Source organism: Podarcis bocagei (genome assembly GCF_964188305.1).
Source record: "Podarcis bocagei genome assembly, chromosome: 4".
NCBI classification, from domain to species: Eukaryota; Metazoa; Chordata; class Lepidosauria; order Squamata; family Lacertidae; genus Podarcis; species Podarcis bocagei.
The window spans coordinates 63,311,667-63,564,355 of NC_138128.1; the positions used below are offsets into that span (position 1 = coordinate 63,311,667).

Sequence of the window (252,689 nt, forward strand, 5' to 3'; positions counted from 1 at the left end):
AGGTGAATCTTGTTGCATGAAAAATATAGTGATACAAGGGGCTCTTCCAGAAGCTCCTTGAGGCAACGGCTAGTATTTTCATTTGTTGTGATATCAGATGCCACATGCATTAACGGCACTTGTCTTGCCATGCTTGTTTGGCACACATGTCTCTAGCACTTACAGTTGTACCTCTGGTTAAGAACTTAATTCGTTCTGAAGGTCCGTTCTTAACCTGAAATTGTTCGTTCTTAACCTGAGGTACCACTTTAGCTGGGGCCTCCTGCTGCCACCGCGCCGCCACCACACGATTTCTGTTCTCATCCTGAAGCAAAGTTCTTAACCTGAGGTACTATTTCTGGGTTAGCGGAGTCTGTAACCTGAAGCGTCTGTAACCTGAAGCATCTGTAACCCGAGGTACCACTGTATCTGCATCTGTGATGGGATGATTAGCTGCTTGTGCGTAAAATCGTGGTCCCTCAGAGTTTGTGCAACTCCACAAACCTCTGTGTGTGACAGAGCTCCTCAGACATGTCTGCCCTAGTCACTTGCAGATTCCGACAGTGGTTGTTTTCGGAAGCGCTTCCAGCATAGAAGCTCCTTAACGGAAACACGTCTTCTGGACTCACGACGTGACAGCTTCCGGCGAGGAATGGGTCTCCCTATGGGAGCTTCTGACACCTCCCCGCTGTTCTCGCTGGACGTGTCCCTGAGCCCTCCCTCTTCCCTGCTAGTTCCTGCCTTAGCTGCTGCGTCTCTCTCCGCATTCATGAGACCTTCCTCCAGAGACCCATCTCTCCCCCTGCTGGTCCCTGCTTTCGCTGCTGATTCCCTCTCAGCCTCCGTGAGCCCTCTCCCCACCTGTTCCTCCGATGGCAGTTCCCTGACATCCACCTCCCCTCCAGGACCCCCTTCACCCCCGCCCATTCCCTCTCCTCTGGGCGGTGAGGAGGTAAAACCCCGAAAAGAACCCTCTTCATCTTCAGACGTCTCGAACATTTCCCTCCATCGGTCTCCGTTCCGGCTCGCTGAATCCTCCTCCTCGGAATCAGTGAACCCCTCCAACTCTTCTTCTTCGTCGGTGGTGGCAAAGTATTCCCTCCGAAACCTCGCCACTGGCTGAGGTTTACGTGGGAACCTCTGATGAAACGTTTCTATTAAAACCTCGTCATTGACATCCTCTGCCATGACCCAGGTGTTTTCCGACTCCGGTTCCCCTTCCCACGTTACCAAATACTCTACTTGATCTCCCTTCCACCTGGAGTCGAGAATCTCCGCTACATGGTAGCTGTGTTCCTTCTCCTCCATTGCTGGTCCCCAAGTGACCCTCCCTTCTCTGTCCCCTTTATACGGTGACAGCAACGACCTGTGGAAAACTGGATGCAGCTTCATGTGGTTCGGTAACCGGAGTCTGAAAGCCACTGGGTTGACCTGTTGCGTGACTTCAAATGGGCCCAGTCTTTTGGGTCTTAACTTCTTACAACCCCCTTTGAATGGTAACCCTTGGGTTGACAGCCACACCTGGTCCCCCACCCTAATGGTTTCACCTTCTCTTCTGTTTTTGTCTGCCTGCCTCTTATATTCCTCCTTGGCCCTGTCTAAGTTAAGTTGGAGCTGGCGATGGATCGCTTCCATTTCTTCTACGAACTGTTCGGCAGCTGGAACGCTCCAGTTCTCCCCTTCCCCCCCTGGGAAAGCTCGGGGATGGCACCCGTAATTAGCCAAAAAGGGGCTCATCCCCATGGACACATTCTCCGCATTGTTGTAGGCAAATTCTGCCAACGCCAGCTTCTCCACCCAATCATTCTCTCTGTCATTCACATAACACCTCAAATATTGCTGGAGGATGCCATTGGCTCTTTCCGCCTGCCCGTTGGTTTCAGGATGCCGGGCAGTCGAAAAATTGACCTCTACATGCAGTAAGCTCATGAGCTTCCTCCAGAACCTGGAAGTAAATTGTTTCCCTCAGTCTGAAACCACCCTCAAGGGGGCGCCATGCAACCTAAACACATTTTCTACAAACAATTTAGCGGTTTCTTCTGCCGTGACAGCATGTGAGCAGGCTATAAAGTGGGCCATTTTGGTTAACAGGTCTACCACAACCATGATGGCTGTTTTCCCTCTGGACCTTGGCAGATCAGTCATGAAATCTATTGCCACTGTTTCCCATGGTCTTTCAGGTGTGGGTAGTGGTTCTAATAACCCTGCCGGTGCCCGCCTCTCCCCCTTGGCTCGCTGGCATTGGTCACACCCTCTCACATACTCCTGCACATCTTCCCTGACCTTGGGCCACCAAAATTCCCTGGTAACCAGCCACATGGTTTTGTGTTGCCCAAAATGCCCTGCTGTGGGGCTATTGTGCAGTTGCTTGAGTACCTTCTCCCTCAAATCACCTTCAGGTATATATAAGGCTCCCTTGTAATACAACGCCCCGTTTCTCTCCTCAAAACCCCCGGGTTTGTCTCCCTCCCTCCTGAGACCCCTGAGTTTGTCCTGGGCGTATTCATCATGCACCGTACCCTCTACCAGTTGCCTTTGCCCCACCAATGCCGCCCCACACACCCAGCGGTCCTCTGGAATGACATGTGTTTCTTCGGGTGCTCCCTCCCCCTCCAAATATTCAGGTTTGCGTGAGAGAGCGTCCGCCCTCACGTTCTCTGGGCCTGGCACGTAACAAATCTCAAAGTTAAATTTGGAGAACTCCTGGGCCCATCTCAACTGCCGTTGGTTGAGCACTCGCGCCGTTCTCCAATACTCTAGGTTCTTATGGTCAGTGCACACTTGCACCTTATGTTGTGCACCAATTAGCAGGTGCCTCCATCTCCGGAAAGCCTCATGAATAGCAAGAAGTTCTCGGTCGTACACCGTGTAGTTCCTCTCGGATTTGTTCAGCTTTCGCGAAAAAAAGGCACACGGTCTCCACTCTGACTCCTCCTTCCCTGGCTGCAGAAGAAGCACCGCCCCTATGGCTCGGTCTGATGCGTCTGTTTCGACTCTCAGCTTTTTTTGTAAATCCACATGCAGAAGTTGTCCTTCAGAGGCGAAGGCCCTTTTTAGTTCCTCAAACGCTCGCTCCGCCTCCGCAGTCCAAACAAATTTCTTCTTACTGCTGAGACAGTCCGTTATGGGCGCCGTCATGTGGGCAAAGTTTCGGATGAACTTACGATAAAAATTCCCAAACCCTAGGAACCTCTGCACATCCTTCTTGGTTTTGGGTGTTTTCCATTCCAGCACTGCCTGGACCTTGCCGGGATCCATGGCCAATCCCTTGTCTGACAGGCGGTACCCCAGGAATTCCACCTCCTTGGTATGAAACTGACACTTCTCCAGTTTCACCCACAGCCTGTTGGCTTGCAGCCTGCTCAACACTTCTCTGACGTCTCTCACATGCTGCTCCTCATTCTCAGAATACACCAACACGTCATCTAGGAAGGCCACGCAATTCTTGTAAAGCAAAGGCCCCAGTACGTGGTTCATAAACGATTGGAAGCACGCCGAGCCTGCTTGTAAGCCAAATGGCATCACGAGATATTCAAATGCCCCCAAAGGGGTGAACATGGTGGTTTTCCATTCATCCCCTTTCCTTATACGTATCAGGTTGTACGCCCCCCTTAGGTCCAGCTTTGTAAAAATCTTTCCCTTCCGCACCCTGGTCAAAATGTCGTCAATCCTGGGCATAGGGAAAGCCACTGGTTCTGTCACTGCATTTAACCCCCTGAAGTCACACACCAGTCTCGGCTTGTCCGTGTGTTTCTTATCCACAAAAAACCCTGGGCTACCTCCCGCTGCTTTGGACTCTCTGATGAAGCCTCTCTTCAGGTTCTTGTCAATGAACTCTCTTAGCTCCTGCATTTCTCTGTCTGACATGGCATACAACTTGCCTACAGGAAGCTGTGCTCCAGGGAGCAAATTGATTTGACAGTCAAAGGGCCTATGCGGGGGTAGTTGGTCAGCTTCCTTCTCGGTGAACACGTCGCTGAGATCTGCGTATTGTGGTGGTACCTTCACCTTCTCCATTACTTCCGTCCCTGCTAGGGTGGCTTGGGCCCCTGCTGAACCCTTTCCCCCTTTGCAGTGTTCTAAGCAATGTGCTGAACCAAAGGAAACCACTCTCTGATGCCAACCCACCAGCGGATCATGTAGCGCTAGCCAGCTCATCCCCAAAATAATAGGAGCTCCTCCCAAGGTGGCCACATTAAACGCTATCAGTTCTGTGTGCCTTGCCACCCTCATTATCATTGGGACGGTCTGCAAGCTGACTTCTCCTCCCAACAGCTCCCTGCCATCGATCGTGGTCACCTGCAGGGGGTTGCTTAAAGGGATCGTCTGTATCTGGTGTTCAGCAGCAAACTCTTTGCTCATAAAATTGCAGGAGCTGCCTGAGTCCAACAGCGCCTTTATCTTTAGGGGGTGTCCATTTTGCAGCTCTAGCGACACTTCAATCACTAGAGCAGGTTGAGGAGCTTCTGGCATGGGCACTTTCACTGCTCTTCGGCCTGGCTGCTGTGCCCCGACTGTGGCAACCAGGCGTTGGCTTTTACCTGCTCCGGTTTTCCCTCCTCTCTTCCTTCAACAGCTCCCACCATCCCTTGCCATTCCTTCCTCTGGGGGCAGACTCTGGCAAAGTGACCTGGCTGTTGGCAGAGATAGCATTTCCGGGCACCTTTTCCCTCCTTCTTTCCCCCCTCACTGGGTTTTGAAACTGCGCGCGCGCGCGCTGTTCCGATTTCCATCGGCTCTGCCGGCGGGAAAGTTGTCTCTGGAATGTCAGGAATGCGGAACTCCTTCCAGCGTTCCCCCTTCCCTTCCCGCCTCTCCAAAGCTCTCGCCTCCTGACGCGCTCCTATGGTCAGCGCAGATTTAGTCAGCTGATCCATAGAATCCGCCCTAGGACCCCGGGAAAGTTCGTCTTTCACAGCCGAAGCAAGGCCTTCTTCAAAAAGCATTTGAATGGGTGCCGCCGATAAATCCCACCCCAATCTGTGAACCAGCATGGTGAACTCAGTCCAGTACTCACGGACAGATCGGCTTCCCTGCTTGCAAGCCATTAGCTGTCTGCGCACCACTCCCTCCTCAATATCGCTGGAAAACATGAGATCCATTGCACGAAAGAACTTCATGGTGTCCTTTAGGACGTCATTGTGCGTTGCCATCAGGGGTCGAACCCAGTCCCTCGCCCCCCTCTCAAGATGCCCAATCACGAAAGCCACTCGCGATTCCTCATCAGGGAATTCATCAAACTGCACATTGAGGGCATATTGCATCTCTGTCCTAAAGGCATGGTAGTCCTTGGGCTCCCCCCCAAACTTCTGCACCAATCCTGGTACCTTTCTGTTGAACTGGGTGGCTCTCCCCTTCTTGTCTGCATCCTGAGCCCTTCTCTCCTCAAGCCTCGCCGTCTGCAGCGCCAGTTGGATTTCCAACGCTCGGTACCTTTCTTCCAAGCTTGGACCCACTCCAACTCCTGCCTCTCCGGTTCCGGCTGGGTCGCTCATGATGCCTTCTCCTGCACAGGCAGCTTACAAGTCTGTCGGAATGCTGTGATGGGATGATTAGCTGCTTGTGCGTAAAATCGTGGTCCCTCAGAGTTTGTGCAACTCCACAAACCTCTGTGTGTGACAGAGCTCCTCAGACATGTCTGCCCTAGTCACTTGCAGATTCCGACAGTGGTTGTTTTCGGAAGCGCTTCCAGCATAGAAGCTCCTTAACGGAAACACGTCTTCTGGACTCACGACGTGACAGCTTCTGGCGAGGAATGGGTCTCCCTATGGGAGCTTCTGACACCTCCCCGCTGTTCTCGCTGGACGTGTCCCTGAGCCCTCCCTCTTCCCTGCTAGTTCCTGCCTTAGCTGCTGCGTCTCTCTCCGCATTCATGAGACCTTCCTCCAGAGACCCATCTCTCCCCCTGCTGGTCCCTGCTTTCGCTGCTGATTCCCTCTCAGCCTCCGTGAGCCCTCTCCCCACCTGTTCCTCCGATGGCAGTTCCCTGACAGCATCTAACTATGAAGTTTGGAGGCACCTGACCCCTAAACACACTGACCAGAAAGTAAGCCCCACTGAGGCTGGCTGATTAATTTCAAAATGTATCTACAGTCATCAGAGAAAACCCAGTTAGTGTACAGAAATAGAATATAGAGCATTTTACAATCGCAAAACAGTATTACAGCATAAAAAGCCAAAATAATTAAAAACTGCAGAAATAAATATCGTTGGACTCCAACTCTCAGCAAGCCTGGCCAATGATCAGCGATGATGGGAGTTGCAGCCCAACACATATGGAGAGCCACAGGTTCATCATCCCTGGTTTAAACTGCTGGAAGCTGTGCCACAAGGTTCTTAGATGTGTAAATAGTTCCAATAGGTCCATTAGTCCAAGAAGTACAGTGGTATCTTCATTCTCAAACTTAGTCCGTTCCGGGAGTCTGTTCAGCTCCTGAAACTATTCAAAGGCACGGCTTCTGATTGGCTGCAGGAGTTTCCTGCACTCAAGCGGAAGTGTGTTGGACGTTTGGCTTCCAAAAAACGTTTGCAAACTGGAACACTTACTTCCGGGTTTTGTTCAACAACTAAGCCATTTGGGAACCAAGGTACCACTGTACAGATCAGGTCATTTCACACTGGTATTTGCAAAGATAGGAATTCCTCAGGCATCCCTAATTTCAGAAAATATTACAATTCCCTACCTGGGGTGGATAGGGGAGAAAAACACACTTGGTGTATCTTTTTCATGGCCAAGTAGACAAATTATCTCCTCCTGCTAACACACAAATACCCTCACCAAAAGCATAAATATATAGAGCCATTCTGCTCTATACATATGCCCCATTCCACTGCTTAAACAGCATCGTGTCATCTACCCTTAATAAACTGTCGTCTGGAAAACATTTTTTAAAAAATGATATTGAACATGAAATAGTTAGATCAATTCATCACTGAGGGGCAGGAATGTGATATCAATAGCCAATGCCTCAGACTATGCCTACCTGTCAGGGAAAATAAAATGTGAATATCTGAGTGGGCCGTTGACTGGATTTTCCCTCAAATAGCAGTTGGCTTTTAAGACTTGACAGGGGGAAAGTAAAAGGCTATGAAAAAAGAAAAAGAAAAACTTTTACCTTCCTAAAATAGCAAGCAAACAAACATTTCGGAGACACACTTCTTCTTTTAGAGACAGCCAGATGTGGGTTGTTGCTGTTGTACAACAGAGCAGAACACTTTGTAATTTTCGCCTTTTATACCAGCAGGCCCCCTAATGCATTTCTTTCATGAGGCAGTGTTCGGGCATTGATTGCAGCTATCATTTGTGTTCAGAATTGCCTTCTTTCAAGTGAGAACACTTCTGGCAATTCTGAATGCACCGTGTTCTTGACTAGTGTTAACCGTGGTACTTAGGCAGGCCGACAAATCAAACCGCAGTGGCAGTCTGCTTTAGGTCTGTAGGTGCAAGTAGTGCCCAATGCTTATTTCATTTCATTGACTTATTGCAATAAACAGAGTAAGGCACAGACTGAAACGAAACACTGAATGGCATCCACGAAAACATTTTTAACATTACATTTATGAAATCTTTGGAGAAAACAAATGCAATGAAACAAACGCAGTCAGCAAGCACCTTTAATGAAGTTGTATGGTGGTGCTGTGGGTTAAACCACAGAGCCTAGGGCTTGCTGTTCAGAAGGTCAGCTATTTGAATCCCCACGACGGGGTGAGCTCCCATTGCTCGGTCCCTGCTCCTGCCAACCTAGCAGTTTGAAAGCACATCAAAGTGCAAGTAGATAAATAGGTACCGGGAAGGTACCGGGTGGCGGGAAGGTAAATGGCGTTTCTGTGCGCTTCTCTGGTTCGCCAGAAGTGGCTTAGTCATGCTGGCCACATGACCCAGAAGCTGTCTGCGGACAAATGCTGGCTCCCTCGGCCTATAGAGCGAGATGAGCGCCGCAACTCCAGAGTCATCTGTGACTGGACTTAATGATCAGGAGTCCCTTTACCTTTATCTTTTAACACAATACATTAGACTAGGGCTTGAAGAAAGGGCCATAGATTGTTTGTTGTTGCAGGATCATTCCACTTTATATAATTGATTTTACTCTTTTATTGATTTCTCTCTCTCTCCTTATGCTGTAGTTAAACATAATGGATAAACTCATTGTATTTTTAGAGATATCAGAGAATATCCCTTCCTTTCTCAATTATATTCCTCGTTAACTGGTTTGAAGTCAGTATGGTAACAGGAACTGGGGGAGGAAATTGATATAATGAAATGGAATAAACTCTGCTTCATGAAACCATTCTGTTCAGTCTTAGCATCCATTAGAGAAAGTTTCATGAAAAGGGTGAATGGCACATATTCAAAACTCAGGGAATAAGTCCTGCTGGTGGCACTACAGACCCATAGGTACATATTGACACCTATGGTGGATCTGTCCATTAGCCAGTATTTGGGTAGCTTGAATGAAAAATGGAGGATGTTGACCCATTACACAATTCTACTGGATCTCGGTACCACACAAAATACAGTCTGATGCAATATTTTGCCTGTCTAGAGAGGAATTATCCGGTTATCTCATATAATTAACTAGGAAATTATAGATAGGAATAGCAGGATTCCTTAAAGTTTCCCTATGTCCATACAATATTTTTCTCCCTGACCTTTTCAATTAGCATACTTTTTTTTTTGTTCCTAATTAAGTTATGCTTTCCCGAGACTTTTATTAGATGCCCTGCTTCTAACCTTCATGAATGCAAATTGGGATTGTTTTGTTAAAACCACGCTGAAGGTAGTTTTTATTTCAACAGCTGCCCTGTTTTCATGGTTCAGTATATATATACTTCCCACTCCCAAGCATTTTGTGCTCCAAGTAGCTAAATTGCCTATAATAAATCACACTCTTTGCAAAGTGCATTGACTTTTCTATGTTCTGACTTATTAAAAGTTAGCAATTCACTGAAATCCCCACTATTTATACATAATTGGGCTGGGATTTAATCTTCCCTGATGTAAAAGGAAATGGGTGTTTCTCATTTATTGTTGTTGTTAGTTTTAATTAACTGCTTCACAAAATTAAGCAGTGGTGGTCGATATATAAACATATCTCTGCGAGCTAATTGTAATACATCTTTAAAGGAAATAAAGATCATGGGATTCCATTCTTCAGCTCGATTCATTGGGCTATATCCAATGCTGTCCTGCTCACAGAAGGCTGTTTGACCCATTGGGGGCTTCCGTGAATAAAATGGGAAGGTGAGACCAGTGGCGTAGCGTGGGTTGTCAGCACCCGGGGCAAGGCAAGTAATTTGTGCCCCCTAACCCGTCGATTTGCGCCCCCTAACCCTAACCCCCAGATGTTGCGCCCGGTGCGGCCGGCCCCCCTGCACCCCCCACGCTACGCCACTGGGTGAGACAATTTCTCCCTTTTTCCTAGAGCTGCCCCCACATGCCACTTCCTATGCCTTTCTAGAGATTCCCCATCCTCTGAAACAATTTTTTGATTGGGTACAGGGGGTGCAGAGAGAAGGGGGAATCCACAAAACTTCCCTTTCCCTGACTTCATGGGAGCATCCGCTGGACCATAGAACATTCTGCAACTCGAATGATGGAATTGATTAAAACCCACTGTTGTTTCATTTTCCTCCGGTTGCTTGCATTTTGACCAGTTAATTGCAAAAAGGCCACTGAACAACTGCATAAACTATCACCGTATCAATACTATGTGTGTGTGGGGGGGGGGAGATTCTCCTTGGGGGTTCAGGTACAGAGGCTCACAGCAAATACCCAACCTGACAGACTTAATAATAATATTATATTATATTTATATTAAAATTTATTAGCTTTTACAGTTTAATATTCAACAGATTTATCATATAAAAAACAAAAAAGCAAAAACAAAAATTAACACAAAACTCCCCTCACCCCATGACTTCCCTCAACTTCCCTTTCTGCTTAACAATTTGCTGGTTCTGCTTAATTTTTTATCTAATTCGTCTTTTAGCTGAATGCTCTTATATTCTTTTCATTTTTATATCAGATTTTCTTCAAATTACAACTTACATTTCATTAATTTCCATATTGTTATCTCTTAACCTTTACTCTTGTGTTGTTGTTGTTGTTTTTAGTCAAACCCTTCTAGTGAGTCCATTTCTTTACAACATTTCTGTAACTACAACATGAATGGTTCCCAGTCTTTTTTAAAATCTTTATTGTCCTTGTCTCTGAGTCTTCCTGTAAGTTTCACCATTTGTGCATATTCCATGACTTTAACTTGCCATTCTTCTTTCGTTGGTATCTTATCATCTTTCCATTTGGGGCTAGTAAAATTCTAGCCGCTGTTGTAGCGTACATGAATAGCTTCTGTTCTTTTGGCAATTCCTGCCTTATAGGGCAGGAATAATAATTTATTATTTATACCCTGCCCATACGGCTGGGTTTCCCCAGCCACTCTCGGCGGCTCCCAACAGAATATTAAAAACACGATAAAACATCAGACATTAAAAACTTCTCTAAACAACCAAAGAGAAAAATGGCAAGTTTTTGATCACATTTGGATGACTGTATCTTGGCTTAATAACCTGAGATACAAATGAGACTTGCACCTTACACATGCAGCCAGTGACTTTATTCAGTAATGCATTCGTGGACAAGAGTGCAAAGAACTTTTCTATTGGGATACATGTCTATTAGGATTCACGCTATATAGGGGAAATGCACCTCATCTTAGCTGTTCATCCTCTACCCAAACACCTGCTGCCACCCCAGCACCTCACCATCTCTCATCCAGCCACATTCCTTGAAAACTCAGTGTGAGATGGTGAATAGGTGAGGCCCCATTCACTTCAAAGGCATAGTCAGGAGCAATGTGGATTAAGAGCTCAGTATTAGGAGTGATGTGACTTGGAAAACAAGGCAAGCTGCAGGGCAACAGAGCAACAATGCTGCTGCATGTATGAGAGGGATGTCATTGCTCTGAACTCCTTCATTGGAGGCTCAGGTTGTATATATGTGCAAATAAACCATATATCATAAAGGCACCCCAGTCTCTGCTGTGCCTCATTTCCCAAAACGAAACACAGACCCTGGTAAGCACCTGGAACTCCCTGGAATCTCAGATTGCTGTGGAGATTGTGGGTGGCGTATAACAGTATGTTTTTAAGCACAGAATGGAAAATCAAGTTGCACCACACACATAGCTTCAAACAACTAGATTACACCCAGGGCATCAGAAGGGGAGGTAGCGACAGTTTGAATGCAGGTCAAAAACATTCCACACTTTTAATTCTCCACTGACATTGTGCTCTGAAAAGAGATTACTAAATACCTATGTGTGAAATTATGAGAAAATATTAGTACGGTATGTGACATTTGCCAGGAACGCTCATGTCCCAGAAGGAAAAACCCTTAGTTGCTCTTCATCAAGTACATTTCATGTCTGATCTGTTAATTTGTCTGTCTTTGCTCTGAACTGACACAATTCCCCTTCATGTGCTACAGAGGTACCTGAAATATAAATTAAATCATGGCCCCTGCAGAATGCTTCATACATATTGCACAGTTACCAGACTGCGTGTGAGGTGAGATCACAGGGATGGTTTCATCATCCTGCTCTTTAAAATGTCATATTTAAGCCTCTTGTTGTGACTGACATTGGGACCCTAATGGAAATTCAGCGAATGAACGGTGTTGCTTATTTCTTCCAAACAGATTCTAAGTAGGCAGGGAAATGGATTCTCTGGGCACGCAAAAGGGGAATCCCTCAGTGGCTTCTCAAGTGTCTAACACTGCTCCATCTCTTACAGAACAATCAAAAAGCACATTTGTGCTGGGTTAGGAAGTGGGGGTTGGATTGGGACCAGTCTCTGCCTGTGGGCTCACACCAGCATCACTTTGCTGAAGTCACTTTGCCCTTCCACCTGCCAAGTGGGCAGAAACCTGCGAGAGAGGACATTCCTGGGACAGAGAGGGGCTAAGCTGTCCCAGGATCCATTGGGTCCCAAGCCAGTCACATGACAGCATCGGGCCCAATCACTGTGCCAGACCCAGGGTGGCAGAGCAATCTGCCTGCCCCCCACTTTCAGCCCTGGGCAGCATGCTCAGCAGGGCTGTGGAGTCACTGGTGGATGTGCTGCTCCATCAAACCACACTTCATAACGCATGCCATTTCATCTAAAAATGTGCCAACTCTGATACACAAAATCTGACTTTAAAAAACCAAAACCAATATAGATATTTATTGGGCCTCCCCAAATCAGATGCCCCCAAAGTGCCCACATCTCAGCTTACATCATAAACTTCAAGGCTGAAACCAAGGTGACTTGTTGTGTAAACATGTGGCTTTGCACATGAAATATGGGCAAATACGCAGTGTGATTCTACAAATGCCTATTCACTGAGTTCTGGCTGCAGCTCTCTGAGCCTGTTGACGTTTCTGAGCACTTTTCAAAGGCAGCCCCACATGGAGCCTCTTGGGGAAAGGGAGAGGGGAATCTGAGTTGTTCTTCAGGCACAGATGAGCCCTCCACTATCGCTGGCCATTGACCATGCTGGCTGAGCTACTGGGACTTGGAATCCAACAACATTCCCCATTCCAGTCTTAAGGGAACAGCGTACAACAAATTCCCTGTGCCTGAACACACACCTGTTTCACCATTGCCAGACAGGTTGCAGAAAGATGCATTTTATTGGGCACCCTTTGGATTGCATTCAGTCTGGAAGGTCATAAGTTGCTGGGGGCCTAAATTGCATGCATTGGGACTCAGAAGTGGCATCAGGTAAAGGCTTCAAGGTCAAGTACTGGGGAACCGAGGCTCAAATTAAGCCCCGCTGCTGACTGACAATCCTGCAGTTGAGCTGTTCTCAGCACGATGGGGGGAGTCAGGTAGAAAAAGAATACTAATAGAGGCCTTCTTCAAAGCAGCGGGTTGTTCTTTTCCATTTTCTTTTTCTTTTGCCGAATACACTTTCTACATTTGTTACCCCTGCGCCTCATGGGCTTGTAGTTCCTAATCCATCACCAAGTTTTCTGAATTAGCAAGCAGCAATTATGCATGCTTTATTTGCTGGGTGTAAAAATGAATTCTTAACCTTTCAACTTGTGAGCAGAGGCTTTCCATTCAAAGGAGAGATTTGCCATATTATTAGCATTCTAGAGAAGGCGGCTGCTTGAGAACGGATGTGAAGACATTTCCTCTGTTTTACACATTTCTCCACATTTGAGAAACTAGTGTGGGAGCCAACAAAGGGAATCTAAACTGTAATGATAAATCTCCCCAATATTTTAAGCATTTAAGTTACTTCATGTCTCCATTTTGATTCATGTCCAGAGGCAGATTCTAAAAGGCCCTGGAAGTTCAAATAGTTCTTATCTATATGTTTTAAATGTCAAATGATTCTCGGCTACAGTAAAATTCATGAAGGAGCAATAGCGCCACCCAGTGACTGTTTACATAGACAATTATGTCAGAGTAAATCCTGCGAGTTACGTTTACAATGGCTGTTGGATTTTGTTGCAAACATATATGAGGAGGAGTCACGGCAAACCGCCATGCTTTGAAAAAATGCATAAGGTGTGTTGCAGAAATAGGTGGGGGGGGCAAAATGGAAGCTGGTTTGAGGGAAAGCGCATCAAACAGGAGTATTTCTCAAGAAGATATGGGATACCTACAGATTGCGGCTAACTCAGCTGCAAGCACCGGCAGTGGGAGCACTCTGGAGCCAGAGTAAGTGGTAATGTGCACAGGGGTTTTTTTCAGCTGAAACTCACAGGTGGGGTCCATTACCATTACAGTGGTACCTCAGGTTAAGAACTTAATTCGTTCTGGAGGTCCGTTCTTAACCTGGAACTGTTCTTAACCTGAGGTACCACTTTAGTTAATGGGGCCTTCCGCTGCTGTCGCGCAGCCGCCGCACAATTTCCTGATTAAAGTTCTTAACCTGAGGTACTATTTCTGGGTTAGGGGAGTTTGTAACCTGAAGCGTCTGTAACCCGAGTTACCACTGTATAAGAGAACAAGGAAGGCATTCAGGATGAGTTCTGGTACCTCTTTTTCTAGAAAAATAGCAGTGCACACAGCCAAAGAGTCAAGACCCTAGCACAGAGCTTTCCAAACTTTTCATGTTGGTGACACACTTTTTATATGTGCATCATTTCGCGACACAATTCAGTTTTACTAGCAAACCAGGAGTAGTGAGGGGAGTGTTTGCGTGACACACCTACACACTGCAGCCAACACACTAAACTGTCGCAACACACAGTTTGGAAAACTCTGCTGCTCTAGCACATACAACATAACAATGCACAGAAAGCCACAGCAAATAACCAGCACAGAAGGCCATATTTAAGGTAGCTGTGAGTTTGTTTCCCTTGCATGTCTGTTAGATATTTTTTTTAAGGGTTTGATGTCAGATTTTGTTTTTGAAATGTTTTAAAAGTATTTGGTACATGCTGCCCAGAAAACTGTATATTATGGGGTGGCATACAAATGCCATTATTAATCATCATCATCATGATTTTCAGGCAGACCGCAGTAGAAGGCAGATTACTGGATTGGATCAGAATTGTTTGAGGTGAGGCAAGAAATAACGATTCTGTTACCTGCAAGACTAGATGATTGATGCATCATAAATGACAAACCTGTGTGTTTTTGGAGGCAGGAAAGGCTTAAAGGGGAAAAGATAAAGCCTGGTTCTATGACAGATCATTGGCCAGTTGGTCTGTACCAACCCATACCTATGGACTGCTGGAATGTTTGAAGAGAATGCTGGATTAGCTAAACCTTAATCTGATCCACCAAAGCCATCATCATCATTATTATTATTATTATTATTATTATTATTATTATTATTATTATTATTGTTATTTTAAGCAAGATTGCATACTCAATATAACTTTGCAGTTGCCAGAAGCGACACATAGCGACGCCTTCCCTATGTAATGCACCAGGAGGACTTTGGGCATCACATGGCAGGACAGATGCTCAAATAAAGATGTGTTCTCCCAAGGCCATATCCTGTTTGCACTTCTGTCTCAGCAATGGATGCTGGCTTGGTCATGGAAGATGGCAGAATCCCCAAGGATGGGCTCTGTGAGCAGCTTGCTTCAAGCGCCAGGCCTGTTGGCAGACCAACTCTGCGTTACAAAGACGTCTGCAAATGTAACACGAAGGCTGGAGACTTTAACCCCAACCATATGGAAATCCCTTGCAAACGATCACAGTGGTTGGAGGTAGACAGTCAAGTAATTGTATCCATAGCAGTGACCACAGGAGGAACGACTGCTGTAGGTAATTAAGTGTAGGTAATTAAAAAGGAGGATTTATTGCAAAAACAAAAAGATAGCTCCAGACGGCTCTGACAAAGCCTCCGGCATCACTACTCAAGATGACCCTTCTGAAGACTACTTCCGGCATCGCCAGAAGACATTGAACTTACAATCCTTACGTCTCATTTTGCTTCATATCTAGCAGCTCTCCCATTAGCCAATTCTTTGGACTTAGTGGATCAGCTCTAACCTCTTCCTTTTATGAGAGGCTGTCTCTGAATCTATTCGTTCCTATTTGTGCTTCCGGCAAGCTTTGGCTGTGTTCTAGCCTGCTCTCAGCTACTGCCTCATCAGCCTGTCCATCAAGGTCAGGAAGAGCCAAAGTCTGCAGCGGCTGGCTCTCCTCTGCCTGACTCACATCAAAGCCTCTCTGTTACTGGCGGCTTTCTGCACTTGGCTGCAAACCTTCGCTTGGAGCTGGTTCATTCCTGACAGCCATGGTGCAGCTGTATTGGCAAAAGCGGATGCCTTCACCTACCCCACCTGCAACAAACCATGTCTCTCCCACATTGGTCTCTACAGCCACTGCCATAGCTGCAACCTTCTAACAGTTTGACTTCACCTGCAAAGGAGCACTCTTCCATTTCCTCCTGAGAAAAGATGGGTGTCAACAACAATGGCTAGCCAAGGGGTGAGAAGCCTATGACCCTCTGGGTGTTGATGGACTATAACACCTATATAGCCTGATCATTGGTCAGGCTGGCTAGGGCTGATGAGATCTGGACTCCAGTAACTTATGAAAGCCCACAGGTTTCCCACTCCTGAGTTAAAGAGACCCTGAGGATGCATCTTGTGTCATACATTGTAAGCATGCTTGCTGCCAGGGAGTGGACTGAACAGCAGGGCTGGGAAGTCTCCCCTCGGTCCATTTGGCTCCTCTCGGAAGAGGAGGGGGAGGGAGAAGGTTCACCTCTCCCCCTTGTCTCCAGCAGTTTCAGGAGGAAAAGGCGACAGGGCTGATTTACAGCCGAGTGAAGAAATGCCTAGTTACGAGATAGTGGAGAAAGAGGGGGAAGTGAGAGAGCAGCCAGCAGAGACCTCCCTGGAGAGTCTGGGAGATCCGCCTTCTCCAAGAGCTTGTCGGTCCCTCCGCATTCAAAAACAGAGTCCTGGGACTTCCCGTAGGTACTCAGGATATTGTTGGGGGCAGAAGAGGAGGGACTCAGAGTAGCCAATGTCTCCTTTGCATGGAGACATGGATTCTTTGTCTTGCAACCAGATGACTGAATAATAATTAAAAAAAAACCCAGAAAATACGAACTGCTTCTTCTTGCCTCTGATGCTTCAGGGGGAGGAGGGGGTCCTCCACGCCTGACACCTGCAGACTATGGAGATTCTTGTTTCATTTTGTTTTTCTTTTAAAAGGTAGGCAAGTCAAAAGTGAAGCCTGCTTACCCCAGCATAAACATGATCAATGGCAGAGTGCTGCCCTGATGGAGCTCAGCTGGTCCACTTTTTACAGCACGACTCATCTCCCCCGCTCTAAATGCTAGCAATGTGAAGAAGTGTAAAAGCCTCCTGCGTTTTTACCATTGATTGAAACCATTGATTAAAAGAGATGGCGCAGGCTGTAAAGAACCCTTCTGAAAATATGTTTGCGTGACCATGAGAAGAAGCATTCCGTAAGCCCAACATAGTCTTATACGCGAAGACATTTGGTCCATTTATCCCAGTACTGCCTGTGCATTGATCAAACTCGGATCTTTCCCAGCCATGCTACTTTCAACCGATGAGGTTAGGGAGTGAATGTAGGTCAAGCTGCATAGGAAGCATGTGTTCTGACATTAAGGTCACATCTATACCATACCAAGGGACTCTTATACCACTTTAACAGTCATTAAAGGTACCCCTGCCCGACAGGGCCAGTTGTGTCTGACTCTAGGGTTGCGCGCTCATCTCGCTCAAGAGGCCGGGAGCCGGCGCTGTCCGAAGACACTTCCGGGTCATGTGGCCAGCGTGACGAAGCTGCATCTGGTGAGCCAGCACCAGTGCAGCACACGGAAACGCCGTTTACCTTCCCGCTATAAAGCGGTCCCTATTTATCTACTTGCACTTAGGGGTGCTTTCGAACTGCTAGGTTGGCAGGAGCTGGGACCGAACGACGGGAGCTCACCCCGCCGCGGGGATTCGAACCGCCGACCTTACGATCAGCAAGTCCTAGGCACTGAGGTTTTACCCACAGCACCACCTGCGTCCCTTTAACAGTCATTACGTCTCCCCAAAAATCCTGGGAAGCATAGTTTGTGGAAGGTTCTGACCTCACAGACCTACAGTTGTCAAGCCTTCTTAACAAATCACAGTTCCCAGAATCCTTTGTGGCTGCTAAAGTGGGATAAGAGCTCTATAAATGTATAATGTAGGTGTGACCTTTAAACAATGGGCTGTTTCTGAAAGATCAGACGTGGTCGCTTCCAGGTGATCTGTTTATTGTGCATTCCTCCTATTTTTTGTGGGGAGATTAGATTATTGTGCCAATTCTTTACTGATGAGTTATTTGCTTGTGGGGAGGTTAGCTGATGCTGCAGCAAGGAAATGTTACCCCACAATTTCTATGGCATTTCCCCCATCACTTTCATTCTTGCAAAATGTCCAATCTTTCAGGTTTGTACAGAAGAACTCTGAATCAACTTCAATTGTGCATCCTGAATTAGAGACAGTCCGGAAGCACAATTTAGGCGCCCACAGCTGTAATACCTGGAAGATAAATGAACCAATCAAGCTGGATTAATTCATTTCAAGAAAGGTTATTGGAAAGGCAGCAACTGCTTAATGGTTATTCATACAGTTTAATCTAACCATTCACTACAGCAAAGGGGCTTTGTGTGCTAATGGGAGGTTTGGTGTCAATGTGAAATTAGGTTCATCTGAAGGCAATGTTACAGCACTGCTTGCAATTTTCCATTCAGAAATTAGGTTTATCAACATGGTTAATAGCCTTAGTCCTGTGCTACAGATTCCATCATAGCTGGCCATTGTCCAGGCTTGCTGGGGTAGATCGGAGCTAGAGTTCAGTTATGTCTGGAAGGCACAACATTGGCAATCCCGACCAAATCTGATGAAGCGTTCTAGAGAACTCAAAAGCTTGTGCATTATTTGGTTTGACATGGTTGGCATAATAAAATGTATTGCCCTCATATGAATGTTGAGATATATCTTATGGGCCCTGACATCTACCTTCTGTTTTTGAGGTAGGAGAGGAATCACCAGGGCCAAGAGGATGACAGCATGATTAACATGGAGGGTCAAAGATGCTATTAGAGACAAGAAGGCTTGCTTTAGAAAATGGAAGCCTTGTGCATATGAAGAGAATGAAAAAGAACACAAACTGTTGAAGAAGCAGCATGGCTTCTGCAATAGCAAATTCTGTCTCATTAATCTAGAGGGTTTTTTCAACGAGTATATAGAAAGAGATGATCGCATCAACATTGTGTACTTGGACTTTCAAAAAGTACCACATCAAATACTCTTGAGTAAGTTTAGCAGCCAGGGAATATGATGAGTACAGGCAATGACTGATTTAGGTGAATCCGAATGACATGCAATTGTGCACACGTGCATGACGTCAAACCTAGAAGTAGCCCCAAAATGTCATAAAAGCGTCACAAAAAGGGGCAGAACGGAGTTGAATGGACTTATGCATGCTCCACTGATGCACACAGGGGTCCAGAATGTAACACCTGTGCAAAACGAGGATTGCCTGTAGTTCACTTGTGGAGCATTAAATGATTAAGAAAGAAGAAGCAAAGAGCAGGTTTCCCAGTGGAGGGATGAAGATGTCTTTCAAGAATCAGTATGGGGACTTGTTCATATATGATCTAGAGGCAGGGGTAAACAGATAAGTAGCCAATGATACTAATTGTTCAGGGCGATTGCAAGCGGATTATAAAGATCTCCAAACATATCACTCCAAACTGGATGGTAACATGGAAAATGCTGTTCAGGGTAAGCAAGTATGAGGTGATGAAAATTGTGGCAAAAACAACAACCTGGCAGTGACTGACTAGGAATAAGCCCTTAGATAGCTTGATGAAGATGCTGAACCAGTGTTTTGCAGCTGTGAAAGAGGCAAAGAATTTGTTGCATTTATTTGCATGCAATGTCCGCTTTGGTCCTAATATCCATCGTAGTCATGTGCCCTACTTTACAGATGACAGTCCTCTGTTTGAAGATGCCTGTTCGAGGACTGTCCCATCCATATCTGGTTAAAAAGCAGGAGAGCAGAAAGTGGGAGAGCAGAATCCTTGAAGTTGCTCATCAATAGTTAGCAGTACCTGGGTTGGGCAGACCTGGACACAGTATTCCACCCTATGTTGAGATGCATTACATTTCTACTTTTCAGTCATGATTCCTAAATTTGTGTCTGTACCTATAAATTACCATTTGCAATTTTTATGCAAAGTGGTCTCCTCTTTTTTGGTGAGGCATAACTGGTTGTCTTAATAATAGCTGCCTAATAGTGATTTCTTTCAGTTTCACAGCATCCCTTCTTCATAGATTAAAAGCTAATTGATAACCACAAAACAGTAGAACAGAGAAATACTACAGAGGATGCGATGTTTAAAATGAAGTTTTCCAGGGTTCTTTGTTACACAGTTATTGACTGCAGCGATTGCATTGTCTGTGTCTCATTTTCTGAGCTACATCTCTTGAAGATGAACCTGTAAGGCCTGTTTGTCTTAATGACAGCATGTTTGCACAACACCTGTGCCAACTGCAGAAGTATCATTACTGCATTGAAGTGCAATGGAGTCTATTGTGCTTCATGTCAGCTTCACAATAAGTGCCATTAATGGTATGGTGAGTGTGCACACAAATATCTGCCTGGAATACCTCAACAGTATTCCAATAGCAGGCCAATAGGTTAACAGTAGAAGAGGAGAATCATAAACAAGGGAGGAAAATCACCTATAATGCATACATATGCCAGCCAGCAGGTGGCAGCATTATACTTTTCATATAACTGTGTTGCTAATATGGCTCTCTTAACATTCAGAAAAATGTAAGAAACTTTCTCCCGTTGATGCTGATGAGAGAATGAGTTGATGGTGCATAAAATGCCTGCTTATATTGACTGTTCATCTCTCGGCTATCTTCCTTTATTCATTCATTAAAACAAAAAAAAAATGGATTCTTCAGATCATATCAGATTTTTCTTTCACTGCCAGACATAAGACTAACCTATTTTCGTGTCCATTTGCAAGAAAACAGCTGCACACTCTTTTCACTGATGCTACTTTGCCTCGGATTTTAATGCTCCTGTCAAAAGGTATGCAATAAACATTGAAATGATGCTCTGTTGCTTTTCTGCCGTCACAAGGTATTCGTGTACATGAGGAATTTCTGTGATAAACACATTCATGGTGGAAAGTTGCATTTATCACAGTCATATTGGTGTCTGACCTCTGTCAAGCTAGGAGGTCAGTTCACCTCTTCATTCAAAATGGAACTATTGCCTCTGGAGCAAAGAGGCATGAGAACATAAAAACTGTTGGATCATCTAGCTCAGTACCCTATTCTCAAAGTGGGACACCAGATCCCCATGGGAATCCTGCAAGGAGGACTTGAGCTCAATAGCCCTCTCCCACTCATGCTTCTCTGCATCGTACCTCTGATCCTGGAAGTAAGGTAAAAGTAAAAGGTAAAGGACCCCTGGACGGTTAAGTCCAGTCAATGGTGACTATGGGGTTGCGGCGCTCATCTCACTTCAGGCTGAGGGAGCCGGCGTTTGTCCGCAGACAGCTTTTTGGGTCATGTGGCCAGCATGACTAAACCACTTCTGGCACAGCGGAACACCGTGATGGAAAGCAGAGTGCACGGAAACACTGTTTACCTTCCTGCCACAGCGGTACCTATTTATCTACTTGCATTGGTGTGCTTTGGCAGGAGCTGGGACAGAGCAACGGGACCGCACACCAACATGCGGCTTTGAACCACCAACCTTCTGATCGGCAAGCCCAAGAGGTTCGGTGGTTTATACCACAGCACCACCAGCCAGCCAGCATGACTAGTAGTCACTGGAAAAGAGGTCCTTTGGACTGATGGAAACAAATAGGAAATGGGAGAGTGTGGTGATAGATAGCATCCAGTGAAAGGTCATCTGAGCTTCAGTGCATCCACCGTTATTTATCCTACCACATAACTAAGGCATAGGAATTTAAATGAATGTCTGCAGCAGAAAAAAACAAAAACAAAACAATATCCTGAGGATATTTAATTGTAATCAAGGCTCATTGTATTCAGTGTAGATGTGCTTAGGGTTACAGCCTCAGGCAATTTTTTTTATTAAGTTTCTCTCTTCCTTCCCCCTGCCCCACCCCTGATAACCCTTTTCAGTATCCCGAATCACCATGTCATTTGATCACACATTTGATCTCAAAATAAGCTTTAAGGATTTGCTGTGGCTCAGGCTTTGGTGCATAAAAATCCCAATGCAGAATACTATGGCATTCTCCAAGGAGCCAAAGCAAATAATCAAATGCTACATTAACATATAGTAGCAAAATGAGGATATAGCTCTCCCTATGTAAATCCTTTGGCCCGTTATCTCACCGAGACGGCTATGCAGTAAATCTATCATGAATATTATTTTTAAAAGAGAAATATACATTGTTAGCGAGGCTGAGTCATCTGAAAACACTATTGATATATATTAGAAGCACAGACAAATGCTGTGTGTCAAAGATCCCACAAACTAAACCCAGCAAACTCAGACTTCCTGGCTCTTATCCTAAACAGATACAGCACAGCACAGAGGGACTAAAAGCACAGTCCAGCAAGGGATTCTCATGAGCAAACACAACGGAAACAAATGAGAGTTGCATGAGAGGCACTATCGCTTTTTTACATCACTTCTGAGAAATGCCAAGGAGGATTCCATTCACATCATAAAGGATGCTGCAAGACTGGCAAAATGGGGTTAATACAGGGAAACAGCTGAAGCTCAGTGGCAGAGTAGAAAGTCCCCCGTTCAATCTCCAGGGAAAGCTGGGAGATTTCTGATCTCTGTCTGAAATCCTGAAGAGCTGCTACCGGTCATCATAGACTGAGGATTGGGAACCTGTGGCCTACTAGACTACAGCTCCCATTACCCTGATGATTGGCCATACTGACTGGGGCTGATAGGAGTTTGAGTCCAACAGCATTTGGGAGGTGTCACTCCTGGTGCGGACAATACTGAGCTAGGTAGTGGTCTGACTGAGTATAAGAAAATAATGCTGGATCAGGCCTATGGCTCATTTAGTCCAGCATCTTGTTCTCACAACAGACAAGATGGCTCTGGGAAGATTGCAAGAAGGACCTGAGTGCAATAGCACTCTCCCCTTCTGCGCTGTGCAGCAATGGATTCAGACAAGCTGGACTCCACGGCCTGCTTCAGCTACATTTCTCAGGGACATTGATGCCCACATGGACCACAACAATGGACATCTTCCCCAGGACCTTGGTATTTAACTGAGATGACTCGTGGCATCTGCAGTGTTCGTATAGACCCAGTGCCACTGAAGACCTCGCTTAGGCAGCTCTTTCAGATTCTCTAGGCCATCCACTTTAGTCTTGATGGGAGTTATTCTGCGGGTGCCGAGAGCCCAAGCACACATCCAGAAGCAGGGCCAGTCCACTGATGAGGCAAGGTGAAGGAATCGCCTCAGGTGGCAGAATGCACAGGGGCAGCTGATCCCAATGTAGATCTTTATTTGCCACCCCACCCCCACCCCGTTTCTGACGCAGGTCTTCACTCACCCCTTCTTCCATGGTGGGGAAGCACCATTTTTTGGTTCGCCTCAGGTGCCACAATGTCTTGGGCCAGCCCCGCCCAGTAGGAACATGATCATAGAAATTATGCCCTGTGAAAAACACTGGATTGCCCCTCACCCAGATGCTGTCTATTCTTCCTTTTGCAAATTATTTCTCTCCCATTTGCATTGTGAGCAAAAGAGGTTTATACTCCTCAAGCTTCTTGCCATAGTTAGACTGCAAGAGTTTATGAGGCTCTGCTGCTGTGGCTGTGACACTCCATCACCAGAGTGCTGTTGTACCTTCAAGATCCTACTTTGGCAGCTTCTTCCTTCCTTGCCTGTTGAGATCACTGTTATTCCATTTCCTGATCACAGTTCAAAATCAGGAGGCAGCAGCCAAAACAACAGTGGAAGGACGGAGTGGGGAAGCAAGCTATAAACATAAAGGGCCATGGAAAATGCCAAAAACAGCGACTATTGCTTTATTTGAACTAGTTTTCAACATAGCAGCAGCTACTTAGCCTTTCTCTGGAAGTATTGGGGATTCCCCAAGAGTGATGGACTTCCTGGCATTGAAAGACGAAACGGCACCATATGCAGCACACTCAAAGCTTGTGGCTTCCCCCAAAGAATTCTGGGAACTTATTCCCCCAAACAATCCTGGGTTTATTAAGGGGGCTGAGAACTGTAGTTCTGCTAGGTGTGAACTACAGATCCTGGGATTCTTTGGAAGAAACCATGCATTTTAAATGTGGACGGGCGTGGATGTGACCACAGTCCTAGAATTGGCAAAGGAATGCTGGTTTTGTTTCATGATCTTTGTAAGAAGCATTCCAAGATTGCATTTGCAAAATCTTAAAGCAGCCTCCTTTATGGGGAGAGCATTGGGCGTCTGCGAGTGCTAAACACACACACATGCACACACACACAAACACACACACCCCAGTGACATTTGTTTTGATTAACACTAAAGGAGAAATTATAAGCTCCTGTTAACAGCTACCAAAATAGAAACCCACAAGCAATTAAAAAAAAAAGAAAGAATTGTAGCTGTTTCTGACTTACTTACATTGTGATGGCTCTTCCCTTCCCCAGGGGCTTTCTGCTGATCCCCCTCTCCTCCCCAACTCCTGTTTGTTTATTTATAGCTGTCTCCAGAAGGAAAGACATAAGAATTTGTACTATCTTTAGAACATAATTCTGTCACACATTTCAGGAAGCAGCCACGCTTCATATTCACTGGCTCCTTTTCAAACCCCACCTTAGAGAGGTTATTAATCCTTTCATTCTCAGAGAGCAAACGGACTTGTTGGTTCACGTGAGAGATATGTGGAGAGACGAAAGGCCTTGAAAGGTAGAAATGCTGTCTCAAGTCACTTCTGCCCTCCATTAAAAAAAAAAGACCTGTTTTAGAGTGAAAGGATAGACAGCATCTGAAACCACACCTAGCTTACAAATGAAATGCAACCGTGACTCACGGTTCTTTTAATTTTGCTTCTGGAAAATACACACAGAGACATGCATGCATGCATTTCCACTGCAAGGTTAGGGTGACACTGGAGGCAAATTCTGAGGTTTTAATTAAGGCTTCACCTAATGCAGCAGCTGGAAATGGGAGGTACAGCCTTTTAGAAAATGAGCACAGGAGCACTCTGATAACTGAGTGATGCCTGCTGTGGAGAAGGGGTGTTCTGAGCATGTCTCTGCCCTAGAGAGCGTATTGGTTTCCTTAAAGTGTGGGCAACATTGCTTGCAAAGTCCCTAACTGGTGGGCTTTGAAACTGTTTCTATGGATACTTGGGGGGGGGGGGTAGGCCACCATTGTAATACCATTTGGGGATTTTCCAAACAGTGTGTTTTCCCCTCCCCTCGTCAGCTAGATAGGTATGTTGTTGTTGTCGTTTAGTCGTGTCCGACTCTTCATGACCCCATGGACCAGAGCACGCCAGGCACTCCTGTCTTCCACTGCCTCCCGCAGTTTGGTCAAAGCTATATAGGTATAGGATACAGTTACTACAAGACCAGTCCTTAAATGAGTCTAAGGGACATTTATTTCCTCATCCATGTCCGTAAACTGGTGCCATAGCTACAGGGGAGCTAGCCAGCTTTTTGCCCTGGGTAAAGCCTGTGGAGGGGTGCCATTGAGGCTCCCAGTCTGTGTGTATATGTACACAAATGTGTGGGGGGTTAGTGTGTGCCAAACTGGGTCTTTGACCCAGGTGAAATAAAGTCTAGTTTTGCCCCTGCGGTACAACTTTCATAACAGAATTTAAAGTCCAAGGAAGTGCTGATGGCTGTCTCGTGGTGAGTGACCACAGGTGGGCCTAGTTCATTCCCAGCAGCAAACTATGAGTATGAACAAGGCAAAGGCCGACGTGAAGCAACTATAAGTGTCACAATGATGTTGAAGGGAATTTTAATGTCAAGGTAACTGGATCTGTGCCTGGGTTGTCTGCTGGAAGTAGGGCATCAGCAAGAGGGCAAGACAAGGCAAGTATCTTGCCAACCTCAAAGAAGGTGTGGTCTGCTAAAATAAACCAACTGGATAGGTCAAGATCCTTGCCAAGAGTTACCAAGTACCAAATAATTTTGTAGATGACACATTTACACCCTCATAAAAATGTCATTTCTTCCATTTCTTGGTTTATCAGTTATTTTTCTACTCCACCCATGGCATCACACTAATTATAGTGGTCAAGGAGCTTATGAAGACAATTCCAGAAGCTAAATCATCTCCCCAGACTTCCTCCAGGTTCAACACACATGTGAACACGCTCTCAGAAGTTAGAAAGTAAGAGCTGTTGTTTCATCTGCATGCTGGTGAGACTCAGCTTTGTTTCTTTTCCTTTTTTTTTTAATGTGATACAGGCTGGCACTTCATGAAGTGCCTGACATAATACAGAGTTTGGACGAAAGCCAGATGACTGCAAATCAGAAAGGAGTGGGGAGTTTTGCTGCAGCTAAAAAACAAAGCAAAACACCAGCACACTCCATATATTGATAGCCATTGTGTTTTGTCATCCCAGACAAACATTTCATATATAGGCAATATGTCCTCTACCTATTGCATATTTTTAGACCGGGGTGGCTATCCTGAACTGGACTCCCAAGCATATTCTCCTGACCCACCGCAACCTCACTAAGTTTGTCATAAGCAGCAAAAGGTGGGAGACATTAAGTAGACATGGCACTGTCCAGTGGTTTGATGGCAATGCAAACTTCTTCCTTGCCAGTCATCACATTTGCCATTTGATAAGTTTGGATGGGCTGCTGACCCCCCCCCCTTGATCTACATGGATCAATGGAGGAGGAAGTGGCTGTGTGTCCTGCACAAGTGTGTGTGTAAGAGAGAGTTATTGGTGGCTGGCTACACCCAGTTTCGTTCATGGAGCTGCAGGAAAGTTGGTCAGGTGTGAAGGCAGTCAATGGGCCCAAAACAAGTTAGTCACTCCAGTCTAGGCTCTTATTAGATTGCTGATTTGAGTAACAAAATGTTTTAGCCAGGCTGAGTAAAGACACACACAAAGTACTTCAAGCAAAGCTGCAATTAAAGTTGCCAAGTACAGTGGTACCTCGGGTTAAGTACTTAATTCGTTCTGGAGGTCTGTTCTTAACCTGAAGCACCACTTTAGCTAATAGGGCCTCCCACTGCCGCAGCACCGCTGAAGCACAATTTCTGTTCTCATCCTGAAGCAAAGTTCCTAACCTGAGGTACTATTTCTGGGTTAGCAGAGTCTGTAACCTGAAGTGTATGTAACCTGAAGCATATGTAACCCGAGGTATCACTGTACTAGTGTTGAAACAGCACCAGACACAAAGTCTGATGCTGGGCTGATGTCCACTGTCCTCATGGGGGGGGGTGGGGGGAATGAAATATTTATTGTCATTTTACGTAACTCAAATATGAAACTGAGCTGAAGCCCTAAAATATATGATACTCTTTTATTACAACCATTGGTGCTGGAAACTTAGTAATTCCCCTTTGTCTACAGTTAACACAATTCCTGCTCTCCCTCCCTTCACTGTTCCGATATCCTATCATAGGTTGCCAAGAGGAGCAGTACACATAATTTCACCTGCAGCTGTTAATGGAATTAAGCCCTTTCTTTAATCTCGATCAGAACATTTTTCTCACCATTTTAGAAATATTAAAGCATCAAATTAATATGTGAATTGTGAACTTGACAGGTTAGGTTTGTTTTGTTTTTTTTAAAAAAATCAAACTCTATTGGTAAGTTTGATTTACAGTATATTGTTAAACATTTGAGGAATGACTAGACAGATGAACCTTTCTCTTGAAGGCTCCACCTCCATGAGCAGCAAAGGGTGTTCCTCTCTTACATCTGAGCTCATGGAGGCTTTGCGTAATACTCTGTGCCGAGACTTGGAAATAACTTGTTGAATGTTTGAAAGACCAGCCTTACAAAAAAAAAATATCAGCAAATAAGAGAAAGATTACAGAAAACGCTTGTTTCCAATATGATTAAAAAATGTCAGATTTGTAGAAAGAAAACTTGTTTTTACCCTTTTGCAAGGTTTCCCCTTGGGCTACAAGCCACCACATTTTACTTGCTGCTAAATCACAACCAAGAATAGGTCCTGACAAAGCAATACTTCCAAGCACTCATTTACTCAAAGCTGGATCTGCAAAAGCTGACTCACCAAGTTTGTAATATCCTGTAGAAGTATGCAAGGAGTGTCAAATAACTGGCTCAAGAATTGTCATTAGTCAAAGGACTGACTAGGTTCTTTGCATACCAGCCTACAAAAGCCACATCACTACTACTGTCAAGGTGGTGAAGGCTTTCGCCTTGCTTCTCAAGACTCCGGGGCAGATCCTCTGGGAGCTGATGACAATGTTTCAGGGATCCCAAGGGAGATAGAGAATTATTCCCTATATACAGCCATACCCATTAGCAAAAGGTGGCTGGATTTAATAACTCCTGGCATCACACTACATTGGATTAAGTGGAGCAAAGAGTGACTCTCTCCCCACACTGTCCCATCATTCCAAACCAACTGGGGAAGAAGTTACATAAAGAAAAATTGCTGCTTTAAAAACCGCCAACACTAATCTTTATTTTCATGTTCCATAAAATCACGTTATTAAGATAGTCAGAAGAAATCAACAACAGACATTAATTAAACAGTGTGCTTTTGTTGGCAATGATATGCTAGCAAAATGGAAATAATAATAATAATAATAATAATAATAATAATAATAATAATAATAATAATAAAAAACCCCCACCCATCTGGCTGGGTTTCCCCAGTCACTCTGGGCAGCTTCCAACAAAATATTTAAAATACAATAAAACATCAAACATTAAAAACTTCCCTAAACAGGGCTGCCTTCAGATGTCTTCTAAAAGTCAGATAGTTGTTCATTTCCTTGTCATCTGATGGGAGGGTGTTCCACAGGGCGGGCACCACCACCGAGAAGGCCCTCTGCATGGTTCCCTGTAACTTCACTTCTCGCAGGGAGGGAACCGCCAGAAGGCCCTCGGAGCTGCACCTCAGTGTCTGGGTTGAACGATGGGGGTGGAGATGCTCCTTCAGGTATACTGGGCCAAGGCTGTTTATATACAGTGATGTGGGTGGGACAGGGAGGAATGTACACTCTTTCCTAAACCTCTCCAAACCACAGCCCCACACCCCACTGTTGATGCAACTTTACACCAACCCCAGAACTTTTGCAAATAATTTCTTTCCTACTGACTTCAACTAGAGGGATTTAAAGCAAACCAACAGCCCTGCCCTGGAGTTGATGACATCACCACAACACAGCATAGGCTATGGTGTAACTCAATACCCAATTGCTACACATTACCAGTTTCTGTTGTGTGCCAGGAGCTCCTAAACAGGCACCTCACAGCTGATGGGGCAGAGGGCGAGTCCTGGAGTTGCTTTGCAGATAAATATCCGCAGTAAATTATTTACTTAAAAAATCTCAGCGATGAAAAATAGGAATAATGAAGGGTCTGGGCTAGTTACTGCACTAGTTGAAGCAATTTTTTAAAAAGAATAAATTAAATTAAAAAGCATCTGAGTTGATTGACCACAGCTGTTCTTCATGCTACACAACAGTTCCCTCAAAAAATGTCTCTTGACCAGAAGGCCCCGAAGTTGGGATTCACCATGGTGGAAGTCATGAGCAAAACATTGTTTAGTGTGAATTTACCCTGATATACATATTTTGGTATGCATTTTGCCTAATATACAACTTTTGCAATGCAAATCCCCCTAATAGAAGACATTTCTGTATGTTTTCTCTAAAGTGTGTGTTGCTATGCACGTTTTACACAAAGCATGAGCAGCTTAAGAAAAGAATTGCCAATGGCACAGCTATTACAGGTGTGCATCAGATTCAAATTAACCCCAAATCCTGAGCATAACCGGGCTGATTCAGAGAGATTGGGACTAGTCAGAGGTGAAGCACTTCCCTTAGAATCACTACAGATCGAATCTGGGATTGCCAAAAGCCTCATGAGTGATTTGAGGATAAAGAAGCTGTTGCAACATTTATCCCCAAACTTCCCCAATAAGTAAAACAGTAGGACAATGCTTCCTAAACCATTTTTACCCATGTACCACAAGAAATTTGGCTAACCTCTTAGTGATTCCCCCCCCCTGGCTGTTGTAGAAATTATAAAGTACTGTGCTACATGCTGCATATTTATTTTTATTTTTTGCTTCTCTCATTTCTTATATTATACAGTGGTACCTCGGGTTACAGACGCTTCAGGTTACAGACTCCACCAACCCAGAAATATTACCTCGGGTTAAGAACTTTGCTTCAGGATGAGAACAGAAATTGTGCAGCAGCGGCGCAGCAGCAGCGGGAGGCCCCATTAGCTAAAGTGGTGCTTCAGGTTAAGAACAGTTTCAGGTTAAGAATGGACCTCCGGAATGAATTAAGTATGTAAGTAGAGGTACCACTGTATTTACAATCTGAATTCCATAAAATTCCATATAATTCAAAGAGAAGGGGAAGACAGGTGATAGTGTAGTTTTGTGACTGGCGGGCCTAGCTTCTAATAAGCAATATTCTAAATACCGTATTGGCCCAAATATAAGCCGCACCCGCAAATAAGCCACACCTTTAAAATTGAAGGGGGAGGGAAGAAAAAAAGACAATACTTGGGCTGCCTTCCCCCTTCTTTCCGGCGGCTCGGGGGAGGCTTGGGAGTGAGTGCGCTCCCAGGCTGCTTCCTGGTGGCATAGCTGTCAACGTTTTCCGTTTTTAAAGGGAAATTCCCTTATTCTGAATAGGATTCCTCGCAAGAAAAGGGAAAAGTTGACAGCTATGCCTAGTGCGGGGAGCTGCGCCGGTTTGCCAGCGGTGTAAGGTCGCAAATATAAGCCACACTTTAACTTTTCATGGTCAGAATGGGGGGGGGGGGAGTGCGGCTTATATTCAGGCCAATATGATATAGGTATACTACTACTACAACAACAACATTTGAAAACATCAGAAATCTTAAAAGAAACAAACTTGATATTGTATTAAATGAATGTTGCCAGAACTTTTTCTATCATCTTTGATAACGTAGATTTGCCATTTAAGCTCATCAATTAATTATAGCCACAATAGGTAGGAACAGAACCTTCATGTCCAGCAGTGGTTTATCACTGGTTTAAAACCTGGCAATAAACTGGGGATTACTGCCTCCACGATACCCTGCTTGTGAGCTTAAGAGATATTTGGCAGGAGAAAGAGTGCTAGGCTACACGCTCTTTTGATCTTATCCAGCCGGACTGAATTCTTAAGGGTTTTAAGCTGGGACATGTAAATATAAGGGCCACTGCTTCTTGCAACTCAGCTTTGTTCTTTCTGAACACTTTTTACCATAGCAAAAAATCAAACCACCCCACACAACAATTAGCAACATGGCAGTTAACAGAACAAGGCATGAGAGTTTATATACGAAAAGGTGTGTGCATGCATTAAATGTATGTAATGCTGAAATGTGTTTGCGTAATTTGACATCTACAAAGATACATGCCAAGGGGAAAGACACATAGCTATGATATGATTTTCTATTAAAAGACAGGCCTAGCAGAAGCCTAATCCTATTTTAAACAGGTGTGCAGTTAGAATTGCCAGAGGTTCTATTTTTAAAGCAATAGTCCTTGTTTACGAACACCTTGCTCTGTAACACTCACAAAATAAACAAATTGGGTTGTAGCCAACATTAGCTCTGATCAGAGTAAACCTGTTTAAATTAACCCATTTAAATTGAGGCCCATTATTTTCAAGGGATCTACTCAAAATGGAACTGACATTGGATATAACTCAATAGCTCTACTTCTTCCTACTGGGAGCGAGGGTTGCTCTCCTTGTCTTGGTAGACGTCATCTCACAGGATAGCCAAGTCAGTTTCCATTCCAAAATCAGGCCTATAATCTGCCTGAAACTAATATAGAAAGTCAGTGTCATCCAAGAAAGTCTAGAGCAAGCTGGCAATTGTCTGCTTGAATACCTTACCCAGTGTGGAGGCCACTCCTGTTGTATTTCTGCCTGGAGTTCTGAAAGAAAGAATATGGCATCCTATATACTTCCCTGGAGCTTCATGTCCCTTCTCATAGTTAGAAACCATTAACAGATACACATCCCACTCCTTTTATAAAATGCCTTTCTCATTTGTATCCAAAGAAACCAGGGTGACGTAAATGAAATTTCTCATACTATCTTCACAAGAACCCTGTGAGGTAGGCCAACTGCTGCCTCTTTGCCTAATCTAAGATCACAGAGTATTAGATACTCAGATCTAACAAGTACGGCTAGAAGGAACCTTCCTGCAACAAACTACAGTGGTACCTCTGGCTAAGAACTTAATTCGTTCTGGAGGTCCGTTCTTAACATGAAACTGTTCTTAACCTGAGGAACCACTTTAGCCAATGGGGCCTCCCACTGCCACCGCACGATTTCTGTTCTCATCTTGAAGCATAGTTCTTAACCCGAGGTACTATTTCTGGGTTAGCGGAGTCTGTAACCTGAAGCACCTGTAACCCGAGGTACCACTGTACTCAGGCTTAAGGGGATTCACACATGGAAAACAAAGTATAAAATCATAGAGTTGGAAGGGCCCATGGGTGCAGCAGATCTTAAAAGTTTTATAGTAGGTAAGGGTAAAGGAAAAGGAAAAGGTACCCCTGACCTAAAGGTCCAGTCGCGGACTCTGGGGTTGCACACTCATCTCGCTTTACTGGCCGAGGGAGCTGGCGTACAGTTTCTGGGTCATGTGGCCAGCATGACTTCTGGTGAACCAGAGCAGCGCACGGAAACGCCGTTTACCTTCCCGCTGGAGCAGTACCTATTTATCTACTTGTACACTCTGACATGCTTTTGAACTGCTAGGTTGGCAGCAGCAGGGACCGAGCAACAGGAGCTCACCCCGTTGCAGGGATTCGAACCGCCAACCTTCTGATCGGCAAGTCCTAGGCTCTGTGGTTTAACCCACAGTGCCACCCTGGGTTCAAATCCTCAATCAGCCGCAAAACTCACTGAGCAATCTTGGGTCAGCCAATGTCTCTTAGCTCAACGTACCTCATGGAGTTGTTGTGAGGTCCATGAAGTAGAAGGAGATATGCATACCACATGATGTGCGATAAATAAATGAGTGGGCAACACTATTACTGTATCAAGCGAACATTTCTATGTGATTGAACTGTGTGCATCCCAGAACATTCTGCAGTATGTAGAGGGCTTGTGTGTATAACAATAACATAAATTATTGGCAAGCTGAAGGAATTATCTTGGAATCTATTCACATAAAGACATTTTGAATGCTTGAGTTTCCTTCCTGGATTCAATTCTAGTAGGACTCTTATGCAGACTTGATACAGATTAGTCTGCCACAGTTCTGTATGTTGGATTTATAGCACTTCTAGAATCATAGAATTGTAGTTGGAATCTTGAGGGTCATCTATCCCAACCCCCTGCAATGCATTACTTTCCTTGATCAAAGCATTATACTTCTGTTGATGCAGCCTAGAAAAGCATTAGCTATTTTTGCTGCTGCATCACAATGTGGACTCCTGTTAAGCTTGTGGTCTGCTACTAGATCATTTTTACATTACTGGCAAGCCAGGTGCCCCCCATCTTATATTTGTGTAAGATGGGGAGCACATTGGAACAAATAATGCTCAAACCAGCTTCTGAGAGCTTCTGCATCTTTTAAAACACACTAAGTAGACCTTACTGTGTCATTGCAAAAATATTATAGGAAGAGCCCTACTAATGAGAACTTTCTGCATATAGCTAACTTACCAAAGCACAGCCAGGACAACCCTATGTTGAATTAAATGTATTGCTTTCTATTTTCATTGTTACACATGTGGGTTTCCCCTTTCCTTTTCAGTTGCTTGCCCATAACAAAGCTAAGTTTTCAAGGTAAAAAAAGGGGGGGGGGCTTTGCAACCTGCATAACAGGCCAACTTAAATTTGGCCCCCAACAAGTCAGGTTGCATGAATAGAGCAGGACCATGTGTATAACCAACCAAGGAACAATCTGTTCTTTCTGAAGGAGTGGGTGAGGATTCAAATATTCACACTAAGGAGAAAAACAAATGCTTAACTTATATAATATTTAAAGCATTCCCTGCACATCTCAGGTGGCAGATATAACCAGCAACACTTTGCTTGCCCTTTAACCCCTGGCCCAAACTGGAGTTTCTTTCTTGTGCTCTCTCACAAACACATACGTTTTTATGTTTATTTAGCAGTGTAATTTTTAGGCCACTTGGCATTTGAAATATCAAACCGGGCTACAGAGATAGCAGCTTCCCTCCTGCCTCCATTAGGGGCACAACCTTACAGTGGCCACTTGCCAGTGCTGGGCAGGTCCGGCCCAAAGACAAAGTGGGTTGGGCAACCAATATAAATGTTACCTTTGTACAGTAGGCTAGTTTTACATACACTCATATATCGCTCTCTATCCTTCATCCAGGCAAGCAAAGAGCATTAATATCAGGCTTCAAGCACACATTCCAGCTAGGCAGAAAGACTCAAGGCTGGGTGCAAAACAGGGCAGGTGAGGGGTGCAGCCCAGGGAGAGGTGTGGCTTGACGTACAGCCTAGAGCAGGGCTCAGGAAACTTTTTTAGCAGGGGGCCGGTCCACTGTCCCTCAGACCTTGTGGGGGGCCGGACTATAGTTTTTTGGGGGGGCGGGGAAATGAATGAATTCCTATGCCCCACAAATAACCCAGAGATGCATTTTAAACAAAAGGACACATTCTGCTCATGTAAAAACAGGCTGATTCCTGGACCGTCCGTGGGCCGGATTTGGAAGGTGATTGGGCCGGATACGGCCCCTGAGCCTTAGTTTGCCTACCCATGGCCTAGAGAGCCAGAGAAGTCTAGACAGCTGCACTTGGCCACCATTCCTGAGTTTCCACACCCGTGTTCTACTGACGTCAGCAGCATTAGCAACGGTGTATCTTGAGCTTTGGTATAACAAGCACTTGCTACTCAGCTGTCATACTATAAAAGAAATGCAGAGAAGGCTTTGGGTAAATTCGCACCAAGTATTCAGAATACCAATGTGGGAGCAAGCACAGGACAGTCAGGCTTGACAATGTGCTTGTGCAATTAAAGAATGGAAACAACTTGCCCTCCCCTGGGATGCTACTATCCATCAGCATGGACAATACTAAGCTAAATGGAGCTATGTTTCCTGGAACTTTGGCATCTTGGCAAATGACACATCGGGTTTCAGGAGTTGCACTGCGTTCTGTTAAGAAAATATGTGTGGGTTATACAAAAGTATTATACAAATATTTTTCTTTGTTATTAAATTATGTATGACTTGCAGCTGTGCCACAGATTGCAAGGTAAACACAGGCATAGACCATGGTAGGAAAAAAAGGTAGCTGAAAAGGAAAAAAAAATCATGTTCAAATCAGCAGGCGGAAGCAGGGTCAAGCATTTCTCCTTGCAGCTTCTGCAAAGCGCCTCCTGTGAAAATCACTTTGCGAAGAATGGGCAGATGAACAAATATGAGGATGTATTATACCCATAGAGAAGACGCAGAACTCACATCTGCACAAGGACCAATCGATCTGAGCCTCTCTGTAATCCCAAATACCTCTAGGCAGGCCCCAGTAAATAACTGGTGAGGAAAATGCATTCTGTACATGCTCTGGAACCCTGTTTCTTGCTTCACAGACAATAACAATGAATAAGATATTCCGTCCAATTATTTTCCAGATGAAAATGCTAACGTTGCCTCACAATGCGCATCATGTTGAGTTTTAAACCATGTTGCGTTAAAGGCCTTGATTTCCAAGTAAAGGCAACATGTTTAGCCTAACCTGCCTCCCTTCCTGGCTAGGCTCCTAACATAGCTGAGGAAACAGGGTGACCGCACCAAAATCCTCCGCGGCCCCTTACTTCCAAGCTTCCCATGAAACAGGACTGAGTTTCCGATGAAATGTGAAAGGCCCCATAAAAAGAAGCCTTAGCCTGAAGCAGAATTCTGCTGAAGCCGAAACCTCGCCTCACTATACCTGGTGTGACTGTTCACCTGGCCCTCGTTAAATGGGTTTTATTGGTATAGTTTGAAGGACTCTTTAAACTGCTGGCGTGTTCATCACCGAAGGACACGAATCCCTGCTGGATTTTCAACCCCTATTTTTTTTGGGGGGGGAGCAGCCCCATTTCCCCCCTCCCTTTCGAGCAAACCGCCTCTCTCCAAGCCCTGCGAGAACCTGAAGCCTCCTCCGGCCTGGCGGGAACCGGCCTCCTCCAACCCACGCGAGAGCAGAGAGCCGCTTCCACCACCCGAGGACTCCCCTCTTCCTCCCGCCTAGTCCTGCCTGCCTCTCCCTTCCCACACACACACACACACACCATTCATTCAGGCCCATCCGGCTTCTCCCTCCCTCCCTCCGCCCGGCGGAGGCTGGCAGGGGGATGACGTCACCGGATCAGGCTGACCGGCAATGGGCGCCATTTTGAAACCCCCAAACCTCCGGCGGCGTCGGCGCTGGCGGTGGCGGCCGCCACAGCAGCAGCAGCAGCGGCAGGGGCAGCGGCGGCAGCAGCTCGGGCACCGGCGTCGCTGGTAGCGGCTCCCTTTCCGGTCGCGGTCGGTTTACGTCTGCCACGCGGGCTTCGCTAGGCCCCGGTCTCCGCCCGCCACACACACGGCGCGACATGGCAGGTGAGGAGAGAGAGGGGCGCACCAGAGGCAGCGGCTATGGGGCTGGTTTGGGTGGCCCTGGTCTTGGCGGGCGGAGGCAGGCCTGAGGCCTCGGGGAGCCGGGCTGAGGGAGCTGGAAGGCTTTGGCCTATTTATCCTGGGTTGAGAGCAATACTAGAGGCGAGGGTCGGGCTTCTCAAGGCATTTCTTCCCTTTCCCGTCTCTTCGCAGGGGTGGCCGGCGGCGGCGGAGGCGGCAGCAACGATTTCCAGTGGTGCTTCTCCCAGGTGAAGGGGGCGATCGACGAAGACGTGGCGGAAGGTAAAGGGGGTCGTGGTTGTTGTTTTAATTATTATTTTGGGGTGGGTGGGTTTAGGGGACGGAATGACCCTGGGCTCCTAAGGAAGGGCCTCCGAAAGGCCTCACTTCCTCTCGACCCGGCTTTAAAAACCTCCCGCAATGGGGGTGGTGGGGGGGGGGGAGGAATAATGGCAGAGGAGGCTCCTGCTAGTCCCGGAGCTCCCTCCCAAGGTTGCTGCAGGCCCTTCTCCTCTGCAACAACCTTCCCCCCCACCTTCCTGCAGGGTTGATGGGCCTTCACTTGCAAGGCATCCCGCAGGTCCCCAAGCGCAGGATGGGAAGAAGGAAGGGGCTGAGGATGAACCCTGGTTCCTACCGCAAGGGTGCCCCCTCCACACACCCCGGGCCCTTGTTCAGTCTGGAAGCAGCATTAGTCTCGAGAAAGTGTTACCTTTTGCTCGCCTTTTTGTGGTTCTTCCCTTCTCTCCACCCCCCAAACCAAACCACCACCATCTTCCTCCCCCCCCCTTTTTTTTGAATATGTGTAGGGGGGATTGCAGAGTCTGACTAAGCTGCTGCTTGCTCTGCTGTCTCCACACTGTACAGAAAACTGCTGTCTTTTTTCCCCTTTTCTTTTTTTAATGTTCCGGGAGAAATGACAGACAGTGGAACAAGAGGAGTGAAAAGAAAAAAGAGGATTGGGAGTGGGGAGCAGTCTGTCAAGGTTGTCAAGCTACATTCTAGCCATACAAGGGAGGGGAAGAGGCAGCCTCCTCTGAAATTTAGTTTTTAGCAGCAGAAATGTGAAGTCTTCTTTCTGGCAATGCGCAGCTTTAGGTGTACTTTTAAAAATGATATATCAACCAAGGTTAGGTTGAACAAGTTTGTAGCAAAAACCAGCCCAGCCTGTAAAAGTGCATTAAAAGTTCATTCTTAAGTATGTTAACTCCAAAGTAAATCTTACAAAGTTCTGTTTGATTTATTACCTAGTAATTAAAATTGCAGCCTAACTGTTGCTGCTTCATTAAAGTAGCTGGCTGGTACCCATGGTATCCTAGAGTTTTATGAAGAGTCTGCATTGTTTTTTGAAAGTGTACAGGTTGTATTCGTAAACTTATTAAATACACTCTTATTAAAAGTTTGGTTATTTTGGACTTTTTAACATTTATACTACTGTCCTTAAAAGCATTTTAATTTGAGTTTGTGTTGTATTCTTGTTGTAGTTTAAAAATATTTCAAAAGACAAAAGTTGTGGGTTTTCTCTTTACAAGAGTGGAGAGGCCAACTAAGGGTGTGGTTTGGAGGAAGATACTGAAACTTCTGTGATTACTAATACTCAGACTGATAATAGGTGACCCTTTTAACATAATATACTTAGAGAATTAAAAATGGTTTGCAGATAAGCAGTTTCCACACTTTCTTGAACCGCTATTTTGTTTTCCTGAAAGTGGCATGTTTTCCAAGAAGCAATACAGTTTCATTAATGCTTACTTAGGTTCAGTTGCCATTCTTTGTTTTATTAAGATGTTTATGCATAGTCAAGCCTTCTGAATCATCAGTGGGTTTTATTGCTGTTTGCTTGTAGCATTATGAATAAGTGTAGTAGAAACATTAAATAATTATTGGTGAGATGTGAAAGAGTTCTGTGCTAGAATGGATAGTAGTAAAATAAATTCCAGTATGTGTACTAAATCTAGTATTGTTTTTCAACCTTGATAGTGATATTTGATAGTCTTCACACAGTTCTGTATCTGGGTGGCAGCCAGCTGCTAAACATTGGTAACAAGATGTCTACATGCTTTCATATTGAGCACAGTTAATATTTATGTAGAGAGTTGCATTTAGAGTTCTATTTATAGTGAAACAATTAGCCACACCCACAGTATGTGTGTCTGTCTTTAGCTACTTTGTGTAAGGGGAAGGGGTTATAATAATAATAATAATAATAATAATAATAATAATAATAATAATAAATTTTATTTATATCCCGCCCTCCCCAGCCAAAGCCGGGCTCAGGGCGGCTAACAACAATCAAATAATCAGTCAAATAATCACACAATCTAAAAATATTTCATTATAAAAATTAATTAAATCAAATTGATGGCAACCAATTAAGCAGAATTATGTGCAGGTTGCCAGAGGAGGGAGTCAGGCTGCGCCCTGACCAAAGGCCTGGCGGAACAACTCTGTCTTGCAGGCCCTGCGGAAAGATGTCAGGTCCCGCAGGGCCCTAGTCTCTTTTGACAGAGCATTCCACCAGTTTGGAGCTGCAGCCGAGAAGGCCCTGGCTCTAGTTGAGGCCAGCCTAACCTCTCTGAGGCCTGGGACCTTGAGGATGTTATTATTTGCAGACCGTAGGTTTCTCTGTGGGGCATACCAGGAGAGGCGGTCCCGTAGGTACGAGGGTCCTAGGCCGTATAGGGCTTTAAAGGTTAAAACCAGCACCTTAAACCTGATCCTGTACTCCACCGGGAGCCAGTGCAGCTGGTATAATACCGGATGAATGTGCTCTCGCAGCGAAGACCCCATAAGGAGTCTCGCCGCGGCATTCTGCACCCGCTGGAGTTTCTGGGTCAGTCTCAAGGGCAGCCCCACGTAGAGCGAGTTACAATAATCCAGTCTGGAGGTGACCGTCGCATGGATCACAGTGGCTAGGTCAGGACGAGAGAGATAAGGGGCCAACTGCTTAGCTTGGCGGAGATGAAAAAATGCCGCCTTTGTTATAGCTGTAATCTGCGACTCCATAGAGAGGGAGGTATCGAAGATTACACCCAAACTCTTAACGGACGATGCTGGCACTAATTGCACCCCCGCAAGAGATGGGAGTTGCCCCCTCGATCCCATATCGTCCCGCCCCAGCCAGAGGACCTCTGTCTTCGAAGGATTTAACTTCAACCGGCTCCCACGTAACCATCCAGCCACAGCTTCCAGACATCTGGTCAGTGTGTCTGGGGCCGAGTCAGGATGGCCATCCATCAACAGATAGAGTTGGGTGTCATCAGCATACTGATGGCAACCCAGCCCAAAACTCCGGACAAGCTGGGCGAGGGGGCGCATAAAGATGTTAAAAAGCATCGGGGAGAGAATTGCACCCTGAGGCACTCCACACACCAAGGAGTGGCGTGATGACAATTCCCCCCCAAGCGCCACCCTCTGTCCCCGACCAGAGAGAAACGAGCGCAGCCATTGAAGGACTGTGCCCTGAATCCCCACGTCGGCAAGGCGGTGGTCCAGGAGTTCGTGATCGACCATGTCAAAGGCTGCTGACAGATCTAGAAGAATCAGCAGCCCTGACCCGCCTCGATCCAGCTGCCTGCGGAGATCATCTGTTAGGGCGACCAGAGCCGTCTCGGTCCCATGACCAGCGCGGAAGCCGGACTGGAATGGGTCCAGAGCAGATGTTTCATCCAGAAACCTACCAAGCTGTTCAGCAACCGCTCTCTCAATCACCTTACCCAGGAATGGGAGATTCGAGACCGGGCGGTAATTGGATAGATCTGAGGGATCTAATGATGTTTTCTTTAAGAGCGGACGCACCACCGCCTCCTTCAGTTCCCCTGGGAATATCCCGGTGCCAAGGGACAAATTGATGATATCCCCCAGGGGGCCCCGCACCTCGTCTGGACACGCTCTAATCAGCCATGACGGGCACGGGTCAAGAGGACAGGTGGTGGGCTTTCCAGCTTGGAGGAATCTGTCCACATCGGCTGGAGATATCCGGTCAAAGTGGTCCAATACTGGACCCGAGGACAGTCGAGGGGCCTCCAGTTCCTTTATTGTATCCAAATTGGCAGGGAGGTCATGGCGGAGCAACAGGACCTTCTCCGCAAAAAAGCTCGCAAATGCCTCACAGCTGTGTGTCAGATTGTTATTTAAATTTGGCTGTCCTTCAAGGGACGTTAAAGACCGAATTATACTAAATAATTGCGCCGGGCGAGAGCTAGCGGATGCAATGGAGGCCGAGAAGTAAGACTTCTTAGCAGCCTTCACTGCCATCTCATAGGTTTTCATAAAAACCCTATAAGATGTTCTTGAGGCTCCGTCACGGGCACCCCGCCATACTCGCTCTAGCCGTCTGAGGTCCCGCTTCATTTTCCGAAGCTCCTCGGTAAACCAGGGAGCCCGGTTTCTGCGGGGTCGCAGAGGGCGCTTAGGTGCGATCTCATCGATGGCTGCCAGGAGCTGGGTATTCCAGCCCTCAACAAGCTCAGTCAATGAGTCGCCAGGGGGAGCAAGGTCCCGCAAGGCTTGACGGAATCTCTCCGGGTCCATCAGCCTCCGCGGGCGAGCCCAAATCGGCTCGCCACCTAAGCAGGGTGGGGGTGGAAAGTCAATCCTGGCTTTCAGAGCGTAGTGATCAGACCATGGCACCTTCATCGAAGGAGACATGATCACATCTATACCGGCGCCAAAGATCAAATCCAGCGTGTGGCCTGCTTGATGTGTGGGGCCCGAAACAAACTGGGAGAGCCCTAGTGTCGCCATGGAAGACACCAGGTCCAGAGCCTGTGAGGAGGGAGTGGCATCAGCGTGGAAGTTGAAGTCTCCCAATACCAATAGGTTAGGGAACTCCAAGGCCCAGCCTGCCACCGCCTCCAGCAGGCCTGACAGGGTGGCTGCTGGTGCGCTAGGTGGCCGGTACACCAGCCAGACAGCCAAGCTCTCCTCGGAGCCCCACACTAGGCCAACACATTCAATGCCGGGGATCGATGGCGATGGTAGAGCCCTGAAAGAACAGTCTTCCCGGATTAATACTGCCACCCCTCCCCCCCGGCCCACAGTCCGTGACTGGTGGAGGACGGAGAAACCCGGGGGCGCCATCTCTCGTAAGGTAACAGTTACCCCTTCGCGCACCCAGGTCTCCGTCACACAAGCCAGGTCAACTCCCTGCGAGATAAAGAAATCTCGCAGGGTAGCAGTTTTGTTGCCTATAGACCTGGCATTGCACAACACCAGTGAAGGAGGTGAGTAATCCTTGCTCACCCTACCCTCGTCTCTCGGGATGGGGCGCAGATTGGAAGGGGTACGAGCATATCCATATCTCGATCCCCTTCGCCTATAACATCTGCCCCCACCGCCATACCTCCCTCGCCCCTCCACGGTCGCAATCCCAAGCCTCATACATTTTACATGAATAAAATACCTGGTCTTGCACCAGGTGGGAATTTATAGTATAAATTAACGGCACTAAAATTTTACCTAAATACCTTGATCATATGTTTAGTCTTAAAACTTTCTTGCTCATGGTAATAAATGACTGCAGTGCATATCAGTTTATCCTGTTTTGAAACAGTTGTTGCAGTATACTTATTTTTGTTGTGAGAAAATAAATTTCTAACTACTCGCTGATGAGAATTTTTTTTTATAAGATTGGCAATTGGTTTTAAAAAGTGGGTAATTTGCCATCTACTGTCCACATTAATTTTTCAGAACAGTCTCAAGGAAGAAAGAATATTGCGCTTATATCAAAATTACTCTTCTCTGGAAGGCTCCAGTCCCTCTCAAACTTTATAGACACCCTTCCAGATCATGTGGAAGCCTCATTGTTTCCATAACAGTTTGCAGTATTTCCTACTCCTGGGCATTGTGACCCATCACATGACTATAAAAGTTAGCGTGGCTTAATTTAGAGAAGAGAGGTTAGAACCACATTGGAGTGCAGAATAGGACAAACCTGCTATTAAATGTGGGTTGTGTGCATGTTATATTAGTATATCGGAATATACTATACTACATGTACAAGGGCATGTTTTATTTTATGGAATATTTGAAAATATTTGACCATAGCCAGATAACAAATTCACTTAACCAGCATCTCAGCTCTAATTTTTGTCCTTGTTTATTTGGACATACTTTCACATCTTGCTTCCATTTCCCTTACCACTATTTTTGAAACAACTTGTTCAAGAAGCTATGTAAAAGAAATTGCATTTAGGTTGTTGGGCCCCAAAGAAGGGCACTATAATTGATGATAGTATGTTTTTGCTGTTTTGTCAATAACATTTTATAATCTTTAGAGATAAGGCAGTATAGAGAGTTATGCAACTAATCTTAAAAATAACAATTTTCTGCACTGGGCATAAGCAAAACTATCAACAAAATTATATGCTAAAAAGAAAACTGACATTCAGGCAGCACATTTGAGAACTTAACCAGTTTTTCAGGATTAAAATTAAAATGTTGTAGATCAGAGTACTCCAAACACATGCAAGTAGTTGCTTGCATTTCACAGTATCACAGTTAATAGAATCCTGATATGTCTGTAACATGTTTTCCTTTCTGTTCTTATACCCTATCCAATTTTATTTTATTTTTACTTAAATACCATGGATTTTAAAGGAACTTGCTTCCAGGTAAGTGTGGATAGGACTGTACCTATAATAGTTTTAGAAAATGAGGCCTGTAATTTTTTATTCATATATTTGTGAAATGCCATCTTAATAGTGATACCCCCGAGGTGAAAATTACATTACTAACTTCCTTCTAGCTTTTGCACTAATCACACAATGTATGGAGGTGTGTATTTTATTTATATGTGTAGAAAATAGGCTTCTAAGTTATGCAACCATCTTCTCCCTCTGAACAACACATAAATTCATCCTATAAGACCTATATTAATTCAGATTTTAGGAACACATTTTTGCATCAGAACCTAATATATAGTGTTTTCAGCACTGGCATTCATGTGTACTATACATTCCACCATAACTCCATATAGGTAGGCAATGCTGGGTGAGAAGATTGGACAAGAATGTGTCATCTCCCTGTTCGTAACATTTTTATTTTCCTGTCAGTTTCTTGTAGCGTAATGCGAGCCTTGATTTCTCTCCTGACTGTTGACTTTCTGCTACTTGAAGAAATAATACAGAATTTTTTTCTCCAGGCCAAAGTCTTGTCTTTACTCTGTAAAGTACCCATCAAATTGAGGGTACTATATTTTTATAACAATACAGGCATTCCCCAACTTGTGTGCGATCAACTTCGCGTGTGGCCACGTGTATGCGTGGTGCCAACAAATAACTAACCTAAAACGGTGAGAGAGCTGGAAAGTCCTTGTGGCTCACAAGGAAACCCTCCCCAGAGCCTGAACAGGACATCAGTGAGCCAAAAGTCCAGAAAAAAACACTCCAGGGGCTTTGAAATGGTATGCAGGAGCTCTCACTGCTGCTGTGCTAACCCATTCAACAGCTGTTGGGCTGGAAGCTGTATGTACTGCAGTAGGCTCCCCACTTATGCATGCGGGGCCCTGGAATGTAACTCTTCATAAGTGGGGAGTCGCCTGTACTGTACTATGGAACTGGGAATTATGGATTATAGTTCCCTGTTGTCTGTACATACTGTTGTAAACACATATTGGACAGTTTTGGATGCTTGTACCTGCTTAATTAATCAAGATGAGTAATAGACTGGTGGGTGTGCATCAGCCCCTTTGTTCCTTTCCTTGCACAAGTGAGCAAATAAACAAGGAAATCTGAGATTAACTATCATTTCTGGCTTTGTTTGAACTGACAAAGTGTTGTTAATGGCTCAGAAACAAGCCACAGTATGAAGTTCACAAATTTTAATGACTTATTAAGCTGACATGTGAACGTCCAAACACAGCCATTATATATTGTGTGAAGCTGCCCTTAAGGCAGGGGTTGGCAACCTAAGGGGTCTTTTAACTGGACCATGCACCCCTGCCGGTCGGTCGGCTCCCATGCGCTGTGCTAAACCGGCGCAGAACAGAGCGGGGACCGCCTTCCACAACAGTGGCCGGCTTCCCATTGGCTGCAAGTTGATAGACCGCACCATATCCTGCTGTGACTTAATAATATCCTTTAAACTTGAAATTTAGATAGGCTATAATGAACTTTATACTTTTATTTTATGATGCTGTTTTTGTGCTGAAATATCACTACTGGTAACGAATCGGTGTTTGGGAGTGTTTAAATGCATTCTTATGAATTACCGTATTTTTCACTCTATAAGACGCCACCCGACCATAATACGCACCTAGTTTTTAGAGGAGGAAAACAAGAAAAGCCAGCAAGAGCCGCAGACATGCTCGCTTGGTGCGGCTCTTTATAGATAAAGTGGCTCTTGCTGACTTTTCCAGAAGGTGGAAGAAGGGACTGATGGGCTGCCCTCTGTCCCTTATCCCACCTCCCTGAAAAGCCAGAGCAAGCTGTGCAGCTATTGCTGAAGCCAGGAAGCCAGCAACCCAGAAGCGCTGTGCAGCTCTCGCTCTTGCTGTGCTGGCTTCAGCGATAGCTGCGCAGCCTGCATTTCCCCTTACTTTTTAGGAGGAAAAAAGTGTGTCTTATGGAGCAAAAAATACGGTATGTGTAGCCTTAAATAAGTGAAAATTTCAAGGCATTTATTGAAATGATCTCACATGCCACTTATTTTGTATTGATCTGGTACAGAAAGATGTGGAGCTATTAGAATAATAATGGTCTCGAAAGTGCTGATTTGAGTATAGCAAGATATTTTGGTAAATGAGGCTGCAATCATATACAGTGGTGCCTCGCAAGACGAAATTAATTCGTTCTGCGAGTTTTGTCGTCTTGCGATTTTTTTCGTCTTGCGAAGCACGGTGTCGGAAAAGTTTTGGGAAAGCTTCAAAAATCACCAAAGTCTTCGAAAACCTCAAAAAAGGCTACCACACCGCGTGCTATGAGTTGCTCCTCGAAGTCAAGTCACAACTGTATTAACGGTTTTAAGAAAAAGGAAGCAAGCCCATAGGGAAAATCGTCTTGCGAAGCAACTCAAAAAACCAAAAACCCTTTCGTCTAGCGAGTTTTCCGTCTTGCGAGGCATTCGTCTTGCAAGGTACCACTGTATACACCTTAGAATAGCCCATTGAACTTGGTGGGGCATAGTTCTCTGTAGACATGTTAAGGATTGTATGGTTAAATATCACTTTTGCTTATATTTTAACTAAAAAACATTTTTTTGGGGGGGGGTTGATCAATGTTGCTTCCTTATCCCAATGTTGTGCATAACAACTTTAAAAATGCTTTTGATTTTGAAGCTTTGTATCAACCAGATATGTAAACTGACTTGATCCTCAACATAGTAACTGAGCTTTGCAGAATTTTCCTTTCTTGCCCCATCACTTACCCACTCCCTCTCTCCCTACGTACATTGTCAGCACTTAGTACATGCTGCACACCATTAATTTTGCCTTTGCTGTGTTCTTTGCCACACAGTATGGTAGGACTGGTGCATTTGGACCTGTCCACCCTTTAAACGTTGCTAATGTAGATGGCAAAACCCTGTTGTGCTTTCTCCCATCTTGAGAAATAGCACTGTAGCAATTCTATTTATTTATTTTAAAGCATTTCCAAACTGCTCCTTATCTTTAAAATCCCAAAGTGGTGTACACTGTGTACAGTATAAACACATTTGTTAAAACAAAACTATAGCCTAAAATCAATAAAACGGTATTAAAACAGAAAAGTATGTAAAAAGAAATAAAACAGATTCAGGGGATTCAAAAACATAAATATTGTGGCTGTGCATGCAGGCTCCTATACACACTGGTGATGAAAAGTGGATGGAGGGGAGGAGCCATCTGCTGATGCATGTCTATCCAGCCAGGGGAAACCACTACTTCAGGCAAGCAAGAAATTGAATCCCTAAGCTATACAAGAATGTACCATATCACATAAGACATGCTCCAAGAGGCATAATATTTTGAGAAACGTGCTCATTTCAGTTACAGATAGGTAGCCGTGTTGGTCTGCCATAGTCAAAATAAAAAAATTCCTTCCTGTAGCACCTTAAAGACCAACTAAGTTAGTTCTTGGTATAAGCTTTCGTGTGCATGCAACTTCTGGCAACTTCTGTTTCAGTGTATCTGAAGAAGTGTGCATGCACGCGAAAGCTTATACCAAGAACTAACTTAGTTGGTCTTTAAGGTGCTACAGGAAAGTACTCATTTCAAACCATCTTTCTTATTAGCAACACTAGATTCTCTGGTTTTACATTTGAAGGATGTGACTAATTCCATATAGAAGCAACTTTGATTTTTCAGCAAACTCATTTTCAGCTGAGCAGATGTCTTGGCACTCATGCCTGTAATCCTGCACTGCAGAGTTTCTTCCTAACTGCATGGTTCAAAGTGCTTTAAGACCATTGCTATAAGCAAGTGGTCTAACTTGCTTAAAAAGCAAGCTATTATTTGTTGTCACCATCAGGCCCTCCCTCAAGTCCTCTGGCATATGCAGAGAGGTTGGGGTCTTCCTGTCTGTGCATGGGTGGTGTAGAGAAAAGAAGATTGAAGGGACTCCTGCTATACCTTACCTTCTGAAAAATTGTACTGCATTTGGAAGACTCAAGGAAATATGTGTACTGCTGGTCATTCTGCTTATTTTCTTTGGCAAAATTGCAGTTCCTATGCCAAACCATCCCATGGCATGATTTTTCAAAACTTATGCATTTAAAGAGTTGTTTAGAACCAAATAATAAAAATCAAAGAGTTAGAAATAACCTCAAGTTCATCTAGTCCAACTGATCAAAAAAATCCAGTATGTTTTTAACTGGTTACCATTCAGAATTTACATAAAGCTGTGTGACAGGAATTGATAGGGATACTTATCAGTAATTTACTGGGGTTCATGTGCTTCCCAGGATCATGCCCTATATGTTAGGTCCACAGTGCCTCCTTTCAAAAGATGGTTTTAAAAAATCAGATAATTTATATGTAGTAAGAAAAGCTTCCGAATGATTATCATACTATAATAAGAAAAGAAAAAAATAGTACACTCAGGTTGTACTCCTGCCTTCATGTTTCTGTGCAGTAAAGGGTTGACCAAGCCATCAGTTCATTGTATTTTTTTGTGGATAGTTGAAGGCACAGAAACCCTATCTAGTACACCAATGCACAGCTCCAGGATTATGAGCTTAGTTTGAAGCAAAATCAAATATGAAAGTTCATTTCATGCAGGCAACTTATTCCTACTACCAAACCTCCCTCATGTGTCTAAATACAGGCACAGGGCATTTAAGGTCAAAGCAATGTTGCTGACTGACTTTCTGCTTAGAGACAGAAGAACAGCAGTGCTGATCTGACGGATCCTCACCTTTCTTCTATCGCTGATTTGGCAAGCTATTGATTAATTCCTTCAATGCTGTAATGTGGCCTAGAAACAAAATATAGTACTACCATGCTGTCTTGTCACGACTGATTCTTATAACCTTTTGCTGGCTATTGAGAAGATATATGCCTAATCTTTGAAAATCTTAAAAGTATAAATGATTGTTATATTTTGTCATATTGTTAAAAATGGATTAGACCTGAGTATTGAAAATAAGTAACTGAAGAAACTAAAGGTCTAAATCTAAAAATGTTAGCAAAATCAGTATATTGCTTATAGAATTTAGCAGGTATAGGTATTTTAACTTTCTGAAACATCACAGGCATTCAAACCTACTTAGGCCACCAAGTGAACAGGAAATATGTTGAGTAGCTGTTGTATGTTTTGTTACTTGGGAACTACTTTTACCTTAACTGATCTAAATAGCTAGTAAATTCAATGGACTTTAGCTTAGAATTGTCCTCATTTTTGAGAGACAAACAGATGTAACACTTAAACATCCCAATAAGATGTTTGCATTCTAATTTAAGGATTTGGGGCGCTAGCTATTAAACTTTTTGCCAAAGTTTGAATCAGGATGATAGTCTCAAAAAGACTGGTAAGGATCCACATGTAGCAAAAGCATCCTGTAGAAAAAGTGAACATACAGTGCAAAAGTTATGAAGTGTATATAAATAGTTTTTCATGCATTACTTGTGGATAACATTGCTTATACAGTCATCAGGTAATCTTCCGTATTGGGAACATTTCCAGAGCAAAACATGTGCCCCTCCATTGCCTCAGCATTAGTGTTCACCATACCTTGCAGATATTCCATGCTTCCCTTCAAGTGTCTTGAAAGCAAATGTGTTAGTATTTGCTATTTATTTTAATATAAAGAGGGTTGTATCTTCATGGGAACACTAATGCGGGAACATTAGAAAAAATAGCATATACAACAGGCTTACAGGTCATGTTTTAATGTCCCATGGGAATTTTAATTTGCAGCAAAACAGGAACAGGCAGAAACAGTGTCCAACCAGTGATTATTAGGGATTCGGGGGATTAGATTGTGGAATTGCCTCCTAGATATTGGTTTGTGGAATTTCAAAGGGTTCAGTGCCAGTTTTGCTAACATCTTAATGAAGCTTCTGAGAAAGAACATCAACCTTTTTGGAGTGAGGTGCCATCAGTATGCAGATGACACCCAACTCCTTGCTTTAATTACTAAACATTGAGGTGCTGCTATTTAGGGTTGCCATATTTTGAAGAGCAAAAAAGAGGATGCTATGATGCAATTTGCCTCAGATTTTACCCCTGAAAAAGAGGACATGTCATGGAAAAAGAGGACATAGGGCAACCCTATCTGTTCTGAATATGTGGAAAGATGTAGCCATGTGGAGAAGAGGTAACAGATTGACACTGAATCCAAACAAAAAAGGTTTGATACTAGCATCCTACAAAAAAGGTACATTTTCCTATAATTGATTGGCGTTTCAGTCTTCCTATCAGAACTGGAACCAAGGGTAGGACTGGGTTATCGACATATTGTCCCAAACTGGTCTGAAGTCTATATCATGATGTCAGTTTCATGATTTTTGACCTGGAAATATTTTGTGAATGTGTGTGTACATGCTATGCAAAAATCACGATGTGGGAAAAACAATGAAGCATGACAATTACTCTACATAGCTTCATCCTTATTTCAGACATTGTGATATATCGGCATATTGTGATGTTTAGCTGATGATATATCACAACGTTGAAAACCTTGTGATATATTGATTGTATGTTGATCACCCAGCTCTATTCAAGAGCTGTGCTGAACCTTCTCTTTGATGAGCACTTATCTGCAGGACCAAAAATAGTTCTATGCCAGGTCCATCTGTTGTGGAGGTGCCACCTAATTATGACCTTGTGGTAGACTTCTGTTGAAAAATAATTAAAGCAAGTTACACTTCAATGACATAGAGGACATGGTTTGGAATAAGAAGAAAATGGGTAGTCATCATGCACAGATTAACATAAGTTTGTGGAAGCAATTTTCCAAAATAGCTTCTAGACAGAATTCCATGAACTATGGCACCTATGTTTGTAAAATGTATGCTAAATGATACATTTTGTGGTGTTTATAATAGTTAACGTAATGTTGATAATTCAAATAATTGTTAAAATATGTGGAAAATAATGTCTTCCTGGTTGCATGTTATTGCCCACAACATATATTTGGGACATACAGGGATTTTAGTGTATCAGTGATTGGCCAATCGTGTTGCCTCCAAAAGCAAAATACAATAGCAAAGGCTTTTTCTAACTCTGGTTTAAAGATATAAGTTAAGCCTTTTCTAGCATAGAAATGCAGTTATGGGAAAACTTCATCTGATGACATTGTCAGACGTCTTATTTCTTGTTTGTGGCCCCTGACACATGTTTGTGCCCTCTGTCCTACCCACAAAATAGGGCATACATTTGCATATATGATACAAAACAAATGCAGACCTTTGATGGGTGGGATTGGAGACCCAATATGCATACAGTGTACTGTGCCTAGACAATCCTGTTGGCGCTTCTGAAGGAACATAATCTAGTTCATCAATAAAAATGTGCTTCAAAGGGTTTTCTGAACAAGGCAACTTTTAGTTCCATACATAAGAAAGTCAGGTGGCCTGATTAATGTTATGTGTCGTATGACATTACCATGGTGGTATGAAACTGCTCCCAGATAATAGGACAAGATTGCTTACTGGGTTCTTCTGTGTTCTCTTGGAATCTCTGGCAAAATTATAAGTGTGTATTTTGTCTTGGTTGCTGAATTCGTGCTGTTGGAAAAGAGGGGATGTTTTTATAGCGGAAAACAATTGCTTCAAGAGGTCCATCTGTGCAGCTTAACCTTTCCATTCAGCTGATAGTAAACCATTTATAGCTATATGCAGGCAAACACAAGGCTTTAAGCAAACTGGGTATAAAAATATTTCCCAGGTGCTTGAATAAAGCACCACAATAAGAGGTCTTGTCTGATTGTTATAATTCAATGACTGTGTTTTGAGTTTATTTTTTAAATTACAAGATCTGGATTACTTTGTTTTGAAGGGACTTTTTGTCTTATGCTTAATCTTTAGTTTTTGTTTGTGCATAGATGCTGTTAATGTAGGAGCCTTAATTTGCTATTTGTAGTTGTATGCTAACATAGCTTCCCATATCACTCTAGTTAGAGGCTGTCTAAGAATAGAAGTGATTATAACTTGCTCACAAAAATTCACATATAAAATCTTTCTAAATGGTTCATTTGCATTCAAGCACCTAAGTTTTCCCTGTAAAGGGAAAGCATTTGTTGTCAAAATGCTTAGTGGTTAGAATCTCTTGGGTCATTATTTTCAGTATCTTATGGGAAGGTATAGCAGTTGCGGAAAATTAATGTTTTCTCTAAAATAAGTTGTACATGTCTAGTACCATCTGGAAAAGAAGATTGCAAAATAGTGTATCAGGTCTTGAACCTGAGTTGGTGGATGTGTGGCTAGCTCATGTGTTATGGGCTTGCGCCAAAGCTGAGTAGTTACAGTATTGGTACAACATTCTATATCACTATTGAATTTCCTTTCACCATAGTTCTAGTAGAACTATGCCGGAAGAGCAAGTGGTCTGTTCAATCTAATCTTCTTTGCTTGGTGCTCAGAGCCTTGAGGAACACTAGTTTATTGCACATTCGCCTCATCGCTACCTTTTTTTTTGCTCTATAAGACGCACCAGACCACAAGACGCACCTAGTTTTTGGAGGAGGAAAACAAAAAAAAATTCTGAATCCCAGAAGCCAGAACAGCAAGAGGAATTGCTGCGCAGCGAAAGCAGCGATCCCTCTTGCTGTTCTGACTTCTGGGATAGCTGTGCAGCCTGCATTCGCTCCATAAGACGCACACACATTTTCCCTTGCTTTTTAGGAGGGAAAAAGTCTTATAGAGCAAAAAATATGGTATATCCTCCCCACTCTCTATGGGTGAGGTTCAACTATTGTTGCACTTTGATGTAGAAGATGTGCATTGGGAATGCTGGGAATTTGCTCCAAGGTGGATCTGGGCTCATTGACAAAGCTTGCTGCCTTCTTAGAATGCAGGTGTTCAAAAACCTCAAAACTGGTTGTCAAATCTTAGCTTGAGAAACCAGCTAGTGGCACTTGAGGCCAAATTGCATTTTTTGCTTCAGCCTGGAATTCTCTGATCTATTGCTCTTAAAAAAAATCCTCTTGAAGAGGCCATTTACAGCATGGATAAGAGACATAACCCCATGTCTCTTAGTCCCACCCATGTTTTAAGTTTTCCGACCATGTTACTTACAAGTGCAGTTTTGGATCCCTGGCATGAAGGAGAAGAAAGTGAGTGGCAAAGGAAGCACTCTCTTCTCTGTGCCCTTCTCTGATGCAAAATATCCTTTACCAAACTGAAGCTGTGTTTGACAACTTAGTGGTTGCAAATCCTTGTTTCCTAGCCTCTACCAGCACAGGATCTCACAAATGTGGAACTGCCCAGTTATCATACATAGCTACAATGCTGGTTCCCCAGCAATATCTATGCCTGTTTTGGTGGATGGGGGGCAGTCATATATTGGCTTGTCCCTTTGGTTTGAGAGACACTTAATGACATACATTTAGATTCATGCAAGCCTCCCTGCCCCACAGCATATATATGATAACTACAGTGGTACCTCGGGTTACATACGCTTCAGGTTACAGACTCCACTAACCCAGAAATAGTGCTTCAGGTTAAGAACTTTGCTTCAGGGTGAGAACAGAAATTGTGCTACGGCAGCGCGGCGGCAGCAGGAAGCCCCATTAGCTAAAGTGGTCTTCAGGTTAAGAACAGTTTCAGGTTAAGTACGGACCTCCAGAACGAATTAAGTTCTTAACCCGAGGTACCACTGTAGACAGAAATCTACAGAAGGGGAGATGGTAATTCTGGCTGTCGTTAGCAAATTGTCATTTCTGTGTCTTCTTCTAGTATGCCATTCTTAAGATAACCAACTATTACCTTTGGATCTGCTGGCATATTTTTTACTAGAATTTCTGATAAAATTTTAAAATGTCTGAATCTTCATACATGCCTAATAAAGTGGAATATATTTGTTCCAGGCATTTCACATTTCCATCAACAATCTGTAATTTCTGGGTATATTATTTAATCAGCTTATATTGTTCCCACTTAGGGTGATATTTGTGTTCTAGAGACTCTAAATTGGTTAAGAACTTGCATATTCTACTCCCTTTGTTATCAAACATAATTCATATTTTACACCTTCTTGGGTCACTTAATGAACCACAAATCCATAAATGTTTTAAGTACCGTATTTTTTGCTCTATAACACGCACCTGACCATAACGCACGTAGTTTTTAGAGGAGGAAAACAACGAAACAGTGGATGTATGATTTTTGTGGTTCATGCTATGGCCACAGACGTGATCTGACGGTGAGTTTGGGGGGGTAGCCCAATGCAAAAATCCTGAGGATCCACGTGGATCCATGCTTTGTAACCACGTTTTTGCGCCATTGCAGCCCCATGAAACAGTGGGTGCGTGTGTGTTTTTTGGTGCAGGCTGTGGCCATGGATATGCTATGTGATCTGATGGTGAACTTCGGGTGACCCAGTGCAAAAATCCTGAGGATCCATGTGGATCCGTGCTTTGTAACCACGTTTTAAGTGGGGAGGGAAGGAAAAGCATTCAAGGGACACGCGTGGGGTGTGTAGAGAAGGATGCAGCTAATAATGCAGGAGAGGGGTTTAAGGGGAGAAGGAACACGCGTGGGGTGGGTGGAAAAGGATGCGGCTAATAATGCAGGCGAGGGGTCTATGGAGAGAAGGAACACGCATGGGGTGTGTGGAGAAGGATGCTGCTAATGATGCAGGAGAGGGGTTTAGGGGGAGAAGGAGCTTGCATGGGGTGGGTGGAAAAGGAGCTTTTTGGTGAGCTGAGGGGGGAGGGAAAGAGCACTGTTGCTTTAAAGGAGCCAACCGGACAGCAGCCACTTACAGCAGTGTAAGCAGCTCCTTTCCTCTCCCGCTTTGCTCCTTCTCTCCCTCTTTGCTGCTTTACGCAGCTAATGGCGAATCCCCTGCAACCCAAGTCCTGCTCAGCGGATCAGCTGAGACGCTGGGAGAATCGTAATTTCCCCCTCTCCCTCATCCCGTGCCCTCCTGTCCCCAGCAGCCTTTTTAAAAACTTTTTTAATGGTTTTCACTGCGCTCGTGGCTCAGAGCCCTCCTGTGCCCTGCCGTCCCTCTGCAGCCTCATTGCTCCATTTAGAGAGCGCACGGACCTTTGCTAGCTGAGGCTGCAGCAGCTGTTGCTGGCTACGCGGCGCTTTTTCCGGCTCGCTATGGCTCCCGTCTGTCCCTCCTCGCGTGTAAGCGGCTGCTGCCCGCTTTGCTGCCATGGCTCTCCTTCCCTCCCTCCTCGGCTCCTCCCCCTCCTCCTGGCTGTAAAGCAATCAAAGCTAGAGCTGTGCAAAGCCCTGCAAGCGGCTCCCGCTTTGCTTGACTGACGGTAGCCATGGCTCCGGTCGAGTGCATTCGCTCCGTAACACGCACAGGCATTTTCCCTTACTTTTTAGGAGCAAAAAAGTGCGTGTTTTGGAGCAAAAATTACGGTACATCTCTAATTTCAATGTATAGTGTAACAAGGGTAAAGGTATAGGTACCCCTGACCATTAGGTCCAGTCGTGGACGACTCTGGGGTTGCGGCGCTCATCTCGCTCTATAGGCCGAGGGAGCTGGCGTTTAACCACAGACAGCTTCCGGGTCATGTGGCTCCATAACTAGCAATTTCTGAAGTCTGCCTGTGACTAGGAATTCAATTTGAGCTAGCAGACTGAATCACTGCCAAAAAAAGGTTACAGTGGTACCTCGCAAGACGAAATTAAATCGTTCCGCGAGTCTTTTCATCTTGCGATGTTTTTCGTCTTGCGAAGCACGGTCCGTCGCAACTGCCCCTCTTCAAGCGGCTTTAAGAAAAAAGCGAACAAACTCGCAAGACGAAAACTCGCAAGCCCATAGGGAAAATCGTCTAGCGAAGCAACGCAAAAACCGAAAAACCCTTTCGTCTAGCGAGTTTTTCGTCTTGCGAGGCATTCATCTTGCGGGGCACCACTGTATAAAGATTGGTAGCTCTTACTAGAGGTAATGAAGACATCTTTCTAGAGAACTATGGGTGACGTTATTTTTTAGTATGGAAGTCATTCAAAGACTATTCTAATCTAGTTCTCTAGGGTTTTCATTTGCGTAAAAAAATCACTTGTGTGGTAGAAGATACAAGCCATTTCAGACAGCACAAGCTTATGCTCATTGGCTTCCACTTCCTGTTTCCCGTTATTGCATCTAAAATTGTTAATATGGAGCTTTGAATATCCATGCATAACTTTGAAACAAGAAATGATTTCCTCTCCAACACCATCCATTATTACATTTATATGGGCCAGATAAATTATCTCACTAACTTCCCAAAGGTTTTGGAAATCTGTTCGCAGGTGGTTCGTTTTATTAATCTAAAATACTAATTTTACCATGCCAAACCTGTTTTTCTCCAAAGCATGTTGCTATGTCTTCAGTAGAGACTGCTTCAGATTGCAGCCTAAGAAACATAAAAGAGTGAGGCCAGGGTCCACAGAGCTACACAACTGTGTAGTACTGTCTCCTCAAGTTGTGAGGTTCAGTTGTGTGAAGCAGCCCAAACACAAGCACATCCTATGCCACATAATTAGTTAATTTTGAAACTGAAGCAGTTAATAGTATCATAGAATTGTAGAGTTGGAAGGGACTGCAAACGTCATCTAGCCAACCCCCTGCAATGCAGGAATCACAGCCAAATAATCCATGACACCCAACTTCTGTTTTAAAACCTCCAATGAAGGAAAGTTCACTTCCTTCCAAGGTAGGTTTTTTTTCACTGTTGAACAGCTCTTACCATCAGAAAGTTCTTCCTAATGTTGAGTACACATCTCACTGATTCAACATAGGTGTGTTTGAGTGTGCATCTGTGTAGCTACTTGGATTCTGGCCTATAGGTTTAGCATGATAGTGTGTACCTTAACTTTAGAAATAACTATTACCCTGCTTATACTGCTCACTAGAGGGAAGAGGAATTAAGTAAACTCTAGGAATACTGACATCAGAGTGTTACCTTGCGGTAAGGGTGCATAGAAAGCACTGCAGACTTCATTCTCATTTTATTGAGATTTGCTCAAGTCTGCCAATATCTTAGCATGTTTCCTTAAGAAAAAGGAATATCTCTATTCTCTCTTCAGCTCTGTTATTTTAGTGTTTCAAATTTATTCACTGAATAATTCAAAATTTAGAATCTTAATGCTAGTAAGTACATCCAGTGTAGCAGTAATCTTTCTCGCACAATAGAATATAATAACCAAGCGGGCTGGGGAACAGATTACGTCTAGTTATTAGATAATGTTCAAGGAGCTCTTTCATCCATTGAAGGGCAAGACTGGATCCAACCCAATATGTTTTATCCCTTCCAAGCTGATAAATTAATGCCATGGTCATAGTGTTTGTAGCTTTCTATAACCTTGAGGGCTTTTAAAAATGGAAAGCCACATTTTCAAATGTTGTTGTGTTAGAAGTATTATTACAATCAATCGTATATATATTTTGTCAAACAAATAAATAAAACACTGAGTGGCTTTCCAAGTGTCCTTTAGGTAGAGTTTAGGCTTATGCACCCATGACCTTTAGACAACATTCATTACTAGGATTATTTATTTATTTATTTGCATTTATATACCACTGCTCTGCCAAGGCATCCAAGGCAGTTTACCTTTTTAAAATAGTAAAGCAAATAAATTATATCAAATGTACAGTAGTAAAGTCTTCTCGGGACAACTGGGAGCTGATGGCACAAGCTTCCTGGCCTGGGCTCCCTCGCTTCTCCCTTCCCTCAGGTCACACAGAGCTCCAGGGAGTGTGGGAAAGGAGCTACCCCAACAGTTCTCTCAGACCGTTGATGTTTCTGTCAGGAGCCGATGGTATGTGTGCCCAATTTTATCCTAAATTATCATTTGTCATATTGTTACAGTAGAGCTAGGTTGCATGCTTTTAAATGCAGGCAGTAGTTGTTGGTGCAGCAGAGCAGGGAGGGGAAATGACATTGTGGAGGCTCAGCGGCCTCTCAGGAACCAGCAATGGCACCTGGTGTTCAGAAGACCGGTGACCAACCCTGCCTACACTGCCCCACCGACCACTACTGCATATAGGCGGCCTCCTTTTTGTACTTTGAGCATCCATGACAGCCTAAGCTGCTTGTGAATTTCAAAAGGCATCTTGACATCCATAGCTGGTGCCCATTGTAACTGGTAGGGAGGAAGGCAAACAGGAGATAGCGTCGGAGACAATTACTCCCAGAGCCACAGCCAATGACAGGCAAAACTGACTCCTAGTTTTGTCCACATCCTTCTCCCTGCTGAGTTCTACAGTGGAAGCACAATAAACGACTTGGACGAAGGAATTGAAGGGGTGCTAATCAAATTTGCAGGTGACACCAAACTGGGAGGGGTAGCCAATGCTGCAGAAGACAGAATTGGGATTCTAGACTGTCTTAACAGATTGGAGAACTGGGACCAAACTGACAGAATGAATTTCAATAGGGACAAATGTAAGGTTCTACGTGGAGGCAGGAAGAACCAGCTGCACAAATATAAGATGGGGGACACCTGGCTTGCTGGTAGTATGTGTGAAAAGGATCTGGGGATCTTAGTGGACCACAAGCTTAACATGAGTAAACAGTGTTATGAAGCAGTGGAAAGTGAAAAAAGCTAATGCTATTCTAGGCTGCATCAACAGAAGTATAGTGTCCAGATCAAGGGAAGTCATAGTACTGTTCTGTTCTGTGTGCATAGGAGGGTGGTCAAGATGGAAACAAAGGCTTATGAGGAAAGGTTGAGGGAGCTGGGTATGTTTAGCCTGGAAAAAAAGTGACTGTGAGGAGGTATGATAGCCTTCTTCAAATATCTAAATGGCTGTCACATGGAAGATGGAGCGAGCTTTTTTCTGCTCAGAGGGTAGGAACCAAACCATTGGATTGTTACAAGAAAGGAGATTCCAACTAAACATCGGGAAGAACTTTCTGACAGTAAGATCTGTTCGACAGTGGAATGGACTCTGTCAGGAGGTTGTGGACTCCCCTTCCTTGGAGGCTTTTCAGCAGAGGCTGGATGACCACCTGTCCTGGATGTTTTACTTGAGATTCCTGCATTGTAGGGGGTTGGACTAGAGGTCCCTTCCAACCCTACAGTTCTGTGATTCTTTGATTTTAGAGTCATAAGAAGGAGGAACCTGACAGTCAGTGCTACTCCCTGAAATTGTTGTAGGTAAGGCAGGCAGGTGGGGATTGGCTGACAGCAGATTGGATTGGGTGGGGCAATGCTCCATTCACTGAAATGAGCCAGCCTCCCCTGCATCTTGTTATCTTTAACATTTCCACACTCAGTGTTGAGTGCACAAATTTGAGATTGTTCTTCATGATGCTTGGACTACTTAAAAGGTGATGAAAGCTTGTAGAGAGAACCCATCACATTTAATAGTACAGTTGAAAATCAGCTTGCAAATTCATGTGGACCTGTTGTCCGTTCAATTGTATACCCCGTTCTTAAGGTACTTGGCTCACTTTACACATTATAATACTTTTGTCTCTGTTTTCTGTTTACAGCTGACATTATCTCAACAGTTGAATTTAATTACTCTGGAGATCTTCTTGCAACAGGAGACAAGGGTGGCAGAGTGGTTATATTTCAAAGGGAACCAGAGGTCAGTGCCATTCAAAACAATAAAAAAGTGGTTCTTCTCCCTTGCAGTTTATGTTTAAAGGGAATGGTATCACAACATCACATCATCAGTTTTAATTTATGATCAAGCTATTTTCTTTTAAAAATTGATCTTTATATTTTACCTGCCAACTATTTCAAGTACATTGATGTTTCCCCCCAGAATTCATTGTCACAGTCATTCTTCAGATTACTCATTTTCAGATGATACTACCTACATTAGTTGTATGTACATTCATAAGTAGGAATAGAATGGCTTGAGAAACATCTGTTCTTTATTGCTTGTTCAACTATTCTGAAAAAGAATGCAATAAGATGACTAAGAAAGGTTAAGCAATACATATATATCCTTAGCCACTGATGAGAAAGATTTTTGGGTTGGCTACTAGTTTTTATTTTACGTGTTTATTACATAGGTATTGTGTCAGTTGAAGGGGAAAGTGTGCACTAAGTCATACCATTGTGTTAAGGAATGTACATTTGTCTTTGGCAATCTTTAGAGAGAGGACTTAACAAAAAAAATAGAGAAAACTTGCTGATACTTTTAGGAACTGCAAATAGAAAGGTACTAGAAAAAGCTGTCTGATTTATTCACACCATCTCAGGAACCTGTAAGTCTTCATTCCAACTAGGGCTGCAGTCCACTTTGTGCACTGTGAGGAGTTTAAGGTTCACAAAATAATGAGGTCTTGCAGCACTGCAAGGCAAGAATAGCCTTGCTTTATTTCAGATTTTGTAAAAGGGGAAAAGCCAGTTGCAATACTGCTTACCTTACTACAGATGAGGAAGAAATTCTGATTTAAAACTTTGTGGAAAACACACATGCAAAGCTAATCAAGAAGATCCTCGTTTTCAGAATAGTTAAAAATTAGTAGCTGCAAGAACAAGTGAATTGATTCCATACATTTGCTTTTTCAAAGCAACAACAAAGGAATGATACTTTTTTTAAAAAATGGTGCTTCCAGATATGTGTAATGGAACTTGGTTTCTCTGACTAAAGGTAATTTGTGACATTGCTCCAAGTTTATGAACCATGAAACAGTCATATACTGACTTAAACCATTGGGCCAGTATTATATTCTCTGATTTGGCAACAGCCAGTGATTTATTTATTTTTTTTGGGGGGGGGGGGGAGTTGAGTTAGAAAAATTTTCCATGCAACTTAGGTCCATTTTACTTGTATTTGGTAAATAAATCTAAAAACTGCCCAGCTTGTCTAATATTTGATTGCTGCTGGCACCCATTTGTTGTTACTTATGAAACAGATTTTTTTCCATTAAAAAATAAAGTATTGGAAAACTTTGTGCCCCATATCACTGGCACAGCTCTCTAATGTCCCAGGCAGTCGTCTCTCCCAGCCCATATTGTATCTGGGGATTTGCTACATGGATAGCATGTGCTTTATCTCAAAGCTACTTCCCCTTCTTGATCATAAAATGAACACTGCTATTTATTACACTTCTTGAATTAAATGAACAGTGGTATATTCCAACCTGTCATTCAGTAGGTCAGCTCTTCTGAATTTTTTTCTCCTTTATGTAAATAATTCCTTTTGCAACTTGTATGACAGATAAAGTTGTAAAGGTCTACCTTTCAATACACGTGGCTATGATTCAAGAAAGCTGTTTGCCAACATATAGGCAGGAGCTCTCAAGTTTTTGCTGCAAAACCGTTAGTCAAAGAGGCAGATTGAAAACAGTCTGCTTCTGTGACTGTTATATGTTGCAGCACAAACTTTGGTTCTCTCTTTGTTCACACACATGTGAACACAGCTTCTTTGCACCCTTTCCGTTGCCTCTTTATCATGCAAGAACCTCTTCCTGTTGTACTTTGCAAGTGTGAGGGCAGGTAGATGCTTTAATAAATTCAGTATATTTGTTTATTGAATAACTTCTGATATTGTTGGAATCTTTGTTAATTCTTCTGCTTAGTATGTGCATGCTACAAAAATTACTTTTTCACACATATGTGTTCCCTTGCAGAACAAAAGCCGTCCTCATTCAAGGGGAGAATATAATGTTTACAGTACCTTTCAGAGTCATGAACCTGAGTTTGACTACTTGAAAAGTCTAGAAATTGAGGAAAAAATTAATAAAATTAGGTGGTTACCACAACAGAATGCTGCTCACTTCTTATTATCTACAAATGGTAAGTTTACACAACACATTTTTCTGCATATGTTCTAGTTGTATCTGATTACTTCTAGATCATTCATGTCTATTTACATATAGTATCATTTCTAATGTAACTACAGTGGTACCTTGGATCTTGAATTTAATCCATTCTGGGAGTCCATTCGACTCCCAAAACAGCCAATTGGCTCCAAGAGCTTCCTGCACTCACGTTGGACATTCAGCTTCTGAAAAACATTTGCAAACCGGAACACTCACTTCCGGGTTTGTGGCATTCAGGAGCCAATTTGCTGAGGAGCCTTAGGACTTGCTGAAATATTTTTTGGAATTGGGATGTAGAAAGGGGAGGCTTGGGGGAGTCAGAGAAAAGAAGTTTATGAAAAAAGGAGATGAATTTATACATGTTTGTTTTGTCTTTTTATTTGTGTGTATTGTCTATAAAAATGTTGTAAAATGTTGTACCACTGCATAATTGAATTCCTCATTTGCAACACCAAATAACTGCTTGGTGCTACAAAAGCAAGTCAATAATAATAATAATAATAATAATAATAATAATAATAATAATAATAATTGCTGTTGTCATAATCAACCCTGCCATCTGGTGTTTCAATTTCTGCAGTCCCAAATCCCCACACTGGCCCATAAGCTAATAGCAAAGTGTAAATTTGCCATGACATTTAAACTGGTGAACCATGGGTTCTCTTGCTTTGTAAGCCATAGTTCACTAAGCTAGTTCAGTTGTTCTTTATGAAACCATTATCGTGCTGTGGACTTCATAACCAATTTTGAACGATATATTGAAAAATCACCCAGGTCTAGACATAAGAGCATTGAGGCTATCAGCATCATGATGTAACCCTCCTTGTAAAGGAAACCAATATGCTTTCTCACTGTCAGTGCTCCCAACTGTTCTTTTCCAGACACTAAAGAGAAATTATTTGTGAAGTGTTTACTTGTCCTGTGTCAGATTTTCACAATTGCCCAAATTATTTTGATATCTTTCTGCAAACCCTTTGCATCATAAGATTTCTGATACCTTAAGAGGTATCACTTGCTTGAGTGGGCAAACAAGAATATATCTTTAGATTAAGTGATTTAAGATGCCGAAAACCTTAATATTTAATAATTTAGTAAACGATAAATCCTTGAAGACTCCACTCTGCTTCTTAACTATTATACAAGCTAGTATTAATAATTCATGGCTTAATAATGTACTTCGCTGAACTGATACTTTTCACCCGAAGAGGACAGCATTATAGTGGCAGGGAACCTGCAAGTGTGCTGTGTTTCTGAACATAGTCTGGCCCCCCAGTATTGTTGAGGATCTCTGAATCATGTTTTTCTGTTCAGTTTAAAATATCTCCAGAAACCTATTTGACACAATGGACCAAGAGATTTACAACCGTTGTGCTAGTTTATTTTATTTTATTTTTGCACTGGTTTTCTTAGGTAAATTAACTGGGGTATTTTTTAAAATACTGTTTTTAGAAAATCCAAACACTACTTTTGTAATAACATGACTACATGTTATAATAAATACCTTGCATAATGAAAATATCTGAAGAAATGTTTTCTCGGTATAAAAGTATCTATTTCTCTTCAAATAATCTACAGCATTTATCAGGCAAATATATCCATTTTATCAGAGTGTACTCTAGGCTGTTCATCATTATGATAGTGCTTTTTATATTTTAAAAAACTTGTTGTGTAAGACTTTCTACTTATAGTTGAAAGAAGGTTCTTAGTTGCTTACTGAAATTGTAAATTCTTCAGTTGTGCAGACTGTTGTGGCAGGCACAGCTGAAACAAATGCTTATTGTTCAGGCTCTTAGAGGCACTCCTGACGTAATTATATAAATGCTAGTGGCCTAATGCATTTGTGTGCTTGGTTATACAGAAACTATGCATAAGTTCTTCATAAAAGTTGCAGCTTTGTAATAGAGAACGGTGACACTTCACATTGTGTGTTGCTAACAAATTGCTATATACAATGGTTGACTAAACTATATTAATTTTACCACCACTAGAAAAACCAATACAACACAGGGTTGTGTATGTGCCATCATTCTTCAGGAATGCATAAAAAGTGCAGCTTGTGTATCAAATAGAATTCAGTTTCATGAGAAATAAAGCCCCACTCTAGCCCATATGGTTACAAAGATATGCTTTGTAATATCAGTACTTCTGAAATTTCAGGGAAGGGAAGGGACTGAATAAGAGTGGAAGCAATGCTTTGTAGCTCCTTACTCCTTCACAATATTACCCAAAATAAAATTGATTATGGCCTGGGCTTCAAAACTCACCAGTTGTAAGTGCCTCCCAATTCTCTGTAAAGTGCAAGGGTAGGGAGAGTTCAGGTCCCTTTTTCTCAACAATGCCTTAGCAAACACAAGTATCACACTGGAAATGAAACAAGACCTAGCCCTTCCCACAAGCTTTGGAGAAGAGGCTGCTTTCACTGCACCTTCCCTTCTTTAAAACCCTGCTCACAGTGAAATCCAGCCCGCCTGCTCCCCCAAGTCCTATACATGTGACAGAAACAGTGTACCTGAGTATCTCTGGAATGTGTGTGTGGCACATTATTTCTATACAACCGTTGCATAATATGTTCCACTTGCAAAGATTATGCATTTAGAATTGATTTGTCTGGGCAGAGTTCAGTTTATAAACAAACCATTCATTCAGTCTTCTCCACGTCCAAATACTTAGTCCAGCTTGTATACCATACTGGGTTATTTGTAAGATGACAAAGTAGCTTTCAGTGCTGTTTGATTTCAACCATTTGAATATTTTCTCCTTTTTTCAGATAAAACTATTAAATTATGGAAAATCAGTGAACGAGATAAAAGAGCTGAAGGTTATAACTTGAAAGATGAAGATGGAAGACTTCGGGATCCATTTAGAATCACAGCACTACGGGTATTTAGTTACCTTTATTTAGAATTAACAAAATCTAAGCAACGTTACTAACTGTTGTGTCACAGTTGTATCATGCAAAGTAGAAACTTGATTAGATACTTGATTTTTTTGAAAGCTTCTAAACATCTACTTAGAAAACTATCAGGTTGGAAAAGCGCTATAACTCATTACACCATTTTCTCTGTATAAAGAGAATCTTAACTATAAAATCTTATCTAAACACATAATTTTGCATGAAAAAGGTTGCAGCTGCAGTCCCTGTCATCTCCAGGTACACCTGGATAAGCTCTGTCTTTAAAGCCACTGCCAGTCAGTACTATATAGAGAATACTGACCTAGATGTAGCCATAGTCCGACTTGGTAAAATGAAGCTTCCTCTGTTCCTTTAATTCAAGACGTTTAACTCCCTTGAAACGTCTACAGTTAACCTAGTCATTTCAAAGACAATTTTATCTGTGTATTTAATACTGTTCTTTACTGGATGCTCTGGAACATTGTTAAGCTATTTGAAAACAGGAAAAGGTGATTCTACTTATGGTTGCATATCGGTTAAATTTGCACTTTTGGAAACTTGCACAATGTTATACCACTCTTGATTGTTTTTGAACCCTGAAGACAGGCTGCTAGAGAGCCTTTTCGGCTTAATCTTTCACAGGCACAGAACAGTTTGACATTCGCCATTTAAAATATCAAGCTACTTTTGAAACAGTGATGTACAAATTAGCATGCCAAAAGTTAGAAAGCAAGATGTCAGAGGAATGTGAAAGGACTTGATACACATGTTGTTCTATAGGTCTGAGTCATGCAGTTTTACTTGGCATGCTAGTGTGTTTATGCCTTGTGTGTTGACACTTGAATTCTAATTTTTAGAATGGATTTGTGATCCAACACTAGAGAAGGGTGTTGAGTTGACTGAGATCTGAAATAGTACACCATTAGAAATATCAAAGTCTTCAAAAGTAGGGGGTCTATGGCTTGGCTTTTGAAAAACGGGGTCCACAGTACTTAGCTAATTGGGAATCACTGATTTAGGGTATATTCAGAAGTAGTTCTGCTTGAGCAAAGGGCTACTTAGTACTATTTTAAATGCAATCCAATGCCAGATCATTCCAGCAACTTTTGTAACGTTAAAGATTTTGTAACTTTAAGATATTGTAGTAATTAGCCCTTTAAATAAATATTTTATGTAGTAGTGAACTTCTCTCCCTTTCTCTATTTTTAGGTGCCAATATTGAAACCCATGGACCTAATGGTAGAAGCAAGTCCCCGAAGGATATTTGCAAATGCACACACATATCACATAAACTCTATTTCAGTAAATAGTGATCATGAAACGTACCTTTCTGCAGATGACCTAAGAATCAACCTGTGGCATTTAGAAATCACAGACAGAAGTTTTAGTATCCTTTTTTATATTAGATACATAGGACTACTTAATGCTTAGTAGCTTCTTACAATAAGTATTACTGGCCTCAATCAATTGTTCTGAATATGATAAATCATCTGTTTTATTTTGTTTCGTCGTTAAAGACAAAGGTAGGGAATCTCTGTTCCTCCCAGGTGCTGCTGGACTATAGTTGCCATCATCATTAGCCATGCTGGCTGAGGGTAATGGGCACTGAAGTTAAATAAAGTTTGGAGAGCCTACATGTTCTCCACACCTTTAGAATTTCAGGAGTTTTGAGTTTGGAAGAGCAAAAAACTGCAAGGCATGTAAAAATGGTGGACTCTCCTTCCTTGGAGGTATTTAAACAGGTTGGATGGCCATCTGTCATGGATGCTTTAGCTGAGATTCCTGCATTGCAGGGGGTTGGACTAGATGACCCTTGGGACCCTTCCAATTCTATGATTCTATGAAATGTCGGGGAGGGGGAGCATTCTTCACAGCTGTCTTGTGCTGTCAAAATAATGAGCGGTAACATTGCCTTGTAACTTCTTTCTGCCTTGAACTCTTATGACCCCCAGTAAACAATTCTTCTCTGGGTTTTGCATTTTTAAAAATAATATTTAACTCTCATATGCTAGAGTTCTCTTACCAAGCTGCGGGAGGCAGTGGAAGACAGGAGTGCCAGGCGTGCTCTGGTCCATGGGGTCACGAAGAGTCGGACACGACTAAATGACTAAACAACAACAAAATGCTAGAGTTCTGTTTGGCAACTATATTAAAGGGAGCCCAGAGCAGTGACCAACATAGTGTCTGATAAGACCATAGCCAAATGATAGCTTTAAAATGTACAGTGCATTATTCTGTTTCTATCCCCTCCTAAAGGCCTGGACAAATTAAATTCAGTCTGAACATGGTCGGGAAAGCGGGTGCTTGATTCCCCCCCCCCCTTCCACCTTGAGTCCCAAATATGAGGTGCTGCTATGAGAAAGCTGTCTCTCATGTTCACATGCCCCGACTGTTGGTGGTGGTACTCTGAGAAGACCCTCTCCCCTCCACCCCTGTTGTAAACTGCAGGTTGTAGAGAATGGTGATCCTTCAATTGTATTTTAGATGATAAACTGAATGCTAGAAATGTCAATTCCAAATAATATAGAATTTGGGTACAGTATTTAGATTGTTTATCTCCCTGTATTGCATACTTTGAAAGTTATATCTTGAGGAAAACAAATCTATATGAACCTATACAAACAAACTTTCAGACATTGTAGATATAAAGCCTGCTAACATGGAGGAACTTACAGAGGTGATAACGGCAGCAGAATTCCATCCTCATCATTGTAATGTGTTTGTCTACAGCAGTAGCAAAGGAACTATACGGCTCTGTGATATGCGTTCATCAGCTCTTTGTGATAGACATTCAAAATGTAAGTATTTTCTCAGTTTTCTTTACCACTTCTCAGAAAAAAAACAGGTATGTTTTCTGTAAAGGATGCGGGTGGCTCTGTGGTTTAGACCACAGGGCTTGCCAAACAGAAGGTCAGCGGTTCGAATCCCCGTGACAGGGTGAGCTCCCATTGTTCAGTTCCTGCCAACCTAGCAGTTCGAAAGCATATCAAAGTGCAAGTAGATAAATAGGTACTGCTCCGGCGGGAAGGTAAACGGCATTTCCGTGCGCTGCCCTGGTTCGCCAGAAGCGGCTTAGTCATGCTGGCCACATGACCCAGAAGCTGTCTGCGGACAAACACCAGTTTCTCAGCCTATAGAGCGAGATGAGCGCCGCAACTCCAGAGTCGTCCGCGACTGGACCTAACGGTCAGGGGTACCTTTACCTTTATGTTTTATGTAAACTAATATTAAGTTCTGTTTATTGGTAGAGAACATCCCAATGTCTATCTGGGATCTCACCATTCCAATGGGCATAGAGTACATGGTGTCTTGATTTTTTAGGGCACATTTCAGCAACTCTTGTGGGGCAGAGGTTGGAAACCACTGATATGGCTAAGCCTTGGTTAACTAAAAATGTTAAAGTATTAACCCTAATAGTAAGCAGCTTTTCTGTCCACTTTCACAACTTTCAGTCTTTGAAGAACCTGAAGATCCCAGCAGCAGATCATTCTTTTCAGAAATAATTTCCTCAATATCGGATGTAAAATTCAGTCATAGTGGTCGATACATGATGACCAGAGACTACCTTTCAGTTAAAGTATGGGATCTCAATATGGAAAACAGGCCTGTAGAGACCTATCAGGTACAGTGTTTGTGTGTTATATTTTATAATAATAAAGATTTCTTCCCAAAATTGAACACGTTCTCATGCTCTTCAACACTTATATATTTTAAGGTTCATGAATATCTGCGAAGCAAACTTTGTTCACTGTATGAGAATGACTGCATCTTTGACAAGTTTGAGTGCTGCTGGAATGGTTCTGATAGGTAAGGCTGACTTGTGTAAGGAGACTCACTTAAATGCTTGCCTGAATTGAAAATTGATGGTGGTTTTAATTTAAGCAGAAGGAAAAGTGAGATCTATGATCCACACTGGGGCTGGTGAGCAGGGCGGGGGACAGCCTAAACTTCTACTTTAGCTTCCACAGTAGTTCTCGGTGCATCTATATTAGTTATGTCATTGTGTACTTAATAACTTGCTGTAGGTCATCCTCAAAGTATATGATGGGTAGCATGATAAAAACAAATGTGCTGCCTTAGGAGGAAATATAAATTCAGTGATGGTACATTTGCTTTGTGTGGAAAAGAGAGGGGGAATTCCTGGGATCAGTCCTCGGTATCTCAGACGTCAAGCATGTGGCCTGGCTGCTGCCAGAAGAAAATTTTGTGTGTGAATTGAATGGTATCTTAGAGATGGTTGGCTGCTTGAAATATCCTTTAGTGTGGAAGTGGACAACCTTTGTTCTGTTAAGAAGCATATTCCTTTGGGGGTAAAGTGTTGGGATCCGCATGCCAACTGTGGGCCAAACCCCAAAGTGAGTGGGGCCCTCCTTTTTTCTGTCTTCCCACCCAGTGGGCTGCTAGTATAGAGACAGATTGCTCTTGCCAGTGGTCTGAACTGATCATTTGCTGCAAAAAGGTGTTGAAATGAGGTGAAGGACTACACAAATTAAACCCCAAGGGCTTTAGGCGGCCCGCTGCTCAGTGTGTGGCACGATATAGCATAGATGCCACAACACACAAAGATTCAGCAATGCCTTCCTTCTGGTTAAGTGCATCTCCCCTGGGAAAACCCCCACCCTAATAACGAGAGCTGTTGCCAATCAATTGGTCTGGATAAGCTGCTTGTAAGAGACAGCTTATTATTTACATGAAAAACATGATATACATAGGAAAATACTAATAAAATAGGAATGCCTCTCATGCCATTGTAACTATCCATTAAGGTCTGCAGGAGAGGCCCATCTTTTGTGCTTCTACCTCTAACTGAAGTTCAGGGAGCAGTGGCCTTCTTCAGCAGCACCTCATCTCTGGAATGACTACCTCTCTAGAGGCGGGTCTGGTACTGACATCGGTTCCTTTTCATTGGTTAGAGAAGATGCACCCCTTCCCCCACTCTTAGGAGGAGTGAGAACTGTAAGGAGCCACAGCAGTTTGTTGCCTGCTGATGATCTTGCATATTTTAAGGAAATTTTAGACTGTTTCACTCACGTGTGTGTGGTTATTTTATTGATGTTTTGTTGTTATCTTTCCCTGAAACCCATTGATGAACAAACTAGTAACAACAAATAAATAAATAGTAAAGAAAAGGAAATTGCGACCCTCCTAAAATTGCAAGTAACTTGACATTACCTATCAGAAGTAACCGATGAATAAAAAGTTGTTATCTTCTCTTTTCCAATGCAGCGCTATTATGACTGGCTCATACAACAACTTCTTTAGGATGTTTGATCGAAACACACGGCGAGATATTACATTAGAGGCTTCAAGAGAAAGTAGCAAACCTCGTGCTATCTTAAAGCCCCGGAAAGTGTGCACAGGTGGCAAGAGAAAGAAGGATGAAATAAGTGTTGACAGTCTGGACTTCAATAAGAAGATCCTTCATACAGCATGGCACCCTGCAGAGAACGTCATTGCTGTAGCTGCCACCAATAACTTGTATATATTCCAGGACAAAATTAATTAAAGACGGCTTATCTGAGGACAAAGTTGTCGTCTTGCATAGTTAAGCTCAGTTGTTTATCTGTCAGAGAGATGGCCTTGTTGTCCTCCCAGTAAAGAACATTGATGCACTTATTTCCCTTTATAGGTAAAGGAGAGAAGCTGGCCTGGACTTGAGTTCATGGTGTATTTCTGCCTTCAGTGAGGGAGAACGTGGAATTGAATTTTTGTAAACGAAAAAAAAGCCCACTAGAAGCAGAATTGATGGACAATACTCAATAAAGGCCAATATTCAAAACAAATGTATTTATTTAAGTCTGAGCCTTCCTTTCCAGTTGATAGACCAAAAATCTAACACCCAAGAAACAAATTGTCATAAAAATGTAATTTCTATCTCACGTGCTCTTTATCTGCTGTAATATTTGGGCCTTTCAAAACATATATTTGTGCTTTATGCCTGTAAACATTCTTTCTCTGGCCTTCATCTAAGCTATAGGTGTTTCTACCTTTGAGCATATAGGTAAGTCTAGAGTTGGGTGTGTAGACAGGTTTTTCATGTATATTTACTCACCAACTGTATCTATAACCACACCTTCCGGTGTAAACCACTTAATAAAAATAACAAACTATAAAAAGTGTTTTTAAATCTGAAAGTATGTATTCAGTCTTTTTTATTGCATGTATTGAGATTGTGCAAAATAACTCTGACGGAAAGATTTGAAAATAGTTTGTCCCAAAAATATTAGGTTGTATCCAATGCTAGTCCTGCTCTGAACAGGCCCATTGAAATTAAGACATGTGACAAACAGGCTCATTAATCGCAATGGCTCTACTCTGAGTAGAACTTAATTGAATACTATCCATTTTTTGACAGTATAAGCAGTTTAAAGCAGTATCTACTGCTTCAAACACTAAACTGAATTTTTTTCTCCAGTTGTCATCACCTTAGCTTGTATTAGTTTTTTGTGTAAGAAAGGGGGGGCATCATAAGGTGCGCAGAAAAGACAAAGTGTAAAGTACTTGTTTAAAGTTATATACAGCCTTAAAGGAGCAAGATGGTCTTTTACATCAAAACCTTCAACAAATCACTGCTCTGGTTTAACAGTAAACATGCCTCAACATGTGAGAAGCATACCTTAATGTGCATTACTACTACTTCTTTTTTAACCTTTAGTCCTTTTTGTTCCATAGAGTACACTTTTAAAAAATATTACAACTGGGCATAAGCATATGCATACAAAACTTTCCACTGCAGTCCAAATGTGTATGTTTTTAAACTTGATTATGCCAAACAGGAGCACAACTTAAACATGTTTTAACTCTTACTCCAGGTCTATAACACCAGGAGATCAAGCTGTCTTGAGGCTGAATACTGATGTGAAAATATATTTATAGAATACTGAGTTTCCACTAGCAATAGGGGGCTGCAGAAAAGTTATGGGGTCTCTCTCGCTCCTAGAAGATACGTGATTAACTCCCAGTATTTCACTGTAAGCTTCTGTGGGAGAAAACTTGTACACACAAAAAGAGTGGGCACACTTTTAATAGCATCAAGTATCTTAAATACTAGCGCAAGTATTATCACTTGCTCCAGACTTCCTACTAAATGTGCCTATGAAATCCTCCTTAAAGTTCAGGCCCTTTAAGCTTCCAGGGTGAAATACTTGTGTGTGGTTTACACTCGAATTTTAAAGAAATGAAGGTTTAATATGATTGCTAGAGTCCGAAATGAATATGCAAGAGCAGCATGTCTCTGTTCCTACCCTATCAATTAACGTCCATAGAGTGCCACTCTTGTTCGCGATACAATAATAAATACTAATTTGGGGTTTCTAAAGATAAAGATTAAAAATCGTATACTGTATATCAGTTGTGACACTATTTGCAAATCTTGAAATGTGGAACGGTTAGGTCATTTAACCATTAGATTGACTTTGTTCCTTAAAATACATGAGGTAAATACAATGGGATTGTACATAATTGTTCAATTATTTTGACCAAAAAGTTTAATAAATTTTAAATGTTTACCTGCACTTGCTCTGTGTACTTTGAAACTTTTTCAATGTACTCTTCCCCCCTAAAATTGCATCTGAATTGTCCAAAGCACTATCTTTCGGTATGTTATTTTCACTGTACAAAGTAATCACCAGTAGCTGCTACATGAGAGTAGCTTACACCCCAAGATAGATGCCAGCCACACTTCTTTGCATAGATGTGACATGTCTACTGCTTTCTATAGCATTCTTTGGGCCTATTTAGGTGTATGCTGGAAGATGCTATGATTCCGTATTTCAGATTTTAAAAAATGTTTTCAATGCTTTTAATGCTAGACTGTTTGCATGTCCTCTTCCTACTCCCCTACTAAATCGTAGCAGTTAATTGTTTTGCAAAGCTGTTAGTTGAAATAGCTGAGAAACATGAAATGCTTCAAGGAGCTTGCTGTGACTAAGTCAAAGGTCTCTTGGTGTAAGGGATAGCTTTGAATTGTGCATTTAATGTAAATGGGTTGGATTCTAAGTTTTTTCATCAGTAAATGAAAGGGATTCTTTCATTCACAAAACAGAAACTTGAGAATCCAAGTCACTGTGTTATCCAGCCTATTTAATACTCAGTATTGAACATATTGAAATTGGAGTTAGACTCCATTTTCCTGGTTCCAATCATACTATCAATCTTGCATGTATTTGGATTGCTTCGCATTATTAAAATGTGTGCTTATGTTTTTACAGCACCTTGAAAAGTATTGTTGATTCACAATGAAGATAGTCATGTTCAGCTTTTTCATCTTTTCTGTAACATCCTCCCATTTGAATGATAAAACAGTTGTGATGAAATGTAGGAATATTTAGCTTTCGCATTAGAATCAACTTAGTAATACTGCAATCAACTTTTTGACTCTTAATATTTAGGTCTGTGAGAGCTTTAATGCATAGGCAGTGCTGTACTATTTGACTTTGAGTTATGGTATAATTTCAGAGAATATAAACTCAGGCATATTGTGAGGGCTTCTCCTTTTGAAGCATCTGGATAATCACATTCAGATCTTACCATGAATATGCAGATGCTGTCTGGCTGGCTTATGAAGAGTCATTTAGGATGCAGGCAGCTGTGGGTCCCAATTTCAACTGGGCCAGGAAGGAGCCTGAACTCCTTTATGACTACAGCTGACTGCATTTTATGACTACAGCTGACTGCATTCAGGGTGAGAGGCCTGCTGACAGTCTGGCACACATTCCTTTCAAATCGGCTCTGTTTTGGCATCTACCTGTTTGGGTTTTGGAATTGACGATGGGTCACTGGAAAACGGGGGCATTTGTATCCTTACAATGGGCCGCTCAAGGGCCCTGGCTAATACTGTTTTGCAGAAGTGTGCTTGTTCACTTCCTTGCTTTTGTTTTGGTAGGTGCTTGGAGGGTACTGGTGCCCATTTGTGGCCACTGTTTGGTGTTTCTGGACCAATCACAGGGTGTGGCAAGATGCTCATGGAATCCAATTTGGGCTTGGCGAAAGTGCATGCATGCAGTGGGTTGGGTAGGCATGGTATACAATGAAAGTACATTTTGCCAGCATTGTTCAACCCTCTCATATTTCAGTCATTTACCTGGGTGGAAACTTTTGCAGTTGCTGAAGGTCAGTGTTCAAGCCCATTTGGAATTCCGGGTCCTATAACAGTGGTGGCCCAGGGCCTTGATTGTGTGGGCTGAAGCTCCCTCAAGGTGGGTTTGTCAGGATTATGGTGACCCCCAGCTATCTTAATTGGGCATGTCAGAAGATAAAAAGGGAAGCCCAGCAAGCCCTGGTTGCAATCCTGCATGATACTATTCACCACTATGTTACGGTGGAACTTCGTGGCTGAATAGGCTCACTTCTCCAATATGAGTAACAATAAAAAAACAATATTTTTATTTAAAAAATAAAAAAAATTGTCCAGTAGCACCTTAGAGACCAACCAAGTTTGTTCTGGGTATAAGCTTTCGTGTGCATGCACACTTCTTCAGATACACTGAAACAGAAGTCACCAGACCTTTATATATAGTGGGAGGGTGGGGTGGGGTTTTTCTCAGGAGGGTAGTAGGAGATGGGTGATTGACTCGATGGGTATGGTAAATCTGTTGACGACTGTTAACAACTGCAATTATTCCTACAGGAAAAAGCAAGGGATAGTATGCAGATGATTAGCATATGTAATGAGACAGGAATCCAATATCTATTAAGACCAGGTCTCTCCATAGTTTTCAGTTTAGTGATAAGTTGTAATTCAGCAACTTCCTGCAGTGTGCTTTGGCCAACATAATTTGCTGCAGGTGGGAGAAGAGGGACTAAGTAGAGGCTTGTCCTTTTCTGTGGCGGGTACGTGTAGGACTTCTACAGATTAGGGTTTGGCGAGTGCCCTTGGTGAAAAGCAATTTGCCTTCTGTGGCCTCAGTAAACTCAGTATGGTTCCATTTGGGGTGGGTCTGGAAGACTTTTCTTACCACTTATGGGTGGAACTGACAGAAGGGTGGACTTAAAACCCACCCCCTTTCATGTGCCACGGTTGGCCTCGCCTGATCAGCTAGCAGTTTGGTTCCTCCACAGTTAACACTGCAGAAAATAGGAATAAAATCATGGCCCCATATTTCACCCCAACTTCACACATGTCAAACGTCTTTATTCACACAAAATAGGGTTCTTGGTCTCCCTAGACTTCCAACATGTTGACACACAGGGCTTGTAAAAGATGAATATAATTCAATATCCGGCTTGCTTGTTTTTAAATGCTAGAGTTCTGAGAACTTTTTTCTACATAAAGGCATTTGGTTCCCAAATTCTATTGTACAAAGATTATTCTGCCTTTAGATAGCTATGTTCCATGCTAGTGACGACTGCACCGAAGTGCCTAACTTCCACACTAGGGATGGGGAGTTTTTCTCTAGGCCACATGCCAATGGTAAGGGATGAAGCCCATGGCAATATTTGCACTCTTTTCTCTGCTTCTCTGCTAGCAAGTCTGCCTTGCCTTTGGATTTTATTTTTGAAACATTTGACAGCTGAACATCCTTAGCAGCACCTCTTCCTCATTTCACACATCTTGACTACTGATAACACATAATTCAAAAGCAGTGAAATATTTACTTGCTTTATTGTTTTTGTATAGTAGCAATAAACTTGTAATATACATTCAGTGGAGTATTTCACAGCTTTTCGACTTTGTGAGTTGCCAGAAGATGAAGTTCTAGATGTTTTCCATTCATGTTGTGAAAGCCAAAACAGTACTATTCTAGCACGATAGTTGCACAAACTCCCACTAAGTAAATGAGATTCGTATGCAGTACATACACAACGGCAACAGGCAGCTTCAATCAAGAATCCTTTTTTTTTTACCGCCTATCTCCTTTTGCTAAATCAAAACAAAGCTACCACTTCATTTTATGTACAATGTCCAGTTTAAAAAGATGGGTTTCTTCTTTAAATGTGCCTTATCTACTCAAATTTGCAAAACAGTAAAGTAATGGTCTTTTTTGATTTTACTAAGGCCCCAAAATACACAGCATTGTCCCCATACTTTGTATTAATTCAACCCTTATTTTTTATTTGCAAATTGGGGAGTGGGGTGGGGATAAATAATCCAATAATTAAACCATTGCCAGCTGACATTAAGAAGATCCCATTCATCCTGATTCAAATGTATAAATTAATATAAGAAGTCCAAATGGGTAACTGAACAAAATTAATGGATTTACTGTAAGCCATGCGTTCAGACACAGCAATTTATGGAGTTCCTAAGGAAGCAGTTCTGCATATTCACTCTAGCAGGAGAGAGCTTCGCATGTCTATATGCTTTTGTACTTGTGTGGCTGCTTTTTCCACTGATGGGCGTAGGTAAATCCTTGCAAGCAGGAAAGTTTCCATCAGTTAGAACACCCACCTATTAATAGTAAAATGGCTTAGAGTCATCTTTCCGTATGAAGCAATTTGGTGACTGGCGAAACAAAGGCACACCAGTGGCTCACCTCATTCATTTAATCAAGATATTTTCAGACTACTTACACAAGAGAATGACACCAAACTGGGAGAAGTTGTCAATGCTGCAGAAGACAGAATTGGGATTCAAGATGACCTTAACAGATTGGAGAAATGGGCCCAAACAAACAAAATTAATTTCAATAAGGACAAATGTAAGAATCGCCAGCCTCACAAATATAAGAGAACATGTGGCTTGCCATTGGTGCATGTGAAAAGGATCTAAGCTTAACAGTGATGCAGTAAGAAAATAGGCTAATGCTATTCTAGGCTATATCAATAGAGTATTGGAAAATATACTTGTCTTTGGAAGTGCTTGACTACCAAAATGCCTTGGTTGATCGTTGCAAATATTGTAGTACCATACACAAGCATCTATTTAACTCAAGAAGTTCCTGCAAAAACAACATTCCTTGCTGCTTTTCAATAAGGCTGTGATGATATTCAAAACTTATTTAACTAGTAAAATCACAAACAACTGGAGTTTTGTATTTAAAACCATTGTTGAACTTGCAAAGATTCAAGATGGCCAAAAGAAGTGTAAGTTGCAAATGTTTAGTATATGTTCATCCTTGTGTAAAACTTGATTACAAATGGGCTAATTGCTAAAACCTGCACTGAAGCCTAGTGATAAGCTTGCACTAAGGCACATGTGCCTGTAAAAAGTTCATTAATGGGTAATTCTCAAGAAAATTGTTAAGACCAGATACCTCCGAGTATCAGACATGAAGGCTCAGCAGGTCTGCCATTCTTAAATTGTGGCTGGCTAGAAAGCTTACCTCAGCAAGGGTAATCATTGGATATACAGTGGTACCTCGGGTTACATACGCTTCAGGTTACAGACTCCACTAACCCAGAAATAGTACCTTGAGTTAAGAACTTTGCTTCAGGATGAGAACAGAAATTGTGCTCTGGTGGCACAGCGGCAGCGGGAGGCCCCATTAGCTAAAGTGGTGCTTCAGGTTAAGTATGGACCTCCGGAACGAATTAAGTACTTAACCTGAGGTACCACTGTATGAAATTAATCATCACCATCATTCCAGAGGAACCTTCAGAATGGCTGTTGGACTCAAAGGAGCATGAAGGTTTTCCCCGAATTAAGTACGTAACCAGAGGTACCACTGTATAAACTCTGTGTTGCAGGCTTACTTACCACACTACTTTTACTTCTGTTGCATATACATTTTCCTTTTTAAAACATAATGGAAAGATCCCATACTAAAACACACAAACCTGTATTTAGGATTTAGAGAGGTATCTTAAAGAAAATCACTAAACTGCTTCACAGACTCCAGCCTTTAGAAATGTAAGGCCATAATACTCTTGACCAAATACTCTTGCTATGCAAATCAAGTTGTACCAACAACAACCCAAACCAATTTCTTTTTTACAAAAGTGAAACAAGACGAACCATTTAATCCCTTGCTACATAATTTTCAATATAGACATTTTGTTCACAAACACACAGTTCATTTAAAGACCTCTGTCAAAAATTTGATGACTTGAGCGACAAGAGGTTAGTTTACAAAGGAGTCGTTTGGTGTTGGTTTTCAATCTTTCCCTCTACAATTAGAAAAAGCCCCAAGAGCACACAACATTTAGGACCAAAACATACATAGCTGTGCCACTTCTGCACACACAGGAGTTCCTTTTCGTTCACCATTTTGCATGTCTGGATGAATGTAGTCATGGTTTTTGTAGGAGATGAAGATTTGTTCCCATCTTACAACGAACTGGTGCTGTAAGCTGTAGTTGTCAACCGTCTTCCGATATAAATCCTGAGACCAACAAAAAGACAGCCAGTAACTGCTCTGCTTAATTATGAAAGATGGTAGGGAACCCCCTTTTCCTCTTACTTTGACTACTCACTGTGCTATAAGATTGGTGGGAATCTGATACCACAAAGGATCCAGCCTTCTAAGCAGCTAAGAATTGGCTGGGAAAGGTTAAGCCAGGGGTAGTCAACCTTTTTATACCTACCACCCACTAATGCATCTTTCTTGATGGTAAATTTTTCTTATCGCCCACCAGTGCTCGATGGAAGGAGGATTCAGCTTGTGCCATAGAACCCCCTACCACCCACCCAGAATCCTGAAACACCCACTAGTGGGCAATAGGGACCAGGCTGACAACCCCTGGCTTAACCGAAGAAAGGAAAGCTTCCCATCCTAGCACACCTGGAGGGTTAGAGGGGCCTGCTGAACCCTGTGGGATAGGGGGCTGGAAGCACATTTTCCTCACACACTTCCTGATGGTGGGAGCCTTATCATTTTTCTAGGCAGTTTCAAGGAAGCCTTTAAAAGCTTGGAAAGCTTAGCTCCATCTGGGTCGTGTCCATGTGAGCAAGTAATAGTTGTGAGCTTACTTGCACGGCTGAAGTAGCCTCCATTGGATGTCTGTTTCCAATGGATTGCATCCAGTGCTCCTGTGCCTACTCGTATAGCAGATTTCTGCTTATAGAACAGAACTTCCTCTTGTTGGCCTCCCTTCCACCCGGCACCCTCAAAATCTGCTCCGGGGGGTTTGGGGGAGTGCAAGGGAAAATGGGGAGGTTTTGATGCATGAGTGGAACTCCAGATGCACATCGCTGGACATCACTCTATACCTTGCACACATCTCTACGCCACTTGCATCAGATGACAAAATGGGAAATATCGAGGCACTGAAAAAACAAACTTGGGGGTGGGGGTGGGGGTAAAATCTGGTCCACTTCAAGGATCGGAGGCAAAGCTACTACAAAGTCAGATTTCATGTTTTATGGCTGTGATAAAATGTCATGGCTGCCACCAATCTGGGATGAAGGAGATGTCATTCCATTGCTGCCATTCACTCAGCAGCAATTACAATTCTGCACATTCTAATATCTGAAAACTGATCATCACCCTATATCTTTATAGCACAGATCTGTCTTCTTTTTGCTGTCGTCACTTTAAAAAAAGGAAGAGATTTTACCCCATTTTGTTTTATAACACCGGTGTCTACCATAAACCTCAAATATCACCCCAAAGGCTTATTGAATGATTCCCTGAATGCAGATTCTGTCCATGTAACCATATTTGATCATGATGGGTAAATTACATTTTGATGGAGTTTTCACTGCAAGTTATCTTGTAGATCAGGAATGGGGAGCCTGTCTTCCAGATGCTGGACTACAAAAGACCCATCCAGCATGGTCACAGTAATGGGATTTGTAGTTCAGCAAAATCAGGTTCCCCATCCCTGCCGTGGATCAAAACATTTTGAAGTGGGCCAAAGCGTAGTGAGCCTAGTTTTTCAACTATAAAGCCATCTCTGTGCCTTAAAAAAAATGAGCACTGTATTTCTGTGTTACTCTTTCTTCGTGTAAATTAGTCAACACATAAGTTTCTGGGAGAAGCACACTAGACGTCTGGTCCCCTACAATCTCCACATTGAATTGACTGAAGGACTCCTTACCCTAATCCAATGGCAAGCAGATGGGAAAGCAACAGAGATGGCAGAAAAACCTTCAAAAATTCCGCAGAGAAGATGCCCCCTTTCTTCATCACGCTCGTGTTTCTCATGCTGAGGGTAGCAGTGCGCTTGGGGTGTTTAAACAGAAATTCCCTAGTTTGTGACGAGAAAAGAAAGAATCCAATCTGTAAAGGTCTGTCACCATATTCTGTACATACCAGCGGGAATCAAGGCAGCTTCTGTCACACTTACTTGGGTGGAATGTTTTCAGGCCTGCTGGACCAGTCCCACATCCAGTCAGAATTTTTCTTCAAAAGCTGTTCAACTTCTTTCCTTCTTTCCTGAAAATCTTCCTCAGACTAAAAGAAGGAGAGATATAATCAATTGGTTTGGATGCTATTTCTAAAGTGAGTGGGGGGGGTACACCTATTCAGCTTCTTTGGCCATTTCCACAGGTTCCCCATCCCCGCACCAGACCATTCGATGGCTTGGAAAAGGCTCTCAGCCATCTTCAGAAAAGGCTCGGCTTTACCTGAGAGCTATTCTTTTCTCCACTGCCACGGCTCTCGACTTCAGAAGCTCTGTGAACGTCCTGAGGCGTCTGGGATCGAGGAGGACTTGGTAAAGAGAAGTTACAGGGCATTAACCCACATAGAACAAGGTTTCTAGATTTTGTTGCTTTAGCTGCAGGACCAAGACAGTTCAGATTCAGATGCCATAACTCAGCCACTAAGTTCACTGGGTGACTTGGAGCCAGCCACCATCTCTCAGCCTAACCAACTTCACAGGGTTGTTGTGAGGACAAAACATGTGGGTGGGTGTGCCTTTGTGAAGAACTATGCCTTCTGAGCTACTTGGAAGATTAAAATGGAGGAAATAAATACTCTCAAGATAAGCATAGAAGAAGAATGCTGAAGTTCTGGGAGTGCATACCCTCCAACATTCCTCATTTCTCACTCCCCACCAACTGACCCTCCTTGAGCCCCCATTTTGTGCATCCCCACCCCCGCAAAGCATTTCCTATCAGACGATAGGCAAGTGTCACCATTACTACATCAACAGTACCCTAATCACTTGTTTTCCATTTTGGGCTAACAAAACATGGGCCACAGTAGCAGCATACATAAATAACCTTTTCTGACACCTAGGAATTTCAGTCTGAATTATCCGGGGTTTTTAGGAAAGTACTTTTAAACATTTTTTCCCCCAATTCATTATGGATCATTTCCCAATTGTCTTTTACTCTTATACAAGTCCGTAAATAGAGACATTCTAGGATCAAATCAAAAGGGACATGGGTGGCGCTGTGGGTTAAACCACAGAGCCTAGGACTTGCCGATCAGAAGGTCGGCGGTTCGAATCCCCACAACGGAGTGAGTTCCCGTTGCTCGGTCCCTGCTCCTGCCAACCTAGCAGTTCAAAAGACGTCAAAGTGCAAGTAGATAAATAGGTACCGCTCCGGTGGGAAGGTAAACGCCGTTTCCGTGTGCTCCTCTGGTTCACCAGAAGCAGCTTAGTCATGCTGGACACATGACCCAGAAGCTGTACGCCGACACCCTCGGCCAATAAAGCGAGATGAGCGCCGCAACCCCAGAGTCGACCATGACTAGGGATCCCTTTACCTTTACCTTTACCTTTACCATGTCAGGGGTCCCTTTACCTTTACCTTTAGGGTCAAATCAGAAGCTGAGGCAGCTTTCATAATACCCAAACTATCCCTGGAAAATGGGGACACTTGGAAGGTATGGGAGTGGCCTCAGCTCTTATCCAGAGACACTGATTGGATCAGGGCCACTTACATCATCTCACAGATCTGCCGGCCTCTTAAGACTACATGCAAATAAATAGGAGTGTGTATCCTTTGAAAAGAGCAAGTGCTATCTCTTTTGTTGTACCTGTCACAATGGGAGCTCTCTCGTGAGCTGCTTCTTCCAGACTCATGCTGGGCATCTAGAAGGATTTTCTCCATGTCGCCATTGTGAATAGAAATCGAGGCTGGGCCTTGCTCCTGGCTTGTTGGCTGGGCACCGTTACCATTCCCGTTGCTGGAAAAGTGCAGCTCCACCCAGGAACCTGTTCGGCATATGTTCAGAAACAAAACAAAAGCCACACAATTGCATATTGGGAACCCTTCAAGCAGTTTCATTTGCTGGCATTCCTGGCTTAATGGCCTCCTTCTTGCATTCCAGGAAATGAGCAGAGTATTGCCTGTTAATAATAAATCTCTGCTCTAATAGGATCCTGCAATGATGAAGCATTTTCAGTCACCATCAGAGCACAGGAGTTAGGTCTTCACCCTATGCTGTCTCAACACCAGCACCACACTTGATGGTCCTTTTGAAGATCACCTAGTTCCCACAACAGAAGACCCTACTGTGTATGAAATCTGCAAAAAAGCATGTGCAGATTAGGGACGTCAGATGAACCAGTCAGAAATGAGCTATCAAATACGCTGACCTATTTTGATTTACTTTGTTTCCCGGAGGCGTAGAAGAGGACCTCCAAGGGGGGAAATGATCCACAGGTGCAAAGTGTGAGTAGGATTCTTAGTATCAGAAAATGCATTCAGTATTCCAAACATGGTAGTGATACTTGGCTTGGAATCTGGATTAACAAACAGACTCTATTTCCTTTTTCCTTTTTAAGCATTGCAAGTCCCGGGCTGCTTTATACATTCATGGGTTGTCTTTCCATCAGCCACAGTGCCGGGAAAAGCACAATTTTAATTCAGCTAGATATTGACAAATATAAGGCTCCATGCACACATTATATTCTACATTCAATGCACACCAGGATATTGGGGGAGGGGGTTCCCTCTACCTAGCTGGCACACAATATGGACCTATTACATATTTCATGCCCTTGAAAAGCACTTTCCCACAAACTGACTTCATTCCAAAAATAAAAGCTGAATTGATTCTGCATTACCCAGCAGAGCGTCCATTTGAAAATGGATGAAGGCAGCTGCCCAAGGACGTTGTGGGCTGGCATATACCAAGACCACAACCGCCACTTCCTTCTTCACCTGAGGCATAGGCAGGGCAGAAAAGGCATAGCTAATCTAACCAAGGGGAGGGTTTTCAAGTCCGTAGGACGTAACCACACCCACTCTTATGGAGGGCAGGATGCAGAAACAATCTAGATGGAAAGCAGCCTGTTCAAGACAAGTATTTGTGGTTCTTTATTGAGCAAAACTACTTCTTTGTACCACAAATGAAATATGGGTGTCCATAGCTTAAGAACAGTATGTGAGAAATTGCCACTTTTTTCCTGTGGAAGAAACAGCATCCGAATACTGCATGTCTCCAATCCCTACCATAAACGCTGGTTTTTAAAATTAAATGTGGATATGGGGGCTGAGTCTAATTATACAGCATTTTGAATCTTTCTGTTCAGATTCAGTAAGTCTTTATTATGCACAATAAAGGCATCTTACAAATCAGTTCATTGTCCTTGTCTGTGGCCTGCTTCTGGGGACTAAAATCCCCAGGATACTTAGTAGCAGGAGAAGGAAGGAAGTTAAAAAAGGGGGAGGGGGGACTAGCACAAGCAACATGTCAAACAACCGCAGGCATCCCTGTTGCCAGATTGAAGCTATAAATAGCCTACAGATTATATATTATACCACCTACTACATAATATCTCCTGCGCAAACAAGTCCTTCTGGGTCACTTTGAAAAATAAACAGCCCCTGGGAATTGTGAAATACCCTCTTTCAAAACAAAAGTTATAAAAGGCACCAACAGTTTTCAGTCACATGGCATAAACAGACAGCTGCCAGCCTGCGCTTCTGCCTGCTAGGTCTTGAAGCTTTCCCAAGCAACAGAAGCCCATTCTGTGAGGGAAGCTGCACCAGTTGAATTTCTACCGCAGAAAGAGGGGAAGAGAAGCCAGCGAACAGAACTCTTAAGAGAAGCACAAGGTGGCAGTCAGATTTGATATCGTGGTCATTAATATATTAATTGCCTTCTACGCAACAGTCCCAAGGTGATGTACCATAAAAACAATTTTAAAAACACACACACAAACAGTAAACACATTTAAAACAAAACTGACACCATACAAAACAGACACAGCAAAGACTCATTTCTCCAGCTTGGAAAGTGCAGATAGTTGCTGCCTGCCGTAGAGCAACAGGAATGCTATTTCACAGATGAGGACAGCTACACTAAAAGTCTCCTGTGAGTAACTATGGAGCAGGCTTCTGAAAAATCTGGAACTTGCAGGAGAAGTTCTTCCACAGATCGTGGGAAATAAGCTGAAGTAGAGTTTGGAAAAGACTACAAACTACAACTTATTTTCTCCTTGTTTTGTATTTCAGAAAAAGACAACTACAACCCAGCAAGAATTCTGCCAGTGTACCCTATACATTCAAAATACCAGGCAAGAAAATTAAATTTAAAAAGAAATCTAAAAGTATGGCTGATGGTGCAGTGGGATGTTTCACATACTGTGCAAGTTTTACATTTACATCCGCTAGTTTGATTTCACTTCCCTTAAGCGTTTTGTTTTTTGTTTTTTTTTAAGGAGGATAGGGCATATGCATCAGCTCTAGTCACTACAGTGTAGGTGGGGCAGACCTATATGAATGTATTAAGATCACAACGGTACAAACTGGAAGATTTTTGCTTCCTACATAATTATTTTTGCAGCGCTACATCTAGGGAGCTCATATGCATTTTGTATATCACAGTCCTCAGCACATTTAACTCTGCATGTTAACTGCACATACATGAAATCACATGCTTCACAAGAATCAGGTGATGTGTCGCTAAAATCATTTCAGGCTTGGTAGAAAGTTGACTATATGATAATGATAATGAGAAGAAGAAGAAGAAGAAGAAGAAGAAGAAGTTATTATTTATACCCCACCCATCTGGCTGGGTTTCCCCAACCACTCTGGGCGGCTTCCAACAAAAGATTAAAATACAATAATTCATCATATATTAAAAGTTTCCCTAAACAGTGCAACAATAAGAATAATATAAATCAATACCAGCGCATCCGCTTTGCAACGGACTTCATATTTAGCAATACACCCTGGTACTGTTATTATTACTTAATGATCCAATTACTGGTACGATCTACATCCCACTTAAGTCAATAGGGAAATTCCCTTTCATGTTACAATCTACCTTCGGGTTTCTCATTGTATGTTGGTAATAAAACCCAGGACTGCAGCTCCTTGAACAAGCACCGTATGTCAATAATTTCCGAAGGCCAATTATTTACAGCCACAAACGTTGCACAAAGTTCTGAGTAAAGGGCCTATGAGTCATGCAGGCAAAGGTGTCAGGAGCACAGATGGGAGACAACAGGGATGACTCTCGCAACAATAAAAAAAAAGTGCCCTGGATCTGCCCGTCCTGTACTTCGAAGGCCTTGAGCTACACAGCCCTGTGTCTGAACAATACTTGCCCTCCTGGTTGGCACTTCAGCTGGCCAGGAACATTACACGGTCGGTGCGAGGCGAAGGAGGAGGAGGAGCAGCAGCAGCACATTTCCAAATCTTAGAGAGAAGTCAAGCTATCGACAGCCCTACCAAACCGAGAGGGCCTTGGCCAGGAATCGGGGGCAAGCTTTCACCCTGGCATTTCGCCATCCCATCCGTCTGCTTCTCCTACCAGTGCCATTTCCCCACGAGTTTCAGAATCGCAACCACCGTTAGGGGAAGGGGAGAAAAGGAAAACAAAGAAAGAGTGACTTGGAGAAATCTCTGGGGTTCAGAAACCAGGCGATCAGGAATGCCCAATATCTCTGCCTCTGATCAGCCAAGAAGAAAAGCCTATCTCCCTCCCTTCCCCCAGTAAGACTTATCCCAGTAGAGGCCCAATGGTAAAGGAGGCCCTTAAGGATCATACTGATTTCATGACAAGGAGGCCGATCCCTTACCCTGCAAGTTCTCCTCTTGCACCCCCAGCCCCTCGCTCGACGACATGGCTCCTGGGAAAGAAGCGCGTCTATTTTGGAGTCTCTCTCTCTCGGCTGCTCTCTTCCCGCTGACGCCGCTGACAGTAGCAGCTGCTGCCGGTTTCGGGAGCCAGCCGCGCACGCCCAGCTGATCGACCCCAGGGAGAGATCCCGTCTGTTATTGTTATTGTTGCTGCCGCAGGTTCGAGGGAAGGTGACGTCGAGGGAGAACGAGCGGCCCGGATTGGCTGGCAGGCCAGATCTTCGCCACGCCTCCTCCTCCTCCTCTGCCTGGCGATGTTTGCAGTCAGCTGGCTGCAAAAAGCGAGCAGGGGAAGAAGCGCAAAGAGAGCAAGCGTGGAATCGGGAGGTATGTAAATAGCAACCCTTGCAGTGATCGCAGTATTTTGCGAGGTTCCCTAGCAAGGCGGCTCAGCTGTTCCCCGCCCCCCCCAACAGGCCTGCTATGCTCGCGCAATGGAATTGTTGTTGTTGTTGTTATTATTATCCAGAGCACTTTAACGCAGGATTTAAACCCACGAAGAGACCCTGCCCACCGGACCATCAACTGCATTGCACGCTCCGGATTGGCTGGAGTGGGTGGCAGAAGGTAACCGATCCCGTATTGGTCGCTGAGCGTGGCTGGTCTTCTCTCTGATTGGGTGAGGAGCGGGGTGGGGTGGGGACCTCCAGGAGGATCCCGTCGCCACGCAGCCTCCTAGTTAATCTTTAGATGAACGATTGTGACCTCCTGTTCCAGCATCGTCTCGTGCAGCCCTTAAACTCGTGCGCTTGCTAGGCAACTTGTTGACCTGTCCAGCTTGGTCGTCTGGGAACATTAACCCCTTGCTAGCTGCAAAGGCTCTTTCGCTTCCTGCGCTGTTATCTATCACTTTCCTGGTGCAGAAAAAAAAATGTGCTGTTAAGCTTTCGCAAGCAAATGTCTCCTGAAATCTCCTTTACCCCACTAGCCTATTTGATAATCTCCCTATTGCCTAAACTACGCCACTTCTGTTTCCTAGGCCCAGGGTAGCTGTGTAGAGCAATAAAACTCCACAGGTTATTCTGAAATCTGCGAAGAACCTAGAAAGCTGTCTCATACCTTGTCAGAGCATAAATCCATCCAGTGCAGTATTATCTACGCTCTCCAGAGTTTGAGACTGGGGACATTAGGGATTGAATCTGGACTTTTGCACATAAGTGAGATGTTCTACCACAGAGCTTGGGCCCTTCCCCAGAGGTCAGTCAGCATATCAGCTGATACATGGCACATAGTGGCATTCCACCCAGCTCTTGGAAATGCTTCTTCTCTGAAACCTTGTGTTGATTTTGCCTGCTTAAGAAAATGCTTTCTGAGAAATATGCCCAAGAGCCAGAATGTTCCCAAGCATGGCATCTTCAAGGTTACAGCTTCTGCTTCACTGGCCTCTCCCATCTGAGAGCAAGAGCATCGGGGGATGGGTATAGCCATGTGGAAGTTCCGCCAGATGGACAAAGTGCAGTTTACCATGTTGCAGGAATTTATGTATAGATTGGGGGGGAGGGTTGCCCCTCCAGCAGATATCATGCACATGCAGCACACTACCAAAATTAGCACAATCACTTTTGTGACTTTTGTGATTTCTCCCCACAAAACACTTCATCACAGTTTCTTCCTATCTATTCAAAGGGCCTTTACTGCACGATACCAGATGTAAGAATTCACTGAAAAATGTATCTATGTACTGGCTCACTGGGAAAACTTCAGAAATTCATATAGACATGTGAGCTCAGCTACTCAGCAGCCCCTCTGCCTGAGTGATAATTCCTGGCATCCTGATACCCGAGTGCCAGACAGGTAGCCATTCCAGAAATAACAAACCCAGATGAAGACAAAAAGGTGTGATTAACTTGGCTGGGAAGCAGGGAAATGTAAATATCTATTTTGTTACACTTGATAGGTGTTTGATGGAAGGCAAGGAGAACCATGGGGCAGGGTCCAAGATGCTCAGATTACTGCCACCAGACCTCCCCTTTCATGATGTAACCATGATGTATTAGTGATGTAGTTTGGGGGTGGATGTAACATGGGGATTAGCAGCTAACAAAAGTTTGGGTGCTCTTTTGTTCGGGGCTTCCATCTTGTTTCACCTTGTGGCAGGTGGGAGTCCTGTCACGGCAGTCTTCAATAAAGACCAAGCCTACTGGCTGCTGTTTTGCGCTGGTATTCCTGGCTGGTGTCCTTGTTTTTTTGTCCAAGGGAGCCCTCAGATTAACAACCCTCCATTAACAACCATTTCCAAAAATAGGCTGAGCCTGCATGCAGGTATATTTTCACCTCAACACAGATCAGAACATCCATAATTGGGTTCACATAACTCCATACCTCCAAGGTGTCTCCGATGAAAATAGAGACATCCTAAGGAAAAGCAGGGCATTCCAAGATCAAATCAGAAACTTCTGTAAATCTGGGGCTGTCCCTGGAAAATAGGGACACTGATGCTTTGCCCCCACCCACTTTGACCTCACCCACCACTGCTGGTATGTATTTCTCAACCACTTTCTCCTGAAGGAATGCAGTCTCCCAACTGCCCAAAAGATTGTCCACCTCTGCTATGAGGTGAGACAGAGAGTCCGAGAACTTTGCGCAGGGATCAATGTGAGCATGGGATTGTACTTCCAGATCCAGGAGTCTGTTGGCTGGACTACTTTGGCACCCACCAATGTATCTCAACTAGCAGTGTATAACTTGATAACAAAAAAGACACTGAGATACCGTAACTCAGGTGGTGCCCTGTGGTAAACTCTGCTCTGCTGGTGTAATCCCTTCATCTTTATGCTTGTCAGTAGATACTGATAACTTTTCCCCAAAGAGATTCCTCTCTGGAAGTTCAGTGGCCTGATCAGGGAGCTCTATATAGAAATCCTGTCAAGCTGTGGTGTTGATGGTTTTCAGTTGGTCCTTAGCACAGATGAGTGAGTCAGAGACTGTACTCTGTAACCTTGAAGGTTTTCACAATAGGCTTCGCAGCCAACCACAGAAGCAATAGGGAGGGAACTTGGCCCATCTCTTCAGGAACTGAAAATAACTGGAGAGTCAAATAATCCACACTTGTTCTGGGGGAAACCTTCATGTGGTGTAATGCTCCTTTGAGTCCAACAGCCATTCTGAAGGTTCCTCTGGAATGATGATGATGATTAATTTCATACTGCTTTATATTTTTAAGAGGAAAAAATCACAACTCATTAAAAAATCGAACAAAACAATCCAGAATAAAACACTTCCAAAGGAAGTCAAATATAAACTGCACATTTAAAACAATATAATTAATAATAATAAAATAATAAAACTGCATAATTAATAGCCAAGTCAGTGTCAAATGTGGGTAGAACAGCCCTGATGAAACATTCCATGGACCCCTCTTATTTTGATGGTTGCAAGTTGTTTGAAATTGTTTCTATTTTTTTAATGCTGTAACCTGCCACAGGGTCTTAGGGTGAAGTGTTGGTTGTAAATAAATTATAATAGTTATTAATTATATTGATAATAATGCTTAGAACAGGAACGGGACCCTGTGGCTCTCCAGATGGTGTTAAACTTCAACTTTGATCACCCCATAAAACAATATATATATTTAAAAATTATTATTTTATTTTCATGAATGTATTTTTAACAGCAGCAACAATAGATAACTAGCGTAGCCCATCAACATTTAGAAAGCCCCACAGGCTTCCCATCACTGGCTTTGAATAACCCCTAGTAACCCAAACAACCACAACTGCCTGACTCAGCGTAAGGCAAGCTTCCTTTGTTCCTACTTCTTGGGGGAAACAGCATCAGCATGCAATGAAATGCACTTCCCTAATGGGTGGTAATAAAGTGTTTTCTAGGCTGACTCCATTAAGCGTGCCTCATTTGTGTGTGTGCTCTCTGGTTCAGGCCAATGGGGAGCACATGATTTCCCCCAAAGCATCCTGGGAATTGTAGTTCCTCCCTCGCGGAGCCACAATTCTAAGCACCCTTAATATACCACAGTTCCCAAGATTCTTTGGGAGAAGTTATACATGTTTTGAATATGTGGTGTGGATCTGGGCCTTAGTTTACACTCTGCTCTGGTTCACCAGAAGTGGCTTAGTCATGCTGGCCACATGACCCTGAGCTGTACGCTGGCTCCCTCGGCCAGTAAAGCGAGATGAGCGCCACAACCCCAGAGTCATCCGCGACTGGACCTAATGGTCAGGGGTCCCTTTACCTTTATCTGCACTTTAAAATCCTTCTAAGTGACCCAGCATGTAGCCCGTGTTCCAGACATACTAATCCTTATATCTGATTATCCACATTTCCCCCATCCAAAGCAGCTGGTCTCAGTGACTGGAAGACTTGGGTGTTGCAATACGGCTATCTGAAAAGGAGAAACTCGCATTTGTTGATTGCTGTTATGAATGACTCAACCAACACAGTGCGATAGAGACACACACACACACACACACACACACACAGAGAGAGAGAGAGAGAGAGAGAGAGAGAGAGAGAGAGAGAGAGAAGATTTGCTTGGATTATCAACGATCTTGCCTATATCAATACCAAGAAGCAAACTGTAGCCTTGAGATCAATCCCCACAATCTTTGTGATGACCCACAAATCCCAGGCTCCAACAAATGCAAACCGTGTTATCTTCCTTAAATATTGACTGAGACTGTAATAATCTCTGGAAAATAAGCACATTCTAAAAATAGGTGATTGCTAATTTAACAACACTACTTGGTGCATAGGAGCCAGAGAAAAGGCTGCTTTTGAGAACCGGGAAGCACATTTAATGATAAAAAGGTGATTTCTGTGGCTGAAGATAGCTAGTCATTGGAGCTAAACCCAAGATTTTATAGACTTATTATCTAGTTAAATGCAATCAAGTAGGAACAGACAGTTATCTGCCTCAACTCCCCTTTCAGTCCTATGAGATCCTGCTGCAAGTGAGACCGTCTTGGCTGTCAGTCCTGCAAGACCTGTTCCCAGGTATGCTAAGCCTTTTTTTCAACCTGGTTGGGAAGAGCAGGACCCTCACTGACTGCAGCTGCAAAAGCTGAGGCTGCAGAACAGACTCTTGGGCTGGGATATTGTTTAGGGGTTTTTGTTGCTGTTGCTGATATTAATTTTCTTACACCTTCCTTTTTAGATCTGTTTGCGATTTATGTGGAAATTGTTCAGATATGGTTGTGTACTTGTTGATGGTTGTCGAACCATAAATAAATGGTTTATGACTACTTTTGTTATGTTTGTAATTATATAAACTCTTTTGTGATGTAAGGCATGGTTTTAACTATGGAAAGACGGCATACAAGTCAAATGACGATGGTGATGATGCAAAAACAAAAACAAAAAAACCACAGGGAAGGGGAACTCTGGAGGGAGAGGGGTGTATGGGAGGAAAAGAAAATCTATGCATATGCACACCCAAACTCTATCCGTTTCCAATAGTACTTTGATATTTCCCTGCTACTAGGCTTCAACAAACATGATACTGTATTTACGCGAATCTAATGCACCATCGAATCTAATGCACACCTCAATTTTCAAAACCTTGAAACCAAAGCAGTATTTGCTAGTGAATGTAAATGTGCCATCAAATCTAATGCAAACTCTACTTTTCTTGACATAATTTGGCCAAAAAGGGTGCACAGTACATTTGAGTAAATACGGTAAGTTCTGGGATCCCTTTCTGGAAATGTGAACATGTACTAGCTGCTTATTGTATCAAGTCTTGTACGTGTCTGCCCAGGACTTGATAAACATCCTTCTGATTCTGTGCTCACATACAAATGCAAAACTGCTCAAGTTGACCCATGTCTGATCATTCATTTTATAGCAGGTTACAGGCTGGCATTCTTCCATAATAGCTCTCTGTTGCCCTCTACCGTCTCGCAACAACATTGGCACCTGGGTGAGAAAATAAGGAAATCACTGTCCATTCTCCGTCTTCCTCCCCTCCTGCTGTGTTTACTATCTAGCCTCAATTCTAGACAGCTTGAAAGCTTGCACAATGTGATATTTTGTTTGGCCTAGTAAAAGTGTTGCCCTACAAAGGATTTTGGAAGTTTCCAATGGGTCAAACCAACTACGTACTTTACCTTGTTGTGTGAACTCTGAAAGAGTAGCACTGCTGAGCTGGCTTTCCAGAGTCACTTTTCCATGGGAGGTACAACATTTCTGTGCAACTTTCCAAGGAACTAGATGCTAGTAGTGAGCAGGTTCGGGGCAGGGGGGCGGAATGGGTGGAGCAACACATGTAATTATTTCTGTACAGTGTGCTGGTTGCTATGCACACCCCTACCCACCAGCCAGCGAAGGAAAAGGGCAGGTGAAAACACCCGAGGATGCAAAGCAGGGCTGGTGAGGGGCAAGACCTAGGGAGAGGGGGTGTGGTTAGAGAGAATCGCAGTGACTGGAGAGAGTAGCTTAGAAGGCTGCATCTGGCTTTAAGTCTTCCGAGCAAAGAAACAAGAAGGCATGCTGCCCTTCATCCCATTCATAATGTGTGGCACAAACATTCTGCACGTGCAGAGGGCTGGATCATGTGATCTTTTCCTTTTGAGGGGATAGGATTGTATGATTCGGCCTTCAGGCATGCAGGTATCAGGCTAGTGTACCTGTGTGACATTGGAAAACCTAATGGGAGCTGGAGGTCCCCCCCTCCAACCCCATGTTAGGAACACCTTTCACGGAAGATGAACTATGACCCAGGTAAGCATCCTAGCCGGCCCAAAACAAAACATCATCTGGACAGAGAGCGTGTTAGGTGCAAATATAGGACACGGTCAAATCATTTACCAGAACATCAAACCCTTCTGACAGCCAGGTACGTTTTGCGGTGGGGGGGGGGAGTTCTTATAATATTTATTTTGACTGAGAAATGATGCCTGGTTTGCTTGTGGATTCCTATTCAGCATTCAACTGTCTGCTTCTTAGGGACTGGGTGAGCAAAACAATTAATCAGGGATGGCAAACTGGTGTGTTGCTGGTCTCAACACCATACACTCCAGCATTTCTCTGATGACAATAAGGATGTCCTATTCAATAATAATAATAATACCCCACTCCTCTGACTGAGTTGCCCCACTCTGAGCAGCTTCCAGCATATGTAAATACCCCTATATAGGGCTGCCTTCAGATGTCTTCTAAAGGTTGTATAGTTACTTATCTCCTTGGCTTGAGGGTCACATAACTTCATACCCTCCAACATTTCTCCATTGAAAATAGGGATGTCCTAAGGAAAAGTGGGACATACCAGGATCAAATCACAAAATGGGACAGCTTCTGTAAATCTGGGACTGTCCCTGTAAAATAGGGACACTTGGAGGCTTTGCAACACTCATCAGCTGCGGCCCAAGTATGGTTAGTGGTCAGGGGATGATGGGAGTTGTAGTCCAACAACATCTGGGCAGCCACGTTTCCCACCTCCGCTATATATGAAGAAATTATATGGATTGGCATATTTGGTATTAAGCTCTAAGGCTATCAGGTGATTCCTGAAGAAAGAAATTTTTTTCTTTATTTTACTGACGTGCCTTAGGAACGTGAAATTTGAAAAAAACACAGCAACCCACACTGGTTTAAATGTCCAGATAGCATCCATATTGCTCACTGGATTGTGCTACTTGGCTTGAAGCGTTCTGTCAAATACATGTCAAAGGCTAATTGGGTTGTGAGCCTTCCTTCCACAGCGGCCTACATCAAAGCTATGCCCTGGATCTGGCAACTGTAGATTGAACAGATATAAATAATGTAAAGGTCTATCGATCTGCAAAGTTGCTTCCAAATGCATCTCTATGGGAACCAACTTGGTCTACATTTTCTTCATTCCGCATCCCGTGTGATACTGACCTACCTTTGTACAAGTGCAGCAGTAATAAGAAAAGAAAATCACCAGCTGAAATCAACACAATGACTTCCTATGGTGTTAAGACAAAAGTAATTACTTAATGGTTATCTTGATTGATCATTGAATGGCCACAGTGCCGGCCCTGCTAGGAGGCACATTGAGCATCAAGCCTCAGGCAGCAAATTGGGAGGGGTGACAGAAGTATGTACACTGCCACTTGCCATTTAAAGCACATGACTTCCTCTAAGGAATCATGGGAACTGTAGCTTCCCCCTCACTGAGCTACAATTCTCATTACCTTTAACAAACTACAATTCCCAGGATTCCATAGGGGGTGTCATGGGCTCTGTATGCTGGAGGTGCTTTAAGTATATGGTGTGGATCTGCCCTACATGGTAAGAGGAAAAATTCACCAGAGACAAGAAACAAAGAAAGATGGCAAACAAAAAATGTAGGACTCCAGCACATGTCAGCATCTATGAACAAGTGCACAAATTGCAGCTTTGCTTCTAGTCAACAAGCATTGATTAAGCACTGCTCAGACTTTCAGAAGCTTGGGCCCACGGGAGTATCTTTGTATTGGGCAGCTCAAGGCTTCTGCAGCTGCATACAAATAATCTCTGGATGCATCTGATGTCTGTAGGATGTCTTGCTGCTGCTGCTGCTGCTGCTTTCCCCCTCCATTCCTAACATAAGTCAGCCCTGCCATTCTTCTCCTCCACTTTCAAGACGCATAAATCACACTGATATAATTAACTGCATCTAAGCCTGTTCTACGTGCAATAGCCACTTTTTCACTTATTAGAAGTCACAGTGTTCTATTGAGCTCCCTACTATCGTTATCTGGCCAGTCTCTTGTGTGTTATGCTGATCAGAGTCACATATTTTACTGCTTAGGCATCATCTGCCTCATTGAGATTTTGAAATTAAAAACAACAGCAAGTCACAGTTCTGCCTCAGTGTAGTCAGATATAATGCTAGTGTCACAGAAGCCAGGAAACCTGTGGGGTAGTTTATTAAGATAACCATTCAACTTCCACCCTATTTACTTAGCCAAGCTGACAACAACTTCCTATCCATTGTTTCGATCGCCCAGATAGTTGTAAATGGGATGTAAATTATCTCCACTGAGACTGGATTCAACCACAACTTATGTTACATTGATTAGTTTGTATAATGCATATGAAGTGAGGCGCACGACCCCCTTCTCACATGAACCCAGGAACATGGAAGTCACTTCCATGTGATGCACAGCAGCCTTATGCTGCTGGATTGTGTATGTGTGTACATGTATGTGAATGGAGCAAACGAGTAAGCGGGACGGAGCCAGGGTTTGTGGGTCTTTTCCACCCAGTCAGAGTCCTTTCATTCAATGGGGTGTCAGTTGGGTGGGAACGACCTGCACAAGCCATGTGGTTGCTTCATTCACACACACACACACACACACACACACACGTCCCACCAGTGGAAGACCTCATTAAAAGGAAGTGACTCCCACACATAGGCACCTAATATTAAACATGATGCAGAAAAAGAGGACAGAGAGGTGGTTTCCCCTCCTCTCTCATAACACGAGAGTGATCCAAGGAAAGATTCAGGACAAGCAAAAGAAAATGTTTCTTCACACCACACACCACTTTAAAAGGTGGTTAGATAAAATTTTTGGAGGTGAAAGCTATCAGTGGCTACTAGCCACAATATGTAAAAGGTAAAGGTAAAAGACCCCTGGATGGTTAAGTCCAGTAAAGGCGACTATGGGGTCGCTGCGCTCATCTCTCTTTCAGGCTGAGGGAGCCGGCGTTTGTCCGTAGACAGCTTTCCAGGTCATGTGGCCAGCAGGACTAAACCACTTCTGGTACAACGGGACACAGTGACGGAAACCAGAGTGCACAGAAATGCTGTTTACCTTCCCACTGCAGCAATGCCTATTTATCTACTTGCACTGGCATGCTTTCGAACTGCTAGATTGGCAGGAGCTGGGACAGAGCAATGGGAGCTCTCCCCATCACGGGGATTCGAACCACCAACCTTGATCGGCAAGCCCATGAGGCTCAGTGGTTTAGACCACAGTGCCACCCACGTCCCATGTGTTTATGTACCAGTTGTTGGGAATCGCAAGCGGGGAGGGTGCTGTTGCACTCATGTCCTGCTTGCGGGCTTCTCGTAGGTATTGGTATGGCTACTGTGAGAAGAGGATGCTGAAAGAAAAGGGCATTTTGCCTGATCCAGCAGAGAGAGAGAAGGGGTGTGTGCCCTAATTCGTATAACTTTCTCCATGCAGTCAGATGTTGACCAAATGGAATTTTGTGCTATCTGGTCTCAAAATACTCAGATTTAGCGCAGATGCTCAGATTCACCACACTGCTGAAAGATTCACAAAACGTACCCTTATTGTTTAAGGCAGCATTTCACTCTGTGGCTCACGCTGTGTTATGCTTCTCTCCTTCTTTTCTTCTGGACTGCAAGAGATGACGTGTTGTTCCTTGACGTGTTTCTAAAAGTAACTTATTCAAATGCTTCCTGCTTCAAATTTACACTGTTAAAAAATCCCCAAAGCCATTTATAATACACATTCAAATGATAAAACAACCTAAAACAAATACCTCCCCCCCCCCCAAAAAAAAGATAAAAGAGCAGTAGAAGTATATAAACCAGCAGAACTGCATGAAAAATTCTTAGGAGCACAAAATTTCAGAGAGACAGACAGACAGACAGAGAGAGAGAGAGAGAGAGAGAGAGAGAGAGAGAGTGAGTAGTAATAATAGCTTTAAAAATAACACCCCCCCCAAAAAAAAATCTCCCAATGTTCATGTGGGCAGACTGAGAAGCAGATTTGGGTGACAGCCAGTTGCTAGGGTGCCCTCTGTATGGGCTTTAGAAAGATGCCCGCTTCTGACCAGTCCCCCATCCTGCTTTCTGACGTGCTTGACACTCATTGGGCACCACAGCTGCCACTCGGGTAGGTCACCGAGATTTGCCCCTTCTTTCCAGCCCATCAGCAGGCGGTTTAGAGGACACTTGCCTTGTACTGGGTGCTGGCAACCCACACTATGCCACTGCTTCTAAGTGTCACACAGGTTAGAGGTTGCACCAAGTTCTACTGGTAATGAGAAACATATCATGATTGATTCCCCACCTCTGGAAATATGGAAAATAGGAATTAGGTAGTTTTCATATTAGCAAAGTTGGAGATCATCTTTAGGTGGTAGATAGATTTAAAAAATGTCTACCCAGACATGCAATTTTATTATGTATATTTGCATTCAAAACTGTTTTTTTAAAAAAATAAAGTCTGTTGATTTTATCAGTATTTTCTTATGACTAGTTAATATTATTTTATTAAACTTACATTGGGGTTTTTTGTTTGTTAAAAAAGAAACCTAACTAACATATAAATTTCATTAAATATAAATGCAATAGAAGCCAGATTGGGTAGCTTTATATTGCTGCTGTCCCCACACTCTCTTTAGTGATTAAAAAGTAGACCCCTTTTCCATGTAATAGCCTAACTGGCACACATGTCTGATTTGGCCCTTAGGAAGCCTTGCAACAAATAATATAAAGCAATCCTGTATTATTAATCCCATAAAACAAATCATCATTGCAAGATGATACTAAAGGCCACCCATATGAGTCTAGCTGAGATTTTGGTATTTTGCAGTTCATACCTACTTCATTAAATTACATCAACTCTCAAAAAGCAGCTCTTCTGTTCTAAACCACACTGGTGTAAAATCATTTTGCAGTAGATCTATGGCAAATTGCTAACAATTTTTTATTTTTTATTTTTTGCAGAAGTAGATGCTTCTATTAAGCCTGTGCATTATAAATTAATAGCATTGCATCAAATACCCCGAGTCTCATCGTAAACAGAAAGGGATAGCTACCAACCACCTGTTACCCCATCTGTGGACCTTTAGAGTTTTGCCAGGCAACAGTGAATTAAATAAACACTATCAGAATAAGTGTCCAATGAGGCTTGCACAGCTGTGGTTATATATTAAAGATATTTATCAGATACACAGGGGCATATATGCATCTTTCCTCTTCAGAGCACTTCACAATCGAACAGTTTGGACAATGCACAAAGGTGCCTTTTGTTAATGGATGCAATGAGCTATAAAACCCCAAACAATTCAGGGAGCGACTATAAATGTCAAAGCCTATTAAAGTAGAATTACAGAATATTTGAGAACTCTTGTTTAAAGCAATTAGCTGCGGTACCCCTGTATTTGACAGAAACACCACTGTATTTGTATCATTGTGATATTTCTTAGTAGGTTCAAAAATCCTAAGAATTCTTTCAACGTGGTATGTGGCATTTAGGTTTCTTGTTGTATGCTGGCTGGTTAACTTAAGGGGGGACCCCCTAAAACAAAACTGAGTATGTTCAGTGGCCAAGTGAGGGACAGAAAGGGAGGGAGAAAATAGGGGTGGGGAGGAGAAGGGCAATGGAATGGGGAATCCTTGAAAAGGGCTTGGTTGGAATCTGGAACACGAGCTCTCCATGATGCAATGTTTTGTTGCAAGTTCCCTTACTTAGTACTGTATCTGTTTCTTAGTAGGACAAGTCACAGCCCATTGCAGACATTATTTAGCTTTGGGCTGTGTTCTTCAACCTTGGTTCCCCAATGTGGGTGGACTACAATTCCCATCATCCACACCAGTCTAGCCAAGGATGATGGGAGTTGTAGTCTACCCACATCTGGAGACTCAAGGATGAAGAACATGGGTTTTGGGGGTGCCTGTGTGCTCTTTTTCCACAGTGAGTGGTGCCCAAAAAGCCTTACAAAAAACCACCTGTCTTATAGATATGCAAACCTGCAGTTTACAAAAGGTACCAGAACGTTCAAATAGGCCAAAGTCCAACCATTCAGTGTTGCAAATAAATAATTTAGACCTAACATGTCAGCACAGACCAAAAGGAAAGTTAACAAGCAAGCAGTACATAAATACAACTCAAAGGAGCCTGGGACCTTCTCTCTAGCTCTGGGCTTCCTACAAGGGGTTAGTGATGAGTTCTGTTATCTGCCATGCCCGGATACTTTAAAGACCCCAGCGCAATTTCCCCTTCTGCATCCTTTCAGAGCAGAGAAACAAGAATTTCAAAATGAAGATGAAGAGGTGATGGATTAATACTTGGCCCCGGACGGGCCACGTCTGCGGAGGACCCCTGCAGGAGGAACTCGGACCGTCTCTCTGGCTGCTTGCAAATGCCAGAGAGAGGAGCCACGGGGATTTTAAATGTCAGTCTCGGCTGGGTCCTGCTACATCCCTTACTTGGCAGCGGAGAGGAAGGGGAGGTGGAGAGAGAGGCAAGCCTCCGTAACCTTGGCAACGCAGAGAGTGGAAGCAACAATCCCCACCCTGCTTAGGATGCTGGAGAGGAATTTGTTTTCCGCTTTGAGAAAAAGCCAGCCGCGAATTAGGTGGCTGCAGCTGAGGGCTGGCCTTGCTGCTGGATCGAGCGCCTTTGCCTTTCCCTTCCTGAATGGGAGGGCCTCCGTTTCTCCAAGTGAGCTCCTCCGATGACGTGCCTGGAGTCGGCTGCTAGCTGCAGTGTCACTGCAATGGCTGAGGGGCGGCTGTTGGATGCTCGCAGTGAGCTCATTTTTCCCAGGAGGAAGGCGAGCATCCAGAGCATCGCCCGGCAACTGCAACCTGCTGGTGAAACCCCTCTCTAGCTCTTTGCCTCAGTTAGGCTGGCCTGAGTCTCCACTTTCAGGGTGTGTACCTGGTGAGCAGCTTTTTTAAAAAACAAAACCTGTATGGTCGATTCCACCCCTCCTCCTCTTCCCTCCCTCCCTCCCTCCCTCCCTTGCTTTCACCCCCTCCCCCCAAAAAATAATAATGGTGGACTAGACTTGACGAATCATGCTTGCATTACATCTGGTCCTAAGCCGTTTGGAGAACAGCGTATATAACCTGCAGGGAGAGAACGGACTTTTGGATTGCTTGATTTTTGCAGTTAGAAAATGATAAACCTCTTGCAAAATGCAAGGTGAATGGCAACCCCTCCCACTCCCCTCTCCGCGCAAAAAAACCCCCATGCTACTTTAAACCTGCCTGCTAGGAACAACCTACAGGTTTTAGGCTGAAGTGCACTGCAATACACGGAATGGTGCTTCCTTCAGGTAAAGCAGACCAGCAATGTGCCCATCATGATGGAACTTGCCTGTAAGGTCAGTCTCTCTGCATATTTTTGCCTCTTTCTGCACCCGAATAGTATCTGTGTCTTTGCACACGCAGTTATATAACTGCCTGCTTGTTCATTCTGGAATTAATCCATTGCCAGGTTCTCGAGTGTGTGTTTTTGCATGCTATGCTATGCTAAGCTATGCCATGATTTGTGTGATGTATCAGATGGCTGTAGCCTGGGTAATAAATATAGGTTGGTGGTGTTATTTCTTTTATGGGGGGGGGGGGAATATTTTTAATGGGAAAGAAAAGGCCTTGCCAGATCCACGGCATTCTATTCTATTGCATAATGTAGGGAGCTGCACCCATTTTGATTTGGTTACTTCAGATACGAATTCTGAGTAGAGCTGTTAGTTACAAGGTCCCACCTGCACTTTCACATATTGAGCATCAGCATTATTATTTGGGGTGGGGGGGGTGAGGAGAGTGAGTCTAGCAAATTGCACTGAGCTCCTGTGTGCTGTGGACACCTCTTTAATTCTCTTCTATAACAATAGAGCCCTCTGGGGTTTAATCTGCAGTTAAAAGGGAATTTCCCATTTTATCACCCTTGTTTCCCTTGTCGGTGATAAATGTCAGTTTGGCCCATTAAGTGGCTGGACCTTCCAGTTCATAAAAGCTCACTAGCTGCAGTCAGCATACAGCAATGCAGGTGGAGTTGGGAGTACAAAGATAGCAGGTGCAATTCCGCCCCCCTCTTTTTTTGGAATGTTACTTTCTCCCCTCTGAGCAATCCTGGTAAGATGGGACTTGGTACAATGGGATTCACCTCCATCAATGGTTCCCTTGGGAGAATTGAACAGTTTCTTTCCGCCTTCCATTCTGATTTGCTGCTGTTGGCCTTTACCTTCCTGAAGTACTGTGTTGTCAGCAATGTCATCCTTTGCTTTAAATATAGGTTTGTAGGGAGTTCTCTCTGTGTATGTGAAGGACCAGGGTGGAGGGAGGCAAGGTTTGGAATAGGGAGCTGTCGCTTCAAAGTTTAGTTTCCACTACTTATATGAAATGAACTGTCAGGCATCTCATAAGATACCAAGGACAACACATATGAGAGCAGGAACTGCTCAAGACAAAATGTTAGAAGAGCACTTGAGAAACATAGCCACTGCAATGTTTAGGGCTGCAATCTGATAACTGCCTACCTGGGACAAAGCCCCACTGAAGTCCACGGGACTTACATCCAGGTAAACATGGATAGGTTAAAACTTCCCCCATTCCCACAAGAATATTGACCCAGAAGTACAGATGTAAATGGCAAGTGAATAACATTTTAGATGATTTTCTTGGTGGCCTCAATCTGCCAGACGAAGAAAGCTTTCATTGTGGATTGCTGTATGAAGACAATAATTTTCAATAACAACCTAGGCTTGCATTTTCCCCAAGCATTTTATCCCTTCTGTGTATCTAATCACCGGTATACATTTCAGCATTTTATTTCAGTAGATTAACAACTGTAAAAGCAACCTCAGAAATATTTGCTACCATCCAGGGGAATTCTCAAGCTCTGTCTTCTTGGGTATACTAATACATAATATTTCATTTCAGCATTGGGTGGGGGGCAAATAGATGAGTCTCCAGAATGATCTTTAGATGACAGCTGAAAAGACTCAACAGTCTTTTAGCAGTAACAGCATTAATTGAGCACAGCAAACTTCCCATGGGTTCTTAAACCACCCATATTCCAAAAACAGACTGCATTTTGTATTGTGGGGTGGAGCCCACCAACTTTTTAATAGCTGATTAGCTTGGTATTTATAATCCACAAGGGTTGTTTTCTCTTGCAAGAAAACTTGCAAAATATATGGTCCATTACAATAACAGGATATGTAGATTGATGAGTGATTAACTGTTGCAGCTTAGATTGTGTGTTAACATAAAAGGTACTGGAGCATATTCCAAAAGGAACTGGAGTACAAGACAGACTCCCATTGATGATATAAAATAGCACCATTTACTGAGTCTCTGTTGTCCAGTACCCCAGATTACCCAAATGAACAGTGTGTGCATATCTCAAAGAGGATAACCCTCCCATTTATTTGAATTTCTAAATATCCAAAATATTTTTCTTTTCTTTTCAACTTTGAGTACCGGTATGTTTGGTCAATTCTCATTAAAAACTCACCAGCACATTAGACATTCTTTGCAAAAAAATAAAATCAAAAGTAAATCACCAATTCTGCCATTCTCACAAAAACCATTGCCAAAAGTTCAGATTCTGCATTTGCATCTATAGCTGAGACTTAGGTTATCCATATATCTTCTGTCTACATATGTATAAGATATATACATAAGATTAGCTAAGTACATAAATAGGTATCGCTGCGGTGGGAAGGTAAACGACATTTCTGTGCACTCTGGCTTCTGTCACAGTGTTCTCTTGCATCAGAAATGGTTTAGTCATGCTAGCCACATGACCTGGAAAGCTATCTGTGGACAAACGCTGGCTCCCTTGGCCTGAAGCAAGATGAGCACCGCACCCCATAGTCACCTCTGACTGGACTTAATCATCCATGGGCCCTTTAATTTTTTTTAAAGTCTACATCCTTGAGGCTCCTTCTGATATTGCTGACAAAATACACATATTTTGTCAATGTTCATCTTTAAAATGTGAGAAATGACATTTTAAGAAGCTTTGTATACTGATCAGACTTTATGTGACTCATCCCATTGTGTATTTCTGTGTAAATTCCACTTGATGTGCCATTTACCTCTTTTGTCTCCTCTGCTTCCTTTTAAATTTCACTAGGACTTGTTTAAGTTGTATTCAATGTTTTTTTCCCCACAGGAAGAACTAAATGAATGGTTCCAAATGAAATTTAAGTATCCTATGCATATTTACTAGGGAATAAGTTCGATTGAACTCAGTAGGATTTATGTTAGAGTAAATATGCTTAGGATCAGGCTATTATAGTGAAATTCTTTAGTATTTACTCAGGCCTAAACCACACTGAGTTAAGCTCGATGGGGCTTATTTCCCAAGTAAGTGTACATATGATTACAGTAGAGCTGCCATACGTCTGGAATTTCCCAAACATAGTCAGGCTTCGTCTGTCAAAAATGGCATCCGGGTAGAATTTTCAGGAAACAGCTATAATGTCTGGGGAAACCCAGCGTATGACAGCCCATATCACAAGTGTTGTTTTTTGGGGTGATTTCCCTTTTTAAAAAAGTTTAAAACTTCAATTTTCATGTCCAGATTTTCACTTTTTGAAATATGACAACCCTAAATTACAGAATTAGGGGTGTGTGTGTTTTTTTTTTCTTGCTGTAATGATATGATGTGTGGATGAGGCCATACATGCCTTCTTCCTCCCATCTAAGCCTACTTTGGCCAATAACACAGCCAGTTCAAAAAAGCAGGGAACTGTGCTCTCAGCAGATCAGCTGAGATGGATGGAAGTGCTCCAGCTAATCCTTGGCCATAGCTCAGAGGCAGATTACCTGTTTTGCATAGGAAAGCTCCTAGGTTCCATCACTAGCCTCTTCATGTAGGGCTGGGGATGACCCCCATCTAAAAACTTGGGAAGCCATTGCAAGCCCTGTGGACAATACTGAAGTAGATGGATCAGTGTTCTGACTGAAGGAGCTCAATGGTCTGACTTTGTATAAAGCAGCTTCCTCGGTTCCCCGGTGCTTAGCCCATTCTGGTGCAGCACAGGTCTGCTTGATCCAGGCTGAGTTGTGTTGACGAGCTGACTGGTATACTTGGAAGTCAGACCAATAGATCCAAAAGCAATTATTTCCATTAGTGGGTTTGGCATTTGGTTAGGTACTAAATCTGAGAGCGAGCAAATAACGACTACGACCTTTGGTGCAGATAGGAAAGCTTAAGATACTAGACTTAATGGGCTTCCAGGCATACCTTCTTTAGATGGCAATAGCTGTAGCTCAGTGGCAGAGCAATTTGCATGGTGTGCAGAAGGTCCCAGGCTCAATCCCTAGGTCGTGTCTGAAACCCTGGAGAGCTATTGCCAGCCAGTGTAGACAATACTGAACTACATGGACCAGCGGCCTGATTCAATATAAGACAGATTTCCATGTTCCTATGTGATGTGTATTAGTTTACTTACTTAAAAAATATGCTAAGCCAGATCTGTTACATTTAGGGACCTTTTGCTGATTCTGCCCTGCTTCTTCTGCTCCAAGGTCCTACTCTGATGACACCACTGGCTAGTGCTGTTGCAGCTGAGCTAAACTGGAACTATTTGTGCATGGAGCCTGCCCATTCTCCCCAAGAGAAATGTATTTTTCCTCCTCCCTTATTTTCATTTCAGATAGGGCCTGCAGAGCTTTGTTCAGGCCAGAGTGGCTTCCAAGGACAACGAATGCCATCAGAGCAAAGTGGTTCATATGTCTGGGCCATTATGGAAGTCCTCTTCTGTGTAACGCTGCTACAAAAATAAAAGATCAATATTAAGAGGCTAAATATGGTTATATGCAAAACCCTATATAATTTGGTTCTTATAAAACCAGACAGTTTACTGCTCTGTTCATTTATTTATTTTTATCACTTATAAAATAATCTCAACCTTTTCTTTTAAAAAATGAACTCATTAAATAAGCAATTCAATAGCCTACAACTTTTATTAATATGCAAAGTATGTCATGCTTTTTCATTAGCACAGAACTTTATGAGACGCTGAGAGCACATTAAAAGAATCTCATTTTTTGTTTTATTACGATTATCTAGGGTTTATTGAACTTGTAGTTGTAGAGAGTTATAGCCAGCAGTGGTGTGCAGCATCACTTTGAAGAACATTTATTTCCCAACATGCATAGGATTGTGTTGCTAGTTGTACATGCATCCTATTGAAATTAATGGCCACCTATATCATAGAAATTTGTCCCATTGACAATGGCCAATTAATTTCACCCAACCCATGGTCCACACTCGTCCTTTCAGAAGTTGGTTGAAATGGGCAGCTCTGAGGTCACAACTGTAGCCTGCTGAAAGTAAGGAAGAGGCAGATCACATTGCCACATTCAAATCTTCCTCAGCACTATTCTGTTTAGCTCTGGGTAAAAGCAACAGCAATAAGCTCAAGGCCTATTGGCCATCTTCCTAATTTGTTAAATGAGGGTTTCAGCTAACTTTGACACAATTTTTCAGATTATTAATTACCGGTTACAGTGGATTGAAATCAACGGAACTGCTTGGGCGGCAAGCCTATCCTCACTTACTTGGGACTAAGCCCCACTTAATTCAATAGGACCTACTTCTGAATAGTTCCTACTGCCAGTCTTGACTTCACTTGAGTCACACTGATTTCACTCGGTTCAGCTTATTTAGTCTGGATCCAGCCCAATGCCATAATTAACCAATTTTTGAATTACAAATAAAGCTCTGCTTCTGCAGTGCAATCTATGAAAATGAAAGTGCAGTGCACCAATTTCTTTTCCATGGTCTTAGTTCATGTCTACAGAATGCACACTGGTTTGAACACAGTCCATAGGTTGGGGCTTACACAGCACTACTGCTGGTGGATTGCACTCAGTAGACCATAACCCAGTACCGTTTTGCATGTTTAAACTTAATTGATTTCACATAGGGTTTAGGTGGATAGCACTGCACTGATTTGCAGCCCTGTTGCTCTTTTAGTCTTTTGATGTGCATTCATGATTTCTATGGCTGCCTAATTTAATTCTGAGCATTCCTTAAAAAAAAAAAGATATTTTCAAATCCAACCCTCAAATTTCCAAAGACTCCCTTGAAATGGAAACATAGTTTGGACCAATTTCTAAACATCTAATCACATTCAAAAATCCACGTTTCTTCCATCCTGAAATGCAAAGCACTCTTCAGGGAGAACTAAAAGTGTTGGAAACAACTGAGAAATGGACATAAATCCCAAGTGAGTCCAGCCACTGAGTACTCTGAATGAGTTTTCGCCTGACAAGCTGAGTGCAAATGGTTCCCCCAGGGATCAAATGTAACATTGAGCATGGAGGCCTTTGTTTTTTTATCCATTTGCAGCTGCCATCGCGAAATCACCTTACACTGCATGTACACAGCCTCCGTGCAACACTGACTCAGAGCATTTCCGCTTTGATTACTATTTCAATAAGGTTCAGTTCATATATTATCCTGGCACGTGGCTGCCTCCTGGAAACCAAATTGCATAGGCACCCAAGATGAAATGTTGAGCAGGCTTGGTGAGCTTTCCACAGGTAACTAATTGGCCATGTAGTAAAGAGGATTCTGGACTAGACAGTCCTCTAGTCTGATCCAGCAGTGCTGTTCTGAAACAGTTGGCATAATGGGGCAGCCCCTTGGATCAGACATCCTGACATTGTGTCACTGCTGATTACATGGACAGGGTGGGGCAGGGAACCAGCAAAGTCAGGGCTGTGTGGACTTACACACTAGTGAAGAAGAAGAAGAAGAAGAAGAAGAAGAAGAAGAAGAAGAAGAAGAAGACCCCACCCATCTGGCTGGGTTGCCCCAGCCACTCTGGGCGGCTTGCAACACACATAAAAACATCATAAAACACCAAACATTAATAATAACCATCTGATACAAAAAAAGTTACAATAACTTTAAAATAGACAACCTATATCAAACAAAGCTACACTGAACAATCCACAAAAATGCAATAGTAAACTAGGGTTGCCATATTTCAAAAAGTCGTTAGGTTGTTGAGCTTTTTGACTTGCCTAAGTTCCAGAACAGGGTGCCACTCCCCGGATGTCACTTCTGCCTTTGAAATCCCGGTTATGTCTGGACGTATGTCAGCCCTATAGTAAACAACAAAACTGAACACCAGCAAATAATAATCAAGCAGTCCACACCCATTAATTACAATAAAGAATTACCAAACTATAATCAGTTAAAAAACCAGCATATTAAACTATAATCAGTAAATATAATGGCAAGTCACAATGCATAAAATGCCACAAAGAATACAAAGCCATTGTAAAAGGATCAAATTGAGATATATATCACTGGACTCCTCTTCTTTCTTTTCAGCTGCTTCTGCCCATGCAGCACTGATCACCACAGCATCAGGGAGTGCAGAGCTGTGGCACCAGCCCCTTCTTCTTATGCACTTATGTCTGTGCAAAGGGCTGCCCAAGTGATTTGTGCTGATAGTAACCATGCCAGGGAAGCCATGCCAGTAATGTGTAGTTTCCTGGCATAGTGATTAGTGACCCGAATCAAAATGGTAGCCTTCAGTGCTAATATTCATTCAGCTTTTCAGCCACAACTGCACAACCTGATAATATAGAAAGTGGCCCTATGAACTGTGACCCATTTGATTATCTGCACTAGGCAAAGAAAACTCAAAAGTTTCAGAGAGCGATTGATTTCTGGTGCACTGTATCTGATACTGCAAACCGTAAGAGTTCTAGCGGCATTATCATTTCCATTCAGATATTCTGAGAGTGGTGATTCAAACTCCCTGGAGAGTGATCAGTGGAATTCTTAAATCAACACTATTTTGCCAGGGTACCGGTGAATTATACATAGTTCTATAAACCTGTCTCAGGATTCTTGTTTGATGTACAGCTGAACCTGCTATGCAAAAGGGGCTAGGATTAGTCTTTGAAACACCTCCATCACCCCATATATGAAGACTTCCAGCAAAGAGCACCAATTCCCAGAGTGGTTTAAATAACCAATCCCTCTTCCCAGGGAGCTCTGGGAATTGTAGCTCTAAGTCCTGGTACCCTTAACAAACTACAGCTTCCGGAATTCTTTGGGGAAAACCATGGTTGTTTCACATGGCATCCTAGTGCTTTAAATATATGGTGTGAATGGGGCCATTGTTGTTGTCTGGAGGAGCTGTGGTGCAACAAAAGCAGGACAAAAAGAAACCAGAAGATTTGTGGTACAAAACTTTATTAGATTTCAGCAAAACGTTACAGGACTTGCATTGATTAGAAATGAAGCAGTGTGACTACTTCAAAACGTTTGCAGGTGCAATGAACTACTGAAAGCAAGATTGCATATGACTGCTCCAATAGCTTCATGTGCACAAACCATCATGAATGCTCAATTAAAAAAAGGATGTCTGGAGGAGCCCAGTGGTAATTAACCCACATAAATACCGTTTGTACTGCTTAGTAAATTAAGCTAATTTAGTGAAAGAGTTTTACAAAGGTATCAGCTAGTGAGCCTTTCAGGGTTTTCACCCACTGGTCAAGTGAAGAAGGGGTCTTAGGGATGAGGGAAGTATTTTTGACTCGTGGTGTGTCTGTGTCTTTCGCATACATTGTTATCCGTTGTTATAGTTGTAGCTAGCAGCACAACTTAAACCAATCGTTTCAAAGTTCCTACCTGCAGGCCCAATTGACGCAGCTGAAAACTACTGAGGCCCAGCACTCACAAAATGGTGGTGGATGGAGATCAAGTTTGACACAATCAGCTGACAATTACATACATCATTTTCAACTGAAATCTAATCTATCTTTTGATGTTATTCCATTTTTTGACTGCAGCATTTTCCTCATGGCAAGAAGGTCCACTGCTCAGGTTTCCCTGAGCTAAATAAAGAGGTGTTTTGACAGCCTCCCCATTTTCAGCAGAATTTGCTGATCCAGAAGCTTTAAGTGGAGAAGACTTTTTCTTCCTTCCTGCTGCCATGTATCCCTCAAAAGCATTTTTAGTGATCCCCTGTACATTCATTTCCCATTCTACTTTCACACTCAACTTGAACCTTATCCATACCCTCACCTCATTTTCCCCTCCTGGTCCTTTTACATTCACTTTCCCCTCCTATAACACCTTTCTTTTCTTAGCCCCTTCTTTTCTATTTCCACCTTGTTAGTTATAAACATTAACATTTTCTCTCACTTTTTCATCTCCCTCAACACCTCCTCTGGTCCTTTTCCCCCAGTGGAGGAAGACTTTCCTTCCTCTCCCTTTCCCCTTGAACATCTGTCACCTGGCCACTTTCATTCAGCGTGCAAAGAGTTGCTGGTGCTAGCATTGGTCTGACCAAAAGGTTATGGGCATATGTAGGCAGCAGGGCAGACAGGTGAAGAGGCACCACAGCCCACCTGAAAGTGCCCAGGTGAGTCCTGGCCCACTGCTTCAAAAACACTGCCTTACGCCCTTCCTCGTCCCCAGCAGGAGCAACCAACCAATTATATCTAGGAGAAAAGGGCTCATCGCTTTTTGGATAAGTTTGCTCTCAGGAAACTTTCCACAGGTCCATGGGCTTTTTCAGGCCTTCTTTGTTATAATGACCTTGGATGTTATCAGCTAATTGGAGCCATTCTGCGATAAGTTACTGTTCCCAGACAGAATCTTGTTATTTTTTTGGCAATTAACTACACCTGGGGGGGGGGGGGGGAAGCTGCCCTATCTCTGGGAATGAATTTCAGTCGCGAAATAACTCTTTTTAATCATCTACTGACAGTGGCTCAGGTTTCTACATGACAGCTGACAATGGGTGGCTATGGGGATGCCATGCATAGCAGCATCCATTCTGCACTCCTAGTGTGGGATGCAAACAAGTATGAGGTCCGGACACTGCCTGCATCCTTTATGGGACACCAGGGATGTTTGCTCATATACTACTGTATTATCAAGAACATGTGCTAGGGATGTTTGCTGGGTTTGGGCTCCCTACAAAAAAACATTTGAAAAGACTGAAACTGCCCTTTGTACTTTTTTGTGTTCATGATGGCAGATACCACCCACTGGCTTGTAGTTATAATAAGAGGGAGTTAAAAAGGTAAAGGTAAAGGATCCCTGACAGTTAAGTCCAGTCACAGACGACTCTGGGGTTTGGCGCTCATCTCGTTTTACAGGCCAAGGGAGTCGGCGTTTGTCCACAGACAGTTTTTCCGGGTCATGTGGCCAGCATGACTAAGCTGCTTCTTGTGCAACAGAACACCGAAACCTGCTCTGGTAAAACGCAGTTTACCTTCCCACTGGAGTGGTACCTATTTATCTACTTGCACTTTTTGGTGTGCTTTTGAACCGCTAGGTTGGCAGGAGCTGGGACCAAGCAATGGGAGCTCACCCCATCATGGGGATTCAAACCACCAACCTTCTGATCAGCAAGCCCAAGAGGCTCAGTGGTTTAGACCACAGCGCTACCTGCGTCCCTCTAAGAGGGGGTTACTGGGAGTTTAAAAGCATCAGAGCTGTGTTGTACTGAATGGTGTGGCTTGAGCTAGTGCCGGATTTATGTATAAGCTAAACAAGCTATAGCTTAGGGCCCCACTCTCTTGGGGCCCCCCCAAAAAAATTAAAGAAAAAAACTGGATGTACATTTCCAAAATATAAGATAAAAAACAAATAAAACCTACATACAGCAACTATGTTTTGTGTTGTGTAGGCTCCTATGTGTTATGTGCACATGGCTTTAGATACCTATTAGGTCCAGAAATTACCATATAGCATATATTCAACACAAAAAACCAGTGACAATTTGTTGTTGACAAAGGACAGCTGGACATATAGCTTAGGGCCTCATCAGACCAGTCCTGGCTTGAGTTCAAGTTTGTTTTTTCCTGGCTGGAATGTGTCTTTGAACTCTGATTGTGACTCTTTTGGTTGCCTGGATGGGGGATAGAAAGGGTGTGTGCATGGAGAAAGTACTGTACAAAGATAGCATTTTGTATTTCTTGTTCTGCCCACTCTTGTCTCTGGCCCTGCACATCGCGGGTATGTGGTCCCTGCAGTCTTGCCCAGGTGGAAATATGGACCTCGGTTGGAAAAACATTCCCCACTTTACACTTTGTGCATCCCAGGGAATGAGCTGATATTCTCTGGGTAAAGGTATTGTTTGTGCTTGGACAAGTGGTTGGGGACTTGCCATATCCTTACACAGGTGAGTATAGAACTGCAGCCTTAATTGCTACTTTTTATATAAAATAAAATATGTCATGTTATTAGCGGCCAAAGTTCTAGGTATGGTGCAGACTAGTGTTTGAAAAAGAAAGAAAGTCACAATGTTTATTGCTGTTATTAGATAGTTATAGAACTGTACCCGAGGGACTCTTTTGCCAAGCACAGTGTTCCTTATCTCAGGTTTTCCTGGTGCAATCTTGTGTGTTGTGCAATTTAAACTCCTGCATGTTCTGAGCCGAACAGTTGCCATCCAGCCCATTCTATAAAATATATGCAAAGGCATCCTCATTGAAAAGTACAATGCCGCACGCAGGAGCAGGATACTTCCGCATACATGGTTATGTTTCCTAGCAACTGCAGCCATTCAGATGGGGAAGGCTTTAAATATTCAGTGATGTTATTTTTCCTGCCACTGCAATGGCAAAATGGTCTCTATTTGTTTTGCGAGCTTTTGTTCCCGGTCTCAGATTTAAAGAAAAGAATGCAGTTCTTAAATGGTACTAGGTGGGGTGGGGAAGGGTGGGAAGAATGAATAAATTGAATATAGCCATGAAATGGATTGAAAACAGAAGCGCCAATATTGCAGGGTTGCCATATTCTGAACAGCAAAACCCCCTTCCTTGCCTGCCTGCCCCCTCCTTACCTTTGCCCAGCCCTGGGAATGTCATGCCAGGTCTGGCGACCGCCCAAAATGGCAAGAGGCCTTGCTCGGCTTCATGAAGGCCGCACCCGGCCTGCCAGCCACCAGGAGCAGCGCAGGGCCTAGCGTAGTCCCAGGAAGGCCACCTGATGCAGTGTTTTGTGTTCCAGGGCACAGCGCCTTCTGAGCATGTGCATGCCCCACAAAGAAAAAGAAAAAGAAAATTTAAAAACCCAGTCAATCTATGAAAAATGCAAAAAATCCACCCGGATGGGTGTGCTGCCCCCCCCCCAAAAAAAGAGTTCATGTCCAGGAAATCCCGGACTTTGGCAACCCTACAATTTTGTTATAGAATCATAGAACTGGAGAGTTGGACGGGGTACTGGTGGTCTTCTAGTCCATTTCTGCAATGCAGGAATATGCCCCTATGGGGATCAACCTGCAGCCTAGTTCAGATTGCTGTATCTCAAAAAGAATATATGGGGGCTGAAGAGCAAAAAAGGTTAACCGCAATGATCATGGAGTAATTCCCCTATGAGGAAAGGTTATGATTCTGGGGGCTTTTCGAACTTAGAGAAAGTGCAAGTAAGGGAGATCTAATAGATTTGTGTAAAATTAGGCGGGGTGTGAAGAAAGTTGATAGGGCAACATTTTTCTCCCTGTCTCATAATATTGGAACCTAGGGCCATATAATGAAACTGAATGCTGGAAGATTAAGGATGGGCAAGGAAGCCCTTCTTCACCCTGTGCGTAGCTAAAACTATGCAGTTTGCTTGGATAGGCCTTTAGTCAGATCCCGCAAGGCTCTTATTAAGTGTTGCTCCTCTTTGAATCTAGTCACAAATATGAGGTGTAGCCATCTAAACAGTTTTGAATGCATCTCATGTATGCAGCTATGACAAATGATATTGCTTTAACTATGCATATGTTCTCTTCCAACCGATTCATTCCATGACAGAGTGTTAAGAGTGCTTAAGCCCATTGATTACAGAAAACTTAAAGCTGAAATCATACCCACACTTACTGGAGAGCAAGTGCCACTGAACTCATATAGTAAGCATGCATTGGATTGCAATGCACAGCAGTGTTGGATTGTGGCGTAAACTGAAAGGTTTAACTGATGAGAGACCATATTGCTGCAGAAATATTGCATATGAGATCATCCCACCCTGAAAATATACACATGAGATTGTTAGGAGCATATTAAAAGATAAATTAGGGCTGCGTATCAGAATTCAGAGAGAGAGAGAAAGAGAGAGAGATGCCTTGCTCTTTGAAGCTGTGCTACCTAAAATTAGGGAATCCTTTTGCAGTCTAGTGAGCTGAGACAATAGTAACACTTACACTTAGCTTTGTATGCTAACGCTGAAAGTGTTACACATACTTTATCCCTCAAATATACAACAATCCTGTAAGAGAACTGAGTCTTATTTTCCCTTAGCCCCGTTGCAAGCACTTCTAATTAGCAGGATGAAGGATGTTATTAAAAGACAAGAAGGATCAGGGAAGGACTATTGCTCATTTGTAGAGCACATACTTTGCACGAAAGGTCCCAGGTTTAGTCTCTGGTGTCTCCAGGTAGGGCTGGAAAATGCTGTTGCCTGAAACCCTGGAGAGATTCCACTAGTAACTGTCCTTGGTACTAAGATAAATGGACCAATTTGCCTAACTTGGTATAAGGAAGTTCCTGTGCTCCTCTAAAACAGTAGTCCTACCTGCTCAGATAACAGTAATGCAACAGAATAATAATAATAATAATGATAATAAATTTTTTAAGGAATAATAGTAGTAGTAGTAGTAGTAGTAGTAATAATAATAATAATAATAATAAATTTATACCCCACCCATCTGACTGGGTTTCCCCAGCCACTCTGGGCAGCTCCCAACAGAATATTAGAAACACACTAAAACATCAGTCATTAAATACTTCCCTAAACAGGACTGCCTTCAGATGTCTTCTGCCCGGACGCTGAGGTCCAGCGCCGAGGGCCTTCTGGCGGTTCCCTCATTGCGAGAAGCAAAGCTACAGGGAACCAGGCAGAGGGCCTTCTCGGTAGTGGCGCCCGCCCTGTGGAACGCCCTTCCAGCAGATGTCAAAGTGATAAACAACTATCTGACATTCAGGAGACATCTTAAGGCAGCCCTGTTCAGGGAAGTTTTTAACGTGTGATATTTTATTGTATTTTTGGTTTTTATGGAAGCCGCCCAGAGTGGCTGGGGAGGCCCAGCCAGATGGGCGGGGTATAAATAATAAATAATTATTATTATTATTATTATTATTATTATTATTATTATTATTATTATTATTATTATTATAAAAGTCTGGTAGTTGTTTATTTCCTTGACATCTGATGGAAGGGCATTCCACAGGGTGGGCACCTGTTCTCAAAGAGAACAACAACTACCAGGCTTTTAGAAGACATCTGAAGGCAGCCCTGTTTCGGGAAGCTTTTAATGTTTGATGTATTACAGTATTTTAATATTCTTTTGGAAGCCGCCCAGAGTGGCTGGGGAAGCCCAGCCAGATGGGTGGGGTATAAATAATAAATTATTATTATTATTATTATTATTATTATTATTATTATTATTATGAGAAGGCCCTCTGCCTGGTTCCCTGTAACCTCACTTCTCACAGTGAGGGAACCGCCAGAAGGGCCTTGGCGCTGGACCTCAGTGTCCAGGAAGAATGATGGGTGTAGAGACGCTCTTCAGGTATACTGAAGGAGAAAAGCACACACATACATACTATTCTCATGCAACCAGAAGAAACAGAAAACTGCATCTGTCCTCCACAACAGGATGTAGATGGCTGTGCTTCGGCGTCACTGAAGTCTATCATGTTCAGAAGCCTCTGGCTAGTAGCTGTTCTGTTTGTACTGTTCCATATATAGTCAAAGGACTTTCTTCCCTGCCCTGGGCCTGCCTTTCATGCCCTGCAGCATACACCTTTCATCTCTGCTTGTCCTCGCTGTCATGGGTCATTGTAAAGAAGAACTGCTGATTTTGAGAAATGCTAATGCTTTGCAGTGGGAGAGACAGGCAGCCTCGGGGAAAGAGGAGATGTGAAGAAATCCTTAAATCAGATTGCACATGCAAGAGAGCTGCAGGTGTCTTATTCCCCCTGCCTCTGAGTCTTATTGAAGTTTACATTTGTGGTGGTGTTCCTACCTCAATATTAAAGACATTCAAAATGGAAGTTACCCACAGAGGGATAGCCATGTGTATGTGTTGTACATCAAGAATGGCCAAGAATCTTGTGGCATATTAAGGCAGCCACCAATTTAATCATGGCTTCAGCTGTAACAAACCTGCAAGATTTTCAAATGTCGCCAAAATTAGACTTCTACAGAGCCACATTTGACAACTTTTATGCAATCATAAAATGAGGGCTATGGCTTGATTAGCTGATGGTATAACAATGGCTTGCTTTTGTATTAGGAAGGGTCATAGTTCAGTGGTAGAAGACATGTTTTACCTGCAAAAGGTCTCAAGTTCAATTCCTAACATCTCTGGGTAGACCTGGGAATATGCCCTGAGTACCTCCACCCATCAGTGTAGACAGTACAGTACTGAGCTACATGAAAAAGTCATCTGCCTCAGTATTAGAGCAACTTCCTGTTTGTAGAATTAAAAAAAAAGAAAGAAAAAGGGATGCACCTGAATGTTCAATCAAGAAATAATTAACTTTGGTAGTGTGACACTGGAATGTAGCATTTTATATGCAGTACTACACAGAATGCAAAAGGGTCACATGAAGAAGAGTTTGGATTTGATATCCCGCTTTATCACTACCCGAAGGAGTCTCAAAATGGCTAACATTCTCCTTTCCCTTCCTCCCCCACAACAAACACTCTGTGAGGTGAGTGGGGCTGAGAGACTTCAGAGAAGTGTGACTGGCCCAAGGTCACCCAGCAGCTGCATGTGGAGGAGTGGGGACGCAAACCCGGTTCACCAGATTACGAGTCTACCACTCTTAACCACTACACCACACTGGTTCCACTTGAGTTTCTCAAGTGAAAGGATGGCGTCATAACAGGACTATAAGCAGTTATGGTTTTGGCCAAGTTCATATATTGCCATAGTAATGTGGGAGCTTCTCCCTGTGGTCTGTACTCATACTACTCCAATTATGTCTGGGTCACTGTTCTTCTGCTGGTGATCAAAGGTAGAGCACTACCACCATGCAAATATATGGCAAGGGGTTAAGAAATGGGTCCCCAAATGCATGTTTCGATTAAAAGTTGGTCCTGGATCTGAAAAGGTTGAAGATACATGGTTTAGGTGGAAAGTATCCAATGGGGAAGTGGCAAGGGATGGATGATGTTGTTCATTTCAAGTGTTGTCCTGCTTGGGGACTGTGTGATGTTTGTGTGTTAAAGTGACAAAGGAGCACTTTAAATGTATGGTGTGGGTGTGACCTCAGTTTCATTTTTTGGGCCTGATGGGCTTGCTTTTAACACCATTTCTGTTGAATTGTGTTGAAACAGGTTGTGTTTTGGGCTGAATTTTTAGTTACATGTATGTAGTCCAGAGCAAACAAGAAGAGAAACCCTTTGCGTCATTCCTGAGTTTTCATCCTTGTCAAGATGTTACATAGTAACTGGAAATAGTTTCAGGGCAGCGAGGATTTGAAGGACATGCTAGACACAAGTCTGCTTTTCCACCTACAGGGGGGAAATGTTCCTTCTGCCTCTTCTCTTTCCATTTTAATAGTGCTACAGAGGATGACAGCCTCATGCTGCTCTTATCAAAAGTTTCCATCCTTCTGTTCTTTTACTTGCAAAGGGCCATGACCAGTGCTGCCATTTTGCTTGCACAACAGACTTCCACTTGCACAACAGAGCTTCCTCCTCCTCTCCTTTTCATTGCAGCCCCCTGGGCACCCTTGAAATCTGCTGCAGATGGGAGGACCTTCTGGAGCAGAAATTGAGGAGATGCTGACAGAGGAGAGGAAGTCCCCTTGTGTGAAAAATTGCCTCCTACTTGATTTCACACTTCTCCAAAATTTGCTGCTCTCTGCTCAAAAACACATCCACATGTGTTAGATAATGTGTGTGTTTTTTAAAAAAAATCAAGATGAACACTGAGATGAAACGCATATTAAAATTCATATCTTGTGGCAATAAGTGGTAAAATAGCATATTATGATGACTTTTTGTTTTATTCTCTGAGCAGTTTATTTTTATGTACACTGCTTAGAAATGCTAATGATTCAGTGGTATGCAAATGTCTTAAATAAGTAAGAATTTTTGTGCAGACCCCCCTCAATTTCAGATTAATGCGGCAGCAGGACAGAACTGACTTACAAAGGAACAAATGTGAAATAGAGTGATTTGTCCATCCGTAGTTAAAATTAACTCCAGTTTTTGAGTTTCAGACAATGTAAGAATGTAAGCTATGGTTAAGCTAAAACACAAGTGAAAGCTTCAAAACATCTCCTTGTGACTTCACCATAGGAGGAGCAGGGATCATATAAGCCCATGGTGGCACCTCATCCTTGCAATGATAAATGATGATTTAGCATTACATGCAGACCTGATTTTAGGGTGGAATGGACCACCATCTCTCTCTGGTTGATTTTGGCCAGTTAGCAAATTAGCACAGATTCTTTAAATCTCCCCTTCCCCCTGAATTGGCTCTTGGTTTCCTTTATCTCCAAATCCACAGTAGGATACGCTGATATATTATTCCCTCAATTAGTCTTTATTTTGAGCTGTTTTTACCTGATATTTGCTGAATAAATACCATCTTCCCCAGTTTTCATATAGTAACATAGATGGGGGAAGAGACTAGCAACGCTGTCTCAGACAGACAGTTTAGCAATGGATAGTGGCAGCAAAGCTTCCCTGTACTGTGCTAACATGTTGGTAAATTCCATCTGAAATAATAAATGCAGACCTCTTTGCTGAGTCATAGACTCTTCAGAGCTGAACGGCTGTAGCTAGAGTTTAGGAAGCCAAGAAATGGTTGTTTTTCTTAAGTGGAAGCAAAGGCGAGGAAGGCACATTCTGAATTTATTGTGATGGATTTTGGATTTGATATTCTGCTTTATCACTACCCTAAGGAGTCTCAAAGTGGCTCACAATCTCCTTTCCCTTCCTCCCCCACAACAAACACTCTGTGAGGTGAGTGAGGCTGAGAGACTTCACAGAAGTGTGACTAACCCAAGGTAATCCAGCAGCTGTATGTGGAGGAGCGGAGACGCGAACCCGGTTCCCCAGATTACAAGTCCACTGCTCTTAATCTCTACACCACACTGGCTCTGAGTGTTTCCAGAATTAGACTGTCTTTAAAACTGGTGTCATATATTAATCCAGTCTGTCTAATCTCACATTACTGTTGGCACTTGATAGATATACGATATACGATGTATACGATATACGATATCTATATTGAAATGCATGGTTTTAATTTTAAAGGAAAGCTTTATTTTCCTGGTGTCTTGAACCCTAATATTTCCCACTTGGAAGAAGGCAGATAATAGCCCTGAAAGAGGAATATTTCAGGTGTTTTGCTGCTACTATGCTTGCAGTGCGGTCCTCTGCATGATTGCTTGAAAGCAAGTCCTACTGTGTTCAATGAAGCTTACTCTCATGTTATTGTGTATAAGATTGCAGCATTACTTAATGTGCACTAAATGCTATTGTCATCTCAGAATGAACATGTCCATCTCTGGGTGTTTTAGGCTGCAATCCTCACCAAGTTTACCTGAGAGTAATCTCCACTGAATTCAGTAGATTTTACTTCTGAGCAGACATGCATAGGATTACACTGTGAGCCTATGCACACTTATCTGGGAGTATTCATTGAGGCTTATTTGTGAATATATATTCATAGAATTCTGCCATTGGTGCATTTACCATCCAAATGAATGGCTGTGCTCAGAACTGTTGGAGTGTCTATTAAGAGGAACATCTGCCTACAAAGCAAATGTATAGGATGTGTAATTTAGGAGAGAAGATGCATTGCTAATCTTGTTTAAATAATTCTCCTGAGATGTGGGGCAAGCTCCCAACCCCCAGCCTCCGTTCTAATCCACCTGTCAGCTGAGGAGGTGTGGCTAAAGTTAGTTCATATGAGAATTCACAATGATCAAATTTCTCAAGCACTCCTGGGGCAGGACTTTCCTATGGCCATCCCACAGCTGGTTGGCTATTCATTGATTTCAAATATTTCTATACCACCTCCTTTTTATGAATTACAAAGGTGGTATACAAAGAATGAAATGTGTTAACGATGTAGTAAAATCGCAGCCAAAAAGCCAAGGCAGGAATAAAATCAATGGATACAATGAGCTAATATTAGTAATCAGCAAAGTCCTGAGATAATATATTCATTTTTAGCAAGTATCAAAAGAATAACATTGGTATCAGTGCTTTGCAGTGCCCCAATCTTACTATTATTTTATTCACCTTAATGCTGGCCTTCCAAAATAATCCTCCTGAACCCTAGGGCATTCATGGGCTGTCATAGCCAATGCCATCTGTGTACAGGATGCAATGCCTTGCTTTGCCTAGTTACCCCCGCAACCCCACCAAAAGCTGATATTGCAATACATGACTGCAGTCTTGGACTTGGCTTGCTTGTTCAGTGTGCTTCTTCACACATCTGCTCCCATTTACTTCCAAGTGTTTGGGGAAAACTAATGAGAGGATCAGTTATCTTCACTCCCTTATTGAACAACTTCTGGTTGTTCACCTTATTAGAAAGATTCATAATCTTGGCTACAAGCAGAGAGATGGAAACAAATTAGATCTCCTGCTACAGTCCAAGCAGTTACAGTTGCAAGCTGGTTTTGGTAATAAAGTAACAAGATCAGGGCCGGATTTAGGTTTGATGAGGCCCTAAGCTACTGAATGTAATGGGGCCCTTTATATGTCCAGCTGTCCTTTGTCAACAACAAATTGTCACTGTTTTTTGTGTTGAATACATGCTATATGGTATTTATGAACCTAAAGGTAAAGGGGCCTCTGACAGTTAAGTCCAGTCGCGAACGACTCTGGGGTTGTGGCGCTCATCTCGCTTTACTGGCTGAGGGAGCCAGTGTTTGTCCGCAGACAGTTTTTCCAGGTCATGTGGCCAGCATGACTAAGCCGCTTCTGGCGAACCAGAGCAGTGCACAGAAACGCCGTTTATCTTTCCACCAGAGCAGTACCTATTTATCTACTTGCACTTGAAGTGCTTTCGAACTATTAGGTGGGCAGGAGCTGGGACCGAGCAATGGGAGCTCACCCCATTGCAGGGATTCGAACCGCCAACCTTCTGATCAGCAAGCCCTAGGCTCAGTGGTTTAGACCACAGCGCCACCCATGTCCCTATTTATGAACCTAAAGCCATTTGCACATAACAAAAAGGAGCCTACACAACACAAAACACTGTTGCTGTATGTAGGTTTTATTTTATTTCTTTTTTATCTTATATTTTGGAAATGTACATCCAGTTCTTTTTTCCTTTAAATTTTTTTCGGGACCCCCAAGAGAGTGGGGCCCTAAGCTATAGCTTGCTTAGCTTATACGTAAATCTGGCACTGAACAAGATAAAGGAACTTTTTTGTGATTGGTAGACCTGATCACAACATAAAAATAACTTCTGCAAGAGGATATTTCTCAATTAGATTATGCAGCAGCTGGATTTCGTCTCTTTAGAGGCGTTTAGACCACAGGGAAACAGAAACAGAAATGGGTTCTGAGGCACTGTAATTTTCTATTTCATAAGAGACTGAATTCTGGGAAGTAATGCATTTTTGTTTCTTTTAATTATTTAGGAACAATTTTGCTACAGTGCACTGGTTGTAGTGGACAAATGCTACAGTGGTGTGCATGTACAGTATATGCCTTTCAGTGACGTGGCTGGGATTAAGTCAGGGCAGGCAAATTAATTGGACAAATTCATGGAGGATAAAGCTATCAACAGCTCAGAGTCATGATGAGTGTGTCACCCACTGTCAGGCAGCATGCTTCTTAATATATATGATTTTCAGTTATATACATTTCAATAGTTTTACAATCATTTTAACATTTCAAAACTCGACTTCCTCCCTCCTTTTCTGCGGTTCCTTAAATTTATTTTTATCTTTTCCTGCAAATTCTAAATTAACTTATTCTTTTATTAATCTACTTTAATTATATACTCTACAGGTTATTACAATAATCCTGCCAATGTCCTTATCTGTTTACAATTTGTTTATAAATATTCAATAAACCATTTCCATTCTTTTATAAAAAGTTTGTTATCTGGATTTCTTATTTTTTCATTACATTTCACCATTTCTGTCCGTAAGTTTTTGTATCCATTCTTCTTTCGTCAGGACTACTTCTTCTTCCATTTTTTTTTTTTTGGCAAATAACATTTTTGCTGCTGTAGTCGCATACATGAATAAATTTCTATACTGTTTAGGTTGTTCTACCCCTATAATTCCCAGAAGAAAAGCTTCTTTTTAAAAATAAAAAGTTTAAACATCTTTTTCAATACATTATATATCATTTCCCAGTAAGCTTTAACCTTACTGCAAGGCCACCACATATGACAGAAAGTACCTTCTTTCTCTTTGCATTTCCAACACTTATTTGATTATGATTTATACATTTCCCCCAGTTTACTCGGTGTTAGATACCATCTATATAAATTTTTCATATAGTTTTCTCTTAAACCATTGCATGCTGTGAATTTTATATCTGTATTCCACAATAGTTAGGCAGCATGCTTCTGAACACCAGTTGCTGGGGAGCACAAGTAGAGGGAGTGCTCTTGCGCTCATTATCACAGAACTGGAGATTTGGAAAGGATCCCAAGAGTCATCTAGGCCAGGCATAGGCAAACTCGGCCCTCCAGATGTTTTGGGACTACAACTCCCATGATCCCTAGCTAACAGGACCAGTGGTCAGGGATGGTGGGAGTTGTAGTCCCAAAACATCTGGAGGGCTGAATTTGCCTATGCCTGATCTAGGCCAACCCCATGCAATACTGGAACCACAGCTAAAGAACCCCTGGCAGATGGCCACCCCACCTCTTCTTGAAAACCTCCAATGAAGGAGAGTCCACCACCTTCTGAGGTAGTCCATTCCACAATTGACCAGTTCTTGTGCTCAGAAGGTTATTCCTAATGTTTAGTTGGAATCTCTTTTTTTGTGTAATTTAAATCCATTCATTTTGGTCCTAACCTCTGGATCTCAGTCCCAGCCCTGGACAGGAGGTGTTCTTCCTTTTGTAGAAGTCTAGAGTGGAATCCAAAACAATGCGTCTGCAATAGAATGTTCTTCCGCTCTCCTCCTCCATCTCCCTTAAATCTGTTCTGGGGAAGATTTGGGGAGGGCATGGGATAGGGAGAGGAGAGAAAATCCAGATTGCACAAGTGGAAATACTTGTGCCGGTGGGATGGGTTACTTGAATACTTTCCCTATTCAGGATCCAAGCAGTGTGAAAAACTTAATTGCCCACAAACTGTATTCATGATTGTCCATGCAGGGTCCAGTTCTGTTGCATTCTTAAACAAACTTATCAGGAAACAAGCTTAATTAAAACAGCAAAAGGTCTTGTGGTACCTTTTTTGGCAATTTCTCATACATGGATGCCTGCCTTTATCTCTTAGTATCTTTCCAGTATCGTCATGGAAATGCAGATTGGACAAAGATGACACACACAGGGATATTAATGCAATTATCCCCATGATAAAGCATTTATGTCATTGACCGTGCTATTTTGTACCCTTGCATAATTTTTTTAACATAAATTCTTAAATTGAAGGGATTCTTTGGAGACGGTAACATGTTTTTATTATGGGACATGGTGGTGGGTAATTTGATCTCTGCTACAATGGAGATTCCAGAGGGGTCCTTTCTTAGTAACCTCTATAGTGCTATGCACATTAGGAGCTTGGGGTGAGATAATGAGATAGTTTGGCCTGGGCTGCTATTGACATTGTTGACAGCCATATCTGATTTTGTTAGACCTGGAGCATGTTGCTTCCTGATTTCCTAATGCATTACTTCCCACTTAGTTAGGAACCCATGTACAATCAGTCATCTGGCTAATGGATAATAAGAGATAAGATGGAAGCAGTGTTGGTTGTTCGATTAATATTGCAGCACTGATCAGTGAGATCTTGGAACTGCAAAGATCAGGCATTTCTTCTTCCTCGCCTCTTCTGTGCTTGTTGAATGCTCGGCTCTTTGATGTGAATTTTGATGCAATTGCTCATGCATTTTTGGTCTCAAGTATAGATAGCCTCGGCAACTTTTGTAAGCAACAAGGAAGGGTTTGTTTACCCTTTGAATGAAGGACAATAAATCAGCAAATGGCAAATTGCTCTGGGATTCGTTTGATCTCAAGTGCATTTTTACAGTTAAATGGATGGCTTCCATGTGCATTCACAGTTGATCCTTTGAATAAGGAACTTAAATAAGTTAAGGCCTCTGGTATAAAGGCACATTGTGTGACCAACACACTCTTTTATAGAGTAGAAGAGGGATTTATAAGCTTTCAGATCTTAAACAGGCGGTGTCCAAATTTTTCATTGTTTTGAACACCATGCTATAGGATTGCTGAATTGTTTTATTGATTGTTTTGTAAACTGCTTGGTGACCTTCTATGGTGTAAAGCAGTGTTTCCCAACCGGTGTTCCGCAGCACACTAGTGTGCCGCGAGACGTTGCCTGGTGTGCCGTGGGAGGGAGGCGGGCGAGTCGGGCGGCGAGAGGCGGGGCGGCGGCGGCGAGGATCCGCGTCGAGCCGGGGGCGGCTCCGCGGTGGTGGTGCCGAGGTTTCTCTCTCCATTCTCCCCTCACACACACACACAGGAAATAACACAGGATCAGCTGACAGGACCCGGCCAATGGGGCGGCGGCGGGGCAGCGCGCGCAAAAGGGAGGAGCGTGAGACAGTGGACGAGGAGAAGGCCGGCATGTCCGGGCAGCAGCAACAACAACAGCAGCAGCAACTCCCGGCGACGGCTCCTCAAGCCCCGGGCAACCCTACTCCCTCACCGGCCTCGGCCGCCCTCCTGCTCCACCCGCCGCCGCCTCCCCCGCTGCTGCCGGCCACCTCAGCCCCGCCGCCGCCCCCTCCTCCGCCCGCTATCGCCGCCACCACCACAACAGCCGCCGCCGCCTCAGCTGGGCCCATGCCTGCCGGGAGCGGCGGCAGCAGCAGCAGCAGCAGCGCCCCGGCGCCCTTCCCTCACGGCGGCGACCCGGCCCTGAACGAGCAGGAGAAGGAGCCCAAGCGGCGCCTCAAGCGGCTCTACCCAGCCGTGGACGAGCAGGAGACACCGCTGCCGCGCTCCTGGAGCCCGAAGGACAAATTCAGCTACATCGGCCTCTCGCAGAACAACCTGCGCGTCCACTACAAAGGTAGAGGGACGGAGGCAGGGCGAGGCCGAGGCCACCGCCATCCCCAGGCCCCCTCCGCCTCTTCCTCCGAAAGGCAGGCTGAGAAACTCCCAGGGAAGCTCTGAACGTCTCCCCCGAAACCGTCGGGAGGCTTCGGTTGGTGCCTTTCTCCGCCGAGGTCGGTGGACCCCGAGCCTAGGCTTCCTTCCCGCACCCTGCTTTCTGAAGCCCGCACACCAGTTGGGCCAGTACATATTCCCCTCCCGTGACTGGAGCGGAATAGCCCTTTCTCTTCTTCCCCAACCCTTGTCGTTGGAGGAGTCCCTCAGTCCCTCGCTTTGCTGCCTCCTCCCCCCCACCCCCAAAGCTTGGAGGTTCCCCGGCAAGGGGGAGGGAAAAAAATTGAAACTTACACTTTTGTGCGTCCCTCCCGGCGTGACGCTGCGCGCTGATGTCACGGGGCTGTAATGGTGGTGTGCCTCGAGATTTTTTTCATCAAAAAAGTGTGCCTTTGCCCAAAAAAGGTTGGGAAACACTGGTGTAAAGTACTCTATAAATACTGAAAATAAATAAAATAATATTATTATTTTTTGACAATCATCACTTGCTGTGGTTAGATAGAACCTGTAGATTCATGTACACTTGGTCATAGAGTGTCAGTTGCTGAGGACTCACCAGGAGCCTGCTACAGCTGGTGTCTTCATACCTTGCTTGTGGGCTTCCTAAAGGCATTCAGTTGGTTACTGTGAGAAGCAGGATGCTTGACTCTTTTGTCCCTTTTCTTTTAAATGGGCATTATAACATGTGGCACTTTTTACTGAGAGTTTGTCATACTTGCTTACATTGTAAATAAATAATGCATGGAATTGCGCCAGGGCAACCAGCAAATGCTTTGTTGACCTGGGCTAAAACGTATGAGTCATCTAAAATCAGATCAGAGATACAGTGGTATCTCTAGTTACGTACTTAATTCGTTCATGAGGTCCGTTCTTAACCTGAAACTGTTCTTAACGAGAGGTGTGCTTTCGCTAATGGGGCCTCTTGCTGCCGCTGCACCACCGGCACACAATTTCCGTTCTCATCCTGGGGCAAAGTTCTCAACTCAAGGCAACTCTTCCAGGTTAGCGGAGTTTGTAACCTGAAGCATTTGTAACTTGAGGCGTTTGTAACTCAAGGTACCACTGTATTTTGTTTCTTAATATCATGCAATGGCTTTAAAATGATGGACCTTATAACTCTCCATGCTTTTATTCAGCTAGTATTCAAATTACCTTGACAAGGTCATTGGTGACAGTGTAACCAAGCTATATATTTCTGTTCAACAACATGTCACTTATATGCTGTAGACAGAGGAAGTCTTTGTACCAGATGACACAAAGCATTTCTTCTGTTTTCAGATTTCCTACCTCCTAACTGATCCACAGTTTGCTTCAAGCATTTTCTTTTTCTGCTGTCTTTTATTAGCAAGATCACCACTATGAGAGTTGTCATTCTTTTATTAAAAGTACACAGAGCAGAAGAAAATGTAAAAATTAAAACAAAAAAGCACATTATTATTATTACTAAAATTTATATACGTCCCTATACTTGCAGGGCAAGGGGGGAACTGCTCAGATTCATGCTCTCTAGGCATGGGACAAGTGGGACGAGCCCAGAGACAGCCCTCCTCAGTTCCCCAGCCACATCTGTAGCTGCTGAGTTAGCAAGAATTTAGTTGTCTTGGTTACTGCAACCTTGTTCTCTCCAGTCTCCCATTTCCCCATTCACTGGAGGCTGGTCCATCAGGGCAAACAGCTGCGCTGCCCCACCAGCCTCAGTTTTAAGTTCTCCAAGCCCACCTGCCTTCTTGTTTACAACCATTCCAGCCATGCTTGTCTGCTTTCTCCTCATTCTAGTTTTGCCTTTGTAGATCCCAGCAGGGAGCAGGAATGGGGGCAAATGTATAATTGGTTGGTTCTGGCTTTATCTATTGTTGGGTCCCCTACCTTTGGCTCTACCACACCAAATGGGCACCAGTCACCACTGCTCTCACCTCAGTCCAGAATTCTACTGCCAAAAAAATATTCACCTCCCTCATGGCCCTGATCAAATTACATCTCTCCTTAAATGTCTTTGCTGGCTTCTTGGCTGCACTCAGATCAGCCAGCAAATGCCTTGTTCTTGACTATGAAGTCTAGGAGCTTTCCATCCTTATCTCTCTCCTCTTGTATCCCAAAACATCCCTGCCCGTGACCATCACTCCTGCAGCTGCATCACCCTCAGCCATTTGAAGATATCCTGCTCTGGCAAATGACTGCCCTTTTTCTTTCACTGGTGCTCACCTGGAACTGCCTCCTAGCAAACCTGTGTGGTATATTCTCTCTCTCCCCCGCCCTTCAAATCCCCAGTCAATAATAATAATCATTATGGAACATAGCTAAAATAAGTGCATGTTTTCCCCTCCTCCATTTCCCTTCCTTTGTTGTCTCTCTTTGTCACATTTTATGCTAAGTCAGCCCTCACCAACAAGATGTTTTGGAATGCGACTCCCAGTCAGGATAATCATATGAAGCTGGGAATGATTGGAGTTGTAGTCCCAAACATCTAGAAGGTAAAAGGTTAAGGTTAAGGACCCCTGGACGGTTAAGTCCAGTCAAAGGCATTGGTTTGACATTCCTGGATCATTGGGGAAACGCCAGCTGCCTATTTTCTTTTCTCTATTGTGAGCTTTCAAAGGCTGTAGGACACTGTTTGGACCAGAATTTGTTTCCCGTTCCCCATTTAGTATTATAAAACCATTCATTTAAGAAAAGACGAAATTCATTCAAATTATTGAAAGCTTGTCAATGTTAGTTTGGCTAGATGTTGACTTGTTTTTCTTTCTGACACCCAGCTGTGTTTTGTTTCTCAACAGGAAAGAAATTATGGAGTTGGAAAGTTAAGTAGTAATTTAGGCTTATTCTTGAATTGTTTAAAATACATTTATGAACATCATTAGTGTCTTAGAATGTCATCTTTGTTTATATTGATTACATTTAATTACTGAGTCATTGATTTCAAATGAAAGGGCTGAATCTTAAGGGTACTGTAATTTGATGTATTCCGATAAAAGGGAGGGAGAGCTATGGATGTTTTCAGGGGCCGATGGTAAAATGCAGGCTGCCCTAAGGGCCCCATATTGGACAAGTGGTATCATTTCTTTTATCAAGAAACAGGGAGCGGGGATGAGGAATTTTAATTGCTTTGTTTGTTTTCTACTTTGATTGATTTGCTGTGTGAAAGAAGCCTGCTGTTTTATATGTTGTTGGTTTTTTCATTGCTCGAAAAGCAGACTAAGCCATTAGCAGATAATATTTTTAGTGAATGTAGGAGCCACTCCAGATTTTCAGATTTTTTTCAGTGGCCTCCAGGTTGGCATGGATTTTGTTATATATTTTCCAGAGGCTCCAACAGGTAGGCACATCTAGTCCAATCCCCTGTAATGCAGTTTATTTGTCCCACCTTTCCTCTCCAATAGGCCCAAGTGCTCATTTGAACCCATGGGCCTTACGCTCTAGAGCAGCCTTTCTTGAATTTGGATCCCCAGATGCTGTCTGACTACAACTCCCATCATCCCTAGCAAACAGGACCAGCACTCAGGGATGATGAGAGTCATCCTTCAACAACATTAGAGGATCAAAGATTGAGAAAGACTGCTCTGGAGTAACAGAAATCAAATCTTGCTCCATCCTCTACATGACAGCCCTTGAAATATCTGAAGGTGGCAATCGATCACCTTTTAATCATCTCTTCTCTAAGGTAAGCATACCTGGTGCCTTAAACCTTTCCTCATAGGACCAAGTCCCCGATTTTCTTGTCATCTTTGGTGCCCTTCTCTGACCGCATTCCAATTTGTCAACATTTATCTTTAACTGCAGGGTCCAGGACTGGATGCAATGATAATTATGGTGGCAATGGACCATTAGTTTAGAGAATGCTCTTCACAAGGAGGTCTACCTGGCGTCACCCTTGTCAGCATTCTGGCACCAGGGAAGGACGCTTTGGTTTTTACAGTGCAAAGATGTGTTCTACAAGAACATTCTGCATGATGATAGTAACTTAGCATGGTGCCAAGATTGCTCCTATTTCCAACTGTAGATTGTTCTAATTGTTCTTTTTATTAAATCCAATAAGAGAGTTTTAACATAAACATCTAGGACTCTGTTGCTCTCAAGTCCTGTTTCCAGGCTTTCCGTTGGCATCTGGTTGGCCACAGGAGGCTGGAGTAAGTGGGTCTTTGGCATGATCCAGCAAGGCTTTTCTTATGAGTGAGATAACTATGATGAAAGGCACCATGATTTCTTCGATATGAAGAGAGGCAGAGACAAACAGAAGTGAGAGATGAGGGGGAAGGAAGAATCTGTGGCAATGTGGACTGGAGAGGCTGATTGGCATAGAGAAGCACCATTTGGCAAGTTCTGTGGCTCTATTCCAGGTCATATGGTCATAGGGGATCCTTGCATGTGGCTCTTAGGGTGTTGGTACCTTGGCTGTCCCTGATGCACAGCCATTCATCTGGAGCTCACACCTTTGAAGTGCTCACACTCTACTGTGTGTTGTGCAGTAGCTATGCTTGGCAGCACAGGAGCCCCATAGCCCTCTGTCTTCCACATTAATTCCACAGCTAGCTTTTTAGCTTCAATGGGTTTGCCCTAATGCAAACACACAAACGCACACACATCTACAGAAACAAATGATTCTCATCTAATTTACAAAGCTGTACATATTTCATATTTATTATATGCTTAATGAAAACTGCTGGTGAGCAATGCATTACTGTAAAAATGTACATATATTCGCTAAATGGATATATTGTTCATTTTCCTGTCTGAAACAACTGAGCCTTGGGCTGAGACTTCTCGCTGTTTTACAAGAAAAGAAACAGCCTAATTAAAGATATCTCACTCAGGAAATTGCATGTTTACAATTTATTTAATAAGGGGGGGAAAGACACTAAAACAATATTGGCCTTTCTGTGTAATTCACGCTACCTACTCTCTCTCTCTAAATTGCCAGTAGGATTAATAATATGCACTATGTAAATGTGCATAATGTACTGGGCAAACATGGAAAATGTACCATTCCCTGGTAATTATACATTGCTGGAAGGGACAATAATTACCTATCATGAGTGACAAAGTGCTACAACCTAACAAAACTGCAACCTATGCAAATGTGAAACTAAGTGCTAAGTAAGATGAGCCAGAGTATTCCTCTTATTCTTAGATGCTAACCCTTTGTTTTAATAAGTCAAAGAAATACAGAGACCTGGAGTTTTGCACGTTGTTCAGAATACAGGGAAAGGACAGCGCCCCACCTCCCAAATTCTTAGCTACAGAGGAGAACCAATTTGCTTAAATTGTGCATTGTGAATATTTTGATGGGCCCTCCTAACTTTCCCCAAGAAGTGTAGCAGCTCTGCATATGCTTCCACACTCGTATGGGACTGTTCAGTCTACTCCTTCATTCACTTCAATAGGGGGATAAAATCCATACATGGAAACTGTGGCATGCCAGAACGGGAAGGCCCTAACAGGGTGCCTCACATGTAAAACATTCCTGGAACATACTAGTGAGCAAAAATGAAATGAATCTCTTCTATTATTATGCATATCCTTTATCTGCCACTACTCAGAGATTTAAAATATCAGTTATAAAACAATCACTTTTTCTTGCAACATTGGGAACCTCTCTGGTGCAAAACCACAAACAACCAAAAAGTAACTAGAAATTTGCAGCTCTTGTATTTCATGGCCCTACATTTTTTTTGAAACTGCTCATGTGTTTAATATCTGCCAGCTGAGGGCTGTAGCCCACAAAAGCTTATGTCTCAATACATCTGCCTGTCTTTGAGCTGCTACAAGACTCTCATTGTCTCTGTTAATCATACATGTAAGATGCCATTCCAGTTTTCATCCTTTGGCTATCTTCGGCTTCTTATGAGCTATACCCTGTACTTATTCTGCACATGTGTGCGCATGCCAGAAGACCTATTCTGATTGAGCAATGGGGGGGGGGATCTGTGGCTCTAGAAACAAACTTAGTACACACTTATTGCCTCAGGGTGCCTGTCAAGAGCCACTGCTGCTGCTGCAGAGCTACTAAAGTGGGAAGGATAAGTCCCTGGAGACTGGTGCCATCAAAGACCAAGGCAATAAGTGTCCCCTGCCCTGATTTCTGCTCATCAGATACACAGGAACTTGCAAGGCTATAAGTTCTTTTGCTTTGTTTCAATTTATTTTGCATTTAAGTCTTTTGCAGAAGGGTGAGGAATCTATTTGCAGTTCTGCAAATTTGAGTAGATTTTGAAGAAGAACAGCTGGGGATTTATTTATTTTTTTGGTAGAAAATTCAGGTCATTCAGGATCAAGCACGTGTCTTCCCAATCTGTTGTGGGCATGTGCTAATCCTAAAGAATAACTTTGACTAGACTTTCACCAGGACAGATTGATTGTCAATTATGTTATCTTAAGAAAGCCCTAGATAAGGGAGGCAGCACAGTCAGTGAGTTTTTCTGCACTCCCAAAGCAGAATTCCCAATTGTTTTGTTAAGCATTTCTAGCAGCTAGTTAGACCATGATACTTTCGATTCTTGTTTGGTTATTTATTTCAAGTATTTGCAGACCACTTTTCAGAACCCTTTTACACAAAGTTATTGGATGTACAGTACGCATTAAAATAGAAGCACAATATTAATGTATAACTGAGAACCAAGTGCCAAAAATAGAAAATGGATCCCCTCTGGCTGCAGTGTGCGGAGTAGCCATCCATTCATTGTAATGTGGTCATTCATAAATGTTTAGCTATACTAGAGGCAAGATGGATTGATTTGACTATGCATTGGGGAGAGAGATAAATCCTAAAAAAGGACACTATGTCTAGCAACTTGCACTAATAGAAATTCATCAAGACATTCTTCCCTTCAAAGCAGTGATTTATCAGGGGCAGAGAAATTAGGGATAGTAGGTACATGTGTCCTTTCTTTTAGTAAGCATCACAGCCTGTTAAGTTTCACTTGAACTCGGGACATCTAATGGCAGCTCCAGAAATAAAGCAATTGGTATATTTAGTCAAATATATATTCCTGATTTCTTTCTCAAACATATCCCCTGCTTGCTACTCCACATATACCCAGATGGGAAATGCCACTTTAGGAAGCCTGCTATAGTTATCAGATATTAAAGAGTACACAGATTTGCCTTTTGTAAAAATGCTTTTTTTGTTATTTTGAAGAAAAGAAAAGGAGGAGGGGCAATCCTTGAAGTAAAATACATGTTAAAGGTGAAGGTACCCCTGCCCGTACGGGCCAGTCTTGCCAGACTAGGGTTGTGTGCTCATCTCACTCTATAGGCCGGGAGCCAGCGCTGTCCGCAGACACTTCCGGGTTACATGGCCAGCGTGACAAGCTGCATCTGGCAAGCCAGTGCAGCACACGGAACGCCGTTTACCTTCCCGCTGGTAAGCGGTCCCTATTTATCTACTTGCACCCGAGGGTGCTTTCGAACTGCTAGGTTGGCAGGCGCTGGGACCGAACGATGGGAGCGCACCCCGCCGCGGGGATTCGAACCACTGACCATGCGATCGGCAAGTCCTAGGTGCTGAGGTTTTACCCACAGCGCCACCCGCGTCCCTTAAAATACATGTTAGCTATTAATTAATCTGTTGGTAAAGGCCTTTTTATTGGCTGAGTTGCTATGTTCTCATGGAATGCGCACAAACATGATATTTTGTAAATTGTAAAAAGCACACACACTTATCTAACTTTTAAGGAGTTGTCTTGTTCACCACTTGATAACATGCAATATCATGTGATGCCTTTTATACGTGTGAGCAAGCACAGGTTGGTTGTGGTTGTTATGGTAGGCATCTCATTAACTCAGACGTTATATCGAACAATGCTGCTTTCTCCCACTTGTGTTCTGCACAAATCCCCACCAGGTATCAGCTCTGCTGTTTCAGGGGATCTTCTTGATGGTGAAATCCATTAATCAAATGGGTATTGATTTTTCACTCAGTTGGAGCCAGATAAATCTAATTTACAATTCAAATGCTGACAGACTTGAAGAGCAATTTTTAAATGGGTAGCATGCAGTGGACTATATTCCATGCAGTGGACATGACAATATTCCATTCTTGGCAGAGTGTCGTTCTGGATGCCTTATGAGAGGAAACGTCATTTTCTTAGAATATTATACAAATTCCTGGCAAAGGAGATCCTAGGTAAAAGACAACTGCGGAGCTTGTTTTCCAACTTTTACGAAGCTGACCTATGTTGGGTTATGCAATTTTATATAGATGAAGTCAAGGGATGGTGAACGGGCTCAAAGCCATCCAATGAGCTTTTCAGCTGAATGGGAGATTTGCAGCCACTTCTCCCTGGTGTGACTCAAACACTCTGCAAGCAACATCACAATGGCTCTGCACAGCATTCACAAGCATAGCAGCATGTCTGAAATGGCAATTTGCCCTTCTACCATAATGTTCTTTTCTTCCTTCCATGAAAGAAACTCTTCAAGTAGACATAGTTCTATGATCATTTGCTATTGCTCCCCATTAAAAGCTCCTGCAAAATATCCCACTCCTGTAAACTGTCCCTTTCCTGATCTCACTTACTGTTTACAGTCATACAACTTCACCCTTAACTGTCCGCAATGGGTCTCTTAGGGTTGTATTCTGTCCCTAAGCTAAGCTATTCAACCTTTACATGAAGCTGCTGGGAGAGGTAGTTGGGTTTTTTGCAGTTAGATGCCACCCAATTACCCTGGCACTCACAATGACACTATTTAGATACCCATTCGAGAGATGGGGTGGGGTTTTTTTGGAAGTTGCTGCAGAATCTTGCCTGATATATTGTGTCCTTGAGTGACTTTTCAGGATTTATTTGTACTGATATTCTTTTATTGCAACTTGTTGCTACCTGCCCCAAAGTCTTTGAATTAGGGTTGGGATATAAATAGTCAAATAAATATTTGAGTGTAGATTTGTGCATCTGGCACACAGGCCTTTCACTTGAATGTTGATTTCCTTTTCCCACCTCCTGCATGTAGCCTCTGTACTTTGCTCCAACTTCCATAATTTTTATTTCATTCATGGAAGTTGAGGAATTCCCTTTCTTGATGCAGAACACACACCTAGCCTTGTTTTACAATGCCATCCTATGTGCATGTTTACTCAGAAGTAAGCCTCCTTTGTGTTTGTTTGTTTGTTTGTTTGTTTGTTTGTTTGATTTAAAACATTTCCACCCTGCTCTTTAGTCAAAAAGGCTTCCAGTGTAGCTTACAAGATGAGCAAAAAGACGCCCCTTGTCTGCAGGCTTATGGTCTACAGTAGAAGACACACAGCAGGGAAAATAGGAGGGAAGGGAGAAAGCAAACTCAGGCACCAGATTGTAAAGTTTTAGTTCAGTGGAAACTGAGAACCAAGTAAATATATATAGGATCAACGCCTTTAAACGAAGAGCAAATATAATAGCTATGTCTGCCTCCTATTAAGGTTATTCCTCCCCCTTCCTTTTTTCCATTTATTACCTGCAGACAGGATATAACACCTTTGTCATTTGGTGAAGCTATTGCACAAAGTGGGCTTGTGAAATGCCTTGATGGATTTGCAGGAAAGGATTGATCTCCACTTAAAGGCAGGTGGCAAAAAGAGTGAATCTGACTCAAGGCAGTGCTGGGTGATGCATTATTCATGCCGCCATCTTTGACACAATGTGAGAGGCATTATCATATACATAATGTATTTTCCCTATTGCTGAGAAACGTACTGTTTTGTTTGAATGTCCTAAGGGGTAATACTGACGGCTGGCTAGGCTCCCTCCCTTGCATGACTCATTCTTATTTCTGTAAAATGAATTATAAGTGGAAATTGAGATAGCAGAGAAATGAAATTGGACTACTAATAGTTTGCTTGTGGTGGTCTCTTCATTGTCCAGATCTATGTAGGCTAGGTTTGTCAATGAAAAACTTCTCAAGAGAAGTCTTGCTATACATTTCTGGAGTTTAGTCATGGCAAGTCTCTGGCATGTGGCATCTGGGAGCAATATTTTTTTATTGCTGGCATGTGTCCACCAGTGTCCAGATGGCTTTGATTAATCATCTATGAGCGCAGACATGCACAAACAAACAAACGGCACTTTCATTCTTCATATATAACAAAGCTGAGGCTTGAAGGAGAGAAAACAAAGTTACGCGGGGGGGGGGGGACGGGGGACAAGAAAACACCAACTCTTTCATAGCTTCCAACAATGCTTTCCCCTGTATGCATAAAACTACATGTCCCCTATCAGAAAGATGCTTGCAGAATACTTTCCCATTTTCCTACAATTCTTTCTCCATATCTTCTATGGCTGACAATGCTGAATATTCCCATGCCAAAATCTGGAAACATGTTTTGGTGCAGTTTTTCTTGTGTCAACACCCAGAGTTGCGCTTCTTGGAAGAACGACGGGATGTGGATGTAATAAATAAGTAAATGAATATTATATCTCTATCTTGATTCTTGAGAACCAGCAGAATGTAGCTTTATGGGTTTACTTCTCATTAACAGAGGGGGTGTTTTATGAAAAAGAAAAATTGTGGAAACCCAATGCATGCAGTCTTAGATCACTGTTATTATATTATTATTATATTATTATTATATTATATTATATTATATTATAATCTTAATTATTATACATCAGCAGGTATTGTACATGGTGATATCCATGTATTCTCTCATTATATTCCATTCCTTTGCAAAAGGCTTAATTAAAGAGTTCCATATTAATCTTTTTGTAGGAGTCCACCCCTCCACCCACTCACCAACCAGGCATGCTGCTTAGCGAATGATAGGAGAAGCCAATTTCCTTAGTGGAAAATCTCATTATACAGTTAACATGTTTCTCAGCTTCATAATACCCTCTTAACATTGACTTTCTTGTCATTGTAATTGTGTGTGCCGGTATGAACAGGCAGGAAAAGAAATCCATTTTACGTTCGTCTTTATTGAGTATAACAAATTCGCATTCACATGTTCTCCAGGCCAGACGCTTTCAAGCATTAAACAATGGGGGATTATTAGGAATTGAGTTTCCTGCATTCTGTGCTCATCGGGATGCACCTAGAATGCACATCATTGTATATCTTATGGTCAGTTTCTTAACAGAGGTTAAGCCTTCCTGCATAGGTTGAAGATTCGGGGCCTGGCTTTTTGAGGAAAGCATCTGTAATGTTTGTAAGGGATCCATTCATTGGTCCAAGCCAGTGTTTCAGAAAGCCATGGTTTAATAGCAGGTCAGTCTATCCCAGGACTTAACACTAGACTGAAAGGACAAGGAGGATTCTAGCAGCACAAACAAGACCCTGCTCATGGTTGTAGAGAAGACAAGAACCTGAACATTAAACTCTACACCTGCAAAGCTTATTTTACATCCATTGTCTTATTCCAAAGAGCCCCAGACCTTCTCATTATAATATCATCCATTCTATTCCAAGTCTAAAATTAATATTCCCATGAACCTGGAAAAGCACATTTCTCATTGTGGTTCTGGGGAGCAACCCAATTTTTCATACAGAATCATAGACTCATAGAATCTTAAAGTTGGAAGGGACCCGACTCCCTGCTGTGCAGGAATTTCAACTTGATCATACGTGAGAGATGGCCATCCAACCTCTGCTTAAAAACCTCCCAGGAAGGGGAGCCCACCACCTCTCGTAAGAGTCCGTTCCACTGCCGAACAGCTCTTACTGTCAGAAAGTTTTTCCGAATGATATAAGGAGATGTGGCAAACTAAGAAAATGTCAATGGAAGGTAAGTCGGGAAGTCTGTGTAAGACTAAGGTATGACTTGTATAGATGTAATATGGAAAATGGAAAATGAATAAAAGGAAAAAAGAAAGTTTTTTTCTGAATGTTTAGTCAGAATCTCCTTTGTTTTGATTTAATTGTATCATCTCTATGGAGGAAACAAGATACAGTGGTACCTCGGGTTACTGGTGCTTCAGGTTACAGACTCTGCTAACCCAGAAATTGTACCTCGGGTTAAGAATTTTGCTTCAAGATGAGAACAGAAATGGCGCCATGGTAGAAGCAGGAGGCCCCATTAGCTAAAGTGGTACTTCAGGTTAAGAACAGTTTCAGGTTAAGAACGGACCTCCGGAACGAATTAAGTTCTTAACCAGAGGTACCATTGTAACAGGAAGCATATGTATAAAAATGTCAGCATGCTTAGCAAGTCAAGGGGCAGCTTGTCCTTTAAATACCACTGAGAGTCATGCTTTCTCTCTAAAGTTTGTCACAGCCTGGTATTTCCCAGTGATGGGCACTGAATATCAGTTGATGGGCAGCAGATGACCTCATCCTATTCGAATTGTCAAGCACCTGGGATGCATTTTGAGGACAGACGAGGCTGTCAGCAATTTCTCCAGCCCGAGCGACAGTGTGTGGGTGAAGTGTTGTAACCGTGTGGATTTGGCTACTGAAGAGCTAGTTTTACATTTCAGGATGTTAGACTGATGCTGCTTTTTAACAAGCAATGCCTGCCTGCTTGCTTGCTTGTTTCTGTGCCCCTATCATCCCTGCATTACTTGAGCAGTGGTACATTAAGAGATTGTGACATCATAAATCTCCACCACTTGCCCCTCTTTTTCCTCCACAAAGGAGGGAAGCAAAGGTGCTTGATCAGACTATCTAATCCTGCATCCTGATTCCAAGAGTAGCCAGCCAAGTGCCTTTGGGAAGCCCATAAGCAGGGCCAAACATTGTTTAGGAAAAGGGGAATGTTCCAACGAATACCATTTCAAATGTGTGCAAGGAAAGCAGACACTGAGTGCAATTGAGTTATTCTGTGCAAATTTTGTAACATGTGCTTTGTTTTCTTTTGCTTTGCTTTTTCAAGGAAGAACACAGGAGTCTAGAGATTTCAGCTGGGGCATGCAATTAAACAGCACAGAAGGAAGCCGCATCTCTCTGACCTATTAATGGATCATCATGGCTGGATATAATCTGACATTCTGAATGGCCTTTCCCGGCATCCTTTATGTTGCTATGAATTGAAGAGTGTTCCCTCTATTAAAAAAAACAAAACCCTGAAGTGTAATTAGTGGCCATGAGAAAGGAATCCGGTCACATGCTGGTGTTTTGCTGACAGCTTGTGCAGCAGAGGGATTTTCTTCCCATCAGAAGGCAAGGTAAATAGCAGCTTGCTTAGAAAGAAGAAAGCCTTTCAGTGTGGTCCATGTGGAATTGCAACTCATAAAGTAAAAACTCTATTTTCATTCCTGAAATTCTCATAAACTTGAAGACCACTGGAGGTCATCCCACCATTTTCCAGTTCTTTGTGTCTTTCTTACCGTGCTTCTGCAAGAATGGTCTTGATGAAACTTTATTGGATAAAGCTAGCAATTGCAAACATGAGTGTAATGGATGTTTTGATGTTCCTGAGAAATGAAAATGGCATGATGATTGTCCTTCAAAAAGTGAAGGAGACATTCACCTTGGCAGAATTCCCTGGGAAGAGGAAATGACTACTAAACCACCCAGGAATTGTAGCTCTGTGAGGAGCATAAAGGTCATTTTAACAACTCACAGCATCCTTAACAAACTACAGTTCCCAGGATTCTTGGGGAGATGTCATGACGGTTTAAAGTGGTATGATACTGCTTTAAATGTATAGTGCAGATGTGTCCTAACTAACAGCCCTTGCTTCTGGAAAAGTATTTTGTCTTAAATACTCATACTCCCTGTCCTGCATATGTATCACAGAGAGAGCCAAACAGATATGCTTAGTTTCACAAATGCTCCTTTGTCTTTGGGTATGCCTGTTATAGTGAAAGTGGCTTATGGGCTGTATCATCAGAGACAGTACTGTAAAGGCACAATTTCGCCTATAAACAACTCAGTTTGAATTGTTATCACAACTGATTAGTATGCACATTTGTTCAATAAATATAGGCTTGATTTGAGTTAGTTATTTTAAACAGCTTTTCCCCACTGGTGAATTAAATACTTTTAATCAATGATTTAAATTGCCTTGATTTAAATCAATGGTTTAAATCTAGCCTGTCATAGGCTGATGAGAAATCAATAATGTGCATGTATTTTTGAAAAAAAATCACAGCTAATGCACCAACCAATATTGCAGTAATTCACATAACTCGTACGTTATCATATGGCTTGATATGTGATTTGGGCGAATGTGGGTGTGCAGAGAAGCAAGCCTGTATCTCCTACTCTTTATGACCAGGTGGTCAGATATTTTATGGAGTCACTCCCAGAGGCTTTGAATGGCTGGCCAGTGGTGAGGTGATGAGATGTCATCTTGCTGGGGTGGGAAAGGGGATAATGATTTGGGGTTGTCATGAAGCATTCGCACAGACATTCTGCTGCATCCCCAAACTCATTCCGCAGTTCATTTTTCTATTCATTTTCCATACGAGTTAGTGTTGGACAAGGACCTGGGACAACAGGATTCAAATTCCCACTCGGCCATGAAGCCTAGTGGGTGACCTTGGGCCAGTCACTATCTCTCAGAGTAAATTACCTCACAGGATTGTTGTGAGAATCAAATGGAGAGGCAGATAAGTGTGTTGAGCTCTTTGGAGGGAAGGTTGATGATTACAATATATTTTAAAAGGAATAATAATAATAATAATAATAATAATAATAATAATAATAATATATCCCACCCATCTGGCTGGGTTCCCCCAGCCACTCTGGGCGGCTCCCAACAGAATTAATAATAACAAAAAGCGATAAAACATCAAACATTAAAAACTTCCCTAAACAGGGCTGCCTTCAGAGGTCTTCTAAAAGACAGATAGTTGTTTATTTCCTTGACATCTGATGGGAGGGTGTTCTATAGGGTGGGTGCCACTACGGAGAAGGCCCTCTGCCTGGTTCCCTGTAGCTTCACTTCTCGCAATGAGGGAACCGCCAGAAGGCCCTTGGCGCTGGACCTCAGTGTTTGGGCTGAACGATGGGGGTGGAGTTGCTCCTTCAGGTATACTGGGCTTTTAGGGCTTTAATGGTCAGCACCAACACTTTGAATTGTGCTCGGAAATGGGCGGATAAGCTTTCCCACTCCACCAATTAAGAAACCATACCAGAATAGGGATGAAGAGGGCAGCTTGCACTTCACCAAATAACTGCAATGGCTCTTTAGAGTATCTCATATGGTACTTCAAAAAGTCTAATGTATGGTTGGACCTTCTATGTGGTGCCACCATGTTTTCTAAAACACACAAAAGCTGAAATTGCTGACCTTTCATTGGCAGCTGAAGCTATTCCTCCCAGTCTTTGGGGAAGGGGCTGAGGTTTTGAACCAGCATGTATTTTATCACCCACTTGATATGTAATTGATGCTGTGTTTTTATTGAACTATTCTTTGAATTTTGTCAGGTTTTATGTTAGGTGATGTAGCTCCACCCTAGGATGAAATGATGATGAGTGGCTAAGGAAGAATCTGCAAAGTTGCTCTAGGACAGCAATTCTCAACCTGTGGGTCCCCAGATGTTGTTGGACTACAACTCCCATCATCCCTGAGCTCTGGCCTTGCTAGCTAGGGGTGATGGGAGTTGTAGTCCAACAACATCTGGGGACCCACAGGTTGAGAAAGGCTGCTCTAGGAGAAGATGTATTGCTACCAATAAGGAAGTAAATAGAAGATGCACAATCACTTAAAAGGGGCTTCTTTCTTATGTCAATTGAAGTATCAATAGGAGTATAGCATCTAGATCAAGGGAAGTAATAGTGCCACTGTATTCTGCTCTGGTCAGACCTCACCTGGTGTACTGTGTCCAGTTCTGGGCACCACAATTCAAGAAGGACACTGACAAACTGGAACGTGTCCAGAGGAGGGCAACCAAAATGGTCAAAGGCCTGGAAACGATGCCTTATGAGGAACAGCTAAGGGAGCTGGGCATGTTTAGCCTGGAGAAGAGGAGGTTAAGGGGTGATATGATAGCCATGTTCAAATATATAAAAGGATGTCACATAGAGGAGGGAGAAAGGTTGTTTTCTGCTGCTCCAGAGAAGCGGACACGGAGCAATGGATCCAAACTACAAGAAAGAAGATTCCACCTAAACATTAGGAAGAACTTCCTGACAGTAAGAACTGTTCGACAATGGAATTTGCTGCCAAGGAGTGTGGTGGAGTCTCCTACTTTGGAGGTCTTTAAGCAGAGGCTTGACAACCATATGTCAGGAGTGCTCTGATGGTGTTTCCTGCTTGGCAGGGGGTTGGACTCGATGGCCCTTGTGGTCTCTTCCAACTCTATGATTCTATGTGCTTTGGTCCCTCTCCAGCTGAAACACCTTGTATTTTCTGCAGACTAATGATGGGACTCCCAACTGTTGATCTTTCTCTTATTTTGCAGATGAATAAGAAAATGTCGTGGAGCAGAATCAAGGAATAGGCGAGAGCAGGAGGTCCTCTCTGCTTGGGATTCTGCCCCTCTTGCCACGCCGTCTCACAATGTCAAAGAAGGGTGCCAGCTTTCGAGCTAAAGGAGAAAGACCGGATGCCTTAGCTGCTTTGCAAGCTGCTAATGAAGAGCTCAGGGCAAAACTAACAGATATTCAAATAGAACTCCAGCAAGAAAAGAGTAAGGTGTGCATCTTTTTTCCCCCCAGCACTGCTAATCAAAACAAAAGCCATCCTGTTTCCTAAACACGCCCACTTACAATGTGATGGCGAATCAGGAGGCAAAGCCATCCCATAGCTCTTTTCCTGTGCCAGGAAAAAACACACCACACCATGCAATTTGGTACACTTCATCACAGTACAGATGTGTGTTTTAATAAGTAAATGCACTTCTGAAAGATAGCATGTGGATTAATAGATTAGGTCCTTCTTTGCAATGGAACATAAGCCTTGGATCTGTAAATTGAGGAGTTGATCATGAAAAAAGAAGATGCTGCAAACATTAAACAAGGGTCCTCTTCTTAATATACTCTTGTGGAATGAAGCCTGAAGGTTGTTTTAGATCTTGTCTTCATACGAATGTGGGTTTTGATGCATTATTTAGAGACTTCTCTAATTGGTCCCCTATGGAGGCAAAAGCAGCTGTACTGTCAGCATGTACCATACACTAAGAAGCAAAACTGCCAAGAAGGGGTGGGGGACGATGGCATAAATCCATATGCAGTACACATTAAACAAGCTGATCTGGCAATTTCTTTTGAGCACAATCTAGCTTTTTTATGCGAAAATTAAATTAATCTTTGGTTACCGTGTGGGTGACAGCTGGAGCCTGCATTGGCTTTTAGGGTAATCTACCAAATCTGAAGACAAATTATATTTTGTCTACACTTCGCTTTGCTTGGAAACAGGGTTGCAGGCAATTAAGTACTACTCAGGGTGAACCTGCTGAATTTTATGTTGACACTACTGGAGAACAGTACTGATGATGAACAGATGTCACAGGCAATGTTACATAAATGGCTCTTAATGTACTTAAATTCAGATACGTTGATTATTTAAATGTTAAATTATAAATTGAATTACATAAATGTAGAATAGACAGAAATATATGGCTGTGAAAGTTTATGCTTACTAGTAGCTGTAAGTAAATATCTCAAGTTATTCTAACGTAATCCAAATAAAACAATATAAAAATAGATAGGTTTAGGCATGGAGTTCTGTTCGTGGAATGGGCCACCCCTGTCCTCTCCTTGTGTACCATCAAATTATTCTCTGTGCACCCTAAAAATATTCTCTGAAGGGCACCTCAATCCTCTGGAGCAGATTTTGATGATGAGGGGGTCTTCATGGGAGAGGCGTGGAGGGGGAAATTGCATGGTGCAGCTGGTTGCGCTAGCAGAACAAAAGTGTTGAATAAGACTCATTTTATATAAGGTAATATCAAAATAAATACTTTTCTACATGGGTCTCCCACTGATATGAATGAACCCAAGCTACTCATGTTCATTAATTTCAAAGGATCTACTCAGAGTAGGGCTAATGATGGCTACAACCCTTGAGTTTCTTTAAATTTATGTATTTAATTTTGGCTGGAATAAGTGAGGCCATATTTAGCCATGGCACATTTGCAGTAGCACAAATGGATGCCTTCATCTGTGCCAGCTGCAACAAAACATGTCTCTCCTGTATTGGTCTGTACAGCCACAGCAGTCGCTGTAACTCTCCAACAGTTTACTTCAACTCCAGAGGGACACTCCTCCATTGTCTCCTGAGACATCTGGATGCCAGCTATTGAGCCAATACTGAGCCAACTGCACTGGCTAACAGGCCACGTATTTCCACATTATCCTATCTAGGCACTCAGGTCATTCATGGAATCATAGATATGTGTGTGTATACTGTACACACATACACACACATTTCCACTGTTTCTTTCTTCTATGTAAGTCCACACATTTTTAAAAGCTTCATTCCAGGTATGATGGTTATAACCCACAAATGCAAGCCAGTCCAGACTTTAGTATTGATTTTATTTGATGTTACCAATCCATCCCAGGCAACACTGCAAACTAAGCACTGCAAACTAAGCAGTCGGTAATGAAATATAAGCAGTATGCTAATGTTAGACGTGGCCAGCATGTTGCTAATATCAGCTGCAGACAAGCAATTACAGCCAAGGGTTCTGAATGGATGGCATCTCTTTGTAATTCATTTCTAATTAGGAGATTTAGTGTTTAGTGTTACTCCAAAATTCTTGTGTAAATCACACATCGGAAAACAAGCCCAGAAGCATTGCATTATTGAATCGCTTGTACAGCAGCAGCTTTATTCCTGGGAAGACATCATTAAAAGAAGGCCATTTGTATATTGTTCAAAAGTGTATGTTTGCGTGCTGTCCAGGCAGGACATTTTTATTTGTTCTTTACTTCCAACGCTGCATAACTAACATTTTAAAAACCACTGAGCAAGCACAAAGCTGTTTTAGAATCATAGAGGGAATACTTAGGGTGGTCTGGTCCAACACTGTGTAATGCAGGAATCTCAAAACACAGTCTCCCATCCAGGTTGAAATCATACCGGATCCTGCTTAGCTTTGCAAAGGGGTTGGAAGATTTTATTGCTATACCACTACTCTGAAAATGGTTTGGGGATTTTTAAATTTAATTTGGTAGCTAAGAAAATTTGTAACATGTTAATTTTAAGGGACTTCCTGGTGGGTATTAAGTCATTTACAGATGGTGACTCTTTAGAAGCAGTTTGCTGGGGGGCGGTGGAGCCACGCCACTAGCTTCCTTGCAGGATCAAAGGGGCGGGGAGGTCAATGTGGTGCAATTGTACTAGCAGAAGTACTGGATTGTCTCTGCGAGTGTGTTTCCACCATGCCAGGCTCCCTGCCGCCGTCTTGCCCTCCCAAGTGAGCCACCTTCTGGGAAGCTAGTTTAGCTGCTGCACCCCACCCAGCAAGCTGCTGTTGTGTTTCCTGTGGATGGGTGCTCCTCATACATGCAGCTTTTTTTCTTCTTTGTATTATCCATACAACATCATTGGCATCAAAATGGCAGGCCATACCCCCCTACACACACTTAATCCAGATTTAACAGGGAGGACAGAGGATTCAGTCAGTAAAAAAGAAAAGAAAACCTGCTATCAATTGTGATACCTGAATGACCCTTTACAATATTAAGTCCCCATTTAGTAAAACCCCCTTAGTAACTGGGGGTGTTTCCAGACTCCCCCTGTTTTGTGGGAGGGATTTAGGCTTGTGCAATTAAAGTGGAATAAAACACTTTGTTGCCCTAGTTCAATCAATCCACTCTTTTGTTTAATAACAAAAAAACCAAACCCCCCAACCTTTTGAAGTTAGGAAAGTGATGGAGAAACATGCCGAAAAATGTGGAATGAATGAATAATGTGGATTAATGAATGATTAACAGGAAGACATGTAAGAACCCTGTAAGCAAATCAGGATGAATGCTCAGTGCAACTGGACAGAGTCTAACCACCGAGTAAGCTTTGTGCAACCCAGTTAGGATGAATGCTGAATGAAGGAGCCCTGGAAGTAACTGGAACAATGTCTGTTGGATCAGTTGTGTAATAATAGCAGAGTATCTAAGAGCCAAGTAACATGGCCACTGTTAAGTAATGGGGCACTGAAGTGGAAAATGGGGCGAGCTCATTGACAGTCTTTGCTTTTCAAAACTCTGCTAAACTCACAAGTGTCTTACTTTTGCCAGCGGGTGATGCTTTTAGCTGGAATTGTTGCCTTGAAGAACTCAAAAAAAGCATTCAGTGCAAAAGTTAAAAGACCAGTGCAAAACTTGTGCTTACGTGAAACCTGAAATGAGCTGAGTCTCTGACTTTTGCGTTAGAAATTGGCAGGAGGTTGGTTCAGAGAGACTCTAGTTGTTTTGCTTTCACTATAAAGGGTAGGCAGGCAGGCAAGAAGATCAGTGAATTATTTTAAAACTTTTGAGAAGGAGAGCTAATCCAGCCATACCAAAACTGCTTTTGTCAGCTAATTTAAAAGGGTGTGTGCCTTGCTTGGTTTGAATTATTGTCAGGCCTATCTGTGTTGACACCCCTGTGTATGCATTAGCACGTTACCAAGAAGTGCAAAAATACAATGCATGCAACCAACTTTTAGACATGGTAATTGTGTATCATCAAGGAGAAGCATGCAGACGGCTGTTGAGAAACTTTGGTATTGTGAATATTCCTGTCCTTATTAAAGTTTATTAGTGCAATAAAGGCCCCCTTTTAATTCCCCTTCGTCCATGCAGTGTTCTCTTCCAACTACTGTTGTCCCACACTGTCTGCTCACTAAATCCAGGGATTCTCTATGCCTTGGAAATCTGAAAAGGAGAGCTACATTAATTGCATATTGGGATCTCAAGATTTTTAGAAGGGGGGCAGTAGTTGGAGGTGAATGCCACATGGACGAGAGGAAATTAAAGAAGGCACAAAGAATCCATATTAAGCCAAGGTATGGACGGGCCCTAATTTTAATGTGTAAGTCACTGTAGAAGAGAAAGGGAGGTATTTTCCTTCCCTCCCTTTGTCTACATCTTCCCAGTACACCCAGTGTGCCCGGTGTCTGATGGGAAATGAGCCCAGGATTCAGTAGGAGATGGAGTTTTTCAGAGTGGTGGAGAAACTTGTAATGGAAGGACTCCATCTTTCCTTATCCACCCCTGACATGCTGCATTGTCAGGACTATGAGCAACTCTAACTTTTGGTGGGATTCTAACATGGGGGACAGGATTAACCCCTCCTTAGGGGTTGGACTCGATGGCCCTTGTGGTCTCTTCCAACTCTATCATTCTATGATTCTATGATTCCCGTGCGCCATGGTTCTGATCTAGCTTGTGCCCCCCACCCTGCATAGCTGATGTTGCTAATAGGGAGGAAAAAACCCAGGCAAACTCACTCATTTAATCTTACACCTCTTTTTAACCCTTAATTGGTGATAATGAAAAAACACTTGCTGATTTCCCAAAAGCTGTCTTAAATATGTCCCCCAACATTTATTGCTAGGTTATAAAATCCATCTCAAACATACCGTGTGATACTTTCTTTATCTTCTAGGTCAGCAAATTGGAGAGGGAGAAAAATCAGGAAGTGAAGCTGATCAAAGAACACGAACAGCACAAAAACACAGTGACTGTAACGGAGCTCAAGGCTAAACTTCATGAAGAAAAAATGAAGGAGCTCCAAGCTGTTCGCGAGGGACTTTTAAGACAGCATGAAGCTGAGCTTCTTAGAGTCATAAAAATCAAAGATAATGAAATTCAGAGACTTCAGGCCTTACTCAATGTTGTCCGGGATGGGACGCCTGATAAGGTTAAGACGATGCTCTTCTGCGAAGCAAAGGAGGAGGCCAAGAAGGGATTTGAGGGTGAGAAAACCAAAATGCAACAGGAAATTTTGGAGCTTAAGGGGGCTAAAAAACAAGTGGAAGAAGCTTTATCTGTGGTCGTGCAAGCCGACAAAATCAAAGCAGCAGAGATACGGAGTGTGTATCACCTTCACCAAGAAGAGATTACCAGGATAAAGAGAGAGTGTGAGAGGGAAATTCGCAGATTGGTATGTGCAAATTTCAATCATTCTGGCGGTTTTCAGCAACAAGGGGAAGGGAACGAATGTTCTTTCTGTGTTTTCGCTAATAAACAGTTCAAATTCACTGTGACGAAGCATCCTGTATTGGGGCTAATAATCCGTACAGACTTTCTGATCCTTCTGAGGTTTATCCAGCACTAATGAAAATGTCTAGGAGGAGGTTGTCTCTCAAAGATACGCTGTGCTGTCAGTTAACAGGGTGCAAGGTTTTGATCCAGGCTGTCTCTTGGTCTCTTGCCATGCCATCTGTTTAAATGACCATTTTAGTTCCCCCAGGAATCAACTTCACATCAGTACTGGTTAGTGGGCAGTAGGTTGTTCTTTTTTAAAAAAAAGTTTTAAAGCTTGAAAAATAGTTATGTGCTAGAATCCAAATACCGCATTGTCTTTCTGCTGGTAAAGGGTAAATTAGGAGGAAGGAGATGACGTTTCTTTTCCAGGTCACAACCAGCTTTGCAAATTGCTGTGCATCTCTACTTATCTACCTTTTCATAATGCTGCATTGTTACTGAGACATAAAAGACTTCTGATGATTGTAGAAGTATAAGGTGATCTAATTGTTACTAGCAACCTTTCTCTAGGCAAAGGGGTATAGGCAAAACTTCAAATATGACAAAGTGATCACAGCCCAATGCCATGTGTAGGAGGCCAATGATTTAAACCCTTGCTTTACAGTACAATTCTAGGCATGCCTGCTTGGAAGTAACTCGCACTGAATCTAATGGAAGTTAGATAAGTGTGCATAGGATTACCGCCTCTTCGACTTAAACCACTGAATATACATTTATGCCATTTCAGCAGGTTTTTGGGGCTTTTTTTAAACGTATAAAGCAATTATCTTTAGCCTGCATCTAGTCATGGTTTTTTAGCCTGTTTTCATACGTAAATGTCTCCATCTGGCCTCATCATATACGATTTGAGTTGCACAGTATTTCCCAGACAGAAGTGCTTTCCATGCAGGAAAATACACAACATATAAGTTGGCCCGTACACAGTTTCATTTCCAGGATAACATATTTGTATTATAAATGGCTGTATTTTGCATATAAAGCCACTCTAGAGATGGTTTAAATTCTCACTGGATAGCTCCGACTTTGCATGATAGCTTTCAATTTTCAATTTTATTTCGACAGTTGTTTGATTCCCCCCCCCCAGTTGTTAGGCGGTTACCAGGCATTCAGAGAGCAAGGCCTTTGTGTAGTCTTATGTTTTTCCTGCTCCAGCACCACATCTACATGTTACTATGTGTGAATTTATGTTTAACACTCCCGTGATCACAATGAAAGCTACACTTAATGCTTTCTAACACCATTAGTGGGAGACTAGTTGCAGCAGCTAATTATTCATAGTAGATCAATTCTTGATGTATAACTTCAGCTGATTTATTATGCTCAGGGAGCTTTTTGCTGTTTTCCATGATAAGGATGACAATGACAAATGCACCTTCAGTTTCATATTAAATGATCTGCTTTTCCACAGTAATAGGACCTATTCTGAAATATGCAATATCCAGAATGGATACTTTCTTTTCCAAAGTAAAATACATAACTTTACTTGTAATAGAATGTAAGCCTGATAAGTTAAGTTTAGTCATGTTAAATCCAATGTTGTCCAATTTGTGGGGTTCAGGAACATTGGGATCCTATACCAAGGGATAACTGTGACCAGCATCATATCTTTCCTTCATAGTCAAATACATTGAATGCTCTTTTTCTGTTTGGAGATATCATGCAACTTGTGTGCACACTGTTCATTGAAAGCACATTCAAGCTTAATCTTTCCCTCAAAGAATCCTGCGCACAGCAGTTTGTTAAAGGTTTCAGGGGATTGTAATTCTGTGAGAAGTAAACTACAGTGCCCATAATTCCTTGAGGGAAATAATGTGCTTTGAATGTACTTTAAAAGTATAATGTGGACAAAGTCTAAGTGGAAATAGTATCTATAGCATTCAAGGATGCAAAGAAACAGCTTAATTGTTCAATACCAAAATATAGTTTTATTTTACTGCAGTGTATAGTTAGTAACATTGTAACTAGGGAGACAGAGTAGTATAATGGTTAAATGTACCTGGATATGGACCTCTCTTTAGCCTTCATGGCTTGGTGACCTTGGGCAAGTCTCATTCTCCCATCCTAAGTCATCCTCACAAGGTTGCTGGGAAGGTAAAACAAGGTAACTCCCTCAAATACCACGAGAGAGAGAGAGAGAGAGAGAGAGAGAGAGAGAGAGAGATGAAAATGGAATAATACCTTTTGAAATGAATGGAAATATCCACGTGAATGGATGGTCCAATATGTGAGCCGATAGTTCACAGAGCTCAGTCACAACAGGTGTGATTGCTGATGCTCCAACCTACAGCATATTAAGGAATTCAGCAGTTGCTAGAAGATGTGAGTTACTTCTGGATATATTAGACTGATCACACAAATGGGTGTCTTAGTGAAGTGTCCCAAGATATTTGGGGAGGCACAATTAAATGTTACATGCAAACACATATAAATGTAGCCTGTCGGTATCTCTGACCTTCACAAACACGTACTTAAATTCAAAACCAGTTTAGAGGGAGAAAGGTGTGATTTGGAGAGGGAGGTAGCAAGTGGGGAAATGATTCTTCCCCAGGCTCGATCACCTTTTCCCAAAGTAATTTTTCAAGCTTAAATGAACATGGGAAGAGCCTGCTGGATGGTGCCAAAGAGCCATCTAGTCTAGCGCTCTGTTCTCGCAATGACCAACCAGATGTCCACAGGAAGCCTGTAAGCAGAACCTGAGTGAAGCAGCCCACTCCCCACTTGCAATTTCAGGCAACTGGTATTCAGAGTTGTATTGCCTCTGACAGTGGAGGCAGGACATAGCCATCATGGCTAGTAGCCATGGATAGCCTTATCCTCCATGAAAAAGCCATCAGACAACACTGTTACATGTTTGCATGCAATGTGCATTTTAGCCTTGGCTCTTGGAGTCTAATTAAGGTAAAGATACCCCTGCCCGTATGGGCCAGTCGTGTCCGACTCTAGGGTTGTGCGCCCATCTCACTTAACAGGCCGGGGGCCAGCGCTGTCCGGAGACTCTTCTGGGTCACGTGGCCAGTGTGACAAAGCTGCTCTGGCGAGCCAGCACCAGCGCAGCACACGGAAATGCCGTTTACCTTCCCGCTATAAAGCGGTACCTATTTATCTACTTGCACTTAGGGGTGCTTTCGAACTGCTAGGTGGGCAGGAGCTGGGGCCGAAAGACGGGAGCTCACCCCGCCGCGGGGATTTGAACCGCCGACCATGCGATCGGCAGGTCCTAGGCACTGAGGTTTTACCCACAGCGCCACCCACGTCCCAGCGCCACCCACGTCCTGGGTAAGCAAGTCTAATTAGAATGGACCAAATTAAGATATTGGAGGATTCCTGCAAAACCCCGCTAGCCTTTTTCATTTTTACAGTAACTATCTGACTCAAGTGAACATTTCAGCTCTTGCCATCTGTAGGACTCATGTTTGGGTCTTTTGTAGGGAACAGCAATTGGTGGAACACAGAATTCTGTTTATAGTAAGGGACTCAGTGGTTAACTTCTGCTAAATCCAAATATAGCTTTCCTCTCATATCTTACTGCCTTTCTCTATACGTGCAGCTTTTCCCAAATAACCATCCCCACCCTTCTCCTCCCAACCTCGTATAGTGTGAATATTTCCAAGCAAAACATAACATAACTTGATTTTGGATGTTTGATGCTGCTCCATACTGGCTCATATCTTGATTTCAACCCTAGCACTTTCCTACCAGGCTGTGGGTTTAAATCTTGCTTACCCAGAGAAATGATAAAAACTAAGAGTTCTCATGAGAAAAGCACCACAGCTAATGTTCACCAAGGGAAATATTAACCTATTAGACAGAACAGCTGGTTGTTAATCAAGCAACAAGGTGACATTTTCATGTTAACATCCTAAGCCTTGGATGAGACCCACATTTTGAACATTACATTGAACAGTACGTGAGAGTTATAGGAAAGAAAATAATGTTTTGACTGACAAAAAAATGCTCTAATATATTTTAGCAACATCACAGGTTAAACTCTGCCCAAAGATCTATTTGGCTTGCTGTAGTCATGTGATTGTAATGTTTTCTCTTCCTCATGTCAGCCATAGACTACCACAAATTAATAGCAGAGCTCTGCTCAACAGGAGGCAAATTAATCCCCAACAGCAAACACTTTAATGCCAGAGTATTTACTATGCTTCAAGATCATGAAGCCATATGTCTTTATACTTATAATATAACATGCTATTTTGCAGATTGATACAAAATAACAGGAGCCAGAAATCTGTTAGTTTTATTAACTGGGCATGTTTCCCATCAACCACATGATAAGATGCAGGAACTCGATATCAGTACTAAAGTGGACTAAGTACTGATTCCAGAAACAATAGCTGTGTTGATCTGCAGTAACAGAAACCGCCATGTGATCCATGGTACCTTAATGTCTAACAGATTTGACTGTGGCATGTGGTTACATGGGCAAGAACCTACCATATTGGCCCAAATATAAGCCACACATTTTTCCAAATTCCTTACGAGGGCTGTCGGGAACACAGGGCAACGGCGCCCGCCCCAACCGCTGCTCCCAAGCCTCCCCTGAACCGCCAAGAAGGGGGCGAGGCTGCTGGCAAAGGGGCATGGCTCCCCCTCCCCAGAGAGCAGCCCAGGAGCGTGGGGCAATGGCACCCGTCCCATCTGTGGTTCCCAAGCCTCCCCCAGGCCGCCAAATTTTAAAGGTGCAGCTTATATTTGGGTGTGGGTTATATTCGGGCCAATACGGTACTTCCATTTCATGCAGATGACAAAGGTAATCAATACTTATGAAAATTCATGCCACAATACATTTGTTTGTCTGTTTATAAGATATCTCGCTTAGATCTTGTGTAAAACTCAGCAAAGAAAAGATTGGAAAAACAAAATTGTGAGCATCATTTTTTTTTATTGAAGTTTTCAACAAGCCCCTGTGCCACCCCCCAAGTATTTGTGGAATAATTACTTGTTTAAGTTATTGGGAATAATTAGTCCAACTTTGTTGCATCACCAGCATCTTATTCTTAAAAGTTGTTATTCACTTTGAAAATGTTAGAAAATATGATTCGACAAGATATTTGCATTTTGGATTTCTAATAATTTATATATTGTATTGTCAAAAAATCATTAGTAGACCCTTCTCTCTTTTGCTGGGTGTAGCAGAACTCAAAACAGCTGCATTAAACCCCTACTTTGCATTGAATATGTAACCTTTGATCACACTTATGGTTCTGCAGTTGTCAAATGTGTGCTAATGCATTCATCAGAGCTCTTCAAGCCTTTCTAGTATCTATCCTTTGGAGAAAAGTTGCAAGCATGAATACCACATTTGAGGAGGGGAAACACAGCAAAAGAATCCATGACTTTGAAGGCTTCTCCTCCCCACTTAATAAGCATACCCTACATTCCCAATCTCTCTGCTTCTCTCTCACACACAGGTGTGGAGCATATCAAAGAGGGGGAAAAGACCCTTCTAAGCCAAGGCTAGCCCAAGACTTTTTGCTGCCTGAGGCAAAGGCCAAGATGCTATTCCCCCCTGCCCTATCCCATATATAAAAATCAACCAGACTGAAGGCTTTGGGACATTACTTTCACCTCAAATACAATGCTTTTTAATGATGTCAGCTCATTCTACGTGGGGTGTCATCAAGTGTTTACATAGAGTGGACTCGAGTGTGTGTGTGTGTGTGTGTGTGTGTGTGAACAAACCCACAAAGTGCCCCACTCTGCTTCCAGCCAAAGGGTTGGAAAGAACAGTTTTCTGTTGGAGGGACTTGGAAGTTTCGTGCCAAATAATCCCAACCTCTGGAGAGGAAACACAGTTGTGATGGGCTTCAGAAGCCCTCCTGAAGCAAGCACACAAGTGGGAATGGTACCTGCCCTTTGGTGCAAGCTTGGATTTGGTAAAGAGAAGCAGGATATCGTCCCCTTCAGAGGTGCAGAGAAAGATAAAGTTCTAATTCAGGCATAGGCAAACTCGGCCCTCAAGATGTTTTGGGACTACAACTCCCGTCATCCCTAGCTAACAGGACCAGTGGTCAGGGGTGATGGGAACTGTAGTCTCAAAACATCTGGAGGGCCGAGTTTGCCTATGCTTGTTCTAATTAATTACAACAGGAGCAGTGTCATGGTGGCTACAGATGTTGGGTGACTACTAAGGGTTGCCCAAATGTTTGGACTTCTGCTTATAATCAGAAGTCGATCAGTGAGACAGGTTGAGTGGGTGCTCAGCCTCTCTAACCATACTTTTAAAAAAAGTTTAACTAAGATGAGCTCAAGCAGCTCTTTATGGGATGAGTGTGGGGGGGGGGGAGATTACAATAAATTAAAAGGTGTATCAAGAAAAGCTGGATTCTTTGACCAGCATAAGAATGTGTAAAGCCTTAAATAATTTTGCTGTGTTTGCTCCCTTGGAGAGTCCCAGCATTCCCGGAGCTTTCCATGGGCACAGATTTGCCACTGGTGGCATTTTTAGACATGTCATTGTAAGCCTTGGATCCTTTAGATACAAAGCTCCTTCATGTCCTCGACATGCCTATATACTGTATTGGGCTTCCAATGCATACCAGCCTGGATCTGCCATAGAGGTTTGTTCTCCCATTGCTGCCAATGTTTGGGAAAATAGTTTTGAAAAAACAAGCCAGAAAGCTGGTCGTGTGAAGGTAAACACACACACACACACACACCAGCCAGCTTTTACCCTGGGTTGAGCAAACTGGCAAACTCTGCTAACCTGGAAGAGTTACCTCAAATTGAGAACTTTGCCCCAGGATGAGAACAGAAATTGTGTGCTGGCGGCGCAGCAACAGCAAGAGGCCCCATTAGGGAAAGCATGCCTCAGATTAAGAACGGTTTCAGGTTAAGAATGGACCTCTGGAACGAATTAAGTTCGTAACTAGAGGTACCACTATACAAACCAAAACACTCACTTTGCTCTGAATTTTGCAGTTCAGTTCTCTTCCCCCCCCCACCCCCCACCAGCAATGTGTTCAAAAAAGTATATTCTAGGGTGAAGTGTGCATGTAAATGTTCATGTTGGTGAAAGTAGCATACAAAAATGCACTGTATTAGGGGGAATTGCTTGCAAAAATGTGTATATTAGGCAAAATTGCATACAAAGACTTGAATACTAAGACAAATTTTCATGAGGACTCCACTCAGCATTTTCTGCTGCAGTGCTCCTATTCTTCTTGGCAAAAGACAATGGCTAGTTTGGAAAATAGACAGTGAAAGAGGTACATATAGTTTTATTTTTGTAAAATTACAGTATACAATATACGATACGATATGATATGATACGATATGGTATACGATATACGATATCTTTATTGTCATTGTCCCATACAGAACAATGAAATTGAAAATCTACATAAAACATTCAAAAACCCCTAAAAACTCCGAAACCCCATTTTAAAATACAATATACTATATACTTTTGTTTTGTTGTTGTTGTTTTAAAAAGTGACTAAAATGTTTGACAAATGAATAATGAAATAAATGCCCCTAAATAAGATAAAAACAAAATCAAAAGCCACATAGATAAGAGAACTGAAGTATATGCATTCATTAGTTGATATGATTACATGCTTGTTTTATTAAGGAAAAGAGCTATAGCTCAGAGGCTTTGCACTTCAAAGGTCTTCGGCTGCATTCACACCCTATCTGCTAATCCCCACATTATATTTGAGCTTTCACACAACATAAAAGACAGCTCTGGAAATATGGTTGGATATTGTGCCATATAGTGCAAGTTCAGCACTCATTGCCATATTATTTGCAAATAGATGTTTTATGGATGCAAATAACACGGAAACATGGGAGCCAACTCCTAGAAGCCGAGCTACATTTGCCCCCACAATAAAATATTTGAGGAGGTCACGGCCCCCAAATTGGTGGGCATTGCCACTCAAATGGTGTGCACCACATCTTGCGATCGATTATGCGGGGTGGGACTTATGTGCCTCCCCAGTACTTTATTCAAGTTGCCCCCCCTGCACAGAAATGAGCACCACAGTAGTTCCAGAAGTGGAATTTTATGTCATGTGAAAGCTCAAATATAATGTGTCAATGAACAGTTAGGGAAGTGCCAGGAAAACAGAATGAACTGAAGTATGAATGCAGCCCCAGCTTCCATCCCCAGGATTTCCACTTTTAAAAGATCTCACGTATCAATCTCTGGAAAATCTCAACCCCCAGAGAACTGTGCCCAATCAGAATAGACCATCCCAGACTAGGTGAGCCAATGGCCTGCCTTAGCACTATTATCAGCCCTCTAGTCGCCTCTTCTGTATGCCCAAGTTTCCCCTTAATGGCATAATATTGACTGCAGATATCTCCCTGCTCCCTTTGATCTTTAGTTACCTCTTTACTAATAAATGACTGACAACTTATTTACCTGTGCTAGTTGGCCCTGCAAGAGACATATTTCTTGTGGTACATTCTAATTGCTTCCTTTGACAGCTTGCCTGCAGGGAGATGGGCAAGCTATGGAGCAAACAATGATTGGCATGGATTTTCTCATTTGCAATTAAAACCTCTGTCTGGGAATGGTATGTGGGTTTTCCCCCCTTTCCCCTTTTCTTTTCAGCCCCAGATGCTGCAAGTTAGAAATGTTGCCTTGCCCTTCCACACCTTCTGCTACAGTGCTCTATTAAAAACGCTTATGGAAGCTCCCAAGCTTATAAGCAGCTTACGCAGCATTGCAAATGACATGTTGGTGGTTTTTTTCCCATAGAGTCTGAGAAATAACAGCCATGACAACCGGTTTGATACAAACGATATTAGAAATTATTCGGTGTTTTGATTTTTAATAGCAGATGCTGGTGAGGGACGGCTGGGAGGAAGAGAAATCCCCCATCTTTCCTGGCTTTCCATAATTGGCAGCAGCGATGCTCGCAAGCTGTTTATTAATTAAAATGCATTATTGGTGGAGACAACCTGCTAAATATAAAGTGGAAACATCCATGCTGTTAAGCAAGCCATTTTCTTAAAGACCATTGGTTGCCTTCCTCATGTATATTCATAGGCACTGTTTCACAAGTAGGCCTTCTGTTAGAGAAAGTAACTGGGGTGAAATTATCAGGAAGGCGAGACTGTTGGGAGCGTCGCTTCCTACTGTCAGGAAACAAACGCATGAGCTAGTCTTTTTGAGATATACACCTGGATACTAACCCAATACTCTCAGTGAGTCAACTCCTTTTTCTGCACTAACCTCTTCTTTGTGTTGATAGTATGGAACTAAAAAGGCTGTAAATGTGGGTGGGTGAATGAGTGTCTCTATGTCCATGAGTGTGTCTCTTTTTATTAATTTCTCTACTGTTCTCCATATTGCTTAATGTTTCACTCTCTTTAAAATCATGTTGTTATTGTTATACTTCAGTGACTTTAATATATTAAATAGTATTTTCCCTTTCCCTTTTTGTTGTTGTTGCTTCCTTATTGTACAAATTTTTCACAGTTGTTTCTTTTTGAGGACTGAATATATGAGCAAGAGTCAATGCTTGATATTATTTGAATTACCCTTTATTCTCTCTCTCTCTCTCTGTGGGTGTGTAGGTGTGCGGTTTTTCTCTAAATTAAAATGTTGCCTGTTGACAGATCTGTGTTCAGATCAATAGATATTAGCTATGCAGATTTTTTTTTTTTAAAAAAGAAACCTTTATAAGTATTTCTATCCTACAGCTTGTTTATACCATCCATGGAGAGATGCATAATAAGCAGTCCTTTGTTTTATGACAATCTTTGGTAGACCACAGTACATTTAAATTAGATTATATATTTCTTCATGGGTTTTTTTGTTAGTTTTTTTTAATGATGGTGAGAGAAGTGCAGCACACAAATGAATTTTATTGCCCCTGTCAAAGAAGATTTCTTCCCTTCCATTCTTGTGTGTTAGTTCTGGAATTCATGGGTCTAAAGATGTTTGATGTTTTCTCTTGAGTATGCTCAAACAAATCCACTTGTCCTCTGCAAAAAGAAAAAAAAGGGGGGAAAGGCAGTATAGTCCAGGGGGTTTCTATGATGTATTCAAGGCGCTTAATAATAAAGAAGGCTCTTCTATAGGGAGAAAATATTCCTCAGAACTACTTGGTCTCCAGGTCAACTATAAAGGATATGAGGCAGCAATGGGAAAGGGATGGTAGAAAACTTTATCCATCTGTGGCAAGATACAGTGTACTATTGGCTAAAAGGTAACATCAGTCATGATGTGTTTATTAAATTTTCCAACAGAAACATTTGACACAAGAGTTATCAAACTCTGTTCCAGAAGAGTATGTGTGTTTATTGGAGGTTTATCAGAGGCTTCTCACTAAGATCAGTAGTGTTTTAAGGTTCCTGGATTTATTGGGTAGTCTTCCTGTAAGTATTGTTATACACTCCTCAATTGTGGAGAGAGGTTCTGGAGTAAGTGCTACTTGGGCTCCCCCTCCCCTTAAGCGAAGAGTGCTGGAGATTATGGAATTATGGAATTTTTTGTAACATTTGTTTACTTGCAACCCAGCCCTGTCTCCTCAGAGCATTTCTACCCCCTAGCTAGAACAGGTTCTTGAAGAGTGAGAATGCCTTGTTCTTGCTAAGGTGGAGAATGTCAGATGGCGGCCACTATCTGCACCAGCTGTAGCTTCCAAACTGTCTTCAAGGGGGGCAGCACCTCATGGAGAGCATTGCCATAGCCCAGCTGGAAGGTCGCTAGAGCATGGACAACTGAAACCATGGTAGAGAGCTGAAGGACAGGCCATAACTGGTGAAGCAGCCTAGGCAAGGCATATGCACCTCTAGCTACAGACTCTACTTGTGATGCCAGTGACAGACTGGAATCCAGAAATATCCCTGGACTATGAACCCTTTTCTTCAGAGGGACTGCAACTCCTCCAGGAACATGTGGGGTGAAATATGTTGCCCACCAGTTGCTGATAGAAACCAAGCAGCCGCTGGGGTCTTGGCCCATTACAGTGCTGCTTCTGCTACTGTTCATGACCACAAAGGAGTAGTAGCTGTGTTGTCCCAAGACCCAATAAAGGGGTAAAAGAATCCTGAAAACTGCAGGCTGATCAGTTTGACTTTGATATCAAGGAAGACAGTAGAACAGATTACAACACAATCAATCCAGAAGCATCTTCTTAACAATACAGTGATTAGTAGAAGCCACCATGACTTTGCCAAGAATTAATGCCAGACTAATCTTATATCTCTTTTTTTATTACTGGATTGCTAGCTTAGTGCAGGGCTGGCACGCCAATGAAGCAAGATGAGATAGTTGCCTCAGGGTGGCAGGCTCTGGACAGACAGGGGAGTGGCTGTGCTTTTTGCCGCCGCCTCCTCCTCCTCCACTGTGCCCTTGCCCACCACTCTGCACCCACTGCCAGCCACTACTCTCTGGTCTTCTTTTAACCCCCCCCCCCAAGTGGGCAAGTAGCAGGCATGCAGCAGAGGAGGGGGGTGAGCTGCAGAGGAGGAGGAAGTGGGGCATTTTCTATTTTGCCTATAGTGACAAACATCCTGGGCTGGCCCTGGATCAGTGGATTGCGGGAATGCTGTGGACATGATTTATCTTGATTTCAGCAAAGCATTTACAGGTGATATTTTTCATAAGCAAACTGGTTAAATGCAGGCTGGGTGATCATACCGCCAGCTGCTTGGAGGTCTGCACTCGGACTGTGTTCACCCATGGTTCCACTTCAAACTGGAGGGAGGTTTTGAGTGGGGTGCTGCACGGCCCTATCTCGGCCCCTGTATTTGTCAACGTGTTAATCAATGGCTTAGGTTAGAGATGGGGAGCCTATTTTAACCGAGGGCCAGATTTCAACTTGGCCACTTACTGGGGTCTGCTTTCCAATGGTGGATGAAGTGGGCAGGGCAAAAGAAGAAAAGCCTGCATGCCTCTAGCCACCTCCCTTTGTCACAAACAAACATGCATCAGATATGCATCAGAAAAGGATCTAGGAGTCTTGCCTCTAGCCACCTCCCTTTGTCACAAACAAACATGCATCAGATATGCATCAGAAAAGGATCTAGGAGTCTTGGTTGACCACAAACTTGACATGAGCCAACAGTGTGACGCGGCAGCTTAAAAAGCCAATGCAATTCTGGGCTGCATCAATAGGAGTATAGCATCTAGATCAAGGGAAGTAATAGTGCCACTGTATTCTGCTCTGGTCAGACCTCACCTGGAGTACTGTGTCCAGTTCTGGGCACCACAATTCAAGAAGGACACTGACAAACTGGAACGTGTCCAGAGGAGGGCAACCAAAATGGTCAAAGGCCTGGAAACAATGCCTTATGAGGAACGGCTAAGGGAGCTGGGCATGTTTAGCCTGGAGAAGAGGAGGTTAAGGGGTGATATGATAGCCATGTTCAAATATATAAAAGGATGTCACATAGAGGAGGGAGAAAGGTTGTTTTCTGCTGCTCCAGAGAAGCGGACACGGAGCAATGGATCCAAACTACAAGAAAGAAGATTCCACCTAAACATTAGGAAGAACTTCCTGACAGTAAGAGCTGTTCGACAGTGGAATTTGCTGCCAAGGAGTGTGGTGGAGTCTCCTATTTTGGAGGTCTTTAAGCAGAGGCTTAAAGTTTGAATTATATTTGAGGGGAAATCCTCAAATTTCCAAGTATATACAAAGACATAGCAAACATAATCTCATTGAAATGTATTGTACTGATACAAGTGGTAAAAATATTCAAGCACTATTTGTTTATCTAGATTGCTGCATTCTGTAATTATAGTAGGAACCAAAGTACCCTGGGAGTAGTCTCATGGAAGGAAACAGTTCTGGGGAACACATTGCTAGAGGCTGCTCTCAGCTTCTTCCTGTAACTTGTATTCATTTACTGTGACATAACCTGCCTTGTGCTAATTTGAGATCGAACGCCGCTTTGTCATTTTCCTTTAAATTATATCGGAAAAGCCTAATCACTTTCTACAGTATGTTACCAATGGGCTGTGTGCACTGTGTGGTATTATGCAGTATAATCATGCACATGCTTACCCAGAGTTAAGTGTCACTGTATTCAGTGCAGTTTACTTCCACATAAGTGTGCATAGGATTGCAGTCTGAAATATTGATGCGCATGAATTTATGCACACATGCGTGCATCAGACAGAGATGAGATGTGCCCAGTTCCCTTTCAAAGGTTTGTGTTCTAGAGCTGAACCCTGAAAAATGACAACTCTATGAACAATATTTAACAATATTTAAATAAGGTATCTTTTAAAAAGGCCAAATAGGGGCAAAGCAAGAATGGTGATTTACCAAACACGAGAAGACTAAGTCTGCTCTGGATAAGCAGGGACAGCTGGGATGAAGGTACCATATCTATATATAGACCCCAAAAGAGAGGGGACCGAGAGAGAGAGAGAGAGAGAGAGAGAGAGAGAGAGAGAGAAACTCTCTCCTAAGACTAAGCAGGATGAGCTGAGTGCATTATCTCCCCCTGCTCAGGTTGACCAAGCAAAAAAAGCTGCTTCTGTAGTCAAGGCTAACCAAGACAGAAAAAATGCTGTTCATTTTCTAGGAGCCATGAGATGTCTGTGCTGTCTTGCTTGCTGTGCGCTGGGAGCAGAGTTTTGTTGCGATGGGACAGGCAGAGGTGAGCACTAATGGTGCGGCACAGCCTTTCCCAACGTGGCAATGTTTTGATGTTTTTGGAGTATAACTCCCATCAGTCCTAGCCAACACTGAGAGTCACAGCCCAAAACATATAAATGGTTCCGATATAATTTAAAGGAAAATGACAAAGCGGCGTTCGATCTCAAATTAGCACAAGGCAGGTTATGTCACAGTAAATGAATACAAGTTACAGGAAGAAGCTGAGAGCAGCCTCTAGCAATGTGTTCCCCAGAACTGTTTCCTTCCATGAGACTACTCCCAGGGTACTTTGGTTCCTACTATAATTACAGAATGCAGCAATCTAGATAAACAAATAGTGCTTGAATATTTTTACCACTTGTATCAGTACAATACATTTCAATGAGATTATGTTTGCTATGTCTTTGTATATACTTGGAAATTTGAGGATTTCCCCTCAAATATAATTCACTTACATTTTTAGAGAATGTGGCCATTCTCACTAAGACTTCAAATTTAAATAAGGATACATCCCCAAACCCAAATACATTGAAATTAGCCTATCCCCCCCAAAAAATTGACTCTCCATTTCTGAGCTGCATGTTCAGCTTTAAAACAAGGTGTTTTTTTCTTGAGATGCCACAGGAATGTAGCTTGCTTCTCCAAAATATTCCCTTTATATATTTAAATTCTTCCATTTCTGCTCCCCTTAGAGGAAATATTTAGGTTATTCTGTTTTTCTCTTAATAAAGCTGTTTCAAAACTTTTTATATTTATATTATAGTTGGTTTTAATGTGTGTCATTGGAGTTCTGACCTTGCTTTTGAGTAAGCATGCATAGGATTGGCCACCAAGGGATTATCATTTAAATGCTGACATGAAGAGCAAAAAATGTCATAACATTTCTGTGGAGTTATTCATTCCAAACCTAAGTTCAAAAAAGGATTCTGTGTTGTTATTCTTTTGTGATTAAATTCTCAGTGTAACAATCATTGTGGGTCAGGAATGGAGCCTACTTCTTTACTAATCAAATGAGAAACATTTCATGCCTCAACTCCAAAATCCAGGTCCTTGAACTTTAATGCATGCACGAGGCACACTTTCAGTGCTGCACAGTTAACAATAATCCTGAATTCTGAATCTGATTCAAAGGCTACTAAAACTTACTTGTTTGTAGGAAACCTGGTGTGAGGATTTCAGTGTATTGTGTAGACATGAAGAAATAGTCAAACCAGTTCTCTCTTCTTTTTTGAAATTGTCTTTCTTTCTTTTGCTGAAAGAATTCCAAAGAGGTTTACTATAATAAGTGAGATGATTATGATCTTTGCTGCCAAAATACTCTATTTTTCGGGGTGCTTCCCCCCCTTTCCAAAACCAGTGCTTCTTTTCAACGTTAAAGGGCGTGAAATCTGCAGGATTGAATTTTATGCGTTTTTACCTCTGGGTATCATCTAAAATGCTCCGCTAGCGGGGATGCTGCCAGTTACTATGGCAACGCCAGAATTGTACCGTGCATGCCCGTATGTGATTGTATTTTGTTCTCCTTGTAGATGGAGGAGATCAAATTTAAAGACAGAGCAGTCTACGTGCTGGAAAGAGAGTTAGGGGTTCAAGCCGGGCATGCTCAGAGACTTCAGCTCCAAAAGGAGGCTTTAGATGAACAACTTTCCCAGCTCAGAGAGGCTGACCGGCATCTGAGCAGCCCAAAGCGGGAACTTCCTCATGCAAGTGGTGCAGGAGAGACTTCAGATCATTCAGGAAGTCCTGTAAGCACTTTCTAGTGGTTTTGCCTGAAACAAACAAATATGCCAAAATCTTGATGAGTGAGTGCACATTCTGGCAACAAAGTCTTTTCCCCTCTGGGGTGGTGGCGAGGAATCTGCAGCCCTCCAGATGTTGTTGGATTCCAACTCCTAGCCGCCCCGGCCAGCATGCCCAATGGTCGGGGATGCTGGGTGCTGTGAGTTCAGCAGCCTCGGGAAGGACACCGGTTCCCCACTCCTGCTCTAGGGAGAGAGAGCCAGCAGGATTTCAAACCTTATTTTGACATGTGACAGCATGGTTTTTTGTTTGTTTTAATTTGCCAGCAAGTTAAAAGAATTAAAACAACAACAACAACACACAGCTTACCTTGACATTTTGGCTTAGTTTGACAGCTTGAAATGCTTTGTCTGAGACTTACAATGCAAATGCATAACTAAACGGATTAATGGGTGTGTGCTAATTTTGAGGGCTACTTACCAGCATTGTTGCAAACAACCACAAAACTGAATTGACTAGCAGGGGGGAAACAGAAGTAAGCTGCCCGTTTGTAGAGATCATTCTTAGCCTTCATTACTAACATCACTGAGGTTGCTCATCATCACAAAGCTCTTAACTTTAGCCGATGATCTGAGATACCAACAAACATGCTTTTTGCTGTTTCTTTCATGCTGTTTGCAGTCTCTTCTTCCATTATATCTAAACCCATTAAATTTTTATGCTGGCTTCTTATGTAACTTTGCCACTTCTCCAGCTTTTGTATTAATTTGCTAATAACAGAGATTCCCCCCCCCCCGTGACATTTGTTGAACTTCTTTTCATTGTTGATCCTCATCAAGATTTCTTTTGTAGTGCTGCTTAATTTGTATATATATATATATACACATGAGCGCAAAATCTTTTCTGTCCTTTGTTCCAAGCCTCTCCTGCACCTGTTGAATGAAGAATCCTAGCACTGTTGAGTGTCATTCAGGCCAAATATAACCACTGGTTTGCTTGAATCAAAGCTCTTTACATACGTGGTTCCAAATGAATCAAAATAAATCAAGAACAAATGAAGAGGATATGTTAATATAATGAGATAATTATTTCGCTCTTTTTTTAAAAAAAGCAATGATGCCTACTCTTATATCTGTATTCATTCTCTATTTGGGTTAAACATTTCCACGTGTGCATTGATTTTAAAACACAATCCTCTGATTTTTTAAGTGACCCATTTAGATGCACAGTTAGATTCACCGCTCCATGGGAAAGGAATTATGCAATGGTAGAATTGCACGTACCTGTTACATTTTATATTTCAGCATCTACGGTATATACCTCACATTACCATAAATAAGTTCTAGGTGGCTCAGCTGTTTTAAGGCACTCAATTCAACAGTGGCAAATACAGGAAACATTGTCATAATTCCCAATGTTTTCTTTCACAATTCCCAGTATGATGTGTGTGACCTGTTATCTACATATGCATCCCTTTTTCTTTTTCTTTTTCTTTTGCATTTGCTTCCTCTCTTACATACATCCTTTCTTCAATATCTGTTGGTCTCATCTTTCAGTATTAAGGCATAGGTTACACTATTGATTATATATAATTAGTCAGGAATGGATGGATTCAACAAGGGAAGAAGATGGGTTCTGTAAAGAGCTCTAAAATATATATATTTCCTCTATGAACAGTTATTTGCAGTTGTTTTTTGTTTTAGGAACAGCAGTTGGATGAGAGGGACGCCCGGCGCTTCCAACTTAAAATAGCCGAATTAAGTGCAATCATCAGGAAACTGGAAGATCGGAATGCATTACTGTCAGAGGAACGAAATGAGCTTGTAAGAAATCACTTTTATTTTCCATAAAATAACTTCTGACTGGATTATGTAGGGCAGATCCACTTCATCTATATGCCTCTTGTACTCAGCACTACAAGATCCTGGGTCTGGGTTTGGTGTTTTGGGGGTGGCAGAGGGGTGGCACTCTTTTTAATAAAATGAGGCCGGTCAGATTTTATGCTGGATTCAACCCTGCTCCTACCATCCAACCTCTTTACACCTAGGTCGGTTAAGTTTCTGTTTCACTCAAGAGACTTGACTATTTTTTGCGAGAACATTGATAGCAAGAGGTTGAAGCAACTTAAGAAATAGGATATACGTTCAGATATAGAGAATATAATATATGGACATAACTTGGAAAATAAATGTTGATGACTTTATAGTCATCAATGAGTTCATCGATTTACTTAACTTATTTCAGAAAGCAACCATTCAGTCCCCTTCAGCTATAGAAAGAGGCAAGAATCTGACACATATCTTAGCAAAAATTGCCTTTCTCCAAAGAAGATGTTTTTCTAACGTGAAACAGCATAATTGCATGTGGGATTAGGAACTTATCTACAGTATGCCACAAGCTGAAGTTTGAATGAATAAGATACATTGAGGCTAACCCAAAGAAAGCTCAGAACACTTTTGATAGATGGCTAGAACAAGCCCGTTTTCTAAGGCAGTTTCAAAGTCGCTGAAGGTCCATTGGTAACCTCTCTCTTTTTGCCACAGGAAGGAATTTTCGCTCTTTCTTGAAATGGCCACAAAGAAGCATTCTTTTCTTTCCTCTCAGTTTCTTTAGCTTTTATAAGCATTTAGAGCACTGACCTTTTCAATAAAAATAATTAGGCATCAGTCAAAGATAAAGCACTTAGATTACAATGTGTGGAACTTGGGGCCTACCAGATGTTGTCAGGCTTCAAGCTCCCATCATTCCCAGCCAGCACAGCCAATGGGCTAGGGTGACGGAAGTTGTAGTCCAACAAGATCTGGAGAGTCCCCCATCCCTGCCATACATTTCAGTGTAATTGGAAGTGAAAAGTGGAACATATGAAGTTCCCATGCATCAGGTCAGACTGTTTGTCCATCTAGTCCAGGTACCCCTAAACTTGGCCCTCCAGATGTTTTGGGACTACAATTCCCATCATCCCTGACCACTGGCCCTGTTAGCTAGGGATGATGGGAGTTGTAGTCCCAAAACATCTGGAGGGCTGAGGTTGGGAATGCCTGAATTCTAGTCTATTATTGTCTACTCTTGCTGAAAGTGCTTCTTCATGGACTCAGACCAAGACCCATCCCATCACCTGCTCCTTGATCCTTGCCAGTGACTGAATGTGGAATTTTTGAATGCAAAAAGAGTGCTCTACCATTGAGCTATGGCCCTCACTTTGCTGTAGGCTCAAGTTCTCAGTATAATTCTGATGAAGTCCTCAGAGTTAAACTTCTGGAATTTTCCCCTCCTGCTTTTAGTTCTTCAGAGTGCTACCCCATCTCTATGCAATCCTATTTAAAGGCTAGTTAATGACATTTACTGTGGCAAAGCCTATATTTCACCGAGCTGCTGCAATAAAGCATGATGGCATGTTGGAAAAATCCATATAGATGAAATTTATAGAGGACATTAGAGCAGCAGTTCTGCAATATAATCTGGGGCCGCAACTGGGGCTTGCATATTTGATGAGGCAGTTGTGAGCACTAGAAGCACAGGCTTCTTTTCCATTTCCTTAATAGTATCCCAGGCTCACAAGTATATAATCTCCATCATATGTTTCATCCATAAAACAATGCAAGCATATCTTCAAATGGGATGGTATTGGTTGCCATTCCACATGGCTTTCCCTTAAGAGCAAAAGCTGAGGACATGTGTCATTCTTTCTCAAAGTATACGGTGAAAGAGCCCTGCTCCCTGCTCTTCAAGTCAGGGGACATCAGAAATATCTATATTATTTTTAAACATATTGGTATTTGTGCAAAACGTCTTTGTTTTAAATTTTGCCAGTGCCCTTTTGGCACTTTGACTTTCCACACAATATTAAACTTTGCTTCCATCAATAGACAGTACCACAAACCATTACCTGAATCTGAGCCACTTCCTTCCATATATGGAATTCTAATAGGATCAAATTGGACTTCTACGCCTAAGACTTTTCAGGTTCACATGTGAGGCCACTGCCTAACTGAAGCCAAACAGGTGTGAATGTGGTCGGTGCCTGGATAGATGACCACCTTGGTGCCATGCAAGCTACCTTAGGTTCTGTGATAGAAGAAAGTAAATGTAAGAAAACCAATATTTGTTCCAATCTTTCCGATTTGAATTTTTGAATAAGTGGAGCATTCCACCCAACGTGTACCATATTTCTTTTATATTTATACCATCAACATTGTGCAGATTTCTGACACCTGTATAATTTCCCCCCTACTTTTCAGTTGAAGCGTCTGAGAGAAGCTGAGAGCCAGTATAAACCACTGCTAGACAAAAATAAACGCCTAAGTAGGAAAAATGAGGATTTGTCTCATGCCTTACGTCGTATGGAAAATAAGCTAAAATTTGTCACACAAGAAAATTTAGAAATGGTGAGATATTTACATCATGTATTCTCCCAGGAATCCCATGTTTTACAGTATTTAATTTTATTATATTAGCATTTTCTTGTACTTATTGTATTCTGTTTTACACATTTCATTGAACCCACCTTGGGATTGCAATATGATGGACAGCTTATAAATGAGGTATATAAAATGAAAAAAAATGCACACAACTTCATGCATATATGCAAAATGTCAAAGACTCACATCATTTTGCATATTCACCCACTGTTATATTGAAAAATATAATAAATGCTGGGAAAGGATGTGATTATATCTTTTGACTTTCTCTATAGTTGGATAATAATTTTATTATGTTTACTGTTTCCAAATTATGTTTTTATTGTGATTTTAAAATGAATATGTTGTGCCATTTTATGTAAACGCTCAAACAAATTGTTGTTGATCCAGTGGTATATATTACTATTTAAAAATAGGGTTGTTGTTTTTCTTAGAAAACTTGCATTGTGACAGTGTCTTGCATAATGAGGAAGGATTTGATGATGTTTGTTGAAAAGCCACTCTCATCAGTTGCTCGACGTTTGTTCTGTTTCTTTAGAGACAAAGGGTGAGAACAATAAGGAGACCAAGCTCTTTAAACGACCTTGATCAGAGTCAAGATGAAAGAGAAGTCGAATTTCTGAGGTTGCAAATCATAGAGCAGCAAAATATCATAGATGAACTTTCAAAGGTAAAGGAAGACTTCACTGCAATCCTTCTGCAATTGCCATGTGGCCTGGCACTGCGTGGACCTAGCTTCACTCTCTGGGGACAACCCCTGGGACTTGTGTGGGGAACCAAGAAGTCATCAGTTAGAAATATGAAAGGGGTGAGGGGTGAAACCTGTGACCTCTCAGATGTCTCTGGGCAGAGACAGGGCCAAGGTCACCCAGTGAGTTTCATGGCTGGGTGAGGAATTGAGCCTTGGTCTCCCAGGGGTTGACCCTCTAGTCTAAGCAGTACCTCATAATGATGCTTGAATAATAAGCATACACTTATTATTATGTAATATATACAGCTGGTTGCACAAGTTTTAAAAAAAAGTATTGCGATATTTTGCTAAAGAAAATGAGGCAAGTGTCCTTTCATATAACAAGTTTTCCTAATTCTTTTAAACTAGACACTAGAAACTGCTGGCTACGTGAAGAGCGTAATAGTAAGTAGCATATGGGTTTCATTTTGCTTTTCATGTGTGCTTATGTGAACTCTCCATTGAATTGTACAGTGAGGTTGTTATGTTTAATGGCTTCATACGTTAATATAAAAGAGATTCTGGTTAGTGTGTGTGTGTGTGTGTGTGTGTGTGTGTGTGTGTGTACACAGGCGGTGACCATTTCGCACGAGGGTTTTGTTCCTGGCCCCCACACATATCCACTGGGTGCATATAAGCACACCCCACCCCGTTCTGCCCCATTCCACCTGCCCTTCCCTGCCCTCTTTTCTCCCTGCCCCCATTCCTCCCCCATTCTGGAGATCAAGCATCAATTGGATGCACCTAAAATGATCACCACTTGAGAATATATATATATATATATATATATATATATATATATATATATATATATTTGCTTTCGTAGATTTTCACGGGTACAGGAATGCAGGTTTTGGTGTCTTCGGGTGTCTTCCCGTGTAAGAGTTGGGGTGTCTAGGCGACGTCGCCTAGACACCCCAACTCTTACACGGGAAGACACCCGAAGACACCAAAACCTGCATATATATATATATATATATATATATATATATGCTTTCGTAGATTTTCACGGGTACAGGAATGCAGGTTTTGGTGTCTTCGGGTGTCTTCCCGTGTAAGAGTTGGGGTGTCTAGGCGACGTTTCGACGAGGTCTCACTCGTCATCTTCAGGCTGGTGCTTTCGGCTTCTTGTTACTGGAACAGAGCAGGATCTCAGTGTTTGAGTTCCTATAAATACTGTTGAGGGGGTGTGGTGGAACTCAAACACTGAGATCCTGCTCTGTTCCAGTAACAAGAAGCCGAAAGCACCAGCCTGAAGATGACGAGTGAGACCTCGTCGAAACGTCGCCTAGACACCCCAACTCTTACACGGGAAGACACCCGAAGACACCAAAACCTGCATATATATATATATATATATATATATATATATATATATATATATATATATATATATATATATTTTCAGGGACTAGTTTTAGTGCAAGGTTATTTCATCACAGATACTAGCCAAAGAATTTTGTCCTCAGATCAGGTGCTTGAAAGTGAAGCTGTGCTTCTTAAAGTTCGCAAATCATATTTTTATTATTATCACTGTCCTTTGATTTGTATTCTGATTTGCCTCACAGATTACCTGTGCAATTTAAATGTCCTGTTCTATTCCAATTTCACACTTTCCATAAATATAACGGTATAAGAGACTGACAAGTTCTTAGATTAATTGTATTCCATCCCAGTTTGTGGATCTCTAACACATGCATTTTGCTTCGGCTTGCAGGAGCGGGATAAGCTTCTAAGGTATAGGAAACAAAGGAAGAAATTCGCAAAATTTCCCAAGGTAAGAGACTAAGTGGGAAACCGTGTATTATTTCAATACATATATAATGATATTTAAAGAGCCTTTATGGAGTAAGCCAACTGTGACCATCAGCTATTATAATCCCTTTTAGCTCACTGTCTATTCAGACCTCTTCTTTTAGCTGTTCTGCCTATTGGGCACCCTTTCTTGTCATCCCTCTGCTTCCTTCCCGTTGCCTTTTTCAAATAGGCTCATTTCCCTCACAGCCACTTAGGACAAAGGACTGACCTATCCCCTCTCTGCAGTTAGAATGCCCATAGCTGATAGGACATTGCCAGCCCCCCCCCCCATACAGATCAAAGATGAAGATTATTCCAATGAGTTATGGTGGTGTATTTAATTTATGTAAGGTTCTTACAGCCTTTGTTGATGATCAAGAAATGGAATTAACTATGGGGTTGTATCCAGTGAAATTTTCCTGTTAGTGCAAGGATTTTCAGCTGCACTACAATGCTTTCTCTCCCTCTTCAATTCCTGCTTGTGCCCCAGGGGCCCCCTAAATCTGTTATGGGGGTTTCGCCAACTCTCCAGAGCAGGTGGAGGGGTGCAGGCAGAGGAGAGGAGAGGGAGAGGACTTCCCATCATGCAGGAGGACATCCTTACGCTAACGAGATGCCTTCATTGGATACAGCCCATAGATGCTACTTGATGGGTAATAAGTGTTTACTGTGATGCACCATTCTCCTGGAGGAGCTTCTCATAAATCACTATATATCAAGAAAATGAAAAAGAGATGATATTTGCTCATATTATTCTAACAGGAAGTCTTCACGTCAGAATTCATATAGGAAAGTAGTCTAGTTATCTTGTAATGTAAGATCTGCTTGCTTTAATATGGAAAGATATGTTTGTATTGTTCAGTGGGCTGCACTTACACATTGTCATTTGGTCAGAAGCCAGTGGTGGAGACATTTTTCGGGTATGATGAAGAAGCTTCCCTTGAGTCTGATGGCTCTTCTATCTCGTATCAAACTGACCGAACAGATCAAACACCCTGCACACCGGATGATGACTTGGAAGAGGTAATTGTCACACATTGTCCAGTGGTTTGGGTACTACTACTACTAGCTTGTATCCAACTATATTATACTCAGAGAATAGACCAAGTGATGTTGCTGGACCTAAGTTAATCACTAATAATATGTTTCTCAAAACTGTAGCTTATTACTACTAATAGAGGTCCTCTTTATCCTGGGGGAAAATCTGGAACGAGAACGGAGTCTTTTATTCCCTTTGCTGAAAGGGTTGATTTGCATCAGATGTACTGGACGCTAGCTCAAAAATGGTTATTCCATAATCAGTTCGTTAGTCTTTTAAGATGCTACAGGACCCTTTCTTCTGGTTATGTTTCCTTGGTTTGTTCACATGGATTTGATAGTAGCATAGCTATTGTACAAACTCAAATGGTTAAGCCCATAAGAAACGTAGAATAGTTCTGGGTAAATCTTGTCAAAATGTTCTATCCTAGAGGAGAGTTTACTGTCCATAAAGGCTGTTTATGAATTCCATTGGTTTTTTTTCTCATGAGAATTATATTCATAGTTCAATCTGGCATTTCCTTTTTTATTATTATTGTTGTTGCGCTTTAGGGCATGGCCAAAGAAGAAACAGAACTGAGATTCCGGCAGCTGACGATGGAATACCAGGCCTTACAGAGGGCATATGCTCTGCTGCAAGAGCAGGTTGGAGGAACGCTGGATGCAGAACGAGAAGTTAAGGTCTAAATGGCTTATATTACATGAAAATAAAGGCTTGTAACTATATAATATTTCCTGCTAGTCTAACCCTTATAACAGAGGTACTCGATCCTTTCTGGGTGAGAAATAATGGATATCCTATAGTTCAGAGGTGGAGAGATGCATCCCTCCACACACTTGTTGGACTTGAACTGCCATCAGCCCCACAGGTTTCCCATCCCTGCTTTAGGTTAAGACAATTTATGATCGCTTACCTGAGCAAAGACTCTGAAAAAAGTATAGATGACATGTATATTTTAATGTTATCTTACCACTGTGGAGACCACTGCAGAGCAGTTCCTTTCACTCAAGTAATGTCCAAAGTCATATGGGAGGTGTCCATGGTGCTGTTCCTCTCTGCATATCAGCATTCCATCAATTTCTGAAGAAGAATAATGATAATTTATGAGAAGGTGATGCTGTTATGGGAAGGAATTCAGTTGCCAACTCGCCCTACAAGACTTCAGACTATTACTGGAACAGCACAGGGAGGAAATACCCTACAGCAGCAACCATATCACTAATGTAGCAACAGACAGGAGCCTTAGCTTCATAAAGTATTATTTGTGGTAGGTTATTATTATTCACTAGGTATCCATAAACTGTCCAGAACAGGGCAGGGGAACCTGTAGTGGACCCCAACTCCCACGAGTCCCAGTCAGTATAGCCAGTGTTCAGGGATGATGGGAGTTGCAGTCCAACCACCCTGATCTAGAATTACAATCCATCAAGACCAGCCATGACTATAGTCATGTTCAGATGCTCTTTTTCTGGATTAAATCAACATGTGAGCAGGGAGAGAAGGGATGAATGTGCTTGTGTTGACCCTATGCATATCTGTGTAGAAATAAGCCCCACTGAAAGCAACGATCCACTACTTTCAGTGGGACTTAAACCTTATACAGGTGTTCCTCTTCTGAGTTGAGCCTATATGTGAGAAGGGAGAGCAGGGCTGAGTTCAATAGGTCCAGCCTCTTGCACCCTCCATGAACAGGATGGTGACAATCTACAGTGTGGACCCTGCTGCAGTTGGGTAGGTTCCCCTCATGATGTAGAACACCAAATGCAGTGGGACTTGCCTAATTCATTGTGCTGTTAAGTTGCATTTCTTTCAATGAGAGTGAGTCCTGATTAACTTGAGATAAATTGGCACCTTAAAAAAACTTAAGGCAGACCCTGTTTTCAGGTTTGTGGTCTTAACTAGCATAGTAGGAACATGTGGGAACTACAAGGGAGAAGTGCCCATATTAATGGGGACAACCATCCAAACTAAAAGTAGAAGCCATATAGTGACAAGGTGAAATGATGTCTAGGTAGAAAGCTAAAGTGCAGAAAGTTGAGAAACAGCTTAAAATGAGTTTCAGTGTGCTCCTCATTTTCATTCTTCCACTTTACCCCACTCCCTTCTTTTAGTTATCAATGATAAATTATTTTGGGAGAGGTTTTCCTGGGCAGAAAGTTGTTTAATATGACTCCCATCTGCTGTGAATTCATAATGTGCCTATAAAACCATCTCAAATACAAAACTCAACTTTATGGTCTCTCAAATCAGTCACATTGTCCACTCTTGTGCTGAAGGAATAGATTGCTGAGAAACCACATCTAGTGCATTTTTATTTCCATGCTTCTCGTCAGCTTAAAAAAAAATGATATATGAAAAAAACATTGCTGTTGAATGCCATTACTATGGAAATCTGTTAGCAATATCCTTGAATATAAAATGTTCACAACCATTTACTAAGATTACGTATTCACGGGTTTACACTTGTAAAAGAGATGCATTTCCTTACAAGAGTATGAATATTTAAATTGTGTTTTGCCTTCTTTGAGCGCACCTTGCAAGTAACAATACATTATACCACAGATGGGAAACTTGTGATCCTCCAGATGTTGGTAGACTCCAGCTGCCATCATCCTAGACCATTGGCTGACACTGATGGGAGTTGGAGTCCAACAGCACCTGGAAAGTCAAAGGATTTTGCATCTCTGTCTTATACATATGTCTACAGCAATATACATTCTCACCTATTACTATAAAATTGGGGGGTGGGGTTGCTCCCTCCTATCCTAGCCCAGACTTCTTTTTATTGAGAACCAGTTGCATCCCGGGAGGCATAGAACACAACATAGACAGGTGATTGAAATACACTGTTTGAAAATCAGCTTGAAAGTTGTAATATGATTTAGTCTGGGGGGAAATTGACCATGGATATCCAATACTTCATGCTCAACACAAGACCACTTCTTAAATCAGTGTCCCCACCTCAAAAGTATGTTTTTATTTAAAGTCCACTGTTGGGCAAGACCTTTAGAACAAACCAAAAAGTTGAAAAAATGTGGCAAGTTTTCCAGTTCACCAGAACTTTTTCAGGCAAGATGGTACACACAGCACGAGATACTGAGACAAGGGAAATTAGAAAGAAATAGACCCCTAAAGTACCCAAATTAGGCTATTGCAGCCCTGAGGTCAGCTTGTAGTCTCAGTTCCAAGATGGAAATTACTGGCTTTCATAATGTGTGAACCAGCTACCTGCAAATTGCAGTTCAAATTGTCCGAGTTCATGGATCAGCATTTGGGTGTTATTGTGTCATCCTGGGCTATTCAGATGGGTAGAACTGCATTGTCCTTGGCATGATAGCTATCAGAGAAAGTTTGACGTTTCTTCAATCCCATCCTACAGACTCGTGAGCAGCTTCAAGCAGAAATCCACAGATCCCAGGCTCAGATAGATGACCTAGAAAAAGCACTTGCGGAGCAAGGACAGGTAATAAATGCATCGTATCAAATGCATCATAGCAATCCAGTATTCAGTACATGTTTAGCTATGTGCAAATACATCCACCCTCATGTATTCCTTGGCCTGCAGCCTTCTTCATTCAATGTTTTCCTTTTAAGAGTTTGAGAAAATTGTTCTTGTAATCAGTCCTGACAGATTTTCTCAAGGCCTCCAAGCCACAGTCCAGGCACCTTCTAGGTCCTTTCTTGGGCTGATTTACTGGAATAAGTTTAACTCCAAGATTTACTTCTACAAGTCTGGCTTCGATTGGGTTATATATTTTGAGGGCAGCTCAATATTTAATCTCTTGCACCTAGGTTTGAGGTCCTAATCTACCAGACTCTCCACAATTCTCTGGTTTTGGCAGGTTTATTACTTTACTGTGGTAGTATACATTGCAGGGGCTTTCCCTATCCTTCATTCTGGCTTTTTGGCACTTCTGATCCTCTCCCTTTGTGTTGAGCACATAATTAAGGGAGGGCTCCAAAAACAAGGATGATAAAGCACTCCAGAAATAGTTGGTTTCACTTCTGCACTTCTCAAGAGAGGCAGCCTACATGCTATTTAAAATGTGTCTTGACTCAACAGAGTCAGGAAGCCAATGTCCTGCTCACACTTCTCTCCTGGGAAATCATATGCCTTCTATTGATTTCTGCCCGTGGCTGTGTTCACATGTAAGCATGTATACATGAATGTGCTGGCTCCTGGGGAGAGCACTGAAGCCACTTTGCTCCTCTTCAGCCCTTTCAGCTTAGCGCAGCAGCTAAGCCAAGGTTCTCAGCTCCAAGATTTGTTTTTGGCTTCAGTTCCTGGTTAAGGAGGAAATAATTTAGTTGTGTTAAGATGACATGGTAAACTAAACTTTGGCTCAGTTGTTGCACCATGCTGAGCTAAGAGGCCCAGGGACAAAGCAAAGCAGCTGTGAGCTACTCCTCTCCTATCTTGGTAACCATTGGATGAACCAAGCCAGTGTTAGGAATTGAATGTTGCCAGTGTTTTTTCAGTAATATTAATGTGTCCCCCCCCCCCAAGGATATGAAGTGGATTGAAGAAAAGCAAGCATTATACCGAAGAAATCAAGAGCTTGTAGAAAAGGTACATTTTTGGATACTTCTATTCAGAGAATAAAAATGCAATACTTACATGCAAAAGTGTAATCAAAGATTAATAATAAAGAACATTCGCATCATATGTGAACTAAAAGGGAGTTTAATGGACTAGGTGTGCATTAGTTTTCATTACAACAAGAAAAGATGGTATTTTCTCATGAAGTACGTAATAGATCTGTCGTTATGTATGTAATATCATAAAGTGTAATCCCTTTGCTTTTCCAGATAAAACAGATGGAGGTAGAAGAGGCCCGGTTAAAGCATGATGTTCAGGATGCTAAAGATCAAAACGAACTCTTGGAATTTAGGATATTAGAACTGGAAGTGAGTATGGGCTACAGAGGCTTCCCAGTTTGCTTTGTCGTGATGAGAGGTGGGTGTGCATAGCTGTAAACTGAGCAATCGGCAACAAACAGCGGTGTAACTACAGTGAGTTCTTTCATGAAGCAAGAGGGACAGATCTGTGCTGCATGTCAGCGGCAATCACACTTTTAACAACTTGGTGGCAAATATTACAGAACATCTGCCTTTGTGCCGAGTCAGATGGCATCGCAGTGTCAGAAGAGCTTTGGAGATAATGTACAAGGAACTAATGCATGCCAAGCATCACTTCCATCATGCTCTCCCTTGGTTGGTCCTGCACCACCCTTTGCTACATCTGCAGATGTAATAGTAGTGACTTGCTGTAATGCAGCACCATGAATGATATTGCTCAACATGCAGGCTGAACACCCCCTGGTTGTGACATGATGCTACTGCAATGATCCTTTTAATCAAAACCCCAGGCTGTGTGCACAATATACATTAACGTAGCATTTCCCACCCACCCCAAATAATTATAGGAACAACAGTTTTCTAAGGGTGCTGAGAATTGTAGCTTTGTGAGAGTTCGTGAAAGCTCATTCTTAATTAAGCTGATGAGAAAGCAACACAGTTTTGGTTTGATTACAGGAGCGAGAGAGAAGATCTCCAGCTATCAATTTCCATCACATTCCTTTTACTGAAGGGAAAAGCCCCCTCCAGGTCTACTGTGAGGCAGAAGGAGTAACAGTAAGTCATTCTTCTTTTCTTTTTTCTGTGTTACTGCTTCATCTCAACAAAGCATTGTGCACTTTTCTGATATTCTGTGCCTTGTGTACCTCTCTCTTGTTAGGACATACTAGTAGCAGAGTTGATGAAAAAATTGGACATTTTAGGGGATAACGCCGTAAGTGTATGTTCATTTAATAAATTGTGCATGTTCCTACTACTATGTTTTGTCCTTTTGTCCAGATTGCATTAAATAACCTCAAGCATCTTTTAATTAGCATCCATTTTTTAAAAAATATGCTTTTCTTACATTTTGTTTGGGACAAGTAAATACAGGTCAATATTTGCATGCCCTTTGCTATTATATGCCAATAAGGTCCTTTATGGTTTTTTCCACACCACCTTAATGTTGGCTATTTAATTTTACGCTACTTTTCTTTAAAAAAGCAAAATCAATTCATGAGTGGGCATGCTCTTTCTATTTCCCCCTAACGTTTTCCCGGTCTTTGTTTTTTGCTTCTTTTGCCAAGTATTTTAATAATTTCGCTCTGTCAAAGAGAATAGATTCAAGATAGAGCCTAAGGCGAACTAAATTTAAATCATTTCTTTAAAAAATGGTACAAAATTTTGCTACATAAATTCTTATTTCCTGGGTCAAACTCTTTAGTTTACTACTGACCCCGTGTAAGTTACAAGTGAATTCTGCTGGACTGCTTGTTGGTTTATTTGATGATGCACACAAAGATGGAGCCTGGCTGATTTCATCACTCCCATTGAAATCAGTGGGATTTAAGTGTGCTGGCATTTGCATCTTTGTCATTTTGCTGTCTATTTCAGGAGTTGCTGGCGCCATGGGGAAGGGCCACTCCACCTACAGCAGCATTGCTGCTACTTACTGGGGGCAGGAGCAAGGCAGTGGAAGCTTGGGGCTGTGTGGGCACACCAGTGCAAATGCTGGACTGGCTCCACCAGCCCAACTGCATGCCGCCAACTCTTCTGCTACTCTGCCCTGCCCTCATGCCATCCCTGAAAGTGGGAGCAGTGGCACAACACCACCCACTACTGCTGGCTTCTTCTGTATCATGCTTGTAGATCTGAGTTGCAGTTTTCTTCTGTATGCTTACGATTTCTCTAAAGGAGCTGTGTAGAAGACTTTGGCTATATGTAGAACCTCCCTGTGTGCAAAAAAGAGGTGCTCTTTGGGAAGCAGGGCTAGGTCATGTGAGGCATGGGGCTGCTGTATCTCAATAAGTCTTTTTCCTTTTGCTCCATAATATCGAGGTTAGAGAGGGGGGACCTGTGGCCCTCCAGGTGTCATGGGACACAACTCCCATCTCATCCCTGAGCCTTGTCCTTCCTGGCTGGGGCTGGTAGGAATTGAGTCTGACAATAGGTTCCTCCTTCCTGATCTAGGAAAACACAGCGTGCGATGTGATGCCACTATGCCGAGAGCTGCTCTGCTCTCCTGACGTAATTTGGCTATGGCAAAAAGATGAAAAGGCCTGTGCTCTGATGACAATTCTGTTTTGTTCTTGCTGCAGAACCTAACGAATGACGAGCAAGTAGTTGTTATACAAGCGCGGACTGTTTTGACACTGGCCGAAAAGGTAATGAGCATGGTCCCCCCCTCCCCATTCTGAGAGATATTCAGTGAGTGTTTTCTCTGGTATAGCACAGTCATGATCAGTGGGAGTATAGTGGTAGGACTGGTATTTTTCCACTCCTCATCCACCCAGCATTCAAAGCTGTTTCTAAGATGAGGAATGCTTCCATACAGGTGTTTATGGTGGAAATGGTACTTTTCACACATGCAGGTTTTTTGCAGCACCCACAATGTTATTGGCCTAAAAATGCTAGCTTTGTTCGTGCCCTCCCCCCATTTAATTCAGATTTACCCTTTCTGGGGAAAATCAAATAAGTAAAAAAACAAAAACAAACAACAACAGCCCTGGTACCAATGCCCAATATGCAGTATGTCAACAATTCATTTGAAAATTAAGGAAGCACCCCTGGACTACACATTACTTAGTAGATGCTGATTGAAATGGCCCCCATGCATTTCTCTTCCCCATGCCACCACCAGAACATGTAGAATAGTGCATCAGAAGGCAATTTCTTCCCTCAAGGTGAAGCATTTTTCTACTAGCACTACAATGTGTAGCACATATATTGGGACACTCTTGTTCTCAAAGTAGAGCTACAGAGAATCATAGACATGTAGAGTTGGAAGGGATCTTGAGGGTCCAACCCCTGGCAATCCAGAAATCTTGCCCACAGCTGTCCCTGGGTGGGCCCAAATTACCAACCTTCTGGTTCACAGTCAGACGCAGATGGTGCTGAGATGATGCCCCTAGGGCGGCCATTGCAATTGGCACCTGCATGATTAAGGCAACAGTAAGCTAAAGAATAAGGGACGCAGGTGGCGCTGTGGGTTAAACCACAGAGCCTAGGGCTTGCTGATCAGAAGGTTGGTGGTTCAAATCCCTGCGACAAGGTGAGCTCCCGTTGCTCGGTCCCTGCTCCTTCCAACCTAGCAATTCAAAAGCACGTCAAAGTGCAAGTAGATAAATAGGTACCGCTCCGGCGGGAAGGTAAACAGCATTCCCATGCGCTGCTCTGGTTCGCCAGAAGTGGCTTTGTAATGCTGGCCACATGACCCGGAAGCTGTACGCTGGCTCCCTTGGCCAATAAAGCGAGATGAGTGCTGCAACCCCAGAGTTGTCCGAGACTGGACCTAATGGTCAGGGGTCACTTTACCTTTACCTTTTAAGCTAAAGAATACCTTATGAATTGGTTAACGTTGTAAATGGTCATTTCCATTTGAATGCTATTCTATTCCTTAGAAATGTCTATGACAGTTGAATTTATACAAGTGGGACCTGTAACAAACGGGCACAGTGTGGAGTACTCCTGTTCATTGCGCCAGCTTTCAGGGCACTCCATTGCATTCACACACACCCCTCCAATTTCTGTTCCCCTACCTTATACAGATATTCAGCATTCTTTGGCCATGAGCATGCTCAGTTCTTGTGAGTTGATATCATGTTCTCCAAAGCATGCTGATAGCTCTCTTTTGTCCTTGGTAGCCCCATTTTGACTACATAGTTGTCATAACTCAGCACTTCATTTTGCTGTTCATAATACCCTATGGGCAGCCGTCTTAAGCACGGTCAAGACAAGGGGTAGGGATCTTTTTTCAGAACAATGGCCACATGCTCACCCGGACAATCTGAGGTTCCACACTTCTGTTCAACAGCAAATGCAATACTCAGAATATCCTCATTGCATTCTTGGTAATCATTACCATACTCAAGGAACTAGTTGATCATTTTGTTGTCTTTTGTTTGTGGTTTATAAGCTAGCAATATACTGGAACATCTTTGTTTTGTGTCTAATTGATCAGTAATATGAGAGCAATAATAAAAGAGAACTTCTGACAACTACTCATTTGTCAAATCTGCATATCTGACTTGGATTTTTTTCTCATCATGTCTATGTAGTGGCTGCAGCAGATAGAAGTAACAGAATCAGCTCTACAGCAGAAGATGATAGATCTAGAAAACGAAAAGGTAATACAAGAACTTATACAAAAAATTAAACATGAATCCCACATAGCACATAGAAAAATAGCCAGTATAACCGAAATCTCTTTCCATCTTTAGGAACTATTTAGTAAACAAAAAGGATATTTGGATGATGAACTTGATTACAGGAAGCAGTCCTTAGACCAAGCACATAAGGTAAGTTGAATTATTGGAATATTCAAGCAGTCTGAATGAGAGTGACCATTCCATATTCCATCGGCTGATAGAAGCCTTTTAGTTAAAACTGAGTTGAAGAACAGATGTTATAGACTTGGTTTCATGACTTAATGGAGTATTTCATCCAAAATAAGTCCTAGTTACTCTCTGATTGTGCCATGAATCTTCAAAGAAAGATTATGATCGACTTAGTCAGCACTAGGGAATACAGGATACTCCTTTAACAAACTACTCTTTGTTTTAGGAACTGCATTGCTGCTACAATTTCTCTTAAGAAAAATACCGGAGTTTGAACTAAGGCAATATGCAAATACCCTTTCGTGTTAAGAAGAGACAGTGATTCTGAGTACATGGTGAAAGAGATCATGAGAGGTGGTTTGGTACAAAAAGCAGGAAGGGGTTTTCCCCCCGGCATTAAGACAAAATGAAAGGGAAAGTTTATCATAATTAATTTCTTCCACTCTGCTTTCAAAGGTACAAAAGCTGGATCAGTAAGAATGTTGGCAACGAGAAGTTTATCGCTGCAAGCCTGAGAAGTGTCCATTGATAGACATATCTGAGGGACATAACATAGCTGATTAACCCTCTGTGCTCCCTCTTTCTAGCACAGAGACTCAGGTTATCATGCTTCCACATTATTATGCACACATAACAATATATCAGGGATTATGAACTGATGTGTGAAATGAAAGCTCCCTGCAGACTTTGCCTAACGCACAGAAGGGATTTCTGCATTATCTTAGACAGGGCAACACCACAGAGCATTCTCTATATTATTGTCGGAGATGTGGCAGAAATATGGAAATCATTTCGTATCAAACACATTCCACCCACACCTTTAAAAGTGAGAGGAAGAGGCTTATCCAGAATACACCGAGGACTTTTATTCCTCACGAATAACAGGCTCTCCCTGCTATCTATGCGTATTCCAGTGAAACTATCTAGTGGGTGGTAGCTGGTGACAAGCAGTCATGGAGGCGTTTGTTGTTTTCTAGGACCTAGTGCTGCTTGTTCAACAATGCATGTCCATTTAAATAAAAATAGAATGATTAGGAGTTTAACTGGAAGTACTCAATTTAGGCAGACATGGCACCACCCAACTACCCACCACTCTTGCACAGCTATATCAGTAGCAAAGTAAGACTTTGATGTGCAAAACGGGTCTCCTTTTTGCACTCAGACACTATGTTGTCTCCAGAGCTCCCCCCCTAATTCCATTGAATTTATTGCTGTTGTTGTCGTTTCATTTATGAATCTCCTTTTTCATAATATGTCTCAAGGTGATCTGCAGTGATAAAATAAAATAAATAATCAGTGGAAGTAGTTTTTAAACAGTACAGAACTGCCCCCAAAAGCAGGTTTTAAAACAATAGAAAGTGAACATTTAAGGCAGAGACCTTTTCACCCTGCTGGAAAAGCTTGTTGAAACAAAAATGGCCTATGTTGTTTCCACAAAGCACAAACAGTGTGTGCCTGGGGATGCTGTTCCACAGAACAGGGGCAGCCACACTGAAAACTCTGCCCCAAGTTTCTGTGGAGTGGACTTCTGATCTCTTTGGAACCTTGAAAAGAAGCTCTCTGACAAACCACAGTAACCTACTGGGTATAAAGGGGTAAGGGGGTTTCTCAAGTAACTTGGAGCTGAGCTGCATATGTTTGTGTCTTCCATGTCAGTACCAACACCTTGAACTTGACATGGTATCAGACTGGCAGCCAGTGCAATTCCTTCAAGCAAGGCGTGCTATGCTGCTGCTGGTTTGCTTTCACAAGCAATCTGTCGACCATGTTTTGCACTAGCTATTGAAATCTCCCTCTTCACCACACCTTACCCAATGGATATTTCAGACCCACTCTCTTGCTAGACTCAGGGTACTTCCAAATGGGGGCTTAATATTGCACAAAGGACTTTCAGTTATTAGGAAAAGGGTTTTGGCAGCTGGTTTTCTTTAAAAAAAAAACTTAGCAGATTTTCCGCAGAAAGGGCAAAACCAGATTAAATTAGTTATGAACAGGGTCTGATATTTGGGTGCCGATGGTATTGTACGAGGTGAATAAAAACTGGCTTTCATGAGCACAATAAGCATCCACAGCAAAGGAACGAAAGGGAAAACACCACAGAGCAAGTATTGCAAGAGCATAATGCAAATAACAAGCCTCACCGTGAACAAATCATTTCCCCCTTTCATTTAGCACATTTTAGAATTGGAAGCCATGCTTTACGATGCCCTGCAGCAGGAAGCGGGAGCCAAAATGTCCGAAATCCTCTCGGAAGACGAAAGAGAGAAGCTGAAGAATGCTGTGGAACAATGGAAGCGTCAGGTGATGAGCGAGCTCCGCGAAAGGGACGCCCAGATCCTCCGTGAACGAATGGAGCACATTCAGCATGCGCAACAGGTAGGCTTGGGGCAAGAGGAAATGGTCCAATGCCTCTGAATACCCCTTGCTGGAAACCATAGGAGAGGAGAGTGCCATTGCCCTTGTGCCCAGTTTGCAGGTTCCCCACATGCATCTGGGTGGCCACAGGTTGCTGGACTAGATGGGCCCATTGGCCAGATCCAGCAGGACTTTTCTTATGTTCCTATGTTGAAGAAGCTCCCTCAAGCAGAGGAAAACCTGTGAAAGAGGTGCACTGGCTTTTCATAGCACCCGAGTTTCTTCCGCCCTGTTATATAGCAACAACTCAGGACCAAGTTACTTGAAAGACTGTCTGCAGCCACAGACCTGTAAGTTCATTCATGTGAACCAAGGCTCTGGAGGTATTGTGAAATTTATCAGAATTTTGTACATATCCAAGGAATCAGAGATGTCTGCATCACAGCCCCTAGCTAAGCCCCTTCCTGAAGTGTTTGAAAAGTTGTTCAGGTTAAAATGTTACTCCCCAGAATGGTAGTATTCACGCAGAATTTTACTTTTCACAGAGAATTAAAGAGTTAGAAGAAAGAATTGAAGCTCAAATAAGACAAATAAAGGAATTAGAAGAAAAGGTATGTATAGTAATGACAACCCTGAAATATGTGAATGATAAGGTGTGCCTATTGCAGTAGGATTTGTATATAACTATTTGCAACAGCCTCATTTAATGCTAGTCATTTTCCAAATGATCTGGTTAGACGGAGGAATTGCCTTGATCATTACCTGCTCAGTCACAAGTGTTATGAAGAACATTCATACGGGGTTGTAGAAAAGGGGTGGTTTCTTCCTCAATTGGCATTTTGGCTTCTGGAAGTCAAATCATGATTCTTCAAGCATAAATATGTTTTCATATAATTTATTTCGTTTTAGTTTATGTATGTTATAGCCAGCATGGTGTAGTAGTTATGGTATTGGCCTAGGAGTTGGGGATTGTTCTTGTTGTTGTTTAGTCGTGTCCGACTCTTCGTGACCCCATGGACCAGAACACGCCAGGCACTCCTGTCTTCCACTGCCTCCCGCAGTTTGGTCAAACTCATGCTGGTAGCTCATCAACCTCTGTTGATTAGGACTATTGTCAAGCTAAAATGGGGTGGTGCTGGTTGTGGTGGAAAGAACTCTGTATGCCACACTGAGTTCCTTGGAGGAAAGGCAGGATATTCATATAATGAAATTCCCAGAATTCCTTTAAATATGTAGGGCGGATGCAGCCTCAGGGAAAGAACAGGTAGGAAGGCAACAGCCTGGAGACAATGGGCTATATCCAATGTAGCACTACGTTGAAGCCATTTAGTGGTATTCTTGTTCCGCTGGCAAAGTGTTTGGTGCCAGAGGAACATGGCTGCGCAAGAGGACATAAGAGCAGCCCTTACCCATCCCACCTGCCAAATCTGGCCCACATGGAGTAAAAGAGATAAGGTTCTGGCCTGCCAGGCATTTCCCCTGCTGTGGAGGATTAACAAAAGTTAAAGGAGTTCTGTATTCAACTTGCAGTAGCACCAAGGGACTCACGTTCTGGTCATGATGCAACATTAATGAGTTAGTGAATTTTATTTGGGGGGAAATAAGAACCAATGAAAAGGGCAAGGAATATGCCCATGTGAGAAGGGGCCCCAGTAAATTCAGTGGGGCTTACTTCTGAACAGACATTTATAGGACTGCATCGTTAACAATATAACTGTGCTATCCAGATACTAGACTTTCCCTGATGCTAAAGGGATTAGCATCACAGAGAGCATTAAATTTTAACTTGACATTGAATTGAGGAAGATGGCCGAGGGAAACCCAGCAAGATGGGTGGGGTATAAATAAATATTATTAGTAGTAGTAGTATTATTATTAGTATTATTATTATTATCTGTATACTTTGATGAAAAGATGAAATGCAGCCATACACTTCCCTTTTCATGTTACAGTATCAAACAATCTTTATTATGGTCAGAAACCAGACAACAGAAATAACAATAGTAACATGTATAACTACAATAGCACCAAGGGGCAGAAGCAATACACAAAATCCATAATCTCACATATAACTCATTTACATTAAAAGTTACACACCAGCAGCTAAAGGCAGTAATCCAGAGACATTATGGGAAATTATGTGGAAGGAGAACTAAAGATTCATTTAACTTGTTTTCCCATCCTTTTCTGAACCTCTTGGGTTCGAGTTTCAAGCCTCTTTCTCTCAGCCTTTCCCAACCTGACGCCCTCCAGGAGTTTTGGTATCCAGTCCCATTAGCCCCAGTCTTTGTGGCCAGTGGTCAGGCAGGAATGATCAGAACTGTGGTTGAAAACTTCTGGAAGGCACCAAGTTGAGGATGTCTGCTCTACACTGTTCATGGACATGAAATGTATGGAAATGCTGATCAAATTGGAACTATGTCCTATTGCTGCTTATTTCATCTCTTTTTCCACAGACTGTTGTGCTTTGCTCTTATCTCGGGTTGTTGCTCGTTTCTCACTAGGCTTACTGTAATTTCTTTTTCTTTCTCTCTCTTTCCTTTCCCTTGTTTCCCCCCCTTTTTTAGTTTTTATTTTTGTTTTTATTTTTCTCTTTAGCTTTCATTCTTTGGTCATAGTACACCCGCGCAACGGCAAGAGGTAAGTCTTTTGTTTTCCAGTTCTCTCTTTCTCCTCTGCTTCCTGCTACACTCTGGTTCTGTCGTCTCACAAAGCCAATGTCAGAGACTGGGCAGAGGAGGAATGGTAGAGACCGCCTCCCTAGCCTGACCCTTCCAGAGAAGAAGAAGACAGTTCAGAATTACAAGAGGGGTTTGAGGGAGATCACAGCTCAGAGGCAGATAAGGGGGAAAGCTGGGAAATAATGGGAGAGGAAGAAGAAGCACCAGAGGGGAGACAGCTGACAGACATAATATCTTTAGAAAGCATTCCAGACCCCCCTCTCTCAGAACTCAGCGGGCAGTAAAAGTAGGAGAGCAGAAAGCTCAGAGGCAGAAAGCACATTTTCAGGACCCATAGTGATGTCACATAATAAGAAAGTGGGAGGGGTGGCGACTCACTCGGAGCAACGCCATTACCCCAGGTGTCTGCATTTCTAAGCCGCTCTCTGTGTATATTGAATAAACAGCATTGGTAATAACTTCCTTGTCTTATCCATTCCTGGCAACCTACCATGGGATCCTGGATCCTGTGACGCCTGACAGCCAGCTATGTAAAGCTGCATGTGATCTTGTAGAGCCTGGACTCACCCCGGTTGGCTTGCCAAAGAATCTGAAAGGCAAGGAGATGCTGTGCTTTCTAGATGACCTAGTGGACTTTGCTTTCAGACTAGAAATTCCAGAGCAGAAAAATTGTACTTAAATACTGAATTCAAGACTTCCCTAGAAAAAGTGAAGAAGACAAAATACCTTATCTGCTCAAAGAATGACTGTGTGCTCATTTATGCTGTAGTCCAAGGAACAATTATCTGGGAGCAAGTCCCATTGAACAAAGGGATGGATTCAGCTAAATAATTGTATTGCAATGGGGCTTCCTTCCCTCCCTGCCCACCCACCACTATATGTCCATGCACCTCCCCTAAATCAACTCTGGGATATAAGTAGAACCCAAAAATAGTATCAGGGAAAGAAGAGGGGGAATGGTTTCATCAGAAATGCTTACTGATGGAAAAATATGAACCTATGAACCTGGGAGTAAGCCTTACTGGACGCCATTAGATTTTCTTCTAAGTATATATGCACGGGATTGTGCCATCAGTGTCTTAAATAACTTTAACAAAAATATGCATTCATACTCAGAAATCAAATGACCAATGCATGTATGATCCAATATGCTCCAGCTTGCTTTTCACTGAGTGCTTTGTTAAAATATTAATTTTTAAAGCCCAATTCATCAGTGGTTAGCTCACCCCTGTGGTACAGCCTGTGCCCAGATGGCAGCGGTGGGGCATCACAGCTGAGCCTGGGGCAGAAGTAGTTGGCTCCTCATCCTGTTCCTATAGGGTCCTCCTCAGCTGTGAAATTGCTGCCTTCTCCCTTCATCTTCCCCATCACTTGGGCACATTGGGTCTCCCCCCCCCCCCAGTAAGTTTATCTGAGGCAGAGGAAGGTAAACTGAAATGTGACCCAAAGGAGTGGGATATGTGTTTGAGACACACAGAGGTTTTGTTTCATACTACCTTTATAAGTAACTTTAGCTTCTATTGTATATATATTTTTTCTTTCAGCCCAGAGAGAAATCTAGGAAATCTGTCTCATATGGAACACTATAACAATGGTAGCCGGTGCTGGAAAGGAAAGAGACATTGCCCTTTCAAGAAACTAGGCTGTGTACTGTATTTGGACATTAAAGACTGGAGATCTGCTCTTTTTGACCATTTTTATAAAGAACAACTTGTGTGGATTTTATTTTGGAGTGAAGTCTGATCTTCTGATAAGTGTAACTGTGTAACTTTTTACAAACTAGTATTAGAATTGTCAAAGAAGAAAGCCAAAAAACAAACAAACCCCCAATTGATGAACAACTACTGGCTTCTCTCTAAGGGAAGCCTTGACTTTGCTGCTCAAAAACAACTTCAGCTTTACATGAAAAGCAGTAAACTCATTCAGATGAAGTGGATATATTTTGGTTCCCTGCTAAGCAGGCAGTAAACTGCTTCTGTAAAGAAGTGAACATGTCCTGTTTTGTACTTCGGTCCTTTGTACTGTTATTCATAGTTGCTTAAATACACGTCTTGAAGGAAGATTCTCAAAGAACTCCAGGCTGGCGAAAATATGAATGGCTGAATGACAACAAAAACGATACTGTATTTCAAAGTGTTTTTTAACCAATAGAAATGGGGAACTACATGCAATTGTATTTGGTGGTGATCATTTAAGAAATACATGTTTCATTTCCATTACACATGAAATCATTTATATGAAACTATTCCCAGGCATTAAAATGGGGGGGGCGGGAGAGAGATTTGTTCTAAAATTTCATTGAAGTTTGTCTACAGCACTAGTAGAAAAATAGCACCATGATTAAGGTGTAATGCACTTGAATTCCTGGATGAAATGAAGCCAGCAACATCAGCATACAGGGAAACTGAAGTGGGATTGAAATAAGAAATTAAAAGTTGCTTGGATCTGTAAGGTCTGTCATGGAAAAATCTCTGAGAAGGTTAACTTACTATCATGAGAAAGCACAAGATCTCTTGGCTTGAATGTTGATGGAAGTGTCACCTGAGAAGCGAAGAAACCGCAAGGATGCAAAACAATGCACATAAAATTGCCAAGAGAAAAAGCAACCAATACTGGATATACAAAAGGCCTATACAGATATATTCTAAGACGAAGAAAAGAAGAGGAGAGAAGAGGACAGAGTCAAAACACCAAATTTCCTGGAAATAAATTTGAAGCTCAAGGAATTGCCCAAAGGTGAGAAGCTGATATTTTATGTACTCATTCACTACCTTACAAGCAAGCATTCTAATGGCCTATTCCTTATGCAAACCAATGTTGCTAAATGCTCAGTGGTTATCTAAAACCCATAACTATTTGTGTTTGGTTGGTTTATTTCATGCATTAACTGTCTTCCAGTAAATGTGGAGGCTATTTTTTCTCCAGTTGAATTCTGAATCTTTAGGAAATTAGATACATATATGTAAATATTAAGTCCTAGGCACCGTGGCCCTGCTTGTGTTGCTTTCCAATGCTGCCTGCTACCCATGCATCACCAAACTCCACCCTACCCCAAGGCTATTCTTTGGAGATGTGAAGTATTGGATTCCAGTCAAAGAAACTGTTCTGAAACAAATGAGATAGCCCAAACTGCAATGAGTCAAAGCGGATTAAGAAGATAGCGCACTTAAGCACAATCTTTCCTAATGATATTGACTTAAAAGTAACTTCCACTTATTACTTCCTTGCTTCAGGAAGTAAGCACTGCGGCATTGCAGCCCAATTCTAGTCATGTTTATTCAGATGTAAGTCCCACTCCGACATAAGATTGCATAGGACCACAGCCTAAATGCAGCTTGGCTTGTGTGGCAGATCCCACTAAATTTCCATTGGGCTAAACTAGCTCAAAGGCAAATATGTTGGTTTAAGTTGTTCCCACCAAAAATTACAAATCCAGTAGCATTTCTTGAAGTTGCTTGAATGCCAGCAGAGCAACTGTTTTCTTCACTTAGGAGATGATCCCAAACATATTTGATTACTGTGTAAGAAAGTAATGCCAAAAGCAACAGATTCATTTTAGAGTTACATGTATTTATTTCCCATTCTACAGTCATCCACTTGAGGGAGCTCCAACCAATAATATGTGTTGTGTAGTGTTAAATATCATTATCTCGTATTTAAAGGGTTTGGTAGATACTACACACCAAGTTGCAGCAACATTCCCACGACTGCATCTGTTCAGGGTTCTAGCCAGTCAGTATTCCCTCCTCCATAATAGTCCTTTTCTATTCCCTCCCCCCATTTCTTTTTATTTTTCATTTGCATTTAATATTATGTAGCTATTGAGCATGCTCAGTCCTTATCAGACTGTACTAATCATCCATGTGATAAGCTATTGGTTATACTTTGGTAGATGAGACACTGGAGTTTAGGTCAAGCAATCATCAAATTTAATTTACAACACAATGCCATACAAATATTACTCAGCAGTAAGTCCCACTAAGTTCCATGATACTTCCGAGTAAGTGTGTGCAATATTTCAGCCTCAGTATAATAATAATAATAATAATAATAATAATAATAATAATAATAATAATAATAATAATAATAATAATAATAATTTATTATTTATACCCCGCCCATCTGGCTGGGTTTCCCCAGCCACTCTGGGCGGCTTCCAACTGAATATTAAAAACAGTACAGCATCAAACATTAAAAACTTCCCTAAAGAGGGCTGCCTTCAGATGACTTTTAAAAGTAAAATAGTTGTTTATTGCTTTGACATCTGCTGGGAGGGCGTTCCACACAGGGCAGGCGCCACTACCGAGAAGGCCCTCTGCCTGGTTCCCTGTAACCTTACTTCTTGCAATGAGGGAACCGCCAGAAGGCCCTCGGTGCTGGATCTCAGTGTCCGGGCTGAACGATGGGGATGGAGACGCTCCTTCAGGTATACTGGACCGAGGCCGTTTAGGGCTTTAAAGGTCAGCACCAACACTTTGAATAAATGTACATGCTATTCATCTAGAATATAGATACATTTTGACATTTTTTTTCAAATTTCATGTTATAAAATGTGGCAAGGTTTACAGTTTAGTAGACAAAAGCCACTTCTTGAAAGTAAAGATTATCTTTTGTAATATTATATGATTAATAACTGGGGAACCTGAACTACAGGGTATTCTCTGTTACTTTACCAAACTTAATTCAGCTTGAAATCCCATTGTGAAAAACCTATATTTAAAAGATACATTGACCATCACATGGGCTCTATTTGTTTGCCACAGTAAACCTAGTTAACCATCAGGTGTGGGTGAGGGGGACCTTTGGCCCTTCAAATATTATTGAACTGCAATTCCCATCATCCATGATTGTGTTTGTTGGGGCTGATGGGAATTGTAGTTCAGCAACATCTGAAGATCCAAATGCTCCCCACACCTGGTTTACTGTGAAAATGCCTGTCTGGGCTGCCTTGCTCCTCACTTCTAGTATGTGACCAAAACACAACCCCTGGCTTAGCATTACATCCAAACCAGGGGTTGTGATTTGTTTCATTCCAGATAAACCGTGATTGTTAAATCAAGAACAAATGCTGACTTACCACCATTGTCTATTTGGAGTGACACAATGCTATCTCATGTTTCATGGTTTGCTTCTTCCTAATACAAGAAGGGAGGAGTTAAGGGGCTGCAATCTCCTCATGTCCAGTAAACAATGGTTTGCGGCTTACTGTGATGTGCAAAGGTGGTCGTTGTGATTAACAGAGCACTTTGGGCTTCTCTTAGCTGTGTTGCTAATCGCTGAGAGGAAAATGGATATGTTTTCAGACTGAAATGCAAGATATATTCTTCTTGTTGTTTAGTCGTTTAGTCATGTCCGACTCTTCATGACCCCATGGACCAGAGCACGCCAGGCACTCCTGTCTTCCACTGCCTCCCGCAGTTTGGTCTGACTCATGTTTGTAGCTTCGAGAACACTGTCCAACCATCTCCTCCTCTGTCGTCCCCTTCTCCTTATGCCCTCCATCTTTCCCAACACCAGGGTCTTTTCCAGGGAGTCTTCTCTTCTCATGAGGTAGCCAAAATATTGGAGCCTCAGCTTCACAATCTGTCCTTCCAGTGAGCACTCAGGATAGATTGTGAAGCTGATATATTCTAACCTTTTTCAAATGACTTCTTCATTTAAAAAATGTGTTTGAAGATTTATGCATAAATGAATATGGCAGTGGAGATTAACCCTGAGCAAACAACAACAACAAAAAGCCTGAACATTTGCAAGCAAGGTGTGTTTGATACTTCTGCTTCAGTGTTCCAGCCATTTTACAGAAGCTGAAATGCTTGGAGTTGACACTGCCAGACTGAATTTGCAACCTTCTATGATGAGATTAGACGAAGTTCCTGAGGCAGGAATAATGACATCATGGTTGCAGCTTGAGCCCAATGTAGCTTTTGTAGCACAGTTGGGGAAATGGGCTGGTTACAGTGAAGCTTGAGTTTCTCATTACTGTTTCACTTATTCCCACTGGGAAACAATTTGATAAATTTCCCTGCTGGGTTTTACTAAGCAATTTTTAAAAAAACAAAAACCTCTGCTTTATTAAAATGGTCAGTTAAGTTGTCAACAGCAAGCACCTCATCCAGTTGTGTTAAGGAAAAATAAATGGCCTTAGGCAGATAAATCTGAAAACCAAATTTTACAGAAAGTTGAAATGTTTCACTCATTACGAAACTGTTACTTAGTATTAAAACTATAACGCTCTGTTTCAGAGCCAGTACATATTCCAGATTTTCTCTATATGGAAATATTTATTTATTTAGAAATTTTTGTATACTGCTTAACATTCACACAAAAAAAGAAATCCAGGTGTTGTCTGATATACAATAAAACAATGGAATAAAATTGTATAATAGGAAAGCGTGCGTATTAAAATATATCAAAGTTTATTCACCCCACAATATTCCTGTATGGATAGTATACATGCATTTTTAAAATAAAGCTTTAAAATTCACAGATGTGAACGTTGACACTCACTTAAATGAGACAGTTAGCATTCACTGGTATATGTCCAAAAAGTCAAGAAATACCTATGCAACAAACATACTTAAAGGACCATGCAGTGGTTCACAAAATTTGCCTGGGACAAACATGTACCCATATTTTTGGTACTCAGTTGGTTAGAACATCAAGGTTGCAGGTTTGATCCCCTTACGGGACAGCTGCATATTCCTGCATTTCAGGAGGTTGGACTAGACGATCCTTGGGGTCCCTTCTAACTCTACAGTTCTATGATTCTATGACATGAATCTCTTTTCAGCAGTGACTATTACTGAGCTTTTTGAGTCCGTAAAGTTCTTCTGAGACCCCTTTGCTTCTAGTCAGTCGCATCTTCCTAGACTATAAGGGTTAACCACTTTAATTACCATTTTAAAAAGCCCTTACATCTGTTAAGCTTCTTCACAGCTGTTGCGTTTGAGGCAGTGATAGCGTTTATTGGTAAAGAATTGATTGCTCCCATCTGCCAGCGATTCACTGGGAGGGGCCAGCAAACAAGAGGCCATTGTCTTATAGCGGTTGGTCACATTTGCGTTTGTAGGCTGGGAAGGCTTTGGGAAATGTCTTCAGGCAAGAGAGCCTATCATTTCAAGAAGTACCAAAAGACCAGCCTGTGATTGCTACATAAACCTGCCCGACTCTTGACAAGGTTCATTGATTAGACAAACCCTGCTTTGATGGAAGTTCCGTTTTTCAAACAGAAGCACATGGCAGGGGCTAAGAGAATGATGGAGCACGGTTGCTTCTGGGAACAATAAAAGGAAAAAGGGTGCTGATCAGCATTGTGGTGACTCAAGCTTCTCCATGAATAATGTTTTTAATGGGTGATGTGTAATTAAGATCAGGTGGATGTATTTTTCAGATAGGAGCATGTGGCATCCATTCTCTTTCATTTAGTCCACATAGTCCTACTGAATTGTTACTGAACTTTACTCTCTTTGGGAAATTAATACTACAAGCAGCGTTTGCATTATTTATCTTATACAGGCTGTTTTAGCACACTAGGTGATTTGTAATTCACATATTCACTGTTTATCAGTCAAATAACTTTGTAGTCATTGGATGGAACCCACAGAAGTGCTCTTACACTAACAGGAGAGCTATTGATTCAATGAAGGCATCTGCTAACAGGAGAGAAGGGCAGGCAAACTTTGCTCATTAGTCCTGTCATTCCCCACATGCACCCCAAAAGAAAAATGCCTCTGGGGAGTTGAGGGACTCTCCAGTACAGGGTGGAAGGTAACTGGGAAAGAGCAGTCAGCAAAAATTGCCTCTTTCACCTCTTACATTAGCAGATGCCTCTACAGTGGTATCTTGTGTTAATTCGTTCTGGAGATCCGTTCTTAACCTGAAACGGTTCTTAACCTGAAGCACCACTTTAGCTGATGGGGCCTCCCGCTGCCGGAGCACGATTTCTGTTCTCATCCTGAAGCAAAGTTCTTAACCCAAGGTACTATTTCTGGGTTAGGTAAAGGTAAAGGGACCCCTGACCATTAGGTCCAGTCGTGACCGACTCTGGGGTTGCGGCGCTCATCTCACTTTATTGGCCGAGGGAGCCAGCGTACAGCTTCCGGGTCATGTGGCCAGCATGACTTTCTGGGTTAGCGGAGTCTTTAACCTGAAGCGTATGTAACCTGAAGCGTATGTAACCCGAGGTACTACTGTACTGGGTAAACAAATTCCTCCAGGAGTGCAAAAGCACCAACTGGATTCTGTCCATCTTTCATAATAGTGCAAGAATGCGCTCCTGTATGAGGAAAGGTTGTTGTCTGTGACAAGATCTACAACAGGAATAAGAATAAACTGTTCTCAATAATATGCATGAAAAAGCAAATCTACTTCAACCCCACCCCACTAAAAATAGGCAGAGAATTAACCGCCTAAAAGCAAACAGCAAAGGTGTCAGGGATGCTTCCCTGAGGAGAGCATTCCACAACTGGGCAGCGAGCCCTGAGAGGACTAGTTATTGGGTCACCATTCTCTGCACCTCTCTGGAATAAGAGAAGGGCCTTGAACATAGTTGGTTCATGAGTGGAGAGGCGATATAACAAAGAAAGCTCGGGAGAAGCCTGAGGTCAAGATTTAATTGGCTGGTAAAACTGTGGATTTCAACATCACACGTTTGCATTGTAAAAATTGGCTTAGTTCCAAAGTAGCAGAAGTTCCTAAATTATTAGTATATGAATTGAAGAGTGGCTTGTTAGAACCATGCAATCTGAGCTTGGAGTAACCAGCTCAGACGTCCTCACACATTGAACTTCTCAGATAGAAGGGAACAAAGGCTTGATTGCCTAGTCCTTCCCCAGGTGAGCTATGTCTGGCAGGACAGCTTTCTCTATGGTTTTAACCCCTTCATGCATTATTTAGATTTAAGCTTGTTCGTGATATGAGGCTAGTTATCCTACAGATATCCCTATGAAATCCCATAGCACAAGCACCTGGTGCCTCTGATACCCATCCCCACTGAGTTGCTAGGCTGATTCAGTTCTGAAGCCAGGTCTGAACTCAGACTGAATGTATAACATTGCATTCCCGCCCTCCCCAAGACTTGTTGAGCAATCCTAAGGTAGAAGGGCTTATTCCTGTGATGGAGGAACTACTGCTTCCTATATCCTGGTAGCTCACTCCAGCCCAGGGCAGAAGGTTCTTGCAGAATGTTTGTATTTATTTTTTGTTTCTGTTTTGTTTCTCCTCCCCCCTGTTTTCCCTTTGATTGACATCAGTGGCATGGAAAATCACTGTGCTTCAAGGCTGGCATGGCTTTGCCATTTTCAAGGGCAAGTTGTTTTTTATATCCAAGGCCTCCCACAATCATCCTGAGCACACCCTCCTTTCGAGAGCTGTTGCCAGCAACACATCACCAGTTCCCCTTAAGGCACAAGTGCCACCCTGTCTGTAGAGCTCCTCTCCACCAAGAGAGGAGCACATACACTGTATCCTTTAGTACTGTAGACTGATTTACCCTACCTTTATTTCCTTTTTCTTTTCAGGTTTTGTGTCATTATAAACACAGCTAGGTGAATGTTAGTGTAGTTTCGTCCTTTACAAATATAGACCCTGGTAAGGTGGTGGTGGTGGTGTGTGTGTGTGTGTTTACAAATAAAAACCCCTGATCTGCAAAAGACAATGGGGATTTGAATCTCTCTACAGCAGAAAATCATTTCAAGAATGTTAATTAGTGGCCTGTAAGTGCAAACATTTTATATACATACAAACTATTTACATTTAGTTGTTAGACCCATTTTGGGTCAGGCAAGGGGTGGGGAGATGAACGATTAGTCAAAATGTTCATTTCCCCTGATAAACATTGAAGTTTAAACATGAAAGAAATATAGAAAGCCATTTAAAATCCAATCAGTTCTGTCTCTTTTGTGTGTGCGTGTTCTAGTCAGGGAGAAATATAATTTGTCAGCAAGCCTCTTTAATTCTATTTATTATTAATGAATATTTAATCAGTGTGCATAGCAAATGAGGTTATTTTAAAAAACCAGACTAAATTTCCAAGGGGCACATTCACTGTAAATACATATCTATTTTTTATGGAATCAAAAAATGTTAGAGATTAGTTCTGGTATGCAAACAGTGTGATTTAGGGTTTTGTTTTTTTATTTAAAAAATTATCCATCTGATATACATTTGCAAGCCCTGATTATAAACAATGAAGACCAGGCAGTGTGTAAATTGTCCTAGATGAAGTTCAAACAACAGTGTTATTTGATGAGGTGCCCGTCAGAAATTCTCGTCAGGCCATCTTAAGTCATAATTGTCTAAATTGTGTTTGTGCTGCTTGTACATTCAAATCCAGATTATAATGATCTAATCCAATTACTTAGACACAAACCTAGGAGAATAAGTGATGAAAATGATACCCACATTTTCTGAGGTCATGGTTTGCTCCCTGCATAGCCATCTGTTTCCTGGGCTATCCCAGTTTCCTTTCTGTTTGAATGCTTTGTTTCTTTTATGTCCACGTTGTAGAAATGTGTACATGAAAGGTACAGCTGATATGCAATGGCCAGCAGTGCTCTAAAACTTTGCTTGGCTTAAACGCAGTGTATGATAAAGTAGCTTTTGAACTGCTGTAGGCTGCACTGCTGCAGTGACCTACTTCCCCGATTCATATGTGTGCAATGTTGTGGGTGGAACTCTTGATATGTCTGCAGAAGATTTATCTGCTCTGCCATGAAAGTTCACTGGATGGAATTTAATTGGCCACTTATACATCACCAAAAAGAGAGCAGGGGCAAACCACCACCAAAAAGAACAAGGAAAGACACATATTTATTTAAAATTTGCATATGCTAAATTACATGTATAGCGGCAAGGCTAGCAGTAATTACCCTAGAAATGCAATATATTTCCCCATAGCGGGGAAAACAGTGGTCAGGTGCTTTTTCAGTCAGCTGTTGAGATGCTTACTGTTGATGGACACCTTCAACTCCCTTCATAGGGTGCTTCATCTTTAAAAACCAGACTTGGAACAGACAGCCTTTCAAACATAGGATTAGTCTCTGACAGCCCTCCAAAGATATGGCAGAGTAGGGCATATGGCCATCCTAGGAAGCATTCACAGGGCTGCGAAGTAGAATGGTAGTAATCACTTGCCATAATTCCAAATTTATACCCTTTTTTTGATAGCCCTCAATACCAGCAGTGGGGAATCTCCATCTAGTGGGTCTCATTTCACCTATGAGGGATCTTAATTTGGCTTACGAGGTCGGTTTTCCCTAAACAATGGCCAACTGCCCCACACTTGACATCACATTCTCCTAGGCCTGCCATATGTCAGGAATTTTCCTGACATGTCCAAAATGACACCAGGTGGGATTTTTGCCAAATTGGCAAAATGTCAGGGGGAACCCAGATGTAAGACGTGATGGAAAAAGCAGGTGAAAACAGCTCAAAAAGCTTAAAATCTCTATTTTGGGGGTATGTTTCCACCAAAAAGCTCAACAATTTGGGTTTGTATCAAAGTCGTGGGCTGCGCTGATAAAAGGGGCTGATTGCTCTGAGAAGCAGAGTCCTCTATCTTGTGTCAGCTGTTCAAAAATGAGCCTTAGACAGCATGATAAATTTAGACTATGGTGAATTTATAACTGTTTTCTGAATCCTCATAAAGGGGGAATTGAAAAAGCTGAACAGTTTTCAGTTGAAAGTTGCTATCAAAGGGTCTCACAGAGAGAACAGGGTTTCAATCACATTAAACGTATTTATTCACCCAAGAGGAGGAAAGGGATTAGAACAGAAAATCTGAGCTGACATCCTGCCCTTAACTCATGCCACTGGGGTATTCCTCCCCCCACCCCATATTCAAAAGTGTGAATTGTGGGAAGAGTGTCTGTCGACCTGAATTTCCTGCTATAACCTTAAAGTGTGTAGCTTGAATAGCTTGAAGTCAGACTCTTAATTTTCCTACCTGGTATCTATCCACTTCTCCAATTCCATGTTCATCTATGGAACTTTTCCTCTAATAGCTGTTTGTCCTTTCATCTTACAAGCATTTATAGTTAAGAGGATGCCAAAAGGCTGTGTGGACCACCTTATCATGCAAACTGACTGCTCTGTGTGGTAATTAGTACTTTGTTATGCATTAAGTCCAGGGGGCAGTCATGCGATAACCACTTCAGTGACTGTTCTGGGGTAGGGATCCAATTTGTTTCCAGCAGTATGAGCTGCATTGGTTCATAGCATAAGCTTGTAAAAATGCAGTTATCCTTGGACATGTTTAGACAGACGGATATGGGGAAAGTGATTTAAATATTTCATTAAGTGCAATGATGGTCTCATTTGATTTTCAAAGCCTAAAACAACCCTCTGCACACAAAAGTAGGTGTTTATGATATATCCTGCGTGTGCATCACATATGATATATCTGGTGTATACTTCATATCCATTTCATTATCTGGACCAGTTCCAGTCTGTGTTCTGGCCTGCTTTTGAAATGGGATTGGTCAATAAAGCAAGACCCCCAATTTCATATGGCATTCTACTTGCATTCAAGCAAATCTTCCCCTGGTTACCTAGTGTAGCATCTCCTGTTATATAGACCTGCCAGTGGTTAGGAATGGTGAATTCAGACTGGAACTGATTAAGGACAATAAGATATTAAATATGTAATTTAGATTTGCTCGTGGAATTGATCTTCCAGGAAGTAGATAATTCCATATCCCATTTGGGTCAACATATCCTTCCCAAATACATTCACCGTTAGAATTGCAGGGAAAGAGAGGAGATTAAGTTCATACATTTGCAGGCTTAATCAGCAGCCTTACTCACTACTTCCTGACATCAGTACATCAGCTCTTTTATGAGCCATACTTTTATAGCTTGTCTGCATCTGATTTTCTTAAGGCTTAATGATGCTGCAGACCCTCACGTCATTTTGCATCTGAACTTTTACTAGTCTGTTGTTCATTTAGGAATCTCAAAGGAGTTGTATTTCGAAATGTGTGTTGCCTTTATCTATCTCTGGCTTAATTTCCTGTGCAAGCCCATAAAGATGACAGTGGCAATAGCAAAAAAATGTGGTCTGCCCTTTGTCACTCACTTCAGTCATCTCTTTCAAAGAGCACCGCAATTGAATACATGCACATCCTGAAGTGGTCTGATTGGAAGCTATAATCCACAGCAGCATCTACACTAAGTGAGCTCTCAAACACCCCTATCCACTTGGATGGGACATCTATTTGACTTCAGATAGCTAAGAGCCCTTATCTGAAGTAAAAATCCTACTGCCCTACAACATCATGGCCTCATAAAAGATAGCAACAACTCCTTATTCAAGAACATCCACTTCACATTGGTTCTAGTGTTTCCTACTTTTGAAAAGCTGATGTGATAAATCTTAATATCCCCTGCATAGCAAACATTGACTGGTTGAACTGCTCCAGCACAAAAACATGGTATTCCCAAGAGGCATGATCATGGTTCAAGGACGCATTCCAGCCATGCAAAAGCACTAGCAGAGGGCATTAGAAAGCTTAGGATGGGTTGTGGCCTGAGGGGGAGTCCTAAGAGCTGGCAGAGAGGCATGGAGAGCTCTATGTGGCTCCCTGATCTGAGTTTCCTGCTACTGCTAAAATGGATGCTCCATTCTGGACTCGCACCAAGTCCAGGAGCAACGTCTACCCTCCTGTGGGAGCTGATTGGCTGGCCTCCACTTTGGGCTGGAGGACATAATAAACTATTGTGGATCTCTAAGAAACAGTAGCCGATATTGTCATATTTGGTTCAGCATCTCAGTGTCTATAAGAAATGGCTACTTTTATCTCATAGGCATGACTTTTGTCAAAATTTGTGGTGCAGTGGGTTTTTATTATTATTATTATTATTATTACTTAATTTCTATACCATTTAATATGTTATAAGTTTCTCTAAGTGGTGTACTGAAAACTGGAGGAACCACAGACAACTTTATATCTATCTATCATCTATATCTATCTATCATCTATCTATCTACCATCTATCTACCATCTATCTATCATCTATCATCTATCTATCTATCTATCTATCTATCTATCTATCTATCTATCTATCTACAAAGTGTGCCTTGAGAGATGAAATACTGTGGAAAGTCTCCAGGGCATCTGAAAAGCAGACTCTTGGGACCCTACAGCCCTAGCAACTGGGATAGGGTGCTGGCATGCGAGTCCTCTCAGAAATAGTGGCCCTCACCCTGTCCATTACAAAAGAAATGGCCATGGATACAATTGTAGGAATAATAATAATAATAATAATAATAATAATAATAATAATAATAATAATAATTTATTTATGCCTCACCCATCTGGCTGGGTTTCCCCAGCCACTCTGGGCAGCTCCCAACAGAATATTAAAAACACAATAAAACATCAAACATTAAAAACTTTCCTAAACAGGTTTGCCTTCAGATGTCTTCTAAAAGTCAGTTAGTTGTTTATTTCCTTGACATCTGATGGGAGGGCGTTCCGCAGGGTGGGCACCACGACCGAGAAGACCCACTGCCTGGTTCCCTATAGCTTCACTTCTTGCAGTGAGAGAACCGCCAGAAGACCCTCGGAGGAGGACCTCAGTGTCCAGGCTGAATGATGGGGGTGGAGACGCTCCTTCAGGTATACTGGGCCAATGCCATTTAGAGCTTTAAATATCAGCACCAACACTTTGAATTGTGCTCAGAAACATACTGGGAGCCGATGTAGGTCTTTCAGGACCAGTGTTATATGGTTTCAGCAGCCACTCCCAGTCACCAGTCTAGCTACCAATTCTGGATTAAGGGAGGCATCTATCCTCAACAGGATCACCATCCAGAGGATTAGTCCTGCACACTCAATCTAGAAATGTGTGGTGCTTCAGTTTGGTGAGGCTGAAATGAAATAGGATGAGGCTTAAAAGCCAGCTGTGTCACTCACTCTAGGAGCAGCCTCCGGGGTAAGATTATTAAGCATTTCCATCCACACAGAAGTCCTGGCAAGGATCTTGAAACTCTGGTAGCATTTGAGTCTTGCAAGAATATCCCCTGTATAGTTTGTGGTCTGTGCCTAGGTCTGCTGCCTTTGCTACTTTTTGTTCATAGCAGATCCCCCTTCTGTCATTGAATGATGGGTTGTCTCTTAGGCAATTTCAAGTCATTTCCACATCATTTGACAAGCCTGTAATGGTGTCTCCTGTTTTTGTGTGATCTAAATAATAGTTAATGATTATATTAATTCAAGTTAATAATCTTACAATCTCTTCTGAACCAAACACACATTAAAATAGTAGGTTTTCCCCAGAACTGAGAACTGGTCTCCAGGCATTATGCTCAGCATTAACCTTTTTGTCTTATACAGATTTGAGGACAGATTATTCCTATACAGTATACTGCTTATTTTGATGTTTCAAATAATAATTCTAATGTAATTTTGATTTCCTTCAGTATTTTTTTCACTCTGGGAATGTTAGCATTGTCTCCCACATCTTCCTATAGCTTTCATTTAGAAAAATATAAGGTGTGTGTGTGTGTGTGTGTGTGTGTGTGTGTGTGTGTTCGTGTGTTCTGGCAATAAGCTGCTATTTTTGCTCAGTTCCAATGTTTACATAACTAATTGTTTTTTTATGGGGAAATCCCAATAATGCTTATTGTCTAGGTTTAGAAAAAATCCTTACAAAATAAATATGGTGAAGGGGAAATGCATTTCTTCCTATCACTGGAGGGAAATGATTTAAATTTAAAAACTTTTAAAAAGAAAGATTGCACATATATTGTGTTGTCCGCTACTTGGGACAATTATTACATTGTAGACTATTACAAATTGTTAATTATCCTCTTCCTTTGCCCCCTCCAAAACATATTTATAAAAGTAACCCATTTCTGATGCTCATAGTGTCTGTGTTTCCTAGCCATATGGTGGCTTATATATCTAATGCCCAGTTGAGAATTGACTGCAAGGACAGATGGACCATCTGCTGAGTGTCAAATGGGAAATCGTTTTATCCATTCATGATTATCCTCATACCCTCCTACTAAAGGCGAGATCATGGGACCTTTTCAGATCAGAGTGATGAGTTTAAACAAACTGTCATCATATCTATCTATATCTATCTATCTATCTATCTATCTATCTATCTATCTATCTATCTATCATCTATCTATCTATCTATCTATCTATCTATCTATCTATCTATCTATATCTATCTATCTATCTATCTATCTATCTATCTATCATCTATCTATCTATCTATCTATCTATCTATATCTATCTATCTATATCTATCTATCTATCTATCTATCTATCTATCTATCTATCTATCATCTATATCTATATCTATATCTATATCTATATCTATATCTATATCTATATCTATATCTATATCTATATCTATATCTATATCTATATCTATATCTATATCTATCTATCTATCTATCTATCATCATCATCATCATCTATCTATCATAGATTGATTTGACTGCTTATTTTAGCATTCATCTTTATAATATTAACTTGTCTGTCAATAATCACACCAACTCTTTAAAACATTACTTACCAGTTTACATTTTCCATACCCATTTGAGTTTTAACTTCAGTACTTACTTTAAAAAATAAATAAATCAGCTCTTAGTTTAAACTTTCCTGCTTGTTTGACTCTGAAAAAGAGAGTTTTTATTTTAAACTATGGAAGGCTGAGGGCAAAAAATGTCGGGTATTTTAAAATACAAAAAAAGGTCTCTGCTGATTGATAGAACTAAAGTATTTATGTCCTCATGCAAGCTGAGGCATATATGTGTAAGCCTGGATTTTCCATTCATTTCATGTAAATGAAAGGAGAAGATTATATAGGAACTTCATGTCCTCAGTGATACTGCTTCAAACCAGCATCTCTGAGAACCTTGGAAGTGAGCCCCAATAGCTCAAGCTTGCAACTTGAAATGTGACTTCTATATTATCATCAGTAGTGCTGCCTGGCTGTAGTCAGATGACAAGTTTCTTCCATCCTTACAGCCACACTGATTGTCACTGACAGAAGCTTTGATGTAGCCAGAAATCCACATATAGAAGCCTACATGTATAAATTCTGGGTACATCATTTGCCAAGTGCTTTCTGCACCTTGTACTGGGTGTTGTCGTTCCTAAGATAAGAAAAGGAATGTGTTCTGTTGTAATCTGTTTCTAAATTATGTGTGCAAGAGAGGGTTGATTCCTTTTCTTTATGCTTTTCCATGTGCTCTGTGCTATTTCCAACAAGGATAGCATGGAAGGAGGCAGTTGGTTGACCATTGTCCCTAGAGAGAAAGAGGAATGTCTGTAGTTGCATGCATTAGGGATCCCCAAGCCAGCTGCAGAATATTCATCAATTTCCCTCTCCGTAGGGTAAGGCAAAAATAGGAGAAATGTCAGGGTATATCACCACTAGTTCAATGGTTTAATATCAGTTTTACTATTCCCCAAAGGATCCTAGTTACTGTAAAATGTTGAGAATCCTGAGGTCTTTTATAGGCTTTTATAGTTTTCTAAGGCTCCCTGGAACACAGTTAAAGGCAGTCAGTGAGACACATGCACAAAGGTGTAGTAGTCTGGGATCATAGGAGGTCAAAGAACCTATTATTATTTCTGCAGAAGGCTCCCCATCTCTTAGTAGATTTTTAGCTACTTTTTTTTTAGCTCTTTAGCTACTGAGAAGTCTTCTCACCCTTTGCACTGGTTGGAGACAAGTCACTGAGGACTGGCTTGTAGTATCACTCTAGAAAAGGTGCATAAGAAGATGGTTGAGGAGGCATTGTTCTGTATGCTCCAAAGCTAAGCATTTAGCAACAGTGAATACACATGGTGCTTCTGTTTCAAGAGGGTGGTGGGCAAGTTCTTCTACATACAATGGACCATCAAAGAAGTCTGATGGACCATTAAATCACTCCAGAAGAAGGTATCGGCGCACTCCAAATCATTGGCCCATGTATGCACACAGAAAATAGTAGTTTTAGCTGAAAGGCAACTCTTGCAACAATTGATTGTTGCAATGCATCCCTAATTATTATTGTTGTATAATTATAGGATTATTGTAGAACCTTAGAAGGCAGTGTGTCTGTGAGGAGGCATGGTTGTGAGGTGTGTGTGGCAGAGATGGGGCATGGCTATGACTATCATGAAGGGACCCTGCACTTCTGAATTCGCCACTACTCTACTGTTCATGCAGGATGACCTCTGGGTTGATAACTAAACTGAAGGTGGGCAGTGGGCCCATCTGATTTTCTTTTACTGATTTTTTTCTTTTATTTTTCTCATGTTTTTATATGTTTGTTGGGTGCTGATCATAAGTGAGATGATGTCACCTCAAGTGGATTTTCCCTTGTGGAACAGAGGTCCCCACCCCCTCTTTTCCATTGCACTCAACTGTGCTTTTCAAAAGCAGCTCCTGATGGTTGGGGACCCTTAGGAACAGAATGGGAAGTGGTGGAGGTGGAGGTGTTGCAGCTGGAGGGGGAAATATGTGGAAATTGGGTACCATATGTGCAAACCAAAATGTCTTGGGCTTGTTAAACATCCCTTTGGTTCCATCCTATGGTTGGTCACTTCTGAACCTAACACTATTTTGATGTTGCCTTACATCTTTCCTTCCCCATTTGATTGACACATACTGTGGTTTCCTCTCAGATTTATAAATCTTTTGATTAATGGATACAAAAAAGATTGGCTTCTCAGTTGTGGTGCAGCCTTGTTAATATAAAACTGCATCATTCCCTGCACTCTCCTTGTCCATAAACTCAGTTACATCATAACATAGATACCTGAGGGGAAGGCTTGTGATTTGTGTTTAATCAGGCCATATGGACAATCAGCAATAATGGTTTCTCACATTGCACTAGTACAATGAAGGATAGTGGCTCATCCTTTGACTTGTCCATCCGTAGAACTTCTTTTATGATGTAGTAAGATTAGAGATGTTAGCCAGTGGTTGCATTTCCTCTTTGTTTCCATCCTTTTCTTTGTTAATTTCATAACAAAACATCGGTGTCCACTAAGTCCAACATAGTTCACCAGACAAATATTATGACTACCAAGCCTCCTCTTTTTTGAGTCCCAAAAAATAGCAAAAAGCAGGCATTTATCAAGCTCTTGATAGGCTTCCATAAATGGCAGGCTGACTGTGTTTGGCTTGGTGCGTCACAATTCATGCAGGAAGAAATTATACTATGAGCATTTTGTAGTTACTGTCTTCTTCTTTTTCCCTTTTCCTTTCTGGTGTGTGTGTGTGCGTGTGAACTTTCTTTCAGATTCAGACCAGGATGTGATGCTGCAAAACATGGTCCCAAATGAGATTCATCAAATATAGTATGCAAAATCCCCAGAAACACCAATTAAAGATCCCCCCTTTTAAAGTAAATTCTGGCCACAAGCTGCCAGTTTTGGTAGCCCCTGAACACTTCCAAAATGTGTGCTACTGTTATCAAATTTAGCTTCAGTTTTTGTTCAAAACAACTGCTCCAGAAATTGACATTTATCCAGTATGTGATCCACTACTGATCTTGGAGACTACACTGAAAATTATTGCATTAATGGCAGAAGAAAAACAGAATAAACATTGGGGGGGAAATATATAGCCTATTCAATGGACATATTGGTACCACCATCTGGTCATTAGAAGATACTCTAGATCTTTATGAAAAAAGCGGTGCCCAAACAGGAAATTTTGTTGAAAACAAATATAAAGGAAGTTAGTGTTTTCATACTCATAATACCTTTTTGCTCCTGAACACCACATGATCCTTCTGAAGTTAAGCACCTATGCAGCATGAGCCAAAGCATGTTTACTCAGAGATGACACTTAAGGCTACAGTCCTCCTAAGCACACCTAGGAGAGTGTGAAGTCCCATTGAGTTAAACACTTCTGCCTAGTGATGTAAGTGCTTAACTTAGTAGGACGTATGCTCTAGTAGGAAGTGTGCGTAGACCTGCAGCCTTAACAACCATTTCTTTTCATTGAGTGAGATATTTACCGTATTGGCCCAAATATAAGCCATACCCGAATATAAGCCACATCTTTAAAATTTGGGGAGGGGAGGAGAGAGAAAAAGACAATACCCGAATATAAGCTGCTCCCTTAAAATTCTGCAGGCACTCACGCCCCATTCCATTTTACCGTATGTCTGCTTCAGCAGCGATATCGTAAAAGCCAATTTTTGTAAGGTCATGAATTTAAGCCGCGCTTTAACTTTCATGGTCAGAATTTGGGGGGAAAGTGAGGCTTCTATTCAGGCCAATATGGTAAGCACATGCCTAACTCTCCTATCAAAATACATTGGCATGGGTTATGCCCATGGTTGCTGCTATCCCTGAGCTACACTCAGTTTTTTCTCCATAACAACTAACTACTTTTCTGCTAATTCCAGCAGGGCCCACACTTCTACCTTCAGATAAGGTGCTTAAAAAATATATAATAATGGGGATTTAAACCAATCCGTGTGCACTGACTGCTTTGTGCATGCAGTATTCATTCTACTGGATTACAAGCATTTGCCCTCTTGCAACAAGGAAGAGCTTCAAATGCATGCACACAGCTCCATGTGCACATTTGGGTTTTTGTTTTCTTCAAAGGCAAAGGAACTTCATGTGTGTTACCTTAACTGAGTGTTCTCCTTATCTTTAAATGAATGGGAGATCCCTGCTTCTGGGGCAGCCCCATATGCATCTTCTTTACCATCTCGGTTAGAGGCAAGAGTGGGCATTGATCAAATCACATGGAAGTGTGACAGAATGTACAATGCAGGCATCTTTCAAAATGCCTTAAATTAAATGCCTGGCTGTACTTAGGGATTAAGATGCTGCTAGTGGCCTGGATATACAGCATGCACTTGATAAGATTTGAGAATGTAAAGACAAGTGTATTTGGAAACTGGCTGGAATACATTTCTTTTTCAGCCATGTTTCTGCATTATATGTATATGTTTATATATCCATTTCATGGCCCCAGAATTGCCAATTTCCACTTTCATTCTCTCTTTCTTCTTCCTCATGAACACAAGTTTATCTGTACAGGACAGAGAAGCATGTAAATAAGTGATGGTGTATAAATATGCTATTGTTTATATGGAAACAGATATTTTGTACAAACAATGAATGTGATTTAGATTTCTGTTACTCAGATGTATTGCATTGCATTCACACATACACAGACAGAAGAGGTTTTCTTTCACTGACTCTAAACATAATAATTTAGTCTTGATGATGAGTATCACTTTACTCACATTGCTGATGGTGATAACATAAAATTCTGGAAAACTCCAGTGTCTGTATGATAGTGCATGCAAATGTTGAGCTGAACTTCCTTAATAAGGGAAGCAAAATGAAGCTCAGACATTGCTTGCCATGACATTTAGATTGAAATTCTCTACAGTTTAACTAGGAATAAGCCCTGCTAAATCTTCAGAACCTACTTTTGAGTAAATATGCATCTTATCAAGCTAGTTACTCCATCCTAAGGCATGCTGTATGAGCAGCAGAGTGCTTCAAATGGGTTATAGTGACATAGCATTAGCTTCCAGAAGCATGATGCCCATTAAAGAATGTCACCATCCCTTCCTTTGAACTTAACTTGTGGCATACATACCAAAATGAGTCATCACCATAGTAAGCTATATAGAACATTAAACTGCACCCCATCCACTTGATTCGTTCATTGCTAAGATTTCTACCCCACATTTCTGAGGCTTTCATCCCACTCAAGACGGCTTATGTGAATTAAAATCACAAAGAAATATCAAAGAAATACAACACAAATACGCAAAAAAAGCCATGCTTTTTTGAAACAACAACTGTGCTCAGCACAGACCCTTATCTAAGCCAGTATAGCAAAAGGCTGCCTGCATAGAAGAATCTTCCCTAATGCTCAGGAAATGTAGCTGCGGCCATAGAAAAGGCCCTGTCTCTGGTCTCCATTAGCTATATGTAGAATACAGGAAATGGCCTCTCCACTAAATCTAAGACATCTCAAATACAGGTAAAGCTGAATTCTGCAACCTCTGTAGCTACATTATTCCTCAGAGAGTGACCCAGGGCTGGGAGTATATTTTGCTGCACTACCCTGCCACCTCCTTTAGTAATGCTAATCATTGGATGAACTGAAGGAACATGCAAGTTTCCCCAAAGAGACTCACACAAGACAATGTCATAGTGCTCATTTGATTCTTTCAGAATTGCTTCCCTGGTCATCTCTGCTGCATGTTTTATCTCCAGTCCTACAGATCAACATGGAACTTGTGATTAGAGTAAATGGCCAGAATCCAAGGAGCTGAGTAGAGTACACTGAAAGTACTTCCATAAACTACCTGGTGTATTACACATTTCATTTTCTAACCCCAACTTCCCATGCTGCTCTGGAAGCTGCTCTTGTGTTCATGTTTTTGTATCTGTCCATAAGGTGGAAGGAGATCCCATGGATTTCATTGGAACAAACTTCTAAGGAGTTGTACCTAGGATTATGTCTTAAATTCACTGTTCCTTTGGTAATGCACTAACAAGGAATAATATGCTCCATTTCTCCAATGTAATTCTCTAGCATTTATATGGGTCTGCTATGTTTATTGTGAGATTAAAAGTAGTAAAAACAGATTTGTATATAATTTTGCTAGAGTTGTCTCCAATAAGATGGGGTGCCTACCTTGAATTTACCGTTGCCCAATCTAGAGTACTAAGAGTGCTCTTGATGTGCACACTGGTCTCTTGCATGCACAAAAAGATATGCTCCGTTTAAATTAATAGTGAAGCCATCACTTGGGAGGAGCTGTATGCACAGCAAACCTTCTAGAACATATTCTATATGAAGGCAATTTAGGCTGCAATAGTACACACTTACTAGGGAGTAAACACATCGAACACAGTGCAACTTACTTCCAAATAAGCATGCGTAGAATTACACTGTTTAATAGGAAGCCAGTTCTAAAGAGTAGAGCTAGTACTTGCCTGTCATGCTAGAATAGTATTCTGCACCACTGTCATCATATCTTGTTTTGTGATGTTTCACCAATGCAGAGATTCATCCAACCCATCAGCTGCATGTTTTAAGCACTGCCATTATTTCACATGCCATATACAGCTAATTCTTGGGAAGCTAGCAAAGGAAACCATGGACTCCAATGAGTGGACAATACCAATTTTCCTGTTTGACTAGTACGTGGCCCTAATGGAAGTTTGCTGACATTCAAGTAAACAGGGAAGGCATCCCGTGCACTGAACTTATTTGGAAATGAAAATGTGCATGTAAGTGCTGTTTGACAGTAAAGGTTCTTGTGCCAAAGGATGCACAAACTTAAGGATGCTCACTCCCCCATCTCACCCCATGTAGTAATAGCTGGGACCATATATACACCAGCATGCACTTACATTTTTAGTTTAATTACTGATATATGACAATAGCCGATATGGAAAGAAGATATGTGTAACTACATTGAATTGTAACACCAGAGTTCCAAGAAAGCCTTAATAATATAATCATATACCATGTTCACAACTACTTTGGCATATGACTTGTGCTCATCAGTTAGAGAACATGTATATTCTGGATAATTGTTTTGCCATCACGTCTAAACTATAATCCATTTGAATTGCTGCTTAATTTGTCAGTGACTGTGTGTTATGTATACCAGACTTATGCCTGTGGTTCAAGCTGTTGAAGGACTGTGGCTGTTATTTGAAAGTATTCAGCTCGATTAATATCTGTAGTCTTCAGTATATCCCAGAGTGCCTTACACAGCTTGTTAACATAAATACCTGTCATAATGGAGAAAACCAATGCACCTGAAAGTTATTTGTGGTGGACAGGTGCCAAATTAACCTGTATCTTTAATGACACCATTAAACCCTTACAGTGCAGAGTGTGTTTCTGAACAGTAATGGATTTAGTTTAGACTCAGGAAATCGTATTGTGAATATGTACAGTACACCCGCATATTTAGTGTACAGTTTATTTAAGCAGCTGCTGTAAATGTCTGTAAAAACTAAAAGCATATACAATAGTTTTCTTCCATGATAAAATATGCCATGGTTTACTTGTGTTTTCTAATGTAATCTCATAATAATCATATCCTAAATACTTAATGTCTGGTTCTGTGCTAAAGAGATAATTGATGAGCCTAAAATAGGCTTATATGTACAAAGTTTTACACATATTTTTGTATTGTGATTCATATGCTATATATATATCAGAGACTTTCTATTCATTTGTAAAGTACATAAATTATTGTAAACTTTTAATTAAAAAAGTCTTTTAAACGTATGAATGACTAGACATGGATTTTCTCCATGCAGCACAAAAAGAAAAGTGTTGAAGCCACCATGTAAACAGCAGTAGTTGCTTTTGAACTATACCAATGGAGTAATCTGAGTAAGTTTACACATTGATCAGCACGCATAAAAAAACTATGTTCCAGATTGTTGTAGAGAATATTTCCATTTATTATACCAACAATTACAGCCAACCATAGACAACCCAGCTCCCAACACATCTCTTTAAATGTCTTATGACTTGATTAAATAGCTGTATCCTGCCAAGAAACATTCAATTTCCATATCTTTATCCTATTTAACCACATGCATGCCTAGCGTACAAAAAGGTCTATATAAGTCTATATGCTGAGGAGGTGTGAAGACAACAGCAATGTGCTGACAGTTTGGAAATACCAAGGTTATGTAGGTTATGCTGAGAAGAAAGAAGTAATTGACTGGCCTGTGACCTGAAGCCCACTTCCTCCTTTCTAAAGTTTCCTATTATGGTGGCCCATTGGAAGGGAATATAGCACAATTTCTGTAAATGGTGGTTCTGGTTTCCTGCTCATGGAAGTAGCCTCCAAAATCTTCCAAGAGAATTTGGGGAGTGTCACACTGGCCATAGGAGACCACTTTGTGTGAGCAGTTGCACATAGCAACTGGATTAATAATTCTGGAACTAGTTCTTACATTAGGTACATTAGAGATGTAGGTTCATTAGGTTTTACGGGTCTTGACTGTAAGAAATCACTTCATGTTCATGGATAAATAGGGGTCTCTCGTTTCTGCTTGCTTTTAAAAAAAGAACTTTGAGCCAAGCTTTCTGCTAGCATTGCAGTGCAATGACCTAATTCTGTTTAGTAACTCGTTTCTAGAGCTATAATCCTGTATCAGCTAAAACAATAAGGGAATAAAGTATGTGAAACAGAACAGTCTGTTGCCCAAAGGCTGACATCAGTTGCAAGCAGAAATCGTATACTGGAGTACTGTTATCTCATTCATAATGAAACTCAAAATTTATATAATCTGTAGAGGAACCTACTTTTTATATGAATTCTGACCTAAATTAGCATCAACAAAATGAAACGATTAGTAAAAAATAAATAAATCCCACCAGGTAGCATTGAAATATTTCCACAAATAGTATAATCAAATTGTTTGTCAGACACCACACTGCAGTTGTGGTGAAAATGTAACAATTTTTATTCTACTTTTTTGCACATATCTGGAACAAAATTAAAGGAATGCAGAAGAGAAAATGCAATGTATGCCAGTGTATCATGTGCTTCACAATACATGCATTCCATTCAAATAAGTCTTCAAATTTCATCTACAGAATTGTAGTTGGCAAGGGTTTACAGACTTAAGTGTAAGCACTGGGCTACTAATGTTCTATAGCCCTACATACAAAAGTGCGTCGCTTTTGTTCTAAACGCCTTTGGCTATCCCTTAATAAACTGTTAATGGAGCAAAAGCAAGCACGTTATCTCTTGTGTCTGTCTCCGTTGGTAAGGGAATAATTGATTCAATAAAGGCTGTCAGTAAACTTCCATTGTGTTTATTCTTCTTCTGGGACCACCTCGACTCATGCATGGTGAGTTGAGCCAACCCCCCGCGAGAGGCAAAGCAGCGTTTAAGTGACAGCGATGGAAATTCTCCTGTAGGTGGGCTCTCGCTGGGATGTCGTCCTAATGAACTCCTCCGGCGCGGCTGTTTCAGCACCACAGAGCGTGGACAGCTCCCAGCCAGCTAGCCAGCCAGGCTCGTGGCGAAGACCAATGGCGTTACCTGCCTAACGCAGCGCGGAGCTGGCTAGGAGTTTACATCTGACAAGTGAAATCGGATTGAGCCCCTGCGTTGCCGTGACACCCCTATCCCCACACGGCGCTAGTTCCCCAGCCCTCCCCGAGGGCAACACTTCGCCCCACTCTCCAGCAGTCCCAGGCAGGCGGCCTCCCTCCCTAGCAGCCATGGCAGAGCCGAGGGAGCAGCTCCAGCCGCCGCAGAAGAAAGAGGAGGAAGTGCCCGATTACTTCGCGGCCCTCGGCACCTGCAGCCCCAAGCCCCGGCAGAAGTACGGAGGGATGTTTTGCAACGTGGAGGGCGCCTTCGAAAACAAGACGCTGGACTTCGAATCGCTCGGCGGAGGAAGGAGAGGGGGCAGCAACCAGAAGCTCAGTCGAGGGGACCTCAGCCAGCTCTCCAGCGGGTCGGAGGGGCAGAGCGAAGCCAGCAGCGGCAGCCAAAGTACCCCGGTCCTCACACCCGCGGGGCCGCCGTCAGTTGGAGTAGCGGAGGAATTATCCAATGGCTGCCATCAGGTAACGGGGGAAGGAAGGCGCTGGGGACGGTCATTGGAGGATATGAGCTATGGGGCTAAACTTTTGAGGGTGCGGGATAAAGCTGAACCAGCGCTCTGTCTGTCTGTCCCCCATAGAAATGTTTCAGGGATGTGTTTAACGACCTGAGGAAGGTAATGAGCAAATCCGGTGCAGAAAGGCCAGTCCCTTAGCGGAATCAGCCAAACGGCCCGGGAACAGGTAGAAAGCGTCTAGCGTCTGGGTCTCTTCCAGCCAAGTAGGCGGCGTTCGAAGTGACTTGGCTCATGCGCGCAGGTTCAGCTCGTGAGACGAGGACCTGGCAAACCCGTGAGCGGCTCGGCGTCCGCCCTCGATTTCAGAGGCGCGAGAGCTGCTCCGAGCAAGCAACAGAGCCAGCTGCATTTTTTGAACTGGAATGTGGTTTGGAATTCACAGTGGAGCCGCCGCTTCTTAATCGCATCCGAGGTCACGAAACCTGTCACAATCGCCCCCCTCCCGCCCTCCGAAGAGGACTGATCGGGACGCCAGGTGGCGATTGATTTCCCAATCGACTGCAGCCCGTTTAGACGGCTGGCTGGCTTTCTCCAGCGTCCTCTTTAAATGTGGCGAGGCAGCCATGTGTACCCCACAGGTAGAGCAGGAGCACTGTGTCCTCTGTTATTTTACAACGCAAATGAGCGTCACCAGGGACCTGGCTTTTGTCTCTTTCTAAGGCAGAGTGCACATCGGAGTCAGCGTGCATGGTCCGTAGAAATCTCCTCTGCTGCTGGGAGATTCAACAGACCCGGTCTTATGTTACAGCCAATGGGAGTCATTTTATTGATTTTAATATGAATAAAAGAATTGGATGGGAAGGCTGAAATGCTTTGCACATTTACTGTAGGGTAGGTCCGGGTTAACTCAAAGGGACTTACTTCTGAGTAGATAGGTATAGGAATTTCAATGAGGCATACTTTGGGGGAAATTGGCATAGAATAGCAACTCAAAATGCCTTTTAAAAAGATAGGACCGGGTGTTTCTTCCCAGTAGCAGGAGCCATGCGGAGTTTGTGGAGATTATATTAACCCAGAATGCTAGTCTTGGTGGCTATATTCTTACCTCCACTGTGGAGGCAGTAGACTTCTGAATGCTAGTTGCTGGAAGCAGCAGGAGAAAGTGGCTGCAGCGCTCTGATCCTGCCTGGGGGCTTGCCATAGACATCTGGTTGGCTACCAGTGTGATGGAATAGATAGGCCATTGGCCTGATCCAGCAGGCTCTTTTTACACACACACACACACACACACACACACACACACACACACACACCCCTCCTACATCTGAGTGGGAATTGCAGCAAGGCGGAATTCCCCTCTTCTCTTCCACTTTAATGCTGATAAATGGTTTTTAATAAACTACTTACCACGTGGTGCAGTGGAGAAGGAGGGAGGGAGTCTCTTGTGACAATCTCTTTTTCCTGGTAATTTGAGCACAAAGCTTTAAGAACTGAGGTTTCGTTCGCCAGTCTAAATGCCACTTGGCTGCCCCGCAAGTTATTGATTAAGGCTGCAATTCTAAATAAAAATAAAGAATACTTACCTTGGTGTAAGTTCCCTTGAACTCTGCTTCTGAACAGGCATGCATATTTTCTCTTTGTTCTCTGAAATGAGTGACACATTTTACTTATTCCTGCAAAACACTTATACCCTGTTATCTAGCCCAGCAAAACGCCCATTTAAAGTCTTTAAAAGATAGGACACAAAAGGAAAGGGGTGTGTGGAGGGAAGAGACAAACGAACAAAACTCAGGCAACACATCTCCTACACCAGAGCCATCCAGGATCACATCCAGACTCCAGCTAACCTGGAACTTGCTTTTCCATAGGAGTGGCCAGACTGATGCTTTCAGGAAGCCTACAGGCAGAGCACAAAGGCAGGAGCCCGCTCCTTTTGTTTGCCTCTAAGGCCTCCCATTATTCATTATTTCCTTGGAATATGGACGACCCATCGCCCGTGGCCAGGACCCCTTAGAACAGAGCAGACATATCCTCTGCATGAATTTATCCCATCCTTAGAAACAAAACCAGCATACTAAGCTACTGGTCACCAATTAAATCGTGCGGCAGAGAATTCCTTAGTGAATTACGCGTCATTTGAAACAGCACCTGGCCAAGTGCATCTGATTCCGCAGAGGATCCCCTTATTATTGGATCCTAACCAGATCTCTGTCTTCAACACCCGGTGGTGCTTATGAAGGAAAATTCAGACCAGGGCTGAGCTGGTTGCCCCGAGGATCTAATGCTATATTAAAACAGAGGGTCACTTAAACATGAAATACACTTGGAAAAGTTAAACAAAACGGGGCTTCCTTTTGAATGGACGTGCAGATGACAGCGCTGTAGGGAAGCACCTGCCTGTTTGGAGCTACACAACAACACTGCTCTGCATAGGAGTCAACTCCTAGGGACTTCGCCCCCCGCCCCATAAAATATTTGAGGGGGCCGGTGACCCCCAAAGTTGATGGGCATTCAAATGGGGTGTATGTGCCGCGTCTTGTGATCGATTATGCGGGAGGGGGCTTACCTGCCCCCCCCAATTTTATTCAAGTTGGCACCCCTGCTGCTCTGCCGCGTGTGGTCCTAGTCACTCGGAAGCCGGTTCCATCGACATCAAGGATATTGGCTTTCAAGTTAAACTCGGGGTGAGTAAGTCCCAATCCAACGCAAGGTTTGAAATATAGATCTGAAGCGGGGTGAATGGGGGGCAAGTGATCTAACTTCCCGCTCCCAAATCAGCCCCGGGGAGGCGGCTGCGTCCTGATGACTATACCAGCTCCCAGCAGGATGCACACACACCCACCCCAAGCGCCAACCGGGAAACACAAAAGCCCCCTGGGCTGCGTCTCCAGCCAGCCGCCCCCTTGCTGACGAGGGCCTGGCCCCTGGAGAGAGAGGGCTCGGCCACGTGGCCTTTGTTGGCCGGCGTGGGGAGGCGCAGGCTTTTGTTGGACAGGGCCGTAGCTGCTGCGGCGGGCCGAGCTCGCAGGAGAGGCCCCGGCGGAGCTGTCTGCCTGCGCGTCTGGGGCCCTGTCTGCCGCTGCCTGGCGCACGGGCGTGGAATGCTAATCAGGCAGCTGCTCACTCGGCAAGGCTGCCGGGCGGCCGGCGCAGGGGGAGCCACCGAGCTGCTCTCGCTCGCTCGCTCTCGCTTGCCCGTCCTCCCTCCCTCCTTGCCAGAACAATCCGCCGGGCGGAGAGGCGCGCACGCACACGCGGCGCCACTCAGCATAGAGCCATCCGCCGGCGCCAGCCGCTGCTCCCTCGGCCGGCCGCGTTCCGGACCCACAAAGGCCCCTCGTCGCCGCCGCCGCCCGTGACCCCTTCCCACTTCCCCGTCCCGCGCTCGGCAAGGCCTGCGGGGGAAGATGTCGTACCAAGGCAAGAAGAACATCCCGCGGATCACGGTGAGCCGCAGGGCCCTGGGATGGGGTGGCGATGATTCTCGGGCTGGCATTGCTCTCCGAGGGTCCGATCTGCGCTTCCCGGGCTTGTGCGGAGCCCCCAGCCCCCCCGCCTTTCCCGAGGCTTCTGGTGAGGATCCCACCCGGGTGGGCCGCCGAGCTGAAGCCCCTGGTTAGGATTTTCGTAACGGGAAGGCGAGGGGAGGTTTGGGTTGCAACGGGGAGGGAGGGGTAGGTGGAGCTGCGCGGTCCCGGTGGGCTTCAGGGGGAGGGGGCGGGATCCGAGCGAGGGCATTCGGCGTTTGTGCCTCCGCCGGCCAAGTCTGGTGGTGACCGTCCGCCTGGGGACTCCTCGAACAACCTCTCCTTGTCCACAGCGCGCTCTTTCTCCCCATGTAACGTTCAGCTTGTAGGTGCGCGCTGCTGCCTTCTTCGCGCAGAAGCGAGCCAATGGGGGCCCCCACCCACCGGCTTTCCAAGGAGAAAAACAAAACAGAGCGCTGTGTTATTCTGGAAGTCTCCCAGGGTTATAAAGCGCAGCGAAAGACCTTGAGGAATCCGCACCCCGAATCAACTTATAAGGGAATGCAAAACAGCATCCTTCGTGGCGCGCCTTTCTTCTTCTTCGCTAAGTGGCTGGTGTCGCCTTCTTCTGTTGTTTATCCGCTTGCAGCCCACCCCCGCCCTCGATCTGATTGCTCATTCGAGGATTTCTAACTCCCTTTGAGTGGGTGACCTCCTACGACACCATCCTCCATTCGACCCTCTTCAGAATGTTAAAATGTGCATTTCCAGAAGCAGGTGTGCAGTCCAAGCCTCTTTCTCGAGGGGCAGGGGAGCCCCATTTGCCTCCCATGGACAAATCTATATCCGTATTTTCCACCTCTAACAGAGGGGATTAATATCTTTTTGGAAGATTTTGGTTTTAAGCACAAAGAGCTTAATTTAGCTTGGTGTCTAGAGTATTTCTCAGTATCAGGCATGTGAAAGGCAATCAATACAGGTTCTTCAGATATAAGTTGAACAGATAAACACTGAAATGTGGGCATTTCCTGTAAGGATTTCTTCAGTGACTGTGGGATGTAGTAACTTCTAATACACAATTTGGAAGTCTTCTGACTGAGGGCTGCTATTTAAGACATTTGCCACTGAAAGCTCCCTGTGCAGAGAATTAGTGTGCTCTTTTGTTAAATGTAACTCAACTTGAACCCCAAGGATTTAAACAGTGTTTTATCCTCAGCTGGATGTGCTTCATAGTAACAATGCAACAAGCTTCTATTTACCTGTTAAATGCTTTTCAAATACAGTGCACATTCATATTCTCTGTAAGCTAAGCTCAGCTGTTTGAAATACGTCCATGTATCAGACCCATCTTTATGCAAAGGTAGTTATTTCAAATGCCTTCTGGATCTCCATTACATCAACCTATACACACTTGAGACTGCAATCCTATACAGTGGTGCCCCGCAAGACGAATGCCTCGCAAGACGAAAAACTCGCTAGACGAAAGGGTTTTGTGGTTTTTGAGCTGCTTCGCAACACAAATTTCCCTATGGGCTTGCTTCGCAAGACGAAACCGTCTTGCATTTTTTGCAAGTTTGTTTCCTTTTTCTTAACACCGTTAATACAGTTGCGACTTGACTTCGAGGAGCAACTCATAGAACGCGGTGTGGTAGCCTTTTTTGAGGTTTTTGGTGATTTTTGAAGCTTTTCCAAAACTTTTCCGACACCGTGCTTCGCAAGACGAAAAATTCGCTAGACGAAAAAACTCGCGGAACGAATTAATTTCGTCTTGCGAGGCACCACTGTATATATTTCTTTGTCATAAGTCTCATTGAATTTAATGGGATCTGCTTCCGAGAATACATTCATGGGATTGCACTATAAGAGTAGCAATATTTTCCTCTCTCTCTCTCTCTCTCTCTCTCTCTCTCTCTCTCTCTCTGTCTTCCCCATCACTGGAAGAAATAACACACAGCAAATTGTCAGGCATTTACCACAACTAAAGGTGTTAGGATCGCTTGCATATAGCCCACATCAATGTGAATCTCTGCATGTTTCTACTTATCAAAGGCAATCATAGTTTGTGGCTATCTTAACATTAGCATTCTCCAAAACAAAAATTATTCTTTTCTTGACCTACTTTTGATCTCTTCCCAGGTTTGATCCACTAAATCATTATTATTATTTTGTCATGCTACCCATTTGCATCCCCTCCTTATCCTGCCCTTTATCGGGGGGGGGGGTGTACATTGCACATATAGACACATGCACTATTAGGGTTACATCTAATACAGCAGATTATGCTTGTGAATTCAACTGTGGAAAATTCTGACCAACTCCCCACTGAAATAAACTGTGGAATAAAGCACACCACATTCATTAGGATCTAAAGAATTGTGAAACTAGTGCTCATGTTCAGGCAGCAGTTCCCAAGGCTGTGTGGCAAGCTGAAATCGAAGAGGATTGAAAAAAAACAGCTTGTGGAACTGCATGAAGAGTCAAGGGGGAGAGACCCTGTAGCTAGTGCAAGTCCCTTGTGTGAACCTAAGTGTCTCCTTGGATCCTGGCCATGATGACTGAGGAAGCTCTGATGCCTGCTTAAGCCCTTTAGGGTTGACTTTTAAAGTAAGCAACGTCAGAACTCATTACCTGCCAAGTAATTCTTGGTTGTGAGCCTCTTGACCTGATGGCCTAGCCTGTGAACTCTCAAATGCATTAGTAGGAGAGGTAGGTGACTCTTTCCCATTCCTTGCATCCTGTCATGTTAGATGGTTTGAAGAACCTGCTGCATCAGGCCAATGGACCATCTATCTTGGTTTAGACAGGCCTCACAGCTCCCTTCCTTTCTCAGTGTACTCTATTTCTCCCATCAAAATGAGCAGCTGTGATGTCACTTCTGTAGAAGGGGTATTCTTTCGAGGTGGGCTTTGAGCAGAATGGCTCCCCCCAATGCCTGACATGTGAGGGCTCTATTCTTCATTGTTTGGCCGTGAGCGAGCCAGAGTAGGCCAGCCCTTGAAGCAGCGACTGAAAAGAAGCTGTTTGAATAAAGGCTGGCTTACCGCATCTGGCCCGTGCTCTGGTTGTTATGGAGAAGGGCTGCAGCCTAGGAATAGTTACAGCATTGCTCATCCAATACTGTCCCCCCTTCATGGGGAGGAAGACCTGCAGTGGGTCAGTGAAGCTGGTCACTGAGGTATCCTGATGAAACAAACCTCTTATGCTTTTTATTCATTATTCACTTTGATTGGTAGCACAACATGTCTTACCCACATCCTCATTATTGACCCTATATTCCTGTATCAAGGTGTAAACACCCAGGAATTGTTGTGAAGGCATCCATTGTTCTGTCTATGACAGGGGTCACCAACCTAAGGCCCATGGGCCAGAAGCGGCCTGCAGAGGTCATTTGACCAGTCCATGAGCTGCCCCCGAACTGAGCTGCTTGTGCGCTGCACTAAACCAGTGTGGCGCTGGGACTTGCTTCTGCGGCACTGTAAATCGCATCTGTGCATGCGCAGAAAATCACGTGTGGGCGCGTGATCCGGCCCACAGAGGGATCGCTGTAGGACTGATCCAGCCCAGGCAAGAAAAACCTTGCCGACCCCTGGTCTATGAAATGAAACTGGTATGGGCTAACTTGAACTTGGAAGAAGGCCACCTGGGTACTCTAAATCCTGTTATAAGAGGTCCTTGAAAGGGTGTTGTAAACCAAAGTAGCCAACTCCTTGATACTTTCCTTGTTAATACTGTTGCATTTATAAAGGCCTACAGTTAAGGGTATAAGCCCCAGGCTATGTAACAAGGAAGCCAATTCCACATGCCTTCAGAAATTCCTTTTCTTTGTTAAAAATTCTGTTTCAGTTGCAAAACATTAAATTTTTGTTGCCGTTAGGATGGGATACTGTCCTTCTCTGTACACTTACTTCCCTTTGCTGTGTGACTTATCCTGCATTTATTCTGATAATGTGATTCTGAGTCCTTACCATTCTCCAGCAGCTGGCAGATTCCCTGGAATTGCTAACAGAGGTCAACTCAAAATGAGTCACCTTTCAGCAAATTATAGGCCTGATTCCTTGTAATATCCTTGGAGACAGTGCCGAGAGGGGAAATCAACAAAGGCTTTGCACCAGAAACCCATGGCTCCTTGTTTTGAGAGCTGAAAAATGTGGGATTCTAGCCATCTTAATTAAGAGCTGCCTAGCTGGCACTGTGTTTTACAATAACATTTGACAAAAAAATAAGTCAGGCAAGGCTGATGAGTGTATTTTCTAAATTCTATAACACATAATTCCTACCAGTTGGTCAGATAGCCCAGAGATGCAAAGAATTTTTTGCTGCCTGTGTTGTTTGTATTACATTCTTTTGCATTTCTAGACAAAATAACATCAGCTGCTTTGCATGTCTTAGACAAAGTCCAAATCTCAGGTGTGATTTGAGACTAACACTCAGCTTGCACCAGGCATTTCTCCATAGTCTGCTTCTGAATGTATACCTAAAGTCACCTTTAATAAAATGTCTGGTTATCTTGGAAATCATTGTTTGTTTGCTTTTACATCAGAGTGACCGGCTGCTCATCAAAGGAGGAAAGATTGTCAACGATGATCAGTCATTTTATGCAGATATCTATGTAGAAGATGGCTTGATTAAGTAAGTTGCTGAAAAATATTTTGGAGTACAGTTTTATTTATTCCAGATATTTGTGTACAATTTGATCTACTTTCATTGCTCTCTGATACATTAATTACAGTATAAGCAAAGCATAGAGGAGACAGAATATAATTGTTGTTACACAACTACATGAAAGTAACACATTCAGTACTATGGTACACAGCACCTTTTGCCCACAGGGAATATGGATCAAAATTATTATTAATTATTTATTTTCTATATTGCTCTTCATCTGAGGATCACAGGGAATGCCCCCAAAGTAGATTGATTGACATCCATCTGTCTCGGGAGACAATTGAGGAGTGCACCTTTGGGGGGTTAAGTCAAACTGTTGGAAGGCTGCAAAAGAAGTATATCTATAGCTTAATCCTAAGGCTGTGCTCAGGTGGCACTTTCCTTTGCTCCCCGTTGAGTGCTAGAGCATTTAACTGTGAATGTAGAAAGCATTTCAGCAAGGAGAGTCTGGTAAGAAAACACATTTCCAAAAGTCGTGTTATGAGTGTCAGGAACACAGTGAGTTGATCTAGTTCAGGGGTAGTCAGTGTGGTCCCCTCCTGTAATTTTGGACCATAACTCTCTTTATCCTGATCATTGGCCATGTTGGCTGGTGCTGATGGGAGGTGTCGTCCACAGCATCTTCACTACCCCAGATCTCGTTACCAGTACTCGATTGCCATTTAAATGAATGGGATTTAAGTCATAATTTAATTGCTGGGATCTTAGCTGAATGAAATTAGTCTGGATCTGACCCAATATGTTGGATATCTGTATGCTGTTGTCCTCCTAGATTGAAACTTACAAGCAATCTCTTTTAATGTCATTTTCAGGCAAATTGGGGAAAACCTGGTTGTTCCTGGAGGTGTGAAAATTGTTGACGCTTACGGCCAGCTAGTTATGCCCGGTGGAATAGATGTCCACACTAGATTGCAGATGCCAGTGTTGGGAATGACCTCTGCTGATGACTTCTATCAAGGAACAAAAGCAGCTCTGGCAGGAGGGACCACCATGATACGTACGTAACGCTCTTACTGTGGACTGCATTCCTTTTGTTGTTAGTGCAGGAAAATCGGTCACTGAAAACCAGCATGACCAGATGTCAGGGATGATGGAAACTAGAGTCCAACAACACCTGGCATCTGGTCACACTGGTTGAGGCTGATGGGAGTTGGAGTTGAACAGCATCTTGAAGGGCTGCAGATACCCCACCCATATTAGGCAATTGAACCCTCATCATCCAATGAATGCATTTGTTTCTCCAGTTGACCATGTGTTCCCTGAATCTGGGTCAAACCTTCTGACCGCCTATGACCAGTGGAGGGAGTGTGCTGACAGTAAAGCATGTTGTGATTATTCTCTGCATATTGACATCACACGCTGGCATGAGAGCATCAAAGAAGAGCTGGAGGCTCTCGTCAAAGACAAAGGTAAGTGCAAAGATACGCTTCATAGAAAGTAACAAGTGGTTGGAGATTTACGACTGTCATAGCTTCCTAGTTGCAAAAAGACATGAATATTGCAACACTGGAAGGCAAAGATCCCGCCACATATAAACTGCTAGATTATGCAAAAGAGTGTTTTAGCTTGGGAGCAAATGATGTTTAATAGATGAGGGAAGCTTATTCTTTTTGACAAGATGTGTTTATCATTTTATGAATATGATGTCCTAACATGCAGTGTTTTTCCACCATTGGAAAACTCAGTTTTTGTGTTCTTTGATTACTGGAGATCATTTGTCCTCTAATGCAATATTTGGGAAGTATAAGTATTTTAAATGTTCTTTTTATTGTGCATATGTGTACACACATGCATATACACACATATATGCACACACATAAAAGTAAAGGGTCCAGTCGTGACCATTAGGTCCAGTCGTGACCGACTCTGGAGTTGCGGTGCTCATCTCGCTTTATTGGCCGAGGGAGCCGGCGTACAGCTTGCAGGTCATGTGGCCAGCATGACTAAGCCGCTTCTGGCGAACCAGAGCAGCACACGGAAATGCCGTTTACCTTCCCGCCGTGCTTTGACTTTGACATGCTTTTGAACTGCTAGGTTGGCAGGAGCAGGGACCGAGCAATGGGAGCTCACCCCATCGTGGGGATTCGAACTGCTGACCTTCTGATTGGCAAGTCCTAGGCTCTGTGGTTTAACCCACAGCGCCACCTGCGTCCCATACACACGCATAGGACAATGAAAATTAGTTAACCATCCGTAAAAAAACAAGCTTTCTTTTTTAAGCACAACAATATCCAGTGTTGTAGAGTAACATTCAATAGCATCCCACCTTAATATGATTTGACCCTTAGGTAGACATTGTTATAACTAGAATCCCCCACTCCCAATTCCAATATTTGATTAAGGTGCCGGCCATGACTTGGATGTGGAATACTTGAGAGGGCTTTTGGTATCCCATGCTATTGGGCTGCCCAAGTGGACCAAAACAAAACAAATAAAAATATCCATTCTGGGTGTTGCATTCAGGTTGCTTCTGAGAAGGTCCACCAGGTGAACATCTAGGCAACTACTTGAATGCTTCTGTCTTTCCTGCCACTTTTGAATTAGTATTGAATCAAATCTGCATAAAATCATTCCACTGTGGCAATGATAGTGGGAGAAAGAAGGATCCTGCAGGCATCTCACCCCCTTTGAATTCCAACCTTCATCTTGGTTTTTCCCCACACAGAGGGCCTTCTGGGAAGCCAGCTGAATCCTTCCAGATTAAATACATTGTGAAGCTAGGATAAGGCTATGCTATGGCTTTGATGTGGTTTCCCACTCAGGGAGTCAGAAATTTCACCCAAGAGCTACTTGGTCAGAACCTGCCCAGGCATCCCAGTGGGAAATTCCACACAGTCCTCATTGCAACAGGCTCCTTGTGGTGTGGAAGCCACTTCCATGTGGTTTGGTTCTAAACTGTAAGAGTGTGTGTGTGTGTGTGTGTGTGTGTGTGTGTGTGTGTGAGAGAGAGAGAGAGAGAGAGAGAGAGAGAGAGAGAACTGGGTGACAGTGTGAATGGGGTGACACTCTTGTGTTTCCCAAGGAATTGGCACTAGACCCATACGACCAGGAGCGTCTGCACAGCCACACTATTTCCTGCTATTCAGAATTGTTCTCTAGTGTTGGTTTACTATTAGTAAAGAGAACTAACAATTATTCCCATTCACGATTGTGTTGTGCCTGTAGAATGAGCACAGCTGGCCACATGGTCCATCACTGGCCACATGGTTGTTTCCATTAGTACGACTATACTCACTATTATTCAGTGTTCACAAAATCATGTGCCACGAGACCCACATAGTCCCACTCATCACACACACACGCCCTGCATCATGGGATTGCACCCTGGTGAAGGGGCCACTTGCTATAGGCCATGCTGCTGAAGGAGTTCACACTGAGTAGCCCCAGAAGAAAGTGGAAGGAAAATACCAAGCATTATCAGGAAGAGACTGGGAAACCTTGCAGGAAAATCATTTCCGGGGACACAGCGCACCATCTTTCAAAGAAACTGATGGTGAAATACAAGAGCCATAGCTCAGTGGTAGAACATATGTTTGCATGAAAAAGGTTGGGTTCACTGCCTGACATTCTCAGGTGAGGATAAGAAAGACTTCTGCTTGAAACCATGGCAAAGCACTGCCGCTCAGTGTAGAGGATACTGATGGTCTCACTCTGCATAAGGCAGCTTTGTATGTTCCTACAAAACTCAAAGTTAAAATTTTAAGTTAACCAATACATGGAATTGGGTTATCCAATCCAATGTCAGATTTCTCATGTTTATTTAAACATTGCAATAAATTCTAACAATATAATTGGAAACTGTCGGGGATTTTGGTTCAATTCTACAACCCAAGAAGTCATACAGAGAAATTAACATAGCTCAGCTTAATGCATGAACACAGCCTATTGCTCCAGATTGTCTCAAAAATAATTTGATAGGTTCAGAGCCTTGTGGTATATACCTGAGTGGTATGTAACTGCACACTGTGGTTCCTAACTAATTGCACTTTTGACATTGGTAAGAAAATGCATTAATGACAAGTGTTCACTTAGCATAGATGAGTAATTCAGAGTCATATCAGTGTATTTGACTTGACTGCTAAGAATGTTAAATCAGACACTTAGGATTCGATAGCATTTTCTTCTGAATAAGCAAGCTCATGGCTCACAGCATAGATTTTATTCAACATTTTTCAATTCAGATTCTAAGCCTTGATTAGTTTTGTATCTAAGCTGGCCACGCTATGCGGCTTGGTAACTGATGATCATCTTTCAGTAGCAATCATTAATTCTCTTCTGCTTTCATTAAGGTGTGAACTCCTTTCTTGTCTTCATGGCTTATAAAGACAAACTCCAGTGCACTGATGCTCAGGTAATATACATACAAGACGCAAACTATTGTTCAACTATGCTTTGGCTGAAAAACATAAGCATTATCAGACTTCACCATTTTTCTTTCTTTCCTGGCAGATGTATGAGATATTCAGTATTATTCGAGATCTGGGCGCCATTGCCCAAGTACATGCTGAAAACGGAGACATCATTGATGAGGTAGAGTATTTATTTATTTCATTTCACTTATGAATCACTGGCCATGAAGCACCCCAAAGCATTTAGCAATAAAAAAGTCAGCAATGAAAACAATTTCAAATCCAATGCAGTTAGAAGGGTGGTTGGAAAAGAAATGTCTTCAATAGGTGCTGAAAAGACTGTAAAGACAGTGCCTGTCTGATCTGTAATGGGCACAAGTTCCATGGGGCAGATGCCACCACACTAAAGGCCCTGTTCCTACATCATGTGGAATGAACTTCCTGATGAGATGGTATCCGCAGGAGACCCTCTTCTGCAGAGTCCGTTGATTGGTTGGGTGTATAAGGAGCGAGATGATCTTTTAGGTATCCTAAAAGGTATCCAATCCATCTGTAATACATTGAGGACAATGGCCTACAGTACAAGTTTGTACTTTATCTTAACTTATTCTGGATCAGGCTGTGTGTGTGTGTGTGTGAGAGAGAGAGAGAGAGAGAAATGGGACCAACAAAAAGTAGCATATGGCAGTGCATAGGAGCAGCCATATGGATTCAGAACAATGTACCCTCCAATCTTTGGGTACAGTGGTGCCCCGCAAGATGGAAAACTCGCTAGACAAAAGAGTTTTCCATTTTGGAGGTGCTTCGCAAAACGAATTTCCTATGGGCTTGCTTCGCAAGACGACAATGCCTTGCGAGTTCCTGCGGGTTGTTTTTTCCTCCCCCCCCCTTTTTTCTAAGCCGCTAAGCCGCTTATCAGCTGATCCGATCAGCAGATTAGCCGCTAATAGCGCTAATCCGCTAATCCGTCAATGGGCTTGCTTCGCAAGACGAAAAAACCGCTAGACGAAGAGAATCACAGAATGGATTCTTTTCGTCTTGCGAGGCACCACTGTACTTTTTCATGGCACTGCGGAAAATGATAGCATCTATATGCCACCTAGGCATTTGATAACATCTGTTTGTCACTAACTACATATGTCTTGAAGTTACAATTGTTAAAAAAAAACCCATACAAATACAAAAGTTTAAAACAGCAACAAAAGAGTAATGCAACTTTATTTGCTACAAGTGTTCATACTGCAAGATGATAAAGAGGATGAACCCTACCCTATCCAACTAAAAGATGAGCACCACAGCAGGCTAGAGTATCCTCATACCATGGGAACATGTGTGTGTTGTCCTTTCCATGTGTTTGCTGTGAGAAACATTGAACGTAGTTCGCCATGGGAAAGTGGCATATAAGTACGTGAAAACTATTAAGGATCTTCTATGGTAAACAGGTTTAAAGTAGTTTATGTGTGGTTGCTGGTGCTTGTGTCTCAACCTTGTGTATTTAAATGCCAGGCACCTGAAACCTCAGAGAGAGAAAGAGAGGTGTGTGTGTGCCCCACACCTGTATACACATACATACACACATACAACCAGGGAGGGATTGGGTTTGTGTTTCTTCCTTGTTCTGTTTTACAGAGATCCTTAATATTCACCCCCAGGGCATTCTTAAATTATCATCAGTTGAAAAGTTGGAAGCCCTTCTGAAGATATTGATCTGCTTGGGATTAGAGAATTTTTGTTCACATCCAGCATCATACTTTGATACAAAGCAGATAGGTATCACCAGAGCAGGTGGTTGTTTTTAGGGTTTTCAATATAGTTATTAAAAAACTATGAAGGGTGACCTTCAAGTGTATTTGCAGGCAAAGAACAAAGGCATGGAAATAAATGTCTCCAAAGCACTTCAAGGACAGAAAACATTTACCCTGGATTGCAAAAGATTAAATGCTCTTGAAATTACAATGTAGAGATTTACTGCCTGTCGGAATATAACTAGTTATTCAGAAGGCTTACTTACCGCTTTGCACAACAGTCTTCTGAGAAAGTGATTTGTAATCACTAAAATACCTCAATAACAATAAATTAAATCCAAGTCTAACCTTGACTTGGCCATTGTACTGCAGGCTCTGGTAGCTGCCAGATCGGATTATCACAATGTTCACTACAAGGAGCAGCTCTAGAAGTTACTTGGAAACTTCAGCTGGTCTAAAATGCAGTGGCAAGATTACTGGATAGGGTCCCACTTAGATCAAATACAACACCTATTTTCAAACAGCTGCATTTGTTTGCACACCCAATTTAAGGTGCTCATGTTAGTCTGAAAAGCCAACTCAGGTCCCAAATACCTGAAATACCACCTTCTTTCCCACAGACCTCCTTGGGTATTAAGGTCAGCAGAGGGGGTCCTCTTAGTTTTTCTGTATAAACAAACTTCATAATACAGCTTTCAGAAAACACTGAAGATGCTTATCTTTACCCTGGCCGTTGATTCCTGAGATGTGTATTTTTTTTCAGGACCCTATTTTATTTTATTTTTTAAAAAAATATGCATAGTGTAAAAGCTATAGACATAATGCATGGGTTCAACTTGTTTGTTGTACTAGCAGAAGCCAGCATGTGTCTCAATAGCACAACAGGACTTCTCTCCTCTCCTCTTTCATTGCCACCGTGCATTTCCCAAACCTCCCCAAATCTGGTCAGGAGAACTCCTAGAACAGTGCATGGAGGGAGGTGCGGAGAGATAATTCCTCCTGGCAATGCTTTTTGGGCTTGGTTGGTCAAATAGAAACATAAATTTGCTTTCCATGAGCCCAAATCCTTGGAGAAATTTTTTTGGACTGCATCAACACACTTCGTTTTGTTGTTGTTTTTAATGTGGATCATTGAGATGGAACAAGGATGTTAGAAAGATGGGTACTTATTATACATATTTAATCAGCTAGAATTATGTATCAGTATTCTATTTTTAAAAATTCTTCCTCTTTTGGCAACCTTGATATATTTCACTTGCCTTTTTTAAAGAATTGTTTCAGGAACACCCCTCTCCCTGCCATCACCCTAAGACAGGATAACAGTAGGATCTATGTTTAGGCTTGCCTTGTAAACTACCAAACAAAGAATTGCAGAAGGCAAATGGTTATGCTGCTGAGTTGCACATATAAATGAGGAAGTTAACTGCTCTAATTGTCACGGATAATAAATGGTTGTGGTGGTGTTTTTAAAAAGATAGCATTCTAAAGTTTCAAATTAGATTTTTGCACCTTTCATTTATTGCTTCTCCCATATTTCTTCATTTATTTAGGAACAAAAAAGACTTTTGGAGCTGGGGATTACTGGTCCAGAGGGTCACGTTCTCAGTCATCCAGAAGAGGTAATATTAAGTAGGTCCCCATAGAATTACTGTCAACTCTACTCAGTAAAATAAAATTGGGAAATACCATTGAGGGTTAAATTCACACGTGAAATCTCTTTTGCCGAGCCACGTTCAGACTTCACAAAGCCTTCCAAAGTCCCCTTTCGATAAGAGAGGGATGCCCACACTTAAGCACTGAATGTCACATGCAAGACATGATTGTAGAGCTAGCTACACCATTTTTGAATAAAATCCAGTAAGTGTTTTGCTGCAGTGAAATGAGCATCAACATAGATAAGATTAATGAAACTGTATCTTTCAGGGGTGGATTATAGGTTCTGCTCCAGATGTTGTTGGACTACAATTCCTATCAGTCTCAGCTAGCACAACTTAATGGTCGCAGACTTAGTTATAAGGGATGATACTCCACAACATCTGGAGGACACCATAATGACGATCCTGGTGTAGCTTATAGATTTTGACACTTGGTACTTTTGCAATCTGTAATGAGACTAAAAGGATGGTCTGTGTGTCATTATATAAACAACACCACTTCTGCTGAGTTTTTATTGTTCTGGATGGCACTCTTAGGTTGCTTGTTAGGCACTAAACCCCCTTCAACCCACCAGGAGTTGCTTCTGAATAAACATGCATACTCTTTCATTTATGTATTTATTTACTTTAAAAACCACATTTGAGTCTCTTCCAGTAATAATTATTGTCTGACTGAATTATTCATGTATTTGAAATCAGTCAATATCAGAGGAGACATAATGCTAACTTCCCCACATTTCCCTGTAACTGCAGTTTCCCTGTAAGTGCAGTTGTGAGTGGGGTAGACTTATGAAGAACAAGTAGAACAATCCATCATAACAGAATCCTAGCAGCCCTAGCTGTTGTTTAAGCTCTAGGCAAGCTACTTCAGATGAAGCAGACATTGTGAAGTAAGTATCTGACTGTGTTCATGCTTCCAAAGGTTGAAACGGAGGCTGTGTTCCGTGCCATTACAATAGCGAAACAAGCCAATTGCCCCTTATATGTCACAAAAGTCATGAGCAAGGGGGCTGCAGATGTCATCGCTCAAGCCAAGAGAAAAGGTAAGTCCTGTTTCACGCTTCCATACTGATGAGGACTTCCTGTCAAGTCAGCTGTGTTTGAACAGGGAAATTTAAATGCCCAGACATTTAAAATGATGGTACATAGCAGACATTTTTCTCCAGGAGATCAAGCAAGGACCGCTTCAGAATATCTTTCAGGCATAAACTTGACATTCTTTCATGTCGTTTGAGTATCCTTGGAGGTGACAAACCTCTGAAAGTGTTGCAGACAACGTCCTGTCCCGCTGTCAGAAAATCTTTGGTTGCATTCAGAAGCCTTAAGGTTAAGAAATGTCATCTTCTGTGAAAGGTCTTTTGCACGGTCTTGTCTTGAAAATCACTCTTGAGACAGGTTTGTCCCCAGTACTCTGTTCTCTTTCACAGTATCTAAACTGTATACCTGACATTCAACCACAGACACTGGAATTTACTAGCACAAGATTTCCCCCCCCCCAACATTTTGCCCCCATATTTTCGATTGGGAGCTGTGTACACACACACACACACACACACACACACACACACACACACACACACATATATGCGCATATCTAAACACCAGTCTCATCTCAAGGGATTCTCAAGTTAAGACCAGGGAAGGCAAATTTCTAACATTTGAATATATATGCAGATACAGCATGCTTGTTTGTTTCATATACATTTTCCTGCTTCCAAAGGGGTGTGCATATCACACATTTTTGTACCATAGCATGTTCCTGCTGGGGGGAGATGTGGGGCAGCTGCTTTTGATGGCAGCAATATGCATACTGCAGCGGTGGTGACTGTTGATTGTTTGTTCAGGCACAGTTGTGTATGGAGAGCCAATTACAGCCAGTCTTGCTACAGATGGCTCTCATTATTGGAGCAAGAACTGGGCCAAGGCTGCTGCCTTTGTGACATCTCCTCCCATTAGCCCAGATCCTACAACGCCTGATCATCTCACTTCCCTCTTAGCATGGTAAGTCCTCAAGGAAAGAATGACCTTTCTCTGGAAACACCAAATAACAGACTGCAGCTCAAATGTGATGGTTAGCATGAGAAGAGCTAGCGGCTCTCCTGGGATAAGAGTCCGGAAACCTCCTTATTTGGACCTGGTTTTCCCACTATGCCAATATTCCTTTCTCCATCTGGATTGCAACCATGGTGGAGAATGTCAGAGCTGCAGGCGTCTCTCCTCACCACAGATGCCAGGAGCCTCTTGAAGTTTTTATAGTCTTTATTTACAGTATTTACAATGGGTCATTAGCACATCATTCATCCATCAGAGTCATTCAGTTCAGATCTCTGTTGTGGCCTGCTTTTGCCCCTCCAACAGCTCATAAAATGGTGAAGTCTCCCGCCCCATAGTTCTGCCCTTCTCTTTACCACAGGCCTTCTCAAGGGGCAATCATAAATCCCCCCCCCTGATTCTGAGCCTGAGCTTAACCCCTGCGTTCCCGGTGAACTTTCCATCTCCCCAGCCCTTTCTGGGCTTATTCCAACTGCCCTCTCCTCATTGCCTCCCTCCCCCTCGGGCACCTCGTCCACATCTTCTGCTCCCAGGCCCCCCTCCCTCTGGGAAACTTGAGCCCTCTGGTTCATCCCTGACAGAGAATGTGTTCCTCTCATTTGCAGATGGATTTTTTTCTGGAAGCAAATAACCTGGGAATGAGAACTAAACTGGCGCAATATCCCACTATGGTTCCAGAAGTGGCTTTTGTGTCATATATAACTCAAGTGGAAATTAACAGTTAGGGGAAAGTTGTGAAAATGGAATAAACTGGAGCCTTTGAGTGGGACCTGGGAGGCCAGGGTTCGTGCCCCCAATCACCCATGAAGCTCACTGCCCTTGAAGCTACCCTACCTTACAGGGTTGTTGTGAGGATTAAATGGGGAGGGGGAGCTACTTGAGCTCTTGATAAGAAAAGTGAAATATAAATGTACTACTCATACTGTTTATTTAAAAAAAGTAGTGTGGCTTTATATGTTTCTTTCCCCCCATACCGTGGCTGCTAGCCCTGAATTCCTGGCAACTTTTTCTACCTTTTGCAACGTGGCTGAGGTTAGGAGTCACTGAATAGATTGGTATCTCCCCTCTTTGCATAGAGGCCAAAACACAGCTTCTCTCCCCCCCCCCTCCATTTTTTGTTTATAATTTAACTCACTGTGACATTCATCTTGTCACTTTATACTGTTGAAGTCAGTACAGTAAAAAATATGGCAGAGTCAAGGTTGATTATGAATATAAAGTTGACAGTCTTATTTCCTCTGCTGCCTCTATTCACCTCTGTTGTAACCTCTAAGGAATGATTTTGAAAATCCACTTTAAAGTTTTAAAGTTTAAAACAAAACTTTAAAGTTTTGTTAGCTGTTTCTTTTCAACTTACAACAAATCAAAATCACCCCAGATTTTCAGACTCAGTAGGAAAATATTGGATAAATTGGCTTATGCAACCAGCAAAGAGCACCCCCCCCTCCTTTTCACTCTTTGCTTGCCATTTGTTTTAATTAGTGGGGATCTTCAAGTGGTCGGCAGTGCTCACTGCACCTTCACCACAGCGCAGAAGGCCGTTGGAAAGGATAACTTCACCCTCATCCCAGAAGGAACAAATGGCATTGAAGAACGAATGTCGGTCATTTGGGAAAAGTGTGTGGTGAGTCAGTTCAGCAGAATCCAGTCTGCTCTGAGAAGCAAAGGATGCTGACATGGCTTGAAAGTGTTAGGTATCTCACTGCATTGTATTGGCTAAACCAGCAGTTTGCAGTGTACCTAATTTGCACTGCAGAAACACAAACAAAAACCCAGCTGCCCTTCAAAATTCACACTTCTCTGAGCTTTGCAATGCAGTTCTTCAGCTGAGTAATGTATACAAACATGCATACTCCAAAGTGTGCATAGAAATGCACATCTTAGTGAAAATAACCAAGAAAATGCACTATATTAGGGAGCATTGCTTTGCAAAAATGTGCACGTTAGGCAAAAATGCATATAAATTGCTTTGAGTGTTTGTTCTTTACAATCAAGCAATATATAAAAGTTATAAAATGAAATAAATATACAATGAGAAATTCACACTTCAATGCTGATAAATCTTCACGGGGACTTTAACAAACAAACAAACAGATGTGGAATTGTGCAGAATTGTGGAATTTAAGATTGAAAACAATGAGAAACGTGAGAGAAACGAAATGGAAAGATTTACCCATCCCTAAATAAGTGGCCATTGCTTTGCTATCGTAACATAAGAATCTATCATTTTAAGTGATATGGACTAGAGCAGCCTTTCTCAACCTGTGAGTCCCCAGATGTTGTTGGACTACAACTCCCATCACCCCTAGCTAGCAAGGCCAGAGCTCAGGGATGATGGGAGTTGTAATCCATCAACATCTGGTGACTCACAGGTTGAGAACCGCTGGACTAGAGGGACCTGTGGCCTTCCAGATATTGTTGGACTACAACACTCTTCATCCCTGACCATTGACTATGCCAAGTAGGGCTGATGGGAAACAGCTTCTGGAGGTCTGCAGCTTCTCCACCTCTGGGACAGAGTTCAGTGCTGAGTTTTATGAGCAGTCACCTCCTAATGCCATCAATAGGCATGTACCATCCCTACTGTCTATGTCACAGTAAGAATAGCTGTGTTGGATTGAACCACCTTGATCCACCTGGTTTAGCATCCTTTTTCCATCATTGGCCAGTTGGATTTTTCTGAGATGCTTACAAGCAGGACATGACAGTAGGCAGCCCTCCTTTTTCACTTGTTCCCAGTATCTTCAGTACTTCAAAGATAAGTAGTTTTTTTCTTCTCATACAAGCTGCAGTATGAATTACAAAGGAGCTCAGCAAGGGGGATAGATCTGGGATGAGATGACAGATTAAGGCCAGAGACTGTAATCTGTTTGCCTGAATTCAATACTTGTCAAATGAGCATGCTTTCCACACTCCAGTGGTCTATGGTTTTCAGATCTCTCTTTCTGAAATCCCTCTCTCCCTTCTTTCCCTCTTTCCCCCCATTTCCAGGCAACGGGGAAGATGGACGAAAATGAATTTGTAGCAGTGACCAGTACAAATCCAGCAAAGATTTTCAACTTCTACCCCAGGAAGGGACGGGTTGCTGTGGGTTCCGATGCTGACTTGGTGATTTGGAACCCAAAAGCTACAAAGATCATCTCTGCAAAAACTCACAACTTGGTAAAAGAAGAACTTGCTGCTTTTACTTTTCTTCAGCACATTAGAAGTTTCATCATTTATAATGTTGATTAATAATTAGCTGTGATAAAATGTAATCCAGCTAAGGTTGCCAGCTTGTTTTCCAGCTTTGCTTCTAACTGTGGTTTGATCTGCAGGCATTAGCAGGTGCTCATGTTTATCTCCCAAGTGATGAAAAGTGTCACTTACAAAATGCTGCAGTTCAAACTATTATTAACGCTTGCAAGCAGGTGAGGTAGAGCATTTTTTCCCTAGTCAGCTGACAACCTTAGATCCATCAAAGATTGAACATTAAATTTCAGTAGAGTTAGTAATGTGCTATGCAGCCAGATCCTATTTGTGTTTGCTTGCATGTAAGTTTCAGTAAGTGCCCTATGTATGCCTTGGAAGCTGTGCATGATCATCCAAAGCCACCTGGAGATTATGCACATTGACCAGGCCGTGGGTACCACTTCCTGTTTGTGTGCACATTTTCAGTTAGCATTTATGAACATTCCGCATCCAACCTACCATGGTGACCCTCTGACACTTACCTTTTGATATAATTTATCTTGAAGCTGATCAAGAATCTCTTGTTGGTTTTGCCAGAATGTAGAGTACAACATATTCGAAGGAACAGAATGTCACGGTGTCCCTACGGTGGTGATAAGCCAAGGGAAGGTTGTGCTGGAAGATGGGAACCTCTTTGTCACCCAGGGCATCGGCCGTTTCATCCCTCGAAAGACATTCCCTGATTTTGTTTACAAAAGGATAAAAGCAAGAAACAGGGTGAGAACATTTCTGTACATGAAACTCCTTCCTTCCCACTGCTGATGAAATGCTTCCTTGTCTCTTGGATGCAGTTGCAAAAACTGCTGATCGCAGGATCTGGAAAGAGCTGTTCAGTATGATCAGATCTACTGTGCAATATTTAAGCAGGTCTTTCTGGAATGTAGCTGTTAAGGCTTGAGAATGAAAACTGGCATATTTAGTAGCGGATTTTGATGGTTTTCGTATTGGGTGTTAAGCTTAGCTGATGGCTGAAAGTGAAAACTAGGTATGAGAGTTGGATTTCCTAAATGATTCCCTCTCACCTTATTGCTGCTTTCACCCTCATGCTGGACTTGCAGGGCCATAAGTGGATTGCAGCTGTGACCTGGAATCTCATATATAAGAGGGTTTTGAATAGTTAAGACAACTGATAAATCTCAGAGACAGAATTGGCACAGCTAGGCAGACATTTGGCCGGAGGCTGGGCATGTCAAAAAAAGTTCAGTCAGTGTTCAGCCAATGGGTCATAAACTGCCCTAGATATGTACAGACTGATCTAGGATAATCTGCATCCTCAAGTAGGAACTTCATGACAGTCAATGAATCCTCAGTTCCATGAGAAATACCTATACTTAAAAAAAAAAATCACTGTAGAATGATTGTATCTTGTAGCAAGTTCTCATCCTCTTCCGCTTCCTTTCAGGAGTCTAATCCTTCAAAATTCTAAGAATCATTATCCCTTGAGGTAGCATAGATGAGAACTAGGTAAACCTTGTGGTACCCTCCACAAATGTTTCCTACCTGTTGATCCTCACCAAGCTGTGTTCTTGCACACTTCCTCCTCTCCCTTTGCACCCAGCATGGGACAGGAGCCAGGAGTCCTTTCTCCTCTCCTGCCCTCAGACGCTCAGTTGCTTACTTTCTCCTTTGTAGAAACCATAGCTCATGGTTGTGTTTGGGCCATTTTGTCCTCTAAACCAGTTTTGCAAACTACCTTCAAACTATGGTTTGCAATCCTGGTTGGAAAGGAAAGTGCAAACCATAGTTTGCCCATTTAGACGTAATGGCAGCATTCAGTAACTGAAGTGAAATGCATCAGTAGATGAGGGAGTTTGCAGGCACAAGGCTCATTCCTGCGGTGACCAATCATGGTTTGTCAAATGGTACTTCTTATGGACAGAGGTGGACAGAAGGTACTCCTGCAGAATGGGACTGTGGCCCAGGAATGCCTTCAAGGACAACTAACCAAGTTGCCTGCTACCACTCTTTGTAGGACTCTTTCACTCTGTCCGCAGCATGAGGGCCATGTGGTCAGGAATTATATTGAGCATACAATGTCAGTAGCTGCATTACTACTGAAATTTCAAGCATCATAATAAGCATGAACAAGTGTGGCCTCCAACAGAATGTTTCAGGGTATCCTCCCTCCTAAAAACAGTGCTGTGGTGCAGGATTAGTCCTGGCAACCATTCCCCCCTCAAGCAGAACATTCTGCTCCTCCAGCCTCTGCTCTTTTAATCTATTTTTTTTTTCCATTTTCACTCTATAAGCTGTGGCTACTGAGCAGGATAAGTCCTCATTATGCTATTTTGTGGGGGAACTTTGCCCCCCAGAAGGGCTTTATAAAAAAAAAGTTTGTTCTGTGGCAAATCTGGGGTTCCCTGAGCATACTGATACCTCCCTCCTGTTTTTCAGTGACCTCATTTTGGCTGCAGCCTCATGGGCAGCTAAACCCCTGAATTCGCTGTTAGGAGCTGCAATGTTATGAATGGAGCAGACAGGTCATCTCAGGCCCAGTTTGGATATTGCAACTTGCCCCCCCCCATCCAATATTGATCAGGACTTCTGCATGGACTAGTTGACCCTTGTGGTCCCTTCAAACTCTACAATTCTATGATTCATTTAAACATTGCTTATTGTCAGGGTTGTCGCAGTTGACGTTATAGCAAACTGTTGCATGTACGTGGCATATGGTAAGGAGATAAATAGGTACCACTCCAGCAGGAAGGTAAACGGTGTTTCTGTGCGCTGCTCTAGTTTTGGTGGTCCATTGTGCCAGAAGCGGCTTAGTCATGCTGGCCACATGACCCAGAAAGACTGTCTGTGGACAAATGCCAGCTCCCTCAGCCTGTAAAGCGAGATGAGCGCCGCAACCCCAGAGTCATCTGTGACTGGACTTAACTGTCAGGGGTCAGGGGTCCTTTACCTTTACCTTTAAGGAGCATTTGAACGCAACTTCTTCTGTGTGCAATGCTGCCTTGGAGAAGACCTTTTAGTGGCCTGCATGAGTGAGTAGCAATGCCCCACCTGGTCCTTAGCTCCCTTTACATGCACAGTTGGGTGCTCACAATCTTCCAGCACACACATACCTCTGTGTCTGTGGGAAGGTTTCCTGCAAGAGAGCAGGTTGGTTGGTGGTAGGAACCTTCAGTGTATGGAGTGCACACATGGAAAGAAGTTGCTTCAGGGCCCTGGATGATACCCTTAACCTTCAGTAAATAAATGCTAAGATTTATGCACATTACCTACTTACTTGCTGGGTTGCCTGGAAAGTAGCTACCATTTTTTTATCCATAGGGAGCTATATATTGAGTCCTGGCTTTACCTGCCTCGTCAACCCTTTTCTTACTTTTTACACACATTTGGAAGGAGTGAAATGGGGTCGGGGGGGGGGAGGAAGAACCACTCATAACTCTGTCAGATTCTAGCCGGAAACACTTACAAGTCCTGTAGGCTACCAATCAAACTGTGTTTGCGTTGTACGCGAAAGATGCAGCGCCCTCTGTCATTTTTAATTATCCCAGGAATGAAGTTCTCAACAAAACATACACTTCCATTTAGGCTGAGCTGGAGGTTTGCAAACTCACCCATAATTGGGCTCCAAATAGGGCAGTCAATGATTGCTCGTGATGGTAATTCATTTGGGCAGTTGCCTTTGATACTCAAGGCGCTTATTCCGATTGTCTACATTCCCCTCCTTGCCCTCCTGTCTAACAATAACTTCCTGGAAAGCAAGCATTAACACAGAACGGAAGAGTATCAGAAGAGCCCTGCTGGATAATCTAGTCCGGCATCCTGTTGTTCAAGATGCCTGTGGGAAGCCCAAAACTGGGACACGAGTACAATGACCCCTTCGTAGTTGTTCCCCAGCAACTGGCAGCATATTGCCATCATGACTCGTAGCTATGGAGAGCCTCCATGAATGTGTCTAACCTCCTTTTAAAGCGAAGTCCACAGCCCTTGCCACTTCTTGTGACGAATTTTATAGCTTAACTGTGCATTATCATCGGCAGCACTATAAAATATGTCTATGTTTGTGTCAGTCTGGGTATATAACCATCTGCAATGTAAACAACGAAGCAGAAATGCTTCTTCAAAATGCAAAACGCTTCCTCTTTAAAAGGTCTCTTGTGACAGCATTTCTGTGCCTATGCCCAAGGCCAAACCATTACTTACTTCTAGCTAACTTCTAGCATGTTTGAATGATACTCCTCAGAGGAAGAGTAGCTCTAGCTAACTTCTTGTAATAATGTTTTGTCTTGCTCCGTTGAGTTCTGTCCCATTACAAGGAGAAAGGGCGAGACAGCTGTGCTGAGAACACCTGGTCAGGAGAAAATAATAATACCACTAACATTGTTTTAATGACAACCATCAAACATTTGGTCATGAATATACCCCAAGGAAAACCAGCAAACATTCAGTCAACTGTGATTCTCCCTCTTACTTTTTTTATAGCTTGCAGAAATTCATGGTGTTCCTCGTGGGCTTTATGACGGACCAGTTCACGATGTCATCGTAACTGCTAAAGCTGTGGCCCCAACTCCTACCTCAAGAATAGCTACCTGTTCAGGCAAAATACAAGTTCCTCCCATCCGTAACCTACATCAGTCAGGCTTCAGCCTGTCTGGTAAGTTGATTTTCTTTTTTAAGGGGGTGGTACAAAATAAACAGCAAATTCACCTGGATAAAGAGAATGCTGACTTAAAGGGAAGCTCCCATTTTGTTGACACATTAACCAAGATCTGTGTCACAACCTGAAGCCCATGCCAGATTTATAGTAGTGGTATCTGTACTAGAATTTAGGGGTTGTGTTTTCTGCTGTTGCTACATGCTAGGCATGAAATAAGATTTGAATTAGTGACTGAACTGATGTGACTGCATCTTAAACGCTTCATTTGGCATGGCTATGTGGCCTTTTAAGGTGACCTGTTGCTGTTTTTATTAATCTCACACTTTGGTACCCAAGACTAAGGGCACCTGCAATGGTGCACAAGCACTTTATCTGCTGCAAGCTTATCTGCATTCTCTGTACTACGGTGGGAGCCTAGCAATGCCTTTTCGTGGGCATGCATCAAGGTCCAGTCACATCAGTGGGTTGCATGGTCAGTCTGTGGCCTAGTACTGTCACTTGGGTATGGACTTGCATCCTGTGGCTCCTGCCAGGTTGTTGGGCCCTAGTAACATGACACTCCAGTTTGTGGACCGTTACTCACTTTGCAAAATTCAATTTTTGAAGGCAAGTTCCTTGTTCAACGGGACGCGGTTGGCGCTGTGGGTTAAACCACAGAGCCTAGGACTTGCTGATCAGAAGGTCGGCGGTTCGAATCTCCATGACAGGGTGAGCTCCCATTGCTCGGTCCCTGCTCCTGCCAACCTAGCAGTTTGAAAGCACGTCAAAGTGCAAGTAGATAAATAGGTACTGCTCCAGCGGGAAGGTAAATGGCATTTCCGTGCACTGCTCTGGTTCGCCAGAAGTGGCTTAGTCATGCTGGCCACATGACCCAGAAGCTGTACGCCGGCTCCCTTGGCCAATAAAGCGAGATGAGCACTGCAACCCCAGAGTCGGCCACGACTGGACCTAACTTACTTTTACCTTTACTTTTACCTTTACCTTGTTCAACAGTTTTCCTTTGCACCTCATTGACTCAGGTGCTGTGCTGCTGTTGCCAAAAATAGCATTCATTGAATGGTAGCTTCATGCCTGCTTGGAGAATGTTTAAGACGGGTCGGCAAAGTTTTTGTGGCTTGTGCCGGTTTATGGTCCGGCAGACGCCGCGGTGGGCCGGAGTGTGTGCGCACGCATGCACACATGGACAAATGCTATTTCTGGTGCTCCTTCCGGTGCAGAGGAGGCACGCGCAGCTTCTCATTGGCTGCAGGAGCTTCCTGCAGCCAATGGGAAGCCGGTTAGTGTCGCGGAAGCCGGTCCCTGCTCTGCTCCATGCCAGTTTAGCACGGGAGCTGACCGAGCGGGCAGCAGGGGTCCCCGAGTGGGCAGTGGGGGTCTATGGGCCAGTTAAACAACCCCCATGGGCCACTTCTGGCCAATGGGCCTTAGGTTGCCAACCCCTGGTTTAAGCCCCCTTTCCAAATGGGCTTGCTTACTAGCTTACTCGGAATGTACCACCCTTGGCGCGCAAGGGGTGGTACAAATGGAGCACTGGATGCAGCACTCCGTCGCCATGGTTGTATGACAACCATGAGAGGGTAGGAGAAGTCAGTGTCTCCTCCAGAAGGGCATCAGTTAGCACTAAGAGAGGGAGGGAACAGGGTGGGGCTGCCCATTGCATGTTCCACACTTGGAGATCACCTATCACTCTTGGGCTTGGGACAAGGAAGGGGTCCTTGAATGTACATTTGTGATATGGAAGCAGCTGGATATGTGGGGTGAGGAAGTTTTTTCAGCCCAGGCCCACATCCTCTGGGGTCCACACACCAGAGTTGGATGGGACAGGGCTGGAGGCAGAAGTGGGTAGAGTAATGAATGTAAATTTAAATTTTGTACAATAGCTTAGTTTCTCCACACACTTACACATCCCTCTATATCCTCTGGGAAAACGAGAGGCATTGTCAGGGATACGTTATTAGCAGGCAAAGTACTCAAGGAGGGAGCAAAGCAGGGTTAGTAGAGAATGTGGTCTGGGGAGATTCCTAAGGGCCAAGTGGGGAGGATGGGGGCTGCATTTGGCCCCTAGACTTGAGGTTCCCTGCCCTCTGGCTTAAGTAGCACTTGTTCATCCTGAAGATTAAAAGCCTGCGATTTGGACAAAAGAGGACCTTCAGTGGCAACCACTATCACTCCCTAGATTTTAGAAAGTGTATTACCTTTTAATCTCTGTGTGCTGCTTAGAGCATTTTGGGTGCTTCATAAGTCATAAACAGTAATAATACATTTCCTTTGATCAGTGATGTCATTATTCATTCCAGCATGCTGTAATTATTTTGGATCACATTTTATTTTAACTCGATCCAAGTGTGAAACTCTAGAAGTGTTTAATCTTCTTTTAATCCTAAATGCTTAGCTATTAAGAGCTGTTCGAAAATACCTTTGGACATGGTCCAGACAGTTAAGTACTTTCAGACCTTATTAATTTCAATGGGGGAACTGAAGCGCAAACATAAATCTCATCTGCTGAAATTAACGTGCCTTTAGAAGTGCTTAGAGTCTGCCCCCTTCATTTCCTTATGTTCTTATAAAGGAGTATAAGATTTCCTATCTTTAGGAATTAGCATATTATGGTTCAGTTTTCAAAGGGCATGATTCCAATGATACATGGCAAAATTCTCCATGATAAAATTTTCATGATAAATGATTGTGCAGTAATAAATGTAAAAGAAAATAAAACAAAAGAAGATAAAACATAATATATAATTTAATATAATATAATATAATATAATAATATAATATAATATAATATAATATAATATAATATAATATAATAATTATAATATAATATAATATAATATAATATAATATAATATAATATAATATAATATAATATAATATACTTGATTTACATGTACACATTCCATTTCCTGTGTCAGCATGAACGAATCTCCATAGACATACTCTCTTAACAATCATGTGGTGCTCATAATAAGGCGGTGTTGTATTAATGAACGCATTTCTTGATTTACTTATTTGTAAGTATTCCATTGTGTGCCATTTTTCTTTTAGGATCTCAAGCCGATGACCATGTTGCAAGACGTACTGCACAGAAAATTATTGCTCCCCCGGGTGGACGCTCCAATATTACATCTCTGTCATAATGATTCAATATTTGATCCATATGCAGACATAACTGTGATTAGATCTGACTGGGCATGATCAGGCACATTCAGGCTGCAATCCTACACCCATTTACTTGAGTGTAAGCCCCATTGAACTTGATGAGAGTTACTTTGGAGTCGATGTGTGTAGGAGTGCACTGTCAGAAACACTTTTAAGTCCCATTGCGTGAATCATAGCCTACTGAAATCAGTGGCACTTGCCCTCTTTCCCCCCTGCTGGGACAGATAGTTTGTAGTTTGCCTTGCCTACACTCCCCAAGCACCTCTTGCATCACAAACGGTAGTCTGTGATCCTTAAGAATAACCTTTTTAAAAGTGACCATGTGGATATTTAACACTGCCAAATTAAAGGGCTTGGATGGGAGTGCACATCCCAGGAATATGAAAACGATTTGCCTTCTTACTCAGGATAAAATTCCCCACCGTTTCTTCTTTCAGTGGAAAATGAGTGCACCCCTCCCCAGTGTATAGATTTTGTCAACTGTTTTAAATATATCCTCCAATTTTCAGCAAATCTCCAGAGACATGCATGTGACCTTCTAGTGAAGTACTTTTAAATTCTGTTCAGCTGAACTGCTAGTTGTGCACTAAGTTACAACCAAGGCATAACTGAATACTTGTTTCAATTTTGAGGCTTTCTATCAATAATCTCTGCTCTTTCTACAAAAATAGTTTTTACTGGGAAGGAATCCTTGTGCTATTTTAACACAAGCAGCTTATTCCTATATTTCCTTTCCTTTTTCTTCTATACTGACAACATGGAATACTCCCCTACCTTGCTCCTGTGCAGACATATTGCTTAACCTGGATTTGTTTTGACCATGCTTAAGTGTTAAGCCATAGGTTAAGGACTGGCCACAAACTAGGAAGTAAAAGCAAAATTTGACATGGGTTTTTTAAACCTTGGTTTGAATCAATCACAGTTGTGTGATCATTCCCATGTCAAACAAACCATGGTTGAGAGCATCTTCCCATCTTTACAACACCTCTGCTTGCAAGGTAGACAAGCAGGTTTCACTGATCTCTCTCTATACTTCCCCTTAGCTCACTGAGTCACAGGTTCACTGTGGGGTCTTAACCAGAATTAAGGCAACAAACCATAGTTAGGTGTTATGTCTACATGGGCCCTTGTGAGCCTCAAACTCACTGCCAACATCTTCCTGACCCATAGGACTCCTTCATCTGGTAGATTGCCATATGGAAACCACTGCTGTAAATTTTATAGCTGCAATTTCACCAGTAACCATAGATCGAGCCACAAATGGCTTATGACTGACATTGATTGAAAATGTCTATAAGATCTCATTGGTAGATCCTTGAACATAATTTTAGGAACCATTGTCACTCAGTATCGTTGTGGCAGCATGGATATAAGAAATACAAGTGTGGTCTGATTGTTCATGAAATTAGGTGTCATAGTGTCACTTTAGAACTGGTATAAAACATGCATCTAGACTTTGAAATAATAATAATAATAATAAGATAGCTGAATTTCTGGAACCTGGACACAATTGTGTAAGTGCCAGTGTGTTTTTAGTCTTTTGTTAGTCTTGGATTTTTTAAAAACAAATTATTTATACAGGGTTTTTTTTCCAAGTACCAAGTGTAGACCTTCTAAACCAGAAAATAGGTGTATCTGGAGGTCAGCAGCACACCGTAAACTTTTTATAAAACTTATAACAGGTTTATTATATTTAAAGCTATGTACAGCAAAAGTGATCTTCTATATTCCATATCATTCCATAAAACTATGCTTGTGACTCGTTTACACAAAATGACTTGTTTTTGTTCAGTTTTGTTATTTACATTCAATAAAGTTTCTTCGAAATCAGCTAAATGATAAGCCAGATGAATGATTCTGACCTCTCTTCGTCCTCATATTGATTGGAGTTAAGGTAACCTCTGCATAATTGGTATGACTCAACACCCGTTGAAATTAGGGGTGGACCAATTTGATGGGTCCTTGATTACTGGTCTCTTTTATTTATATTTTGTACTGCTTTGGGGTTTTCCTCTGAAATGTTTTAATTTGTGACAATGAGGTAAAGAAAAATCAGGTTTCCCCATTACTGTCTTGGCATGATAGAAAGAAGAGTGGTATGGAGTCTGTCCCTGACCGCACAAATCAGCTGTGCAAAAAGGGGGGGAGGGGATGGTTTTCCGCAGAAGATTTATCAAGCTATAAAAAGTGCCCCTAGATCAGTTTTTCCTGGAAGCACCAGGAAACACGGGCAAAAGTATTCATCCCTTCGGAATGAGAACAACTGTTATCCGCCCCCATTTTGAATTGGCTTCATGGTGTCATTACATAGCCAAGTACTTTTGGGGGCAGTGCAGCAATACAAAAAAATATATATAATACCACTACTATCATGTTGACCATATGATTCCTGATTGGCTGGGCTCCTCATCAAGAAGGAAAAAGCACTTTAAAAATGCACTAAATCAGCTACTGACCAAGGCTGCAAATAGCAGTGAGCGAGGGAAGTAAGGCGAAAGGGCAGCATTCGTTTTGCAGCAGGAAAAGCACTTGTGAAAAATTGGTGCCATGCTCTGTATACCAGAAAGGCGTGACATCCAAACTGAGAAAAGGAAACACCATTTTGCCATGTCAGTCATGTGCAGATAGGAATGTGTCCTGCAATGGTAGGTGGAGGTCTACATGCAGTCCCTCAGCCCTGACCATTAGCCAGGATCGCAGACATGTAGCCATTTAAAAAAGACAAAACCTGACAATCAGATGTTCAGGAGAGAAAGCCGGAAGACTTGCCGTATTTTTCTCTCTATAAGACGCACCAGACCACAAGATGCACCTAGTTTTTGAAGGAGGAAAACAAGAAAAAAAATACTCTGAATCTCAGAAGCCAGAACAGCAAGAGGGATCGCTGCGCAGTGAAAGCAGCAATCCCTCTTGCTGTTCTGGCTTCTGGGATAGCTGCGCAGCCTGCATTCGCTCCATAAGACGCACACACATTTCCCCTTACTTTTTAGGAGGGAAAAAGTGAGTCTTATAGAGCAAAAAATACGGTATTTCAGTCTCCCTGGCATTTCCTTTTCTGCCAAATAGCTGATCAGAGAGGTTCCAGATTCATTCTTCTTCTTGTAAATAATTTTTATTAATTTTCAATTAAAAACATCCCAATTAATGACAAATTCAATCAAATCAAATCACAATAGAGACATAAAGCCAAATTACATTCCAAATTAAAATTTCAGGGAAGAACTTCCCATGTTCTGGATGTCGGGAGCAATTATCTCACACTCCCCCCCCCCCGCTTTCTTTTCTATTGTTAACGCCAGTTTCCAAATTCCGATGCTAACCTCTCAAAATCTTTTCAGTGGCTGGTACAGAACTCCTATCATTTTAAACAAATCCATATGTCCATTCACCTGCCGGAACACAGTTTAATTAAACTGTGAGGTTCAGGATTCATTCATTTGTTTTTTTAAGGAAAACGCACCATTGGTGGCTGGTGTCTATTGGCAAAAAGGCAGGGAGGTCAACAGTAGATGGAGCCAGAACCAGCCAACTATACTTTTGTCCTCATTCTCCTTCCTGCTGAATTCTGCAAAGGCAACATTCAGATCGAGGAGAAAGCAAACAGCCTGAAATGAAGCATCCCCCTGGAATGGTAAGTAAAGAGGAGAGCAGGCCTGGAGGAATCAGTTTTGAGCTGATCCCAGTAGAAATCTCAGGATGATAAACTACAAAATGGTTCAAATTTATCTAGCGAGTGCCAACTAGCATCACTTTCCAGAGTGGTGTGGGGCCCGTTCAAATCCTGCTGTTGGTGAAAACATTCTAGCTGAAATAGGTCCTTGCTATATATATATATATATATATATATATATATATATATATATGCGCACAGCTGGAACATTTTGGATAGTAAACAATATTATATGCCCTCACAGTATACCACTAAAAAATAATAGGCATGACTGGGTCCATTAATTTCAATGGATCTACTCCAAGTATGTGGGACGTGTGTGGCACTGTGGGTTAAACCACAGAGCCTAGTACTTGCCAATCAGAAGGTCGGTGGTTCGAATCCCCACGACGGGGTGAGCTTCCGTTGCTCGGTCCCTGCTCCTGCCAACCTAGCAGTTTGAAAGCATGTCAAAGTGCAAGTAGATAAATAGGTACCGCTCCGGCGGGAAGGTAAATGGCGTTTCTGTGTGCTTCTCTGGTTCACCAGAAGCGGCTTAGTCATGCTGGCCACATGACCCGGAAGCTGTACGCCGGCTCCCTCAGCCAATAATGTGAGATGAGCGCCGCAACCCCAGAGTTTGTCACGACTGGACCTAATGGTCAGGGGTCCCTTTACCTTTACTCCAAGTATAATTTGGTTGGAGACAACCCTTTCTCTTTAAATGGTGTTCTCTCCCTCAGATCTCTGCAGTTCCAAATAAACCCAAATGACGCACAGTGTTCTTTGAGATGCTGAACATGTTTGCTGTTATGCGTTATGTACCAGCATGTCCTGCAATTGGGATTCAAGTGCTGTGCCTAAATGGTCGAAGGCTTTGTGAAAATTAAACGAAGCAGAAGATGTACTCATTCATATGGAAAGCATTTTGAGACCACCAGAACTAAATCTGCAGCAGGATGCTGTGCTAAAATCTCAAGCATGAAATACAAAAAAGGGGACAATCTCAAGTTATTTAACTATTCTGCTTCCAGTGGTGGCATCTCTCCCCTTGATATACCTATTTCATAATATCAGACATTTCAGATTGTACATTTATGACAAGAGATGCAAAGTTCTTCATCTGATGCTTACATGGGCTGGAAGCAGACAACTAACTTCCATAAAGTAAGGTAATGGAAGCATCTATAAGTTTAGAACATAGATAGATAGATGATAGATAGATAGATAGATAGATAGATAGATAGATAGATAGATACACACACACCCCCCTCATGTATCCCTGTAAGGTAGGTTAGGCTGAGAGACTGAGAGACAGTGGCCGGCCATGGTCACCCCACAAGCTTCATGGAAGAGCAGGGATTTGAACCCTGGTCTCCCAAGGTGCTAGTCCAACACACTAACCACTGTACCAAACAGGCTCATCAATGCTTTTGGGCTGGGAGAAATGCCACTTCTACTCACAAGAGAGCTGTAGGAAAGGCTTGTTTGGCTCGCTTGTTTGGCTCATCCCACTATTTCCGATTGCCCTATTTTTGTATTAAATCCAATAACAGTTGAACATTAATTAATTAATTAATTAAAGATCATGGCCACTGGTCCCATCACCTCCTGGCAAATAGAAGGGGAAGAAATGGAGGCAGTGAGAGATTTTATTTTCTTGGGCTCCATGATCACTGCAGATGGTGACAGCAGCCACGAAATTAAAAGACGCCTGCTTCTTGGGAGAAAAACAATGACAAACTTAGACAGCATCTTAAAAAGCAGAGACATTACCTTGCTAACAAAGGTCCGTATAGTTAAAGCTATGGTTTTCCCAGTAGTGATGTATGCAAGTGAGAGCTGGACCATAAAGAAGGCTGATCGCCAAAGAATTGATGCTTTTGAATTATGGTGCTGGAGGAGACTCTTGAGAGTCCCATGGACTGCAAGAAGAACAAACCTATCCATTCTGAAGGAAATCAGCCCTGAGTGCTCACTGGAAGGACAGATCGTGAAGCTGAGGCTCCAATACTTTGGCCACCTCATGAGAAGAGAAGACTCCCTGGAAAAGACCCTGATGTTGGGAAAGATGGAGGGCACAAGGAGAAGGGGACGACAGAGGATGAGATGGTTGGATAGTGTTCTCAAAGCTACCAGCATGAGTTTGACCAAATTGCAGGAGGCAGTGGAAGACAGAAGTGCCTGGCGTGCTTTGGTCCATGGGGTCACGAAGAGTCGGACACGACTAAATGACTAAACAACAACAACAACAAAGTGAAAGATAGAGGAGGCACTTTTGAGAAAGCATGCATTGGTTTGTGCTGTTAATCTTGGAAGTTTCCAAGAACAGGCCTCCAAAGCTTAAGGAAAACATTGTCCTCGTAATATTCCGCATTTTTCATATTTGCTGGTGCCTAGTGCTCAAAAGGAAAAAAAGGGGAATGGCTTTTCAGTGCTATCTATTGGCAATTATTATAAGCACTTGCATTAGCCATTAACATGCCTGATTAATTGAAGGCACAATAAATAAATTAATTGTCACCGCTGGAAAATTCAGCCAATTTAATCAAACTGCACATTGCACCCCTACATCTGATGACAAGTCTGAATGCTAGCAAGAGAAGAGTCTGGGCAAAATTAAACTTCTGAGAAACGAGGTCATCATTGCTGTCTGAGAGAGCAAACAGATAGACTGTCACACCAAGCTAGACTTCCACGTGGGACTCAACACTAAGAGAGAGTGGCGGGTTGTCTTGTCTGAATGTGTCCCCCCCCCAAAAAAAAAAAACACCTCAGCAACTTTAGATAGAAATCTTCACTGGAGGGAATGTAGCTGCCTCTAAAATTAATTTCAGGCTTTACCTGCTGTCCATTTAAGGTGCCTTCAAGTTGAAGATGCCTTTCCTATTTGATACTCTACACCAGGAGTGGGGGAACTTTTCCTGAGCAATGGAATTTCCTCTCACAAACTTTCAGGTCTCACATGCCAGTGGTGAGGGAGGGACAAGGGAAACAGTAGGGGGAGCAACAAATGGATATTTTTACCTTTGCACAGTTTCTGCTCACAGTCACAGACCTCTCTCTATCCTCCAAACAGGGAAGAAGGAAGAAATATCAGAGTTCAAAGTTACATTCCAGGAAGGTAACAAGACCAAAGGATGAAGTAGTGGTGAGAGGCGATGTAGCTTTACAAAATGGACATGAGTAGTTAGCATTCTTTTTGAATTGTATCTGCTCCTCTAACCAGATCCTCTGACGGACAAGTGGCCTTAGCACTAAGCAAACCTTGACAGCTGCTCAAGGTAGTGTTTATTTTTTTTGTTGAAGTTGTGGGTAAAAAGCATTTTCCTTCACTCACTTTTACCTGCCTGCTTTTGCTAATCAGGAAGAATAGGCTCCTCTCTTAGGAGAGCAGCTGACTTTTGCAGAGAAGCCTTGGGCATTATTCTCATCTCAAAGCTGTCTTTGAATATGAGAGCCTGCAATCCTGTACAGTGGTACCTCTAGTTAAGAACTTAAGTCGTTCTGGAGGTCCGTTCTTAACCTAAAACTGTTCTTAATCTGAAGCACCACTTTAGCTAATGGGGCCTCCTGCTGCCGCTGCGTGATTTCTGTTCTCATCCTGAAGCAAAGCTCTTAACCCGAGGTACTATTTCTGGGTTAGCGGAGTCTGTAAGCTGAAGCGTCTGTAACCTGAAGTGTATTTAACCTGAGGTACCACTGTACTTACTTTTCTGGGAGTAGGGATGGAGAGGACATTTGATTCACTTCACATTTTGAAACCAACTTAATTCGCACTTCTCAAAATACGCAACCAGAACGCAGTCATCATTCAAAATAGGTGCTTTTATAAATTTTGCAGGGAAGCTCTCCAGCCAAGTATCATGTACAGAAATGCATGCATAAAAATATTATGAAAAATTGCTTTACAGAAATTAGCATATTAGGCAAAATGGCATAGAAACCTGTGCAAATTAGGAAAAGTTCACAATCCATGCTGATAAATGCTCATGAGGACTTGAATTTGCAGATGAATGTGGAGATGTGGAGAACTGAATTTAAACTGGAAAAAGTAAGAAACTCAGAGAAGCCAAATTGACAGATTCACCCAGACAGATTATCAGGGAGTAAGCCCCCTGCCTGAACTCAATGAGTGGCATTCAACTAAGTTTTATTCAAAGTAGACCCACTGGAATTAATGACATTAATGACATAAGCGGGACTTATTTGTGAGTTAACACATGTAAGTTTGCACTATAAGGTAATCCCGTTTTCATTCAGAGGAATGGGCTGGTGTCATGCAAATCAGTCAATGCAGATTGATGCCAGTTAATACATAGTGGGGAATATGGCTGTTTCTTTTGTGTTACCCAACGATACCATGTTTATAAGCTTTCCAACAGGCCTCCTGGTCTAATAATGAAATATTAACAGGAAATCTGTCTCATCATACTGGCCTGTTTGTAAAGGCACTCGCTGCCTCCAGGATAAAAGGCTACCTGCAGTGTGCCTGCATGCAATGGAGGAACGAAAGGAGCAAATACTGCTTTGCCCCTAATTTGTTTTGACAGATCCCTCCTCCACCCGCTACACACACACACACACTTTGCAGGCTCCTGGCAAGATAGATTCTGGATTGTAGATCAAAAGATAAGATGCCTTAAACGGACTCTTCTCACTGCGGAAGAATTAATCAGCAGAGATGAAAATTTTGCCTTCTTGTATTTGCATATTCCCTGTGAACTAAAGCAAGTCGCTGTGCTGATTTCTAATCAGGCCCAGTTTAAGGTATTTTATCACCTTACATCAGCCTTTGTCAACCTGCTGCCCTCCAGTTGTTTGGGTCTTCTGGGGCTGATGGGAGTTGTAGTCCAAAACAGCTGGAGAGCACGAGGTTGGCTAAGGCTGCCCTTCCTATATATGCTGAACAGTATAACGTTGGTGCAGGGAAGTATACGGCCTTGGTCCTGTATATCTGAAGGAGCGTCTCCACCCCCATCATCCAGCCCGGACACTGAGATTCAGCACCGAGGGCCTTCTGGCGGTTCCCTTGCTGCAAGAAGCCAAGTTACAGGGAACCAGGCAGAGGGCCTTCTCGGTAGTGGCACCTGCCCTGTGGAATGCCCTCCCAGGAGATGTCAAGGCAATAAACAACTATTTTACTTTTAAAAGACAACTGACACTGTATTGTTTTAATATTTAGTTGGAAGCCACCCAAAGTGCCTGGGGAAATCCAGCCAGATGGGCAGGGTATAAATAATAAATTATTATTATTATTATTATTATTATTATTATTATTATTATTATTATTATTCCATCTGGCTTTCTCAAGAGACAATGGAGTGTGCCTCCAGGGATAAAGTCAAACTGCTGCATTAGCAGCACTGAAGTGACTTCCCCAGGGTGCAAGCCTGGGCAGTGTGTACGGAAGTCCTGGGCTGCCCAGACGACAAGACCCTCATCTTGGCCTCACTGATGTGGTCCAAAGAGCACTATGTTTGGCACCAGCTTGGCTGCAGGAGTTGCTGAAAGGAGGTGTACAAGGCAACATTCAGGGACTCCATTCCAGACTTGTGTAAGGTTTACCCCTCAGCCTTTTCTTCTCCTGAAGATATCTCACAAGACAGCAGAGGTTTAGGATCTCTACCTCACATGCAGATGCCGCCTTCTTGACCATTGGATCCACTATTGGTCTTCTCTCCTCAATCCACTGTAGCCTGTCTTGGCATGCAGGGGAAAGCCATCACCTGCCTTCACCTGGTTTTGCTGGCCAGTCAAAGCTGTTCCCGGGATGTGGCTGTTGTCACATGCTGACAGCTTCTAGGAGCCACAGGTGAGAGATGAGGACAGGGTGAGGACCAAAGGTGGACAAGCCATTATAGAAGAAGTATAATGTGTCCCACATTAGAGGTACTCTTCTCCTAACACCCCATACATCCCAGGGAAATAAAATAGTTTTCCAGCGTACTGTTTCCTCAGCTTCATGCTTAATTCTTCTATGCTCTTTCTGACTAGATTAACCAGCTAATCATCAGGGCTTGCAATGCTCCGGATACACTGCTATGCCAAAATGGGTCAGCTAACATCACTGTGATGTCAGATGAGTGACAGGTGGGGGGGCCTCTCCCACATGTCAAATCTATTCACAGTCTCGAGGGTGGGGAGAAGGCATGGTAAAGCTTGGTGAGAGAGGCCCTAAAAATATGGAATGGCCTGTGAGTTCTTTTCTAGCTCAGATTCTTCTCCAAGCCAGGGGAAAATTGCTTCTTCCCTCTCTGCTGCTTTCTCTTTTGGTGTCCTATTTAATGTTTCCTACTTACCTCCCTTGCACCATCCCACTGACCTAAAAAATTATTAAACGTATATACCGTATTTTTCGTCCCATAGGACGCTCCGTCCCATAGGATGCACCTAGTTTTTTTGGGGGGAAATAAAGGGGAAAAAATTTCCCTTTATTTCCCCCCCAAAAGCAGGTCAGGGAAACAGAACCAGGTCGAGGAACAGCAGGATGGCGGCGCTGCGCCTCCCTGCTGTCCCCCGAGCTTGTGGGGCTGGCCGATGTCTGCCCCGCGCGAGGGGCGCTCTGCATCAGGCCGCCCCTCGCACCGGGCGGCAGGCTGCTATCCGCAGCGTGGGGAGGCTTGCCGGGAACTCCTGCAAGGCTCCCCACGCTGCGGATGTCTGCCTGGCGCGGGGGGCGCTCTGCTTCAGGGCGCCCTGCCCACCGGGCGGCAGGCTGCTATCCGCAGCGTGAGGAGCCTTGTGGGGAACTCCTGCAAGGCTCCCCATGCTGCGGATGTCTGCCTGGCGTGGGGGGCGCTCTGCTTCAGGGCGCCCCGCCCGCCGGGCAGCAGGCTGCTATCTGCAGCGTGGGGAGCCTTGCCGGGAACTCCTGCAAGGCTCCCCACGCAGCGGGTGTCTGCCTGGCGCGGGGGGCGCTCTGCTTCAGGGCGCCCCGCCCGCCGAGCGGCAGGCTGCTATCCGCAGCCTAGACATCCCTGCCGGACCTCCCGTAGGGCTTCCTAGGCTGCAGATGTGTTCCTGAAGCCTGGAGAGCGAGAGGGGTCGGTGCGCACCGACCCCTCTCGCTCTCCAAGCTTCAGGAAAAGCCTGCATTTGCCCCATAGGACGCACCCAGATTTCCCCTTCATTTTTGGAGGGGAAAAAGTGCGTCCTATAGGGCGAAAAATGTGGTGATAGTTAATAATAATAATTTTATTATTTGTACCCTGCCCATCTCACTGGGTTGCCCCAGCCACTCTGGGCAGCTTCCAACATATATAAAAACATAAAATATTTCACATTAAAAAGTTTCCCTATACAGGGCTGCCTTCATAACTGCTTGAAAAGCCACCAACATTGGCCCAAAATGCCATTGACCAGTGTTGTGTTAGATCTCACTGTGGGCAATAACATTGGGGAAGCATCGCAGAACAAGTATTTGTTCAAGAAAGTAGGTAATAGGTAGACATTTTTATATCAATGGAAGATTTCATTTCCTGCATCTGGTGAAGTATACTTTAGTCCATGAAAGTTTATGCCGTAATAAAATTATTCATTAAGGCACTCCATGTTTCTTTCTTATTGTTAAAAGGAATTCTTATTTCTTTATTTTTTTTAATTCCAGAGGCTGAGCAGTTACCCCAGTGTACTCCCTTCTTGGAGGTTTTTAAGCAGAGGCTGGATGGCCATCTGTCCTGGGTGCTTTAGTTGAGATTGCTGCATTGCAGGGGGTTGGACTAGATGACCCTTGGAACCCCTTCCAACTCTATACTCTTCCAAAAATAATAACAGTAAGCCACGAGCCCCAGAAAAGCTACTGCCTCCTTCACTTATCTTACTTGCAGTCTGTGTTCCCCATTAAAACACTAGGTCTCCACGCATACAGTATATCCCACTGCACTGAAACTCACAGCCCACCTATCTTGTTGAAAACGGTAATGAGAAATGATAGCTTCCCCTGCCTAGAAGCCATGAGGTGGTTATATTTTATGCTTGTCATAAAGGTCAAGTGGAAAGAGCAACGATCCATGAAAATCCCGGCAGAAGAGGACCAAGGAACTGAGAGGGGGCCATCCTTGAATTAATTCCAGAATAATTCCATGAATTGCTGGTGTGGTTAGGGGTGGGTGGGGCCTGCACTTCTTTCTCTGTTTGTTTCTCCCTCTTTTCGCTAAATTCCTAAACGCCACCCAGAATGAGAGAGTCATACTGCAATCTTATGCATGTACACCTGGAAGCAAGTCCCATTGAACTCAGTGGGGTTTACTTCTGAGTAGACATGTACAAGGTTGTACTGTTTGTTGCACTTGGTTTTATTTTTTAGAAATTTAACTAGCTGTCAGGGAATCTGCCAAGACAATTATAAAAATGAGGAGCATTTTCTCATTCTAAAAAGCTTATTCAGGGGGTAAGAAATCCCAGACTTTTCCCTTAGGGCTACTGCCAGGTTCCCTTTTGATATTCCCCAAGCTCACAGAAAAGGGGTGGGCAGACTTGAAAGAGTGTAGAATCCACTTTGGTTTTAACTAAAACCTTGAGATCTATCTCCCAAAGCTGAGTACAAATCAAAGACATTTAGAATTAAAGACTTCCAAGCCTGAGAATTACTTTAGAGCATCAGAACCGAACAGAGTCCACAGTCCTTCTGCACAAAAATCTATTGTTGGTTACCCCAGGGTTTCTTCATTTCAGCCATATAATTTTGAAGGAGAGTCTCTTTGTTGCTGCCATTTTTTAGTAATCACTCAAGAGATCTACTGGTAGATCTCAATTTACCTTCTTCCCACCTCTTGCTGTTTACTGAACAGTGCCTGCATAGCTGGGGAAACCACTTAATTGTATTAGAATTCCTGATCTGTGATTGCAGTCATGGAATTTTTGTCTTTCACATGATGTGATATGTTTTGACTCCACAGAGTGGGAAGTGACGGGGAAGCAGGAAGCTCTCTGTCTTATATGCACCATTTTGCATCTCCTTTCCAGTTTGCACTACTTTGAATTGCTTCATTCATGTACTGTTTTTGGTTCAGCTTAGCATTACATGTGAGTTCAGGCTCATGGTTTATCTCCCACAAACTGTAAGCCAGGAGCAAACTTTGGTTTGTGCACATGGTTAGTTTGGAATGAAACAGACCACAAGACCAGGTTTGCACTGTGGCTAAGCTCCTGGTGCCATGTCAACATCAGGAGAAGAGCACAGCAGTAGCAGTTTTCTCACTATTTGCCAGCCTGTTTGTCTCTTCGCCATGGTTTGGCTTAGCATATCGCATGCAAAACAGGCCTCTGTATTACACAGAGACACCTAAAGATGAATCCAAGCTTGCTCCACTACCCATCAGCTCAAGAGTGCCAAATTAGTACGGGCAGTCTGAACTGCAAGAGAAAATGCCGTCAGGTTTCATAAAGCTTTCAGAAAAGGAAAGGCTTCATCAACAGACACTGTGATACTCCTAGGAATCACAGTGTGACTGATTCTGAAACCTAAGGTCTTTGTGAGTGAGGTCATTAAATGTCAATTAAAAAACAGAAACACTTCTAGAAGACTTTCCTATATGCATTTACTGTTGGTTTACTTGTTTTAATCTTTGTAAACTATCTGGAAATCATTGACAAATAGCGATATATACTATAAATTATCTGCTGTTGCTGCTGTCAGTCTCGCCAATGGTGGTTCATGGTGGGCAGCAGCTGTGGAAGCTCAGGCTAAATGACCCGAGTCTGCACTAAGAGACAGGCAAGATGGTCTCTGGCCTCTTCAGCAGCCTCAGCTTTTGCAACTGGAATCATTCAGGGCCCCACCCCCCCCCCAGGCCAGGTGGGAAAAGGCCTGCAAGGCAGGGAGCAGGTCTTCCAAGACTTGCAGTCAAGGTGGTCTCTTTTTATTTTGATGCCCCCATATTTTCGTCATTTATCTTTTTGGAAGTCCAGTTCTCTACCAAAAGGGAAATTGGCTCTACATAACTGGTGCAGCATTTAGTTTGGACATTTCTTTTTTAAATAAGGGGTGGGGGTGGGGCACTCATCCTAAATGTGGCCTCTAAACACCCTCTAGTGGGGAGAGAGACCAATGTATCCCTTGTGAATGAACCAAACTTTTGCCATTCATTCTGCAGCAACTTGCCCACTATTTGAATTTAAATAGAGTTAGAATACAACACTTTTATTAACAAGTGGAGATGCTACAGGAATGAACCTGTTCTGACTAGCCCAAAGAGCATCCACAGGGACTTCCTTATTTACATTGCTCCAGTATTTTTTTATTTATTTATTTATTTACGGCTATTAGCCCATAAAATATGTACAAACATAAAAACACAGAGGCATAAGGACCGATATATTCGACACCAAAGGGTGAACATCACGGTACTAGGGTGGGTCAATGAGCAGAGCCAAATAACAGCTTGGGGTCCAGAGAGCTCCAAGGGACGGATCACAGAAAAAGAAACTGAAGACGAGGTCCGACATGCACTCTCATCGTAACTGTCCGATTAGTTTTGGTGTTGTTGTTGTTTTTTAGTTGTTTTTGTGTGTGAGATAACCGCGTTCAGGAATCTCGCCACCTGCAGAGTTACCGAGGGATCTGTATCCTGCAAAAGTAGTGCGGCGTGTGACTCAACAGGCCGGCCCACCAAGCACAGTAGAGCAGGACCTAGGAATTTAGTCCTGGCTATGCTATGTAGGGGGCAGTTGAACATTATATGTGGAAGAGATTCAACAGTTTTCCCGTCACACACGCATAACGGAGACACCAAACCCTTAGAAAATCTGTGGCTCAGCTCCAGTATAACATGAGAACGGGCAAGTGCAGCTCCTTCGTCCCAGCATATGAACTGAAGGCAAACGACACCAATGCCTTGCTGAAGCTAAGCAGGTCTTGCTCTGGCCAATGCCTGGATGGGAGACCACCTGGTGCTCCATGATGGAAGAAAGGTGGCATATAAATGTAAGGAAATAACCCAACTCATGCAATAATGGTCATCTAAAGAGAGGGACATGCACTGAAGCTGAACATTGGTAGATTCTGGACAGATTAAAAAGGACACTTCTTTACTCAGTTAAACTATGGAAAAATTCACTCCCATGAGAGACAGTGATGGCCACCAAACTGGATTACCTTAAATGAGGACTGAACATATTTGTGGAGGATAAGGCTATCAAAGGCTACTAGCCATGATGCCTATGCTCTGCCTTCATGGTTGGACGCAGTTATGCTTCTGAGTACCAGTTGCTGGAAGCCACAGGAGGGGAGAGTGTGCTTGCTTGTGCTCAGGTCCTCCTTGCAGGTTTCTCACAGGCATCTGGTTGGCCACTGTGAGAACAGGATGCTGGACTAGATGGGCCATTGGCCTGATCCAGCAGGCTCTTCTTATGTTCAAAGAGATACATTTGTACAGGTCTTGTGGTGTGCTTCCCCCACCCACCCCAATACAGTGGTACCTCGGGTTACACACGCTTCAGGTTACATACACTTCAGGTTACATACACTTCAGGTTACATACGCTTCAGGTTACAGACTCCGCTAACCCAGAAATAGTACCTTGGGTTAAGAACTTTGCTTCAGGATGAGAACAGAAATTGCGCGGTGGTGGTGCGGCGGCAGCGGGAGGCCCCATTAGCTAAAGTGGTGCTTCAAGTTAAGAACAGTTTCAGGTTAAGAACAGACCTCCGGAACGAATT

At 42.7% G+C, this 252,689-nt stretch overlaps 4 protein-coding genes and 2 long non-coding RNA genes across 30 annotated transcripts; 4 read left to right on the forward strand and 2 right to left on the reverse strand.

Annotated features, from left to right (window-relative positions):
• Positions 1-17,695: 17,695 nt before the first annotated feature.
• On the reverse strand, positions 17,696-35,960 carry LOC308584647. 3 transcript variants are annotated; one of them, XR_014006961.1, is made up of 4 exons: positions 35,878-35,960; positions 31,512-31,552; positions 27,312-27,442; positions 17,696-17,984 (listed from the first exon to the last, which is right to left on the reverse strand). It is a non-coding gene; the product is annotated as an uncharacterized lncRNA (long non-coding RNA). The 3 variants fall into 3 exon arrangements; XR_014006962.1 differs by lacking the exons at positions 27,312-27,442; positions 31,512-31,552; positions 35,878-35,960 and adding an exon at positions 24,285-24,459; XR_014006963.1 differs by lacking the exons at positions 27,312-27,442; positions 31,512-31,552; positions 35,878-35,960 and adding an exon at positions 20,469-20,546 and having other exon boundaries at positions 17,940-17,984.
• Positions 35,961-36,039: 79 nt separating this feature from the next.
• On the forward strand, positions 36,040-70,924 carry PPP2R2D (protein phosphatase 2 regulatory subunit Bdelta). 3 transcript variants are annotated; one of them, XM_081189500.1, is made up of 11 exons: positions 36,040-36,190; positions 36,401-36,490; positions 56,466-56,549; positions 58,229-58,326; positions 60,326-60,491; positions 63,285-63,397; positions 64,620-64,797; positions 66,044-66,208; positions 66,863-67,032; positions 67,126-67,217; positions 68,637-70,924. In XM_081189500.1, exons 1-11 carry the CDS (start codon positions 36,184-36,186, stop codon positions 68,914-68,916), a joined length of 1,443 nt encoding a protein of 480 aa, XP_081045626.1. In that variant the 5' UTR covers positions 36,040-36,183; the 3' UTR covers positions 68,917-70,924. The 3 variants fall into 3 exon arrangements, with proteins under 3 accessions (XP_081045626.1, XP_081045627.1, XP_081045628.1); XM_081189501.1 differs by lacking the exon at positions 56,466-56,549 and having other exon boundaries at positions 36,042-36,190; XM_081189502.1 differs by lacking the exons at positions 36,040-36,190; positions 36,401-36,490 and adding an exon at positions 42,812-42,822.
• Positions 70,925-73,994: 3,070 nt separating this feature from the next.
• On the reverse strand, positions 73,995-84,409 carry BNIP3 (BCL2 interacting protein 3). Its single transcript, XM_081189513.1, has 6 exons — positions 84,219-84,409; positions 80,222-80,399; positions 78,859-78,943; positions 78,579-78,685; positions 78,330-78,479; positions 73,995-76,672 (listed from the first exon to the last, which is right to left on the reverse strand). Exons 1-6 carry the CDS (start codon positions 84,262-84,264, stop codon positions 76,618-76,620), a joined length of 621 nt encoding a protein of 206 aa, XP_081045639.1. The 5' UTR covers positions 84,265-84,409; the 3' UTR covers positions 73,995-76,617.
• An 89-nt stretch (positions 84,410-84,498) lies between these two features.
• LOC308584651 lies at positions 84,499-85,987 on the forward strand. Its single transcript, XR_014006966.1, has 3 exons — positions 84,499-84,606; positions 84,751-84,846; positions 85,259-85,987. It is a non-coding gene; the product is annotated as an uncharacterized lncRNA (long non-coding RNA).
• An 11,194-nt stretch (positions 85,988-97,181) lies between these two features.
• Positions 97,182-205,065, forward strand: JAKMIP3 (Janus kinase and microtubule interacting protein 3). Of its 20 annotated transcripts, none has more exons than XM_081189476.1 (25): positions 97,182-98,274; positions 134,954-135,245; positions 138,432-138,664; positions 143,564-144,061; positions 159,269-159,484; positions 161,183-161,302; positions 163,718-163,864; positions 164,436-164,567; positions 164,997-165,032; positions 166,345-166,404; positions 167,319-167,447; positions 168,015-168,143; positions 170,843-170,926; positions 171,971-172,033; positions 172,273-172,371; positions 172,999-173,097; positions 173,201-173,260; positions 174,618-174,683; positions 176,577-176,645; positions 176,739-176,816; positions 179,028-179,231; positions 179,756-179,821; positions 181,778-181,850; positions 183,436-184,627; positions 201,144-205,065. In XM_081189476.1, exons 3-23 carry the CDS (start codon positions 138,530-138,532, stop codon positions 181,826-181,828), a joined length of 2,541 nt encoding a protein of 846 aa, XP_081045602.1. In that variant the 5' UTR covers positions 97,182-98,274; positions 134,954-135,245; positions 138,432-138,529; the 3' UTR covers positions 181,829-181,850; positions 183,436-184,627; positions 201,144-205,065. The 20 variants fall into 20 exon arrangements, with proteins under 20 accessions (XP_081045602.1, XP_081045585.1, XP_081045603.1 ...); XM_081189459.1 differs by having other exon boundaries at positions 181,809-181,850; XM_081189477.1 differs by having other exon boundaries at positions 173,201-173,254.
• A 3,020-nt stretch (positions 205,066-208,085) lies between these two features.
• On the forward strand, positions 208,086-237,608 carry DPYSL4 (dihydropyrimidinase like 4). Of its 2 annotated transcripts, none has more exons than XM_081189483.1 (14): positions 208,086-208,451; positions 216,452-216,540; positions 217,389-217,573; positions 217,821-217,985; positions 220,866-220,927; positions 221,026-221,106; positions 224,221-224,289; positions 225,248-225,368; positions 226,170-226,326; positions 227,860-228,001; positions 229,369-229,539; positions 230,146-230,325; positions 234,043-234,214; positions 237,266-237,608. In XM_081189483.1, the coding sequence occupies exons 1-14, from the start codon at positions 208,101-208,103 to the stop codon at positions 237,355-237,357; spliced, it is 2,037 nt and encodes a 678-aa protein (XP_081045609.1). In that variant the 5' UTR covers positions 208,086-208,100; the 3' UTR covers positions 237,358-237,608. The 2 variants fall into 2 exon arrangements, with proteins under 2 accessions (XP_081045609.1, XP_081045610.1); XM_081189484.1 differs by lacking the exon at positions 208,086-208,451 and adding an exon at positions 211,532-211,890.
• Positions 237,609-252,689: the final 15,081 nt, after the last annotated feature.

What these genes read in the sequence shown, in the direction of transcription:
- PPP2R2D (XM_081189500.1), top strand. An exon ending in CTTCTTATTATCTACAAATG is followed by an intron (nt 60,492 to 63,284) that starts GTAAGTTTACAC and finishes TCCTTTTTTCAG; the next exon opens with ATAAAACTATTAAATTATGG. An exon ending in GGCCTGTAGAGACCTATCAG is followed by an intron (nt 67,033 to 67,125) that starts GTACAGTGTTTG and finishes ATATATTTTAAG; the next exon opens with GTTCATGAATATCTGCGAAG.
- BNIP3 (XM_081189513.1), bottom strand. Translation starts at nt 84,264, where the DNA reads ATGTCGTCGAGCGAGGGGCTGGGGGTGCAAGAGGAGAACTTGCAGG. An exon ending in GAGAGCTCCCATTGTGACAG is followed by an intron (nt 78,944 to 80,221) that starts GTACAACAAAAG and finishes CTCTTTACCAAG; the next exon opens with TCCTCCTCGATCCCAGACGC. An exon ending in CCTGAAAACATTCCACCCAA is followed by an intron (nt 78,480 to 78,578) that starts GTAAGTGTGACA and finishes GTCACAAACTAG; the next exon opens with GGAATTTCTGTTTAAACACC.
- JAKMIP3 (XM_081189459.1), top strand. Translation starts at nt 138,530, where the DNA reads ATGTCAAAGAAGGGTGCCAGCTTTCGAGCTAAAGGAGAAAGACCGGAT. An exon ending in GTGAGGCAGAAGGAGTAACA is followed by an intron (nt 173,098 to 173,200) that starts GTAAGTCATTCT and finishes CTCTCTTGTTAG; the next exon opens with GACATACTAGTAGCAGAGTT. An exon ending in CCTTAGACCAAGCACATAAG is followed by an intron (nt 176,817 to 179,027) that starts GTAAGTTGAATT and finishes CCTTTCATTTAG; the next exon opens with CACATTTTAGAATTGGAAGC.
- DPYSL4 (XM_081189483.1), top strand. Translation starts at nt 208,101, where the DNA reads ATGGCAGAGCCGAGGGAGCAGCTCCAGCCGCCGCAGAAGAAAGAGGAG. An exon ending in ACGGAGACATCATTGATGAG is followed by an intron (nt 221,107 to 224,220) that starts GTAGAGTATTTA and finishes TCATTTATTTAG; the next exon opens with GAACAAAAAAGACTTTTGGA. An exon ending in TCATTTGGGAAAAGTGTGTG is followed by an intron (nt 228,002 to 229,368) that starts GTGAGTCAGTTC and finishes CCCCATTTCCAG; the next exon opens with GCAACGGGGAAGATGGACGA.